Source organism: Hippopotamus amphibius, chromosome 5, assembly GCF_030028045.1.
Source record: "Hippopotamus amphibius kiboko isolate mHipAmp2 chromosome 5, mHipAmp2.hap2, whole genome shotgun sequence".
Classification (NCBI taxonomy): Eukaryota; Metazoa; Chordata; class Mammalia; order Artiodactyla; family Hippopotamidae; genus Hippopotamus; species Hippopotamus amphibius.
Window position 1 is genome coordinate 106,611,262 of NC_080190.1, and position 288,358 is coordinate 106,899,619.

General features: G+C 40.3%; 2 protein-coding genes across 3 annotated transcripts; both read left to right on the forward strand.

Annotated features, from left to right (window-relative positions):
- Positions 1-35,621: 35,621 nt before the first annotated feature.
- TPD52 (tumor protein D52) lies at positions 35,622-129,287 on the forward strand. Its single transcript, XM_057734202.1, has 6 exons — positions 35,622-35,816; positions 105,903-106,018; positions 111,112-111,260; positions 112,862-112,963; positions 124,008-124,056; positions 127,607-129,287. The coding sequence occupies exons 1-6, from the start codon at positions 35,798-35,800 to the stop codon at positions 127,724-127,726; spliced, it is 555 nt and encodes a 184-aa protein (XP_057590185.1). The 5' UTR covers positions 35,622-35,797; the 3' UTR covers positions 127,727-129,287.
- A 3,948-nt stretch (positions 129,288-133,235) lies between these two features.
- Positions 133,236-233,284, forward strand: MRPS28 (mitochondrial ribosomal protein S28). Of its 2 annotated transcripts, none has more exons than XM_057734200.1 (3): positions 133,236-133,479; positions 156,454-156,635; positions 232,858-233,284. In XM_057734200.1, the coding sequence occupies exons 1-3, from the start codon at positions 133,264-133,266 to the stop codon at positions 233,024-233,026; spliced, it is 567 nt and encodes a 188-aa protein (XP_057590183.1). In that variant the 5' UTR covers positions 133,236-133,263; the 3' UTR covers positions 233,027-233,284. The 2 variants fall into 2 exon arrangements, with proteins under 2 accessions (XP_057590183.1, XP_057590184.1); XM_057734201.1 differs by lacking the exon at positions 232,858-233,284 and adding an exon at positions 161,753-165,189 and having other exon boundaries at positions 133,253-133,479.
- Positions 233,285-288,358: the final 55,074 nt, after the last annotated feature.

Here is a 288,358-nt window from a genome sequence, read left to right on the forward strand (position 1 = left end):
ATTTGGGGATGTTTGCTTTGTATATTATATATTTCAGTAAATTTTCTTTTCTTAGAAATTATATATACATTACTACAGAATATTTCAGTAAAATTTTAATTTTTATATTAACCACAAATATTTTTAGTCTAAAAACAGATGTATCAAAAATAAAATCATGGAACATTACTCAGCTGTAAAAAGGGATGAGATGGAGCTATATGTAATGAGGTGGATAGACCTAGAGTCTGTCATACAGAGTGAAGTAAGTCAGAAAGAGAAAGACAAATATTGTATGCTAACTCACATATACGGAATCTAAAAATGGTACTGATGAACTCAGTGACAAGAACAAGGACGCAGATGCAGAGAATGGACTGGAGAACTTGAGGTTTGGGGGGGCAGGGGGAGAAGGGGAAGCTGAGACTAAGCGAGAGGGTAGCACAGACATATATATACTACCAACTGTAAAATAGATAGCCAGTGGGAAGTTGTTGTATAACAAAGGGAGTTCAACTCGAGGATGGAAGATGCCTTAGAGGACAGGGACGGGAGGGTGGGGGGGACTCGAGGGAGGGTCAGGGGGGAGTCGAGGGAGGGAAGGAATACGGGGATATGTGTATAAAAACAGATGATTGAACTTGGTGTACCCCCCCAAAAAATAATAAATAAATAAATAAAATTAAAAAATAAAAGAAAAATAAAATAAAATCAAGTAAAGTAGAAACATTTAGAATGACAAAGATGCTGGAAGCCAATTAGATAAAAGATTAAAATGTGGAATTTTAGTGATATAAAATTATGACTATACATTTATATGATTATGTGAAATGATGATGAAATTAAAATGCATGAGTAAAAAGTTTCATTAAAGTGCATGTCTCCACTCTGTTCTCTGCCAGGAGCCTGTACGGTATGGACTGAGTGATGTGTTCTCAAGTCCTCTGTCACTCTGGTTGGGTTCAGCCAGTGAGGAGTCCCAGTAAGAAAAATGAAGGAAGAGGGAAGCAGGCAAAGTCAGGGTATTTATCCCCCTTCCTCCCTCCCCAAGAGGTCTCAGTGAGTTGGCCGTGTCCCTCGAGGACGGGAGGTCCCTGTTTTTCTCAGGGCTGCTAACTGTACAGGGTCCTCTTCTCCATCATCCTGGCGGCTGCTCGCTCCCCTGTCCCCTTCCGGTGGGGAGCCGCAGCTCCTAAATTCACACCTTGCTAATGAACCTTCCTCAAGTTACCTGAGGCCATCAGTTTCCTACTGGGACTCTGACAGGCACTTTTTGGATAAAAATATGGACTTTTCTAAACTGTTCTTTCTGTTTCCCATGATCCAGAAATCATCCAGAAAAACAAGACTCCTTGTGAAGTTACATCTCAGATATTAAAGCCTTCCTTCTCCAGCTCAGGTCTTGGCAGACTTTTTCCATGGAGGCCAGATAGTAAGTATTTTAGGCTTTTTTTTTTTTTAATTGAAGTTTAGTTGATTTACAATGTCATATTAATTCAGGTGTATAGTACAATGATTCAGTTATACATACATATATATCCTTTTTCGGATTCTTTCCCTTATAGGTTATTACAAAACATTGAGTAGAGTTCCTTGTGCTCTACAGTAGGTCCTTGTCAGGTATCTATTTTATATATAGTGGTGTGTATATGTGAATCCCATCCTCCTAATTTATCCTTCCCCCCCTTTCCCCTTTGGTAACCATAAATTTGTTTTCTATGCCCATGGGTCTATTTCCGTTTTGTAAGTAAGTTCATTTGTATCTTTTTTTTTTTCAGATTTCTGCATATAAGCAATATCATATGATTAAATATTTTAGGCTTCAAGAGCCCTATCCCCTCTGCTGTGGCTACCCTACTCTGCCAGAGCAGCACCAAAGCAGCCACAGGCAAGAGGTAAATGAATGGCTTGCTGCAGACATTGACGGAAGGCTCCTAAGGCATTATTATTTAGTAATATGTTTGCTGTGGTACTTTGTTAGATATCTTCACAAAATCTAGGAGCACATTATTTGTAAGCTTCCTTTTACAGATTAGGAAACTGAAAATCATTGAGATTAATAGCTTGCCGTAAGTCTCATAATTATGCTGGGTAGTAGCAGTAACCTTCTGATACCAAACTCTTTGCTCCTATTACTATGCAGAATATCTTTGAACAAGGTATTGTGAAGGCAATATTATTCTAAAGAATGATAGGTTAGTGAGATTTTTGAGGCTACAGGGTTTGAGGGTTTGTCGGAAATCATGCCATCTATTGGTAGGCTCAGTTCTAGACAGATGTATCACTGCAGGATTGTATATATAATATTATGACAGTAAGAGTCTAGAAAAGACATTAGTGTGTAGAGGAAAAAGTGTGACATTTTGGTTGTCTCCCTTACTGGGTTCTTCTGATATCATAGAGCTGCTAAATTAAGGCTCCCCTATTTTTAAATTAGTTTCTGTTATTGTTAATCAGTTCTAGTTATTATTAACTGGTTTGAATTGAGCTTTCCATCTTACAACTGAAAACATGCTAATAGACAGAAACCAGAGCTTCCTGCTGTTTACTGATCTAGAAACCAAACGAGACTATTTAGCAACCCCGAAACTATTGAATCTATAATATCACAAGTGTATGCTTATTGTCTCCTGATTTTGCTTTCTGCAATGCTGTAAAAGCTTTCCAGAAATAGGTGAAAGTAGTTTTTTGGGTTTTGGTTTTTTGTTTTGGGGGGATTTTTTGGCTGTGCTGCACAGCCTGTGGGATCTTAGTTCCCCAACCAGGGATGAACCCGGCCCCCTGCACTGGATGCTCGGAGTCTGAACCACTGCACCGCCAGGGAAGTCCATTCATTTTGCATATTCAGGAAAACTTATTTTGTTTTTAATTTTTGAAATTAATTTTTATTGGAGTATAGTTGCTTAACAACGTTAGGAAAACTTAAGTATTTTAATTACCCAGATATTATTTAACTTGAAATATACTTGAGTATATATGTTGTTTAAAAACTATTCATAAAGTAGGATGAAAGCAGGTTATATAAAAATATGCGTTTTATCATCACACTCTTTCTAAAATTAGCCATTATTGTTTAAATGGTGAAACACTAACTTGTTATTTATAAAATGATTTTGGAAAGGGGATCATTGACAAGGTTTTTAGTTTGTTTGCAAGCAAAGCAATGGCAATCCTGCTGCGAGAATACTGTTAACTGCTGCTATTCCAATAAGAAAAAAGTGGGCACTTTGGGGAAAAAAAGTTCCAAATGTTTTCAATGCTTTGTTTAGTCTCTGAAGTTCTCTTTTTCCTCTTGCAATGCCCAAGTCAATGAATTCAGTATTGATTTATTTCAAAGGCCTTGAGGCTTGAAGCTTTGAGAGAGAATGAAAAGAACGAAAGAACGATTTTTCATAGACTGTATTAAGCCTCCAGGCATAGAAGATGTACAAGTGAAAAGCACATCAGAGACATCTTTGCTCCTTGCTAAAGCCTGTGGAAAATAACTCTATGGCCAGGGTGGAAAGGTATAGTACTGATTCCTGAGAAGATTTATAATTGCACCAGGATTTCTTAATTCCATCAAAGTAAACAGACGGTAAGGTCGTGACTGTTCGGTGCTTCAGCGTCACCTACGTGCAGCTCACACACTTTGCCACATCCAGGGTTGCAGGTCCTGGCTTGCACACGCTTGGCATCTGGTAAATAGTTCATGACTGGCTGGCCGGCTGCATGGATTAATGGGAGACTGTAAAATTCACTTAACTATCTTTTTGATATAATTTTAACTCCAACACTGCCCGCTCAAGCACAGTAAACATTTTCATTCTCTGTTTTCAATTACAAAAAAATCAGTCGGGTAATAAAAAGTAATGAGTTCCAAGAGTGTTTTGTTGCTGCTGTCATTTCACACTTTACTTGATATAATACATTACCTCTCCATAAAGAAAAATACTGGCAATAGCTGATATAAATAGTAACATTTACTGAGTTCTTACTCTATGCCAGGCAGGGACTATGTTCTTCACATGAAATTTAAGAACTCGCCCTCACAACAACTTTCTAGGTAAGTAGTAGTATTTTTCTTGTTTTACAGATGAAGAAACTGAGTAAACCATGTTGCCTCTTTGGGCTATATGAAATACATGTGTTTGCACAGAAGGAAAGTAAGGACATTAATGATCCTTTCGCAAAAAGATTTGAGTGACAGGATTCCCTCTAGTTTTTTTTTTCTTTCTGGCCATGCCCTGTGTGCGGGATCAAACCCGTGCCCCGTGCAGTGGAAGCACGGAGTCTTAACCACTGGACCGCCAGGGAAGTACCCTCCCCTCCGGTCTTTCAATGTGTTTTTTATTCCTAATTCATTCAAAAACCTTTCAATTATAATAGTTCAGTTTGCATACTTTTCAATTACAACAGTTCTTCAAGAACACACTTTTATACATGAAAAGAGAATGCTACATTTTTGCCCCAGTGATGATGTTTTTATATTTGAAAGAGAGACAATCACTTGAACAAAAATAATTACTCCATATTTGTTTAAACCATAACTAGAAAAAAACTTAACTATAAATATGTGTATTTAAGATTTTTATTATGGAAATTAAACGCCTACATACCTACCATATAGCTTCAAAAATTAACAAAACTTTCCAAACTGCAAATATGTTTTTGAAGTATTGGTAATAAGAGGGGTGATCATATAATTTATTACCCAAACTAAGACATTTTTGACAGTAAAAGGTGGTGTTATTAATAACTCCCCCAGGGGGCTTCCCAGGTGGCACAGTGGTTAAGAATCCGCCTGCCATTGCAGGGGACGCCGGTTCGAGCCCTGGTCCGGGAAGATCCTATATGCCGCGGAGCAACTAAGTCCATGCACCACAACTACTGAGCCTGTGCTCTAGAGCCCGCAAGCCACAACTGTTGAGCCCATATGACACAGTTACTGAAGCCCGCGCACCCAGAGCCTGTGCTCCACAACAAGAGAAGCCACCACAATGAGAAGCCCAAGCATCGAAACAAAGGGTAGCCCCCTGCTCTCCGCAACTAGACAAAGCCCACACACAGCAGTGAAGACCCAATGCAGCAAATTAAAACAAAAAACAAAAAACAAAAACTCCACCAGGACAACAGGCATAAACCCAGACTGTACTGGGGAAGATTATGGCATGTGATCACCCTAGAAAAAATTCATTTCTGTAATATTTAAGGTATGTAATAATATACCCATATATAAGAACATATAGGACAAATAGTTCAGATGCAAAAGAAGACACACATATCTCTTATTAGGTAGTTTTCTGTATTCGTTGTTATTATGGACTGAATGTGTCCTCCAAAAATTTATATGTTGAAGCCCTAACCACTGCCTCCCTCCCCGCCCACCACAACATAGTGGTATTTGGAAGTGAGGCCTTTGAGAGATCCTTAGGTCATGAGAGTGGAGCCCTCATGATGGGATTAGTGTCCTTATAAGAAGAGAGAGAGAGCTCCCCCCTCCCTCTACCTTTCTCTCCTTCTCTCTCTGCCATAGGTGGATACAGAGAGCAGACAGACATCTATGAATCAGGAAGCAGGCCCTCATGAGGGACCACATGGGCCAGCACCTTGATCTTGGACTTCCCAGCCTCCAGAATTGTGAGAAATAAATGTCTGTAGTTTAAGCCGCTCAGCCTGTGATATTTTGTTACAGCAGCGTGAGGAGACCAAGACAATCACGCTGAATAGGATTTGTATGGGCTTTCCTAGTCTGTAGCAGAATTAAACTTATATTTATTTTTAAGAGCACGTATTTGGCAGTAAATCTATTACTATAATCTAGCAGCAATGTCGTAGCTCTAGCTCTAGCCCAGCAGTTACAGTGCATGGAGGAGACAAACGTACCCGTGTGACAGCTGCCTGCCACCTGCTTCCTTAGCCTCTCAGAGACCTCTTTTCTTCCCTCACCCCATAAGATGGAGATAATAATAGGATTTGTTTCATAGGGCTGTTGTGAGGACAAAGGGGTAATGCAGGAAAAGCATAGAGCATGTCCCCTGACGCACATGACTGCTCAGTGAAGGGGACCTTTTCTTTCCTTCCTTCTTCTTCTTTCCTCCTCCTCCTCCTCCTCCCTCCTTCCACTCAGGCGCCTCCAGGCCCCGGGCAGCAGCAGCAGCTGCCTGGGTTGGTGACTTTACAGGGAGCTGAAGTGGAGAAGCGGGAGCTGCTGCAAGGCCAGGACGCTCACCTGAGACGCTTGCCAGTTACTGGGACAGGTCGTTTCTTTCCTTTTTTTAATTTTTATTGAGATACAATTGACATACATTAAACTGTGTATATTTAAAGTGTACACTTTGATTTTTTTTTCTTATTAGTAATGTGTATATGGCATCCTAATCTCCCAATTCATCCCACCCCAACCCACCCCCCCGCACCCCACAGATACACACCGCTTTCCCCCCTTGGTGTCCATATGTTTGTTCTCTACACCTGTGTCTCTGTTTCTGCTTTGCAAACCAGTTGATCTGTACCATTTTTCTAGGTTCCGCATATATGCGTTCACATAAGATATTTGTTTTTCTCTGGGACAGGTCACTTCTTGCCCTCAGTCAGAGGGACTTCAAAGTGTCCTAACGTGACGATTTAAAACCACAGCCCTACTTGTAATCAAAGTCTGGCGAGGCCTGAACGTGTCTCTTAAAAGTAAAATTGGGATGTTATTCGCCTCAGAAAGTTGCTATAAAGAGTGGATTAAAAACCTTATGTACGGGGTCTAGGGCCGTTTGGCCCACTGTAGGCCTCAAAATGGTGGTTACCTTACGCGTTTACTTCTGGAAAACTTCCTGAGGAGACAAAATGAATGGAAAAGAGTCACTCTGAACGTTCCTTCTCTGCCACAGAGGAGGCGTCAAGCCCCCACACCCCTCACCAGCCCTTGGAAGACTCCTCCTAACGACTATCCCGGTTGTAAGTCTCCTCAGAGGACCAGGTCAACATTTAGACAGAAAAGCTCTTGCTCCTGACCAGATGTCAACAAACCTAACAGCAAAAAATATTTTTGCAAAAAATTCTCCTGCAGGGACGTCCCTGGCGGTCCAGTGGTTAGGACTCTGCACTTCCACTGCAGGGGGCACGGGTTCTATCCCTGGTCAGGGAACGAAGTTCCCACAAGCTGTGCGGCGTGGCCAAGCCCTCCCTCCCTCCAAACAGAAAAAGTCCTCAGAGAAAATTTTACTCGTTACTAAATTTCCGTAGCTTATGGTTTCACATATTTCATTTTGGGCAGCGACATGTGAGAAAAATGAGAACATTTTGTTCTTCTCTCATTGTGTTTATGCGACGAAAGAGGAAAGTGCTTTACAAGCCGTAAGTGTGCCGCTGCCCGGTTGCTGGTACTGATGTAAATAAAGACAAATCTTCTCCAAGGAAATTAAGTGAAGCTGGTGGGCCATTAGCTAAGGCTCCCGGAACACTTCATCCTACTCAGAGAAGAGACTGAAAGAGACATTTAAGATCTGGCAAGATACAGGAGGTAATCATCCAAAGTAAATCTGTTCATTATCTCACTTCTCTGTTTTTCAGTGGATAATATTTTACTACTGAATTCTACGAAGAGCTGAGCACAAATTTTACCAGACATAAATACCTTAATTGAATTGTGCATATGGAATTGCAGTGTGGGATGTAGATAAACAGGCAGCTCATGGTGGGGTTGGAATTAGGATATTGATTCTTTGCAAAACCACAAACATGGACGAACTGGAGAAGGAGAACCACAGAGAGAGTAAAGCTTCAAATTCTACCAGATGAACAAATAATGCCCTCATTATTTGTACTGAACACAGATGGCGTACTTCTTCTTTTCCACGTATGGCTTTCCCTGACCCTTCCTACCTCTGACATAGGGAGTTTTTCCAAATCCTCCCAAAGTAGTGCTAGAGTGAAAATGGGGCAGTGTGCTGACATTTGACAGGAAGCCACAGGGCTTCTGGGAGCTCCGTTTCTCTCCCTGGTTCGAGGTTCAGTTTCCTGTCTCCCCGAGTGACACATGATTTCAGAGCCCCAGGTCAAAGGCACATTTTCACCCACATCTGCATAAATGTCATGTGCTTTCAGATTTGCATGTGTCATCTAAACGGTTCAGAGACTGACATGGGAGCCGTGATGTGAGTTCTCCCAAGGTCAAAGGCAGCTCTGCCAGCCCAGCACTTTGCCAGCAGCCCCAGAAAGGCAGGGTCCTTTCCTCCCTCTCTCCCTCTTTTCTTCCTCTCCCTTTCTCCCTTCTTTCCTTCTTTCTCTCCTTTCAAAACTACTCTCATCCTAATGTTAGGAGCCAGAGACCAGCCTAAGAGATGTCAGGAATTTGCATCAGCAGTGACAAATAGGTGTCTAGCATCTGGGACAATAGCCCTAGGACCTCAGCACCTAAAAGTGCCTCATTCTAGCCCCTTCTAAATTAAAAAAAATAATAATAATCAAAAGTGCTCAAAAAAAGAGTGAAATTGTGATCCCTTTATTCTCACTAATAGAAGCTGGTGGTTATTGCTGTTCTGTGTTTCCTTTTACTCCTTTCCACACATAGTCCCTTCTCTCTACTTCCTTCTTCCTTTTCTTTTTCCTTTCTCTTCCTCTTCTCCATTATTCCATTTTCCTAAGGCTCCACAGTTGCTGAAACCTTAAATCTCTGTGTTAGCTTTTTTTTCCCCTCCAGGTTTCCTCCCCCAACATGTAAGTAGCATCAACATTTTTAACAGAAAGAAAGCGCTTTAAAATCTGGCAAAAGCAAGCAATGAAAAGAGTTAATGTTAGCAAACTCACTATTGGGAGACACGATTAGATGTCGCTCTAAACTCCAATCCTAGTGAAGTGTTTTCACCAATTTCTAGTGAGGAAAACTTGAGTTATGTTCTTGAGCAAATATATGAATTATATTCACAGCAGTCATCATTGCTTGAATTCCTACAAGTAGGGTTAAACTCCACATTTAAAAAATTTAATGCAAATGTTCAACCTCAACCAACACTTTTACTAAAGTGGTTGTAATTAAGAGAGTTACTGAGGTAAGTCATCAACTCGATTACAAAAGACCCACAAGACAATTGCAAGTTAATGAATGTGCTCTCCTTCCCAGTTCGTGCAGCAATCCCCACTGGTCTTCAGTTTGACACATATACTTTTGTACTTTTATGCTGCTTGTCTTGGAAGTTCCCTCAGGGACACTGAATTGGGTCTTTGTTTAATTCTGTGTAACAACTGATACAATGCCAAGTAGATACTACAAAGGTAAGTCAAAAATTATCCGTTCGCTGGCTGTAGAATTTACAGAAGTTTTAATATAACCTGAGTGTGGATAATTTTTTGACGAACCATTGTAAATTTATCTTTTAGGTGATCAGCTTGATGGTAGGTAATACAGATGGCTGCTGGACTCAAGACAGTGCATCAAATAAGTTCCTGCCTGATCCTTGTTGATCAATGCTGTCACCACAATCCGTGTAACCATGTAACAGGGAAGAGCTAAACTGGACTCCGTGTCAGATCTGTTTCTTTGACTTTAACCTTTGCTTTTCTTTGCTTTAATCATATGCAATGGCCTGCTTCAGGGAACCCTACCCGCCTGTGAAATTAACACATCCCTTCCCCAGGCTAGTCATTCCCGGAGATGTTTTGCAAGACTGATAACCCTTTTTACTTTACTTCCCTGCCTCTCCCTCTCTGATTCTATAAAAGAAACTGGCATCCAGACCACAAGAAGGTGGTTTTTTGGAGACACTAGTCTGCCATCTTCTCGGTCTGCCGGCTCTCTGAATAAAGTCATATTCCTTGCCTCAACACCTCGTCTCTGATTCATTGGCCTGTTTTGTGGTGAGCAGAGCAAGCTTGGACTCAGTAACAACCATGCCCAGGATGAAACACATCTTTCATATCAAATGGTAGCATTGCTTCTGGGTACACAGTAGAGGGTAGTGGTTACCATCGAGACTCAGAACTTGGGTTCTGATTCACAAAGCACATCACCCAAGAAGCCTCGACTCCCTCATTTGTTAGTTAGGTGTGTGTGGAGGAAGAACAATGACTCCTGGAAGATGCCCTCATCCTAGTCCTGAAAAATGTGAGTATGTTACCTTGCATGGCAAACATGATTTTGCAGTTGTGATGAAGCGATCTTCAGATGGGGAGATTATCCTGAATTATCCAGGTGTGTGTAGTGTAATCACAAAGGTCCTCATCCAAGCAAGAGGGAGGCAGGAAAGTGAGAGGTGCTGTGACTCCAGAAGCAGAGGTCAGAGTGATGCCATGAGCTGAGGAAGGTGAGCATTCTCTAGAAGCTGGAAAAGGCAAGGAGATGGATCCCCCCTAGAGTCTTCAGAATGAGTGCTCCCTGCAGACCCAGTTTAGATTTCTGATTTCCACAACCATGAGAGAATAGGTTTAGATTGCTTTAAGCCACTAAATTGTGGATATTTTTTACACTAACAATAAGAAACTAATATGGGACTTCCCTAGTGGCACAGTGGTTAAGAATCTGCCTGCCAATGCAGGGGACACGGGTTTGAGCCCTGGTCCGGGAAGATCCCACATGCCGCAGAACAACTAAGCCTGTGTGCCACAATTTCTGAGCCTATGCTCTGAGCCCAAGAGCCACAACTACTGAGCCCATGTGCCTAGAACCTGTGCTCTGCAACAAGAGAAGCCACCACAGTGAGAAGACTGCACACTGCAATGAAGAGTAGCCCCTGCTCTCCACAGCTAGAGAAAGCCCATGTGCAGCAACAAAGACCCAATGCAGCCAAAAAGAAAAGAAACTAATATGTATGGATTAAATGAAAACTGTTATGTAAAGACTTAACATGGTGCCTGAAATATAGAAAGAGTGGAATAAATGCTACGATTGATCTATAAAGCATCACCAATAATCCCTTTGAGCTCTCACAAAGCTCCCTACAACATGTAAAGAAAGAAAAAAAATATTTAAGAGCAGAAAGAGGAAGCCAGAATTTATTGAGCTAGGCACTTTCCATGATGGAACACCCACAACAAGCTTGACGGGTGGGGGCTTCCTAAACTCAGAGAGGTTAAGTAACCTGCCCACCATCACACAGCTAGTAAGATAGTAAATCTGGATTCAAATCCCTGCCTGTCTGAATTAAAAGTTCTGGCATTCCTTCAGATTTTATAATAGAAAACGTAGTGAAATTTCTATCCTGAAACACTTCTTTAGTTTCTTAAGAAGACATAGTAACATATCTTCTTTATCAAATTATTATTTTGTATAGAATTCTGTCCCAAGTTCATAATACAGTGATATGGTGACTGCCACTTTGCCAGCCCTGCAGTAGTGTAGTAATAAGAGTGATAGTGGTAGCACTGATAATAATTCATTTATTACATTTGTAAAGCATTTTTATAGCTTAAAAATATATAAACACTTAAAATATATGTCTTGATTCTTTCAGGAGTCTCATGACTTGGTAGATGCCAAGTACTCACTGGGTCCTTTTAGGGGGTAGGGAGTGGGGGCAGGGGACAGTCTCCTGACCCCTGCAAGGCAAGTGTTACAATTCCCTTCTGCTGATAAGAACTCAGAGGATCACAAGCTGCTTTGCCCAAGGCACATGTCTAAATGACATGCCCGAGATGAGTCTCCTGATTCAAAATTTCACGCCATGTCCATTACATTGATCTTTGGGACAGTCTCTCCCATCATGGTCAGAAACGTGATTTGCAAACGGCTTCCAGCTGAGAGCTCAGCTGTGGTCAGCTGATAAGTATACATTTAGGCAAATGAGTCCGGAAACAGTGTGCTGAGCTCTGGAGTTATTTTGAGGTCAAAAGCCAGCTCTTCTTTTGCTGCACATTAGACTTCCACAGAGAGAATCAGAGATTGCGCCTAAGTGGCTTGAAGTCAAGTTTTGCTGAAGGTCATTGTGTTTTACAGCCTGCTCAAAACTCTGTATTCTGTCTAACAGCTGTAAACTCTTCACGTGCTTCCGGTTGGCTCTTACATTTTATTTTTAGTTGCAATGGTGTAAAAAAGAAAAGAAACCGTATTTCTCTTTGAAGCTCCTTTGTACAAACGTAGTATTTTCTCTTCTCTCTCCGAGCTTGGTAGCCTGTGTTCACTTGTTTCCAGGAATTTTACTTTATACAATATAAATTCATTCCCGCAGCCTTGAGATAATTACACCTCAGACAATTCCCTTCCTTTGTAATTATTCTCTAGTTTTCAATCCTTTTCTGAAGACATAAATATACTTAGCCCTCCCCTCACTTTTCATGTAAGTTTACATGTTTTTCTAAAATGTGCATGAATTTTTCAGAGAACTGCTAACTTTGCATTCACTTGTTTATGATTGCATATTATTGTGTGGTCTCACCGACGTTTCTCGTATGGTTAAATCTTTGTGTTTTTATTAAAAAAGCTTCTGAAATTCAAAACATTGAATTTTGTGTTTGGTTTTATTATGAAAAAATAGTCATCTATTTATATGCTGTGCATTCATTAATGCAAGCTATCTGATCTCTCAGCGTTCTTATTGCTAGAAATTCAAATAAATTGATAATTAAAATGATAGAACAGGGTGAATGATTTTTTTTATCACACATACACAAATTTTAGCTAGTCACAGTGATAACAGAGTATTAGTGAAGCACATTATAAGCATGCTACTCTACTTCATTCATTCTAGGACAGACATTTTTTACATTTTACTGTCTCTGAGATTGAGATGTGTCTTACAATCTCTGTGGCAATGTCATAGTTTAATTAAGAGTGTTTTTTTTTTCTTGGCAGTATGACATAAAATTATGCTGTATCTTCAATTTGGTAGCATGTTAGATTCCACTAATACAATATGTACCAACACTCTCTATATGTTTTATGAATTCTCTAATTTAATCCTCTAAGCAATCCTCTGATACAGGCACATTCTCCACATTTTACAGAAGAAAGTAGATTAAGAAACCTGCCTTCATTGCTTATCAGCTACACCATAGTCTGGGGCATGCTGATAACCGCTTGCTCTTGCAGCAGTGGGGGGAAGCTTTGATGTGCAACATTTGCTCATTTCCATGGTGTAAATACTCTCAGTAGGGCCCACTTAGCTCCTAACATGAAGTCATGGAACATAGAATTGGGAAAATATGCACAAAATTGGCTCTTGTGAGCAGGTGTGAGCTGGCTCCAGTACACCATTTATGTTATATGTTCTTCCCGGGAAGCTTTTCCTAGTCCATGTCCTTAATACTATTGTAAGCCAAACACCACAGTAACCCACTCTCTTTTAGTCATCTCCACATGGACACTCAATTTAACGGATAAATAGTACCTTTCTTACCACTGACAGTCTCCATGAAAATTATTGAATACAGGAGGAGGAAATCTAGAATTTTGATAACATAATGGGTAAGACTATCCTACCTGCAAGCTGACAAATAAGCCTGCCAGTTTCTGCCTGCCTTCCTTCCTTTCTTTCCTTCTTTCTTCCTTTCTTTCTCTTCCTTCCTTCCTTTTCTTTTTTTCTTTTTTTCTTTCTTTCTTTCTTTCTTTCTTTCTTTCTTTCTTTCTTTCTTTCTTTCTTCCTTTCTTTCTTTCTTTCTCTCTCTCTCTCTCTCTCTCTCTTTCCTTCTCTCTCTCTCTTTTTTTTTTTCTCATCTCTCGTCTCCTTTGCTCAGGTCATTGTAATTTCTCTCCTGCTGAACTCCAAGGCCCCCTTCTTATCTCTGGGCCTCCCGTTCTGCTCCTCCTCCAACCACCCATTATGTTGCTTCCTTGGTGATCTTCCTAAAGTCTGCACAAGGCCTTTCATCTATGCACAGCAACTGTAAGTATAACAATAGCAACAGCTTACTCTTGGACTGCTACTGAACCCTTCAAAAGTCCAAATAGAAATGTGTAGTAAGAGCCTGCCACAGTTTCATGGATGTTGTCACAATATTCCTGGGTCAGAGACAGAGGGCTTTATTACTCACAGCAAAAGCAGTAGCCATGGTATTGACACTTTCTTACAGCAGTAGGCTGAGTTCCAATTCCCACCGGATGGTGTAGAGAGCCTGCATACACAATGGGTGGCATTACGGGAAAAGGAACCTGAGTTTGGGGCAGCTGAATATTTTATGAAGGGAAGTAACCCTGCCTGACTTTTACCTTGGAGGGAAGCACTATTTATCTTGTAAGGCTATAAGCAAACCTGCCCTTTGCTCCAGAGGAAACACTATCTCTATCTTTCAAGAGTGTTCATCCTTAAAAGGACAGTCTGGAATAAAGTCTGTCAGGGGCCCTGCTCGCAAGATGTAAAGAAACATGAGAGACCCATGGAGAAACTTCCCATGACTGTGCCACTGTTGGCCACTCTGATTAATCTGACTCACAAAGGCTAGGACTGAATCCTTTCCATCCGTCTCATACAACATTTAATTAAGGCTACTATCACCAGCACTCCAAGTGCAGCAGGATGAGGCCAACCTGGAGTACTGACCACAACCATAGCACCCCCACCGCCCACCCCCTCCTGCCCGGAATCCTGAACACACCTTGCTGAACAAATTCCAAGAGCCATCCGGTCTCTCTTAGCTAGCCAGATGTCTTTCTCCTTTAGCTTCTGTCTTGATTTTTCTTCTTGGCCTGAGGTATTAATACAGGTATAAATGGGTGGATTGGAGGCTACACAGTCTCTGCCTTGGACTACAAAGAAGACATCCAGGGCAATTCTATCATCTATGACAACCCCGACCAGTGAACTGAAGATGATCTAAATGCCTTCCAAGGCCAAGCTGGTATCATTGATCACTTTAGTTAAAGTTAGGGGCAAATTTTATTTATTTATTGGCTGCATTGGGTTTTCATCGCTGCGAGCAGGCTTCCTCTAGTTGCAGCAAGCGGGGGCTACTCTTTATCAGGGTGCACAGGCTTCTTAGTGTGGCAGCTTCTCTTGTTGCAGAGCCCGGGCTCTAGGTGCATGGGCTTCAGTAGTTGTGGCGCACGGGCTTAGTTGATCCTCGGCATGTGGGATCTTCCCGGACCAGGGATTCAACCCATGTCCACTGCATTGGTAGGTGGATTCTGAACTACTGTGCCACCAGGGAAGTCCCCAGGGACAAACTTTAAATCATTTTTTCTAACTGGATGAATTGCACCACAGGGAAAACCGTCCACAGGGTGCACATCAATATTGTCAGTTATCCCACTGGAAAACTTCCTAAAGTAACAAAGCATCACTTGGGAGAGATCTCTGTTCTTGTCTAAGGGCTACATGATCTACTTGTGATGTTTTCTTAAATACTTGGAGGTCTCTTATGGCCACCTCTAATGTGTTGTCAACATGTTTTGGGGAGAGATAAGTTAATGCCCAGTTTCCACACAGGAAGTATACATGGTGCCCCTGGAAAGAAGGTGTTCTTTATAGTTGTTGAGGCCCCGAAGTGGGACTGACATCAGTCAGGGAGCACAGTCTGACTGCAGGCTACATCCAGTGTAGCCTCCTGACCGGTGGGTGGATTTTAGGGTTCCCAGGTCAATTTAAATAATTGAGTCTAGACCCTATATTTTGCAGGGCTGGTCTAAGGGCAGTCAGTCCTGCCTGTCTAATTTGTCCATACAACCTGCTGAGTGGCATTCATCTGCCCCACTGAGTGACAGAGTGATGACTATAGAAATGGGAGGGGAGAAGACATCCAGGGGTGCTGACAGTTGTTTCTTGCCTGGGAGGTACAGAAACTAAGGCCATTCCCTGCTATCTCCAATAGACTTCTTGGCAGTGTTAAAGGGAATGGTGATTGGGACTTCCCAGGTGGCGCAGTGGTTAAGAATCCACCTGCCAATGCAGGGGTCGCAGGTTCGATCCCTGATCCAGGAATATCCCACATGCTGAGGAGCAACTAAGCCAGTATGCCACAACTACTGAGCCTGCACTCTAGAGCCCATGTGCCACAACTACTGAAGCCTGCGTGCTACAACTACTGAAGCCCACACGCCTAGAGCCCGTGCTGCACAAGAGAAGCCACAGCACTGAGAAGCCCGTGTACTGCAACGAAGAGCAGCCCCCGCTCTCTGCAACTAGAGAAAGCTTGTGTGCAGCAATGAAGACCCAACACAGCCAAAAATAAAAAACTAACTTTAAAAAATTAAAAAATAAAGGGATGGTGATCAAATAATGGTTAGAAGTGGAGGATTTAGACTCAATAGTCAATTAAAATTTTTTTTCATTGAGGTACAGTTGATTTACAATGTTGTGTTAGTTTCAGATGTACAGCAAAGTGATTCAGTTGTACATACGTATTTATCCCTATTCTTTTTCAGGTTCTTTTCCATCATAAGTTATTACGAGATATTGAATATAGTTCCCTACGCTATACAGTAGGTCCTTGTTGTTTATTTTATATATGGTAGTGAGTATCTGTTAACCCCAAACTCCTAATCGATCCCTCCCTCCAGCAGTCAGTTAAGTTTAAGGCATTTCAAACAGTTTTGGAGAGTTTTTGTGACGTAGGCTTCAAGTGCAGTTCTAAAAGATAAAGACCAGGATTTCCCTGGCGGTCCAGTGGTTAAGACTCTTCGCTTCCATTGCAGAGGGCATGGGTTCAAGCCCTGGTTGGGGATCTAAGATCCCCGCATGCGGGGTGGTGTGGGCAAAAATAAATAAATAAATAAGAATAATAAAAGGTAAAGACTATTAATGTCCTTTCCTCTCCCTCTCCCATGCCTCTTGAATCTTACGGTGTTCCCTCCACTGCCATAACTTCACCTTTTTTTCTCATCATCTTCTGCTTGCATCTAGACCTTTTGTCCAAGAGGGTCAGGTGCAAGAGAGACAAGAACATTTTTTTAAGGGCAGTCTTAAGTTCACAGCAAAATTGAGAGAAAGGTATAGAGATTTCCACATGCCTCCTACCTCTACATGTGCACAGCCTCTCCCATTAGCAGCACATTTTTACCAAGCTTACAGAGACCCATTCTGTCTCTTACTTTGGCCCACATGTCTAACATGGGGGTACACTACAGGACCACTCAAACAAGTGGTCATTGTCCTTACAATCTAGGCCACTTTTTTTCTTGGAGAGTCAAGGTACCTCTGAGGTCAGGCTGGCTGCGTTCTGGAATACACCATTTGAGTTTGACCAGTGAGGCTTCTTGGGCCCTTTCTGCATGGTTAGTCCCTGAGTTCATGTTGACAGTCCTTCAAAATGGGAATGTCAGGAAGAAGAGTCCCAAGGCCTAGCTAGGTCAGGAATTCAGTTTCTATGGGAGCCCAGTATTTGCTCCTAGCTGCTGCTTCTTCCTCTTCTTCTTTTTAAAAACTTTTTTACAGGAGATTTAATATAACAAGAGACAAACACCTAATTCTTCACTCAAAGCCTACAGAAACTCTAGCTGCTTCTTTTCAGAGGTGACAATTCCCAAAGTTCAAAGGGTGACTCCACACAGAGGCTGCCTTCTTTTTTTTTTTTTTAATATTGTGTTTTTTTTTAATTTAACACCTTAACTACTTTATTTTATATTTTATTTTATTTTATTATTTTATTTTATTTCTTGGCTGGATTGGGTCTTCATTGTTGCGTGCAGTCTTTCTCTAGTTGCAGAGAGCGGACAGGGGCTACTCTTCGTTGTGATTTTTGGGCTTCTTATTGTGGTGGCTTCTCTTGTTGCAGAGCATGGACTCTAGGCACAAGGGCTCAGTAGTTGTGGTGCACGGGCTTCGTTGCTCTGCGGCACGTGAGATCTTCCGGGATCAGGGATCAAACCCTTGTCCCCTGCAGATTTCTAACCATTGTGCCACCAGGGAATCCCAGAGGCTGCCTCCTTTTGTCAAAGGCTCCAACTGGCAAAATCATCAGTCAAAGAGAATTAAAGCTCAAAGTTGTTATTGGGGTTGCGAAGCTCCAAGGCAACTAGCATTTCTGGATCTTCTCTATGAAGATAATCCCCTCGAACTTTGTGATCGTTCACAGTGCAAGCATATGAAACATCAATACCAATTACACATCATCAGTGGAAAGCACAACAATACTTCGAATGGCTCAAAGGGTCACCCCCAGCAGATCACGTTAGCTTCTTTTCTATGCTCAAACCCCATTAGCTTAGTCTAAACCCAATTACGCCTGAATTCTACTTCACTCCTATTGTTTCCAGTTATGTGAGCCAGTAATTCCCATTTTTACTTAAGCTACCTTTGCAATCAGAGAGCTCATGAATAGAGCAGAAACTTACACGATATACTAAGAAGTATGCTTTAAACCTTGAAAGTCATGTGTGATCACAAGTGAAGGGTTTTAATCACATGAGTGATATGGTCAGCATATTTGGTCCTGAGCTGGAAGCAGGGATGAAAAATAGAGAAGCTGGCAGTCAGTGACGGAGTCCCGACTGCCCAGGGCTGTTTACTGCAGAGGCTGCAGTTTGACTTCCCTAAACTGGCTATGATTCAGCGTTCTATTGTCATATATGATCTGATTATTATCCATGTCTATAAGTTGTCTCTCTGGCCCCTCTTTTGGTCATTCTGTCACTTTTGAGAAGTTGACCCACCCAGGGAATGCTTGAGGTTCAGATCTTAACCTTTCAGGGACTGCCTAGCTGTTTCCTTAGCCACGTGTATTGCGAGATCTTCTTGACTTTTGTTTTATCCTCATGGTGATTATCTGGCAAAAGGGTGACTAAGCAGACGCAACGAAAACTGGAAAGAGAGGATACAGTGCACCAGCATCATGACCACTATGACAAAGACAAGAACAATTAATATTACCGGTAAGATGCTCAAAACCAGGAACCCCAGTTGCCCAATCCAGGACAGAGAACAAATCCCATTGACCTTGAGGACCAAGCTTAGGAAGCCAAGTAGCTTTATTTCTTCGTAAGATACATAGTCTGTTTATCTTGCCTGCTTTGTTGATCTAAGCACAGCAAGAAGTATCAGCAATGCTCCCAACACCAGCCAACAGGGAATCCAGAACTATGCTATCGTCTGTTTCTACTTGTGCCAGAGTTGTCTTGTTAATAACTTCTGCCAGAGTTAGTGACATGCTTCCTGCAGTCTTTTTTATCTGTATGATTCCTACTGTTGTAAATGTTGCACTGATTTTTCACATAAGCAGTGAGTCAGTAATTCCTCAAGATATAGTGCCTCAATTATCAAGTGTGCCATGTTTCGAGTTCAAGTCTGAGTTAGAGTTTCCAGCTTTGGTAATTTATAGGAGTAGGGTCTCTGCTCCAGGCAAGTCTTGGAAGATTATCTGTGAAGTGCATGAGGTGCTACTCTGAGGCAAACAGGATCAGGCATCCTTCCCACACAGGAAATAGCATCTGGGGTTGGCACATGGGGATCTAGAAAAAATGAATTGCACACAAGGTTGGAATTTGGGTTTCTCTTAGTCCCTTCCAGGCAGCGAAGATTTGGCTTATTGCTCTATGAACGTTACCAAGTCTAAACTTGTACTGCTTGCCACACAACAGGCCAATCATTGAGAGATGAGTTGTTGGGGCAAGGAGTAATGACTTTATTCAGAAAGCCAGCAAACTGAGAAGATGGTGGGCTCATGCCACAAAGAACCATATTGCCTGAGTTAGAATTCGGGTTCCTTTCACACTAAAAGTGGAGGGAGTAAAGTCAACTTCCACGCTCCGCAGGGGATGTGTTCATTTTTCCCTCCCTTCTGTCATTCACAGGTGGGCCTGGTCAGGATGTTTCCTGTGAGTTAAACAAAGGTATTTTAGCTTAATGCTTGTTACCTGGGGAAGCAGCGCTCCCAGAGATGGTCCATGACATATAATGTAAGCTTACAGGCAACATCCCTTTAGTAATTAACTTGTAATAGAATACAAAAGTTTCTTCCCTATTCCATGAAGTTTGTAGAATTCAAATTCAGACTCACCTAGGGTCTGATCAATAGATGGTGATAATTGTTTTTTTGTGGGTTTGTTTGTTTGTTTGGGGTGAAAGGGACACTAACAAAAGTCACAGGTTGATTTGCTTGAGGTTCTTTTGCCATGTAGGTGCAAGTGGAGATGGCAACAACTATAATTTCCTATAGTTTAATTTCATGAGACCACAACTGCTCAGAGGTTTTTCTCATGGGGGTTCAGTGATGGATGGCTTATTCAGGAGTCAGTAAGCTTGAGGCCAGTGGCTCCTGTTCAGAATAATCTAAGAATGGCATTAGAATGAGTGTGTTCTGGCCTATAATAAAGAGGAAATTTTTTAAAAAGGACCATTAAGGGTAGATGATAGGCAGAGGTTTGTGGAAAATGAGAAGAAGAATGATTATAAACAACCAGATAAAAAATCAAAACAGGAATTAGGGGTTTTGGCTCAACATCTTGCGTGGAAGCTGTCTACTCTCTGAGGTCAGCAGCTTGTTCCAAAGGTTTTGGTTCATCTGTCTACTTCCACAAGATGTACTGCTTTTACTGGATCCCTGACAATCCTCACTTTGAGTTTCCCCACTGGGTAGCTTGCTGATTGAGTGTGAAATTCTGGATTCCTTTTTTAGTGTGGAATTCTGGACTGCTCTGTTTGCTGCTAACAGTACCTGATAAGATTTCTTCTGATGAGGTTTAGAGCAGTTTACTCTGATGTCTCTTCCAATAGACAGATCTCCTGGTTGAGGGTGAAGAAAAGGCTGTTTCAGAAGATGTGGGAAGGCGATCTTAACCTGTTAGTAATAGGACTTAGTGCATGAGTAAGTACTCGTGTACTTAGTATAGTACATGAGTCTATGTTTTGCCATATCTGCTTGCAGCAAAGCAGAGCTGGTGGGTAAAAGTGAAATCTGTAAATGCGTGGGCCATCAGGCTAGCAGGAACACTTTTGGCCAAGGGAGCTCAAGGGTTCCTGAAAATTTTGCTTTCAGCTTTTCCAGAAGATTGTGGGTGGTAAAGGGCATGTCATTTTTGGGTAAGGGGCAATGCCTTACGCAATTCTTTTGTAATAGTTCCCCTAAAGTGTGGGACTCAGTTATATGATATAAAACTTTGAGTACCGCAGGTTGTAAACACAAAATCAAGTAGTTCTTTAGCGACTATAAGAACTGTAGCTTTTCAGTAAAGAAATACATCAACTCCTCTCGAAGATAGACATACAATAACCAAAACAAATTCAAATCCCATGGGGAGGATAAATTAAATACAGGAAAAAAATCCACTGAAAGGTATTCAAAGGGACTGTGAGTCATCAGATCCTGGCTGTGCCCCACCTTTACAGTTTTTTCAGGATTATGTTGTTGACAAACCACACATGACCTGACAGTAACCCCAGCTGTTTTTTTAAAATTTTCCCAGTAATGTTGATTTAAGCTGGTAACCAAGTCTTCTACACCATAATGTGTAGTTCGTGGATAAATTTAGCTAATATCCCTTTGAGATCACCTGGTGCTACAAAACAGTGCTCTTGGGAGCATCAGAGATTACCTTTGTGAAGAGCACAGCCAGATTTTCCCCATCCTTCCCTTGCAAAACCAGGGCCTACAGAGTGATATTTTGTAACAGCCTCATTGAATCTCTCCAGAGATTTATCTTTTGGTGGTATGGCTAGGATCATAACCTTGGTTAAGTCTTCTTGTTTGGAACCGCTGCTAGAACATTTCTTCCGCTTCCATATTCTGTCTTCTCGCTTGGCCTCAACCTTTATGATGGCCACCTCTCCCAGAAGTAGGAGGGTGTCTAAAAGGTCCTTAGCTTGTTGTCCAGGCTGGATGGAGTTTCCAGCATAGGTGAGAAGCCCCCTTTGTTTCCTTAGCATGTCAAAACGTAGCCTATTCCAAAAGCATACCTTCTCTCTGTATATATGTTGACGCTTTGGTCTTTGGATAGTTGGCAAACTCTACTAAGTGTAAAACTTCTGTCATCGATGCTGATTTTACCTCAGGTAGAGTGCTATCTTCTAAAGAAAAGCTTAAATTAGTAGGTGAATATCCTGTTTGGCCTCCAGTTTCGATTCTGAGGTATAATCAGTTCACAAGTAATATTAGGTCAAGGTTCCTCAATAGGAGTTTCTAATCCACCTGAGTAAGGTAAGGAGAGTTCCCTAAGTGAGGTAAGTCAACCATGGGGTTCCCCTTCTTTTGGTAGAGTCAGGGAGTGGCTGGAATCAGGGTGTTGCAATGGTGAATAGTGATGAGAGAGGGAGAGAGTGGGTTAATCAGCTGGGTGAAAGAGTTGTATGTTCTCAGTAAGTAATGGTGTGAGGAAATACAAGGTCACGTAGGGAGCCTAGAACTAGTTCAGTAGAAGCACTGACAGTTTTGCACTGGCAGCTACTGCTCTAAAATAAGGGGGATAAGTCTTTACAGCGAGGTCAGAGATGCAGCTCTAATAAGCAATGGGTGATAATGGTTCCGTGAAGTTGAGTTAAAACTCCAGGTCTAGGTCACTCATGCCACTGTTATGTAATCTTAAATTTACAAGTGTTGCTGAATGTTATTTTCTACATTATCCCCAAATCACATATAGTTTTAGCTTTTTCTGTTTGTTTCACTCCGTTTGTTTGAGTTATGGTCCAGTTGATTTAATAAGAAGTATTTCAGGTTTGGCTATTAGGGGGATTTACCCTACTTTTGTGACCATTTTTTTGGACTCTCAGATTTATTGTGGAGAGGAATCTTCTAGACCCCCTGCGGGGTCAGACCAGTCAGCTTTTGCCATCCAGATTTAGGTACTCTCATTACAACCCTAGTTCTTGTGATTTTTTTTTTTTTTTCTTCCAAATGGCTGTTAGTTCGAAACCTCAAGAGGTCCCTGGGTGAAGAGCTGCTGGTATTGTCTGGGTTTAGGGAAATTCTTAGTGATAGCTCTTAATTCAGCTCAGGTCCAAGGTCTAAATTTACAGCTGCTTGCATACTGGTTCATGGGCAGGTTGGCCTTTAGAGGCAACTAGTATTTTCGGGTCTTAGGAGAGCCGCTGGGAAGAAGTAGGGGTCTGCGCAAGGGGAGGCGGAGGGAGGAGTCTATGTCTGTAGGAGAGAGACGCTAAGGAGAAGGGAGAGGAGGAGGGTGAGCTGGAAGTGGAGAGGCAGCTGGGCACAGGAGTGGCCGGGGTGATGGGAGAAGGCTTATCAGGGACAGGAGTCTCACCTGTTAGTGTTTAACTTTGCCAGATTGCTTTTTAGCTTTGGCCAAATAATTTTTAGTGAAGCAATTATTGAATCAGAATACCTATCAAACAACACCGCCCATTGAGAAACTTCTTCCCTTTCTTCACTAAGTTGCCTCTCCAATGAACAATATTAGTCCCATTAAGTGTTCCCTCAGAGGAGGGAATATGGGGATATGTGTATAAATACAGCTGATTTAACTTGGTGTACCTCAGAAACTGGTGCAAGAGTGTAAAGCAATTATATTCCAAAAAAAGAGTGTTCCCTCAGGGTGGCCCTTGTGGACCCAAGTCATCTGTGGTGAAGTTATGTCATTGTTGGAGGAGGTCACCGGAGGATGTGACCTCTGGTTGACCTGCAAGATGGACCAGGCAATGGGAGGCTCCTCACTCCCTCCCCTATCCTTGGAATATACTTTCTGCCCACCGTTCCTGCACTAGGAGCCATTTCAAGGATGCAGCCTTGAAAGAGTTAAGTGTTCTTCTTTTTTTTTAATTTACTTTATTATTTATTTATTTTTTGGCTGTGTCAGGTCTTAGTTGAGGTATGTGGGATCTTTGTTGAGGCATGCGGGCTCTTTGTTGCGGTGCATGGGCTTCTCTCTAGTTGTGGTTTGCAGGTTTTCTCTTCTCTAGTTGTGGTGTGCAGCCTGCAGGGTGCATGGGCTCTGTAGGCTGCAGCACACAGGCTTTCTAGTTGAGGCCATGAGCTCAGGCGTTGTGGCATGCAGGCTTAGTTGCCCTGCTGTACATGGGATCTTAGTTCCCTGACCAGGGATCGAACCCGCGTACCCTGTGTTGGAAGGAGGATTCTTAACCACTGGACCACCAGGGAAGTTTCCCCTACCCCCCCACTTTTTTTTTGTGAGTCTCATATTTTTATCAGCCCCTCCCTAACACATGAAATTAAATTTGTTTTTCTCCTGCTAATCTGTCTTATGTCAATTCAGTTATTAGACCAGCCCAAGAATCTAGAAGGGAAGAAAGGAAAAGATTTTCTCCCCTGCAATAGCAAAGCCAGATAAGAAAATATAGACCAATTTCACTTACAAATACACATACAAAATCAAATTAAATATTAGTGAACTAAATACAGAATTAATAACAAAAAAATAAAAAGTTATTCTGACAAGTAGGGTTTACATCAGGAATGCAAGTATGTTTCAATATCAGAATATAAGTCTCCAGGTCAACAGTAAAGAAGAAAAATAATTATTATCTCAATAGATTTAGTAAAATTAGACAATAAAGTGTTGTTGGGACCATCTGGACGGTATATGTGACTAAACCCTGTTAAAGCCTCTGTATAAGCTCTTAAGATTCTGATGCGAGGATGTGAAGATATTCTGGTCTTATGTCAGCCCGACACAAACCTCATATGTAAGTTCCCTTGTTTATTAAACCTGCCACCTACCAATTGGAGTGGTCTGCCTCTTTCTTCCATCTCTCCTTGCCCTCTATGCATAGGGGCCAGTTTCAAATTTCACCCAGGGAACTCCTGAGGTTTTGAACTAACAGCCATTTGGGAAAAAAAATCACAAGAATTAGGGTTGTAATGAGAGTACCTATAAGAAGCAGAATTTTTTTTTTCTGGAGGAAGAGAATATTTGGACTTAGATGACCCCATGAAAGCTGGCAACAATCAGTTGAACCTTCATCTTTCAGGACCCACCCTGACAACTGGCTGAGGCACACAGACAAGGTGTGCCCCTTGATAGGCAGGAAACCAGAGAAAACATCCTCTCTGGTTCAAAGTCAAGCTCTCAAAAAAAAAAAAAAAAAAAAATCAAGGCAGGCAAGACTGAAGAAACATATCCAGTTTTGTTAGCAACCCACAACAAAGTTTGTCTGAACAGCTACCGGTCCAGTAAAAACCACAAACTCACCAGTCGATGAGGCTGACTTGAGAAACAGGCTAATAGGGTCTGTGTCTGTGTTCTACCTTGGGATCCTCCTTTTAAGACCAACAAGACAAACAAGAGAACAACACACATTCAAAGTACAGAAGAGAGCAAAAAAGAATGAAAAGAAATGGCCTGATTCTACAAAGGATCCCGCCCCCCCCCCCCAAAAAAAAAGGGAGCTAATACACAACCTGGGCATCCAATTGAGAATAAATAGCCAAGGCAATGTAAAGAAAATGGAGTTTAGACCTGGTGCTGACTTCCTATGTCAACATGGACTCAAAAGCCACAGCAGCAAGAGAAGGGGCCTTCATGATACCACACCTGGTTGAAGGGTGGGGTCTGCACCAACAGGGCAGATCAAGTCTTATTGGAGCCTCCAGGGAAATTATGGAAATAAAGACCAGCTGAGGAGATCAAACAGAAGCTATGTATTCAGAGCTTGCGATAGCAAGGGAGTTGGCCACCATCATTTGTGTTTGGCAGGGCTTCAAAGGCAGACAAGAGAGTGGGAAGATTTATACAGTCAGCCTTCCATATCCGTGGGTTCTGCATCCACAGATGCAACCAACTGGGGCTCAAAAATGTTTGAAAAAAAATTCCAGAAAGTTGCAAAGTCAGAACATGAATTTGTTGCACCCTGGCAACTGTCTACATAGTATCTATATTGTATTGGGTATTACAGATAATCTAGAGATGAATTAAAGTAAACTGAAGGATTCTGTAGGTTATATGCAAATACTATTCTATTTTATACAAGGGACTTGAGCATCCCTGGGTTTTGGATCTCTTGGTCCTGGAACCAAACCCCACCGTGGGTACCGAGGGATGACCGTAGTGGGAAAAAAGAAGAGGCTTCAGGTATGTTCTCATTGGAGACTGTTGGCATGGGGAAGCTGCAGTTACGCCAACTAGCAGTGAGCATCTGGTGTGATTGGTTTGGGGAACATATTTGGCTTTCTCTGGTTGACCCTGAGTTGAAAAGGCAGGCCAATAAAAGGCAGGCTGGCAGTCAGTGACCAGATCCTGACTATTCTGGGCTTATCACTGCAGAGGTTGTACTTTGGCTTCCTGGACTGGTTTCTGCAGGTTATAGGTGAGAGTTTTGTCACATCTGGTCTGGCAACCCCTTAAATTATATTGTGTAGACAGAGGTTCACTCCATCTCTTGGGAGACTGGCTGCCCCAGATATGACCAATGTCAGTTTAAAATAGTCTGACTGTTGTCTATAGCACCAAGTGGTTGTGAGGACACAACCTGCAGGTCTAGTTCACCTGGGAAAGTAGAGGACAGACAGGGTTCTGTCTGTCCCTTCATTAATAACTATACACCTGGGGCACATAGTCATCCTCTCTGTAACCCAACTAAAATGGAGATAGTGATAAGATTTCCCTGCAGGCAAAGGACCAAACCAGATGTTCACTGGAAGTAGTTTCCAGCCCTGAGTCACATGATTCTTCTATAAATTTTTCAATCCTAGGTCTGTGTACTAGGATGGCATCGGGCTGCTGGGTCATATAGGAAATGTTCATTTGTGTGTGTGTGTTTTTCTTCCCCAAATGAAGCTGTGTCAATGCATTAATTCATCCTCAGAGCTGTTTGGCTGTCACGGTGTAGTGGAAAATTCTCTGAACTCAAAGGGAGATCTCTAGTGAGTTATAGCTCTGACATTTAGGAGGTAAGAGATTTTGAGCAAGTTTCTTCACATCTTTGTGTCTCAGTGTGCTCATTTGCAAGATGTCATTTTGTTACCTCAAGGCTACTGGGAAAATCAGAGTATTAGTATGTGACCTGGCATTGATTTTTGGTTCCATTAAAATTTCGGTATTGAATGTAATGAAATGGGAATTGGAGAAAATAGCTCAATTTGTTTTTCAATGCAGAATTTAAAAGTTAGAAAATGTTGAGAACCATAAGAAGTACTTTTCAGACAGTTCATCCATAGGCCAGCAAATGGGATTCCATAAACCCCTTGACTAATGGGAACCGTCGGGTGGTTTATTAGTGGAAACTGAAGAGAGAATGTTTTTCTTTCCTGTGTCAGAAGTAGTAGCTCTCTGGTAAGTAATTTCACATCTGCATCTAATGGTTTACTTTAGAAGCCTCATGCTTCTTTGGTACTTCCCCTGGGGAGGAAGCAAGAGAGAGGATAAGTGAGGGAAAGAGAGATTCTCTTTAGCGATCCATCATTTTAATTTTGGTACATTTGTGGAGGAAGGGTGCTTGCCCTACTGTACATCTGACTTTAGGATAGAGTCCATGAAATGGCCTAAAATTCTTCTCTTATCTTCTCTCTCTTTTCCTTCCTCCCTCCCTCCCTCACTCTCTCTTTCTTTCTTCCTTTCTTTCTACAAGCACTTTGAGCTTACCGTCAAAAAAATATCCATTATTAATGCTTGGTCAATATCTTCCTAGATATCTTTCTATGTATATGACCCAATACTCAAATACGCTTTTCAAAAAATGTGATTGCAATCTCCCTTGTGATATATTTGGATCTCCCAGAATATATTTTGTCCATCTTCTTATTTATTTATTTACTTATTTTATTTATTTATTTTGGCTGCATTGGATCTTTGTTGCTGTGTGCGGGCTTCCTCTAGCTGCAGTGAGTGGGGGCTACTCTTCGTTGTGGTGCACAGGCTTCTCATTGCAGTGGCTTCTCTTGTTGTGGAGCACGGGTTTTAGGCATGTGAGCTTCAGTAGATGTGGCACATGGGCTCAGTAGTTGTGGCTCGTGGGCTCTAAAGCACAGGCTCAGTAGTTGTGGCACATGGGCTTCGTTGCTTTACAGCATGTGGGATCTTCCCAGACCAGGGTTCGAACTCATGTCCCCTGCACTGGCAGGTAGATTCTTAACACTGTACCACCAGGGAAGTCCTTGTCTATCTTCTTAGGCACCATAGATCTTTAGAGTTGAAAGGGAAATTGGAAATAGAGTCATTAAGGCACTTATATCCCACTGGAAATGTGAAGGGCTTGAGAGCTCTCTGCACAGAACAAATACCAGACATTTCACTGACTATTTCAAGGCCAATACAATTCAAGAGAAATACAAAATAGCCCCCTTTAAAAAAACTGTGGACTATTGAAGGTGTTCATGTCACTTTATTTACTTATTAAAGTTATCATTTTAATAATTGATTTTTGCTTCATCTGGTTTATTTTCACTTCCCTGGTTTTAGTTTTTATTGAATTTATACCTGCACATATTTTACAAGTGGAAAACAGGAGTTGTTGCAAAAAACTCCAGACGTCCACCTTCCCCCACCCTTTGTATGTTCCTCCTTGAAGGCAACCACTTTAAAACCATTTTTAAAAAACTTTCCTGTCTTTACATAACGTGCATGTGTGGGTACTTGTTCCATTTTAGGCATTATCCACAAATTTTCCACTATGACAGATGAAGCACTATGCCTTCTATTACACTTCACTGTCACCTGTTCTTAACTTTCTTTCCCATTTACTCCTGTTCTGTTCCCTCAATACAAGGAGAAAATAAAGGGGAAATCATGTTAGTAAATTAAGGGTAGAGCTCTATTTTCCTCTAGTCTTGTTCAAAAGTTAAAAATCATTTTTTCCTTTTACTTTGAAAGTGACCATTTTTTTCATCTCTGCATCTTTGTCTTCAGTGTTCTGAATTTCATAAATACGGGCCACGCTCTCAGCCCTTAGTGAACCCTTTCAATCTAGAAATCACGTCCTTCCATTTGGGGAAATTCTTTGAATTACTTCACTGATGATTTTCTTCTGTCTTTCCTCCATCTCTCTCTTGAGCTCTTTTTTGGATACTGGATCTCTGGGATCAATCTTTTAATTTTCTTCTATTTTTTCCTCTATTTGTCAGGTCTTTATGTTTTGTTCTACTTTCTAGGAAATTTGCTTGACTTTCTATTCCATAAAGTGACTTAAAAGACATAAATGTGTCATCTTACAGGTCTGAGGGTCACAAGACTAACATGAGTCTTACAGATTAGACTCAAGGCTGGAGGGTTACGTTCATTTCCAGAGACTCTTGGGAAGAATCTTTCTTTGCCTATTCAGGTTGCTGGCAGAATTCAGTTTCATGCAATTGCAGCGCTGCAGTCCGCATTTTCTTAATGGCTGTCAGCTAGGGGCTCTTCCAGCTTCCAGTGGCACACACATTACTTGGATCATGGTTCTGTTCCTTCAGCTTCAAAGCCAGCAACAGTGATTGGTATCCCTCTTATGTATCTAATCCCTCCCCTCCTTCTACTGGAACATCTCTCAGCCTCCAGCCAGAAAAGTTCTGAGCTTTCAAGGGCTCATTTAACTAGTTTGGGCCCACTTGATAATCCAGGGTGATCTCCTCACTTCAAGATCCCTAACCTAAATCACATCTGTAAAGTCCATTTTGCCATAGGTTTCAGGGTCTAGGATGTAGACATCTTTAGGCATCCTTCTTCTGCCTACCACAGGTGTCTTAATGTCTGTGATAACATACTTAACTTCCAAGAACTCTATTCTCTGAATGTTCCTTTTCTTTGTGTAGCAAATACTTGTTTCATATTTGGGATATCTTTACTTCTCTCTGATATAATAATGATCATTATTATATCAAAAGTTGTAGCAGAAAAATCTGTTTTATTCTCCCTGTCTAGTTTGTTTCCTGTAAGTTGCCTTTCTGTTGTGTTTATTTGGGTCTCTGTCTTCTATTGCGGAATCCTCTGTTGCTTCATGGCTGCCTCTCCTAGGCATTAAGCAATTGACTGGTCGCCCTTGTACCCAGGCAAGACTTGTGGACCATGGGTTTGAGGGTAAGGTGATCTGGCTTATGCAAGATCACCATTTTAGGGTTTTTTTTTTTCTCTTGGATTCGTCAAATTCCCAAGAGATGGATCTTTCTCTATCCTACTTCAGGGTATTCCAACTTTCACAGGCCTGGCTGTCTGCATTCTGAGAATGAAGGGAAGCTGGGGATCTCAGCATTCCTGATGTGACTGGCAAATGAATTTCTCTGCTTGTGGTAGGAAACCACCCTCAAATGTACTTACTGTGCTCTAGTGGGTTTCCCTCTCCAGAGAAATAGCCTCAGTCTTCTGAGCAGAACTGGGGAGGGAATTACAACCTAACTCCTTCTTAAGTAGACTTTCAACCAATCCTCCTGTTTTGAGCCTCACTTTCTCTCTGCACCTGCAGATAACTGGTGTCAAGTCCTGAAGTTTTTGGATGTTCTGTGTTATAAGCCAGGTTCTTCTTGGCTTTCCCCACTGCCAGCTTAGCAATCAGCTTTCTCAGATCTGCAAGGTCAGTTATGGTTATGCAACCTCTTGCGTTCTCTTTGTCCTTGTAGGTTTTCCCCTTTTCTGTAATTTTAGTAGCATTGGGAGGAAGTAAGAATGAATGAATGTTCATTCAGACTACTGAATTGTATACTTTAAATGGGTGAATTTTATAGCATGTGAATTATATCTCAATAAAATAAATTTTTAAAATGAATGAATGTGTGTGATATGCCATTCTTATCTCAACATATACCTCCTAATTTTAGAGGACAGTGAGCCAGAGAAGCTTAAGTGAGAAGGCTAGGATTGCAATGGTTTTAAGTGATTTCAAAGCTCACTGAACTCAGGACTTCCCAGGTGGCGCACTGATTAAGAATCTACCTGCCAGTGCAGGGGACACGGGTTTAATCCCTGGTCCAGGAAGATTCCACATGCCACAGAGCAACTAAACCCATGTACCACAACTACTGAGCCTGTGCTCTAGAGCCTGCGGGCCACAACTATTGAGCCCATGTGCCACAACTACTGAAGCCCGCGAGCCTAGTGCCCGTGCTCCACAACAAGAGGAGCCACTGCAATAAGCCCATGCACCACAATGAAGAGTAGCCTCTGCTCACTGCAACTAGAGAAAGCCCGTGTGCAGCAATGAAGACCCAACGCAGTCAATAAATAAATATATTAAAAAAAAAAAAAGCTCACTGAAGTCAACTTTTAAGTGACTGTTCAACTAAATCCACCCAGGTTTTCTGAGGTGTATCTGGTTGAAGAGTTGCATTTTAGGACACTGACATAGATGTTGGCTCCTCAAGCCATGACCTTGGGCGCTTGCCATTCCAGCCTGCATCATTTCTAGAAGAGGCACATTGGTGCTCTGGAAAACTAAACATCTTTGCAGGGATGAAATGACCTGCATCTCATTGAGTCGAATCCTAGTTTAAAAATGTACAAATACTGTTAATCACTTAATTATTGAATCTATGCATAGTTAATGCAGTTTACATCAGACAGTAGTCTTAAGGATAGATGAAAATATTGAGAACAGTGATGTTTGAGGCTCCAGGAGAAAAGGGACCATGGCTCCCCCTGTGCTCCCCTCCCCACCCAGCTCCCATGATGTAATTTGATAAAGACACAGAACTCAAAGTGGCTAAAAAAATACAAGCAAGATTAAGTGGCCTATGGCTTTTCTTAACATAGCCAAGATCAATAACTTGAGATCTCTTCCTGTTACCGTTTAGGGATTTATATGTCTAACTTCCATTAGTATTAAGTACTCTTTCCTGCCAATATCCATTTTTATGCATTTTAAAGCTGTTTATATCATATTCACAGTCAATTTTTTACATAGCTGAGAGAATGCAAGATGGCTATAATATTTTCTAAAGCAATTAAGTGTTAATTACCTACCATTAATTCAGTATTTCTCCAAAACTTGTCCTTGATTTCTTGGCCTTCCTAACCTTCACCTAGTATATGTACCTTATTTACTTCCACAGCTCAAGTATCAAGAGTCTGTCTTTCTGCTGGAATATGATCACTTTTTCAAAATCACGGTATTATAAGCCTTTAGTGGTGTGACTGATCAAAGAGCCAGAACTGCCCTTAGCAACAGTTTGGGTTGACAGAACTAGCAAATAAAAATACAGGACCCCATTAAGAATTTTAGATAAACAATGAATACAATTTTTTTTTAGTATGTGTGTTACAAATATTGCAGTGGATAAACTTACACTAAAAAATTATTTGTTGTTTATCTGAAATTCAAATTGAACTTGGTGTCCTGTATCTTATCTGGCAATCCTAGACTCAGGCTACTGGGGACCCCTATACTGGGCCCTGGGCTTTAGCGACTGCCCACTAGTGCCTTTCCTCAGAGTAAGGAATCCTCGGCACCAAATGGACGTACCCATCCTGTACCCTCTTATACACCATGCGCTGGTTGCCTGCAATTCTAGTCTACAGGTGTGACCAAGGAGTGGCTGATGGGAAAGGGTGGATAGAGATGCGATTTGTGGCTGAGGTGCCTGTGCACAGGGGCGTGACAGGCTGGTATGGCTATAGGACAGAGTCTTAGGTGAAAAGACAGAACCAGAAGAAAAGGCCAGGGCATTTGTCTGCATCCTTAGTCCAAGCACCACAAATGTGAGGGGTGGGCCAGCAGAGAGCTCCAGCCATAGACACATTTTGTGTTCTTTCTGCTGGCTATCAGATGGGAAATGCGTACAATGAGGGCAGAGTGTATACGTTTCTACTTACAATGTATGGCTTCTATTTCTATCCTCTTTAATATTTTTATTTGCTTCAATTCATCTGCTGTTTGCTACATTTTCTTTCTTTTTCTTCTTTTTTTTTCTCTTTCTTTTGGCCACGCCACGTGGCTTGCGAGATCTTAGTTCCCGTCCCAGGGATTGAGCCCGGGCCACGGCAGTGAAAGTGCTGAGTCCTGACCACTGGACTGCCAGGGAATTCCCTTGGTACGTTTTCTTGTAGAAATTTCACCAGTGGATGGGTATTTGAAAAAAGAAACTTAAAAAGAACATCCATATCACCATTAACAACAACAACACTGCAAAGTAAATCTAGTGTCTCTCTCCTGTACTGAGCCTTTTTAGAGGATGGTTCGGTTAAACGCACTCAGGTGCTCAGTTTAAATGCTAGCCATTCTCCAGAGAGTCCTCCGTGTGCTAAAACATAAGCCCCGTTCATTTTAGAAGTAACATAGCATGAGCTATAAGTGCCGATTCTATTTGTCAAGAAAAAAAATAAGTAGCAGGAAGACACAAGAGAAAAGTAGGCTTTTGTGACACTACCACATGCTAGGTTGTTTATAATATAAACAGTGCTTACTCAGCCTTGTGGAGAAAATTAAGTTAATATTTGTCTAAGGTTCAGGGCTGCAGGAACCCACCTGTGCTGATACACCCTAGGAAGGGAATTTTAAAATGGCACGTTGTAGCAGTTAGGATTTTTTTTGGCTCAGTGTAACAGGAAGCCAACTCTAGTGGCCTGAAAAAGTCAGGTGTTTATTTTTCTCCCGTAAGAAGCCGCTCTGTGATGCCACTGAGGACCCAGGTTCTTTCTGCCTTTCTGCTCTGCCGGACTTGCCTGCGGTTTCCTTCCTCATGTTTCAAGATGGCTGCTCCTCTTCTAGGTTGGAAGGAGGAAGCGGAAGAAAAAAATAATGTTGCCAAGTCTTTCTTTTTTTTAGATTGAAGTAGAGTTGATTTACAATACTGTGTGAGTTTCAGTTGTACAGCAAAGTGATTCAGTTATACATACATATACATCTACCCTTTTTCTGATTCTTTTCTGTTATAGGTTCTTACAAGATATTGAATATAGTCCCCTGTGCTGTACAGGAAATCCTTGTTGTTTATCTATTTTATATATAGTAGTGTGTATGTGTTAATCCTGTACTCCTAATATATCCTTCCCTCCCTCTCCCCTTTGGTAACCCTAAGTTTGTTTTCTACATCTGTGAGTCTGTTTCTGTTTTGCAGATATGTTCATTTGTATTGCTTTTTAGATTCCACATATAGGTGATATCATATAATATTTGTCTTTCTCTGTCTGACTTACTTCACTTAGTATGATCATCTCTAGGTCCAGCCAAGTCTTTCTTTCCTAACGATTTCTTGGAGGTTTCTTGCTCACATCTCACTGGTCGTTAACGTGTCAGAGCGCCACCTCCAGCTGCAAGGGAGGTGAGTGACCCGTGTTTCAGCTGGACACACTGCTACCCCAAATAATATCTGGGTTCTCTTAGGAAGAAAATGGTAAAGCTGGATAGGGGGTAGGCTATTAGCTATCTCTGCTACAGATGCGAACAAGCAAAATAATTCTTTGAAACACAAGTCATTTTTCTCTCCCAACATACATGACAGTCAGGTTCATCACTACATAGCAAGTTAAAACGATAGGAACAGGATAGATAATATTTTGAACCAACAGTATTTTCAAATGCTATTTATTTGTCCACAAGTTAGTCCATAGGTTGAGAGACTGTCTTTCCAGCTGTTTTTCTCAGCAGCAGCTAGTCAACAACTCTTGACCACATTGTAGAACTTCTTGCCAATGCCAACATTTACCTTACAGTTACATTTAAAAGGTCATTTAAAAGAAAAAAGGCATATCATCGGGCCTTTTTGTTACAAACACTGGATTATTAGTAGATACAAGGTACCTCTTTTAAAAATTTAAACCTGAAAGCTAAACTTACAATATTGACTAAATGCATGGCATAATAAAAGCAATGAAAAGATGACCCAAATGATCTTTGACCTCCTGGAGCTCATAAGCTTCTAGGTTACAATCTAGCAGGGCTGTGAAACAGATGAACCTATAGCTGTAGCAGGCCCACCTGGGCGATGAGTGCCAGGGGTGAGTGCCACGGGAGAGAAGCCAAGTGCAGTGGGAATAGGAGAAATCAAAGAGGAGAGGTCTCATGGGGTTGAGATAAAGAGAAGAAACTTCACAGGAAGACGCTGGCAATGCAAGTAGGAAACAGATACACTTACTTAAAGCGCAATGGATAGAAAACATGCAGTCGCGTCAGGTAAATACTGCTGATTAAAAAACATACTAACAAAAGCCTAGCGCGTGTGAAGTACTAGGCAACGCTGCGGGCTGAAGGCCAAGCCAGAGTCTCCACGCAGCACAAAAAGAAGCGTGCTTAGGAAATTGGATTACCACCTTAGAACGATGTACTAATCAAAGTGACATCACGGAAGATGAGAAACTGCAGAACACTTTGGAAACAGAGTGCTAACGCTAATAACGAAAAGTGTCATGACAGGAACTTCAAACTGCCCGTGCATCACCGGACACGAAGCTTCCAACTATATTTTCAAAAGATCCCTGGTGATAATTCTACCTTTTGGTTAACTTAATTCATTTCAGAGTGTCGTCCTTAATCCTGCGCTCAAAACAGTCAGATTTTATTACATGAAAATCTTCCTAATTTGTCCCCTACAACCCCACGCTCTCTATTAAAAAACAGGACCACGTGGTTTTCCGAGAGATTCTTTGCAATTTTTGCCCCTTGGCTCGTTCCGGACCTAGTCCGGCAGATAGCGTAGGGTATAATTTTGGGAGCAAGAGCACATGAAAAATGTAAGGGAAAAAGCCACTGGCATCTCGGAAGAACCTTCCTGCGTTTGCCACTCAATAAGTACAGAAGGGCAGGTGCTCGCGGAGGCGGAGAAAAGGCATCTTCAGCGCCCCCGAGGAAACTTCTGATATGATAAACAACTTGAGGGTGGGACGGAAACGCCATCCCGGTCCCCAAGCACCCTCTGCGGCGATGCCGAGTCTCCGCCGTCCCTCTCTTCGCTCCTCCTCCGGGGCGAGTTCCTGCCTGAGCTCAGCCGGCCCTCCCCGCCCGGCACCGCCCGCCCCCCCGTCCTCCCGCGCCGACGCGGCGGAGCGCACCGGCCGGCGGGGTCAGGTGGTTGGGTGACGCCCCGGGAAAGCGCTCCCCACCGCGCGCGGGCGGCGCCACCGCGCCCGACGCCTCCGGGGGAGGGGACTTCCCGGGAGCCGCCGGCGGAGGCCAGGAGCAGCGCAGCGCAGCGCGGCGGGCGGGCGGGCCGAGCGGCGACGGGCTGCCGGCGGGCGGGAGACATGGATCGCGGCGAGCAAGGTGAGCAGCGGCACGGCGCCTCCGGGATGGGACGGGGTCCGGCGCGGGGCCGGGGTCCGGGGCCGGGTCGGGGTCGGGGCGGCGCGCGGCCTGGCGCCCGAGCAGGTGCCGAGCCTTCGGTGCCCGCGCCGCGAGTTGCAGCCCCGCGGATCCGGATCCGATGTCCTGGTGTGGCCGAGCTGCAGGGAGCGGCGCTGGCGGCCGGACAGGGCGGCTGGGGCCGCGCGTGTGCGCGAGTGTGTGAGACAGAGACGGAGCAGAAGGGAAAAGAAAGAGAGAGAAGCTTCTGGGAGGCGGCAGAGGGCTGGCGCCAGGCTTACGGAGCCGGGGCTGCAGATGGAGATGCGCTTGGGTGGAAAGCAGCGCCCGGGGAGTCCTGTTCAGCTTGCTCTTGTGACCGGTGGAAACTGAGGGAGTGAGGGCAGTGGGTCGTTTCGCCCCGCAAGATGGGAACGTGAAATCCTCCCCACCCGCCTGTGAAGACTTTCTGCCCTCTTTGCCTTAACGTGGTTAGGATTTTTGGTGGCGTTTGAGCCCGTGGCGATGGCTTCGGATGCACACATTCAACATCCCCCAATCGTGGAGTAGTGTCTGTGGGTTTATTTGGAGTCGGAGAGTTTTTCATAGCAAGGGTCCTCTTTTACCCGTTCCAGGTGAAATCCCCCAACACAGAACCCTTAGTCTGAATACTCTAGCTTTGGATGCACTTGTTTCTGAAAATAGTATCTCAAGGCAAATTGTCTCCAGTAGGCTCATTGTTTAAGAGAGATGTGGCGGTAGTAGAGCAAGGTTTTCAGATTTAAATGTTGCCACATCCTAGAGATCTTTGCTGATAATAACCCAGTAACCATAACACAGATTCGTGGCACGCTTTTATAAAGATATGCAAACGCTAAAAATAGATAACAGTATTAAGGTAGGTTTTAGGAAGTGGGGATAGTAATTATTGCTATTTTCAGTACAAACACAACAGTTTTCTTTCTTTCTTTCTCTTCTTTCTTTCCTTCCTTCCTTTCTTTCCTCCTTCCTTCCTTATTACCCTCCAGTATCTACCTTCATGCATACGAGTTTTCATTTAAGTAAAACCATATTCCATATATACTATCTTGTATTTTACTTCTGATAAGTTCTAAGATAGGATCTTTGGAGCCTTCCAACCCTTCCTACCTCTCAACCCCTCAAATTAATCTCACACCTAACACATGAGTGCTTATATTGTACTCATTTTATACAATAAGTAATATATAGTATATATGTAATACATTATATATGTTCATATATACACATGTACACATATTGTCTAGATTTCATACCTCTTGAGGTTAGAAGCATATCCTTAATTTTTGTCCACAGTTGGGTAACCTGGTGATTTGCACATGGTAGGCATTTAAATGTCTGAGTCAGAAAGCTCCTCACAGGTCTTAGCTGTATTACTGTTAGGAGAAGGCCTAGGGGCCGCCACATAAGCCAGCATTTTTCTGTCTGGACTTTCATGGGGGCAGTGAGGGTCTCCAACATGTGAACATGCATATTGTATATGTCTTACATTGTTATATTTAATATAATGATATTTTTAGAATACATGACTGTGTTTGGTACTTGTCAAAGTAGATGAAATAGCTGTGTTTGACCAAGGTGAATGGAGTGACTGATTTTATTAGATTTTGTCTTCTAGTTTGGCTGGTAAGACTCACAGCCGTTAGTACTTCTGTAATATTGCAATTTGCTGATGCACTTGATGTGGTTTTTGTAGGGCTAGTTTGTGTGTGCGTGTGTGTGTCTAAGACATATTTAATAAATTTCCTGGTTTATAAGAGGAGTCTTTACCTGTCTCTAATGTTCAGATGTTTTCTTTGGTCAGGATATTTGTTAGTCATGTCAGTCCTTGCTTTTAATTGTCATTCCTGGCGGGTGAGGGAAATCCATCCTCTTTAAGTGGAGAGTCTGGAGACCAGGCTCTAAGTGTACGAGGAGCCACCTGCCTGGGCAAGGTCAGCTGACTCATCCTGCAGCTTTGCTGTCTTACAGCCATGTGGCCTTTCCTTACACTTTTGGTTCCTTCTGACTGTCTCCTTTGCCTTTTCCTCCTTATGTTCCCACAGCACATAGTAGGTGTTCGGAAATGTGTGTTGACTGCCTCAGATGAAAGGGAAAAGTGCCCAAGAGCAAGCACTTTCCGGTTCCTGGAACCTCCTACGTCCCTCTGAGTTGGTCCTTTGCTTCCCACTTCCTCCTGTTCTTTTTTCCTCTGTGTTTTAAAGCAGCAGAACTCTGGTTGGGCAGAGAAAGTTGCCAATAAGGCTGCATTGGGTGTAGAGGGTAAGTTTATCTGTCAGGTCTTTGAACTAGTAGAGGGGATAGCTCAGTCTTCAGCAAGTCCAGAGTCTCCTGGCTGAAAGTGAGGGAGGAACTTGGGTTTGTAAACCTGCAGGTTCACCAGCAAAGTATGTTGGCTGAAAGGAAGGTTTATAAAAACCCTGTGATTGTCTTTTGAATTTGTGATTTTTTCCCAAAGTATCTAACCAAATCAGAACTTTTTAGAATTTGTTTAACTTTGTAAATATGTGTAGAATTTGTTGTTTGTCTCTAAAAAAAAAAAAAAAAAAAAAAAAACTCCAGATGCAAAATTAAATGCCCTACCTCTTGTCTTAAATATGTGTCTCTGTTAAAATGTCGCCTTATCCCTTCCTACTTGTATGAAGTTGTCAAAATCTGCCCTTTGCTACGGATTGTAACAGAACTATAAAGTTTTAAAATGAACATTTCCCATTGTTTTCAACCATGTATTCTGAATGATTTTCAGTATCAGCCTGAGATTCTGTTTTTCCTGCCCTCTCCTATACCCAGACTTTGTATACGATACTCTACTTATATTGAGAGCAGTCAACATCAAATGATGTAAAATCTCCCATAAACAGCATAGTGCCTCTCAGGAGTTTCTTCGCATTCAGCCCAGCACAGCACACTAAACCTGCTTGTGGTTTCCCACTTTTACAGTGCAGTGGCCTGCCAACTAGAGAATACATTGTGTATAAAATCTCCTGACTGCTTTTTATGGGGCTGAATAGGTAATTGTACTCGAGTTCCCTCTTATGCTAGTAATAACTTGTCATTTAACACCATTATATTGAGGGGACAGTCACCTAGCCACTAAGTGTTTTCTCTGTGTGTGAATTAAAACATCACCACCACTGCCATCACCAAAGCTTTATATTTTAAGGGGGTGAGGGAAGGCTGCTGGGGCCAAAACAACTGGGGGGAGGGGAAGGCTGCAAGAAAACAGTGACACAGTAATAGGTTACTATAATTGCAGCAGGGTAATTATGCCTTAGAAATAACAAAAAGGCAGGGTGTTGCTTATTTACAGGTAAAACAAACGTCGAGATGAATGGATAACAGTTTTGAGGGTCTGCTCACAAATCTGTGGGTGTGACCCACCCAAATTCGTGTTTTCTTTGGTCAAGTCTGGCTTGGCATATGGTGCTAATGTCTTTGTTAGCTCACGTTCACTTCCTGCATTTATTTTTACGCAGCAATCTGCCGAGTCCCTAGGGAAAAGCTGAGTGGTAGGAGGGGTTTGATCCTTCAGCAAGATCTCAAAACAGAATAATCTACGTACAGGATAAAAACAAATACACTTGCAGTTCCAAACAAAAAAAGAACACCCAAATCTTATAACTTCTGTGCTACTGGTCCTTTTGTTGGAGGTTCACATTATTTTATTTTCCTTGTGGGGTTAATTATTTCTGTTTTAATTGTTGACTTGTAAAAATCTCTCTGCTGAGACTCTCCCAAATTTTATTTAAACTGGGTGGGTACCAGCTGTCCAGAAACCATAATCTTAGCAGTGTATTTTTATTAAAAAAGTGTCCAAGGGATCAAGGGATTTAATGTTTAGTGGAAGTTAAAAAAATGTTTGAAGTAAAAGTACATCTTTGTAGCTGAGAGTAATTGTTCATTTTAGAAAAATCAAAATACAGATGGAGAAAAAGAACATAAAATCATCTATAATCCTACTCTGGAAAATCACTGTTATTGTATTAGTTTTTATCCATCCATATATCTATCCTTTTAAACAAATCACAAGATAATCTCTTATTGAATATTTCATCTTATATCTTGCTCCTCTCCCTTTTTAAACTCAATATATTTTAAAAATACCCTTCTCCAACATCATTTTGACTCGTGTGACCAGGTAATTAATGCACATGACACAGCATTGAGAATGACTAAAAGGTTGCAAAATGTAAATCTACCTTCCACTCCTGTCTCCTAGGCTTTTTCCCTTGCGTAATGATGGCACCATTATTAACAGTTTCCTCTCCGTCCACCCAGAGAGATTCTACTTATATAGGTGTACACACACATATTTAAATACTTTGTGTGTGTGTTATAAGCTGTAGCACACAAATTATTTAGCACCTAACTTCTTTCACTTAAATACAGTGTATATTTTAGAGATCATTGAACATGATGTTATGTAGAGCTGTTTCATTTTTCAGGGCTATTTGTAGATGTCTATTTGTAGATGTACCATGTTATGTACCGTAACAGGTGATATTTAACTTGTTCCCTATTGTTGGACATTTAGGTTTCCCCTAATATTTTGCTATTAAAACAAAGCTGCAGCAAATAAATCTGTATGCAAGTTATTTGATAAATGTGCCAATATGTCTGTAGGAAGAATTCTTAGAAGAATGTGACTGTTCAGTTTTGATGTGCTAAATTCCACTGCAGTTTTACTCCACCAGCAAGTGTGAGCATCTGTTTCCCTCCATCATGCAGCCAGGGTGTTGTCACACTTTTTCATCTTTGCTTATCTTGTAGGGGAAAAGGGGCTTCTCAGTATATGTTTTATTATACATTTTTCTTAATATGAAGGCGGTTGTACTTCTTTTGATATCTTTGAGATCTATATTGCATTTTCTGTGACATGTCTGATCAGATACTTTGCCATTTTTTTCTATTGTTTTATCTTTTTCTTCTTGATTTATAGAATGTGGCCCTCTATCCATGACATGAATTGCGAATATAGTTTTTCCTAGTTTGTCATTACTTTTTTGACTTTCTGGTGATTTTTTTCCAAGCAGAAATACTAATTGATGGCGGTTTTTGTTTATAGCATCTAGCTTTTGAATCAATCCTAGAAATGCTATCTTCAGTTTGAGTTTATGCTTTTATTTTTTTCATTTAAATCTTTCATCCATCTGGAGTTTATTTTGATGAAAAAATGTGAGTTATGAGTCTTAAGCACCCCCCTAACCCCTCAACTAGCTACTCAGTTGTCCAATACTATTCACGAACTAATGGATCTTTCCTTTACTGATTTGAAATACTACTGTTGTCAACACTAAAGTCCTATATTCTTTTCTTTCTCTTTGATCTGTTCATTCCCAGCAACTAAACTGTTTAAATTATTGTAGCTTCATAATATGTAAAAATGTCTGGAAGGGCTACTCTCCCCTGATCATTCTATTTTTCTTTTTACTGTTAGATTTTTTTTTCTAGCTATTCCTGCCAGATTTTATTTCCAAATGAACATTAGAATCAACTTGTCTGGACAAAAATTCAACAGAAATCCAGTTGGTATAGCTTCCTTTTCTCCCCTGTGTTCTGCCTCTCCCCCGTTCCCCTTTCTCTTTCTTTTATTAGATCTTGTTTTTTTCTTTATTGAATGTACCAGTATACGTTCATCCTAGTCATACTATATACATACTGTGTGTATATAGTTTTGTATTGTATTTCGGATGCTATTAGATAATAATTTTAACATCTCGTTTAAAAATGTATCTCCAAATTACATTTTTGACGACTGTACCCTTTCAGCATTTGATGTTTCTTTAACTGTTCCTTTGCTGGAACATAGATTACTTTTCACTTTAGCTATTATAATACTTTAAAGAGAAATTGTTTTAAGATAAATTTCTTGAGGCAGGACAAAGGATGTGAATATGTTTAGGCCATTCATGCTTGTTGCTAAATCGCTTTCTATAAAACATAATTGTTATTGCTTTTTTTGTTTGTTTTTCTTTAACTTTATTTTAAAAATTAATTAATTAATTTATTGGCTGCATTGGTTTTCTTTGTTGCTGCACACAGGTTTTCTGTAGTTGCGGCAAGCGAGCGCTACTCTTCGTTGTGGTGTGAGAGCTCCTCATTGCCATGGCTTCTCTTGTTGTGGAGCACAGGCTCCAGGCACATGGGCTTCAGTAGTTGTGGCACATGGGCTCAATAGTTATGGCGCACAGGCTTAGTTGCTCCATGGCATGTGGGATCTTCCTGGAGCAGGGATCAAACCCATGTCCCCTGCATTGGCAGGCAGATTCTTAACCACTGAGCCACCTAGGAAGTCCCAGATTCCTATCTTTTTAAAGGCTGTTTAACATTCCAGCATATATGTATGTCACATTTTCTTTATCATCCTTTATTTTCTTTATTCATCCTTTGGTGGGCATTCAGAGCTTGCTTCCACCTCTTGGCTGTTGTAAGCATGGGTGTGCAAATACTCTTTGAGTCCTCTTTTCCATTCTTTTGGATGTATACTGTAGGAAAGGAAAATTTATTTCCCCTACCCTTCTTGTTTCTTTGGCTGGTCTAATAATCAAATTAACATAGGACAAATTAACAGGAAAAAAACAAACTTAGTTACATATGTACAGGGGTCCTACAAGAATACGAGACCCACAGGCATTCAGACAATTGAGACTTATATGATGTTCTGAGTTATGGAGAAGGGGATAGGGTTCTGGGTCTTCAAAGGGGAGAAAGACAGTTCACAGAAAGATGGGCAGAAGATTTGGTAAACAAGTGTTTTCCATGCCATGCAGGACAATGGGATCCAGAGAGGACTTTGGCCTCTAGGCCCAGTTGAGCTGCCCCCAGCTCACCACACCTCACCTGTACTCTGTAATTATCACTTGTGATAGTTCCCTTCCTGGACCAGACTCTCTATCTAAATTCCTTTAGGCAGGTAAGGGAGAGGTAAAAGTTCTTCCTTGGATCTGCTTGGTCTTGAGTGCCTTCAGCTCAAAATAATCCACATGCCAAAGTGGCACATTTCAGGGAGACTTGTTCTGAACCCCTTCAATACCCAGAAATAAAATTGCTGGTTCATATGGTAGTTTATTTTTAGGTGTTTGTTTTGTAAGCTTCTGTACTGTTTTCCATAGTGGCTGAGTGGCCATACCATTTTACATTCCCACCAACAGTTATTTTAAAGGGAAGAGGGAAGTTTGGTTGTTAGGGGCCAAAAGATTGAAGACAGAGGGAGCCTGTGTGAGTTCTAATTTTTCCACATCCTCAGCTACACTTTTTTACTTTGTTTTTGATAGCGGCCTTCCTCATTGGTCTGAGATAATATCTCATTGTGGTTATGACTTGCATTTTCCTGATGATTAGTGACTTTGAGCATCTTTTTATGTGCTTGTTGGCCATTTGTATGTCTTCTTTGGAGAAATGTCTATTCAAGTCCTTTGCCCATCTTGTGATTGGATTATTATTATTATTATTATTTTCTTTTGTCAAGTTATAGGAGTTCCTCACATATTCTGCATACTTAGCCCTAATGAAATATATGGTTTTCAAATATTTTTTCCCATTCTGTAAATTTTCTTTTCTCTCTTGGTTGTTTCCTTTTCTGCACAGATGTCATTGCCCTGAAAAAAAAAAAAAAAAAAGGAGAACTGTAAAACTTATGGGTGAAAAAATGCCATCTCTTCTCATTTAAAATTCCTGCACTTACTGGAAAGGCTATAGATGATATTAGCCATTTGTGTTTTCCTTTTGAGACTGCTTGCTCCTTCATGTTACAATTTGGATCCTAGTGTGTCTTTGCCTTCTTTTACCCCACTCCACTCCCCTGTTCACATTAAACCTTTGTGTTCTGTGGCAAATATTTATTTTTTCTATTTTTCTTTTTATTTTGGTCATGTTGGATCTTTTATGTTATTTTTACTAACAAAAGACATTATTAAGGGCAGATATTTTCCCGGTGACAAGTTTATAGAGTAACTAGCATGGCTCTGTGTTGCTTTCAGTACTTCCTTCTCTGTGTCTTTGTGTCTTCTCTTTTGACACTTTTGTAATCAGTACTGAAAGTAATGGTTTTAGGCAGGACTATTAATTTACATGCCTTGGCTTATAGGCATGGTGAGTGTGTTTCATGTTACAGCTATGCAAATGTAAATGTCAGTTTAAAGATGATATAAAACATGACCTTATAAAGTTTCTGATTGTGAGTTTACTTAATAGGATCAAACTTCACTCATGGTATTCTGAGCTTAGTTGGTCGCATTGTGGTATGGTAAAGGAGTTTATGGTGCAATCAGTAGGGCTGTAGGAATAAAGATAGTAGTTTATCCAACTCACTAGGATCTGTGCTTGACTAGAAATGAAGTGTCAGTAAGAGGCTCTTCTTACATTTGTATTCCCAACTCTCCCTACTACCTGTGTAGTAGGTACTCCATAAATATTTGTCCTGTTTTACACACAGGCTCAGTAGTTGTGGCACGTGGGCTCTAGAGCTCAGGCTCAGTAGTTGTGGCACACATGCTTACTTGCTCCACAGCATGTGAGATCCTCCCAGACCAGGGCTTGAACTTGTGTCCCCTGCATTGGCAGGTGGATTCTCAACCTCTGTGCCACCAGGGAAGTCCAGTGCTGATTTAAATTTTTATTCTCCAAAGCATATTGGGTGTAGTGCTCAGTAACTACTTTCATAAATATGTTTTCTATACCATTTTCTTGAAGGTAGTTATTTGATAATAATGTATCCTGAACTTAGGAGACAAGGGTGGTATCAATACATTTTAGAAGTTTTCTTTGAATGCACTTGAGAAGGGTAACAGGGTTGTTGACATCAGTGGAAAGGATTTGCCACTAGTTAACCAGAAGGGAAATTATAAAGAGGGAAAAATGCAAACATTTCAGCTGGCTGGGGCGTTTTAACAAAGTGGTGACCAGCTTTCCATTTTGGTATATACTGAGTATATCACTTTTGGTATTTCACTTTATTAGCAATCAGAATGATGACGGTGATGATGATTCCATCATCCATTCTGTCTTTTGCAGAACTCTTTCTAATTGTTCTTCATATTATTTCATTTTATTCTTTCAGTGCTGCAGGGTGGTAGGAAAAGTATCATTTTCATTTCACATAGGAGGAAAGAGAAGCTGAGTGATCATGACTTCCTCATTCTCACTCTACTGGATGTGAAGAGTTTTACAGAAACTTTCTCCCACACCTATTGTCTCTAAGAGAGTAACTTTTTGGCCAAGAACAATTTAAACTACATTTGCAAACCAGTTTAAAGAGCTGGGGACACTTCATCCTTTTTAGAAATGTTTTCCTTCCAACTAATTAAAACAGAATTGGAATCTGAAGGGACACCTCTTCAAGCTCTGTATTATAATGACCTGAGTTTTCCAGCTGGGGTTTTACTGGGTCACTTTTAGTAATACCACTACTACCACTCATACCAGAAACAACAACATCTGCTGGGTGTTTTCTATATACCAGGTTCTGTTCTAAATGGTTTACATGTTTCATTTTGAAAAGTTTTATAAAAAGCTGTGAGCCACACTCATAATATCCTTGCTTTACAAATAAAGAAACAAGATGTGAAAGAATGGAGTAATAACTTCTCCAGGGGCACATAGCTTGATGCAGACAGAGCTCGGTTTTAGATCTGAAATATTTGGCCATAGAGTTCATGTGCTTATGCAACATATTATACTACCTGAAAGTTCTATATCATCTCCCTTTTCCTTTCAAAGGTGATGTTCAGAAGGGTTCCGTGCTAGGGTAGCTATCTTGGAAAGGGAGCACTGGGACTCGTATCTACAGCAGAGTATGGCCACGTGAAGGTCCTTGTGCACCAGAACTAATTGTAAATGCTCAGGGCAAAGAATACTGGACCTGAAGTTACATCTGGGTTCAAAATTTGGCTTCATCACTTTCTGGTTATGAGAGATTGGATCAGTCACTCAACCTCTTTGAGGCTGATAATACCGCAACTCTTTGCAAAAATTGAGTAAAAAATCTGTGACTAGCACTGGGGCTCAATAGGTCCAGATTCTGAAATGGAATGTTAGCATTTCTATAAAATGTGAATTCAGTGGTTCCCTGTTCAAATTAAACATTTCATTCATTTATAGACAATTATGATATGATGCCTGCCTTCAGACTCACAGGTCAGGCTGGAGAAACAACACAGAGCTCGGCCACTATAGTCAAGTGGAGGTTGTAAGGGCTGCACGACAAGCTGAGGAGAAAGTGAGCAGCTCTGGCTGGTCATCAGAAGAGTCTCAGAGCAGGTGACCTTTGGACTTGAAGGCTAAGTAGGAATCTTGGTAAGAGGTGAAAGAAAGGAGGGTGAGGAAGGGGATTTGGGAAGAAGGTTTAGCATGTGCAAAGGTGCAGAGGCGTGAAGGGGCAAAACATGCTGGTGATCCTCAGAAATTCCTTGTGGCTGGAGTTCAAGGTGGTCCCTGGGGGTGTGTGAGCAGTCTCGTGCACTGGCATCAGGAATCAGGACTCTGTTCTGATACGCAGGTGGTAGGCAGGTGGGAGTTTAGTTTTAGGATAGCATTTCGGCAGCTGCATAGAAGGTACTAGCAAAGCAAGTACAGGGTATCACTGTGTTCCATGCTAGAGGCGGTGGTGCTGGGTTCCTGGGGGATCTTTGGGTGGAACGGGTCAGAGGTGAGGGGAGAGGATCTGGGGATAAAGAAGAGCAGGCAAGGGCTTTCAGGTGGCATGGACTAGGAAAGAGAGCAGAGGCAGGGAGGGGAAAGGGAATTTCGTTTGGAGTGTGTTGCATTTGAGGTCTGTTCCGTGCATCCAAAGCTGCATAGCAGACCACCCCGAAACTTAGTGGTTTAAAACCACAGTATTTTTTTTATGGTCACAGATCTGTGCTTTGGGCAGGGCCTGGTGGGGACAGCTTGTCTCTGCTCCACTCAGCTCAGCTGGGAGGCTTGAAGCACGAGGCTGGGCTCATCCAAAGGCTCGCCCCCCCACATGAGGGCGGCTGTACTGCAGAGATGCTAGCAGCTGGGGCACCTGACTCAACCCCCATGGTCTCTGGTGAAAACAGCACGACCTGTTTGAGGACGGTGATTTGTTTGCCTGGGTTGAGTACTGTTTTTAGCTGGAGACCATGCTGTTGAGCCAGCAGCATGCAGCCTCAGGAGGCCCGGGCTTCTTCTGTGCTACCCCTGGGCTCGCAACCTGTGGGTCCTACGAGAGAGGCAGGCAGAGGCTGTGTGGCTTTGTATGACCTAGGCTTGAAGTCGCATGCATCACTGCCTCCTCATTTTGTTAGAAATGTGTCACAAAGGCCAGCCCAGATTCAAGGAGAGGGGAATCAGACTCTACTTTTGGTGGGAAGAGTGTGCGCACAACCAATGTGTGTATATGTTTTAAAACCACCACCAGGTCCTTGTGGGACATTGGTGTGGATGGATTCAGGGATGAACTGTGGATCTCTAAGAGAAGGAGCTGGGACAACCTAAATGTCCATTGACAGAGGAATGCATAAAGAAGATGTGGAATACTACTCAGCCGTAAAAAAGAATGAAATAATGCCATTTGCAGCAACATGGATGCAACTAGAGATTCTCATACTAAGTGAAGTAAGTCAGAAAGAGAAACAAATATTATATGATGTCACTTTTATGTGGAATCTAAAATATGGCACAAATGAACCTATCTGTGAAACAAAAACAGTCACCGACATAGAGAACAGACCTGTGATTGCCTAGGGGGAGGAAGTGGAATGGACTGGGAGTTTGGCATTGGTGGATGCAAACTATTACGTTTAGAATGGATAAACAAGGTCCTACTGTACAGCACAGGGAACTATATTCAGTATCCTACGATAAACCATAATGGAAAAGAATATAAAAAAGAATATGTGTATATGCGTAAACTGAGTCCCTTTGCTGTACAGCAGAGATTAGCACAACATTGTAAATCAGCTGTACTGTAATAACAAAAATTGAAAAAAAAACAAAAGAGGAGCTAGGCAGGAGGGCAAGGTTTGGGAGACATGTTCATTTGAAGCTGTTAACTATTAGCGTATTACTTATATATTAGCACATGTGATATTTGAAGCTGTTGAGTTGCTGAGATGACCCAGGAACAAAAGTAGCACAGAACATGGAATCTGAAGATTTGGGGCCAGGGAGAGGAAGGTGCAGGAATAGAGAGTTTAACTTTTAGAGGCCTTGGAGGGGCCAAGTAGATTGAGGGGGGACAGTAGATGTTGGCTTTGGTGACGAGGACTAGCCATGGATAATGCTGAGAGAGTCAAGCTCCAAGGGTTGAGATGGGGTTGAGTAGAAGGGAGAGGGCAGATCCCGTGGATGTGGGGCCTATGAGAATGGTCAAATGTGGTAAAAAAGAAGGCAAAACCCCCACAAATTGAGAGACTGCTCTTTCAAGAAGCAAGGTGATGCTTTAAAGGGAGATTTGGTGATCTGCTTGCCTACACTGAGTGTCGTCCTTGGTTTTCAAACTCAGAAAGGTTGCTGGTTTGACCTTTGTGCGTGTTTGTAAAACAAGAGAAGAAAGCGGGGCAAGGGAGCGTAACGGCCTTTGCTGTTCCCGTATATGTCACTGGTTTTAGTTAAGATGCTTTTAATGCAAATAGTCCTGTCCTAGGACTTTGACTTTCAAGGTGCTCAGGTCTGTAAGCAATAATTCACTTTAATGTGTAAGAGCCTTGCGGAGAGTAAGTGCTTATTAAATATCTGTGAAATGAAACCATTATACATTTTCTGGGTGGTGTGAGGGCCAGAGAAGCAATTTAGCCTTGAGGTGACATTAGAACCAAATCATCGTAAAGCTGTGATTTTTTTTTTTTTCTTTTAAACCAGCGATTTCTCAGGGCAGACCTTACGTTGTGAGTGCCCCTTTTTCGTCATGGAGTGTCTCGGCTGCGGGATTGATTTATGCAGCATCTGAAGTTGTCAGATAGTCTTTTGAGAAATGATTTTCCCTCCAGAGGGGCAGTCCCCCCACTGGAACGTCAGCCAGCTGTTCTCCTTGGGTCACTGTTGACCTTCCAGTCGGCTCTCCTGGTGATTTTTCAGTGGGTGGCTACTGCTTACTACTTCAGGAATTCAGTGAAAATTTTAACTGACAGTAAAGATGACATGGCAGCTTTCTCTTGGTTTAGGGGCTTTTGTTTTTCCCAGCATTACAATCCCTTCCCAAACGTCCTTCCTCTTTTTAGCCCCGAGACGGTACTCCAGTCCTGGGAACCTTGCTGCCCTGCAGGTGGCCACTGGCTGGGGCTGTGGTCACTGCCCATGAAGGTCTGATGGCATGGTCCTAGTGTGACTGTTCTCTGTACAGTGGCATGTGTAACTATTAAATTTGAAAAGCAGTGACCTCTGATGAAACAAACAACTTTTCAAAGTGCACTAGGTTCCCAGTGTTCATAGCAGCATTATTTATAGTCGGCAGAGTATGGAAGCAACCTGAGTGTCCATTGACAGATGAATGGATAAAGAAGATGAGGGTATATATACAGTGGAATACCACTCAGCCATAAAAAGGAATGAAAATTTGCCACTTATAGCAACACAGCTGGACTTGGAGGGCATTATGGGAAATGAAATAAGGCAGACAAAGATAAATACTGCATGATACCACTTATATGTGGAATTTAAAAAATACAACAAAGTAGTGAGTAAAACAAAAAAGGAGCAGACTCACATAGATATAGAGAACAAACTAGTACCACTGGGGAGAGGGAATAGGAGAAGGGCCATATAGGGGTAAGGGAAAAAAAAGGTTATTATGGGGTTATATGAAATCATATGTGTGAAACTTCTGAAAATTGTGAAGCACTGTAGAATTTAAAGAATCTTTCATTCAATATGAAAAACAAAGAAACAATAAACAAAGTGCACTAGGTCACTGATAATTCCCTGAAATCCAGAGAGATGGGTAAACCTCAGATGCCACATCAGTCTGTCCACTCCCCTCCGTTTGGGTGCGTGCAGGGTGGTTTCTCTCAGTTTCCTGTTGTCCAGCTTTGCTTTGCTTTTCTGCTTTCCTTAGCCTTTCTCTCTTTTCCCGTCTTTTTATTCCACCTAATTTTCATTTTCTTCTTTTTTTAATCTTTCCCCATTTGGGGACATAAAATGGAACTCAGGAGTTTTGTTCCTTTTGTTCTTTTTGTTTTGCTTTTACTTAAGAGATTTCATGGATCTATTCAATATGTTTTATGTTTCCTATTAGTATTAATCTTTTTTTTTCTGTAGGAATAACCACCCTCCCTCCCGAAAACAGATTTCCTAGTTTGTTCATTTATTATTAATTGATTTCATTGCTATTGCGAAGCTAATTTAGGTCCCTCTCTTGCCCTCTTCTCACTTTTTTTTGGTGTATGTACAGTGATTCAAAGGTTAGAAAAAAGTATTTCAATTTATTAATTGGGAATTTTCAAAAATTACACTTTAGTAGTTGAACTATTTGGGCTTCTCTGTGTAAATTCTGGGCAAGGTTAGAAACACTTGGAGGCCAAATCATTTTTAAAACTTATTAACACGCCTGTGTTCATAGCAGTACTCTTCACAATAGCCAAGACATGGAAACAACCTAAATGTCCATCAATGAATGAATGGATAAAGAAGAAGTGATATATATATACATGGAATACTACTCAGCCATAAAAAGGAATGAAATAATGCCATTTGCAGCAACATGGTTGGACCTAGAGGTTATCATACTAAGTGAAGTAACAGACAGAGACAAGTATCATGCGGTTATCATTTGCGTGTGGAATCTAGCATATGACACAAATGAATTTATCTACGAAATAGAAACAGACTCTCAGACATAGAGAACAAACATGGTTACCAAAAAGGAGAGGGGGTTGGAGAGGGATAAATTAGGAGTGTGGGATTATCAGATGTAAACTATTATGTGCAGGATGGATAACCAACAAGGTCCTGCTGTATAACATAGTCGTCTATAGGCAGTATCCTGTGATTAACCATAATGGAAAAGAGTATGAAAGAGAATATTTATATGTATAACTGAATCACTTTGCTGTAGAGCAGAAATGAACACAACATTGTAAATCAACTAGACGTCAAAAAAATAAATAAAGGAATTGAAGGAAGTGATTAGTTGCAGTTCTAGTCTGGTGCCATCCCAGGATGTGGACTTTTGTCATGTTGTCACCTCCGCCTCAGACTCTGAGCACGTTGGCCACCCACAGGTGCTCCAGCTCCCTTAGCTGAGGGAGAGGCCCCAGGGTGAGTGGCCACTTCCCCCTGGGCCCTAGGAGCTGTCACCGGCACTTGCCCGGGGAGAGCATCAGGAACCCCTGTGCTGGCACTCCTGTTTCCCCTGACCAAGATGCCTGTCTGCCCAGCCACCCTTTTGCTTTTGACAGTGAAATGCCATTTGGGGGGATTTTTTATGTGTGTTCATTTTCCCTTTAATACCAGTACGTCGCGCCCATAGCTTCCACCCCTTACAAGAGAAAAACGTTGTTGTGTCCTTCGCCGTGTGTCGTGCCACAGAGAGTGTGGCAGTTCCGCGCGTCTTTTCTTTAGAGTTTGGAAAAGGTGAATGAAGGGGTGCAGAGGGCAAGGTGGGGATGGTTTTGCTCTTTCAGCTTTGGAAAAATTTGAAATTCTGAGTTCTTTTCAACCAGTACGTTGTGCAGAAAAAGCGAATTTTATGTGGTGATGATGCGAAGACATTTATTTGGTGTGTCCTGGGTCCTGGCTCCAGCCAAGCAGTGAGGGGCAGCGGGTGCCTTATCTGACCCTCGCATCAGCTCTGCGCAGATGCACTCTTCCCCTTCCATCTTCTTGATGAGGGGGTTTGACGTGTAGGAGGCTTAGAGGGCTCCCCAGGATCATGTAGTTTATCCGCACTATTCTACCGCCTCTCAATTAGGTCGAGAGACTTTAAATGAATTTGTTACAGACATGAATTTGCCTCAGTGGAGGTGATTTATTTAATAATATCAAGTCTCAAATGTAAGGAATCTTGCCTGTGAATCGTTGTGGGAACCGCAGTTGAGTGGAATGTTTTGATGCCAGTGTGACAGAATCCTGGGGGCTGCAGATGCAGTCCTGGGGAGAAGGCAGTGATGGAGGCAGGAGGACTAGGAGAGGAGTGTCTCCTCACCCCTGCCCGGCTGCCTCAGGGAACCTTGGCTCCCTTTGAGGAATTCGCTCTTCCTGCTGATGCAGCACACCTCTGCTTATTCCAGTGGGAAACCACGGGCAGCCCCCACTCCCCCACTGGGCAGTCCCATGATTTTTTTTTTTTTAACTTTTTGGAAGCGACTATGGCCATCATTAACTCCCTTCAGTTACTGGGCATTGTGTCGTTAAAGCAGCTGCACTTAACATATTTAGTATTTAATATGCTTTTCAGTAATTCTTTAACAGTTTTTTTTGGCATAAGTTAAACATAATCTTCATGGAGACGCATGCAGAAGAGCAAAGCAATAAAACATTTCTCTTTTTCAAAGATATATAATTACGGACTGTAATAAAACATTCCTTTTAATAAAGAACCTAGTGACCTCTGTGATCTTAAGCATTCCTCTGCCACGTTTGTTGGTGTGTAAGCATCATCCTGTCTTTGAATACACATGTTGATCAAAGGACAGATATACTAATGGAAACATAAACGTGTTCTAATGAAAGTACCAAACAAGGTGCAGGCGTTATTTTCTTTATTCAGGAATATTTGTCCACCCGCCCTCCTCCCCCCTGCCCTGCACACACGCTGTTGAGTCAGGATTCAGGTTCTTAATGACAAGCCTTTACTTGAAACACAGGCTGCTTTCTTTGGCAGGCCTTCAGGAGGTCGGGTTTCCTCAGTTCAAAGGGAACCCAAGACCTGCTCGTGCCTGACTTCTTTCACACAAGAGATCTGCTTTAAAGCTGCATTTGCCAGGCACAGTTTCGAGTACTAAATGCAGGGGGCATTTGGGTGGGGGCAGGGGTCGAGGAGGACGAGTATTTTCACAACAGCATTGTGTATCTCCTCTTGGAACTGCAGCTGTCTTGGGTCTCCCGTCCGAGCCCAGGTGGCTCATTTCTGCCCACATGGTTCTGTCAGTTCTGTGGTGGCGCGACCTGGCTCCTCTAGCCTCCCCTGAGGGTGTGGCCGGCCCCTCCTCATCTCTTTTCGGATCAGCTCTCTACCTCTGGGTGGAGGGGATGTGGATGAGGTTGGAGATGGGGTGGAGGAGGAAAAAAATGTTAAGGACTGAGCTGCTCCTCAGGTGGGGGAGCCATGGCAGGGAGGCAGAGGCAGGGCTAGCCTTCTTCCTTTCTCCAGCTGTTCCTGGGCATTCAGAAATGTCTGTTCTAGAAGATGCCTTTCAAGCCCATCTCCCCAGGAAGGCACAGCTTCCCAGAATTGCAGTGCTCTTTTATTGAATTAACTGAAAGGTGCCAGGCTCTTGTTTATACTGAAAGCTGCTTGTCGATAAATGCTTAGGCCTTCTCTGACAAATATTGACCTAAAGGCAATTATACCCTGTGTCTTGCTTTTACCTTAACTTGCTTCCTAACTTGTTGAGGCACAGCTATATTACAGTAGACATATTGCAGAATGAGCTTGTAATATAGCCTACACTTTGCAGTTTTACTCTTTTTCTCAAGTTTTAAGTCTGTTCTCTTTAGAGGTAAAGTGTATTTTTCTTTAATACTCTTTTTTCTTCACTTTATTTTGTTGAAGTATAGTTGATTTACAATGTTGTGTTAGTTTTTGGTGTACAGCAAAGTGATTCAGTTATACATACACACACATACACTCTTTTTCATATTCTTTTCCATTATGGTTTATAACAGGATATTTACTATAGTTCTTTGTGCTATACAGTAGGACTTTGTTGTTTATCCATTATATATATAATAGTTTGCATCTGCTAATCCCAAACTCCCAATCCTTCCCTCCCCCACCTCACCTCCTCCTTGGCAACCACAGGTCTGTTCTCTATGTCTGTCTTTAATACCATTATGTAGTGGCAAATCTTTTTTTTTTTTTAATTGGACATTTCTATTATATGTGGCTATCACAATGCATTTTGCTTCATCTTCTCTGGGTAAAGAACCTAAGCCTCTTACATAGATATAGCTAAAAATTTGGCCTTGTTAAAGGAAGAAAAAAAATTGGCCGAGTGGTGGGAGATGAGAAGGAGAACTGTGCTTGCTTTTAGGCTAAAAAAAGAAATTATTTTTCTCTGTACCATGGTGAAACATGGCCCAGAAAACTGAATGGTGTACAGCTGTTTCTTTGTAGTTCTGCAATCACTTCGAACGTGGGGTTTTGCTTGTATCAAAGAACAAGTGGGTTGTGATGACCTCGCGATGTGCGAGAGAATAAAGCTTGAAACTGGAGTAGCTGATGTTCCCAAAACCCCGGAGTGAGAGTGTAGTTTTATCCAGCTTTTTCTGTTCAGTGAAATTTGAGGAGCACTTGTTATAGAGAGCGAAACTTTTACTTGATCTTTTGTGGCAAAGTTAGGGTAAGAATATCTAGGCTGTTTTAGATGTTGGCTGTTAAAATTGGTGTATGTGTCAAGGGTGACACCATGCACTTTTGATGTCAAATCAGCTAAGCTCTCACTTTAAAAAAAATTTAGAAGTGGAAAATTCATAAGTCTTTATAAAATACCATTTATTTTTATCCCTGGGTTAGAGCATGACTTGTAGGAGTAGTATGGAGATGAATAGGTCGCCTCTTATTGTCATCTCTAACTGAAAATTAAGTGTAGCTAATCCTATTTTTAAATATATAGATTTCTATAAACCTTATTTTAAAGAGGATTCCTAACTACACTTCTGTGTTTATCTTCATAAATATTGGCAGTAATGGTTGATTTTACTTCTGATGGTCAAGTTAAGAAATAAAGTACAGTGTGTGCGTGTGTGTGTGCGCGTGTGCGCGCGCGTGTGTGTGCGTGTTTCTAGGTCCCCCTACCTTGAAGGAGGATGACCAAGGCTTAGAGGGATAGTGGCTAGATGTGAGCACTAAGATTTGTGACTTAGATTTCAAAGCTCCCTTTCTTGTCACCTGCAAAACAGTCCCAGCAGTTGTAAGGATGACAGTGGGGGTGCTTGTGGCATTGGCAACTGCAGTGCCTAATGCTGAAGAATCAATAAAACAGGACAACAAAAGACTTTATAAAAGTTTAGCTTTTCCAGAACAATGTCTGCATTGTTCTGTCTTTTTTTCTCCTTCTGTAGCTAGCTGTCCTTCCTATGAAAGTTGACTGTCTTGCACTCTCTTTGCAGGAGACATCAGTAAAGATCAGTTGAGCTCTGTTGAGAGTTCTGGAATAAAATTCCTACCTGGCTTGTTTTTCCTGTTTGTGACCTCCCCTTTCAGCAGCTCTTAGGAAACCCCCGCTCTCCCATTCCATCAGCTTTTTATCTACCACAGTTGCAGAGTTAGCTATTCCCCAGCCTCCACCTGTAGTATCTGAAAAAAGTTACTTTTAATTTACCAAGCAATGCATGAATACAATCTCCTTGTTTAAGAAAAGAGAGGGGGGAGAATAGAGAGAAAGATGGTTGCTTGGAGACCTCAGTCTCTGTGAGTCCTGTCAGGTGCTTTCTTGGGGATGTGTAGATAGACCTGTGTAGACCAGTGACTCTCTGGCTTTTGCTTGCATCAGAGGGCTTGCACAAACACGTATTGCTGGACCCAGATCCTTCTGGGGGAAGGCCTGAGAATTTGCATTTTGAGCAAGTTCCCAGGCTCAGGGATCACACTTTGGAGACACTCAAAGAACTGATGTGTGTGTGTGTGTGTGTCCGCGTGCGTGTGCGCGCTTGCCTTTTAAAAAATCAAACGCTATCATACAATATATGCTTCTGTATTTTTCATCAACTCTGTGTCACTTTCAAAGCTCTGAGAGCTTTCTGAGCTGGTGCATATTGACCATTTCATTCTTAACCACTGCATAGTGTTCCAGAGTGTAAATATGCCTTAGTTTGACTTCTGTTAATGGGCACTTTGGTTCATTATAGTATTTTTTTAAAAACTATTACAAAAAAATGCTGCAGTGAGCATCTTTTTTTTTTTATTCCTGTTTTATGCAAGCAGGTTTGTCTAGGGTAATATATGAAGAAGTGAAATTTCTGAGCATGTGTATTTTTTATTTCATTTTTGTTCTAATAGCTGATGTCTCCCTGATTTTCTGTGATGTTCCTCACATTAGTGCCTGGCCCTGGGATATTTGTTTTATTTGCCTCCTAATCTGGGGGCTAAGCCAAGTTGCTAGGAAAATTGTAAAAATATGCTGCCTGGGCTCTTTACAAATTCAACCTGAAATTAGCTTCGGGCTGCCGGCCAGAATTTTTTCATTTTTTGTGGACTTCCTAAAACACTGATATTCAGCAGTTTTTTCTCCCCCCGTAATACCCTTGATGGATAAGAATTGCCCTCAGTAACAGTGGCCCATGTAGTTTCTAGAGAGTTTAGGCCCAAATGTATCTTTTTTATGTGAAGTCATTGTTAGTCTTCTCCAATCTTGGATATTCTTCCCCTGGGTCAGACTCTATATTTACAACCAGATGCAACGTTCCTCATGCCTTCCACCTTCTGCTCCAGTTATTCCTCCTTTTCTGTTCCGTCCTGGGCAGTGATATGTGCTCGGTGAGTCAGCGGGTATTAGTGGGGCTGCAGTCACAGGTCAGTGCAGGGGAAGTGGGTGTTACATCCCAGCACTACCATTCCTAATACTTGGAACATCACAGCTTGGGAAAATTCAAATTGAGGCTGGGGAGTGCACACTGGCTCCTCAAATCCTTGTTTTGCCAAGTCATTAAAACCAACCAACAAAAAGCCACCATTTCTAAAATTAAAATATGAGATTTTTTAATACCCCTCTACCCCCTCCAAAATCAGAAAGAATAGCCCTGAATAAAGGTTACTTTTAAGTTCAATTTAGAGAAAATGGTTCCTGTTCTCTCCTTTGTCGGAGACAAGTAAAAATGTTGATTTAGTCTGGAGGTACAGTATGTAAAGGAAACTGGTCATTTCAAAGATTTGATGTCTGTGTTAGGCTTTCCTGGTTTGTCACACGGTCCACAGTGCTGCCGTGGGCTGCTGCAGGTGGGGTGGTCCTGTTGCAGAAATTGGTCTGTCAAGAAACCAAGCACCACACTCAGAGGGTTGAAGAACTCAGGTTTATTAAGCCGGAGGCCCCAGATGAGCTAACGCTGTAAAGTTCTGGGCCCGAGCTCAGGGTGAGCTTTACTTTTATAGGGGTCAGTGCACATGTTTACAGTTAGCATGGGTAGATTGGTTACTTGGTTTACAGAGCAGGAAAGTTTCCATACAGAAACTTACAAGAGCAGGTGCAGAACATTCCATTTTTAGCAAAACATCTTATGGTTACATTGGATTGCTAGGTCATCCTTTTTTTTTTTTTCTTGGCCAGCAAGCATATTTTACAAAAGCAGAACAAGCGTAGAGTTATTTTTAGCTGAGTGCAAGTTTCTAATTTTCCTCTTCAGTCCTGTAATGCCAGGTGCTGAGTGAAGTCCCAGAGAAAAAGAAGCAGAGGAAGGAGTTCTTACATGTCAGCAGCTCCCTGGTAGTCTGGGTTCTTCTATAGCACACAGACCACCTTCGTTTTCTTTTTCTTTTGTTCTTTCTTTCTTTTGTTTTCTTTCTTTCTTTCTTTCTTTCTTTCTTTCTTTCTTTCTTTCTTTCTTTCTTTCTTTCTTTCTTTCTTTCTTTCTTTCTTTTTCTTCCTTCCTTCCTTCCTTCCTTCCTTCCTTCCTTCCTTTCTCATTCTTTCTCATTCTTTCTTTCAGAAGAACCATTTTTTTAAAAGATCTATCTATTTATCTATTTTTGGTGTGTTGGGTCTTCGTTGCTGTGCACGGGCTTTCTCTAGTTGTGATGAGCGGGGGCTACTCTTCATTGCAGTGCGCGGGCTTCTCATTGCGGTGGCTTCTTTTGTTGCAGAGCATGGGCTCTAGGTGCGTGGGCTTCAGTAGTTGTGGCATGTGGGCTAAATAGTTGTGGCTCATGGGCTCCAGAGCGCAGGCTCAGTAGTTGTGATGCATGGGCTTAGTTGCTCCCTGGCATGTGGGATCTTCCTGGACCACGGGTCACACCTGTGTCCCCTGCATTGGCAGGCAGATTCTTAACCACTGCAACACCAGGAAAGTCCCAGACCACTTTCCCATGAAGAGGTGTTCAAACTTTTATGGAGGCAGCTTCCACGCCTGCCCAAGGTCACTTGCCATCAAAATCTTCACTCATATTGCCCACTTCTGGCCCCAGGCTGGGCTTAAACAAGATCACTATTGTATCTCTGAGCTTCTTGGGGGAATCTGCTTTTCATGCAAAGAAAATCCTTTCTGTCATTAAGGAAACCTGAGTATCTTTTACCTACTTTTATGCTTCTGCTTTGGGATGTGAAAATACCCTAATGAGTGACAACAAAATTTGTGCTGATTTTAACACGAGGGCTTCCTAAATACAGGGCAGCCTCCTCTAGGAGTACGGCAGCTGAGCTTAAGACAGTTGTGCATTTTGAACCTCATGGGGTGTGTGGAAACAAATTAAAAGAGTAACTCATTACGATGTTAATTCCTTCCAAACAGCCAAGATCTAAGAGGCTTATTAGATTTTAGGTACAGTACTTTATTAAATTTTTTTTCCTGTTACAACTTATTGGATGAGGTACTTGAGGAGATTGAGATGACCTAAAAAATTGGAAAACCCTCAGGTTTGATTAAATTGGGCACTGAAGACCATGTAAAGAAATAGACACTGAATACCATGTAAAAGGGACAGGCCAGTGCCTGCCAGACCCAAGGAACCAGTTGTGGACATTCTGTTTCTGGATTTATTCCAGTGAACCTGATAAGAGTATTTTGGGGGAATTCCCTGGCAGTCCAGTGGTTAGGACTCTGAGCTTTCACTGCCGAGGGCCCGGGTTCAGTCCCTGGTGGGGGAACTGAGATATCCTGTAAGTCGAATGGTGTGGCCCCCCCAAAAAAAGTATTTTTGAAGGAAGAGTGGTGGCTCTGAGTCGTGTGTGCATCCCATGAACTTCCTCGAGAAGGCTGTTAGGCTATTCTGAAACCTAGTAAGTATTTAATGTAAGGGGAGGCATCTGATGCCCTTCCTGGCCTTGCTGCGGTTGCTATGCTGCAGTTGCTATGGAGAGACAGGTGCTGGTCTCAGCTGTGTGACAGGACACTCGGGCTCTTCAGGAAGAGGAGCAGGAGCGAAAGGTCATTTAACCTCTGTCAGCTTGAAGAGCCCTGCTGCTTGTGATGAGTATTGGTCAGTATCTTTATGGTTTTCCATACTGTAAAATGTCTACCATGCTTAACTGTTCAGTATTTTTTTTTATAAAAAGTACTGTATTGTTTTAGTCAACATTGGCTTCCTGTTGCAAAATCCTAGTTTTGTATGTTGGTAAACTTAAAATGTAATTTACTTAGTAGTTGATTGAAATGTTATCATGAGATTTTTCCTAGTAGATAAAAGAACAAAATATTACAAGATACATTTGCCTGATTACTTTCATTTGAAGAAGTGTGACTGCCCTGCTTTGGTTCTGACTCCACCTATACCTTGAACATGTTTTTAAAGGTGATTACAAAATTTGTCACGTATAATTAAAAATTTGGAATCTTTTACGTGGACTTCACCTTACAGATTAACCAACTAATGACCTAGTTGTGGCTTTTGCAAATGTTTAAAAATGTAATCTTTATCGTTCATGAATGTTATGAGACCATAAATAACATTTTTTTAAAAAGTGTTCTCCCTCTTTTTGTCTGCTTTGGTGCTTAATATAATGTACTAGAATCTTACTAGACATGCTTTATTTTGAAAGTTGAGCTATCCAATCCTTAGTAGGTTTTGAAAAAATATTTATTTATTTATGGCTGCACCGGGTCTTCCTTGTGGCATGCAGGATCTTTAGTTGTGGCATGTGGACTTCTTAGTTGCGGCATGCATGCGGGATCTAGTTCCTCCACCAGGGATCAAACCTGGGCTCCCTGCACTGGGAGCACAGAGTCTTACTCACTGGACCGCCCGGGAAGTCCCCTTAGTAAGTTTTTTAATGTTTCTACTTTCTTCGTCCCCAGAGTAGGGTTATGTGATACCTGTAAGTTCTAGAAATTATAATTTCTAGTTGATTGGTCAATTAGTTGCTTTTAAAGTGGTGGTCATTGTGCTCATTACAAAGCTTAAAACACATACACACACATTGTCCCTGTAAATGCCTCTCTTAGTTTATTCTTCCTGCCAAGATGACAGAATTGAGAATACAGGATTTTAAAATTAAATTTGAGGTGGGCTCAGTAGGTGGTATGATAGTATTGACCACCTTTTTTTTCTGTTTTTGAGTGGTGCAGGAGTGGAGGATGGTGGAAGTGTTTAATTTTCTAGAGGGCAGTGCAGCTAACCATTTTATTTATGTGGGATTGTGTAGAATTTGTTACCATATGTAACCACTTCAGATAAAAATAGAGTAAGTGCAGGAGGTGTGTGTGTGTGTCTGTGTGTGTGGTGTGTATCTAAGTGGGTGGCAGCGTTTAGGTGTCCTGCACTGTGGGTGTTTTCTGTAGCCACAGGGAAGCCATAACCATTGTTATTTACCATGGATTACTTTCCAGAGATTCGTTAATCTCTTTCAGGCCGTTAAAGGCTAAGTGACTAATGAGGAAACCCACTAAATACTACCTCCTGTCTGAAAGAAAGAGTTAATGTTCCTGGAAAAAGCGAAAAGCTCTTTTCTCTGGTTAACCAGGTGGAGCGGGGTGTTCCCAGCGGTTCAGGATATATTAAGCACTTGGTGAGTAAGAGATGATGTGATTCTGGAGACAATTAGAATGTTAAGTAATTAGAATTTTCCCTCATTTTAATTAAAAGTGTCTAACCCATCTGGCCAACTGTTTGGGCAAGGCACGGGGACTTCTTGTCAGGCTGGCTGCACTCCTGCTTTTGGGGTGACCTCAGGATAACCCAGGACGTGGGCTTTGGAGAGGGCTCACATTCTCAACACTAAACAAAGAAAAAGCATTTGCAGGGGCCGTCGAACCAGTGTGTGTGCGCCACAGCTGGACCAGTGCTGACAAAATCTCCAGGGCCTTAGCATAAAACAAAGGCATGTTCTGTTGCATTGAGAGTATAAATAGGCTTCCTTTCTTTTCCTTTTTCCAGGCAGATATAAAACTAGAATTGCTTAACGGTCACACAGAGCCTCTTCATTGCACTGGCCCTGTGCTTCTTCCCAGGGCGGAATAGTGAAGAAAGTGTGGGTCCAGGAAAAAGACTGAGAGTCAGAAGAGCTGGCGTGGGGGACCCGTCTGGGTGACTGTGTGGGTCAGGCATGCACCCCTGCACTGCAGGCTCCCCCCCTTGTAAATGCCCTGTATCTGGACGGTTGGGAGGATAGAAAAAAAGCCCTGTATTTGAGTGTATTTTGTAAGCCATGAGGCACTATCCAAATACAAACTGCTCTTTATTGTTGCTTGTTATTTTAATAGTTGTACTGAAGTTTTCTCCCAAAGGAAACCTTTACCTCTTCCCTTTACGTTACATATGCCCAACAGTGGGTAATTATTAACCATTTTAATCTAAATCACATACTGTACAGTTTTTTTTAATAGCATGAGCGTTTTACAGTTTTAAATGTTCTAAAGTTTGCAAGTCTGAAACTCTGAAAAAATCTCTTTTTCCATAAAAGCACTCTCCTAGATGCAAATGGGTACAGGGTTTCTTTTTCAGCTGATGAAATGTTCTCAAATTAGATCATGGTGATAGTTTCACAACTCTGTGTAGACTGAAAACTACTGAATTGTACCCTTTTAAAGGGTGGATTTTTTTAATTTGAATTATGTAAAGCTGCCACTAAAAAACAAAACAAAACACTGTTCTAAATGTTATCTGCAAAAATCCCATCACTGCCCCCTCCCCACCAGTGTCTTGGATGTAGCAGCTGTTCAGTGCGTACAGGTGACTCAGGATTGTGTACTGTATTTGAAATAATCCAAGTAGCACAGACAGATGAGTGTAGAGGCAGGGGCTGCAGTGCTGGGAGTGAAACAACAGAGAGCTGTTCAGTGGCGGGAGTGGGGTGGTCCTGGGGAGGGGCTGGCGTGGTGCAGAGGCAGGCTTTGTAGGGAGGCGGGTCTTGTGGCGACAGGTGGTGCTGCTGGTGGATATCTGTCAGGGTGGCATGGGAGGAAGAAGATGTACCACAAGCAGATGAAGATCTGAGTGGGAGGAGCTGCACATTGTCTTGGGAGCAGGTCAGATGTGAGTCTCGTGTTTCAAAGTTCGGAATGCTGGTATGTTATGGTCCAGATTCTGGTTACCTTGGTCTTCTAAATCAGGAAGCCGTGCGATGACAGAGCAGCCTGAAGACCGGAAGATGGCTGCATCTTGGGAAGTTGGGGAGAGGGGATGTGGTGAGCCACAGGTTCTTAATGTTCAGAGTGTCCTTGAGCAGCCAGGTGAAAAGCCCGATCAGGTCCCCAGGTGAACAAAAGCCAAGAAATGAGGTGAGGCCAGAAGGCAGAACCTGGGCCTCGATCCTGGTAGCAGCTAAGATCTGGTTGCAAGCTTTGGGTATGTGGTGTTCAGTGGCCTTTTGGGGTTCATTTTTATTTTTTCCATTTATGTATTCTTCTTATTTTTGATCAGTCTTGATAAGGAGTATATTTTCAATTCCCTTGGTGCATGTTGTCCTGTACTGATATAGAAGGTATCGAATGCCTTGTTTTTTTTTTGGCTGTGCACAGGCTTTCTTTAGTTGCGGTGAGTGGGGGCTACTCTTCCTTGTGGCGTGCGGGCTCCTCATTGCCATGGCTTCTCTTATTGCAGAGCTCGGGCTCTAGGTGCGTAGGTTTCACTAGTTGCAGCACATGGGCTCAATAGTTGTGGCTCACAGGCTCTAAAGCACAGGCTCAACAGTTGTGGCGTACGGGCTTAGTTGCTCTGTGGCATGTGGGATCTTCCTGGAGCAAGGATTGAACCCGTGTCCCCTGCATTGGTAGGCAGATTCTTAACCACTGCACCACCTAGGAAGCCCCCCGAATGCCTTTTTAGATTGATGATGGCAAAGCACAAACCACTTTGAGTTCTGCTCCAGCAGGCCTGGTGGCTGACGACTAATCTTAGGAAACCGCGTTTTCCTCTTTCATGGGTATTCAGATTCTCTTCCTGTTGGGTTTTATGCAATAAGGATTGAGAAAAGATTCTGTCACTTTTGGTATCTTATTGTCAAAGATGGTCTGCTGTTTAACATAGTCTTCTACTGAGAAATGTTTAAATTCTGAAGGACGAAATGAGTCCCTCCCTCCAAGGACAGTATTAACCAGCATCGTAATTCACTCAGGACTCCTGTGAGAGTCCTGCTTCTGAGGGCGTCTCACCAACTTGCTCAAACCAGAAGATTTGAAACAGTACAAAGGGATACACAATTAAAGTCAGACTCTCTCACCCTCTACCCATTTCCCAGAGACAGGTCTTGATCAAGCTTCTTGTATATTGTTCCAGAAATGTTCTCGCAGATAATGTGTATGACCATTTAAAAAAATCTAAATGGGAACATGTCGCACACGTTCGTGTACACTCTGATTATTTTAACTAACGTGTATTTTTTGAATGTTTTTTCTTATCTAATATGCATGGATTTTTTAAAAACAGCTTTATTGCGGTATACACCGTGCAATAAGTAATAACACACAGTTTACTTTAAAATTCACTAGTTTTAAGTGTATAGTTCAATGACGTGTAGGAACTTAGAGTCGTGCAGCTATCACCACAACCCAGTTTTAGAAGCTTTGCAGTCCATCCACATTCCCACCCCCAGGCAACCCCTAATCTACTTTCTGCCTCTATAGATTGATTATACTCTTTTTAACTGCAGCCAGTGATCCATTTTGTGGAAGCAGGAAAATGTGTTTACTGTCCTCTATTCAAGCAAATTTAGTTTTTTTGCTGATGTTTTATTTTGCTGCCTTCCTACTTCCTTTAAAAAAATTTTGACAAGATTGAAAATTTGCCTCTGAGCCAGACTTGGTAAGAGTGATGAGGGAGTTTTAGTGAGGGTTGTGTGTGGATTTTCCAGTCACTAGCTGTAGGGCTGGGAGAAGAATTTTAGGGCCTGGGTAATTATCTGCATTTGAATAAAACTGCCTGAGGTTGTCCTTGATTAGGTGGAAGCCCAAGCATTAATGTGTAGTTTATGAATGTGGGGAAGTGGAACTAATAATTTACATGTGATTGGGGCTGAGCGAAATTTATTATTTAGACTTTCCTTTTTCACTTTCTCACTAACTAGGAAGATTTGAGGAGTTGCTGAGTGTTCAGGAGTATGTCAGGATATATTTTTCACATTGCGTGTTGGGACCTGTTATTGGGTATGGATTCAGATCAGCTGTTTTTGGTTTTTTGTTTTTTTCTTAAAAAGTAGAACAGAAAAATGCCTTGCATGTTGTAGTGGTAAGCATTGTTTACTGAAAATTTAGTTTTTAGTTTTAAACTGTAAAATTTAGTTTTTAATTGTGTGTGTATGTATGTTTGCAATGTAAGCACCAGAAATGTTGAAAAGTCAATGCCTTAGGAGTTAGAGGTTCTCAATTTCAGTCAAGGGCATAAATGTTATATTTGGGCTTCCTCTTCATCTGAGCTGTGCTAAAGCTCTTCCTAGCTACAGGCAGGGTGAGAAATCTAGGATAAGGTAAAATTGCTTGGACGTTGGCTGGGAAAATGAGCCAACTTGTCTTATGCCATTTGATATTGGTGACTGCTACCTAGAGTAGCTGTAAGGAGGATGTATGGCTGTGACTGGCCACTGAGTATCTTGTCGCTTAGAGTTAAGTCCTCTCATAGGGATCACTGCAGGGCACCCAGTCCTAAAGAAGACTGCATGTGGCCAGATCTCAACACTGTTGAGTTGGGGTGGAGGAGATGAACTGCTAGCATTGGCCCAACAACTCTTGTTACAAAACCCACCTTATTGATGGTGCTGGCTTTCACCCTTGGCTTCAGTTCAGCTGGAGTCTGGCCCAGGAGTTGTAGGAGTAAAGGGCTTAGGAGGCATGCAGATCTTTTGAAGACAGAGGAAGAGGATTCCACCTGGATATTAGAGAATATCAGATTAGCACTTAAAAGGACCTGTGTTCCGTAATGTACCAGTTAGTATTTGAGGACATCCATTGTGCTAGATATTTTGCTGCAAATTATGAATACTGTGATTAACAAAGTATACTTCTTGTCCTCAGAATAGTAATACCAAAGAGAAACATAACAGTCAAGCAGAGTGGAATGGTTGGGCCAGTTGGGCAACTTGCTTCCTTTCCAGTAGGTGAGCCACCTTGGACATCTCAGTGAGTCGACTTTGCTGATCCTCCCTCAGCAGCTCAACACAAAGCTTTCTTCTTGGCCCTCCTCTCCTTTCTAGTGACACTCTCTGTTAGGTGATCTTGCCCCGGACCACGGCTTTAATTACCATTCAGTCACTGACTCCTGAAACTGCAACTCCTTTTCCCTTTAATGATTTCCAGAAGGTAGCCTGTATGTGAGTGGGAACAAAAATAACTCTAAAGACTTGGGGGGAAAAGTCTGGGGGAGCTTCTGGGTGAACTTCTTCCTTCCTGGATCTCGTTCTTAAATTCTTTTCTTTTTTTTTTTGGCGCTTTGGATTGAATGATCATTTATTTTGAATGGAGGAAATGATTTAAACATGTTAAAATGCTTCATCTTTTCCTTAATGGAACCATGAAATCACATACGTATTTCCCATCCTTTAATTGATATTGTAGTGAGCTGAAGACTCTTGTTGGGAAGAAAATATACCTGGTGGGTTGGGTGAAGGGTGACTGCTGATCTTAAGGGCAGGCAAAGTTCAACCGGACCGTTTCTGCAGATCCAGCTGGTAGCTCTGCATCTTAATGTTTAACTCATACCACAGAATGTTACTTCAAGCTACAGCTTGCAGGATTTTTTCTAGTATGGTACTTGTGATTTCTGAACTTCACGTGGTCCATCTCAATTTAAGAGGGTAACTACAAATCCCTGCTGTGGGCAAGAAGAGGGCGTTGGAGAGGACAGCATGTAGAACTGCTCACTCACCGAACAGAACGGTTAACTTCTGGAATGTGATGGAACTGGTATGCACAAACCAGAGGGAACTAGGGGGCTAAGGGTCTTCAGTAGCACCCTGAGGAGGTAACTGGGTCCTAAGGGCAGCGGGGAGCCTTTGTGGGGTTTTACCCTATGCAGTGACATGATCTGGCCTTGGCCACGAGGCATTGCAAAATGAGTTAGAAATTTTTAAAAGTGGTTTCATATAATATAGACTTTGTGTGCTTTTCTCTGTCTGCGTCAGTTCCCTCCCTCACTCTTCCCACTCGAATCATCCTATCTGTTCCGAACTTGTACAGCTTTCCCAAGCGCCATGTTCAGCCCGTCTTGTCTTCCTCTCAGCAGATGCTCTTGCTTCTTTCACCCAAATCTGAGCCAGTCAGTCCTCAGCTTCTTACCTTTAAAGCTGATTCACTTTCCCTGCTCACTGAAAAATATTCATCTTGGATTTTTTTTTAGCTGAAATGATTATAATAAACCTTTTTATAAGACTTTTGCAATGTTGAAAGCATTGCTATTTCTTATTTTAATTATTACATATGTTTCACGTGTACAGCATTATCATTTGACATCTGTGTGCACTGTAGAGTGGTCACCACTCTGTGGTTACCATTCATCACCATACAGTTGACCTCCTTCACTCGTTTCACTCAGTTCCCAAACTCCTTCCCCTCTGGTAACCACTAATCTGTGCTCTGTATCTATGAGTTTGTTTTTGTTCCATTTTCTTTGTTCATTTGTTTTGATTTTTTTTACATTCCACATATGACTGAAATCATACAGTATTTGTCTTTCTCCATCAGACTTATTTCACTTAGTATAATACTTTCAGGTCCATCCAAGTTGTAGCAGATGGCAATAATGCATTCTTTTTTGTGGCTGAGTAATATTCCATTGTATATGTGTGTATCCCATATCTTTATCCATTCATCTGTTGAGGGGCACTTAGGTTGTTTCCATATTTTGGCTATGTGAAATAATGCTGCGGTGAACATAGGGGTGCCTATGTGAATACTTTATCAGGTACATTTCTTATCTCTGTTCCATTTCATTCTTTTTCTGAGGTTTTGTCTTGTTTTTGCAATTGGAACATATTCCTCTGTCTCCAGTTTTGTCTAGTTCCCTGTTTGTTTCTATGTATTAGGTAAATTGGTGCTTTCTCCCAGTATTGAAAGAGTGGCCTTATTTAGGAGATGTGCTGTAGGACTTAGCAGTGCAATCCCACCAAGCCATCAGAAATGGGTGCGCAAGGGGTGTCCCTTGTGCGGGCTGCCTGTACCCTCCTGTTGTGAGAGGGCTGTGGCTCCTGCCATGTGCTGTTGGGCGGGGCCATCGCTTGGCCTGCTGTGAGGCCCAGGGAGGTACAGGGGTGCATCGGGCTCTCCGTGAGGCACCCCAACTGATTCTTGCCTCTCTGGCAGATGCTTCAAGATTACTAAGTGGGTTCTCTTCACCTGTTGTACATGTGCGTTTCAGTCTGGTGTCTTTACTCTGCTTTTCGGGTCAGATGAATCTGTGTGTGAGCCCTTTAAGAGTGGATTTTTTGTTTCCTTGCAGTTCTGTAGTTTTCCTAGGTATTTTCCTCATTGGTCTTCAAAGCCAGGTGTTTTGGGGGGTTATCCCTCCTGTTCAAGATCTGGGGTGTTGGGGTGCCTGATGTAGAGCTCGAACCCCTTGCCCTTCAGGAATACGTACCTTTGTGGTCCCTCCTGATGGCCAGTCACTTCTGCTGGGGTGTGGGTTTAACCTTGCACTTGTATTTCTGCCTCTCCTAGCCATCTCAGTGCTATTCTCTCTCCCTTTGTTGTGGAGGCTCTGGTCTCCACTCTTGGGTACAATTCTGAGGGAATTATTCCCTATGTAGTTATAGATTTGGGAGGAGGTTCATGGGAGGAGGTGAGTTCAAGATCTTCCTGTGCTGCCATCTTGAACTGTCTGCACCTTGTTTCATACTGTTCACTGAAGAGGGTCAAATGACGCTTTCAATAAAATACAAAGTGTTTTTAAGTTTAAAGCTGCTCTTCACTTCTGTACATGTGTTGCATTTAAGTCCCATCAATAACTTGTATAGAATCAACATGTAATTCAGTCTATTCATTATTTTATTTAAAAATATTAATTTAATTTTGGTTTTGTATTTTAAGATACATCTATTGAATTCTTATTGTACGTATGGAGCAAAGTATATAAACTCCCATCTGCTGCAAAAATTTTCTCACAGGCTGTCACTTGTCTTTTATGTTTTATTATGAGATTAAATTTGTATGTAACCAAATTTGTCAGTCTTTTAGTAACTTTTGAGTTTTATGTCTTAGAAAAGTCATCACTCAGGTTATTAAGGTGATCTCCTATCGTTGTTTTTTTTTTTAACATTTTTATTGAGTATGTTTTTTTGATGGTTTTAAATAGCTTTTTATTGCATTAGAATTTCTGGCTTGAGTTAAGGAATGGTTTATCTTTTCGCCACTGATACTGACCTTTGTCATATATTAAATTCCTTTGTATACAAAGATCTGTTTATTCTTGTGCCAGTACTGTGTGGGCTTTTTAAATTTTTTATTGAACTATACATGATTTACGATGTTATATTAGTTTCTGATGTACAGCAGAGTGGTTCGGTATTTTTGTAGATTACACGCCATTAAAAGTTATCGTATGGTAATGGCTATAATTCCCTGTGCTATACAATATATACCCTGTTGCTTATCTGTTTTATACCTAGTAAGTAGTCCATAGTTCGTACCTCTTAATCCCAGTCCCCTGATGTGCTCCTCTCACCCTCCCTCTTCCCATTGGTAGTCACTCGTTTGTTTTCTATATCTGTGAAGAACTGTGTGGTTTTAATTACCATACAAAACTCCTATTTTTTAAATTTTAAAAAAGTTCCCATTTTCTTTTACATGGTGTAAGACAACTTTTATGTGAACAGCAAGGGATAAAGTGAAAATTGAAATTCCTTTCTTTAACCCATTCACCATAATCTCCCTTCCCATTGTTAATTATGGTTAAATTTTTTCTCTTTTTTTTCCCCAGAGAATGTTTATCCATGTTCTAGGACATTCACTTACCCTTGGGTAAAAATGTATACAAATGGTATCATACCACACATACTACATTTTATTCTTTTCCTTGCTTTTTAAAAAATAATGGCTTTATTGAGATAAAATTCTCATACCATACAACTCACCCATTTGATATATAATTCAGTGGTTTTTAGTACATTCATATACTTGTATGGTCTTTACCTCAATCAGTTTTAGAACATCAACCCTAAAGATACCCCTTACCCATTAACAGTTATTTTACCTCCCCCCACCCCTACCTTCAGCCCTAGGCAAACACTAATCGCTTTCTTTCTCTATATATTTACCTATTCTGGACACTTCATATACAAGAATTCGTACATATGTGGTCTTTTGTGATATCTTTTGTGGCTTCCTTCTCTTAGACTGATGTTTTCAAGATTCATCCACGGTAGAGCATGTATCAGTACTTAATTTCTTTATTGTGAAATTCTATTCCATTGTGTGGACAGAGCACATTTTATTTATCCATTCATCAGTTAATGAGCATTTGGGCTATTTCCACTTTTTGGGTATTTTGAATACTCATGTACAGTTGTGTGAATATATGTTTTAATTTCTGTTGGGTGTGTATGTAGGAGGGCAGTTGCTGAGTCATCTGATAACCCTGTGTTTAACCTTTGAGGAACTGCTCGTCTCTCTTCTGTAGTGACTGCACTATCTTACATTCTTACTAGCAGTGTATGAAGATTCTGTATCTTCACCAACACTTGTTATTATCAACTTTTTGATATTTGGTAGAATTCACCAGTGAAGCCATTGGGCCTGGACTTTTCCTTGTAGAAGCAGTATTTTGACTACTAATTCAATCCCTATACTTGTTAAGAGTTCTTTACACATTTTCTATTTATTTTTGCGTAGGTTTCAGGACTTTGTATTTTTCTAGGTATTTGTCCATTTCATCTAAGTTATCTAATTTGTTGGAATACAGTTGTTCATAGTATTTCTTTATAATCCTTCTTATTCTGTATGGTTGGTAATAATGACCTTCTTTCATTCCTCATTTTATTTCTGGCTTGCTTTTTAAAGCTTTATATTTTAGAAAAATTTCTGTAAAGACCTAATTTTTTAACAACCACAGAGTATTTTATAAATAACCTATTTATGACCGTTTACATTTATAAGTAATGCCTCAATTAGTATCCTTTTATACATTTTGGTATATTTTTAGTGATACTGTGTGTCTGAGTGTTCTTAGTTGAATTTGCTAGGTCAAAGGGATGTCATATTGAATATTAGTAGATATTAACAAATTCATAGCGTTTTCACCAGTGTGTATGAAAGTTTCTTTTCAGTCTTTCCTGCATTGATAATAATCTTACTTTTTCATATTTACCCCAGGATTTATGAACATTTTTATTTTATCCTGATTTATACTTATTAATGAGGTTAAAGGTTTTTTCATGTATTGGCTATTTACATTTGTTTATCTTATAATGAACTTTATATCCTTTACACTTTTTTGTTGGGTTATTGATTTTAACGAGCTTTTGTTGTATTAAGGAAATTAGACTTTGACATAAGTCTTCTAAGTAATTTTTACCCATTTGTAGTTTCTTTTACCTTTGTTGGGCATTTTTGCCTTATAGAAGTTTTACGTTTTTATGTGGTCAGATATATCCACCTTTTCCTTTCTGGTTCTGACTTGGTGTCAAGTTCATTTTCTTAACTACTGTTCATTGCTGCCTCCCCTATAATTAGGCAGTTTGAGGCTTGAAGAAACAAATACTCTTGATTTACCTCTGTTGATGTGTTTTATTGTAAACATTCACAGAGAATAGGAAGAAGAGGATCAGGCACATAATCAAGTCGTGTCTTTGGAACACAGCAGTAGCCCAGGAGTTAGTCTGCAGTCTGTTCTCTGCAGGTTAGATGAATAGAAAATCCAGGAATCGTCTCCTTAGAGACCGTGTTCCACCGTTACGGTCCCTCCATCTTTTCTGCTGCTTAGGTGACTCGATTTTCTCCTCTGCTGCTGGCTTCTGTGCTCTTGCTGCCCTGCTTATTGTCCTCTCTCTTTATGCCATTGTGGCTTCTGTTCTCATTTCTGACTCTCTCATTGTCCCCATTTTAGCCTCCCGTTGAAAAGATCAGATTGGTTGGTCTGGCCACACTGTTCATTGTAAGCCACCCCAGGTGGGTGGAGCTTTTCTGTCAAGCCTCTCTTCAGCCTCCACATGGGCTGCTCTTTGCCCTTGGGGCAGGCTCCCTAACCGATCTGCTGTGGCTTCAAGTGTGGGGTCAAGTGATGGAAATTAGGGCAGGCTCTGTGCCTAAAAAAGTTGAAAAGCTTGAAAAGGGGCATGTGACAGGAATTTTGAAAAAGCAGAGGAAGCGTGATAAGTCAGTCATGCTTGACTTGGCTTGTGAAATGTGCGGCAAACTAGTCACCTGTTCTATAGCAAACGGGTGTACCCCCAACCCCAGGTGCCATCCGTGCCCTCTGTTAACTCACATCCGTGGAGGAGATGTGACTCAGACACGATTCATCATATAGGGAAGTATAGGAAGTTGGGCACTTGGCAGAACTAAACCTTTGGAGTGGACCCTGTTATGCCTCTGAATTCGGGCAAGTATTTGAAAAAAGACATCATTTCAGAGGCCTTGGAGAATGGAGGCTCTTTGACAACAGGTGTGAGGTTATAGATGGAGGTGTGGTAGAGGACAAGGCGTTCCCGGGAGGGGATATCTGAACAAAGGCAGCAGGAAGCGGAGGAAGTGCTGACTCCCTGGGTTTCTGAGTCTGAGTTAGGGAGAATAAAGATGGGGAGAGGTCAGTTAACGTCCAGAATCTTTGAGAGGATGCTTGGACTTCATTTGACAAGCAGCAGGGAGCTATTGAAAGGTTTAGAGCTGGGCAGTGACATTCATTTGTACATTCATTCAACAGATATTAATTCATGTCAGGCACTGTTCTGGGCGCATGTGCAAAATGAACCAAAAAAAGAAAAAAAATGTTGCTCTTTGTATGACTTATGTTCTAGTGGGGGAGACAGTCAGTAATCAATGTACATAATAAGTATAGTATGTTAGGTAGTATATACTGTGGAAAAATTAAAAGAGCAGGATAATGGGGACTGGTTATGTGTGTGTGTGTGTGAGTTGGGAAAGAGCATAGTTGTGATTTTAAGTAGGTGGTCAAGGTAGGCTTCAGTGAGCAGGTGGCAGGTGGTAGAACCTGATAGTACATTAGGGAGAAGAGTCCAGGAAGCCAGGTCCTGTGGCATTAATTGCGGAGAGGGAACGAAGAGTCTGGAGGCAGGCTTGTGTGAACCGGTTTCATGCATCCATTTGGACGGGGAATTTCTTTTCCACTTGGTGTATCTCTTTGCCTTAGCAGTGAAGTCCAGCAGTTAACTAGCTTGATACGCTCTCCTTTGTTTTTTTGGGTTTTTTGTTTGTTTAAATTTATTTATTTATTTCATTTATTGGCTGTGTTTGGTCTTTGCTGCTGTGCATGTGCTTTCTCTAGTTGTGGTGAGTGGGGCTTACTCTTCCTTGCGGTGGGCGGGCTTCACATTGCGGTGGCTTCTCTTGTTGCACAGTGCTGGCTCTAGGTGCGTGGGCTTCAGTAGTTGTGGCACATGGGGTCAGTAGTTGTGGCTCTCGGGCTCTAGAGTGCAGGCTCAGTAGTTAACAGTGCACAGGCTTAGTTGCTCCATGGCATGTGGGATCTTCCTGGATCAGGAATCGAACTTGTGTCCCCTGCATTGGCAGGCAGATTCTCAACCACTGTGCCACCAGGGAAGAAGCCCTCCTTTGTTTTTTTAGACTTAAGAGAGAGACAGTTTTGAAATGAGTGTTATTCTTTATTACCAGGAGTTCAGTATTTCTTTAAGTGTATTTATGGCCTACCCATATCGGAATCACTTGGAATACCAGTTAAAAATAGACATGCCTGAGCCCTGCCCACGACCTGATCTTGGAAGGTAGAGGGGATGATGGTTAAGAACACAAGCTTGAGATAGTCTGTTTGGGTTCAGATTCTGAATCTGCCTCTTGCTTAGCTGGGCAAAATCCTTAACGTTTCTGTACCTCAGTTTTCTCATCTGTAGAATGGGGGTATTTCTAATGGTAAGGCTGATGATATCTATTTCATAGTGTTGTGAGAATTAAATATAGTTGACCATAGAACAACACAGATTTGAATGGTGCAGGTCCACTTATATGCAGGTTTTTCAATAAATATAGTACCTGTATTTTCATGTTACAGACTTTTAAATTAACTAGGTGAGGGGAAGAGTTTTGTGTTCAATTAGACATCACAGTATGTGGAACCAGAAGAACTAGGCTTGAATCCTGATTCTATCTAAACTGTTTCAGCTTCCTGTTCTTGGGCGAGTCATTTTCAATTCCTTTACTTTTGAGGCGGATTTTTGAATATGTGGGGTCGGTGACTTTAACCCCAGGAGTAAGATATCAGTCAATTCACGTGAAGTGTTTAGAACACTGCTTGTCATATCGTAAGCCTTTAGTTTTAGATACAGTTGTTTTTGTTTGTACTGAATCTCTGAAGGCGAGGCCATTAATCTTCATGTTTAATAGACACCCTGAATGGCTGATTTGCCCATATGCTATATTGTGAATACTTTCAAAGCTATAGTAATAATAGATGGTGACTTTTGTTAGAATATGGGTCAATTAATGTCTTATTTTTCCAGATAGAGTGGCTTATTTAGTAACAAATGCCCTTGTTCACTGGGTGCCTATGCTAATTGTTCTGGGCTGATTGCAACAACCCCAAAGGGGTGGGTAGATATTAACTCAGTTTTACAGATGAGGAAATTGAGGCTCATGCTGGTGCTAAAGGTGAGACAGCTAGTGAGCGGTGCAATTGTCATGGATTTCCAGCTCTGCCTAACTCCAGAGCACTTGCTCTTCCATGAAGTCGGCTTCTAGTTACTCAGCCTTTTAATCTTGCAAATGTATACTTTTTACACTCAGATGCATTTATGCAAATCCCTCCCCAATCTGGAGCAAAACCTCACCGGGCATATTTTATTTGTGTTCGGCAAGTAGCATCAGTCACTTTGTATGGTTGGGAACTTAAAAAAACTTTGTCTTCACAAAGTATGCTAAAAGCCTTTTCTATCTGCAGGTTTCCAGTGTTGCAACTCATGGCTGAGGTGTTTTTCTGCATCCCTTGTAGAACCAGCACACTCTAGGTTGGTAGCCAGCCTCTAGGATGTTTCCAGTGATCCTGGTATTCACACCTTTATATAGTCACCTCCTGCAACAAGGTACCAGGTGTCGAATATGGCAGAAATGATGATATGTGATGTCACTTCTGAGATTAGGTTATAAGGGACTGGCATCGTTCTGTCTGTTTCTCTGTCTCTCTCTCTTGATCTCTTGCTCTGGGGGAGCTCATGGCCCTGTTGTGAGCAGCTCTTTGGAGAGGCCCATGTAGGGAGGAACTAAAGCCTCCTGCAGACAGCTCTGTGAGAGAGCTTGGAAGTGGCCCCTCCAGCGCCAGTCAAGCCTTCGGATATTGCCGCCCTGGCCAGTGCCTTGTCTGCGACATCAAGAGAAGCCCTGAGCTAGAACCACCCAGCTCAGCCACTCCTTGCTACCTGGCCTTCAGAAACTGTGAGTTAAGGAATGGTTGATGTTCTAAGCTGCTGGACTGTGGGATAATTTGTTAGACAGCCTTAGATAAATAGTACATTTTGCAATTTTATTATGACCTTCTGAGTTATACTCCTTCATTCCCGGCATCCTGGTGCCCCTCTGTGTCATACACACATTCCTAGGCCCATATTTCACTTGGTTGCTTACTTTACCCCTTTGTTAGACTTCCTTGTTATCTAGATCATCTCTGCTTCCTTTCTCCTCACTAAGTATGTTATTGACTGAGTCCTGGGTGCTGTTTACTAGCAAGTCTATCACTGTAGCACTCGGTACAGCACTCAACAAACATCAGCTGGCCAGGTGGCTGAGGGCAGCAGACTCACTCATCCTTGTCTAAGATGTCATGTGGTGAGCCGGCCTCCACCAGCAGCCAGAACGAACTTTGTTTCAGGCAGTTTCCCAGTGATGAAGATTCTGGTTTCTGCTGTAAAAACTCTGTGGGTTTTTGGAGGGAGGTGCTGAGGATTTCCCATCATCTTCCTCCTTCTCTCCCTCTGCTTGTTTTTGTTTTTTCTTTTTTTTTTCTTTTCATCTATTTTTATTTTTGGCCACACTGTACCACATGCAGGATCTTAGTTCTCTGACAAGGGATCGAACCTGTGGCCCCTGCCTTCGGACTGTGAAGTCTCAACGACCACTGTACTGCCAGGGAAGTCCCTCTGCTTGCTCTTAAGCATCAGAGTCAACTCTGAAAAGGAAAGTCATTTTGGATAGTGTTTCTGTTTTTGTTGAAAAGTAAGAGACTGTGGCAGGGAAAAATTGTTAGGGCTTGGATCAGCTTATTTATAGCAATAATCTTCCTATTAAATAGACAAGTATCCCCATGGTTTCTGATCTTTGGGAGCTTTTTCTGGGTGTCATTCTTCCCCTCTGCGGTTACCACCCTTGGATTTCCAGTTCTCAAAATTTGGAGGCCAGGTTTCTCTAGCGGTTTATTTTTCTAAATCAAATCCTCTTATAATAAGAGAACCTAAATTTGGAATTGCTCTCTGTTTTGATCAACATGCCAGTTAAATATTTAGAACAGTCTTTAATGAAGATGCTGTGGCCACGTCTGTCTTTGTAGAAATTCACAGAAAAGAATGAGGGTGCCCATTGGAATTATATCCTTGGGCAGTGATGGATTTGCCCTCTGGCTAGACTTTTCACTGAATTTTGCCAAGAATAAAAGACTTTAAGGTTAAGTGTAGGTCCTGAACTTGGTGTCCTGCATCTGTGTTGAATAGATAGATATTTGTTTCTGGTTAGTTTTAGAGAGATATTAGCCCACCAGCCAGTTTGGTGAGTCACCCTCACTCATAGTGGACGATTCTTTGAAGATGATAATATTCTTCCATAAATTTGCAACATCTTTAGCTAGGAAGCAGGTATACTCAAACCATTACTGTTGTTTTCTTAAAAATACACGGGAGGAATTTACCTAGAACTGCTCAGGTGAATGTCTAGTTTGCATGAATAATGGAGCTTGATAATTAAGTCATCATTTCTTTTATCATGAACTCAGACCTGCTCAAAACATGCTTTCTGTGCTGGTCCTTCAGATACTTATGAAGCCTTGACAGTAGCCCAAGCAGATGAATTTCAGTGCCCTGAGTGCCTTCCCACAGGCAGAGTGGCAGGGTAGGTGAAGTGCATTTGTTTGTTTAATTAGCAAATTATTTTTTAGGACAGTCGTAGATTAACCAAAATTGAGCAGATAGTACGGAGAGTTCCCTTATTTCCTCCTTCTCCTGTGCCCCTTTCCCTGTTATTAACATCTTGCATTTGTGTGGAGCATATGTTGTAATTGGTTAACCAATGTTGTCACATTATTATTATTAATTAATTAATTTTTATTTAGTGGCTGCATGGGGTCTTCGTTGCTGCACGTGGGCTTTCTCTAGTTACGGAGAGCAGGGGCTACTCTTCGTTGCAGCGCGTGGGCTTCTCATTGCGGTGACCTCTCTTGTGGTGGAGCACGGGCTCTAGGCGTACAGGCTTCAGTAGTTGTGGCACGTGGGCTCATTAGCTGTGGCTCGCGGGCTCTAGAGCTCAGGCTCAGTAGTTGTGGCACACGGGCTTAGTTGCTGCAAGGCATGTGGGATCTTCCCGGACCGGGGCTCGAACCCGTGTCCTCTGCCACTGGCAGGTGAATTCTTAACCACTGTGCTACCAGGGAAGCCCCTGCCACATTATTATTAACCGAAGTCCATAGTTTATACTGGGGTTCACTATTTATGTTGTGCTGTTCACTGAGTTTTGACAAATGCATAATGTCATGTATCCACCATGCAGAATGATGTCACTGCCCTGAAAATCTTCTGTGCTCTGTCTCTTCATCCCTCCCTCTCGCTGAGCCCTTGGCAACCACTGGTATTTTTACTGTCACCCTAATTTTGGCTTTTCCAGAATGTGATACAGTTGGAATCCTACAGTACATAACCTTGTTAGACTGGATTCTTTCACTAAGCAGTATGCGTTTAAGGTTCCTCTATATCTTTTCATGGCTCAGTAGCTCATTTCTTTTCATCGCTGAATAATATTCCATTGTCCAGACGCACTGCAGTTTATCCACTCACCTGTGGGTGGGTATCTTACTTGCTTACCATTATGAATAAGGCTGCTATAAACGTCTGTGTGCAGGTGTTCGTGTAGATGTAAAATTTCAACTCCTTTGGGTAAATGACTAAGCGTGATTGCAGGATCTGAAATAGGTTATTGGCCTGGTGATACACTCTTGTTCCCCAGTGACTGTCCGCTTGCTAACAGTGACCTCCCTCCTGTGACAACCTAACCAGGCTACTGCAGGCCAGAAAGAGTGGCAGAGTCTATGTAAAGTGACAAAAGGGAAAAACCTACAGCCAAGAATATGCTGCATGGCAAGGCTTTCATTCATATTTGGTAGAGAGATCAAAAGTTTTACAGACAAGCGAAAGATAAAAGAGTTCAGCTCCACCAAGCCAGCTTTACAAGAAATGTTAAAGGGATTTCTCTAAGCAGAAAAGAAAAGGCCATAACTACACACGTGAAAATTACAAAAGAAAGGATCTCATTGGTAAAGGCAAACATGCAATGAAGGTAGGAAATAATCCACACACAAAGCTTGTGAAAAGGTTGAAAGACGAAAGGAGTAAGATCGTCTATATCCACGATAAGCAGTTAAGGGATCCACAGCTCAAAATGATGTAAACTCCATTGTCAAAAACAGGGAAGGCTGGAGGGAGGAATAAAAATGCAGGGTTGTTAAAATGTGTTTGAACTTGAGATCAGCAACTTAAAATAAAATAATCGCATATATATTGCTGTATATAAACCTCATGGTAACCATGAACCAAAAATCTATACTAGACACACACACACACCAAAGATAGAGGAATCCAAACATAACAGTAAAGGTAGTCATCAGATCACAAAGGAAGAGAGCAACACAGAAGAAAGGAACAAAAAAGAACTACAAAAACAACCTCAAAACAGTTAACAAAATGGCACTAAGTACATACCTATCAATAATTACTTTAAATGTAAATGGACTAAATGTTCCAATCAAAAGACATCCTGACAGAGAGTCCTCAAAAAATTAAAAATAGGACCGCCGTATGATCCAGCAGTTCCACTCCTGGGTGTTTATCTGAAGAAAATAAAAACACTAATTAGAAAAGTTATACAAACTCTTATGTTCATTGCAGCATTATCTGCAATAGGTAAGGTATGGAAGCAACCTAAGTGCCCATCAGTAGATGAATGAATAAAGAAGATGTGGGGTGTGTGTGTATTACACAGCCAGAAAAAAAAAAAAAGAAAGAAAGAAAGAATGAAATCTTGCCATTTGCAAAACCATGGGTGGACCTAGAGAGTATCATGCTAAGTGAAATAAGACAAAGAAAAATACTGTATGATTTCACTTATTTGTGGAATCCAAAAAAAAAGCAAAGGAACAAACATAACAAAACAGAAACAGAATTATAGATATAGAAAACAAACAGGTGTTTGCCAGAGGGAGTGAGTTAGGGGGAGAAAAGAAAAAGGTAAGGGAGATTAAGAGGTACAGACTTCAGCTTGTAAAATAAATGTCACAGGTATGAAAATGTGCAGTAACTATGTAATACAGTCAGTAACTATGTAATATCTTTGTGTGATGACAGATCATAACTGGACTTATTGTGGTAATCATTTTGAAATGTATAAAAATGTTGAATCACTGGCTTATGTAACAGGAACAAACACAGTGTTGTAGGTCAATTATACTTCAAAAATAAACAAACTCATAGAAAAAGAGATCAGATTTGTGATTACCAGAGGTAGGGGTGGGGGAAGTATAATTGGATGAAGGCAGTCAAAAAAGTACAGACTTCCAGTTATAAGATAAATGATTTCTAGGATGTAATGTACAACATGATAAAAATAATTAACACTACTGTATGTTATATATGATGCTTGTTAAGAGACTAAATCCTAAGAGTTCTCATCACAAGGAAAAAAATTTTTTTCATTTCTTTAATTTCATATCTATATGAGACGATGGATTTTCACTGAACTTGTGATTATTTCATGATGTCTGTAAATCACATCATGTTGCACACCTTAAATTTACACAGCGCTGTATGTCAATTATATTTCAAAACTGGAGGAGAAAAAATAAAACAGGAATTACAAAAATCCATCTGAAGCTGTGTTTAGGAAAATCTTTATGTCATTCAGCTTCCTCTAAACTCTGCTGCAAAAGAGGCTTCAACATCTCAGTGGCTTTCAGCAGTCTTTAGGTGTCCCTTGTGTTACACAGATATCATTTCACGTGGCCAAAGCTTAGTCACATGGCTACATATAAGTGCAGAGGATGCTGGGAAATGGAGTCTAGCTGTGTGCGTAACAATAAGAGGAGGTTTGTTCTGTGATTAGTTAGCAGTCGTAGCCATATTAAGTAAATGATTAAGTCATACAGGGTTCTTTATTTTGATCTTTCAGGGACAGCAGGACAGTACTTGCATGATTTCAGAGTTCTGGGTACTTTCTAGGAAAGCACTTTTCATCTCATGCCCTGTTTCCATTGCGTCATGAATTATCCTATCATTTTACCTCGGAGAGAGCTTATTGGAATAAATAAAATATGTGCTGTTTCAATAAGTACTTGTTTGATAATGATGTTTTCTAAAACTGAGAAAAGTCAGTAAGAAGCCTTACCAATAATAAATACAGTTGTTATTAAGTCAGATGTTTAAAAATTGTTGGGTCCTCTGTCTTTGTGTCAGAAGACAGAGGTTATTTTGAAGCCTTCTAGCCTTTGATTTAGTTTCAGGATAATGGACTCCTCTTCACTTGTGACATTGGCATTCTCCTGTTGCCTTTAAAAAAGAAAAATACATGAAGTTTATAATTGGAAATGGCATTTCTTATCCAGAGTAGCAGGTTTTTAGATAGAAATGCTGTACATTTTAGCATGAGATTCTATTTCTTAATAAAATTTAGGAAGAAGTGGGCACTGTACGTGCTGTGTATTTTTTAAATTATGACTCCACTGGATATACCTAGTTAACTAATTATAGTTAAAAAGCAACGTTGGCTGCCCTGTGTGTGTGACTCGGTGGTAGGGTGTGTTTGGTTGGCCTCAGCTTGCTGATGATTCAAGTTCATGGCCAAATATTAACTTTAAATAAGTGCTTACTGGTCTTGAGTAACTCCTATTCCCTTAAGGAGTAGCATTTCCTATGAGCCCCTAGTTGCTGAGAATAGCTGTGTAAGCACTGTGAGAGTTTTTCCAAATTAAAATTTGGGCCTCCAGTTCATTTATTCCTTTCAGGGCTCTGACAGTCCCCTGTGTTTATGGCCCCCTGCAGAGCCCTCTTTAAACTCTGTCAGCAACTTGGAAACATTCAGCTTGGGTGAAACCTCTTTATCTTCCAGTAATCTCACCATAGAGACCACTGTGCTCTTAAATACATCGTTAATATCTTAGACGGGATGGCCTGCTGTCATTCTCTTATTACCGAGCGATTGCTCCAGACTCTTTATATTATTGTAATTCCAGACTCTAATTATCATGTTGAAAAGGCCAGGCAGGTGTACACCTGCCGTGACATAGTCAGTTTTGTCCCCCATCTGAACTTGCTTGCTTTGTGAACTGCTAGAATAGCAGAAAGAAAAAACAAACACCAAAGGAGCAAATGCCCTTTGGCGACAAAATCTCTTATTTTCCAAAATAAATATTTAGAAAATGCTAAGGCCATGTAAAAGCATTAGATTTTGCTTAAGCTTTCATCCTAAGGCAACTTTAGCAGCTGTTATCTAAAGCAAGCATCAGGCCTCGCCTTCGAGCTTGTCCAGAGGCAGAATCTCGGGCCCTACCCTAGATCTGTTAGGTCAGAATCTGTAGTTTATCTCGGTCCCAGGTGGTTTGTGAATGTAGAAGTTGGAGGAGCACTGGTTGGAGAACTTCAGCCTGAGCCTGTAATTACTGAAACCACTCATCAGTGTGAGGAGGGATCATAACACTTGAACTCAAACTCTATTTATCAAATGAAAAATTTCTGTAGTGTAGTTAACTGTCTAGGCACATGGTGAATATTGAGCTCCTCTGTTATTTCCTGCTGTGCTAAGAAAACCTTTTCAGTCCGAGGACAGTAGTGGCAGGAACAAGTCCCGAATGGATAAGAGATGACCTCATTGAAAGAGACCTTTTTTGCACAATTTTAGAATCAAGTCCCTGGCTCCCTGGGGATAGAGAATTCAGGCATTCTTGAGATTTCTCAACAGGTTCTGGCTCTCCCAGGTGAAGACTCAACCAGGAAGTGTTTGGAGGTAGGTTGAGAGGAGGGAATGAAGTCTCTTGCTCTTTAATATTTCCAAAAACATTTCTTAAAGGAAAAAAAAAAGTCCCTGGCCTGTTTATTGGACAGGAACTCAATTTCAATTATTTTGAGAGGGCAGAAAAACACTCCACCCAAAATCCTCAGAGCTCCTGCCAAGTGAGAAATTCTTTGTGAGTCAATAAGTCAAGTAACAGAGTTGGTTGGAATGCATTTGTCACTTAAAGAGTATTTATATTTAGGTCTGAATAACTTGAACATGTTCACTAGTTTGTGCATTTTTCCGGAGAAGAGGGTTCCAAAGAGGACAGTTTTTTCTTATAACATAGTGCCACAATAGACGTTTCTCCCCCGGTGTAGAAAATAAAGGGCATTCCCATAGGGAGTATTTCGTACAATTCCAATGTAAAATTTCTAATCTGAGGGCTGACATTTTTATTTATTTATTTTTAAATATTTATGTATTTATGTATTTATGTATTTATTTGATTGATTGAGCTGGGTCTTAGTTTGTGGCAGGTGGGCTTCTTAGTTGCAGCTCACCCGCTCCTTGTTTGCGGCACATGGGCTCCTTAGTTGTGACGTGAACTCTTAGTTGCAGCATGCATGTGGGATCTAGTTCCCTGACCAGGGATCGAACCTGGGCCCCCTGCATTGGGAGTGTGAGGTCTTAATCACTGCGCCACCAGGGAAGTCCCAGGGTTGACCTGTTTTTAAAAGATGGTCAAAATTATCCAGCGAAGGAATTGAAACCTCCTCTTGAGCCGGGATGTGGTCCCGGACTGCCTCCTTTATCTCATTCGTCACACACTTGATAAAGGAACCAACGAACCCCACCTCCTGTTCACTCACTTCTAAAGCCTCTCTTCCCTCCCCTGGCCTGTTTCTGCTCATCTGTCTTCTGCCATTGCTCTGACTAAAATTTCTTTGCAAGATCACCAGGACACCAAGTCCAGTGGCTTGTTTGTAGATCTCTGTAGCATTTGGTCCTGTCCACTTTCTTTCCTCCCATTATTCCTGTGATATTGGTCACTGAAGGTTTTCTTCCACATTTTTTGCCTCTTGAGAGCACTTGAGTCCAACTGCCCAAGTCTGAGTCCTAGTTTTACCACTTGCTAGTTATGTGCCTGGGGTAAGTTACTTAACTTCTGGGTGCCTCAGTTTTCTCTTCTATAAAAGGGGCTAGTGCAAAAACCTACCCCACAGGGTTGGTGTGAAGTGCGTAGGAGAATGTCTGGCACATGGTAAGGGTTCCTTGGGGTGAGTCATCGTAATCGACATTGTCTTTATCACCATCACCACCACCACCGCCGCTGCCACCACCACCACACCATCACCGCTGCCACCATCACCACGGCCATCACTACCATTGCCATCACCACCGCCACCATCATCACCACCACCACTACCACCGCCACCACTGCCACATCACCACCACCACCACCACTGTCACCTCCACCACCACACCATCACCGCCACCATCATCACCACCACCATCACCACCGCCATCACCACCACCATCACCACCGCCATCACTACCGCTGCCACCGCCACCATCATCACCACCACCACTACCACTGCCACATCACCACCACCACCACCGTCACCACCACCACACCATCACCGCCACCATCACCACCGCCACCATCACCGCCACCATCACCACCGCCATCACTACCGCTGCCATCGCCACCATCATCACCACCATCACTACCACCATCACCACCGCCGCCACCACCACCACCACCATCATTATCAAAGGGCATTTTTTGCCCTTTGAGGACTCTTTGGCCTGCTTCCTACTTGTAGGTGTTCACTGCCTTTTTTCTTTCTTCCTTTCATAGGAGCTCTCTTCTCTGTGGCCTTTTCCTTGAAAGTCTTGGGGTTTCCCACATTGATATCTTCGGCCCTAACCTTTTCCCAAGCCCCAGAATTTAATTTCTAACCACTGGCTGACCATTTTTCTGAGCATTATAAGCCAAACCTGCCCTACTGGAATCTACTCTCTGGTCCTTTGAAGTCTCCCCTGTCCCTCCTTCCACGGCTCCTCCTCCCTCCTCCGTCTTCATTGATGCTAACATGGACTTCCACAGCTCCTGCTGGGGAATCACAGATAACGTGATCGTTATTCCCCCCACGCCTCAGCTGTCCGTTTGGGCTCCAGGATGTGTTGAAGATCCCTCCGTGGTATCTTGCAGTATGTATGTCTTAGCTTTTCTCTTCCTACTGTTGTTCCCTGGAGCACACTCTTTGTGTTAGTTTGCTCCAGCTGCCATTGGGTGGCTTAAACAACAGAAGTTTATTTTCTCACAGCTCTGGAGGCTGGAAGTCCAAGATCAAGATGCCAACAGGGATGGTTTCTGGTGAAGATGCTCTCCTGGGCTTGTGGACAGCCACCTTCTCATTGTGTCCTCACAGGGCCTTCCCTCTATGCATGTGCTTCCCTGGTGTCTTGTCCGTTTTTATAAGGACACCATTCCTATTGGGTTAGGGCCCCACCCTATCCCCTTATTTAACCTTAATTACCTCCTTAAGGCCCTGTATCCAAAATCCAGTCACATTGGGGATTATTAGGACTTCTACAGATGAATTTTTTTAAAATTTTATTTATTTATTTATTTATTTATTTATTTATTTATTTATTTATTGGCTGTGTTGAGTCTTTGTTGCTGTGTGCGGGCTTTCTCTAGTTGTGGCGAGCGGAGGCTACTCTTTGTTGTGGTGTGTGGGCTCCTCATTGCAGTTGCTTCTGTTGTTGTGGAGCACGGGCTCTAAGCACGTGGGCTTCCGTAGTTGCAGCACATGGGCTCAATAGTTGTGGCTCATGGGCTCTAATGCACAGGCTCAATAGTTGTGGCGCATGGGCTTAGTTGCTCTGAGGCATGTGGGATCTTCCTGGAGCAGGGATCAAACCCCTGTGCTCTGCATTGGCAGGGGGATTCTTAACCACTGTGCCACCAGGGAAGTCCCCTCACCTGCTTCTTAACTGCAGTCCAGCTTTCTTTTGCAGCAGAAAGGAGACAGGCCTTGGAGACAGACCACCTGCTTTCAAATTCCAGCTCCTTCACCTACTAGCTTTACGTGGGTGTGGATGTTTACAGACCCTGTCTCTGCTTTGTTTCCGTTTGAAAAATGGAAACAGTCACAGAGGTTTTTGAGGATTAATCAAGACATTGTGTCAATAATGGAGTGTCTACCTTTGTGATCTTTAAATTGGATTTCATATTTGAAGCTAAGTATCTTTTTGTGTGCTTTGGTTCATGGTACTTTTTTTCAAATCCAGGTATTGTTAATTCACAGTGTTGTGTGGTTTCAGGTGTATAGCAGAGTGATTTAGTTATGCATATATATATATATTCTTCCTCAGATTTTTTTTATTACAGGTTATTATAAGATATTGAGTATAGTTTACTATGCTATACAGTGCGTCCTAGTTGTTTATCTATTTTATATATAGTAGTATGTACACGTTAATCCCAAACTCCTAATTTATCTCCCTCCACCATCTCCTCTGGTAACCGTTAAGTTTGTTTTCTATGTTGTTTCATTTTGGTTTCGAGTCAGGTTTACTTACACGGCACTGGGGGTGGAGGGGGTGGAAATGACGGTGGTGTTTCTTAGCCCCTTGGCCTCCATACTGTCTCATCCTGATCATGGAACAGGGTTCTCCTGGCTTTCCTCAGGGAGGATGTGACCAGCAAAGATGTGATGGTGAGACTCCTTTTCCCTCGGAGGGTCAATCAGCTGCTTCTTCAGGGGAAGGTGGAGAGAATCCTTTCAGGTCTCGGCAACGGCCAGGAACCAGAATGGGCCTGTATGTCTACTCTGTGGCCGATGGGAACACAGTCCCTTGTGCCATGTCACCCCATTATGCCTGGGGCGCCCTATTATGGCTCCCTGCAGCTCCAGCTCCTTCAAGCCTACTTAACCCCGTAAAGAAGAGTTCTTAGTCCGCTTTAAAAAACCTTTGCAAATTTACAGAAAGGTTGCAAGAATAAGAATAGTGTAGACAACAGCTCCATACTCTCCCCAGATCATTCACGCACCATTCACATTGCATCCCACCTGCTTTATCACGCTCACGTGCACAGTATTTTATTTTCTGAACCTTTAGAGAGAAAGTTGCGTATATCATAGCCCTCTGCCCCCAGATCCTTCCACTTTTACTTTCTAAGGAGAGGGGTATTCTCTTACATAACCACAATACAGTTGTAACTTCATTAAATTCAATATTGATACAGTACTTTTATCTCATCTGCCATCGTAGTGCAGTTTTTTTAACTGACTCAATAACGTCCTTTATAGAATTTCTTTTTCCTCTTTGGCCCAGGACCCAGTCTAAGATCAGGTATGACTTCTAGTTGTCATATCTTTTTAATCTCCTTTAACGTGGATCGTTTTCACAGCTTTTTATGACATCAGCATTTTTGAACAATGCAGTCTCTTCCTCTTTGGAAAAAAAAAAGAGAACCCTTCTCATTTTGGATTTGTCTGATGTTTCCTCATAATAAGATTCAGGTTCTGCGTTCTTAGCATGAATACCTCGTAGGTATTCAGGGTATCACATTTGAGGACTCGTGTCCACCTGCCTCTCGGGTGATGGCAGTGTTGGTCATCCAGTAAAGGTGGTTTTCAGTTTCTCCCCTGTGTTGCTACTGTATTTTCCATTCCAGCACCTAATTTATCTGTGGGGAGGCCACAAAAGACCATGCATATTTCCCACTGCTTATAAAAATTTCTTCCTAGCTTTAGCACCCATTGATGATTCTTGCCTGAATATTTATGGTGACAGTTGATGTGGTGTTTTTCTGCAAGAGGCTTCCTTCTTCCTCTTTATTGATCTACTTATTATTTATATGGCATGTTAGTCTGAGTTCTTCAGAGAAATAGACCAGTAGGATCTCTCTCTATATATATATCTGCATCTATATCTATAAATAAGAGATTTGTTACAAAGATTGCCTTACACATATGAAGGCAGAGAAAGTCCCAAGCAGTCACAAACTGGAAACCCAGGAAGGCTGATAATATACAGTAATTCCCCCTTATCTGTGGTTTCCCTTTCTGCCATTTCAGTTACCTGCAATTTGAACATATGAAATGAAAAATTCCAGAAATAAAGAATTCATAAGTTTTAAATTGTGCACCGGTCTGTATAGTGTGGTGGAAACTCGTGCTGTCTCACTCCTCCCTGCCTTGGATGTGAATCATCCTTTTGTTCAGCATGTCCTGCCCACTTGTCACTTGGTAGCCCTCTCAGGGATCACCTCGACTGTCATGGTGTCACAGCGCTTGTGTTCAGGTAACCCTTGTTTTACTTAAAGGCCCCAAAGCACAAGAGTAGCAGTGCTGGCAATGCAGATCTGCCAAAGAGAAGCCTTAAAGTGCTTCCTTTAAGTGAAAAGCTGGAAGTTCTCAACTTAATAAGGAAAGAAAAATATCGTATGCTAAGGTTGGTAAGATGTGTGGTAAGAATGAATCTTCTATTTGTGAAATTGTGAAGAAGGAAGAAGAAATTCGTGCTAGTTTTGCTGTCGCATCTCAGACTGTGAAAGTTACACCGCAGTGCGTGGTGAGTCCTTAGTTAAGGTGGGAAAGGCATTAAATTTGTACAGTAAGGTATTTTGAGAGAGACCACATTCACGTAACTTTTATTACAGTATATTATTATAATTGTTCTATTTTATTACTAGTTATTATTGTTAATCTCTTCCTATGCCTAATTTATAAATTAAACTTTATCATAGGTATGTAGGTATAGGAAAAAACATATAACCATGATTTCTAACATCCATTGGGGGTCTTAGAACGTATCCTGTACTAATAAGGGGAGAACTAATGTACTTCCAGTTTGAGTCTGAAGGCCTGAGAACTGGGAAACCTGATGGTGTCAATTTCAGTCCAAGTCCAAGTCCAAACAAAGAAGACCGATATCCCAGTTCGAGGACAGTCAGGCAGAGAGAGTGAATTCTCCCTTCTCAGCCTCTGTTCTGTTTAGGCCTTCAGCACATTGGATGGAGCACATCCGCTTTAGGGAGGACAACCTGCTTTACTCAGTGTGCCGATTAATCTCATCCACAGACACCCTCACAGACACAACTACAGTGTTTAATCAAATATCTGAGCACCGCGTGACCCAATCAAGTGACACATACAATTAACCATCAGATACAGACTCCTGGATTCCTATTTTTAATGGTTTATAATCCACTGCTGTCCTTAATTATATTGGTGATCAAATTATCCTATATTTGTCCAGCTGGCATCTGTGTCATTATGACACATCCACGGGGTCTTATATCTGTGGCCTGCCACTCCTGTTGGGCGGTCGCGTCATCTGTCTGTGTGTCCTTAAGGCCCCCTCCAGGTAAATTTTTGTATGTGTTATATAGCTTTTACATAGACTCTCTCTTAAACTCTTTCAAAATTAGGGAGAACCTGCCTAGGCATATCTGAATGATGTGTTAATGGGAGGTAGAAACGTAATATTCTTTGTAGTCATTGGTGCTTATTTCATTTCCATTTGCACTAACAGGAGTAGTCCAGTGGGTTTTTGCTCTGTAGTATGTGTTTACTGGCTGGACTGTTAACCTCTGAGCTGCCCATGGGCGCCCTCTGCTGACACTACGGTGCATACACACTTTTCTGGAATTTCTCCTGCCCACTTTCTCTTTTGGCTGGTTGGTCTCCAGTTATCACACCATTATGGATCGTGTAGTGCAAACCGTTTTGGAACCTGCTTTGCTTACTGAATGTATCAAGAATATCTTTCCCTGTAAAATATATACATTTCTACATCATCATGTTCACGTTTGCATACTTTTCTGTTACATGAATGTTCTATTTAGCATTTAAATAATTCACTTTTAGTATTTGTATTGTGTATTTTTTCCATTGTATATAGCACTACAGTGAACATTCCTTGTACATGTACCATCCATATGTGACTTATTAAGTTGAACTTGATAAGTGGATAGAAATTGTACAGGTAAAAATATAGGGACTATATTGGACTAGTTTGAGAAAATTGTCTAGGCCAAGTTTAGGATGTCTTCAGGGAATAGGAAAATCAAGTTTGGCTGAAACATGGTGGGATAATAGTGCAAAATGGTTGGAAAGTGGGTACTGTAGGACTCTTTCTATTGAAATGATGGACTCCAACTCCAGCCATAGGTGAAGCAGAATTGAAATCTATTTGTTTAATAACTGGGAGCCCCAGGGAAGCTGGATCTAGGGCCTCAGCTGCCCTTGCTGCACCCATTCGCTGTTCCCGATTCTCCCTCTGCCCCTTCCGAGTTTCCACACTGCTTCTCTTGCCTGTTGACACAGGGACAGAAAGATTTCCTAGGCCCCCCAGTTCGGGTTACAGGACGAGTCACTTTCTCCCATAACTCGGTGAGTGAACATCAGGGAAGGCCTGTAGTTGGTGCTTTTGGGGTCAGATGTCTACCCTTAGACTAGTCCCTGCGAGCATGGGGGTGGGGTGCCTGCATGGGCCAGATCTGAAGCACCAGCGCATGCCTTTGCCCAGGGCATAGGCGGGAACCTCCCCCGGGAACCGTGTGGAGCCGGTGAAGTGGGATTCCTCAAGGAAAAGAGGGCGCTAAAGAGACAAACAGGAGACGTCTGCCTCACTGTGGGGGGCTGGTCTTTACTGGAACACTTCAGGTAGGTCCGAAGTGTGGTCAGTGACAGACGAAAAGAGGGAAAGGATGAAAAAGGCGTATTATGTGTACGAGTTGGATGAAGAGCTCTTGGTGGTGCTTCCGTATACAGCAGGAATACCTGGAGGTGACTCCTCTTTCCTGGACTGTGGCGGTAGACTCTGAGTCCCCTCTCTTTTAGCCTCTTTCTGCCTACAGTGCATCCTATATGCTATTTCCAGAGTCATCTTTGTAAAACATTTTATCCTGTTTCTACCTGGCTCAAACACATGCTGTGGCTTTTTTGCATATTATGTCAAGCATACAAGTTTGTCACTCAAGATCTTTAATGGTCTGTCCCTAAGCTATTTTTCCATTTTTTATATCTTACAGCTCCCTTCTACTTAGTATGGGAATCTTGAGCCTACTGAATTTTTTGCCATTCCATTAACATATCCCATGCGTTTCCCGCCTCTCGTCCTCTGTTCTGATTTTTCTCACATGCTAGAATGTCTTTTTTTTTTTTGGCTGTTTTGGGTTTTCATTGCTGTGCGCAGGCTTTCTCTAGTTGTGGTGAGTGGGGGCTGCTCTTCGTTGCAGTGCACGGTGTTCTCAGTGCCGCGGCTTCTCTTGTTGCAGAGCACAGGCTCTAGGTGCGTGGGCTTCAGTAATTGCAGCATGCACACTTCAGTAGTTGTGGCACGCGGGCTCAGTAGTTGCGGCACACGGGCTTGGTTGCTCTGTGGCATGTGGGATATTCTCGGACCACAGATCGAACCCGTGTCCCCTGCATTGGCAGGCGGATTCTTAACCACTGTGCCACCAGGGAAGTCCCCCACATGCTAGAATGTCTTGACTGAGATCTGACTGGAGAACAACAGCTGGTTCAAAGAATCAGATTTTACATAACAGTCCTAAGATTATACTTAAGCAGGTAGAGTAAAAATTTGAGACGTCATTTAAATTCTGAATCCTCATGTTTATAAATAAGGCATGCAATGTCTACATGAGCCGTCATTTGCTTTCTTCACTCCACGTGGATTAGAGCTAGAACCGCAGTACAGAATGTGGCCCCTGCCCTGGAGGGGAGGCTGTCGAGGCACAGAGGGACTGGCAGGTGGGCACGTCACACCCTGTGTGCTGCTACCAGAAAGAAGAGCTGGAGAAGGGAGGGCTTCTGAGAAGAGGTGGCATTTCTGCCTGAGTCTTGAAAGGTAAACGAGTTTAGCAAGCAGAAAAAAGGCGGCATTTCAGGCAGAGGGTGTAGCATGGGTGTCAACACCAAAGATCAAGGACGTGGGAGTTTTGAGGGATCTGAGGAGCATAGAGGTGGCTGTGGCTTTCATAGTTACCTGTGTCAGTGCTAATATCTTTTGTCTTAGTTCCAGCTGCTATAATAAGTTACCACACAATGGGAGGCTTATAACAACAGACGTTTGTTTCTCACGGTGCTGGAGGCTGGAAAGTTCAAGATCAAGGTATCAGTTGATTAGATCCTGGTGAGAGCCCTTTTCCTGTTGGCAGATGGCCGTGTCTGTGTCCTTACATGGTGGAAAGAGAGCTCAAGCTAGCCCTCTTTCTCTTCTTGTGAAGACACTAATCCCATCATGGGTCCCATCCTCATGGCCTCATCTAAACCTAATCATCTCCTAATACCATCACATTAGGGGTTAGGGATTCAACGTATGAATTTTGAAGAGACACAAACATTCAGCCTGTAACACTTTCTAACACTTGTGGCTTTAGGAGGAAGGATGAGGATGGAGAAATGTTTTTTTCTACCAGTGATTTGGTTACCAAGTGTAGAGTATTGAAAGGGTCAGGGATCGTGTCAGCCACATCTAGTCCAAGAACATAACTGTGATGCCCACCGTATCTCAGTAAGAGATACCATGGATTTCAAGAAACCAGGCAATTCATGTTTTCAAATAATAAAAAAGGAAACCATTTATTCTATTTCTAAATATAGAATAAACGGCATTTATAGTTGAACAAATTTTGGTATCTCTTAGGACAGAAATACAGATTGATTTTTTTGTTGTATGTTGTTAAAAATAAACTTTCTAAATACTTAGATAGACCTGCCAAAAATAGAGTACAACATGAGACTAACCAAAAAATATAGAAGATAAATCGTAAGCTGAGATGAATATAGACTATCTTGGTACATGTGTATTTTATACACTAGCCACAGATTGTTTTTTTTAATGCTTAAAATATTTTAAGTTTCATATTTGCTTCCAATCCAGGGAGAGTATATTGAGTTCCCTTTTTATCAGGTGGATTTGAAAAGGTGGAACACAGCCTTTTTTTGTTTTGCAGTAACAGACCATCGCCCACCTAAGGGAGCTGTTGCTTTCATTTTCACCTCTTTAATATGAGCTGAGCCGCGTGGGTGAAAGCAGTAGGAACTGTAAATGCGGTCACTCTGGCAAAGGCCAGGGTTAGCACAGAAGGGGTCTGTGAAGAGGCTGGGAAGTGGATCTGGTGCCTTAGAAGTTTTGTTTTACAAGCTGATCAGGGCGCTTGCTCTGCAGGGCATGTTTGCACCCAGGCTGTTGCCACCCCTGCAGGCCTGGCCTTGGTTAACCAGGAAGGGACAGGAGAACCTGGGCGCTTCACCTGCAGGGCTTTCTTCTCTTCTCAGTACATGAAAGAGAAACACCATCTTTGCAGAAAAGGGAAGGGAAGGGAAGGAAAAGAAAGGAGAGAAAGACGTCAGACAGACATTTTTGTTACACAAAAGCCAGACGTCACTTTAGATAGATAAAGTCATCCTGGAAATGGAGCTTTATTTCTCTACCAAGCCACACACAGAAAGCTGATCACCCAACCAGGAAGCGTGGCTCTCAGGACTCCACTGTAATCCAGGGTGGAAAAAAAGTAGCCCCCAGATGGCATTTGCAGGAGATTACTGGCTGGTAATCCTTCCTTGTCCTAGAAGATTAAGTCTGCCCTGGTATAGTTGTGGTCAGCTGAGCGGTTTAAAAAAATATTAAATTGTATTTTCTTGTAAATCTGCCAGTGTCTGACGTTTGCTTGAACTGTGTGTACACCGGGGCCATGTTGCAGCACCAGGCCCTCCTTTGTTTACTGAAGAAAGCTCCCTTCCTGCCCAGGTTGTTGTTTGCTGGCTGAAATGAACAGCAGGTGGTGACCAGAGCCTTTCCTCGGGTTGCTGGGGAGAAGTCATTTATTAAACAACCCGCTTGTCCTGAGGGTGTGACGCCTGCACCTGGGCCAGGAAGCCAAGCTCTCGAACGCTGGGCTTGATTTCTTCCTCGAGGTTGCCTAGTGCGGTGATAGAGCCGCGCTCCGCCAAGGGATCTCAGGCGCTGATAGAACCATGCGCTCTGCATTCAGCTGGAATGGACAGTAGAGAGATGGATTTTTACGAGGACTACGAGTCCCCGTTTGATTTTAACACAGGAGTGAACAAAAACTATCTCTACTTGTCTCCTAATGGAAATACATCCCCACCAGGATCACCTACTCTTCAGAAGTTTGGTAACTACTAGTTTTCTAAAGTTAAGTTTGCTATAATGAAACCTGTACACAACTTGGGATTTGCCCGGCTTGAGAACTTTTAGTGTAAAGAGCTACCGGGGTGTCACTGTGTTGCCACTAGTTAGTAAAGCTGTTACAGATGCCAAGCAGAGAGCTAGATGGCTTATTCAGTGTTTAAAATAGATGTGTGTATATAAATATATGTAAATAAATGGAAACAGATTTTATTTTATTTTTAAATTTTATATTGGAGTGTAGTTGATTTACAATATTGTGTTAGTTTCAGGTGTACAGCAGAGTGATTCGGTTATACATATACAGATATATCTATTCTTTTTTAGATTCTTTTCCCATATAGGATATTACAGAATATTGGGTAGATTTTAAAGGAGGAACTATTTGTATGGGCATTAGAGGTCTTCTGATCACCTTGAGTTCATTGAACTGATAAATAATAGAAACGGGGGAATCCAGAGGCCTTAAAAACGGGGGAATCCGAAGGTCTTCACTTCTGGTTCCCCATGTAATTTATGAAGATCCCCCCATCCCCACCCCTGATTTTGTCTTTGTGAAAGTGAGGCTTAAGCATCTGAAGCAGTGACTAAATTCAAGGTCCTGCTGGGGGGTGGGGGTGGGGGGGGGATTTTGTTCTGGAATACTGTGAGCAACATGCAGAAATACCCAGGTGAGAGGTTGTAAGAGAAAAACTCAAAGCTGCTGTACCTTTGGAAGCAGGCATTCCTTCCCACGTGCTGCTCTAAGGTTGCTCTGCAGGCCGGGAGCCACCATCAGGGAAGAGCTTAGTTTATCGGCACAGGCAGCACGAAGCCGGAGGCAGCCTCAGCCACGTCCAGGCCAGTCCCCTCATTTTACAGCTAATGCTTGGAGACGGTTAAACGACCTCTGTGACTCGCCAGAGAAGTAAAGCGGGTTTTCCTAGAAGTTAATGTTTCCTTTATTAATGAAGAGTGCGTCACATTTCACTTTAAGCTTAAAAAGTGGGATATTTCGGGGAAAAAATGGTAAAGGCTACAGCACGAAACCTAGTTGTAAATATTTTAGGGAACATGCGAAAGCTGCATTCCTCTCACCATTGGTAGCAATCCCTGGCCACCGTGGGGGGTGTAGTTTGGATTTCCAGGAAGGGAAAAATGCTGACAATAATAGGGTAGAGCTGGTCTTCAGAAGTTGGGGACTGGCAGGCAGCAGCTGGGTGTCTCTTGGGGGAGTCGGGTTGCCAGGAAGCCCTGTTCTTTGCTGTCTTTCCCCGGCCGTGTGGCCCACTGTGGACCTTTGCAGGAAAGTGCACCCTCCACGATACCTGCCCCCAGAGGATGACTTCCTCCATCCTCACTTCTCAGTCCTACCTGTAGGAGATGCTTCAAGAGCAACACACGGTAGAAAGTTAGAGCTTGATGACAGAGTGAAGCCTAAGTGACGTGGGGCCGTGGGAGCCGGGACCGTAGTGACCTGACCTCAGATAGATCTTGGAGATCAGAGTGCAAGGCTTCGAGATCCCCAGGAGGATTCTGCTGCTTGATTGAGGTCTCTCTCACTCTTTTTGTATCTCTGTTCCACCTCCTTTCTCTTTTCCCAGATGTAGTAGTTGCTGCCTTTGGATGTTTTCTGTTGAAACAGAAGCAGTGGGTAGGGTTGAATGTGTCTTTAGGCAAATTTTGAACAATTACCTCCCCAATTCCTAGTAGCAATCTGTAGGAGTCTGGGCTCATGGGATTAGCCACAAAATGATAAAAAAAAAAAAAAAAAAAAGTGAGCAACAAAAACTGAAAACAAACTCATGTACCTATTAGCGCTCAGATTTATGTTTGTGTTAATTTAAAAAAACAAGCGGGGGAGAGAGAAGTAAAACAAACAGAAACCACCATAAGCAGTCACCTAGTAAGAACATGGTGATTCTAAAATAAGCAGATCAAAGTGGGCATCTAGAACACTAATCTCCAATCTCTGTGCCCCGGACTCCTTGGGGCACAAGAAGTCTGCAAATCTGCTTGAACATTGAGTGTGAGGCATCGATGGAATGCATACTGTCTTCTGCGTGTTTGCCGCCTTTGTATTTCTAAATAGGAGCCCTTAGGATGGATACCTACATTATAAATCCATTTAAAAGCTCACATGGCTGTTTACCACTATGCATTTTCCTCATCAGCAGACAAGTAGTACACAAAAGGATTGATGTTAAAAGGAATTGTACTCAGAAAGGCTGGAAACACTGAAACATATTCTTTGATATTTATCCAAAATGCCATCATGGGGCAAATGAGAAGATAATGAGATTTAATCTGTGGGCAGAATGTTCCTCAGAAGCAGCTGAGTGAAGGACAGGATGAGGGCCAGTGGCTGGAACAAAAAGAGGTCTTTTATCGGGGACTTTAAAACTCTCTGGGTACAACCAGCCCACGTTCAGAAATGTCTTCTACTTCTTGATCCACAGCTCTCACAGATACTTGTCGCTAGCTGAAGCAGAATCCTGTGAAACAGAACTTATCCTGACTATGTGTGATGTACTCTGATATTTTATATTATTCCATTTCTTCTTTTAAAATTGCTCATTTGGTACTACTAAATGGATTTCACAGCCCATAGTTTGAAAAACACTGATTTCAGAATCTGGAATACAAACTCCGTCAAGGATGTCAGTCTTTTGTTCACTGCTTTTCCCCTGGAACAGTGCTTGACAGCTGTGGCTCCACAAATATTTGTTGGTTGAATGAATGAATGAGTGGATGAATGGATGAAACGGGTGAAGACTAAATCACACTGCAGTCCATTTTGCAGATGTGAACATGGAGGCCAGGAGAGGTGTTGAGAAGTCCCCAAATCACAAAGCTTAGCCTAAGTCGGGACTGAACATCAATCCTCAAGTCTCAAGACAGTGGTTGTTTTTTGGGGCGGGGGTGGGGGGGTTGGTTCGTTTTTTGATCACACAAAATCTCCACCTGTCCAATAACGGATACCATAGGACAGGTTAATCATTCCAGGCGTAACCTTTCCTTTGATCAAGAGTCTTGCCGTGGGGTAGTTTGTTGGGCGTTCCCTGGCTGTCCAGTGGTTAGAACTCTGAGCGCTCACTGCTGAGGGCCTGGGTTCAATCCCTGGTCGTGGAACTAAAATCCCACAAGCTACGCAGCGTGACCTAAAAAAAAAAAAAATACCATGGGGTAGTTTGTCGATTCCTCATGTACCAGTTAGACCTGAACTTTCCATGTTGCCGTGCAGTGAGCACAGCAGTCTTGTACCTGGTGTCCTTGGCTGCATCGTCTCTTCCAGTCTGTGAACACCGGTGTTATTTATGTCACTCACTCATTCTTCCTCTTAAGGAGTTTCCAATGTACAGAAAGATACAGCCCTGGTTTATAAAAAAAATAACAACAAAAAAACCTTTGGTTATTTCTAGTGATTTCGGGAAATAGAAGCAATTTAAAACTCTGACATTTTAGTTTTATGCTGTCATATTTGAAACTCTGAAAACACTGAAAAAGATCAAACTGAAATTCTTTAGCTTGGAGTACTTTTCATTCTGCTTTGTTCCCTTCTTGATTTCTACTCTGCGTCCTTCTCACTTCTTTGTAGGGGACGGGGTTATCACTTCTTGACAGTTTTTCAGAATTGTTAAGGTCTTAAATAGCAAATATATGGTTTACAGAATAAAAATCCGAGCAGAATTGAAGAAGTGTAGAACCTTCATATTCCTATGGAGTGGCTTCCCCTGTGGGGATCCCCAAATTCCTCCATGGCTGACCTCATGGGTGACCTTTTACCCCCTTTCGTGGAGTGCCCCAGTTTTGCTAGTTTTACACTTGACTGAGGTTGAGGGGTTGGGTGACTGAAATAATTGTCTCAAGATTTTTTTCCCTCTTTTAAAGATGAAAGAGTTTCAAGGGTCAGTTTAAGAATATCTGGAGGAGGGACATGAAACATTTGAAAATATGAATATGTGCTCCCTTTGCTGTCTTTTCTTCCTCGTCCACTCTTCCTGGAAAGTGGAGTGTGGAGAGAGGGGCCCTTTTTCTTGGTCAAGAAGTTGACTGCTGTGCCGGGCCCGCTTTCAGGGTTGAGTCCCGGGAGAGCACGGTGGCCCGTCTGGCTCGAGAGCTCTCTTTCCCCCTTTTGCATCAGTGCTGTCTGCCTCCCCTCCTCAGCCTGCAGGAATTTTTCTCTGATGACCCTGGCACTGCTCAGTTCATCTCCTGGGTTCCTGGTCTTCCCCTCTGGTGAAGTGACTCTAGTTTCCTCAGCTTTCTTGTTCCTTGATGCTTCCATGACAATTACTCGACTCATTTTTCCTTCCTAAGGGTTTTACTGTTCTTACCATGAGCAAATGTGGGAAAATTATAGCCTTAAGGAATATCAAGGTTTCACAGCCCATACTCCTGAATCTCTTTCTTAAGATAATCAGAGTCAAACAGCAGGTGTCAGAGGCTCCCTTGCCTGAAGTCAGGGGGTCACTTTTGCCCCCCGTGGGCATCTGACCACGTCTGGAGAAGATTTCAAGACGATTTGGTTGCTACCGCTGAGTGCAGGGAGGGGCTGCTGCAGACACTGAGGGGGTACATGGCCAGGATGCCCCGTGGGACGCTGCTTAGGATACCCTCCCCCCACCCGGGAACTGTCCTTGTTGAGGTTGGGAAGCCCTGTCTTAAGTGGATCCTTTGCTTTTAGGATCTCTTAAAGGAGAACCACTTTGATGTGGGGACCTCCAGCGATTCCTCCCTCTGTTCCGGATTTTGTCCCATCTGGAAACAAAGAAGACGGCACAGAAAATTGGAGCCCCAAGCACAGACTTTTAAGGGGAAATATTTTTATCTTGTGGTCTTTGTGGAATGACTGCTAAAGATATTTTGAATTATATGTTGTTTTTTTCTTTTTTTTCTTTTTTTTGGTATCTCTAGGTTAAAAAAGGGGATGCATATTTCTTCTTGAATGTGCTTAAAGAAAACAATCCCAGAGACTGAAGTTTCTTATTCCTACTCTTGTCTTAAAGCCATCATTGCCTCTTTGAAGACTGTGTAAGAGGTGAATATAGTTTAACTTTCCAGAGAAACGTCTAGGGCTTGATTATCCACTTACAAATTCTCTCTTGGGTAGACAGTGTTAACATTCAAACTTCAATAGCTGATATGTTACACTCCTCTTCTGGCAACTTCTTCCCTCCTAACCGACTGTTCTTGAGGGCGGCCGATGTTAATTCTTCCTGCTCTGATATCATGTGCGCCCCACCTGTTCAACCACAGTGTGTTTGCTGCGTACACACCTTCTCTGTCTCATGAAGGTAGGTGCCCTGCTCCAAATGTTAACAGTCTATTAGATTAGGTATGAGACAGAGTTGTATTTCTTCGGGAAAGTGACATTTTATGTCTGTCTGAAATAAGAAAACCTTTTTAGGTGAAAGCAGTGACGTGAGAATGAAATATATAAAATAAAAACGGAGGCAAGGTAGACCCTGATGGGAGACTGGGTTCTTCACCCTCCCTCTGGTGCCACAGGGTGCCTTCCTACAGTTCCTGTACTCAGAGAGTGTTGCTGAGCTTCTCCTGTGTGCAAGACACTCTGCAACCAGATGCTGTGCGGGGCTGCATCTACGGGATCGGAGCGCAGTGCTAAGGTCAAGTACTGTGCAGCAGGCTGTGTTCTAAGTACAGTAGACACTATACAGAGGGTGTTATGCCCAGAGCAGCCCAGGTCCCCAGATCCAGAGAGTTTCCCCAAGAGCAGGAGACTTTTCCTACTGGTTTATTGAAATGAATGGAACTTGGAAATGAGAGGGTTTCAGGAAGAGAAAAGGAGAGCAAGATCTGGAAAGAGATGGTGAAGGTGGTTGTACAACACTGTGAATGTAATTAATGCCACTGACTTTTATGCTTAAAAATGGTTAAGATGGCAAATGGTATGTGATATATTTTACCATACTAAAGAAAATTAAATGGGAAAAATAAGTATGGGAGGCAGTTTATTCTACCTTTACTTTTTAATACATTCCTTAAAAAACACACACACACATCAGATAACATGTTTCCCTAGAGGAACTACAGTGTGGAAGATGCAGTGAGAGCACTGGGGGCAGGGTGGGGGTGGGGATGAGGACAGTAGCAGGAGATGAAAAGTAGGTGGGCTCCAGATGGTCAAGAGCAGTGAGCTTTACTAGGAAGTGGGCAGCCATACAAGGATTTAAGGCAGGGAGTGCTGTGGTCAGTCATGTTTTAGAAAGCTCACGCTGGTAGCAGGGCAGTGAATGGATTGGAGGGGGTGGAGGCCATCGAGGACCTTTGGGAACAAGAATCTAAGCAAATCGTGGTGAGAGCCTGGACTAAGGCAGGAGTAGTGGGATTGGCGGAGGGGTGTGAAATGGACTCCTGGGAGAGGGAGATGGAGCCATACCTCAGAGAGGTAGGAAAAAAACCCAGGGAAGGCAGTGGGAGGGATCAGAGGACCGGAGACTTCAGGGTGAGGTGCAGTTTGCACAACTTAGAGATGTCAAAATGGGATCATGACCGAGAACTGTCCTTAGTTGAAGGGGTGGAGGAGGGGCAGATGCCAACTACAGGGGGTTGGAGAGTGATGCAAAGTGAGGAAATGAGCCCTGGGAGCCAAGCTTCGTGGAGGAGGAGAGAGGAAGTAGCCACTGACTTGTAGGACCCGGGAAAGTGAGGCAACAGCAAATCCTTATCGAACATTGAGTATGTATGTGTCCACCCTTTATTTCATGGTCCTTTAAAAACATTCTTATAAAAACCAAGAGAGCTAGGTGGTGTCATTGCCTTTTAATTTTTAAACAGGTAACAGGTTTGGGGCTCAGTTTCTGGGGACTCAGTTCCCTGGGGCTACCATAACAAAGTGCCCCAGACTGAGCTGCTTAAAACACCAGAAATGTATGACCTCTACAGTTTTGGAGGCTGGAAGTCCAAAATCAAGGTGTCCGCAGGGCCATACTCCCTCTGACACCTGCAGGGAAATCCTTCCTCATCTCTTCCTAGCTTCCCGCTGGTAACCCCTGGCTTGCCTTGGCGGCTGCATCCCTCTACTCTCTGCCCTCTAGCATCACACAGCGTGCTTCCCGTGTCTCTTGTGTGCTCTGGATCTTTACGTGATGTTCTCTCCGGGTCCCTGTGCCCAAACTTCCTTTTACTTACAGGGACACCAGCCATTGGATTAGAGCTCACCCACGTCCAATGTGGTATCATCTTGATTACATCTACAAAGACCCTGTTTCCAAATAAAGACACAGTTTGGGTCCTGGGAGTTGGAAGTAGAATGCATCTTTTGGTGGGGGGAGACGCAAGTCAACCCACAGCATCATCTAACTTTAAGAATCTCTGCCCTGTGTTTCCTGTCTTTACGCAATGAGATGTTTGAATTTAAATGATCCAGAATTCTTTTCAGATCTAAAATGGTATGAAAATCATTAAAAAGATTTTAATTGATAATCATAGAAAGTCTTGAAGGGAAACAGTTGGCCTTAATTGGAAGAAAAAGTCAAAGAACTGAAGGAAAGAACCATTTAGGTGGGAGGCCCCCTTATGGGGTGGCCTGAGATGTGCCCACTGCACCTGAGCAGAGAGGTACCCACCAGACTCTCAGTTGAGGCTTAGTTTTAATTGTAGGTTCTAAATTTGTATTAAAAAAGCTTTGCTTCCTTCCCTGGTTGAAATTTTTGGGACTGCGTGGCAAGTGGATGGCTGTGCATGGGGAGGGGAAGGGAGAAAAGTGACACTTAGTTTAAACAAATCTTTAACGAATAAGTCAGTTCAAATGAAATATTTCTGAACATTTGCTTTATTCTGGGTGCTATGAGTCCTGAGGTGAAAAGATAAGGGTGTGACCTTGTTTTCTAGAACTAGAGACTGTTCAAGACTGAAGTCTTTTCCCCATTCTTCTTCGTCCTCCCCCACTGTTCTCACTCATCACACAAGTTTCCGCTGAAGCAAGACATTAACTTCATTTTCCTCAAATTAGTGACGAATTCTCTGACGTCCGAGGTATTATGTTTCATCACATCAAAGACACCACAGATTTTAAGATATACTATTATTTTACGTTTCATTAAGGGAAAAATTGCTGCAAGTTAAACTAAAAAACAATGCTTTGTTTTCACGTAAAAGTTTAATTTTGTGTTTATTTTGTCAGATTTGTTCAGACGTACACATTATGATTATAACACTCCCCTGCATACTCTTTTTTTTTTTTGCTGGCTTTCTTTTTAGTTGCGGTGAGAGGGGTTTACTCTTCGTTGTGGTGTGCAGGCTCCTCATTGCTGTGGCTTGTTGCGGAGCACGGGCTCTACACGCGTGGGCTTCAGTAGTTGCGGCACGTGGGCTCAATAGTTGTGGCTCACGGGCTTAGTTGCTCCGCAGTATGTGGGATCTTCCTGGAGCAGGGATCGAACCCGTGTCCCCTGCATTGGCAGGCAGATTCTCAACCACTGCGCCACCTAGGAAGCCCTCCTCTGCATATTTTTTAAAGTCAGCTAAGTTCACGTTTTCCTGAAGTATCTTCACATGCATTGTCCGACTTATCTGAATTCCCTTTCAACTAGGAATAACCGATGTCCTTTTTATTTATTTTGCCCTCACAAAACATCTGTGATACAGCCTTTTTTAAAAAGAGAGGTCTGTGATTTTTCTAGGCCACTGACACCCATTTTGCACCTTTTAAGGCATAGTTACAGGTGATAAACAACGATGCCACAAGGACTGCTGAGCCAGCTGCTTGTACAATGATCTCCAGTTCAAAGATGTAAAATGTTGAATAAAAAACTGTCTCAGGAGTGAAGGGCACCCTCTTCCTGGTTCATCTCCATCGCTCCCTTTGCAGTGGGTCTTCCTACCTGGGCACCGAACACTTCGCCTGTCCGTGGTCTCCAGGCTCTCCTCTCCAGATGCAACTCTTTCGGGTGATCCCATGCGTGCAGTTGAAGACAGGTTGTCAATCTGTGTGCACAACTAGAAGAATTAAGCAAGTGGCTAAAATGTTAATAATCTGACGGAACAAATTATCACCAATTTGCAGTCACTTGGGCTCAATAATGGTTTCTGTGACTTTCAAGCCAGGCATCTCCACTGTGTTCTCACACTCTCAGTGAAGTGAAAAGCCCTCTGCTTCCAGCTTCCCTTCTGACCTGCTCTTCGTCCTCCTCCTGTTCTTTGGAATTTCTCTAAGAAAAATGTACATGAAGGAGGAAGAGTTTAGAGTCAGAAAGACCTGTGTTTTAATTTCTGTGACTCTGAGCATGTTACTGAACCTCAGAGCCCCCTGGTTTCCTAGTGGAAATAAATACTGCAGATACTGCTTCTCTCATTGGGTGTTAGTTGTAAGATTCTTGGGGTTTTTTTGTTTTGTTTTGTTTTTTTAAGATAATGTGTAAATGTGTAAATCTCCCCTCACAGTGGCTGGTGTATTAGACCTCAATAAATATGTCATATTTTCTCCCCCTTCTCTGTCTTTTAAAAATAAATTTCTGTCAGACTCTGAGGAGGAACATTAAAATTAATGATCAAATAAGAATTTTTGAATTATTTATAGTTTTTAGTAATCTATACTTTAAAACATTTCCATTTCCCAACTTTCATGTTATGAATGAGAAATTAATATCTTTTTTCTGAATGCCAGATTTTACCTCTGCCATATATCCTCTTTTTTTTTAAGCTTTTATTTTATATTGGGGTATAGTTGATTAACAATGTTGTGTTAGTTTCACGTGTACAGCAAAGTGATTCAGTTATACATATACATGTATCTATTTTTCAATTTCTTTTCCTATTTAGATTGTTACATAACATTGAGCAGAGTTCCCTGTGCTATATAGTACATCCTTGTTATTTGTCCATTTTAAATATAGTTATATACTCTACTCTTACTGAACATGTAAGAAATGGGATAATACCTAGAAACACATATAAGGCAAAATTTGGATTCCCAAGCTTGGGGAAACTATACAGTCAGAAATGATTAAAAGACAGCTTTTGATCTACTCTGCCATTTTTTACAGAGTCTTATTTGTTATTGCTTCTAGATATCTCCCAAGTCTGACCTTCAGCCCCCCACTCTTGTCTGTTTGTGCTTTGTATTGGATACAATCAGTGATTTGAAGCATGTGTTTTCAAATCAAAATGTTCAGGTTCAGAATCCCAGCTCCACCATGTATTCAGGTTATGTTACCACGGGCAAGTTGCTTAGCCTCTGTAAGCTTCCGTTTCCTCGTCTGTGAATGAGGATAGGGATCCTGTCTCACAGAAGTGTTGCATGTAAATGATGTAATATATTGGGACCACTTAGCTCAGATTTGAATATCTAAATAGAGTGCACTTTGTGATGGTGGCTGTGGTTATTAATAATTTTCCTAAGCATGACTGTTAGGTTTTGCAGGTGATTTCCCTTTCTGTTCTTCATGTCCTTAATTTTCCAATTTTTTCCCTAGTTGATGATCCTAAAACAAACCGTGCCTTTAAATTTTAACATTGATAGTTTGCTGCCACCTACAGGCTAATATGGAAAAAGCAGAACATGTAATTACTAGCTTCCTTGTACTCTGAATATACCAATGAAATCTCAAGGTCATCTTGGCAGTCCTGACGCTAAGCCTGGACAACCCCAGAACCTCCTTTTCTGAGACACTTTATTTTCCCTGGTAGCTCAACTAAATTCTCGATTAGTATCAGAATCCTCTTTAGTTCTTTTCTGAATTGGGCAGTTACACATGAAGTAATCAGATATTGCATCTTTCCCCATAAGTAGATTTGCAAAATAGCGTTTATTAAAAAGCATGAAAGAAGCTTTGTTATTTAAGGCATGGTGTAGCACCTGAATTTTTTTGGCTTTGTTGGGACCTGTTCTAGTTGGAGAACTTGAGAGGTCTGAGCAAAACATTAAAAATAAAATAATGTTTGTAATGAACTCTGTTGTGGTTCTTACTCTCTTGCCTTATATGATTGCTGCCTGTGTGCTTGTCTCCCATCAGGCTCACGCTGCTTCGGTGAATAATCTGGTACAGGGTGTACATTTGCAAGCCCACGTGGCTCCTCCTCTGTGGTTTCTGACCGTACATCATAGTACAGCACCTTGTCCACCGTTTGATTTTGGCTCAGGCTGGAGTAAGAGGTTCCAGTACTAGATAGCAGGGAATGGGGCCAGTGAGCCTCGTGTGCTAAACTACAGGGTTGAATTTTGCCTTGAAAACAACAAGGAACCACTAAAGGAACCATTTTAAGCTGGAGAATGACATGATGAGATTTCTGTCATTTCTTGGGCAATCAGTTTGAAGATATTTTAGAGGGGTCCTGCAGAAGCAACTACTCATTGAGCCTTTCCATCCGCTGATTGTACTGTCACGTATTGTCTCTGCATGAGAGGACTTAATCAGATCCTATTTGCCACTCTAGTTTGTGGGTTTTTTTTTTTTTTAATTTCATTTTTGGTTGTGTTGGGTCTTCATTGCTGTGCACGGGCTTTCTCTAGCTGTGGGGGACGGAGGCTACTCTTCATTGCAGTAGGCGGGCTTCTCATTGTGGTGGCTTCTCTTGTTGTGGAGCACGGGCTCTAAGCACGCGGGCCTCAGTAGTTGCAGCACGCAGGCTCAGTAGTCGTGGCCTGCAGGTGTGGTTTTTGGATTGTTTTATTTGTATTACTTTTATGACTTTACCAGTTCTGTAAACACCTTTCAGGAAGGCACCATTGTGCTACTGATTATTGTTACTGTAATTATCAACTATTCTTATGCAGTTAATATATAACATATCAGGAGCAAGTGTCTGTACCTTTTACACAACCTACGTGGTAGGCTTCTCCTGGCTTGCCAGGTGCTGGCTGCTTGTTGAACACCGTGCGTGTTCTCTCTCTGTCTTCCTCTCTGCATGCCTGTTAAGTCTGTCATCTGCCGCCTGGCATCTTGCTTTGGGCAGATGCCACATGGCCACTGTGGCGGAGCTAGCCCTTCCCAGGGGTGGGCGTGGGGGCTGGTGGCGAACACTGTGATGACCGTAATGCTCACTGGCAGAAAGAGGCGAAGAGAAGGAAGAGGAGGAGACCTTTCCCCGGTTCCCTGGGCAAAAAAGCTGTTGCCAGAGGAGACTGTGAGGACCCAAAGCTGGGGCGTGGGAGTGGATAGCCGGACTGTGACTAGGGTGAGGGGAGTGAGGCCTCACCTTGGGTGTGGAATTTAAGGGGGCGCCTAAAAGCCCTGCAATCAAGATAAGTATTACGTTAATGCAGTATTTTAAGAAAATTAAAATGGCAGAAATCCATGATGAGCAACACACTGACATTTTCAATAAAGACAAGATCAGTAACAGTGCTATGAAAAGCCACCTTTGAAGCCTGAGGCAAAAGGAAAAATCAGCCATACCAAGCCTATTTAAACATTTGGTATTTTGTTCATCATGGATTCTTTGAATTAACTTTGATTTTTAGAAAACATTACATTAAAATATTAAAATAATTAATATTGAGTTTTTTTTAGTGCCCTCTTAAGTTTTGCACGCAAGGTTCAGAGGCCTCACTGGCTATGCCCTTAGCCTTGTACTTGGTTGGTTGGGCAGAAGAGAGGGGAGAGTTGCCAAGAGGCAGGTGCTGCCCTGGCTACTCTCTGGAAATACCGAGTTCTTCCTGATGGACGGCTAGGCATTGGCTCTATTCCAGGGCAATGGGTGCGGCAGGACTGGTCTTAAATAATGTAAAAACCTCCTATGTGGGTGTTGATCATTTCTCTGAATGTATAAATTAGGATTTTTTTAAAGGGTATCTGAATGAGACACGTATTTTTAAAAAGCTATAAGAAGGTGTCTCCTATTTCCACTAAGGGAAAGAAATGGAATAAAATTTCTTTAGGCAGTTCTTCATTGAGGCTGTTAAGAGTCGGTTCTGATTAGTAGAGGAAGATAAAGACATTTACAGTCTCCTTCCTTTGGTTACTATGAATTATTAGTCATGCTGATATACTAGTTAAGTATTTAAAGTCTTGGCAAGAGCCCATTCTTGGCCTCTTAGCTCTTCTGCTTTGCAGTAAGTATACTGTGACTGGGGAAATGAACAGAAGCTGAGAGAGTGCTGTATTTTCTGAATTCATATTTTGGCAGAGTGGAATTTGGTGGTTTTTAGTGGTTAGGTTGGACTTTTTTTTTTTTTTTTTTTTTGGCCCATTCCTGGGAGAGCCAGGTCATTTGAAGGTGCAGAAAGATGAGGTGTAGCTCTAACCTACTTGGCTTTTTTCTGGTTGGGGCAGTGGAGGAGCCCAAAGGAGAATTTTACTTAGCTTTCATACCTTACAGACTGTTTTTGTGTTTTTTTTTTTAATCCCCAACAAGGTCTGCTGAGAACAGACCCAGTACCCGAGGAAGGAGAAGATGTTGCTGCCACGATCAGTGCCACCGAGACCCTATCAGAGGAGGAAAGAGAAGAGCTAAGAAGAGAACTTGCAAAGGTAAAGGAGCAGTCCTTCTGGAACTTCATGTTTTGCACTTAAAATGTATTGTCATTTGTTTTTCTAAGAAACAGGGTAATATCGTATAGTCAGTTTCAGGGGAGAGAAAGCAATATGCTATCCAGAAGATTTCTCATAATATGTGAGAGAACAGTTTTTTCCAAATCCTTGCCTGCTCTCAGTATAATTATTTCATTATCAATAATATTAACAGTAATAGCACCTAACACCTCCAGACGATTTGCTGTGTGGCTGAGCTCTTTACATTATTCTCTCATCAATCCTCACAACAGTGTTATGAGGCGGGTATTACTGTTTTCATGATTTGGTGGAGGAGGAAACGTAGGTCTAAATCTCCCAATAGATTATGTTATGTTATTTAACAGCCGAAGTTACCGGACATACGATATGTAGAGAGTCTCCCCCATTCTGTGTGTCTTCCTTTTCACTTTCTTTTTACCCTTTGAAGCACAGACGTTTTTTAATTTTGATGAAGCTGAATTTATCTGTTTTTCCTTTGGTGACTTGTACTTTAGTTGTCTTATGTCAGAAACCATTGCCTAATCCAAGACTGTGAAGATTAAGGTCATAAGGTAATGCACTGCAGCACTGGGTCTTGCGTCCAGGTCTTCATGAACTCTGAGGCATGTGCATTTAGCTTTTTATTTGTATAGTGTTCACGCTTTATCAGAAGTTTATCCAATTTTTTCTGAAAACTCCATGAGATATGGCAGATATACTAGTACTTTACCTAATATCATATATGAGGTTATGCTATCATCATAATATAATAATAATCATAATGATATCATAATGATAGTAATAATAATTAGATATAATGAACATTATTTATATTTAAAGCAAATGGTAATGTTCAGTTTTTTATATTACATTGCTTGAAGTAGTTATAGAAATTAAATAAAATGGAGATAAAAATGTCCTCCACTCATTATTGTTTTTTATACCTTTTTGAGATGTAATTTACATATCATCAAATTCATTCTTTTAAAGTGTACAGTTCATTGATTTATATATATTGACAAGGTTATACAACTATCACCACTATCTAATTCCAAAATATTTTCATCACCCCAAAAAAGAACCCTTGTTCCCAACCCTCCCTCTCCCCAGTCCCTGGTAACCACTAATCTACTTTCTATTTCTATAGATTTGTCTGTTCTGGGCATTTCCTATAAATGGAATCAAACAACATGTGGTCTTTTGTGACAAGCTTCTTTCACTTAGTATAATGTTTCCAAAGTTCATTCCTGCTGTAGATAATACACATCAGTACTTCATTCCTTTTTGTGGCTGAATACTATTCCATTGTATAGGTATATACCACATAGTGTTTATTCATTCATCAGTTGTTGCATATTTAGATTGTTTCTACTTTTTGGCTGTTATGAATAATGCTGCTGTGAACATTCACATACAGGTTTTTGTGTGAACATATGCTTTCAGTTCTCTTGTTATATACCTAAGAATGGAATTTCTGGGTCATATGGTAACTCCATGATTAACTTTTTTGAGGAACTATCAAACTGCTTTGCTGCCAAACTGCACAGGTGTACATTCCTGCCAGCAACATATGAGGGTTTCAGTTTCTCTCTATCCTTGTCAGTGCTTGTTATTGTTGGTCTTTTTGGTTATAGCCATCCTAGTGGGAGTGAAGTAGGATCTCATTTGCACTTCTCTAATTACTAATGAATGGTATTGGCCATCTTTTCATATGATTGTTCGTCATTTATAGATCTTTGGTGGAATGTCTGTTTAAATCCATTGTCCATTGTAATTGGATTATTTGCCTTTCTGTTATTCAGTTGTAAGTGTTCTTTGTGTATTTTGCATACTAGACCCTTATCAGATATACAGTTTGCAAACGTTTCCCCCATTCTGTTAATTGTCTGCTTACTTTCATGATGGTATCCTTTGAAGCACATCAGTTTTAAATTTTGATGATGTCAATTTATCTATTTTTTCTTTGGTTGCTTGTACTTGAGGGATCATATCTAAGAGATGTTGCCTAATCTAAGGTTATTAAGATTTACCTCTGTTTTCTTCTAAGAGTTTTATAGGTTAGCTTTTTCATTTAGATTTCTGATCTATCTTAATTTTTATATATGGTCTGACTTAGGGGGTCCAACCTCATTCTATTGCATATGGAAATTCACTTGTCTCAGCACCGTTTGTGGAAAAAAACTATTCTTTTCCACTGAATAATCTTGGTACCTTTGTTGAAAATCAGTTGACCATAAGTGTATGGGTTTATTTCTGGACTCTCAGTTCTACCACAGAGTCTTTTTTTTTAAATGCATCTTTATTGGAGTATAATTGCTTTACAATGTTGTTTTAGTTTATGCTGTACAACAAAGTGAATCAGCTCTATGCATACATATATCCCCATATCCCCTCCCTCTTGAGCCTCCCTCCCACCCTCCCTGTCCCACCCCTCTCGGTCACAAAGCACTGAGCTGATCTCCCTGTGCTATGCAGTAACTTCCCACTAGCTATCTGTTTTACATTTGGTAGTGTATGTATGTCAACGCTACTGTCTCACTACGTCCCAGCCTCCCCTTCCCCCCTTGTGTCCTCAAGTCCATTCTCTGCATCTGCTCTTTATTCCTATCCTGCCACTAGGTTCATCAGTACCATTTTTCTAGATTCCATATGTATGCGTTAGCATACAGTATTTGTTTTTCTCTTTCTGATTTATTTCACTCTGTATGACAGATTCTAGGTCCATCCACCTCACTACAAATAACTCAATTTCGTTCCTTTTTATGGTCGATATATATATGTGTCACATCTTCTCTATCCATTCATCTGTTGATGGGCATTTAGGTTGCTTCCATGTCCTGGCTATTGTAAATAGTGCTGCAGTGAACATTGTGGTACATGTATCTTTTTGAATTATGGTTTTCTCAGGGTATATGCCCAGTAGTGGGATTGCTGGGTCATATACCACACAATCTTAATTACCATAGCTTTGTAGTAGCTTTTCCACTCTTTATTCCATAGGTGAGGAATTGTTGCTATGGTGTGCTGAGCTTGAGCCAGGTATGTTAGCAGCACAGTCACCAACAAAAAAGCAGGGAATGTACTGGGTGTATATTGTTCAGAAAGGTTTACAGTGGTCTTTCTTTCTAACTTTCATTAGGGCAAGTGAATACTTCAGAGATGTGTCAGGGGGTAGAAAACTTAATCTTTAAGTCTAGTCTTCGAAGTATCTAAAGATTTGGAGTTCAGGGAAAGAGAAGTATTAGAAAGCTAACAAAGTGCAGTGAGAATTAGCCAGGAAACTGAGAAGTGGAGTCAGAAAACCCGAGTTAAAATTCTGGTTCCTACATTATTGGCTTGGTGACTTAGGGAAAGTCATTTAATTTACTTGATTTTGAACCTTATTCATCACTATTGCCCTTTTCTTCTCGTTATTCTACTGTGTCAGTGTTCTTCTCAAAATGTGACTTCCCAAAAGGGTACAATATGTGAGATCATGGCTCATAAGGACAGAGGATTGTTTTTGTCGTGGGCCTATGTTCTAATGAATGCCATCTAAGAGTATGTTATTTTTATTTTTTATTTTTTTGGCAGCCACATTGCTTTTGATTTATCCTTCTTTGCTTTTGTTGAGTGCTGTCATCTTGGTTAACAATACTCATGTTGTTTTTAAAGGCGATGCTGTCTTTGAGCTCATAGAAGTGTTGTGTAGGTCAAGACTGAGAATGTGGCTTTGCAACAAGCCAAGAGGAGCATTCTTCGAAGGGTCTTGAATATTAATGAAGGCACAGTCGTCCCTCGGTATCTGCAGGGGATTGGTTCCAGGACCCCTGTGGATATCAAAATCTGCAGGTGCTCAAGTCCCTTATATAAAATGGTGCGGTATTTGCATATAACCTACGCACATCCTTCCGTATGCTTTAAATCATCTCTCCATTACTTGTAATATCTAATGCAATGTAAATGCTACGTAAAGACAATGTAAATGCTATGTAAATAGTTGCTGGCACGTGGCAAGTTCAGGTTTTGCTTTTTTGGAACTTTTTTTCTGAGTATTTTCAATCTGCAATTGGTTGTGGATGTGGAACCCGTGGATACAGAGGGCTGACTATATTCTAGGGACCCAGTTTTTCAACTTCCTGGGACAAAACTCTCCTCCACCTGGTGTCTGTTTCACTCTGTGGGTGTGCCCTTTCTCTGTTTTCCTGACTTAGCCTTTTCCTCTACTCTGTAAGTTGTTTTTTGTTTCTTTGTTTCATAGCTTCTGTTTATAGTTTTGGCCTCCTGGAGTATATTGAAGCTTCTGTAACATTTCAGAATCTCACTGTGCCCCACCTGTATACTTCAGGGCCTCTTTATCCAAATCTTTTCAGCGCCTACTCTCAATGTGATCATCGTTTCTCAAACTACATTCCGGAATGAGACTGGCTGGTGGCCACTCGAAGGGTTGGCTGACCTTGGGTCGGGAGCCTATTTCTAGCCACCAAGCTAAAGCGGGTCAGTTAGCATCAGAGGGTCCACACCTCTGCAGGACTGTCTGGGGGAGATGGTGTGGTTTACTTATGCTACAGAGACTGACAGTATGAACTCCAGTTTATACTGGAATATAAACTCATATGAAATATGCAAGAAGGTTGGATTCTGATGTGGCTTGGTTGTGTGTATTTTGGTGGGGATGGAGATTAATTTGACTTAATGCACAAATGTGAATTTTTATGGGCATTCAGGCAGCAATGTTCAGCTGGAAATGCAGACCCAGCGGTCGGGAGGCTGGCCGTTAGAGCGATTTGAGTATTATCTGTGTAGAGGTTTGAGCCCTCAGCCTCTATGAGGTAACTGAGAAAGGAAGTATAAGGAGAGGGGCAAAGACTGGGGAAGACTCAAGTTGGAAATATAGAGAAACAGAGAAAAGCAGTTTTACAGGAGAGATCAACACGTAACTGGATTACTTAACGTTTTTTATGTTGTTTTTAAAGAGGCAGATAGATGAATCAAAAATGTTTTTAAATGCCTGGGATTTGGGGTATAGTTTTGTGCTAATCATCTTAACTTTTTGAATGATGATATTCCTGCCACACCCCTGTTCCTCACAGGTAGAAGAAGAAATCCAGACTCTGTCTCAAGTGTTAGCAGCAAAAGAGAAGCACCTAACAGAGATCAAGCGGAAACTTGGGATCAATTCACTACAGGAGATAAAGCAGAACCTTGCCAAAGGGTGGCAAGATGTGACCGCCACGTCTGCGTACGTTCCCTTGATCCTACATTTTTCTAGAAACCTTAAAAGACGCTTTGCTCTTTTTTGTCTGGAGAGGGGATAGAACGGGACTGAGGACGTTTCTGCAGCTTTTCTCTGTACTGTGCAGGGCAGTCCCCTCTCCACCCCCACCACCCCTGTTCTCAGGTGTATCTGACCCTTCTCTAACTTCAGTCTTTCAGACTGTTCTAGGGAATAGAAAGAAAACCAGCCTCATACGTGAGTGGAGGAAATAAAATCTAAGCTCTAAAAATGTTATATGTTGACTGACCAGATGTATACATAAGGCACTTAGTCCTTAGAATAAGCCAGTAGAGTGGGTCGTGAGATAGCCCTAGATAAAGACACAGGATCAAATAAGTTTTGAGGTCACAGACCTCTCAAAGTGTGGAGGCAGGATTTGAACTTGGGTCTGGCTAAGTCTGAGCCAGGTTTTTGGTTTTTTTTCTTTTAAACCCTGTGCTATATATACCCTAAGACTCTCAGGTTACCACCTCTGATGTGTGCTGGTGGACCACCCCTTAATCTTTTGGTTTTCTGATCACACAGTTTTGATATGGCATTATTATGGTGCAGTTTAGTTTCCTGGCACACGGAGGAGCAGGCTGGTAGTAAGCGTCTCTGAACTGTGTTCTCCGTTCAGTCCCATCTGCTGAGCTGCTGACCAGCAGCAGGGAGGCCGACTGCATCCTGGCATGACAGCACGAGGGTCACCACCCCCTTCGGTCCACTTCCTCCCCATATAAGTAGGCCGTGGGAAACCACGCCGGACACCGTTCTTTGTATCATCATAAACTGGGTTTTGTTTTTTTCTGTATTTGATCTTGTCAGGGTAAGTAAAAAATACCTGAGCATTCCTTTCTACAGTGTGGGGATCTTAACCTCTGTGGTGTAAGTACCATATTCTTTTGTTTGTTTTAGTTTTTCCTTTCACTAATCTCTGTGTAGACAGGAGGAGGGAGGTGGTAAGTTATACCTTTGTGCTGTAGCAAATATCCCACTGAAGTCGTTTGGAGTATTGTACCTTTTACGTACCCTGTTGAGAATATGCCAGTCCTTATTTGGTAGCTCAACAGATATGCAAAATGGAAAAAAAATCTTTATGCCCCCCAAATTGATTTGGCTAACAAAAAGTACCCATGGGTCCTATCTTGCTTCTGGCCCCTTTTTAGGAGATAAAGTTGTGAAAGACATGTGAGGCATTTGATATCATTTTTGTTTTATTTAACTTAAGTGGAAAAGGGAAGAAAAAATAAGAGATATAATTTCATTCAACTCTGGCTCATTTTGATCTTGGCTCCATAACTATTTTTAGTCCTGATTTCTTTGGCCTTGCCTTTATAGTCCCCTGTCTTTCTGGCTGCCCCAGAGCAGTGCAGAAGATTGTGTCTGAAATGATGGTTAAGTAAAAGATGATGTGATGATGCTGACCTGGGGGTCGTGAAAAATTTTAGATGCTCTAAAGTTTTTTTGTTTTTTTTTTTGTTTTTTTGAGTTCTCTAAGAGGTGGTGATCACTGAATTCTAAATAATTGATACTGGAAAGGTTAGCTTACTTTCTTTGCTTTGTTCTTCTATGAATTAATACAGGTACAAGAAGACCTCTGAAACCTTATCTCAGGCTGGACAGAAGGCTTCAGCTGCCTTTTCATCTGTTGGATCCGTCATTACCAAAAAGCTGGAAGACGTAAAGTACGTCCTGATTTTTCGTTGCTTAATTAAGCCGAAGCAAATTAAAATCTGTTATCATGGTTGCGTTTGTTTCCTGCCTGGTTCTAACTGATGCTGTATTCTTCTCTGTTTGAGTGAGCGAGGGCATTCCTTCAAACCAGGACCTGAAATGCTTCCCTAAATTCTTAGAGGCATAGCCTTCAAACTGATCATCTTATGAATACATTTAATGTTGTTGAAAAATTCTGGTTGTGAACTTTTGTCCTTTTAGCCTTTCTTGATCACACAGGGTAAGTATGTGGTTGCAGACCTGTGGTTGTGGGCGGAGCCTGGTGTCAGATGGGGATGAGTCCGGGAGAACTGAGTCCCACCTTCACTTACGGGAGGTACATCTTTATCCCATGGTGTGCTTAACAACATGCTCATTTGTGCACTGCTTTTTACCATCTCTGTTCATGCTGAGGCCCAAATCTTATTTTGAGCTGTTGCTTTTTATTTTGCATTTATATTTTTGATGTGTCTGTAGAATTTTCCTGGCCATCTTGAAAAAAATACTTCATAGTGCTTTTGTGTCCACCTGTGCCTCGCGCCACCCACCATGTGGATTAAAATAGTGCTGAAAATGACAAATGTGGATTAAATCGGCTCTGCTTCTGTTGGCATGCAAGATTTGTGTTTAAAAAAAAAATCCTTCAGGTTGCATGACTTTGTGTTTTCCATTTGTGGGGAAAGTAGATTTTACAACCAGAATTTTGGTAGGTTGAATAAGTTTGGCTAATTGGTATTATACTTTGTACCAAAAAAACCCCAAATGACTTGCTCATTGTATTTGGACTGTTACAATTTTCAACTCAATGTAATAAACACAGCTCTGGTAAACCCTTTGGACAGTTATATATATACTTCTCTTAGGTGCTCTCTTTTCTTTCTGTGCTGACTCGATTGTATAGCCCTTTAAAATTCAGTTAAAACCTTACGCAGCTTTTAAAAAGTAGGTTATTTAATTGTTTCAGATTTACCAGAACTTCCTTTCTTTTTTAATGCTTACTCTGGCTTCTTGCAGATTGCAAGCCTTTTCACATTCCTTTAGGTAAGGAGAGTTTGAACCATCACTGCAGCCCAGCTCTCGTCTAAGACAAGTGTGCTTAGATGATGATGCCACATTGGATGGTCGCGTTTGTCCACTACATAATTTTCTTGCATTTTGGAATATCTTCTCTCTGGTGCATTTCTATTTTCAAGGGAGGGTTTCTTGTATACCATGGGTAATGGGTACATTAAAAGAAGAATAATTTGACACTGTGGTTCAAGGGATATGGAAATGATTTTGACATTTTACTTTTTTTTGGGGGGGGTAAAAAGAAGCAGCTTTCCCATGGCATGCAGAATTCCTCCCTTTTAATGTCTGACTTTGTTTGTTTGTTTTTGATGCTTTAATTTCTTTGGTGCCTTTGTCAGGATATTGGAATCCTCTTCACCTGGGTCCCATTATGCAGTTGTAATAGACAGCATATGTACTGTCTCACAATGTTAGTCTTCTGTCTTGTACAGGTTACTCTGAAATTCTTTTTTTATTGCAGTAAAACATGCCTAAGATAAAATATACCCTGATTCAGCACTTTTTAGTACTTGTTTTATTAGCTTACAGTGTTTACTATTTTATTATTTCTTTACATGGTTGTATTCTGTAATTATGCATGCAAGAACATTTCATGGTTGCAAATGGAAAAAATAAAGTATATTAGGCTAAAAAAGAAAGCCCATTAGAAACATGTCAGCCCAAACTATGCCTTGTAGAAGGAATCTTTGTGATAGTTAGCAAAGCTCTCCTCTCTCTCCCATATAGACTCTCTCTGATTATCCAGTTAATAGTCAGAGAAAGCTAAGGTGGAGGAAGGTCTTTTGAGTGGAAGCAGGAAGGATAATACACTAGTCTCCATCTCTGTTCCTATTAATATGAATGGTCTTCTCAAGCAGTCACTTGCTACGGCCTAGCATTGTGCCTTCTTAAGTAATCAAATAGGTACTTATGCCTGAGGCGCTCTCTTAGTGACACTTAGCCCTGAAAGTCAGAGTAAATCATGGGGATAAACAAACTCTAAGTGTTCAACTATTTACAGTTAAAATTGTGCTAAAAAACCCCAAGGAATTAGTGATAGGAATCAATTCTGTGTCTTTAGTGTTCAATTGAAAATGGCCTAAGTGTTTTAGGAAACCTTTAAGACAGTTTTATCTAAAGCTACTTGAGTTGTGTGAGGATGTATTCACTCACATAATGCATTTGGCTCACATTAAGGTGCCATGGACAGGTCTAAAGGATGTAACCTAGACCAGACATGGTTCTTGTTCAGAAAGAGATTAACAGCTTTAAGTGGATGGAGTGGGGGAAGGACGTGGGGCCTGGGAAAGAGTTAAGAATGGAAGAGCCCTGTTAATACCTGATTATAAAACAAATGTTAGATGTAATATAAATAAAAATATAAAACTATTTAAATGCTGTTGAGGAATATGTTTCATCGGTTTGTATCACTATTCTTTCTCTGTACCTTCAAGAAGATGAAGCAGATGTACATAAGTGTGGCTCAGTATGTTCTGTCTTATTAATTCACCAGAAGTAAATTGAGTTGGGCGGCTCTTTTCTAGCTGCTTACACAGTCACTTGTTTTCATTTCATTTGGAAACTGCGACTGAGATTATACTCTAAATCTACCATTGTCAATCTGATTGTTAATGAATAATATATATTTTTAAATTTATTTATTTATTTATTTATTGGCTGCGTTGGGTCTTCATTGCTGCGTGCAGGCTTTCTCTAGTTGCAGAGAGCGTGGGCTACTCTTTGTTGCGTTGCTCGGGCTTCTCTTTGTGGTGGCTTCTCTTGTTGCAGAGCACAGGCTCTAGGAGCATGGGCTTCAGTAGCTGTGGCACATGGACTCAGTAGTTGTGGCTCGCAGGCTGTAGAGCACAGGCTCAGTAGTTGTGGCGCACAGGCTTAGTTCCTTCGAGGCATGTGGGATCTTCCCAAACCAGGGATCGAACCCGTGTCCCCTGCATTGGCAAGTGGATTCTTAACCACTGCACCACCAGGGAAGCCCTAATGAATAATATATTGCATATCACTATGTGCAGGTTAAAGTAAGACTTTATATTATAATTTGGAAACGAGAGATATAAGATTATCTTTTGAGAGCTAAATTTTGGGATTATTTCTTAAAGATTAAAAGTTGGGTATGACTTTAAAAAATCATTTCTAGGTCCAGATGTCCTGACTGTAATCCGATTTAATGGGTTCATATATAATAGAAAATATATGAAAACATAGAATAGAAATATATAAAAACATACATAATAGAAACATAAAAAGAAACCCCACATCTTTTAGATGAGTGAGTTACAGAGGCAGATACTGGCCACGTTCCCCGAGAGCTGTGCGAGGAGAGGAGCTTGGGCAGCAGATTTGAGGGTTTCCATCCCAGCAGCAAGGCCTTTCCTCCCATGGAGATGGATGCAGGGGGCCCCTTTTTGCAAGTGCTTGAAGTAGTTGGTAATCTTGTTACCTAGTTGACTACTTTTTGTTCCGAGTCCATGCTAACCCAGGAGGCTTGTGGCAGTGATTTCACTCTCTGATGGAATTGTGGATATTTTGCTGAGTTGAATTGTTTGAGTCAGCAACAGTTTTGATTGTACTACATTATCAATTCATAAGTTAGTACTTGGGATGCAGATATTTGTCGTATACCTTGGGTGGGTGAGTAAGGAAGAGGAAGGGAGGGGTAGGGCCGGGGGAAGAAGGAGAGAGAGAGGGAGGGAGAGAGGGAGAGAGAAGGAGAGAGAGGGAGAAACGGAGAGATAGAGATTCTGTTTTTGACGCCCTGACAATTAGGTGTCAGTGGCAGGGAGGCCAAAGGAGACCCTCAGGGGACAGACAGCTTTTCTGCAGGTGGTGTGTTCATGGTCACTCCTCTCCTGTTGGCTTGTTTTCTACACATACGTGGTAAACATTGACTCATGCCTTTACTTTTTTCGAGAGAAACTTAAAAAGAGCCTTCTCATCTCACTTGGTGCCAGTGTAAACAGCAATTTGTATGCTATTAATATCATGCTCTAATAATTCAGTAGCCTCATTAGTCAAATATTTCTGATATACTTAAGAGGAAGTGATAATTAACTTTGCCTTTATCTTCAAAGGAAAATTCTCCTTTTGACATGTGTGTTTCTTCATGTAAACGTCTAGTTTTTTTTTCTTTTTTTTTTTTTTTTGGTTTTGGGCTCATTAAAGTCATTGCAGACAATTCCATTTTGCTGAAAATTTCTACTACTTAATAGAAAAAAAAATGGTCTCTTTTCTCTTGTTATGGTAGAGTACCTTTTTATTGAATTTGAAAACCTTCAATGGACTTTTCTATCTTTCATTACCATATTTCCTAATTTTAGTTACTGCAATTATTTATTCATTCATTCTTTCTTTCAAAAGTATTTCTTGAATGACAGCTTTGTGCCAGGCACTGTCCTAGACTGTACGGTTCGAGTTACCAACCAAAATAATAGCTGGGTGAAATTTGAAAGCTTTAAAGAATATAATCTAATATGAAATAAATATTAATGTGTGTTTCAGTTAAGGTCATCTGTAATAATAATAATGGCGAACAGTTATGTTCCAGGCATGATTATGTATAGTGGGTGCTATTATTTTTTTGACTTTACAGATGAGGAAAACTGAGCCACAGAGAGGTTAAGTGACTTCTCCAAGATCACACAGCTACATGGCTGAAGGCCAGGACTTGAACACAGGCACACTTGGGTTCAGGAGCTTGCAGTCTCCTCTGCGTTGTTCTGCCTCCCCAGAGCAATGATAGTGTAAGACTTCGGCCCTCTAGGCACTGTCCAGCGGTTACTTTGGTTCATTACCTGTGATCGAGAGGTTATTCTGAGGACAAAAGGAAATAATAATACATAGATAAGCTTTCAGACATGTTGACCATTAACTCTTCTTTCTCTGTCTACTATTTACTGCTTCCTTCTTATCCTTTTCCCTCTACTCCTCCCACTTTATTATTGTTAGGGATGAAAAGATTGAACAACTATATAAGAAATAAGGAAACTAAAAAATCAATTCAGCTTCTTAAAAAATAACTTCCAAAGTAAGAGTAAATATTAGATTGCAAAGTGCTTAGTGTGTCTGAGTGAGAATCCGGTTGTGCTGTTTGATTTTTTTCTCAGTGTTTTGAGGAACCCAGATTTACCTTTCTTCTTTGATTATAGGTTACTATCATTGAGGGCTGAAATCAAGGTGGAAAAAGTTTTGACAAAATTTGCTTTATAAATGCTAACTAATCCTCACAATATGTCATTAGAGACAGTTCTGGTCCAGCAGCAACATGCTTTGTGCTTTTGAAGTTTTCCATATTATATTTAAACTTCAGTGAAATTGGAGATGATGTGTAAGTTGAGGCAAGTTGAAGCTTTGTGTAACCTTTGTAGAGAAGCTAGAAATGCAAGGACAGCTGCCCGGTTGTTAGATTACAGACTAGCCACCAACAAAGTGGAATTTCATTTAAATGTGGATTGTAGAGACCTTCAGATAATGGGTGGGCTTGAAATTGATATGTACTCCTTGTTCTTCCTACTGTAATGGCTGCCTCAAAAGTGGGAGCACCTTGACTTTGTGTCATTTTAATTGATTTCATTCTCTGTTTAGTGGGTGTATTTTTAACCTTTTCTTATTGTGGAATGTGAAACAGAGAGAAATTCAATTCAGTGGTTTATCACAAAATAGAGACCTTATTGTAATCACTTCCCTGCTTTTTCTTATACATTTCCACTTAAACGTATTTAGTGTGTGCATCCTTCATGGTACTCAGTATTTAAATTCTTTATCTGCCTTAGCTGCTAATTGAAACACAAGACCAGCAAAGATAATTTCGTCACGATCCTGTAAAGGACCCTGAAGTCCTTTACAAGAGATGCTGCACTATTTCTTAGAATTCTCAACTTTTAACATTCTTTATCATATCACGAACATCATTGGCACCTGCTAGGTACTTAATAACTTAAATGCACCAAATTATCATTTCTACCTTGGTTTTCTTGGAAGCGTATTGGTAGTCCTTTCCTATGATAATGCTATAAAACAAAATATTTTTTAAAATTGTCTGTATTTCCAACATTATTGCGTGTCTGCTCCTGACTGTTTTACCGTTTGTCAGTTTGCCCTGTCCTCCTGATATCCCCTCGCACCGACGCTCCACCACCGTGCATCTCCTTCCTGATCCAGGGGCGATCCCTTGCATCTCCACTGCCTTCTTAATTTAAGTCTCCATCCCCTGATAATTCCAAGTGACCTTCACAATTCAGGTTTTCAACTTTTATGACCTCAGGACTTGTTTCTTATGTAGGATAATCCTGAATTAATTTGTGCCCTGGACGTTGAATTTGTAGTCAACTTGATGCATCTAGAATTCACTTTTATGATCATTCTTTTCACTCTGCCTTTGCCTTAGTCCTTTTTTTTTTTTTGCCCTAGTCCTTTTTAACTGGCTTGTATGCTGATTAAAGGGGCACAGAGTCCACCAAATGGCCATTGGAGGAAATGATCTTTTTACATAGGTGTTTAGGGACACTGATTAGAATTAACTGTGCATTTCTGAAATTTGTACTTACTTTATCCACCCATTTTCTCATTTTGTTGATATTATTGAATTCAATGTGTGTGAGTCCTATGGACAAACAATTTATCATATGTTCAGGCATTACACACCTTCTTTATCCAGAATTTGGTGATTTCTGCCAAAATGTTCTGGTGAGGAGTCTTTTGGTTAAGAAGAATAGAAAACTGTGTGACTTAGCTCACCTACAAAGGGGAATGTGTTGCATAGAATGAAGGTTCTTTTGGAATCCAAGGAGAGGAAAGGAAGCAAGCCAGGCCCCACTCAGACTAGTCCTGCTGCTTGAAAAACTGTTAGAAATCAAAGTAGTTTCTAGAACCGAAAGAAATCAAGAAACCCATTCCTCTCCCATCTGAGTGCACTTCCCTGTGTGGCCATCACTCCTTCATTTCCTCTACCCCTCTCTGTCCTTATATGCAATTCTTTCTTTGGGAACTGGTGTCCTCTGCATTCTTGAGGCTTGTACCTGGTCCTCTCAAGTGTCTTTCCTCAACATCAAAGACTACATGATTTTCTGGTTCAAGTACCTACCACTAACTGGACCAGTGGCTTAGTGTTCTAATTACAAAATCCCAGGGTAAGAATCTTAATTATCTCAAATCAAATCTGTTTTGATTTGTTTCTCATTTGGTCTAAACAATTTGTAAATTACCAGGAGGTTAGCTCTGGTGGGTGGACACCTACTGATCCAGTTATTGTATTGGCGATGGTGGAAGGTGGCTTTGGCAGTGTGACTTATAGAGGCAGCTTCTTCAGAAGGGTCCAGGGAAGGGCAGGTAGCTTTCAGAGTTCTGGTATTGTAAACTAAGAAAGATGATTTTTATTAATCTCTATCTTTCAAATTTGGATCCAGCATATTGCCATAAATCAAGCAGGAAAAGAATTAGCAAATTCCTCCCAGAATATAGTCTTATATCCAGGGTGTAAGGTATCTACCCCTGTTATAGAAGAGAGAATGCTGAGCTACAGTGAATCTTTTCCTATATTGTATACAACATTAAGTACAAATATTTTACTGATTAGCTTGACTATATGAGCTGTCGGCTTCTTTTGATTGATGTCAAAATCATTCTCCATATTATCACATATTACTGCAGAACTAGATATGAGGAGCTATATTTGAAACACATTGTCATTTGTAACAACTGAACCTTGGAGAAAACTAAATGATAAACATACACAATATTTAAATATAATTGAGAAGGGGAAGCTGGGACGAAGTGAGAGAGTAGCATTGACATATATACACTACCAAATGTAAAATAGATAGCTAGTGGGAAGCTGCTGCATAACACAGGGAGATCAACTCGATGATTGGTGATGACTTAGAGGGGTGAGGGGTGAGATAGGGAGAGTGGGAAGGAGTCATGGGAGGGAGGGGATATGGGGATATATGTATAAACACAGCTGACTCACTTCGTTGTACAGCAGAAACTGGCACAACAGTGTGAAAGCACTTATACTCCAATAAAGAGCTTAAAAATGAAATATTCTAGAAATCCAAAAATATATATATATATATAATTGAGAATTGATACCTTGGACTGTCCAGCTTACCCCAAAATGCTGTGTCATTGATCAAAATGTTATAAGCATGTTAACAGTGTTAGTGGGGTACATATAGTGACTTTGTGAGCCCAAGAATTGAGGTACTTTCATCTTGTGAGGTGGTCTCTATGGGAGATGACTAGAGGTAGATAACCTTGAACCTGAATGGTCAGTGAACTGTGTTGCCCTTGAGTAAAAAGTTGGTCCTAGTAAAATGGGGGGGCAAATATTATTTGAATGGCCTATAAGGACATTTAGTTTAATTGAGATGAAGTAGAGGTGTCTCTTACTAGAAAATTATACTACTACTACTAAGAAGTGATATGTAATTTTAAAGTCACTTGAAGTTGTCAGATAGTGACTTTGAAACCTTCCTGTTCTGGTAACAAGTATGTGGGAGAAAGACGGCTGCAGGAGCTCTTCAGTGGCCTCGCTTGTGTGTATGTGTGTGCGTGTGTGTGTGTGGTATGTACCTATATGTGTGTGCTTCATTTTTTGAGGGGAGGCGGTGAACATTGGATTAGGAGTCTTAAAGACCCAAGTTCCCTTCATGATTTTGTTGTGACCTGTAAATTATTAACTTTTGAGCCTTGATGCTAGGTGCCTTACAGATACTGGTGAAAGCGCTTGACAGTTTTCAAAGTGCTATAAAAATGCAGAGTTGAATTATTAGCTCTATTAACTACTGGAATTAAATTGGCTCATGAATAAAAGTAAATTATGTTGGAATAACTTTGATCCCCTCCACCTCAAAAAGCAGGTAGTTCTTCATGGTGCCAGAAGAACAAGCTCCTAGAAAACTAAGTATTGTTTGCTTTTTACAATGTCTAATCACTTTACTAACTCCATTTCTATCTCTTTTTAATGCTGCCTCTTAGTATACGCTCCATTCAGCACTCAATTAGCATGCCTGCTATGAGGTAAAGTATATTTTTACAAAATGTAGTTAGTCTGATGCTTTCTTCTTTTTTTTTTTTTATCGAGGTGTTTAACTTGAACTGTTCTGAAGTAGGAGCTAGAATTCTACTCTAAACAAGCTGTGAAATCTGTTACCAGTTTTCCATTTCTGTTCCTAATGATGTTAGCCTGGTGCAAGAAATCCATTAAATGTTTGTGATTAAAAAAAAGATTATTTCTACTTTATTTTGTAAACATGTTAAATTGTTTCATATCTGGAATCTGTTTAATTAAAAAAGTGAACACTGCTCATCTGATCAACCTTTTGTTTTCGTGGATATAGGTATCCCACCTCCTCCATCTACATTAGCTTTATTGTATTTATTTTTTTAAAGATTTATTTTGTTATTTATTTATTTATTTATTTTATTTTTGGCTGCATTGGGTCTTCGTTGCTGTGCACGGGCTTTCTCTAGTTGTGGCAAGCAGGGGTTACTCTTCGTTGTGGCACACAGGTTTCTCATTGCAGTGGTTTTTTCTTGTTGTGGAGCATGGGCTCTAGGCGCATGGGCTTCAGTGGTTGCAGCACGTGGGCTCAGTAGTTGTGGCTCGAGGGCTCTAGACCACAGGCTCAGTAGCTCAGTAGTTGTGGTGCACGGACTTAGTTGCTCCACGGCATGTGCGATCTTCCCGGCCCAGGGTCGAACCCATGTCCCCTGCATTGGCAGGAGGGTTCTTAACCACTGCGCCACCAGGGAAGCCCTACATTAGCTTTAGTTATAATCCCCTTATCTTTCATCCTCCCCGTTTCTACTTCCCTCATCCCATTGTGACATTTGGAGCCAACTGTTACCTGATTCTAGTGTCCTCTTTCATCAGTAAGCACTTGAAGTTGAACATTTTACTACCTCACCTGACCTCTCTATGGAGGCAAAGGATTTTTAACAATATATGCTTGGCTTAAACGTTAGTGTACGTTAGAACTACCTGACGAGTTTGTTAAAAGCCCCTGCCTGGTGGGCCCACATCGAGTTCTGATTCTGTAGGCCTGGAGTGGGACTTGAGAATTTGCTTTGCTAACAACTTCCCAAAGCTACTGATGGCAGCTGATCTGGGGATCACAGTTTGGGACCGACTGCCCATCACCATGGTGGGAAGGAGGAAACCCCCTGTTCCCATCTTCTCCATTTTCATCATGGCAGTGGGAAGGATACTGGAGGGCAGGTGGATAGGATAAAAGCTTTGGAAATCCAGGTGGGAGCGACACAGTCGCCGTGATCCTCCTAATTCCTGTGGATGGATGTGAAGGCACTGGAGAGGCTTCCTGTGGGCTCCGAGAGCGTCTGTGAGTTGGGGCAGCTTTGTGAAGTGGGCAGAGCCACGTTTCTGTGCTCCTGCCTTCCTTTTGGTCTCTCCCATCCCTGTCTGTTATGCTGCTCCTGGGAATCAGGATCCCTGGTGTGGAACCTCCTGTGGTTTTCTTGTCCTGCTTAGGTGATGTGGGTTCATGTAGAAGTCTTGGCAGACAATGTGTGAATTTAGACACGAGTTCTAGAACTTAGCACCTTAACCAAAATCAGACTGATCTAGCAGTGGCATTTTCTCATACCATGACAGGTTGGTTGGGGAAGTAACAGACTCAGTGTTGTACCTGACTTTGTTCCCTCTCGTCACACATGTATTTGACTCTATCTGTATGTCTAAGACGGGCTCTGTTCAAGGAATCTAAAGCATCGTTGTAGAAATCTTAGAACAGAAATTGATGATCTCGCATAATAAGACGTGTTTGCACGTATGCCTGCACACCTATGGCTGTCCTTATGATATGTGTGTTCTTTTGCTGATTGAGAATGATGGTGAAGAGGGATACAGTCAGCTAATAATGTTTTCAAAATGGTTGGCTTTTTTGTTTAGTGCTTGTAATTTTACTATTTGTTTTTCTTTTCTCTCCATAGAAACTCCCCAACTTTCAAGTCATTTGAGGAAAAGGTCGAAAACTTAAAGGCAAGTAGAGAAATGAACAGGGTCTTTGTGGTATCTTGTTTGGTGCCTTAACTTTCTTTGGTGTCTTAACTTTCTTTGTGGATAAGTTACTGAAATTAGTATTTCCTTCTAAAAATAGTTAAAGAATTTCAGTAACTTTATTCTTTACATTATTAATGGATATTTAACAGGATATATTCTCTTTTAATCAGTTTTTTGAGTGTATAGTGTAGCATGGCAGCGTAAGTGCTGAAAAGAAATGTATAGTTTAAAAAAAAAAGCACTTGAGAAGTTTGTGCTGCTTTTTGCATTATTCACTTCAAATACTTTTGTAATTGGACAAAATTTAATGTAAATATTATTGTAGAAAATTAAAGACAATATAGAAAAGCATAAAAAATAAAACACAAAAAAAGTGGTCCTACAATCCATAGACAGTGAAATGCAGGACTATGCTTTTATGCTTTAAAAAAAGAATTAACCATAAATCATAAACATTTTTCTGTATCATTAAATATTATTTTCAATATTATGTTTCATGGCTGCTTACATAGCCTTATAATGGATATTGTTTGTTCAAGCTATAATTATTGGACATTTTTACTATGATGATGATGCCATGGTGATCATCACTGATGATTCATTGTTTTATTTTTTGATTGCTTTGATTTTGGTGAAGGTGGACATTTCCCCATAATAATCAGCTTTATTAATTTGTAAATTGTATTATCTTCAAGATTATATTCAAAACTATAAAATCATCAAGAATCACAAGTGACCAGAAATACTGTTTTTTTCCCATCCACTGCCCAGCCTTCTCTATAGAGTTTGTGCAAAGCCCATATGTTCATTTCCTCCTAAACTAATTCTGGTAATCATGGTGGATAGTTTTTAAGGGTTAAAACTAGTACTTATATGTTTTCTATAAATCAGCTTTTAAATATTCATATTTTGTCTTTCAGAAATGTAATTGAGTCACTTGTTTTTAAATATTGATACATCTTTTTAAAATTACACAATCAGGGTATGCTTATAGAAAGAAAACCAAACACTGTATCATGATCTGCGTCTTTCTTTCGCATACAAACACTACTCCCACCTTCTCTGTTTCTACATAAATGTATAAATCTTTTTCAAAATGGAATCACACTGTACACACAGTCCTACAGCTTGTTCGTTCAACACCTCCCCCAGCATGCATGCTCTAATGAGCCCACAAGCTCAGGCCCCTGTTCTTTTTGTTCACTGATGCTTCCCAAGGGCCTAGAATAGCCCTTGGCACATTGCAGCTACTTAATACATATTTGATGAGTGAGAAATACATCATAGTCTCATAGTCATTCTTCTAGGTCAATACTAGAGGCCTACTTTATTCTTATTAATGCCTTGTCAGGTATGTATTTGAAAACAAACTGTGCATTGCAAGAAGTCAAGGTTTTACTCGCAGTTCTCAATGTTTTAGGAATATCATAGCCTATCCTTGAAACCTATCCAGAGCATTAGTTTTTGAAATGACTGGCTGGAAAACCTGGCAGCCCGTTCTTTTGACACTGAAGAAGAGGAAAAACTTCCAGGTCATTTACTGTGTACTTTCCTCCTGAGTAAATTCAGACTCTATAAATTGTAGTGAAATTGGTTTTTTAAATATGACTAGGCACTATTCAAATAAAAACGTAATTTTTAACAGTAGAGTGTATTAGACAAATATCACCAAGGAAGGTGTAAAATATAGTTGTATGCTTGGGATACCGTTTTTCTAACTTACATTAATATTCAGTTAAACATCAGGTCTACATGTACTTACATTTAGATTTTGGACCGAGTCGTTAACTGATTATCGAGCATTTGCCATGTGCCGGGAGATGAATATTGGGCACTGGAAATACCACAGCGGGCAAGAGAGACACAGACCCTTTCTGAAGATGTTTAGACAATTAAATGGCCAGTGAAAATAAAGGGAGGGTAAGGTGCTATGACAGTGGAAGTGAGGATAGTAGCGGGAGCCTCTGTCGTGCTTGGCAGGAGGGAAAGTCAGAGCAGGCTTCTTGGAGGATGCAGTAATGGAAATGGAGGCCATTAGGTTGAGGGGAATGTTTGAAGCTTTGGGGCCCCTTTGAGAAACACCAGGAACTTTGTTCTGCTATAGGGTATTGAGCAGGAGATGGAGTTTAGAGAGATGGGTGGGCCACGTTAACGAAAAGGTGAGAAGCCATTGAAAGATTTTAAGTAACCCGAGTTGCGCATTCTGTGCATTTTAGAAAGATCACTGGCTGCCCTGCAGATCAAAGGGGAGAAAGACTGGAGAAGGAGACAAGGTGGCAGCAAGGTGTAATCCAGGCCAAAGATGATGGTGCAGTGAGTTGAGCTAGTGCCAGTGGGACAAAGTCAAGAGGTATTTAGAAGTGACAGGCAAAAAGTTAGTGATTGATTGGATGTGGAACAAGACGGAAGGACCAAGGATAACTGCAGGAGTCTGACTGGGGGGTGCTACTGCCATTCATGATCTTAAGAGAGAAGGGACCAGTGGTGGGGAGTTGTTTTAGACTTGTGAATTGCAAGAGGTCTTAACATTTTCTTATAATTAAGGAATGTTTCAATAAATTCAATAAATATACAGTGGATACCCATCATGCAAATTTTTCAGACAATTCAAAGATTTTGGATGGGAGGCCAAAAAGGATGAGAGAGACAATTTCAACTAGATTCCTATTGTTAATGAGTCTGTGGCCAGTCGAGACTGAGCTAAGAGCAGAGTCAGATGCAAGCCCACTGTGAGTTGCAGCCTTGATCATTGACTGGTTTCTTAATGTAGGTCAGCTGTCGTGTTGGTCAGTCATGAGATGTAACGGGGGCAGGGAGCGTAGATTCATCAGTGTCGTTAAGGATGTGTAAGGATTTTGAAAAGCATTCAATAGTGTACAAATGTAGGGCAGATATAGTCATTCAACAAATGTTTATTGACGAATTTTCAGGCTAGATAACTTGGAGTAGTGCTTCACAAACTATAAGGTATATAGGCAGTACCTGGAGATCTTGTTAAAACATGGATTTCAGTTCTGCATATGGAGGTGGGGAGGCCAGTCTGAGGTTCCAAATGTCTAATGAGCTCCCTGGTGATGTTGAGCTTCTAGATCCTTGTACCACTGTTTAAGCAGCAAAAGGTTAGAAGGTTTATGCTGTAACTGGGAAACATTCATATATTTCTCTCCTTTGTTTTACTCAATTATATTTCACAAAGTGTCATCCAAATAGAGTTCAGTAGATACTGTAGCATATTAGGCCTTACAAAATTCTTCAAATTTCCCTGTGAAGAACAATAAGCAGATAGGGGAAAAAAGGAGAGGGGTAGAATTTACCAATTTGAATATTTCAGCATGGAAAGTACATAAGTTTTTCTATGAAACAGTGTGGAACATTACAACAGTACTAAATTCTGTACAAATATAATAATTGCTGAGCTCAGACTCCTGATTGATTTGTTCTTCAAAGTAAAATTTGAGTTACTTTATGCAGAGTCAGCGAAGTTTATGTTTCCTAATGTCTCTTCCTTTTTGAACTTTTATTTTAAAAGTCTAAAGTAGGGGGAACCAAGCCTGCTGGCGGTGATTTTGGAGAAGTCTTGAATTCAACTGCAAACGCTAGTGCCACCACCACGGAGCCTCTTCCAGAACAGACCCAGGAGAGCCCGTGAGATTCCTACCTTTGTTCTGCTACTCACTGCCAGATGCTGCAAGCAAGATCCAAGCACATCTTGTCAACATTCATTGCCATGAATTTCCACCAGATGTGCTTTTGTTGAGCTTTACATATTCCTTTGACCAAATAGTTTGTGGGTTGAACAGCGTAAAAGTATCTTCACCTCTGTTCCTGGGAAACACCCTTTAATGTGCATTTCAGGCCCTTTGTTTAAGAAATATCATTATAAAAACACATATAGTACCTGGGGACCCTCACTAGAATGATCTAAGAAGCTGTGGGTTATCATCATTGCTTTCCTACTTTACAAAATTGCTCTGAATTTGGGATACCCGTTTGATCTTTGTCTTCTATCCAGTTGTCTTTTTTCCTCTTTGAATCTCTGTGTGTTTGATTCCTAGATAAGATTGTTCTCTCAAATCTTCTGTATCCTGGTTATTAAAAGTTTTGGCAAAATGTTCTTTACCTCCAAGGGAAGAACTACCAGCTACAAAAAATATTTTCGAATAAATATTGTTTTGGTATAAGGTATCTTATATCTTGGCTGTTTGAACACACCAGACTAAATAAATCTGTTCTGTATTCAATTTGTTATAGTTTTGTAAGTGACAGCATGTACAGTAATTCAAAATCCTAGGTGACTCAACAGCGGAGCCCTCACATCCTTGTTTATTACCATCTGTGACAGTAACCATTTCAGTGTCATCGTTATTATGCCATTTATAGCTACTTATTTTTCAGCTGATTAAAATTTTAGTTTTGGAGTAAATTGTAAGATAACGTTCTGAATCAAGCATATTGAATTATCAGTGGGTTGAAATATGAACACTCGCCTCAAACATTCAGTTCAAAAGCCTGAAAGTTTTAGATCTAAGTAGCTGAAAAGTGCTAAAATCAATCACATTAGGGGAAACATTGTTGTCTTCATTTAATTCATTTAGCAGCATTTAAAATAAGAAGCACACCAAGTTATAAGACTAATATAACTTGAAAAATTTTTATACTAAGGGGTTGGTGATAACTCCTGAGGATTTAATGCATTAATAAAAATCGACTCATCATTTTCTCCTTATTTGTTTTCAGTGTGTTATAAATTACAAAATGATACTGTAGACATTGCCCCCTGCTTTGAAAACTGAGGGTCAGGGATGAATGAACCAAAGCCCCTGCAAGTATCTGCATGGAGGCCAAGGTACTCTATTAATTCTAATAGCTACTTACTCATCACCACTATCTTTTCCTTATGCTGTGTATGGTTATGGCCTACAATGTTGTATTTGTTATTTATCAAGTTGTGATTGTTGTAGTATTGTTTATGCCAAATGTTAATTGCCAAGCTTGGAGTGACCTAAAGCATTTTTTAAAAGCATGACTAGATTTCCTTTGGGATAAATTACCTTATGAAAACCAAATCTGAAAAGCTACAAGTGTTGATTGATTGTTATAAAATAACATGCTGTCATTCTTGATTGCTGGAGCTCTTGTTAGCACTTCAGATGCAACTGAAACTATGCTCTATTACATGTGAAAAGCTTAATAAATTCTATATATCAGTAGTATAGGTCTCAATATTTATTATGAGACCAATGGTCTGGAAACAGCTTTTTGTATTACATAATCAACTGGTATCTGTGCTTTACAAAAAAGGCAATTTCTTACCATCTTCTTTAAATCACTGCTTCGTGGTATCAGACTACCATAAATTATTTACTTGAAAAGGCTTTAAGGCAAAGGTTGCTGAAGCATTGTCCCAGTGGCGTCGATATGTAGAAATTTGTTTTTTTGTAGAAATATTGTGGTTACTCAACATAGCTGTTAAATTATTTTTCAGCCAATTAGTCTTTCAGTTGTTTTTATCACAACATCTTTTCATCACATTGTTTCTTGGATGTCCTGCCCCATTATTGTCTTTTTAACAAGGCAAAATGGAGAAGATGGCAGTTTCTTTAGTTGAATGAAATATCCTCAAATCTCTTTACTTTATGGGAGAAATGATAGAAATAGGGTTGGAAGGTGGGATGGGTGTGTGTAGGTATTGGCAATGGTTGTAAAAGAAGTAATTGGAGAATCACTTTTCTAGACATCCACCTACATGTAATTTAGAAATGATTTAATCTATTGCAAAGTACTCTGCCTCTAAAAAGCAACAAAAAAGTAGAGGGAGGATACATTTAGAAAAATAAACATCAACTTAGAAATATTATTCCAAGTAGTCTTTGTGGAAGATTCAATATTATGAATTCACAGATATTAAGCAATTTAGAACATAGTAATTACTAAGAGCCCCAGAGAAGGGTCCTGGCCATTCTACTGTGTGTTGTGTTTGACACTAGAAGAACATAGCAACAAGAGTGAAATCGCAGATATTTAAGGATTCAAGAAATGTGATAGAAAAAAAAAATTCCTGAAATTATCCCCTTCTTACAAAGGAATGTTCTTAATTTATGGAGTTTGTGGGAAATAAAGCAAGAATCCTTAATGCCTATGAGGCCACAGTAATCAACGGAAGAGAGTAGCAACCACTGGGTTATCCTAGTAGTAACTCACACTATTGAAATAGAGAAAAAACATGTTGGACTATTTCTCAATCTGCTAATGAAGAAATACTACTGTCTATTTTTTTTTGTATAGTATTTGAAAACAATAAAAATTCTATAATTTGGGCATGGGTTCTTTTGTATGTATTACCTATCTGCTGAGGAAGAGGGTAAATCCATTAATTATACCACTTCTCTCTAGACCCTTCATATCCTGGGTGTAGAAAGAACCAGGAGCAGCTGTATGCAATCAAACAAAAAAGCTATGTACTGACTACAAAAGACATTTGTGACTATTTGCTGTATTTGTGACAGAGACGCTGAATAAGGGCCTATGTCAGGATCCGTGTGTTTCTTTAAAGCTCTTAAGACGCAGATGAAAAATCAGATTTTTTGCCCATAACGGAGAGACCTTTGGCCATTAATTAGTAACTGTACCACTGTAATTGGATTAATTATAGAGGCCATATTGGTTTATAATAATAAAGCATTATCACTTTTAAGTAAACCTACAAACAGTGGATTTCGATTTCCATATTCTAATTCTGAAATAAAAATGAACCAAAATCAAAATGATCCCAAAGAACTCACTTTTAGATTGTGAGCCCCGAGGGCAGGGCCTGCATGTGCCTACCACCTGCCAGATTTCACACTTAAATAAATGCTACTTGGCGATTTTTGCTTTAACACTCCCTATCTCAACATGCTTTAAAGGTTTCCCCTTGGTTTCTAGAATTAATTCTTTTCTTATTTTCCACTTTGACTGTTTTCTGGTATTCTCTTTTAACTCCTTAAATGTTATTGCCTATCTCTAGTCATCTTCTACATGATCTCCTTAATGACTGTATTCATCTCTGTGGTTGAAATGACTGACTTTACAGTAATATTCGTATCTTTCCAGTGTATCACTAGCCCTGTCTTTTCCCCAGGTTTCCGTGCATGTTTGAGAGGCATGAATTTCTCAATCACCTTCTGGTCACCTCCACCTAGCCACTAATAGCCACTATTCATTGAGCTTTCAGTAGGTGTTGGGCATTTCACACCCATTTCCTGTAATTCCTCACTCAAGGATGTGGTGCTGTCACCATTTTAAGGATGAGATCACAGCCAGTAGACATGGAGCCAGAACTTAAATTATTTTTTATTCACGTGTCATCTGCCATTACATTTTTACAAAGCCTACTGACAATTTGCAAGCTGTGTGGGGAAAAAAGAAGCTTGTATTTTTAATAAATCAAGAAAGAAGGTGTGGTTCAAGGAATAGAGCAGAATCAGGAGGTGCTGTGATGTTAAAATACTGCACTAGGGTTGCTGTTACAATTGGCACGGATACAGGCAAGGACAGTGTGCAGATTCGCTCAGTCTTTTACCCTCCCTCTCATTTGAAGATTCTGATGCTCTATCAAAGACAGAGAACTAGGCATACAAGTCAGTTGATACAAACTTACTCTTAGCCGTTAAAAACATCAGGATTTGTCCCCAAATGCACTGTCACAATCCTCAAGGAATTGATCATCTGTCTGAGATAAGACATGAATATAACACATCTATTGAATTTTAGAGCTGGGTTATTAGTAATCCCATTGGTTCTGTAGATGCTGATTCAGTTAAGTTTAAAAGCACTTCCTTGAATTTAAGACAGAGGCTAATAACGTGGTTTTACGTGAGGAAACCCAAATCAACATTAAATTGGCTTGCCTGCGACTGGAATTGCAGGTCGAACTAGAACTAAGAACACTAGTCAATGCTCTTTACAATTCACCAGACTTTTTCCTGAAGGGAAACAAAGGTAGCAAAAGCCATAGAAAGTAATGCAAAAATATTTTAGGCAAGAATTCACTAATGGTTAAGGGAAAGAAACTGTTTATGTAACAAATGGAAGCGCTCACCTGGAGGAAAATTTATCTCAAGCTCTCTACCAAATTTAAGGGTTGCCATACAGATTGCTAGTAATAAGTCGTGTGTGAGTCACACAATTATGCACCATTCTAAGGTTAGTCCACGTCCAGTGTTTTCGCCGTTGGCTACGCAATGGAAGAGAACATCAGAGTTTTAAAATCCATAGTCAAAAGCATTACTGGGAATTCCCTGGCAGTCCAGTGGTGAGGACTCCGCTCCTTCACTGCTGAGGGCAGTTCAATCCCTGGTCTGGGAACTAAGATCCCACAAGCTGCGTGGGGTAGCCAAAAAAACAAAAAGAAAAACCTCAGTCAAAAGCATCATTAAAATAGGGGCTGTGGTCATACACAGAAATTCCTTATGTCAGAGTGCTTGCAAGGGAGCAGGAAAAGTGCTTGCTACCGCCCCCCCAAATAAATAATAGAGCATTAATATAAAAATGCTGGGTAGAAGATTGGAGGGACAGCTTTATTCATAAACACTTCAAGCATCGTGTCAGGCTTGGTTTTGAAGAAGGGCACATCCTGGCAATTAACCTGGGACGGGCAGGGAGAGAACTGTGAGGGTGGGGCCTCTGGTGGTGCCTATTTAGGCATTACGAAATGTATTAATTCCCTAGGAGAAGGGATTGTGCCTAGAGGTGACCAAAAATGTCTCAAACTTATTTTTGTAACGTGGGTGGACTGACCGCAGAATAGACAAAGAAGGACAAACCTGGATCCAGGGTTTCACAAATGTTTTAAGAGCGGTGGCGAGAAGAGCCTCGGGGTCCCCTGGGGCAGACAGGCAGGTGGTGCGGCCAGCAAGCATCGCATTACCACAATTTACAGCAGCACAAGGCCCCAGGGGTACCTGCGAGTCAAAACGCTTTCCACGCACAACTCAGCGGGTCGCTGCGAACAGGCGACTTCTAGCCACCAAGGATGTAGTCCCCCAACTTCAGCTTAAATTTCTCTCACCCCACCCTTCTTCCTCACACGGACTAGGCCACGCCCACCGGCCCACAGTGCTCCGCAAGAGGGCGGACCTCTCATTGCTCCGCCCCGTGACCTGTGCGCTCGCGGAGGAGCCAAGGGTCAGAGGTTGTGGAGCTGTCATGGCGGCGCTGTGTCGGACCCGTGCCGTGACCGCTGAGAGACATTTTCTGCGACTGTTTCTCTTCTCTCGGCCCTGTCGAGGTGCAGGCAATGACAGTGGCTCCGGAAGCGAGAGTTCTGACTCCACGGAGCCTAGGCCGCGCCCAGGCGGCTTCGCGAGCGCTTTGGAGCGGCACTCGGAGCTGCAACGGAAGGCGGAGCTCGGGCGGATGAGAGTGAGTTGCGGGAGCTAAGCCGGCGACTTTTGCACAGGCGGGAGGGGCCGGGGGTTGGGGCGGGGCTGGAGGCGGGAATCAGGGCGGAGCCCGCCGTTGTGGGTGGAGCCCGATGCAAGTGGGTGGGATCGAGAGGCAGGGGCGGAGCCCGGTGTAGGGTAGGGGGCGGCGGTGAGGCTAGTCCCAGCTGCTTGGCAGCTGGTAACTGAGCGGATGGCGGCGGTTTTTCCCCGCTTGTACTTTTGTACGGCATCTGTGTGCTGGTCCTACGCGGTCCACGCTCCTTTGCACGCGTCTTCTTGAGGCGAGTGCTGGAAGGGAAACCAGCGGCGAGCGCTGCCAGTGACGCGTCGAGGGCGACTCCTGGGACTCCCACGGGGAGAGGCAGGGCTCTGTGCTCCTCTTGCTCCACACGGTGGCTGCAGCGTGGAGCCTGGTGTCTGGTGTCCCAGGCTTTTCATAAATATGTCTTAATTCAGTGGATAGGCGAATGAGAGATTTACTGTCACTGTGAACTTGAGCAAGTAATTTAACCTGTCAGTGCTTCACTTTCCTTTTCTGTTAATGACTTAAAAAAAAATCCATCTGTCCCGCGTAATAATTTTGTAAAATACGATAGAATTACTAGGTAAATGAAATGGAAGAAATAGACATAAATACAAATCAGATTTTTTTTGAGTCCTCAAACATGAAATTGGACGTCTGGCAGTGTTACATTGTATAAAAATAAACTGTTTCAACTTTTGTACTTATCTCCTTGGGAACCAGTACCAAACAGTTCACAGACGGGTAGTGTTATGGGTTATAGGAAACTGCCTGGCGTCTAGCACAGTGCTTGACTCTTAGTGGGCACTCCGTAAGTGTTTGCCAAATGTGTGGATGAATGAATGGAACACATAGTGCTCATCTGAACTTCAAGGCAGCCTGGGCAGTCCTTGAATTGAGATCTCTGTGTGACTGCTCACAAACGGTTGTACAAGTGAGGGTAGTACAGACTTGAGCACGTAAATTAAATACGCTAGTCCAGAATTGTAGTTGAGCAAAAGCAATTATCGGAGTAATCAGAAAGGAAGATACCACATTAGTTTTATTTTAGTGTTTATTGGAAGTTTTCAATACTTTTCTGACATTTATGATGAAGAGTTTGAGTCGTTGTTAGGTATTGATGTAAAGATTCAACTTTGTGAAAAATCTTTCACTTCACTCTTTGAAGTTTCTGGAACTATTTAATTGAAGAGTATCTTGAGATTACAAGATTAATAAAGTTCATCTTTATTGTGTGATTAGTATTTTTGAAAAAAATTGTAAAGAGTAAAAGTAATATTGCAAAAGAAGAACGTAAATAACACTGAAGGTTACTATGTGAAATATAAAAGCCCCCTTTTTCTTTTCCTCGCTTTCTCAAAGCTGGAAGATGTATTTCTATAAATGCATACTACTAGAGATTTATGTATGCATATATGAATATAAGCTAATTATTTATATGTATACTTAAAAACACAAGTTTTGAACTACATTATTAATATTTAAGAACGTAAACTCTGGATTCAGACAGTCTTGGTTTAAATTCTGATTCTTCTGTCATTTACTGGTGTTTCTTTGGAAAGTTTCTTAATATCTGTATGTCTTCTTTTCATTTTTTTATAAAAGGAAACCTTGTCATGGGATTATTATGAGATTAAGTGAATTCATTATTTAAACACTTAGCACAGGTACCTGATAATAAGCACACAGTGTATTTTCATTGCTGCTGCTGAAAATTGCTATTCTCACTTAAGTATAATTTTGAATATTTTTCCTTATCATTATATGTGTGCAGTGTAATATACTTACCATTGTCCCCAGGTGTCCATGGGGTATTGGTTCCAGGACCCTCTGCAATACCGAAATCCCTGGAGGCTCAAGTCCTTTATGTGAATGGTGCAGTTAGCCCTCTGCAGTTCCTGCAATCATGAATACAGAGATCTCACTGTATAGCTCATTGAAAAAATATTTGGTATTCCATGGTATGGATATAGCATAATTTATTTAACCAGGCCTCCACTAATGAGCTTCTAGGTGGTTTTCTGTTTTGTTTTTTTTCCCCTTAATACAGATGGTGCTACAGTGAGTGTTTACATTTTTTTGCATATTTATGGAATATGTACCGGGCCAGTGTATGTACCACACTGCCATTTACAGTACATGACAGTGCCTGTTTCCTTACCCGCTTATGCATGTGGGGTGGCATATTATAAGTGGATTTTCTTGGCAGTGGACATTCAAAACAAAACACAAAAATTGGGAAGTGAGGTTGTTTACCACCCACCTCTGATACCAGTTTGTAACTTTTATCGAAATAGCTGCATGTTCACCTTTTTTTTTTAAGAACTTTTATTGAGATACAGTTAACAGACAATAAACAGCATATATTTAGAGTGTACAATTTGGTGTCCCAATCTCCCAATTCATTCCCCCCCAACCCTCCCTGCTTTCCCCACTTGGTGTCCATATGTTTGTTCTCTACATCTGTGTCTCTATTTCTGCCTTGCATTTCCTCTTTCATAGTTGTTAGCATTTGCCTTATGCATGGAGGTGCTCCTATATTGAGTGCATATATATATATAATTGTTATCTCCTCTTCTTGGATTGATCCCTTGATCTTTATGTAATGTCCTTTCTTGTCTCTTGTAACATTTTTTATTTTAAAGTCTAGTTCATCTGATATGAGTATTGCTACTCCAGCTTTCTTTTGATTTCCATTTGCATGGAATATCTTTTTCTATCCCCTCACTTTCAGTCTGTGTGTCCCTAGGTCTGAAGTGGGTCTCTTGTAGACAGCATATATATGGGTCTTGTTTTTGTATCCATTCAGCCAGTCTGTGTCTTTTGGTTGGTGCATTTAGTCCCTTTACATTCAAGGTAATTATCGATATGTATGTTCCTATTACCATTTTCTTCATTGTTTTGTTGTTGTTTTTGTAGGTCCTTTTCTTCTCTTAAGTTTCCCACTTAGAGAAGATCCTTTAGCATTTGTTGTAAGGCTGGTTTGGTGGTGCTGAATTCTCTTAGCTGTTGCTTGTCTGTAAAGCTTTTGAGATCTCCCTCGAATCTGAACGAGCTCCTTGCTGGGTAGAGTATTCTTGGTTGTAGGTTCTTCCCTTTCATCACTTTAAATATATCATGCCACTCCCTTCTGGCTTGCAGAGTTTCTGCTGAGAAATCAGCTGTTAACCCTATGGGAGTTCCCTTGTATGTTATTTGTCGTTTTTCCCCTGTTGCTTTTAGTAACTTTTCTCTGTCTTTAATTTTTGTCAGTTTGACTACTATATGTCTTGGCATGTTTCTCCTTGGGTTTATCCTGCCTGGGACTCTCTGCGCTTCCTGGACTTGGGTAGCTATTTCTGGGACCGCTATAATGTGAATATTGGTGTGTTTAACATTGTCCCAGAGGTCTCTTAGGCTGTCTTCAGTTCTTTTCATTCTTTTTTCTTTATTCTTTTCTGCATCAGTGATTTTCACCATTCTGTCTTCCAGGTCACTTATTCGCCCTTCTGCCTCAGTTAATCTGCTATTGGTTCCTTCTAGTGTATTTTTCATTTCAGTTATTGTGTTGCATACCTCTGTTTGTCTGCTCTTTAATTCTTCTAGGTCTTTGGTAAACTTTTCAATCTTTGCATCCAGTCTTTTTTCAAAGTCCTGGATCATCTTCACCATCATTATTGTGAATTCTTTTTCTGGAAGAGTGCCTATCTCCTCTTCATTTAGTTGTTTTTCTAGGGTTTATCCTGTCCCTTCATCTGGTACAAAGTCCTCTGCTTTTTCATTTTCTCTATCTTTCTGTGGCTGTGGTTTTCAGTTCCACAAGATGAAATACTGCTGATACTGCTTGATACCACTGTCTGCCCTCTTGTGGAGGAAGCTATCTAGGAGGCTCGTGGGTGCTTCCTGATGGGAGGGACTGATGGTGGGTAGGGCTGGGTGGGCAGCACTCAGTAAGACTTTAATCCGATTTGGTGGGCGGAGCTCAGTAAAACTTTAATCTGCTTGTCTGCCAATGGGTGGGGCTGTGTTCCCACCCTGGTGGTTGTTTGGCCTGAGGCTACCTAGCATTGGAGTCTACACGCTCTTTGGTGGGGCTAATGGCGGACTCTGGGAGGGCTCACGCCAATGAGCACTTCCCAGAACCCCTGCTGCCAGTGCCCCCATCTCGGTGAGCCACAGCTGCCCCCCACCTCTGCAGGCAACCTTCCAACACCAGCAGGCAGGTCTGGTTCAGTTTCCTATGGGGTCACTGCCCCTTCCCCCTGGGTCCTGGAGGACACACTTTTTTGTGTGCCCTCCAAGAGTGGAGTCTCTGTTTCCCCCAGTCCTGTGGAGGTCCTGCAATCAAATCCCACTGGTTTTCAAAGTCTGATTCTCTGGGGATTCCTCCTCCCATTGCTGGACTCCCAGGTTGGGAAGCCTGATGTGGGGCTCAGAACCCTCACTTTAGTGGGTGAACTTCTGGGGTATAACTGTCCTCCAGTTTGTGAGTCACCCACCCAGCATTTGTGGGATTTGATTTTAACATGATTGTGCCCCTCCTACTGTCTCATTGTGGCTTCTCCTTTGTCTCTGGATGTGGAATGTCTTTTTTGGTGAGTTCCAGTGTCTTTCTGTCAATGATTGTTCAGCACTTAGTTGTAATTACGGTGCTCTTGCAAGAGGGAGTGGCATGTGTCTTTTTAATATGATTTCTGAACCCACATTTTTTGACTTAGTAATAAGTAAATGCTATCAATTTGAACTCATAAAATATACTTATACCAACAAAATATTACACTTAATGTTATATTATTAGGGTTCCATGTAAGATTTAATTTGTAACGTAGTTTCTGCTTAAAAAATGTTTTTGGAAGGTAAACATTTTGCTGTTCCCTAAACAAAGCATTATTTCTTTACATTTGCTCTTTCCCCTAGAATTAGCTTCTCTGCCTGCAAATTCCGTAGTAAAAATCATCTCTTCTTTTAGGTGTTTGTCATCTCACCAACCAGGTGAAACTTCTCTTGAGTGTCTTGGGGCTTTGTTTTATGCTACCTTTATTTTACACACACAACTCTTAAGTTACATTAAAGCCATTTATGAACTTGTTTTATCCTGTTTTCTAGATTGTAGTTCCTGAAGGTCAGGGGTAGTTTTTTATTTACCCTTTTCAGTAGGAATTTAATATATACTTGTTGATATGAATTGGAATAAGATTTACACAGTTCAATGTCTGAATAACTGTAAATGAGAACATCTCACATGTTACTGGATTAAAACGTATATATATGTGTACACACGCACACGCACACATATGAATGAAAGTTGACATATCCATTGGTTTTGTTGGAGGAATCGGTGGAGGTAGGCAGGACACGAAGGCTTATAATGCAGGAAGCAATGTTTATTGTAGTGGTACAGGCCCAGTGGATTCACATCCAGAGACTGAGCCCCTAACCAAAGGAGAGCTTCTCCTTTTATAGACCAGTTTCCTTTGCTTTTGGGAGCCTATAGCTATGTTTATCTATGCAGAAGCAATGTACAGAAGCCAGAGTGCATAGGTTAATTTTTCCTTATCCCGTTGACCCAGATATTTGGGTTGCCCCGGCAGAGTCTTGTGAAAGAGGCCATAAATTACTTATTCCCTGGGGCTTGCATTTTCCTATGTTTGCTTTGTCCTTCCCTGTTTTTGTTATTAACCTGCCTCATTCCCCCCTTTGATGCTTGGATCTAACTTAAGGTCCAATAGCGTCATTTTCATTTTGACTTACTGGTTAATGTTTCCATAGCATCATTACATGGGTGGCCGTTTTTCTCTCGACTAAATTTTCAGTGAGGTTTGAAATTATCCGTATAATTAAGGGGACAGAACAGGGAAGTAATAGGAGAATTCCCAATATTGTGAGCGCACTTATTATTAGAGTCTTGTAACCACCTAAAGTTGAGAACCATCCTTCCAGCCAGCCAGTAACAGGGTTTTTAATTCCTGAATTTCTAGCCAGTTTGTTTGCCAGTGATGATAATCCCTTGAGGGCCTTAGTTATGGTGCCATCCAGGGCAGTATTATTGGGGATAAAAGTACAGCAGTTTCCTTCCAGCATGACACGTAATCCCCCCTTTTTCTCCTAACAGCATATCTAAGGCAGTTCTGTTTTTCCAGGTCATGCGGCTAGTGGCCTCTAACTGGCTAGCCACCCCTTCTAGGGCCTCTCGAGTGTAATTAATAAATCTTTGCTGGTTGTAGTAAATATAGTTTATCTAATCTACATTTTTGTTAATTGTCACCCACCAGAAAAGGAACGACTCAAATCCTGCTGCTATCTGATCTCTGGCCTTGAACTCGTCCGGGACTCCCCGAGGCACTCCTGTTGAGTCTAGATATACATCTGGGTTGAAAGGTCCTGGTATGGATCTTTTGGCCCTTGTAAGGGGACGGAATGCCAGGATGAATGGTATAGCCAATTGAACCAAGGCACTTGTTCCCGTCCATCCGGTGGGCAGTCTGTCTAAGAGAGTCTCATTTCCGCAGTACCACCAGACATTGGCCCGAGGAATATTTAAGTTGGAGTAATTGGCTCCCGGTTTGTGCAACACGTCTCTTGGCTTTATGCAGTCTGACAGATCTCCCACAGCATTAGTGAACTTTTCTCCCCATCTAGAGAGACGTGAAGAGTAGTTCAGCTTTCCCACTGAGAAGGAGGGTGTTACCCTCGGGTCTGACTCGCAGATCACCAGGTAGAGCAGGGCCAAACTCCTACATGTCTCACTTCCCCAGGCCTTTTTGTCTTGATAGAGTGCCATCATGCAGCCAAATCCAGAAGGATCATTGTCCCATCTGAGAGGGAACGGGACTACCTGTGCCTGTGGTCACCCTGCAGCACATGCGTAACAGTCACTTTTGTTTAGGGCCAGCACTGAGAACTTTACCCATCTATCCAGGCATTTGGCCCCCCATATCCTGTTTCAGTTTCTAGGGTCTGTCTCAGATCCTTTATTTTAATCATCTTTACTTGTTTTGGATTATTTACAGGCTGGTGTTTTGATGTCTCTTTTCTTGGGTTAGGCACTATCGTAGTAGATTTAACTACTGGACCGCTGACTAAAATTATTCTGAATTTTCCCCTGGGAGTCCCTTCCAGACACATCAGTTCCCAGTCCATAAGTCCAAGGGGCTACTACAGGGAAGGTGTTTATTTCAGCAGGGTTACTAATAGAAAGGATTATTGAGTTACATTGTAATGGCAGTTAGGGGGTGTAGTTCCTTTGCAAATATGTAATTTTGGCTTCAGGCTGTCCCATCCCTGCCTAAGTTGCCACCTGAGTGGACTTGTGCTGGCTGTCCACCCTTGATACTGAGTGGTCTACCATATGTCATTCCAAGTCGGACAGGGTGGCCCCATGCTTGTTATCTGTTTCAGGACAGAGGTATTTATCTACCAGGGAAAGTTGTTTTTGTGCATTTAGATTTTCACAAGGTATGACTTGGCAAGCATCAAGCTTTACAGAAAAGGGAGTGGCTGATCTAGTCACATTAATGGTCAGCTTGATAGGGAAATAGGGGTTTTGGGTACTTCCTATCGCAACAATTATCCCGAGCATCCAATAGCAAGCAAGCAACTTATAAGCACGAGGAAAAACAGCGCGAGTAAAGTCCTTTCCCCCTGTGTCCAATCTTCAGGAGCAGTAGATGCTAATCCCACAGCTAGATTTAGTGCTAAAAGTGCAGCTAGAATCAAGAAAAAGGGATTACAGTCCATGGGAAGGTAATAATAGTCTTATCTGTCCTTTTGCTGTGGCATCCTTTCTCAGACTTTCTCCGTGCGTAGATCAGTCAGCCTCCGGAGTGACTGAGGCAGGACTATTGTCTTCAAGGGTTCTGAGCACCGCAACTCATTTCTTTCGAACAGTTCGAACAGTCAGTTTACACGGGGCCATCGGATCAGGGATGCACTCCCAGTCTGGAGAGGCCAGCTTCACTCTGCTGTGGTGAATCCAAGGTGTCACCTCAGCCACCTTTACTGCAGTAGGAGTGGATAGAAGAACAGTGAATGGTCCCCTCCAGAGGGTCTTCAAAATCTGGACATTCCATTCCTTCACCCATATAGTATCTCCGGGTTTGAAGGAAGGGATGTCAGTGGTTAGACTTACAGGCATTCGTTCCCCAGCCCAGTGATGTATAGGGTCGAGCCAAGAGCCTGCATTTGTTGCCTTAAAGTGATATTTCCTATTTCTTTTAAATCTCCCCTTATTCTCTTAACTATAGGGGTGGTCGCCTGTAAAGAATTTCAAATGGAGAAAACCCAGTCCATTTTGTGGGGGTTGTCCTAATTCTCAGCAGGGCAATAGGTAGCAGTTGATCCCAATGTAAATGAATCTCCTGACATAACTCTCTTAGCTGTAGTTTTAAAGTTCTATTCATTAGCTCCACTTTCCCTGAACTCTGTGGGCGATAGGCCGTATGCAATTTCCAAGTAACTTTTAATCCTTTGGCAGTTAACTGTACTATTTCTGTCACAAATGCAGGCCCATTGTCTGATCCTGTGGTAATCTGAATTCCAAATTGGGAAATCATCTCCCTTAGAAGGAGCCGGGCTACTTCTTGCACCTTTTCCGCGCGGGTGGGAAAAGCCTCTACCCACCCTGAGAATGTGCACACAAATACCATCAGGTACTTATAGCTCCGGACACGGGGGAGTTCAGTGAAATCTACTATAATATTTTCAAATGGAGTCCCTCCAACACTTTGTGACCTGGGAGCCATTACTGGCCCCAGGCGTGAGTTGTTTTTGGCACACAGTTCACATTGTTGGCTTATTGCCTGAGCGATACTAGAGAGCCGGGGAACATAGAAGTTTTGGCTGAGGGTAACCTCTGAGGCTGTCCGACCCCCATGTGTTCTTTGATGACATGATTTGACAAAGGCCGGGGGAAGGGCTTCTGGGATGGCTATGTGGCCATCCTCAAACTGCAACCATCCATTTGGGAGGTATTTTCCCTTCTCAGTTTTAAGCCAAGTTTCCTCATTTTTAGAGTACCAAGGATTCCATTCTGTTAGGGGATAGGGGAGTAAAGCAGCAGTAAAGGCTGCAGTTTCCCGAAGTTCTCTAGAGGCCACTAGTCTTGCCTCTCGATCAGCTCGACAATTCCCCCTAGCGGTTATTGTGTTTTTCTTTTGATGTCCCCAACAATGCATAACTGCCACTTTCTTGGGGGCCCATACTGCATCTAGAAGTTTAAGAATTTCTCTTCCATATTTTATATCTTTTCCTCCTGAATTAATTAACCCGTGTACATGGAGAGTGATGAAGTCATATTTAGAGTCAGTATAGATATTTACTTGTATACCTGCTGCCAATTGAAGAGCCCTGATCAACACAATCCACTCTGCCTTTTGGGCAGAAGTTCCCTTTGGCAAGGCCTAGCTTCTATGGTGGAATTTAATGTCACCACTGCATATCCGGCCAACTGCTCTCCCTCCTTCACAAAGCTGCTACTATCAGTAAGATATTCTACATCAGGGTCTTTGAGGGGCTGATCTGTTAAATCTGGTCTGCTAGAGAATACTTCATCCATGACTTCAATGCAGTCATGATCTGGTGGACCTGGTCCCACCGGCAACAGCGTAGCTGGATTGAGAGTTTTTACCGCTTCTAGGTGGACACGGGGCTTTTCACATAATTTTCCCTGATATCTAACCGTCCGAGCATTGGTCAGCCAATATTGTCCCTTATAGTCCATCAGAGTTAGCACCGCATGTGGCACCCAAACAGTCAATTCTTGTCCCATAGTGAGCTTGTCAGCCTCAGCGACCAGGAGACCAGTAGCTGCCAATGCTCGCAAACAAGGGGGCCATTCTCTAGCAACTGTATCCAGTTGTTTGGACAGGTATGCTACAGGACGGTGCCAGGAGCCCTGAATTTGAGTTAACATTCCTACCGCTATCCCAGTACGTTCATGTACATATAGAAAGAAAGGTTTTGAGATATCCGGGAGCCCTAAACTGGGTGTGTTAATGAGGGCTCTTTTGATCTTTTCGAATGCCTCCTGTTGCGCCTGTTCCCATATTAATGGTTCCCTTTCCCCCCTTTTGTTGCTTCATATAGGGGTTTTGCCATTACAGAAAATTTGGGTATCCAAATTCTACAAAAGCCTGCCGCCTGAAGGAATTCTCGGACCTGGCGTCGGGTTGTAGGGACCGGGATTGAGCAAACAGCTTGTTTTCTTTCTGGGCCTAGCCGTCATTGTCCCTGTGAAAGGTGGAACCCGAGGTATTTTATGCTTTCCTGGCAGATCTGGGCTTTTCTTTTAAATACTTTATAGCCTGCTTTCCATAGGAGGGTAAGGAGGCGCCAGGTTCTCTCCATACATCCTTCTTTGGTTTTTCTGGCTAATAAAAGGTCATCCACATATTGGAACAAGGCACAGTCCAGCTGGTCGGCCAGATAAGCCCTTAAATCGGTTGCTAGGGCCGTCCCAAAGATGGTCGGGGAGTTTTTAAAACCCTGTGGCAACCTAGTCCAAGTCAGCTGGCCCTTGTCTCCATTTATAGAGTTTTCCCATTGGAATGCAAAAATATCCTGACATGGTGGAGCTAGGCTGATGCAAAAGAATGCATCCTTTAGGTCTAGACAAGTAAAGTATGTTATTTCAGCAGGAATAAGTCCTAAAAGCGTGTATGGGTTCGGGACAACTGGATGCAGGGTGACAGTAGCCTGGTTTACAGCTCGGGGATCTTGAACTGGCCTATATTCCTCTGTGCCTGGTTTCTGTACAGGCAGGGGAGGTGTGTTCCATGCTGACTGACAAGGCCATAGAATCCTGTACTTTAGGAGCCTCTCAAAATGTTTTTGGATCCCAACCTGAGCTTTTTGGGGAATGAAATACCATCTCTGGAAGATTGGCCTGGCCCCAGGTTTTAGTTCTGTCATCACAGGGGAAATGTTTCTAACCAGTCCAGGGGGGTTATCTTCTGCCCAAACCCCAGGTATTCGGAAAGGGAGCTCGTGTCCTTCTTGTGGGTCCTTCATGGCACTACAGAGGCGCCATTCCTCTTCCCGGGGTAAAATAAGAGCCAAAATCCTAGTCTTGGGCTTTCCCAAAGTCAAAGCCGCTCATCCTTGTGAGTTAAAGATTATCTGGGCTTGTAATTTTCCTAACAAGTCACGCCCCATTAGGGCTACAGGACAATCAGGAAGATATATAGGAACTCATGAACCACCTCATGGCCTCCTAGCCTGCATTGCCTAGGTAACAAAAAGGGACGGTGCACTCGACCACCTGTGGCCCCCGTAATGGTAGTTTGTTTTTGTGAAATAGGTCCCACCAATTGTGTTACTACAGAGTGTTTTGCCCCCATGTCTACCATAAAGTCCATGGGTTGGCCCCCTACAGTCATTCGGATACCATGGGCTCCTGGGGGTATGTAAAATGGAGCCCGGTCTATCCTAGTCTTCCTCTTATCCTTCCATGGTGGCCAAACCCACAGAGTCATCGGAGGAGGTCTCATGTCTCTGTCACCCAGGTTGATATCGTCCCTGGATTACTTGCTCCCTTTCCTCTCCTTTATGGCCTGAATGATGGTCCTCTGATCGGTGAGGACATTCATTTTTCCAGTGTCCTTCCCTATGGCAGTGGGCACATTGGTTTGGTCCCAGCCTGGATCTTGGATAGGTTGGTTGCCCCTCTAGACTCACTTCCAGGCCCCTTCGCAGCCTCGTCCTCGACCTCGTATGTCCCTTCCTCGGGGGCACCCTTTCCTTTCTGTAAGAGCGGCTGCAAGTAAATCTGCCTTTCTCTTTAATTTTCTTTCAGCCTCCCGCTTAGCTTCGTGGTCTCAATTAATATAGACCTTGATGGCTACCTCCAGCAATTGACTGATATTCATCCCAGCAAAACCCTCAAGCTTCTGCAGTTTTCGTCAGATATCCCCTTGGGCCTGGCTCACAAAGGCTGCATTAAGCATCCTCTGGTTCTCTGTGGCTTCAGGATTAAATGGGGTGTAAAGGCGGAACGCCTTACACAGTCTCTCATAGTGTTGGCTTGGGCTTTCCCCAGGCTCCTGGAGCACCTCACTGGTCTTACTCATGTTCATAGCCTTTTTCCCTCCTTCTTTTATTCCGTGTAACAGGGCCTCCTGGTATCGTTCTAGCATTCAAAGGCCTTGGATTTCATTGGGGAACCACTGGGGGTCTTCCTCAGGAAAATAGCGTTGGGTGTATGCCTGGGTGTTAAGAGTGCCTTCTGGCGAATGTTTCTCTAGCTACTCAGGGCAGCTTGTGTGACTCTATGGCGCTCTTCGGTGTTGAATAATGTCAATAAAAGCTGATGACAGTCTGCGCAAGTGAGCTTATGAGTTTGAATTATGGACTGCATCAAATCAAACATAGCTTGGGGCTTTTCTGTAAACGAGGGGGTATAGTTTTTCCATTTAGGAGGTCTGTTGTGGTGAAGGGCTGATATACGAATGTACGCTGTCCCCCCTGTATCTGTCCATCCTGATCATAGTAGAGAGGTCCCTGTGTTACCCTCAGTGGCATCTCTAGGGCCGCCCATCGACCCCGAGTGAGGGGTGGGCTGCTCTCATTTCCCTTCTCTTCTCCAGGGTTCAGAGACTTCCCCCTAGGAGGTGGTTTGGAGTCTGATGGTCTGGGGCATAATGGGTGAGGAGGCTTCAGATGAGCTACAGACCTCACTATTCCTTGCTGAGTCAGTAGCAGGTAGGGGACATATGGTGGGGGCACTTCCTCTAGTTCTCCCACTAGGACCGGCTTTTTTGGTTTAGGCTTGCACCTAGAGGAAGCTATTGCCTGTGCCATCAGGATCTTACAATTTTCCTCTAGGCATAACTGAAGCCAGGGTGGCTTTATCAGGACTACATCCTGCCATGAGTCTATATATGGGAATTGGTCTGGGTATCCTGGGTCCCCTGTCACCACTTTATATATCTTATTGATTAGTCCCATGTCCAAGGAGCCCTCTGAGGGCCATCCTACTCTAAACGATAGCCACTCTATTTCGCATAAGTTACGGAGTTTTCTGGGGGTCAGTTTAACTCCATAGTCTCCTGAGTATCCCTTTTTAAAGTTCTTAATCATGCATTCTAAAGGGGTGGGTTTACTTTGCTTGCGACCCATTTTCTCCTGTCCTATCAGTTGACATGCACACACACAAGGGAGGGTAGGAGTAGGAAAATCGGGTTTTGGAAATGCACTTCGTTCGCCTCTGGCTGCTTCCCTCGCAGAAATTTTCAGGCACCTCTTAGCATTGGTGGGACAGGATAAACCCCGTGTCAGGACTTCTCCGAAGAGAACCACCCTAAGTTGTATGAGGATTGCCACAGAACCGGATCAGGACTCAACACTTGCTTTGACCTTAATTGATCGTCTCATTTACTCACATTCATTCAACAAGCTCCAGCCCTCCGCCCAATCCTTTAACCTTAGAGTCGCGGTTTCACCTCCTCCTCTCCCCCTGAGAGGGTCTTGGAGGTTACTCGGGCGACTCTTGGGAGGTGATCAGGCTCCCCTTCCATCACTTAAGGATGGGCCTATTAAACCAGAATGAACCCGGGTTCTTACCAGTCGGTTGGGAGGTGCTCCCTGCACTGGTTCCTGCGCCTCTCCGGGTTCCATTGTGCTGTTGGAAGTCTCACCCTGACGTGCCGGGAGGGCTAGTCTCCTAAAGGTCAGTTGGTCCGCTGGCGCCAGGCGATGTCACCACCCCTGGTGCCCCAGGGATCGTACTCCAGAGACAAGGGAGGTGAAAGCTCTGTCTCTTTATACCGTCTCCTGATCCCAGATGAGCCCCCAGAAATGTTGGAGGAATCAGTACAGGTAGATAGGACACTGAGGCTTATAATGCAGGAAGCAATGTTTATTGTACCGGTACAGGCCCAGTGGATTCACATCCAAAGACTGAGCCCTGAAGCAAAGGAGGGCTTCTCCTTTTATAGACCAGTTCCCACGCTTTTGGAAGCCTATAGCTATGTTTATCTATGCAGAAGCAATGTACAGAAGCCAGAGTACATACCTTAGTTTTTCCTTATCTCATTGACCCATATATTTGTGCTGCCCCAGCAGGGTCTTGTGAAAGAGGCCATAAGTTATTTATTCCCTGGGGCTTGCATTTTCCTATGTTTGCTTTGTCCTTCCCTGTTTTTGTTATTAACCTGCCTCAGTTTAATTATTCCCTCAAAGTGCAGACATATGTAACTATATGTGCACCTCAGTAATAAAGTGATACTCAATAAGAGCCAAGCAAGTTATCCTTAAAAGGAACTTTCCCCTGCAGGCAGAAATTTAATTAAGGGCAGTTCATCATGAATTCCTTATCCTAAAATTTCAGTGAGGTTACCCATTAAAGGGATATCCCATTTAAGTGATCTGAAAGGCCATTTATTCATCCATGCTCACTTATCCATTTCTCTTTTCATTGGTTCATTAGCTTTAAGATTGGTTTATGCATGTATCTCTTCAAGTGTTTTTTTGTTTATTTTTTTACAATGGGGACCAAGTCCTTTTCATTTTTGTAAGCAACATAACACATACTTATGCACAGAGGACCTGGTAAATGTTTGCTAAATGTATTTTTAAAGTCAAATACCTTTCCCCCCCCTTTTTTTTAATATATATTTTAAAACCTTTAACCCTCTATGTCACATAGACAAAAGAGATTTGTAGACCCTCTTAAGCTGATTGGGAGCTAATGGAATAGTGAAAGACCCACTTATAGCCACAGGGTGGCAATAGGTGAGCAAAGAATTAGTTTTCTGCTTTATGAATATTACTGTTTCTTAACAGTAGAGGGGGGCATATTACTTTTCAGCACATTGAATAAATGGTTTACAAGAGTTTTTGAGGCCACACAGAACATTTTATTGTTTTAAGATGGAGAATAACATTTTACTATTTTAGCTTATTTATGTAGAATACTGGTGTTATGGTACACTTTATAGTTTCATTTTAGCAACATATTAGATTTTATGTAAATATTTTTAAATGTTATTTTGTACTTTTTCATGAATATTCCCTATCAGCATTTTTTTTATTCTGAAATGCTGGAATAGTCCAGAAGACAGAATATTTAAATCAGCTATTTTGTCCTTTCAGAATACTGGAAAAATCCAAAAATTAGCTTACTTGAAGGATTTGTTTCAATTCTTTTATTTTTAGTATAAGTTTTAAGTCTTCTAAATTCATATAATAACTATTATACAGCTTTATTTAAACCTTTGTTTTCTCACTAGTTTTATATTGACAACTTAAAAAATTATACCAATGTTTTAAAGGCTATTATGTAAAGAAAATAGCCCAAATGTCCTTCAGCTGGTCAGTGGTTAAACAAACTGTGGTATATCTGTCGATGGAATGCTACTCAGCAGTAAAGAAGAGCCAGTGGTTGATACATGCAGCAACTCGAATGACTCCCTAGGAATTTCACTAAGGCCCAGCATTTTTGTGGGATTTATTTCCCACCTTCTGGTGTATATTTGTCTTACCATGTGTCAAGAGTAGTTGCAGCTTTTTGCTTCCAGGTCTAATCAGCATGTGTGATGGAGCAGCATGCCATCCAGTGGAATGGAGAGGCAATCAAAGTCTTTGAGACTAGATTGTGGCATTAATGCAACCTGGAGGTATATAGTCTTTACTAGTAGGTCTAGAAAAAGCATTTGTTAGATAATTATTGCATGCCAGGTGCTGGAGGGTATTTGATTTGCTCCAGCCATGCAATTACATCTGAAATAGCTGCAGTTGGGGTTACCACTTGATTAAGTGTATGATAATAAACTGTCGTTTTCTAAGACCTCAGGACCTCATAGTCAAGTTGAATGGGCATGTGATAGGAATTACCATCCTGCATCTTCCAGGTCCTTGATAGTGGCACTAATTGCTGCAGTGCCTCTAAGAATGTGGTATTGCCTTTGATTTACTTGTTTGGTAGGTGGGGGAAGTTCTAGCATCTTTCATTTGGCCTTCCCCACCTTAATAGCCTTCACTCCACAGATCAAGGGACCAATGTGGGGATCCTTCCAGTTGCTGAGTATACCTATTCTAACTGTGCATTCTGGAACTAGGGAGATAACTATAGAGCAGGTTCATGGGATAGGGCTGAGCTTATCACGTGATCTCCATAAGCCCCTGTTCTGACTGGCATTGAATTTGTTCTTGAAGAATTACTGTCATTTAGATAATCCCTGAAAAATCTGATGATTTCTTCTCCCTCAGTGAACAGTCATTCTGCTAAATAGCCACAGCTCCCTTTGGGAAAGCTAGAAGGAAGATCAGTGGTATAAATTTTTGGTTTTGTAGCAGGATCCTTCCTCAAGGGGACATGGCCTCCTCTTCATTCAGAAGTCTTGGTGTCTGGGAATTGGTTCAAGTTTGGGAATTGGTTGAGGGGCCTTGATATTCATATGTGGTGATTCAAGTCAGACTTCTGTTCTCTAGAACTAGAGTTTTCTCATCTATTTTATTTCTAAGGTCACCATAACCAACCAGCCAACACCAAAGAGCTTTCCATGTCAGACTATTTGGAATACTGTTAGGCTCTGCTACATTGTGATAACCATGCCCACCATGTTGTTGGCTAATAACTGCTGACTTGACTCCTGCTACTAAAGGATCTCATTATCTCCACTGAATTCAGGGAGCTCTTGTTGCAGCAGTTCTCACAGTCAGTCCTGGCCTGCAGAGAATAGCTATTACACAGCTTTCAGGAGTGCTGGTGCTTTCTCCTCAAAGGTATTTCTCTTAGCCTTGGTAAAGTATCTTATAGATCCTCTTTGGGGCCATAGTAAGAAGTGGTGAACAGATTATAAATAATAAATCTACTCCAACATTCCATTCTCTTCAAGCCTTTGGATACCTTTCTCTATGGTATACTAAGGAAGTTCTGGCATTTCAACTTCATCTAGTGTACTCTGTCACTTCCAGCCATTTGAGCTAATATGTTGTATCTGAATTTCTGCTTAGTGAGCCCATATTGCTAAATTTGGATCAAGGCAATACTGTCTTCCTCTTACCCTGATCCAGTACCCTTAGGATCCATTCCCACATGTATCCTCAGTTTCTGCTGATGTAAATTAGCAAAATCATGCAAATCATTCTGGTTATCCAGCCTCCTCTTGTAACTATATTTCTCCCTGTCCAGCATAATTATTCTCTTGCTACTATGATATACCTCTATTATAAAGATTTCTAAACTTTTTTGATCATGCTTCTTCATTAAGAAATTTTTGAACATATATTCCAGTACTTACTTTAAAAAGATTTATATGTACTATAGTACTACTTATTATGTACATTTTAAAGCATTCACAAAAAACAACAGTTTAGAGGGTGGAGTCAAAAACCATGTCTAGACGTTCCAGAAGTTTCTTCGTTTGTTCTCTGGGTTATCAAGGAGCTCACCGCTCTTTCATATGACTGCCTTCTTTCCTTCAGCCTGCTCTCTAGATTTGTATTCCTTGGTCCCTAGTCTCCTACATCTTTCTGTGAACAGTCTCCCTTTAAGCTTCTCCACAAGTATTTCTTGCTTTCTTCCTTGATTTCTTTTGATAACACTACTTCCTTTATGACCTTCCCTAGTATAGGTTGTGATGGGTCTGAGAAGAAAAGGAGTCATCTCGGTTCTTGCTTCTCTTCCATTTCAGACTACTGTTCTATTAGAAATATTTAAGGAAAGATTCCTTGATAGAAATCTTCTCAGTTCTTTAAATTTTTTTCTTCAGCATTTGGCTCACAGCTTTTCTATTTTCCTCTTCGTTCTTGCCATCTTCATGGACTTCAGCATGTAGGTTGATGACTTTACTATCACCTGGGCAACACAGTTGCACGTCGTATTCTAGGTATCATCTTCTCAGACCTTCATTTCCACTTTCTTTTACTTGCAAAAAGTATAACGAGCATACAGTTTAAAAGCAAATTCAGGTATTGATCAAGGGATCTCATGCTTGTGGTAAAATCATTTCACTCACAGAAAACACATTGACTTCCATTGTAAAATGTAACAAAGTGAAGGCAAAAATAATGGAGCAAAAAGCAATAGCATTCTGTTTTACTTGATTTTAAAATCTCATTTAAAAATCATTATTCATAATATTATAAAGTTTATAATGTAGTAAATATTTCACAACACATTTACTAAAAATCTCAAGCGATCTTATTAGATAGTCAAGAACACTCTATTTTCTAAAACCTAGAGGAAAATACAGTTTACTGTCATACTAATCTTAGCTCTTCACAGTTGTAAAGGAGATTGTTGTTTTAAGAAGAGGCCCCAGTGATGGCTGAATTATCTTCAATAAATGTTCAACTATTAGATCTACTACTGTATCTTCCTCTCATCTACTGCTGTTTTAATGACACCATGGCTTCAATTGAAAGTCTACCCGCAAGGCCCCCCCAAAACAAACAAACAAACAAAAAACAAGATAAAGAAAGAACCACAGAAATGGATTAATGGGAAAGCAGGTTATAGGGAAAAATGAGAAGGACCTTCCCAAGGTTGCAAGCAGGACAAGACCCCCAAGCTGAGTCTGTCTGCTCTTGCCTAAAACAGTGCTCTTCCCAGCTGCTCTGGATGGTGTAGTGGCTCCCAGCAGAGGGTCATAGTAGCTGCACTTGTCTCTGACAGCATACTTAGTGTTACTCTCTTTGCATCAAGAGGACAATTCATAGCTGGGTCTGTGTTGAGCCTGTAGAATGTGTTTCGTCATTGGCTCTCCGTGAAACAACTGTTTTCAGGGTGCTTAAGGAATTAAATATTGTAGTGTGTCGAATCGTAAAATTAGTGTTATGGCTCAAAGTGCAATATTCCTGGCTATGTTTTCAGCTCTATTTGATACCTATGCCTCCTGACTGCTCTATAGTTTAGATCAACCCTTATGTGCTGAGGATTCCTTACTATTGGGTTTCAACCCACTGAAGCAAATCCATCACCATCCCCTCTCTCCAGCATGTAAGGAACTTGGCATCTGTCAAATGATTTGACTTTCTTTTTCTTGAAGCAAAGGTCATAAACTTTTGGTTCATAGGTCAACATGCATTCGGATTTATAAAATGAAAGACTTTTTTTCAATGTATAAACACATAAAATTGAAATTTTACATTAATACATGGATTTCTGACTTTTTTTAGACAATCAAAAGATGTGGCAACACTGGACTTGAATTGCAACTGCAGCTAGAGCTGAGTAGTGGCTGTATTTTTAGTTTCACATGTATTCTTCTGCTTACCAAGCTCCCACCCAGGTGGGCATTTGATTTTGTAATCCTTGAAGCACACCATGCATTAAAATCATCATAAATATAGTTTTGTAGTGTTTTTTTTTTAAGCTCTTTATTGGAATATAATTGCTTTACACTCTTGTACCAGCTTTTGAGGTACACCAAAGTGAATCAGCTGTATTTATACATATATCCCCATATCCCCTCCCTCCCGCATTTCCCTCCTACCCTCCCTGTCCTGGCCCTCTGAGGCCTCACCCATCATCGAGTTGATCTCCCTTTGTTATACAGCAACTTCCCACTAGCTATCTGTTTTACAGTCAGTAGTGTAAATATATCTATGCTACTCTCTCACTTCGTCCCAGCTTCCCCTTCGCCCCCCCACCAACCCTGTGTCCTCCAGTCCATTCTCTGCATCTGCATCCTTATTCTTGCCCTGTCACTGGTTCATCAGTACCATTTTTTTTTTAGATTCCGTATATATGAGTTAGCATATGGTATTTGTTTTTCTCTTTCTGGCTTACTTCACTCTGTATGACAGACTCTAGGTCTATCCACCTCATTACATATAACTCCATTTCATTCCTTTTTATGGCTGAGTAATATTCCATCATATATATATGCCACATTTTCTTTATCCATTCATCTGTTGATGGGCATTTAGGTTGCTTCCATGTCCTGGCTACTGTAAATAGTGCTACAGTGAACATTATGGTACATGTTTCCTTTTGGATTATGGTTTTCTCAGGGTATATGCCCAGTAGTGGGATTACTGGGTCATATGGTAGTTCTATTTTTAGTTTTATAAGGAACCTCCAAACTGTTTTCCATAGTGGCTGTACCAACCTACATTCCCACCAACCATGCAGGAGAGTTCCCTTTTCTCCACACCCTCTCCAACATTTATCATTTCTAGATTTTGTGATGATGGCCATTCTGACTGGTGTGAGGTCATTGTGGCTTTGACTTGCATTTCTATAATGATTAGTGATGTTGAGCATCTTTTCATGTGTTCGTTAGCCATCTGTGTGTCTTCTTTGGAGAAATGTCTATTTTGGTCTTCCTCCCATTTGTGGATTGGGTTATTTGCTTTTTTTGGTATTAACATGCATGAGCTGCTTGTATATTTTGGAGATTAATCCTTTGTCTGTTGCTTTGTTGGCAAGTATTTTCTCCCATTCTGAGGGTTGTCTTCTTGTCTTGTTTATGGTTTCTTTTGCTGTGCAAAAGCTTTTAAGTCTCATGAGGTCCCATTTGTTTATTCTTGATTTTATTTCCATGATTCTAGGAGGTGGGTCAAAAAGGATCTTGCTTTGATGTATGTCATAGAGTGTTCTGCCTGTGTTTTCCTCTAGGAGTTTTATAGTGTCTGGCCTTCCATGTAGGTCTTTAATCCATTTGGAGTTTATTTTTGTGTATGGTGTTAGGAAGTGTTCTAATTTCATTCTTTGACATGTTGCTGTCCAATTTTCCCAGCACCACTTATTGAAGAGGCTGTCCTTTTTCCATTGTATATTCGTGCCTCCTTTGTCAAAGATAAGGTGCCCATATGTGCTTGGGCTTACCTCTGGGTTCTCTATTCTGTTCCATTGATCGTCCTTTCTATTTTTGTGCCAGTACCATACTGTCTTGATCACTGTGGCCTTGTAGTATAGTTTGAAGTCAGGAAGCCTAATTCCACCAACTCCATTTTTCCTCCTCAAGATTGCTTTGGCTATTCGGGGTCTTTTGCGTTTCCATACAAATCATAAGATTTCTTGTTCTAGTTCTGTGAAAAATGCTGTTGGTAATTTGATCGGGATTGCATTGAATCTGTGAATTGCTTTCAGTAGTATAGTCATTTTCACAATGTTGATTCTTCCAATCCAAGAATATGGTATGTCTCTCCATCTGTTTGTATCATCTCTGATTTCTTTCATCAGTGTCTTATAGTTTTGTGCATACAGGTCTTTTGCCTCCTTAGGCAGGTTTATTCCTAGGTATTTTATTCTTTTTGTTGCAGTGGTAAATGGGAGAGGTTCCTTAATTTCTTTCTGCTTTTTCTTTGTTCGTGTATAGGAATGCAAGAGATTTCTGTGCATTAATTTTGTATCCTGCTGCTTTGCTAAATTCATCGATTAGTGCTAGCAGTTTTCTCATAGCATCTTTAGGGTTTTCTATATATAATATCATGTCATCTGCAAAGAGTGACAATTTTACTTCTTTTCCAATTTGGATTCCTTTTATTTCATTTTCTTTCTGATTGCTGTGGCTAAAACTTCCAAAACTATGTTGACTAATAATGGTGAGAGTGGGCACCCTTGTCTTGTTCCTGTTCTTAGAGGGAATTCTTTCAGTTTTTCACCATTTAGAACGATGTTGGCTTTTGGCTTCTCATATATGCCTTTTATTATGTTGAGGTAATTTCCTTGTATGCCCATTTTCTGGAGAGTTTTTATCATAAATGGATGTTGACTTTTGTGAAAAGCTTTTTCTGCATCTATTGGTTTTGTAGTTTTTAAAGCAAGTGTATTTTCAAACTCTTAGTAATTCTCCCTTAAATAACAAATGTAAAATTCATTCCAGATACAGGATGTATGTAGTTAGATCAGATTGTTAATATTCTTCTGTGATTAGCTCTCACAAACAGAAACTCAGCTTCCCTTAATTTGAACCAAAGTGCACACACACCACACCACACACGAATTAAAGATGAGTAGAAGGCATAGATCTGTGTATTCGTGGATTTCTGAAAAAGCATTTGTTTGTTTGGAAAGAAATTTTGAAAGTTAAAAAAAAAAGTATTTGGCTTGCGTTACATGCTCAGCCCTATCTCAAATAAATTCAATATGTACAACGACTCCTAGAAAATGAGTAGTACAAAACAATTAAAGTTGTCTTTCCTTTAAAATTTTACTTTAGGTGTAAAATAGCTAGTGGGAAGCTGCTGCATAGCACAGGGAGATCAACTCGGTGCTTTGTGAAGACCTAGAGGGGTGGGATAGGGAGGATAGGAGTGAGGCTCAAGAGGGAGGGTATATGGGGATACATGTATACATACAGCTGATTAACTTTGTTGTACAGCAGAAACTAATGCAACATTGTAAAGCAATTATATGCCAATAAAGATAAGATGTATAAAAAATGTTTTTACTTTAGGAAAAAGAAGATTATAATGTTAAAATATAACATTACAATTATAAAGTCATCATTTAAAATATTACATAACAAGAGCTCATGTTCAGACTGCTAATTAAAGGACCCTTAATCATTTTTATCTTAATGTTTGTTTAAATTTGTATTAAAGGATAGTCACTTTCATTAAACCTGTATTCGAAGGCGTTTTTTTTTTTGCAGATGGTCAGTACTAGGAGTGAAGCCAGTTGCCTTCCCGGTTGCCCTCCTCGCCTGCTCACCTCCCCATCCCCTCCTGGCCCCAGGCCTGAGGCTTTGTCTACAGGTGCTCCTCACCCTGCTCACATTCCAGATTCCACCCTGGGCCACCGCATCTGTACCATCCCCCACCAAGTGCAGATCCCTGCTTTTCTCTGGCTCCTTTTCAAGAGGGAAAGAAAGGAAAAGGAAGTTGAAGAGTATCCCTGGCTTTTTAAAGCAAAATTCCATTTCAGTATTTTTAATATTGCTACAAAACCTAAATATACAGAAAATTGACTTTTAGAAATTTCCCCTGTAAGATATTACTGTACCTACCATATATACCTTTGCATTGAATTATATGCATGTAAGTATCTCTTTTTATATTTAGGGCTCTCCGAAAAATGTGGAATCCTTCGCATCTATGCTGAGACATTCTCCTCTTACACAGATGGGACCTGCCAAGGATAAACTAGTCATTGGACGAATCTTTCATATTGTGGAGAATGATCTTTATATAGATTTTGGCGGCAAGTTTCATTGTGTATGTAAAAGACCAGAAGTGGATGGAGAGTAAGTAGAATCATTTCTAAGTGCTTTAAGAGTGTGCATAAAAGTTGAGATACCTCAAAAATATTATTGGACTTCTCGGTGATTTTTTGAAAAGACAGAAAATGTGTGTATTTCTCTTCATCATGCTAGTTAGTCAAGTTAAGCCAAGTTCATGTCATGTCGTATCAGTCAGGTTAGGCCAGAACCATGTCTTCTCAAAGCAGTGAGAGTAGTTTTGGGGAAGATTTGAAAGTCTATACTGATAATAAACCATTCCACACCATAAAATTAAAACCAGCTTTGGAGTAACACATGCTGCTCAGGCCATTTTATGTGTAACTTTTTTGCCTCTTCTTTTCCACAGTCTCCATCTGCTTCTCAGAGACACTTATGCTTTGTATTTCTTCATATTCCTTTCTCTTACTTTACCAGATTCTGATGCTTTATCATTTTCTTTTCTTACTATTTTGCATCTGCTCTCTGGATTATATTTTTTCCTATTATTTGAATAGAATTCATTCTGTTTAAACTCTGTGTAGATAAAGATAGTTGCGAATATAATTATGCCTTATGAAAACCACTAAGGTGGGAGACCTGGGAGTAAAATATAAAGAGTTAAAAGAGATGTGGAACTAAGACTCAAATTGGAAAACAGTAGTCAACAAGACAGAAATGAATTTTTTCCATCAACTTTTAATGTACACTTTTTTTTTAGATTTTAATATTTCTGATACCAGGATGCATCTTAATAGTTGATGCAATTTAATTGGCAATTTTAAAAGTCTCAGTAGTACATAAATTATGGTGACTCATAATCAATGGCATCTTAGATAGGATGAATTACAGTGATTAAGAAGTTTGTGATGTTTAAGAATGAATCAGACTGTAGAGATGAGTAAAGAAGGAATCTAGCTCTAAGGGAGCAGTTATGAGAATGGGTTGCCTCTTTCCTGAGAGCTCTGGATAGCTAAAGGTCTACTGGATAACTGGGCTCACCCAGTTAGGAGACAGGAGCTCCTTCTACCTGAATCTGAATAGGACGTGACAATCTCAACTGAATACCCATGTTCTCAGATCAGTGATGTGGGAGTAGATATTTAACAGCTAGCTCTCCAATAAATAAAAGACCCTGATTTGCTGATTTCTGTGGTGTAAAGTACTCCCACCATGGCCAGGTTGTTATGTCATTGAATGTGGAGTTGGGGAGATGTGTGCACTGTCAGCTCTCACAAGCTGGTGCAGTCTGGCTGCAGCACACCTCTACCTCAGATAGTCAGCAGCTAAACAATGTCTTAGCAAGGTGAGTGGTGTAAACCAGGTGATACCTGGAAGAGAACATGGGTTTTGTGCTACGTATCATGAGAGGTCTTGACTTACCCTGGTATATCAAATAACATACACGCTTAGTCAAAAATAGTAAAACCTAAAGAAATTTCGAAGTAGGACATGTCTGTTCATCCAGGTTTTAATATTGTAATCTTTGTTTATTGTAATGGGGTATTGAAGGGATTAAATTAGATAATGTATGTAAAGATTTAGAACAGTGATTGGTATTTAGTAAACAGATGCTACTATTACTATTCTTTAAATCCTAGTGATTTAGGGGTTTTGTGACCTAATGATGACATCCCTCAAGAATTTCTATAGAGGAGGGTTTACGTACCAGGCAGGTGGTGAAGATTTGTGGTCCTAAAATTATCCTTCAAGGGAGGCATCCTAAAATCTTGGGTACCGTCAGCAGAAGCTGTAGCAGATCATTTTTCATTAGTAGAAAATATACCAGTAATTTGAAAATGAAGTACTGCTTTATTTTATGTAAAGAAATCCTCTCTTCTCCTCCCTACAATTGATAAGCTTTACATCATACTATCATAGGTGCCACCCAGTTGCAGTAGCCATCCTTATTCTTGCAAGCTTACCTAACATGCAACCAAAACATCAGGTATTAGGTTTATAAAAAGATGTATTTTATAGATAACTGCTGAATTATGAATATTTTACTTGCTCTGTCAAATTTATTATAAATTGCAAATGCCAGTGACATACATGTTTCTTTATATTTGTGGATGGAATTTTCATTTGTGATATTTCTTTCATGGATATTTATTTCATTGTGGATATTCTTTTATCTAAACTTTTCCCCCCATTTTATGTTATATTGTTGAACATAATATTTCAGAATGCTTTAGGTATCTAGAATTTCTGATTTGATTCTTATGCCTTATTAACCAAATCACAGAAATTTTTTTTAAGCTCTTTATTGGAATATAATTGCTTTACACTGTTGTGCCAGTTTTGAGGTACACCAAAGTGAATCAGCTATATTTATACATATATCCCCATATCCCTTCCCTCCCGAGACTCCCTCCCACCCTCCTTCCCTATCCCAGCCCTCTAAGTCATCACCCATCATCAAATTGATCTCCTTATGTTATGCAGGAACTTCCCAGTAGCTATCTATTTTACATTTAGTAGACAGAATTTTAAATGTCAGTATTTGTGACTAGATACTTCTCTAATCAGTTCTATAACATGATTTGAATTTATTTTATGTGTGGCATAGCTCTAAATGGCTAAATACTGGAATCTGTTGCAACATTAATTAAATTAATTTTAATTTTAATTTAACGAATTAAACTATGCACATACCACATAAACACACATTCTGTTAACAGAAATTACTATATTGTTGAAACCCCCATCTCCACATGTACTCCTCCCAGTGAAGCAGTCTATTTAACAGAAGTGTTTAGGGGGGACAGCGGTGTCTCATAATAATTTTGCAAATAAATTCCCTAGTTTAGGGGGCTGTCACTGTATTAGAGTCTTTTTTTTTTTTTTTTTTTAATATTCTTAGGAGAATTACATGCCTGTATCTCTTTGTTCTATAGTTATCTGCCATAGTTACCTTTCCTGCTTCCATCTTCCTGCCCAGGATCCAATCACAGTTACCAGGAATTCCCACTTAAACTTCCAAAGCACTCACAAAATCAGTAGATTCACAATTGAGGACCGTGAAGAGGGAGGAGCCATACTGGTGCAGGAGTTGATTTGTTTGTTTGTTTGTTCATGCATTCAACAAACGCTTATGAGACCTCTTCAATTTGGCAGGCACTGTTGTACGGGCTGGTAAACGAGACAGACTAGCTTTCTGCTCTAGTGAAGTTTGAGGAACTTAGTCTAGTGGGGGAATGGAGAATAGATAGTAAACTAGTGCACATATCAATTTAAAAATTGGTAATTAAAGAGTAAGAAGGGGTAATATGGTGACAGCTTGTCTGGTGAGTAGAAGATAACAGTAGTCAGAGAAGACCTTTGACCTCTACTTCTATTACTAAAAGTCTAAAATGCCACCAAAATGCTTCTTTTTTAAAAAAATGATAAACAACTGATGAGAATCCCAAATTATTTTGCTTAACTGAGTATTCTAATTAGCTAAGTTACAGCCTTTTAATAAGTTCTGTAACTTTTTGTTTTACTATTCATTTTTAATTATCATTTAAAAGGACAAGTAGTTATACAGAAAGGCTTCAGCGATTGCTCTGGGAGTGGAGCCGGGAGTTAGGCCCTATTTCAGAGCAGCTCTGCCTTCATTGTTTTATATATTACAGTTCTGGCAACGTTTTGTTTAAGATGTTGCGGGGGTGTGGTTGTGGGTATTTCACACACAAAAAAAGGAAAGTTTGAAAAATACTTTTAAAAGAATAAGTCTAGAAAGACATTGAATTGATAGTAACATTTAAAATATGAGCTATAGTATTTAAGCATGAGTAGTACAGTGATCTACTTCGAGTGAGTTGCAAAATAGAAATATTATAATTACATTCAGAAATTTTGGAGACATGGATGGGACCTAACTCTTACAGTACCAACGTCAAAAGTTTAACCGTTATATTTTTTTAAACGTCAGTTTATGATTTGGAACCAAAAGTCAGATTATGACAAACCATAATGACTCTGGCATTAACTTCTTTGGTAGTTGTCATTGAATTAACTGACTTGCTAAATTAATCAATATTTTCTTCTATAAAACCCATTGACTCATACCAGCATTTAGAATTAGACAATTAGAAATTAGTAGTCCTCTACTATTAGTGGGCGCTTTTGCTTCTTTCAGTTGAGGTATATGCTTAGTAAAAGCTAGTTGTATTTATTCCAAAATCCATTTATATTATTGCTAAGTAATTTATTTGATTATTGCATAAATTAATAAAATATGAGTACGGAAAGGATTTTTGTTCTTATGAAAGCTAATTTTAATATTTTAGAAAGGCTCCATAAAGGAGAGGTTTGTTTTTTTTTTTAAATGAAATTGCTCTTGAATTAGTTTGCATGAGTAAACCATAAAGATGGTGGGGGGGATCATAAAAATCTGGAAGGAATTGCTTTCCAAACGTCTTTCTGTCCCCTACTTTAAAGAGACGTACTCTGGCAATCCCAGACATTGCAGTATAGGTATTGTTTATTTAAGGAGATCAGTGCAGAGCTCCAGTGAGTGGACCTCTACTTAGCAAGAAAACCTGGCGCTGTGTAACAATATTTACATTAATTGCTGTTAGTATCTTCACAGTGTATGTGTGTATTTTTTTTTAATAAATTTATTTATTTTATTGGCTGTGTTGGGTCTTTTTTGCTGTGCGTGGGCTTTCTTTTTAGTTGCAGTGAGTGGGGACTGCTCTTTGTTGTGGTGCGCAGGCTCCTCATTACTGTGGCTTCTCTTGTTGTGGAGCACGGGCTCTAGGTGCGTGGGCTTCAGTAGTTGCAGCCCATGGGCTCAATAGTTGTGGCTCATGGGCTCTAAAGCGCAGGCTTAATTGTTATGGCACACGGGCTTAGTTGCTCCTCAGCATATGGGATCTTTCTGGAGCAGGGATTGAACCCGTGTCCCCTGCATTGGCAGGCGGATTCTCAACCACTGCGCCACCTAGGAAGTCCTGTGTGTATTTTTTTAATGAGTCCTCACTTTGACCTGTTTTTCCATGAGCCAGCCTATGAGGCAGAGGGCTTCTACTGTGACTTAAAAATATAAAGCACTCTTCCCTTTAGACATTTTTGTGTGTGTTATTATTAGTGCAGCACACAGTTTCACAAAATTTGTCCTCATGTGGGTTAATATCCTTTCCTTTGGGACTTCCTAGGTGGCGCAGTGGTAAAGAATTCGCCTGCCAATGCAGGGGACACAGGTTCGAGCCCTTCCCTGGGAAGATTCCACATGCCACGGAGCAACTAAGCCCTTGCGCCACAACTATTGAGCCTGTGCTCTAGAGCCCGTGAACCACAACTACTGACCCCATGTGCTGCAACTACTGAAGCCCATGCGCCTAGGGCCCGTGCTCCACAAGAGAAGCCACTACAGTGAGGAGCCTGCACACCACAACGAAGAGTAGCCCCTGCTCGCAACAACTAGAGAAAGCCAGTGTGCAGCAATGAAGACCCAACACAGCCAATAAATAAATTAAAAAAAAAAAAAGATCCTTTCCTTTCTATATCTGATAATCCTAATAACCAGTTTTTTAAAAACCTGTGTTGGCACTTTATATACATTGTCTGATTTATTCTGCACAAGAAGCATAGAAAGTAAAAGATATTATCCCTATTTTCTAAATGAAGAAAATGAGTCTTTGAGCATAAATAAGGTGCTGTAGCACCTTTTTGAATTATAATTAATTACAATTATTACAATTGTAATTAACAAGGCAGGGATTCAAACTTAGGGCTGTGTATATCCATCACCCGGGAATTTTCTTTCACTGTTCTGTGCTGCTCTCTAAATCCTGCAACATAACAGCTACTAAAGTGTCATAAAAACCTCCTAAAGTAGTCTCACATGTGAACCAGGTTTATACCAGGACCCTGAAAGCAGTATGGTAGTGAAGCTCTATAGAGGTCTGTTAAAGACTGGTAGGTATCCTGTTTTAATATCCTGGGTTATGGTGTCCATAGTATAGTGTGTTTAAATAGTATTACCGCCAATAAGCTGATGACCAGTGGGTCCAGGCTTTATTTCAGAACAGATGTGAATCATAATTGTGGTGAGAGCTGTAGTCACAGGAACCAATTAATGTCTAATGGTGATTAGTAGCTTAGAGTCAGAATGCCTCTTGTTATTTGGGAATGATATATTTCAAAAAAAAGTTTATTTTGCAAATAGTAGAAAGTTGACTATACATATAACACTTAACTTTTAATTGATTCACTTTATAAAATATGCCATTTATTTTCTTGAACCTTGTTAGACCTAAAGTTGTTTAACCTGTTTTTTGTCTTTGTTTTGATGACCCAGGGTCATAATTATAAACATTAATTCCTGTATTGTATCACAACTCAAATATATAGAATTATTGTTTCCCAGCCACATAATCCTCCAGTTCTGTAATTTTAATGTTTCACCTTTGGGTGTCATCTTTTTCTGCTGTCATATCTGTGTCCGCATTTTTAACTTTCTTAGACTTCTTAATTTTCTTCTTATATTCTGATGCCTGGGCAATTGGTCACCAAAACTGTTGTGCTTAAAATAAGAACAAGTAGAGTTTGAGTAAGGACCTCACAGCCTCTTATGTAAGTAAAGTGTATGTACTTTAGTACATGAACTTCAACATGTATTTTGACTGCTCCTAAACTCCCCTGCTTAATTCTCATTGGGTTCTGTGGAGACTTGATGTCATCAGATAACTGACTTCCTGATAAGTGAAATGTAACTAGGTCGGGGTCTTGCCTGTATTGACTGTCTGTTCACTGATGCCCTTGGTAGGGAGTGTCATATATCAGAAAAGTGTTTGTTGAACCAATCCAAGGTGCTGAGTGTCCTAGACAAGAGCAGTTGTGGTTCAGACTTTAACATCTCTAGTAGGAACAGTAGTGAAAATAAGATGGGATTATTGGATGTAAAATACTATTTGAGATGGTGCCAATTCTGGCAGTGAATTTGTAACTAAATGAGTAAATTTCTTAAGAACATTGTTAAGCGCAGAGTATTGCTTTACAGCATTGATTACTTTGATTGGCTTGGAATATACCTATAATATATTTTTTAAATTAGTTAATTTATTTATTGGCTGTGTTGGGTGTTCATTGCTGTGCACAGGCTTTCTCTAGTTGTGGCGAGCGGGAGGAACTCTTTGTTGTGGTGCATGGGCTTTTCATTGCAGTGGCTTCTCTTGTTGCAGAGCATGGGCTCCAGGCGCGCAGGCTTCAGTAGTTGTGGCTCACAGGCTTAGTTGCTCCGCAGCATGTGGGATCTTCCCGGACCAGGGATGGAACCCGTGACCCCTGCATTGGCAGGCAGATTCTTAACCACTGCGCCACCAGGGAAATCCCTGTTATATATTTAATCAGTCTTAAGAACTAAGCTGCTGATTTTATTAATTGTATTTTTAAATAAACTGGGCCATGGTACAATTTTTCACTGAGTTAGCAGACAGTTAATAAGCGGCTGTTGTGTGCCATCTCTGTGATTTATGCTAGCGATATACAGATGAAAGGCTATCCCTGCTTCCAAGGAGTTAGTGATTCAGTTGGGGGACAGAGAAGTAAACCAATATACATAGTACCCTATGAGTTCTATTTACTGTATCCTACAGGAGGAGAGAAGAGGGGATTGGTGACAGAGTCAGCTTGTGTCAGAGACAGTTTCCCAGAGGAACTAACAGTTGAACTGAGTTGTAAAGGATGGTTAGGAGATACGAAGTGTAAGAAATGGGAGGGAGCTGTACTTGCTAGAGATTTCAGTGAGAGAGAGCCAGGCTCTTCTGGGAACTCAAGTGGCTTGGTTAGCTTAAGTTTAGGAGAAGTGGCGGCGGGGTGGGGGGGAGAGTATGGAGAACCATTTATATACCATTCTAAAACATTGGGGCTTTACTCTGAAAGTGGTAAAGACACATTCAAATATTCTAACAGGTAACATGGACCACACTTCTATTTCAGTGAGATCATTCTGGTTGTGGTGTGGTGTGGAGTATGTATTAGAAGAAGGAAACGGGAGTTAGAGAGACCGGTAAGGAAGCTTCTGGAAAGAAATGATAAGAATGTGAATTAAGTCTAGGGGTCAGGAAAGGAGACTTTTATTAATAATTTAGGAGCTAGAAGAAACAAGTCTTGGTGACAGGAATTGTGACTTGTGAGTCAGAGGGAAAAGTTTCTGACGGTGTTGGATTTCAGACATGAATGACTAGATAGATAGTAAATTGAGTTGCATTGGGGAGGTGGAGAAGGGAAATGTATTATATTGATACTTTTGCCTGCTTCAAAAATAAAAATTAAAATGCCCAGATTTAGATTAGTTTGATTCTCACGTTCTCACTCATGGCTATAATAATTCTGATTAGTATCAGTTAAGGAAGATTCCTCTTTTTTACTGAAATTTAAAATTCCTAGGGTTAAACCATGCTTATCTTTTTTAAAGAGCCTTATCTCTAAATCCTTTTATTTCATTAAATTATATTTTAATTTTGATTTTTTTAAAGAATTGTATACCTTTCTGTAAAATCCTAAAGTTCAGTTTTACAAGTAAAGTCCATTGATTTATTTATGTTTCGTGAAGATTTCATCTCTTAAAGCATTATTTCTACACTCATATCTCTCTCACAACAGACATGATTGACAGCTCTGAAAATCAAAGGGTTTCAAAACAAGCATGATTGGCAGTTATAAGGTAACTAGCACATGCACGGAATATTATTTGTACTTTTGTTTGACAGTAAGGTGGAATAAACAAGCTAATTTCCCAGTCTTTGTTTCTATTTCAGGTTGTGTGATGTATAGGGTCACATGAAAAGTGGGATGGATACTGAATGTTTCAAAAATGGAAGTTTTCAAGGTGTATTGGTAGGGGGAAAGAGCAAATAAGTATTTGAATTAAGTAGTTCTTTTTATTCCAGAGGACATGGTTCACATGTTTTTAAATAGATTGGTGATTGAAAATCATTCTATTAGGTTTTCCTTAACAGATCTCTGATTATTTTTTAGGATAAAGGAGCATCTGCTGTATTTAACTTTTTAATAAGAAATCTTAATAATATAAATTATAAAATATCTCAGGAATGATCTGCGTTCATGAAATGCATGTAATTCAGACTTTGAATAACATTAGGCAAAAAAGGAGGAGGCGGTGCTCATAGATACAGAGAAGAGATTGGTGGTTGTCAGAGGTGAGGTTGTGGAGTGGGTGAAATGGTGAAGATGGTCAAAAAGTACAAATTTCCAGTTGTAAAATAAATAAGTCATGAAGATAAAATGTACAGCATGGTTACTATAGTAATAATACTGTGTTGCATATTTGAAAATTGCTAAAAGAGTAGATCTTAAAAGTTCTCAACACAAGAAAAAAGTTTCTTTTGTAACTGTTTATCATGATGGATGTTGACTAGACTTATGGTGATCATTTCACAATATACACAAATATTGAATCATTACCTCGTAGCCCTGAAACTAATACAATGTCAAATGTCAGTTATATCTCAATAAAAAAGTTTTTTTTAATAAATAACATTAAAGTTTCCCACTGCCACGCCCCGAATATATGGCATAGCAATGTTCTTTTGGATTAATTTTGTCTGTTGGATTCTATTTTGATGGATGTACACAATTGATTTACTTTATGTGGCATACTCACATACATACAGCTCTATTAACCCAGAGATTGTGTAAATTCATATGTCTAGTAAGTTTGCCTTATATGCCTTCCCAGGACTGTAAAGGTTAAAAGTGAATCTGGAAACTACTATGGTGGCTGCTTGTTAAGGAATGCAAGCAATTAAATGTTCCCACAAAAGCTTTGAAGTTAATATCTTTATTATTTTTTTTTTATTATTTTTTTGGGGGTACACCAGGTTCAATCATCTGTTTTTATACACATATCCCCGTAAGAAGTTAATATCTTAATAGGACGAGGAGGAGAAAAAGTCAATGCTGCGCTCCTACTATTGGTTCAGGCTGTAGTTCTATTGACTTAAAAGTAGATTTTAGAAAAATTAAAAATTATCTTAGAAATTGTGAGTTCTGTTTTAGTTTGTAGAATTTCATATTAATTTAGATTGCACTAGAGACTTTCAGGGACCCAGAATTTCAACATGTACTTTGTCATTTGTGGTTAATCTAAGAATAATAATAGCTAATATTTTTTGAACACTCTGCTAGGCACTTTGCTAAGAGATTTGCGTGTGTTTTTTAAAAATCTTTTTATTAACCTAAGGTAGATACTGTTAGAATCCTCATTAAAAAGCACTGAAGAAACAAAGGCTTACAGAGATTTTAAGTAACTTACCCAAGGACAGCAGCTAGTAAATAAGCAGACTGGAGAAAATGTTAGCTCTAAGTCCATATTGTTAACCTCTAACTTTATACATACTTATCAAATACACTTCCAGGGTACATGTGTATGTGAGACTGGCTAATTTTCTCAGCAAATATTTATTGAGTATCTTAATTACAGTGTGCTGAATGCAGTTTAGAAGAACTGTATGAAGTCTTTAAGAGGAAAGATGCGTAGAGCCCAGGAACAAAGAGGAACATATGAATAAATGCCTAAATGAATGATGTGGTTAAGCATAGAAGTGTTCAAAGGAGAACTGGAGAAGTGAGAGTTAAAATGGTTTCATGAACAAAAAAGGGGGCTCCTGACGGAGATGGAACGTTGGCTAGATTCTGAAAGGCCAGTAGGAAGGAGATAGGGTGGTTTTTGGAATGTGCCGGGAAGCTGAGCAGGGCAAGTATTAAGAAGAACATGGGTGTGGAGGGCAAGAGGCCTTGGTTCTAATCCTCCATCAGTCAGTATGTACAGTAAAAGCTCCTTTACCCCAGAGTCTAAGCCTAGGCTAATTTAACCAAGAGAATTATTCAAAAAGGAGTGGTTTGGAGCTCCTCTATGTAAAAAACCCCAGCATTATAATAATTGAAAAATACTTTATAAGCTTACAAATGACACTTAAAAATGTCTCCCTTTATATGTCACTTCTTTTATTTGGTAAATTCAAACTCAGCATAGTCCTATACTTGAAAATATGATGCTTCGCTTTTAGCTTAATTTTTAAGAAAAGATTTTTCTATAAGTATACTACAGTTAGATTTCTTCTAAAGTTTTAATTCAGAACCTTAATTTTGGACCTAAAATAGAATACTTTGTGTTCCTTTTAAAAATGCAAATTATCTATTAAATAGGTATAATTAGATCCTTAATTAGTACTGATTGAGCATATTATAATGTTCATGTGGATTTTATGCTATTGCCTATGTCATTTTTGAATTTATTAAGCAAATGATTCTTTCCTTGATGTATTTTCCTTGAAAGCATTTTCTTTTATAAAAAGTACTTTTTTGAAAATGTGGTTATCAGTTATTTGTTATGATATATAATGGAGAGAGCTATAACTCTTTCAATGTGGAATATATGATTTAAAGTTATTTGGCTTCCAAAACATATTGCTGTGAATGTACATATGTTGAGGCTTAACATTTGTACTTGAGTTAACATTACCTCAAAATTTCTGTTTTACTCACCATCCACTTAGTTTTGGCCTTTACATTTATTTTTTATTTACTAGAAAGATACGTGCCAAACTATTTTTGAAAGTTAACAGCTAAACATAAGCTCTTTAAGTCTCAGTCTCTTCCAGAAACTAAATATCTTTACCTAGTTGCAACTGCAAATATTTTAGCCTGCCTGTTTCCTGAATGTAATTTATTTAGAAACTGTAATTTTGAATTTTGCTTGTGTTTAAAATACTGTGCCTTCAGCATGAATTTTTTAAAGTTGTTTGATTTATTTCACTGAAGGAAACATTTTCGAATTTCAAGGAAAATGTTCCAAAAGTGGTACCTACAGCCGAGTATATGCTAGTTTGTGATGTAAGTTCTGTGTGTGTTAGTTGCGGTGATGCTGATGTTGATGATGGCCAACAGTCGCAGCCACTTCCTCATTTTTAGCACTGTTAGGAAATTCTCCCTCCAAAGTAGTCTTAACTCACCTCAAGAAAATAAACATGTGCTATTTCTTTTGGCAAAAATAATTTTAAAATATCTGGCCTAGTGCCTTGTAGATTATACGTTCACCATAAATATTCATTGCTTATTATTTTTTTGATAGATGGGAGTCACAAAAACATTTAGCTCACAATAGGTATTGCGATTATTGGTTGGCATGTGCTGCTATTTGTTCCCCATTGGTGTTATAAAGGCACAAAACTGCCTTCAATGAAGAGTACTGGTATTCCTGTTTCAGTAAAGAAATTAGATCATCCAAACTTTAAAAAGAAAAATAAAATTAATGTTGAATTAATGAGAATTTATTATTTTCCAGAATGAAAATTAGGATGTACCTGTTCTTGTCTTCATAGTTGTCTAACATTATCACAGTCATTATAGCCAACAGGTATCAGCTTCAGCTCTTACCATGTTAGTCACTTTTCTAAGTGTCATAGTGGTTTAAGCTTATTGGCCCTGAAATAAGAGGTCCTGAATTTGAATCCTGGCTCTACTACTTATTAATTGTGTGATCTTGGGCAAGCTTAACTTCATGGAGCCTCAGTTTTGTTGCCTTTAAAATGGGCGAATGAAAATGATTACTCCAAATGGTTTGTGTGAGAATTAAATAAGGTCATCATCATGAACAGCTGACATTACCTTTTCTACATGTCAAACAGATAACGATACCTTATATATGTACCTTGCTATCATATCTACTTTACAGAGGAAGAAAGTGAGCCTCTGAGAATTAAGTGACTTTCCAAATCACTTAAACTTATGTCAGTTACACTTAGCAGAAAACTTGAAGACTTGTGTTTTAAACATATAGAGACTTATTTTTCTTGCATAAGAATCCTGGTTGCTGGTAACTTCTGCGGTTGCTTCAGCAGCTTGACAACGTTAGTGCTGCCTTCTTCCATCATGGGTGCAATGAGGCTGCTGATTCTCCTGGGCTACATATTTCAAGAGAGGAAGAGAGTGGGGGAGGGTACAGTCAGCTTCTCTGTCCCTTTTATCAGGAAAACAAAAGCTTTTTCAGAAATCTCTTCCAGACTTGAGCCTACCTTTCCTTGATCAGACTTGTATAAGATGGCTCCTCCCTAACTGCAGAGAAAGCTCTGAAAACCAGCATTTAATCTTTTCATTGTGGAGTGCTGCTGGGAAGAAGGGGAGGGGAATTACTCTCCTATTACCTAGCCAGAGGGCCCTGATGCTTTGCCTAAGCTCCAACATCTATTCAGTGGCAGAGTTGGGATTCTAACCCAGGTGTATCTTGCTCCAAAGCCTTTTTCTCCGATTCTGCCTCTCAGAGAATCAAGACACCATCACAAACATTTTGAATAACCATCTTCCAACATCTGTATACAGGCACAGTTTTTCTTCTCGAAATTTTGTATTTTTCAGAATAAAAATTATTTACCTTTTTAGGCTGCCTGAATTTTGAAGGTGTAGGTTTATGTGTCCCTCACTATCTTCAAATAAAAATATAAACCAAAAATTAGTGACTGAATGCTTTTTCTATTAGAAATGATTACCAAGATATGCTTATTTCCGGGAATTTCTGATAACATTTTTCAACTTTCTATAGTAAAAAAGCATAGTATATCATTAAGGTAATGAGGTTTTGCCTCTTTCCGTTCTAATTATTATGTTTTAACTCATAGTAAATGAGTTTGTCCTATGCTCATTTCCTAAGGGGTGGTTATCCACTGATTTCATTTTCTGGAATAAAATTATGTCACAATTCTTGGAAACTGCATATTTATTTATTTTTTTGTTTTGTTTTTTTAGAGATGGGGGTGGGATGGAGGGTGGGTGAAATGAAAGTCATAATCCAAATTCTCGATTCAGCCCTCAAATACATAACTATAGCTTACTCTTTTATTTTGTCTTTTTAATATTTGAGATAAGTTACACTGAATTTTGTAGAGAAAAAAAAAGGATAAGGTACAGTAACATTTTGAACTTGGCAACATTATCCACATTTTGTAAGCAAGAAGACTAAGCCAAGAGAAGTTAGGAAACTTCTGGTCAGTGAACTAGCACAAGGTAGGGTTTGAATTAGAACCCAACCTGTTGCATGGTGTGTTGGGAGGGTCGAATCCTCTGCAGTGAGTTCATTTAGGACAGATGGTTCTATTTCTTTTAAAATATTTAAATGACATGTTTATCAAATAAGACATACCTCTAGGTATCATTTTTTACATTTGAACAACTTCTTGTTGCGATAAGCTTTTGTAAAATACTCAAACATTATTAAGTATAAGCCATAGTTTAGGCCATATCTTTTGATTTCTGTTTCACCAAATTACTTTACCAAGATGTTATCTAGTAAAGTAATATTTATCTCATAGAAGCTAAATTCACCCACACTGTCAGTGGTAAACCATCATTAACTAGTAAACAAATGGACTATGCCCATATTAACCTTTCTAGTCTGAATTGCAAAATGTGTCTTTTTAACTAATGACGTGATGTGGTCCATCTATATTTCTGTGTACATTTCTCTATTTTCAGGTTCATTTTTTTGAATTGGATAATAAAGCAAAATATTTCAAGTTACATTTTTATTATTAAAAATGGAAAGTAGAAAAAAGTATACATCTGTCGTAAATATCATCAAATACTGTGTTTTTTTATATTAAAAATTTGCCTTGCTGAAAATGTATAAATTTCAATTTATGCAAGTATTCTTTCCTGTTTTTTCTGTATACTGTTTTGTTTATTATTAAAAGAATATGCTACTAAGCCAACCAGTCCAATTAATTCTGTTGGTTTCTTCATTTTAGATTAAAACTTTAATTCATTTACTTATTCTATATATTGATCACTGCAGTATCAAAGCTAATATTCTTCAGGGATCAAGCCAAATTATGAAAATTACACTTATGTTGGAATTTCTGTTATTAATTTTTTTCTTTTTGTTTCAACTTGTAAAAGTAATGTAGTCTCATAAAAAAGCTATGGGAAATTCTCTAAGTAGGGAAATTCTAAAACTTCATAGGTCCAATTATGTAACTGTGTGTGGTGATGGATGTTAACTAGACTTATTGTGGTGATCATTTCAGAATATATACAAATATAGAATCATTATATTGTACACCTGAAACTAATATGTTATATGTCAATTATACCTCAAAAAAAAAATACTGCTAAAACTCCAAAAATGAAAGAAACAACAACAACAACAAAAACCTTCATAGATTCAGCAGTCATTTTGCTGAATTTCCTTTCCGTCTTTTCATCTAGACACAGGTTTTCATTTTGTTTGTATTTGGTTTTAATCTCCTTATATAATTTTGAGTAACGAGTTTCTCACTTAATTTTGTAGCACAGCCTTTTTCACTATGAAGGATGCTTTATATATCACTGAATATAGCACAGTTTCTTTAAGCAATCCTGTTTATTAGACATTTAGATTGTTTCTACTGTTTTATAAGTGGCACAGCTGTGAACATCTTTGAGGGTAAGACTTCTACAAGTATTTCCTGAAGAAAGATTAAGTGGAATAACTAGGCTTAAAGATTATTGATATTTTTCAGGCTTATGCAAACAGATAGAACGTTTCATAGGTTTATTTATTAATGGTACTTCCTTTTTTGTAAATTGTCAGTTTCTTTGCTTAGCTTATTTATCTTTGGGGGATTATAATGTCTTTCTGATCTATGATTATGAACTCTTGGTATAATTAAGGTTGTTCACCTTTTTATTTAAAAAATATTATTTCATTACAAAAGTAATTCAAGCTTATTGCAAAATACAATAAATTCAAATAAATTAACATAAATAAAGATCATCTAGTGAAAACATAATGTAAAAAAGTTCTTAACAAAAGATCATATTTTTGAATACTATTTTGTAACTAGGTTTTCCCTCCAAATAGTTAGATATCTAAATGTCATCAACGAAATTGTTAAAGACTATATAGCATTCCATTACTATAATTTATTTACCTATTGATATATATTGACGTTTTCAGTTTTCACTATTTTTATAAACACTTCCGAGATAATTGTGTGTATAAATCTTGATGTGATTATCTGACTATTTCTTTAAGTAAATTCTTTGGAATGGGAAGGCTGGAAAGGATATATATTCCTTAAAAACTTATACATAATTCCCATTTGCCAGAAGAAATTATTTGTCCCTAATACTAGTTGTTATTTTTCATCTTTGCCAGTCTAATAGACAAAAATACTCTCATTGTTTTAATTTGCATTTTTGATGACTAGCAGTGGTGAACGTCTTTCCATTTATTTAATTCTGAAATGAATATTGTATTCCAGCTTCACTGGCCTGTTCCAGTTGCTTATTAGTCTTTGGATTTATCACTTTTTTATTAGCTTATACCCTTTGTCCTACTGTTAAAACCATTTACTACCAGTTTATTGTTGGTTACATTTGCCATACATTTTTCTGTTATTTATATAATTGATTTTACATATTTTTTTGTTTATAGTTTCTAGTTTAATTGTCATACCTAGAAAAATTCCCTCCCTGGAAGAATTGGCATATGTTTCCTTCTAGTATTTTATAGTTTTATATCTCAGTCTTTGTTTTAAACTATTTAAAATTTTTTTTTGGAATAAGTCAGGACTCCTACTCCCCCCCCCAATTGTAATAATTGCTAATATGCACTGAGCTCATAATCACCTTTTTTTTTTGTTCTTCAGATACATTTATTTGAATTTTAACTTCTCTTACTTCCTTGAAATCACTGTTATCCAGGTGACATTTGTGACATAGTTGTCATTGCCTACCCATATGCAAAGTTAGTCTTGACTATTTATATTATTAACTTATTTTTTGAGCTATGTTCTTGATAGATTGTAAACCACAATGTATTGTGTCATTCTCAGCATTTTTTTTCTTTAGTAAAATAGAACAGGAGCTATTAAAATGCACTGCATATAGCAAGACTAATTATAGCTTTTAGGAAATTTATTTCAGTTGTGTGTCAATGTGTGTGTAGAAGCCGATCTCTTTATGAGGGTGCTGGATTATGATGTAAACCATGTTTCTTGCTTTGTCAGACATTGTCGTCCAGCGATTGTAATGGTGAGGTTAAAGGCAATTATGGAAGATTGTAACCACTGCTGACAAGAAAAGACAAAGTGGCTGGTGCTGGAATGTGATAAAAGCTCAGATTTCTGTGCACTTGGATCTTCTGAGGATCTTCACTGTCTCTTCTGCTCCTAATGACGCTTTCCCCCGGCGGCTTGTCTACCTGCTGCTGTTCCCAGTGTTTGGACTTTCTCCTAGGCAGAAACACTCAAGGGAGTTAGTGATGCTGGGCCAAATTTTCTTTTAATCTCTGCTTCACACTTAGTATTCATAGATACTAATTTGCTTTGCCTTCCTATATAGGAAGCACACCCAATATATAGAAGCAAAGCCCCTCAGTATCCAGAATATACAGTTTACTGCATAGTTTATAAAGTTATTGTTCCCAAATTGTTTACCGCAAACCCATTGGACAATAACTCTTTATCGTCTTTACTGTATGGTTATAGAAGCTAGCTTTTGTTTTCTTTTCCAAATCAGCATACTGCCTTTACTCTGCCCTGTGAGTATCCATCAGTTTTCCATCTTTTTTTTTTTTTTTTTTTTTTTTTTTTTTTTATTTTATTTTATTTTATTTTTTTTTTGGGGGTACACCAGGTTCAATCAACTGTTTTTATACACATATCCCCATATTCCCTCCCTTCCTTGATGCCCCCCCCCTCGATTCCCCCCCACCCTCCCTGCCCCAGTCCTCTAAGGCATCTTCCGTCCTCGAGTTGGACTCCCTTTGTTATACAACAACTTCCCACTGACTATTTTACAGTTGGTAGTATATATATGTCTGTACTACTCTCCCGCTTCTTCTCAGTTTCCCCTTCACCCCCCACCCCCTCCCATACCTCAAGTTCTCCAGTCCATTCTCTGTATCTGCTTCCCTGTTCTTGTCACTGAGTTCATCAGTACCATTTTTAGATTCCGTATAAATCAGTTTTCCATCTTAACGTTAGTTTTTCTTCCTTCTAATGACTGAGCATATGAGGTATCACTTGATTAGATAGATTCTAATTTAGTTTTTGAGAAAATTTAATTTGTCCTTTTTAACTCATGTTTAAGATTTCCCACTGTTTTATTAGAGTGTTTGTCATGTATCTGTAGCCCATGTACAGTATTTTCATTTGGTTTAAGTAATACAGGGAATATTTACTACATGGTAACCCTTTTTAAAAATAGCAGCTTAACGCTATCTTTCTATGTTGTGAACTCTGCATTTGAATTTCATGTGCTAATAGTATGTTGTTTTAAAGAACATATGTATCAATACTGGGGTTTTTTCTTGTTACTTATTAGCAAAAAATAAGGAGTTTGTATTCACGATCTGTTTAATGATTATGATTTTTAAAAGCAAGAACTTTCTGATGGATAGGAATGTACAATGCTTTAGGCACTTCGGAAAATAGTTTGGTAGTTTCCTAAATACTTAAACAGAGTTACCACATGACCCAGCAATTCCACTCCCAGGTATATAAACAGAAGAAATGAAAACATATGTCTACTCAAAAACTTATATACAAATGTTCATAGCAGTGTTATTCAGAATAGCCAAAAGGTGGAAAGATCCCAAATGCCCACTAACTGATGAAGTGATAAACAAAATGTGGTATTTGTGTGTGTGTGTATGTATGAATATTATTCAGTCATGAAAAGCAATGAAGATACAACTTGGCTGAACTTTGAAAACATTATGCTAAGTGAAAGAAGCCAGTCACAAAGGACTGCGTATTGTATAATTACATGTATGTGAAGTATCCAGAATAGGCAAATATATTTAGAGGGAGAAAGTAGATTTAGTGGTTGCCTAGGGATGGGAGGATGAGGGGAGGGACTTAAGGGGTTGATGGCTAAGGGGATATAGAGTTTCTGGAGTGATGATGATATTTAAGAATTGATTGTGATAATGGAAGCACAACTCTTTTTAGTGAGTACAGTATACTGAAAGCCATTGAAGTGCTGAAGTATATAGTATGTGAATTTTAAGTTTTTTTCTATAGTCATCTTCATTATAATTCATGATTACATTAGAAACGGACATGGTTCTTTTTAATAATAATAAAAAAAAGTCTAGATTTTCCTAGGCTTCTGCTTTCTTTTCTTTCTGTTATGTGGTTAGAAAATCCAATGTTTACTTGAAAATGGTGGGAAAGGCTAAGTAATATCTTAGAAGTGTTATGACAAGTTTTCACCTCATAAGTACCCTGAAAGGGTCTTTGGGGGCCCAGATCAAAAGAGAACTGCCCATACTCAGTGTCTTCTGTAGTTCCTTATAAATTTCAGTGGGCACCTGACCAACAGAACTTTCTGTTGCCCTACTGATTTTCAAGGTGTGTTTCTGGGGCTACACATTAGAATTTGCATTTCTAACTTCCTGTTCGCCGTTGATTTACTCTAATGGAAAGTTTTTAAAAGGAGTCAGATTGTGCCCAAAGTTAGATTTTCCTGCTGTCCATGCTTTTTTTTTTTTTTTTAAATAAAAATAGTATGTTACTCAATTGACCAACTCTCCCATGCCAAGTAAAGGACCAAAAAGCCTTGTGTCACCTGCCAAAAAACTAAGCAAGTCTCCTCCTCTCTTCCCAAATCAGGTTATTTGAGCAAATGCAAACACAGAGCAGTAGTCTTTCCCGAAAAAGAAATGGCAGCGTAAGGGAGGCAGGACACTCAGTTTCTTTCTGTTTTGTTTTGTGAACTTGAGCAAGTCACGCATGGTCTTTTATCCTCAGTCCCATCATCTTGTTGATCTTTTTACAGCCTTACCAACTCTAAAATCTATGATTTTAATTTGGGGGGAAATGATCTGATTACAGCTGTCAACAAATAGGCATTTAGACACACTGACTGCTCTTATTCATGGTTTCCCAAATTGCAGGCATGCTGATTTCGTAGGACTAATCCCTCTGCCCTCCTCTCCCTTATCATGGCTTCTAAAGGAAAGTCCATTGTTTGTTTGTATTAAAGGCAGCATTTTCCCAAAGTTACTATACAGTGCAGTTCACCTCATGTCTTAGCCCAAACAATACATGTGGTGCCACAGAGTCTACTGTCAAATAGCTTTAGTTACTCCTTTATAAAACAAGCTAAGAGTAGCCCTTGTCACTGCCATGTTAGTCAGAGCATCTCAGCAAATAACCACAGACTTTATTTATAGCAATGTATGTTTTGGATTTATAACATTTTATCTGTTATAGACATAGTATATTATTTGCTTGGTTACTTTATAATTGTGATAGTTTCATGCCACCCACCGTAGGTTGTTCTTCAGTGGTTATTCTTACCACAAATTAAGGAGTTATTTTTCTGTGGTTCAGTTATACACGAGAATTATATTGCAAGAATTGCTGGAGCCCAAGTTCTGTAAACAGTTTTTTTGGAAGAAGTCTTTGTCTAACAGACTGACTAAGATTGTTGGTACTCAGAACATTAGAGGACGGAATTTAGATGAGTAAAACGTAACTTGTCAATAAAATTGTCGAATATTGTGCTATAAAATGTCAGATGAGAATTTGCCGACTGCTCTCCGTGTTGGTATATGGCAGCAGTCTTTTCAATGGGACAGAATTGTAGGAATTTTCTTGTGCTAGAACAGTGATGGTTTATACATTGAGGGTCATAGGCCCACTTGAGGATATAGTGAGAGCACCTTGTGTGTCTAGGACGGTTTATACATGTGTATACATACACACATTTTGCATGTAATAGTACAGGGTTCACAGATTCCCCCAACACATTCATTAACCTTTAGGGACCCATGAGCCTAGGTTAAAAACCCATGATCTGGAAGTCTGGGAGCAAGGTAGATCTTATCTTCTGGAGTCACTAATGGTGATAATTTGGAGGTGAAACCATATGTTCTTCATGGCAGTGTATGAGGTGTGCTGGATTTGTTGAAATATAGAGGCTCTTCCTATCATAAGCACCATAGGAATGGCATCACACGTGCCTAGCACTTTGGTTTATTGCTGTGTCCAAGCGTGTATAGTAGTAGGTGCTTGGTAAATATTTATTGAGTGAATGAATAGGTCCGAGGAGAAATGTGTTCTGTGGAAGAAGAGCTGACTCTTGTTTCCAGATTTCACTGTATCTTATTTCTACCCTTTCTTAATAGCTGATAGTTCGGAAGCAAAATAAGACAAAATGAGAATGCATCTAGTAACACTGGAGAGGATGCATTTGAGCACAAATCTAGTTTTCCTCTTTACTTCTTACCTTGCATAACCATAATTTGTTTTTCTTTTGTTCCAGATGACCAGATTGTTCCATCATTCTGTCTTTTCCATTTCAGACATTACTTTAGTAGAGAAAAGGTAGGATTCATAAAAAGTTCTTGTACTGTTTCTAGTTATTTTGAAAACCTATAGGATTTCTTGAAATATATTTTTGGCTAAATTTTTAGTTTCATAAATAATGGAAGTTTTGCTCTGTGAGATTTTAGTCCAGATTTTTAAATTCTTTTTCTATACATTTAAAAAATAATGGCCCAAAGATAGGCTTAATATTTGCTTTATTCTTTGAAATTCAAATAGATATCTAAGATTCCTAAGTTTTTTTCTGCTTCCCTAGTGAATGACTTCAAAAGACAATCTTTCCCATATAAATGCCTTTTTTTTCTTAAATAGGTTTAGTACTTCATCTTCAGTCACGTTTTGAGAAGTAAATGAAGTTACATTGAAGTTTGTGTATAAATTACCCTCTCTTTTTGTTGTTATTTTGCACCACAACTAAGAAAGAGAGTTCTTAAATTGATTGACTTAATATAAAAGTCTGGTTCATAGTCTAAGGGATAGCAATAACTTTTAAATAAGAAGCTAAGGTTTAATGACCAATTGCTACAATCCAGACAGATGCTTTACATGTGTTAACTCATTAACCTTGCAGCAATTATAATTGGCACACAGTAATATTATTCCTATTTTATAGTGTCAGCAACTGAGAGCACAGAGAGGTTGAGTAACTTGTCCAAGGCCATGTGTCAGTCACTTACTCAGTAATTTGCCAAGTCTGGATTCAAACATTTGGAGTTCTGATTGCAGAGCCTATACTCTTAACCACTTCTAGACTGCCTCTAAAATTCTGTAATCAAGAATGGATAAATGCCCGGGGCAGTCAAGGAAGGCTTCACAGAGGAGATCATATTTGAATTGGTTCCTAAAGAATGAGGAGAAGGTCCTTCAGGAGAGAAGAGAAGGCAGAATGTATGGATGCCCTGCAGTATGAAAGGGTTGTATGTTGTAAATAAGTCTGGGAAGGGAAAGTTGCAGGGAATAAGGCTAGAAAGAGATTGAACTCAGGTTGTGAATTGACTTATATTCCATCTGGAGAGTCTGGACTTTCCATAACACAAATCCAGAGACTGATTTTGGGCTCGTTACTTTAGAATCAATAGGGGAGTTCGTTAAAAAGGCAAATTTCTAAGCCCCATTCTAGGAGATTCTGATTCAGAAAGGTTAGAATGAGGGGTAGGAATCTAAGTGGTTCTGATGTACAGACATGCTTGGGACCTGTGCTGTTGTGAAGAACTGTTAGCGGTTTATAAGCAGGGGTGTGACAAGGATAAGATTTGGACATTTGGAGGCAGAAGGGTCAATTAAGAGGGTATTCTAAAAATTCAGAAAAGAGATAATAAGATCTTGAGTTAAAACTATGACATTGTTGATGGAATCAAGGGGACTGATTAAAAAGATATTTCAGAGCAAGAATCGATAGATAAATAAGCAGGAAGGAGACAGAGAAGAGATAGAGGATTATGTTTGGCTTTATTAGCTGAGCAAATGAGTGGACAGTTATGCTTTACCTGAGAATGAGCAAGATCATTTTGCTGTACTAAATTCTACTTGTTTAAATATCTGTGCAGTCAACATAATATAAATAGTATGTATCAAATTATGTGAATTGTTTAGTATAGGCGATACAAACTCAAGCTATTTAGTAAAGACTCCGGGGAGAAGAAGCTTAGCAGTTCCGTCAGAAGTCTCTCTCTCCTAGCCAAATGTAGAGAAACTGGAGGGTCATGTTCAGACATGACCTGTCAGCTTCTTGGGGCAGTGCTGGCCACACTTTTCTCTGCTGTACGCTCTTTTGTTATTTGAGGAGATCTGCCCTCCACCTCTTTGCCTGAGCCCCACTGGTATCCCATCCCCCTACCCAAGGCCTCAGGCAGTGCCTTCAACCTTGATTATCCAACTTGACACCTGCCTGCCGGGCACAGAGCCATATGAAATTCCATCAGAAAGCATGTTGCTCAGTCACAGCACTTGTTTCTTGCTTATGCTGAGTGCCTTTTACAGTTTCCAACACACCAGCACCTTTACCTACCCCTGACCACCCAAGCAGTGGTCCGTGGGCAGCCCTGTTGAATCCGTGTGGCCTTTTCCACCTGATTAGACCAGAGTTGGCACCTACCCCAAGCTGGAATCAAACCAAGTTCTATCCCCTGGATTTTGGAATTGTGAACAAGGGAAAAGTAATTAGTCTCTTCACATATATGGGGCTTTAACTTGTAAATTCAAGGGATTTGAGTAGCCATATTGTATGCCATGCAGACTGGAGAACAGAGAAAGCTGGTTCAAAGGAAGAGAGAATTATGCAGACGTGTGGAGTGAAGACAGGTGAAAATCATGAGAGAATTCACTGCCTGAATCTCTCATGGCTTCTCATAGTTTCTGGACCCAACCCTTCTTGAGGTCTGCTCCAGAGTTTCTGAAGGCACCCCTGTGTCCTTGTAATGAATTCATTTTTTTCTTTCTCTTCTTAAGCAACTTTAAGTTAGTTTCTGTTTGGGGGAGCTAAGAGTCAGTATCTACACATCAAACACTTCTTGTTTTCATTCTCTTTCTTGGTTTTTAAAAGATATGCTACCAGGATGTGCTCTCAGGCACACTAGGCTACCGTTTTTAAAAAGTATTTGGCTTTCAGACAACATCCTTGAATTCAGAGATTCAAAATACAGGTCAGGCCTTCATATTTTCAGTCCAGCTTAAGCGTTTGGTTTGAACATTACCAGAATTAGCCATTTAAAGTGGGAAACACAGTGGTATGGGTTCCAACACAAGTTTTTAAATCCAGGTACATATCTAGTATATCTCTATTTATTTATTTATTTATTTATTTATTGGCTGAGTTGGGTCTTCGTTGCTGCACATGGGCTTTCTCTAGTTTCAGAGGGCAGGGGCTACTCTTCGTTGTGGTGCACAGGCTTTTCATTGCTGTGGCTTCTCGTTGTGGAGCACGGGCTTCTAGGTGTGTGGGCTTCAGAAGTTGTGGCACACGGGCTCAGTAGTTGTGGCTTGCGGGCTCTAAAGTGCAGGCTCAGTAGTTGTGGTGCACAGGCTTAGTTGCCCCATGGCATGTGGGATCCTCCTGGACCAGGGCTCGAACCCTTGTCCCCTGCATTGGTAAGTGTATTCTTAACTACTGCCACCAGAGAAGTCCCTCCAGTATATCTCTAAACACTTAATTCAGGGTTCTGGTTTTTACTGTTCTTTTCCTAACTTTCTTGAAATGATTATTTAATTCTTGCCAAGTTTTATAGCCAGTTTTTAATATAGAGAAAAATGGAACTTATTCAGTATTTTAGTCTCTTCAGGCTGCTATAACAAAAATACCATACTGAGGTGGCTTAAACAGCAAACATTTATTTCTCACAGCCCCCAGAAACTGGGAAGTCACATAATCTAGGCACTAGCAGATTTGGTGTTTGGTGGGGATCTACTTCATGGTTCATAGCAGGCGTCTTCACTTTATGTCCTTACATGGCAGAAGGTGCAAGGGAGCTCTTTGGGGTTTTTTTTAGAAGGTCACTAATCCCATTCATGAGGGCTCTACCCTTGTGACCTAATCACATCCCAAAGGCTCTATCTCCAAATACCATCACCTTGGGCATTAGGATTTAACATATGAATTTTGGGGAGACATAAACATTCTTTCTATAGCATTCAGGAATCAAGGGTGCTTTATTTTTTTTATAAATTTACTTATTGGCTGTGTTGGGTCTTTGTTGCTGCGTGCAGGCTTTCTCTAGTTGCGGCAAGCGGGGGCTACTCTTCATTGCAGTGCTCAGGCTTCTCTTCGTAGTGTCTTCTCTTGTTGTGGACCACAGGCTCTAGGCACACAGGCTACCATAGTTGTGGCACGTGGGCTCAATAGTTGTGGCTCATGGGCTCTAAAGCACAGGCTCAGTAGTTGTGGCACATGGGCTTAGTTGCTCTGCGGCATGTGGGATCTTCCTGGACCAGGGATTGAACCCGTGTCCACTGCATTGGCAGGCGGATTCTTAACCACTACCCCACAAGGGAAGCCCTCAAGGATGCTTTAAATGCATGTATACAATTGCTCAAAAAATTTTTTTAAAAGGATATTTACATTGGAGTCAATGTATGCCTTCAAGATGGAAAATTTTAAGATGCCAAACTAACTCAAATAGTAATACCTTGGGATAGCCTAGTTAAGGAAGCTTTCTAATGAGTATGAAGTAAGATAGAACATATTTTATTTTATTTTATTTTGGAGGGAGTGTGCCATGATTTATTAACCAGTGTGCTGTTGATGGGCATCTGGATTGTTTCCAGACTTTTTTTTTTAACTTTTTTATTTTTATATTAGCCAATTAACAGTGTTGTGATAGTTTCAGGTGCACAGCAAAGGGACTCAGCCATGCATGTGCATGTATCCATTCTCCTCCAAACTCCCCTCCCACCCAGGCTGCCACATAACATTGAGCAGAGCTCCCTGTGCTATACAGTAGGTCTTTGTTGGTTATCCATTTTAAATACAGCAGTGTGTACATGTTGATCCCAAATTCCCTGACTGTCCCTTCCCCCATCCTTTCCCCCTGCCCTGGTAACCATAAGTTCGTGCTCTAAGTCTGTGAGTCTGTTTCTATTTTGTAAATAAGTTCGTTTGTATCATTTCTTTTTAGATTCCTCATATAAGGGATATCATAAGATATTTCTCTTTCCCTGTCTGACTTACTTCACTCAGTATGACAGTCTCTAGGTCCATCCATGTTGCTACAAATGGCATTGTTTCATTCTTAATGGGTGAGTAATATTCCATTGTATATATATACCACATCTTCTTTATCCATTTCTCTGTTGATGGACATTTAGGTTGCTGTCTTGGCTATTGTAAACAGTGCTGCAATGAACATTGGGGTGCATGTGTTGTTTTGGACCAAGAACATAATTTATTTTAATGAAAAAATATTGGTCACAGTTTTATACTTAGCATACATGATTATGCCATGCTAATCAAGTATTCTTCTTATGAATTATAAAAAAAACTAAAGCCAAACAAACTGCAGGCTATTAAATGAATTAGTTTACAAGAATTAAAGTGCTTTATTAGTATATATTATGTTGTTATGTAGTATATTTGAACAGCTTGGCTAATTTATATATTTTCATGTTATTTTCTAAGTTCCCTTATTTCATCTTTGAGTCATGGTTGTATAAAAGTATATTTTAAATTTCCAAACAAGTAAGAATTTTTTATTATTAATTTCTAGCATAACTGTATTGTGACCAGAGGAAAAATACCAAATTTTTGAAATTTCTTAAAACTTCCTTTTTAGTCCAGTATTTGGTCAATTTTTGTAAATGTTCCCATTTTTCAAAACAATTTTGATGATGGATTTGTCTTTTCTGCTAGTAATCCTTTAAATTTTTACTATATATGACTTGAGACTGTCTTACCTCTTTCATACAAATTTAGAATCTTCCTATCTTCTAGGTAATTTTCTCCCTTTTCCCCATTATGTAGTGACCCTTTGTGTCTATGGAAATGTTAAAAGAATCTCAAGTTTTGCAAAACCCAGCTTCAGTGCTCTGTTTATTCTTTGAGTTCCAGCTCTCTTTTCTTTTTCTGCCTTTCTATAATCAGTTCTAAATTGCTGACTCAGTGATACAATTAAAGAAAACATTTTTTGGTATTTTAACCACTGTGTTTATTTCTTTTTAGCAGGAGCTTTGGTCAGTTTACTTATCCTAACATACACTGGATATGGAAGTCTGTTACCTTCATTTTAATTTAATAGTAATCAAGGTCATTCATGAATATTTGTCTCTTTATATAAGTTTAGATTTTGAAGAATAAATTAAATCAGAGCCATATGGAATGAATTTTTAAATAAGTGCAAAATTTTACTTAAATTACTGACATGGTTCTTGCTTGGTATTGATGTTCTGTTGACCAGTACCATGAGAGATGTAAATGTGGGGAGGCATTCTGAAAGTTATTGAAATGGGGGACATTTTTTTTCCTTTTTGTAATCATTTATATGCTTAAAGCATCTATCCTCAAGGCAGTTATTTTTCATTAATTAGCTTCTTTGCATTCTGAGAATCATTGCAGATATAATTAACATATAAGATTAAATTCATAAGCATGAAACTAATTATGGTTGTGTGGTGATGAAAGCAATTAAACAAAGCAGTTTACTTTTTGACTCCTCCTAGACTAATAGTCAGCAACTGCTTGTTCTTCAAAAAGGGTAAAAGGATGGACCCTAAACATATTTTAATTCATAGTATGTTATCATTTATGAGGCTACTGTGGGTATATGGTTTGATTCTGTGCCAGAATCTTCTATGGAAAAGACTTCTTTCCTTTGCTAAGTGTAAGAATAAGGATAGTACTACTTAGCAAGTTGTTACAGATGCTTTCATAGGAATATTAATGAAACAGTACAGTGTAATGTTTGTGAGCACAAGATGGGAAGTCATATTGCCTGGGTTTACTTATTTAACAGTCTAATCTTAAGCAGTTACTTAATGCTCTGTCCTCTAATTTCTTTGCTGTAAAAATAATAGTGCCTTAGATAAGTTACTTAGAAGAGTATCTGGACCCTAGAATAGCAAACATCTAATTAAAATTGCTATTGTTTTCCCCCTTAGGAATGATTATTAGGCTGTACATTGATGTCGATTTGGGGAAAAATTCCAATCATATACATTTTTTAAAGTTTTATTAATAAGCTTATGTGTCTTGTATATAGCTTATGTCACACGTATACCATCCTCGAAGCTTGAGTTTCTTTACTAGAGACCACTAAAAACAGCCTCTGGGTACCTGCAGTATCCTCCTGGCCTCAGGAGCAGTGATCTCAATCCCCTGGTAAGAATTTTCTGTAAAGTCCTGAAAAAGCAGTTCTCTCTCTGTAGGAGTAGTAATGCAGTTTGTGTTGTTAGTACTAGTTAGAGAATTATAGTAGTGGTTCTAATGGCAATAGGGGCCAGCACTTAGTATAGACAATATTTATTGAGCATTTGCATGGTATCAGGTCCTCTTCTAGGTGCTTTACATGTATTTTATCTTCACAGGAACCAATGAAGTAGGCACTATTAATATCTCAATAATTATTTTTTGACTAAAGAAATAGAGGGACATCCCATTTTACAGATGCAGAAATTAAGATTTGGAGGGGTTTTACAAAGTCACACAGCTAGTAATTGGCAGAACCAGAATTTGAACACAGTCTAATCCCAAAACATGTACATAAATGCAGATGCATTTCTGCTGGCATGTTTTTGGCTCAGGGCAATGACGTTTCATTCATCTCTGGCACTTATCTATTACTTTAGCTAGGTTTCTTGGCCAGTATCAAGCAAACCAATCTTGAGCCTATGGTATCGTCTATTCGTAGTCTCCACTGATTTGTCTTAGAATTCTATTTTATCCCTGGGTCAGGTTCTTTATTGTTATACTCCCATTACCTTGGGAAATAGGCTTAAAGAGAGATGTGTTTACACTTTGGGACAAGCAGAGAAATGCTCACTGCCAGCCTTACTGATGCCTCGGGTCCCCTACCTGGATCTTGCCCCCTCACCTGCTCTCTGGCCCTATTCCTGTGGTCTCTAGGGAGTCCTGACCTGAATTACTTTAGTTCCCTACTGTGAGCCAGTCCCAATTTCTCTTTGCGCCTCACATAAGCGTTTGAAAAAGAAATATGAGAAATGTGACAGAAAGCAAAACTCCAAAAGACCAATAATTCGATCAATAAATATATTAATATCAAAGTGGTACTTTTCTACCCTTTTCTAGGCACTGTAAATAATGCCTTCTTTGTATTTTAATTCACAAATCACGTTACTCACGTAAGCTGGGATAGGAGGAGTTTTAGCAAGTGACTTTCCATTTCTCTCTTGACCTGTTCTATGCCTGTGGAGACAACTGCTGGCCACAGGGAAGAGTGTGGAGCATTCTTCCGCCTTCACTTCCTCGGCTCTTTAGCCCCCATTGAGTTGTGAACAGTGGCTGAGGACAAAAGCTGTATACACTGTACAAACAGAGCACCAAAGCAGCAGTACACTGAGTCATTCTTCGCTCTGTGTGAGAACTGAGGGGGACTCTATTCATTTCCTTTGTGCTGGTGTCTGTCAACAGCGCTGTTTGAGGCAAGGCCTATTGTGCTGGCCAGTGTTTCTTATTGACCTAAGTCTGTGCCTGCTATGTTCCCAGGGTCGAAGTTGCGAGTGAGAGAATGTTTGAAAAGGGGTAATCATAGGCTAAATGCATTTTGCTGCATTGTCATCTGACCTATTAAATCTAAACTGTGGTCTCCGTTAATGCAAACAGGTAATTATATAGTCACAGCTGCAGCTATTGACATCTGGTTACCATCCCCATAGAAAAAAAATATGGGTTTTTTGTCTGTGTCTAGGTTCTTATATGCTGGACATTAATGATTTTTAACTGAAAATAGATAATGGATTGGGAGGACTAAAAGAGCCGCAAGGTGGGCCCTTTAAAATAGCCTCTGCCACAGCTGTTTGCATATATTTCCCTTTGATGACACAGTGCATTCCCATGACTCCAGAAACTGAGTAATGTTGGTTCAGTTTAGTTTTTCAGGTGTGTGAGGTAAAGATAATTTTTATGTTTCCATTGCATACGATCCCATCATACTAAGTCACTTTGAAAGGTCTGCCTCATAACTTCGTTTCCCTTGCTTGCCTACTGGTTTTATCCATTGTGTTTCATTGCCCAGAGCCCCCCAGTGTAGGACAGTATTTGCAAGAAGTCCACGTTCCCCAATCATGACAAGTACATTGGAGTGAATTGAGGCTTTATGGCTATTAATTATGTTAATAAATGCTGTCCTTTCTAGTTTCTTCCAGTATTCTAAGGAGCCATAGTTATGAATAAATCAATCCTGGTACATCACATCCTCAATGTCCTTTGGAGACAAAAACATTTATATTAGTAGAAATATAAAGAAAGAAGAAAAAATGTTTAGAAATGTGTTCCCACCAATCATGAGAATCCATTTACCACAAGAGTGCTCTATACTTGTATTTCATTTCCTCCATAATCCATTATTTAACAATATTTTTTAAAAGCCTAGTAGATGATCGATTCTTTGGTAGGTATTGGGTTACAATTAAAAAATAAAAATCTATTCTTTTAAATTTTGTACTTCACACTATCACTAGTAGCATTATGAAGTCTATTGGGACAGAACTGAGGCAGGAGACAGAGTAAAACAGTTTTAAGACCTTGTAACTTCGAGGTTTTCCTAATGTTTTGACACTTCCTGTCTCCTAAATGTTTTGCTGCAGTATGTCTGTAAGTGGATAGTTACAAATCCTGTTGGGACCTTGAAGGGAAAGCATTCAAGATGCCTAAGAGCTTGGGTTATGCTGCCTTTTGAGCCAGAGTCCTGAGGAGCAGCTCAGCCCATGCCCTCTTGCCATGCGCGGCTCCGCGTGTGCGAGGGCTGGGTGCGCTGCGTTCTTTGAGATTATGTGGTTATTCAGAGGATGACAATTCATCACAGCCTCCGGTATTCTAAGTACTGGAGATATAATGATGAATAATATAAAACTCTTACCACTAGGGAACTCAGATTAAATGCTGCCTTTTTTTTTTTAAGCTATCCTTAGTACAAGCACAATTTCTGGGGGGGAAAAAAAGCATAGTGATTGAATTTAATAAAATAAATAATTCAATAAAAAATTCAAATACTGAATATATTCTGCCTTGAAAACATAGGCCAATAATGAAGAAATGATCTTTTCACTTTAAAAGTAATATTTCCTGGTAATGTTCCTAAGTAAAGTTGACATATTCTACATGGAACAGCACTATGTGAAATTCAGATATTTACTAAAATGCATGCTGGTCACTATCTTAACTCTTAGAAATGAAAACTATTAATATTTTCAAATTCTTATAATGAAAGATTTTTTTTGCAAATAATACTTTTTAAAAAATTTTAGTACTGTTTCATATATAGAATTATTGTGACAGATACCAAGTGTAATCACTTCTAAAGGCCTGTCATATTTGTAAGAAATAACAAACCATATGCCATCTTGCAGAAGCCTTGATTTGGAAAGAACGTGGCTCTCGGCCAGCAATTAATTAAGCCACTCTTTTGTTCTGACCATATTGTGGTGGTGTATAGGTGTGAAATTTTCTGTCTTCACCAAATAGGAATATTCCTGTGTATCCACGATAGTTATTAGGGAAAGCAGTTAACTTTTAGTGTTATTTTTCTACAAAGTAATGGGAATTATAAGTACAAGTAATCGAAGCACAAGAAGAATGGGGAAAACTTTTGGGATAAAATGGGAATGCGAACTTGCCACTGGATAGCTGAAAAGTGACTCGTGTCACTTTGGTCCCTTTAAAATCGGCTCGTTGTTATCAGGAAGGACATCTGTAGATGTCTGCTGCTAGAAAATATAGGATGAGAAAAGATTGCTTAATTATCTGTTGTGTGTAGTGGGATTCCCTGTTGTCAAAAAGAGAAAATAATTAGGCTGACCAATCGATTTCCTGCATTTCTCCTGAATCCAATTCAGATATTCTTACATTATCTTCAAATACAGATCTTCTCTGGTATCAGATTGGAGGGGCTCAATTAGGTTACTCAGTCTTCCTCTCATCATGCGACTTACTTGCTTCTCATTAGAGCAGAATTCACTTTTTATTCAGGATATAGTAGTTAAACAGAGTTATGGGCTTGGGTCTAAAGATCGCAATCAGGGAAGGCTGGCCTCAACAGAGAGCTTCCTTTCACCCATTTTGACCATTGTCACTGCTTCCCCTCATTCATCCTCATTGCTGTTGATCTTAGCAAGAGACCCAGAGACACTATTGCTTTGCTTACAAATAAGGTTTTATGTTTGATCTTTTCATTTTGTAAAAGATAAAGCACCTAAGTCTTAAAAGGGTGCTTTCTTTTTTTAATGAACAGCAGTGGCTCTGGGAATTTCAAAAGCTCTATAATGTTTTGTTCATATGGTAAAAAGGATTCACAACAGACATTGTGATCCAAATACTTGTTTTCTTTCTCTTAATGGAAAATTATTTTCCTAAGGTTAAACGGGATTAAACTGTAGAAGTCTTCTGCACTTTACTCCAAACCCTAACGGATAAAACCAAGCTCCACATATATTTTGGAGTGGCTTCCTGAACCCTAGCCTTAGCTATTGAGTTTCTCCTTTACAGTAAGTACTGGTAGCAATTACTGTACCGTGGGTACATGCACCCACCCACACACCCTGCTGTACACTGCTACAGTCTGGTACTTATCTTTGGGAAGAGTGAAAGCATATCAGAGTGCTTCACAAATAATTGTAGGTGGGTGCAGTACAGAGAGGGTTAACCATCAGGCATTTTCAGTGGCGTAATTAAGCTCTGGCAAAGAGCCAGGATCAGTAGACAGTGGGACAACCGCAGAAACCAGTGGGTTTCAGCATCTTGGCAAGGTCTGGAGCATTCAGCAGCAGTCTGTGCTCGTGCCTACCTGTTGTGGGAAAGTGAGAGGCTGTCCAGACAAGGGACAAAGCAGCCAGGCATTTTCCCATCCAGCTTTCCTATTGTGTTTGTCTCTTTAAAAAAGGAGGCACGAGTACCTGTGATCCAGCAGACTGTGGTGGTTCACTGCACCGTGCTTTACACGATGCAAGGAGGGGCTGGTTTAAACCCCCAGAGGAAAGCCCTGTCATCTCTCTGAGGCTGCAGTGTGTGGAAAGCAGTCTTCCCTGTAAAACAGGATGTTGTCAGGATTGGAGGTTTGGGAACCATCCGTAGGGAGATTTGGCAATGTTGAGAAGTTTCAATCAGTCAATGTTTATTTAGCCTCAGTGCTTTTTCAAGAAAAGAAAGTACTAGAGTTTTATTGTCGTTGTTACTGATAAAATTAATATTGATCACAGTATTATAAAACTTTGAAATAAAATATTACTATCAATGTGTTATTTTTAAGAAACACATACACTAGTTTTGTGAAGTGTGCAAATCTAAAAGATCAAGGATTGTAAATTAAATACTTTCTACTTCCCTTTACGGCTAAAATAAGTTGATTTGCTGTTTGAATGGTTCATAACTCAAGTTTTTAGAACTAAAGCTTCTATAATAATCTTTCTTTTATACCAAAAACCCATCTAGTAAATGTACTTGAATATCTTTCTGCCAAAAAAATGTTCTGGGTAAAATTATTTCAGATAGGGGAAAGCACTTCACATTAGAAACCTCCTTCTGTCCCATTTATTTAGACTTGTACTGTTCAATCTTTCAGGATGAAATCCAACTGTAGAAAACTGTAACTACAACAAAGATATAACTTAAAATCTTGAAGGTGTTAGAAAAAGCTGTATTATATCTTTTTATTTAGAAAAGCCACTTTTCCTAAAATTATCACAAATAGGTAGAATACCTCCCTGGGAATAACAATTCTGTTTTGGTTTTGGTTTTTCTTCATGTTTTATAATCTTTGTATAACAAAGATCTCCAGCTCTCAGCCTGTGACCTGCTCTTTGAAGCATTACTTAATATAGTACTATTTCACCACCATAAGAAAATTAGTAGCAGTATTTTGGAGCTGATTTGGTCTTACAATTAAAGTCAGATTAACAATAGAATGTCATTAGTTCAGTAATCTGTGCAGCAGTTAAAATAACATAATCCTGTACACTCTAATGTTTTATAAGCTCACATGTGAAAGCAGGAAAGAATTTCATTTTAAAATCTTTGTGTAGCTCCAGCTGTTAAAGGGCTACTGCCATTGTCTATACTACACATTTATTTTGGTACTCATTCATAGATGGGCTTGTATTATTTATTTAACTCTCCAAACTGGATTGTAACTCCATATCCTTGAGACAGTGTTGTACAAAGGCTAACAGTGAGCCCTTATTAACTGCAGTTGTGGAATTTGCTTGATTCAGGTGAGTTGAGCAAATCCAAGCGAGTTTTGGTATACTTGGGGGTTAAATTTGAAACATTTGTTACAAGAGCTAAGAAAAATCCACCCTGACTCTTTATAGGAGCAGAATGCAGTGTCTGTAGTTTTGAGCACATGTTGCAGTTGTGCGTGTTTTAGCTGTGTGGACAGAGTGAGCAGTGGGGCAGCTGACATTCTCTACATCAGTTTGTGTTGATACACACTTATCAACAAAGTCTCTGAACTCCCTTCTGCATTAAGGAGAAACTCAACAAAATCAGTTTAGTGACTCTTCCTCTTTTTTTTTTTTCTTTTTGTTTTCTTGTAAATGTTTTAAAATAATTGTTGGTGTACCAGTCAAAATTAGTTAGCAATAAAAATTATTTTTTAAATAGCCTTTGAGTTCCTCTGAATCTCAACATTTTCTCTTTCACTCAGGGATCTCTTTTCATATGCTATCTGGGGGAGATTTGCAAAAGTGATGATAACATGTTTCTCTTCTAGCTCTTGCTTTTGAAAACATTGCAAAAGATAAAGACGGTGTAATCATACAGCATGGATGAACCCTAAAAACATTATGCCAAATGAAAGAAGCCAGTCACAAACGACCACATACTGTATCATTTTGTTTATGTGAAATGTCCAGAATAGGCAAATCCATAGAGACAAAAGGTAGATTTGTCACTGCCAAGGACCAGGAGAGGGGGATGGGGCGCGGCTGCTCATGAGTGTAGGGTCTCTCTTTGGGATGACGAAAATGTTCTAAAATTAGGTTGTGAAGGTGCAGCTCTGTGAATATACTAAAAACCACTGAATGGTGTACTTTAAGTGGGTAAATTTTATGATATGTGAATTATAGCTCAATAAAGCTGTTTTAAAAAGCTGTAGTAATGGGAATTATTATAGATAAAAAATTATTAATATTCTGTGCTTAATAGTTAACCTCTCCCAAAGTGCCCCCACTTTAGCATAGCAAATATAAGTTGTATGTGAACTAAACCATTAGCATAGCTTGATTTAATAGCTTGTAGTAATACCCACAATATAGCAGCTAATATGTACCCTTCTGAAAGTTCACTGTTTAAAAGACTTTGTGGCTTCTTGGACCACATTATCAGCAGAGTTAAAATACATTCATTCAGCAAATATTTGTTGATTTTCTACTATATTCCAGGTATGGTCCTACATGTTAAAGACAGAGAGATGACCAAAGTATTGTTTCTGCCCTCCAGAGTCTCACCATTAGGAGAGTGGACAGACAAAAGCCAAAGCATGTCTAACGTGTCGATGTCACCCTACTTCATGTCCTAGAGTGGGTTTTGGGGATGCTGTGTGTACCTCAAGGCACTAGGAAAGTTTCTTTGAGAACAGGAGTTTTGTCTAATTGAAGGAAAAAGACAATGGGCCAGGGAGATGAAGGCTTCTAGGCAGAGCGAATGAATGGCTCATGCCAAGGCCCAGGGGTGAGGGGAAAACAAAGCAAGCCCAGACAATTCAAGAACTGCAAGTGGCCCAGGTCTCATCTGAGGTCAGAGTTCACGTGGTGGAAGCTGCTGCATGAGGCTAGCTGCACCAGGAAGGCAGGCACAGGTCATAATATGAGGGGCCTGATAGGCTTTGCTAAATTCTCAAAAGAACAGCTCAAAGAACTGTTCATTTATTATTTAATTAATTTATAATCACTCAATTTAAGTGCAGAAAGGAAGTATTCAGTTCAGCCTTTCATTTTTTAGTCCAAGGACCAAAGAACTTTGTTCAAACCAGGACTGACACCTAGAACTCTTTGAGTCCCAGCTCAACAGCTTTGGTCCTATGTACTCGCCTTTGGAAAATCAGAGGCTGAAAGGTTTAGTAACACTCAGTAAATGTTAGCTATTCTTAATTTTCAGAAGCATTTCTAATACTGTCCAGTGATAACTAAGAAGTACTGAAAAATTGTCATCTTTACATACAGAAAGTCAGCTTTACCCGTAGAACAGATATTTCGACCGAAACTTTTGTTTTGAAATTTGTTTAGAATCATGGATTTATAAAGTATATGACTGTTTTTGTCTTAAGCCACTAAATTTTGGAGTGGTATCTTACATAGAAAAAAATAACTGGCATAGATTTGAAACCGTGATCTCAGATTGGGACTTCAGCCCACGTGTCGGGACTTGAACCTGGCCAAAACTCAAGGTCTTCCAACTGAGATCACACACCTGGTTTCAGGACTTAATGAAGCTCGGATTCTTTTGTTTGTTTGTTTTCTTTTATAAATTTTATTTATTTATTTATTTATTTATTTATTTATTTATTGGCTGTGTTGGGTCTTTGTTGCTGCATGCAGGCTTTCTCTAGTTGCGGCGAGCGGGAGCTACTCTTTGTTGTGGTGCACAGGCTCTAGGCACATTGCCATGGCTTCTTTTGTTGTGGAGCACGGGCTCTAGGCACATGGGCTCATTAGTTGCGTCGCACAGGCTCTAAAGTGCAGGCTCAGTAGTTGTGGCACACAGGCTTAGTTGCTCTGTGGCATGTGGGATCTTCCTGGAGCAGAGATCGAACCCATCCATGTCCCCTGCATTGGCAGGCGGATTCTTAACCACTGCGCCACCTAGGAAGCCTGAAGCTCAGGTTCTTGATGTCTCATTGCAGAAAGAATTCAGTGAGAGACAAAGTGATAGGTAAGGAATGGATTTATTTAGAGAGAAACACACTCCACAGAGTGTGGGCCATCTCAGAAGGTGAGAAAGACACCAGGGTATGGGGCTGTCAGTTTTTTTAGGGGTGGGTAATTTCATAGGCTGATGAGTGGAAGGGGTGTTCCAGCTATTTCAGGAAGGGGCAGGGATTTCCAGGAATTGGGGCACCGCCTACTTTTTGATCCTTATGGTTGTATTACTAAGGCTGAAGTTCTAGTGGTAGTCCGGAGCAGTCTTGGACCCATTTGGTTCTAATTAGTTTATGTCATGTCCTTGGGCTGTGTCATTCTTTCAAAGGTTGTGCCCTGCCCCCTTCCCTGTTTCAGATTCTAGTACCTGAAAGTAGAATACTGATATAAAAATAACCTAAAAATGTGGCTTTGGCTTTGGTACGGAAGTGGATGGAAGCTGTATGAACCTTGAGATGTTAGCAGGAGCCTAAAGGGCATCAGGGAGACTGTCAGTGAGGGCTTAGATGTTACTGGAAGTTGAAGGAAAGCATATCTTTGTTGTAAAGTGAAGGAAATTGGGCAACATAATCACAATAATATGGGAAATTGAAAATATACCTAATGAACTAGATGACCTAAGGAGCTTTCCAGGCAGAGGTTAAAGGTGCCGCCGGCTTCTTCCACCCTTTGTAATAAAATGATAAGAGAGGAGAGAGAAACTAAAATACAAGATGTTAACTTTAAATCAGCCAGGACTTGCTGGGTTCAAAAATAAATTTATTTTCTCATTCTTAACCTCTCCAGATAGTACATGATTCTAAAATGAAGAAATGGCTTATGGGCAAAGATGAGATCCAAGGGTGCTGTCAGGGAAACATGGTCTAATGATGAAGTCAAAGATGTCACTGTAAGACCCTTTATCAAGACCTCAGAATGATTTAATAAAGTGGTATCTTATAGACCCTTTCAAATAGACAAAAGGCCCTCTTAAAATCTAAAAGGTGTGCCTCCCCAGTCTTCTTTTAGTAAATAGATTGAATAGAGCTTCTAATATTCTTAAGACTATTATTCTGTAAGTTTTAGTTAGAGAAGGGCTTATCTCAACAGAATTTGTGGGCGTGACTTTGCTTTGATCTAATGTAGTGTGTTCCAGTAGGATTCAGAAAACTCATGAAATTTTAAGAGAATTGTATTGGAGGAGACACTGTTGGCTTTGACTAAAAAGAACAGAGACTGTCTAAAATGAGGCGTCCTAGATTTAAGAAGGAGGAAGCAGGGAGAGAAAGGAAGCAGGCTGAGAAAACTACTGCAAATGCAGGCTACCTTTTATGAAAAAGGAAGCATAATTCAGAGGATGGAACCATGAACCCAGAGGGCAGAGAAGAGCCCTGGAGAGCCATTTCCAGATAGTGGGACTAAGCCCTAATTGAGCAACTGGCAACGTTGACTGGATTTCAGAGTAGTTATGGGCCAGAATTTGCTATGTGCCTCCCATTTCCCCCTTCTTTAGAACAGAGGGTCTAGAGCAGTCATCTCATGCCTGTCCCACCAGTGTATGCTGGGTGTTTATGTATAGAGGCGTGTACTTTGTTTTTTTAGTTTATAGGGCTTCATATCAAGAGGAATGGCAGTGAAGGATTGGTTCCCATGGAACCACACTAAAGGTGTCTCATTTGCACCTGGACTTGATTTAGATCATGCGATCTTGGACTTTGAGCCTTAGCCTGATGCCGCCTTAGTAAATGAGACTTTTTGGAGATCTTGGGAGGTGGGAATGAATGTATTCTGCTTGTGAGGGGAATGTAGATAATTTGTGGGCAGCATCAGACTGTAGTGATTTTAAAACGTATCCACAGATTCTTTGATGCTCCTCCAGTCTAGAGGTGGAGTACAATTCCCTTCCTTTTGAATACAGGCTTGTCTTACAGTTCTCACTTTCACAAATAGAATGCAGTGGAGGTGACTGAGAAAGTGACCTGATTTCTGAGGCTAGGTCATAAGGCGATTCTACCTTGCTTTCTCTTTTGGCATTTAGCCGCCATGCTGTGAGGGATCCCAGACCACACGGAGATGCCAAAGGTGGGTATTCTAGGTGACAGCCCCGGCTGAGGTCCCAGCCACATCCGGTGTCATGTGCCATGCCTGTGTCTGAGGAAGCCATGTGGGAAACCCTGGGTGAGAGCTGCTGGCTAGTTTGGGGTTGATAAGTTGCTTGATCAGAGTGGTTATGAGTTTTGTTTTGTTTGGCAGTTAATCATTATTTTTCTTTTTTCAATCTTTTAATTGAAGAATACCATGCATAAAGAAAAGTGTACCAATCCTAAGTATACAGCTCAGCTATCCAGAAGTGAACACACATATGTAACCATCACCCAGTTTAAGAAATAGCCAACTGCTAGGGACTTCCCTGGCGGTCCGGTGGTTAGGTCTCTGTGCTTCTACCACAGGGGACTGGGTTCTGTCCCTGGTCTGGGAACTAAGATCCTACATGCCAGTGTGGCATGGCCAAAGGAAAAAAAAAAAGAAATAGGAAACTACTAGTACCTCCGGTGCCTCACATGTGCCCCTCCCAATCACTACCCCCTCCCTCCTTTACACAGGTCCTCCCTCTCCTGATGTCCAATACCAGCGGTTCATTTGGATGATTTTTACCTTTATTTAGGTGGAGTCATAGAGTAGGTGGTTTTTGTGTCTGGCTTCTTTTGCTGGCCTGTTGAGATGACTGTATTCCTTTGTGTGACGGTAGTGTGTTCACTGGACAGCAGGGTACTAATGGAATTGAAACCTCGCTGTCCCCTGCAGTAGCAGGAAAATTATGCGCACCCCTAGTGTCACGCAATATGCTAGCAGAGTGGCGTGAGGAAACGGCTGCAGCCTGCTGAGTGCGAGCAGCTGCTGCTTGATGTCTTCCACTGTGAGAGCACCTTTCTGACAGGTTCTCAGGCTCAAATCTGAGGTCAGAACAGGATTAGGACAGGAACCCACTTTGCACTGACAGCTGCTACGTTAGTCAGTGCATTGACTTCAGCTCCATGGCTTCCGAGGAATGTTTAATTAATTTTCTCACTCCAAGAGTTATCTCTGAGAAAGCTGTAATCGTGTGTTTTAACTGGTTTTGTTTTTTGCAGTCGATTATGACTTTTCCCCAAAGCCGATGGAATTTTTGTCCCTAAAGCTCTTGGATGCTTTATCTAACACAAATCTATCAAATTTACCCAATTGTGAATGTTACTCTCCAGTCTTCTCTTTATTATTATCCAGGAATAGATCATTTGCTTTGCAGACCTAGGCAGCTCTCAAGAGACGCCCAATCATCCACTGTATTGAACAGCTGGTTCCCTGTAGCAGAGGAAGTGCTCATGGGAAATAAGGAACTCTGCTGAGGGTGTGGGACCCTTCCCTACTCGGAGGACCCAGATGCAAAGATGTAGGAAGAGCTGAGCTAGTGAGAACGGGGATGCATCTGCTGGTGCACTTTCTCTGACGGTGGTTTCACTATATGGAGATGAGATTCCAGACCATTCGGATCTTGGTACCAGAGTGCTCCACAGGGAGAACATTTCTACCTCTACCCGAAAGCTCGTGTCATTCTCTTACCAGATAGAGTATAATGACATTTCTGTTCCCAGTGGAAACATATTTGTTGCTATTCTCTGTTTATTTGGTACACAGCTCACTGATGATGAGCTTGATTTTGGAAGGCCAGGGTAAGAAGAGGAAGAAAATAGGCTTACTGGAAAGTTAGTTTCTTTCTAATATACCATGTTTAATCCATCATGATGATACACCTTGATCTATATGAATAAAATTGTTTCTATCTAGCTCTGATCTAGAAACCACTGAGAATATTTTAGCAAGTTTTGAAAGGGGGTGTTTTTGAATGGTTTGATTTAAAATATGGACAATATAATACACAAAATTCACTTGGGGGACTAGGCAGTTATTTTCCAAAGTTGATAAAATAGGTTCTGTGAGATCTGTATTACTATCAAGATGTTTTCAGCACTTAGAATGCTTCAGCTGCAATTAATAGAAAGCCCCACTTTGTCTTAAACAATAAGGAAATTTATTAGCTAATGTAACAAGGAATTCAGAGGTAGGAGAGTTGTAATTTAGTTGTGATAAGTGCCCTGGGTCCTCCTCTTTGTAATTCTCTAGTCTAGACTAGCCTTCCTCTCCATAAAGGTTTATACTCAGACTAATCCCTTTATGGTTACAAAATAGTGGTGACAATGCCAGGTATCACATCCAGAATTGACAACTTAAGATGCAGGAAAGGGGTATCTCTTTCTTGTGTCTCTTTTAAGAATGAGAAAACTTTCCCAGAAGTTCCCCTGCAAATATTCGTCCATATATTATTGGTTGGAATTTCATCACATGCCAAGATATAACTCAGTCACTGACAGCGGGGAGACCACCATGACTGATTCAGACCCGTCAGGATCTGCTAGGGCTGGATGCAAAATTTGCAGGATTCACTGTAAACGGAAAATGTGATGCCCAAACCAGGGGCAGGGAAATTAATCTTCCCTTCCCATGGTCCCACAACCCTAACTCACCATAGAGGGCAACCCCAGGGGACTGCTACCTGTGTGCCAGGATGCACAGAGGAACCTAGATTGCGGGTGAGTGAGAGGCCCCCTGCCAATTCGCTCCTGGGTTTATGCTTGTACCCACGCCCCCCACTGTGGGCAGAGGGTGACCGTGGAATGTGGGCTTTTCCCCACTGATTGTGGCATGGAGGAGGGTAGCTGAGAACCTTTCCTCAGGAGGCAGGACTGTGTACGAGCCAAGGCTTGAAGCCTTGAGTGCATTCACCATTGTCCATCCTATTTCACTTAAAAAATACAAATGCAAAGATAAATTTATTAAAAATTTCAAGTCAAGGACCACAGAGCATTAAACCCCAAACACAGGGCCCTTCTATGCATGTGGCCCTGAGTGACTGTACTGGTCACACACCCATGAAACTCATCCTGAGATCCCCTTGGGATGGGACTGCAGCCTGAAATATGCCAGGGTGGCTGCCTGAACAAAATGGGGCTCTGTCAGGAGGGAGGACATGGAAGAGAGAGAAAAGAGTGGGTACTAGGTTGAGGACCAACAATGTCTGCTGGAGATGCTGTGACCAGAGAAAATACAGGGATGTGGAATATGAGTCCCAACGTGAGGCTCACAGGGCATATACACCAAACTCACACAGCAACTGCGGATGGTGAGCAGCAGAGATTTACTCGTTCAGCGTTGGTAAACACTTGTCCTGAATAATATCCGAGAGGTCAGCTAGTCTGATGTAAAGAAAAGTCCATAAACTCAAAATGTTACTTCAGACAGCAGAGAGCATTTATTTGCTAAGGTAACTATATTGGTAAAGATGCTTTTAGATTTTTATGAAATTACTTCCAGTCATATACCTGACACATTTAATAATTGTGTTACATATGTTGCAGTTTACAGATAAATCTTATTGCTGTATTACCTACGTCATTTTGGAAGAATTATCATGTAACCTTTTTAACAGCAGTGGTTCCACTAGAGAATTATGCCCTAATGTCCGAAGACACATTGTATATAAAGAATTAACTTCTTATGATCCCTGGGAGAATTGATAAAATAGTCATTCAAACCATTGTCTGTAGGGCTTCTGTCTGTGGCTGAACCCCAGTTGAGAAAGGCTGCTAGAAGGTCCATTGAAGAGCAACGGCTTTGTTACTGTTTCATCCAAACTACCTAAAAATAAAGGTCAACAACCAAAATATTAGATAAGCAAATGTCTTATTGGTAATATAAGAGTATTGTATGAAATATGAAAATATTTTTAGTTGTACCCTTGGTGTGAAGGAGTGAGATCTAGAAGATGAAATATAGAAACACTAGTCAAATTTTATGATCACATTCAGTATTTTCTTTTTAGCTGGTAGTTCTGTTAAGCCAGCCTTCTAATCCCAGAGACTTGGTGTTTATTGGCAAATCATTTCCCTATCAACAAAGTCACAAAAAATGATTTTCTGTCATGTGAGGGGAGCAATAATTACTGTGAACCAACCCTCTTGTAGGTGTATTGTGCCAAGAACTATAATATACGTATTAATTATACTATATAATATCTGGTCATAAGAGATACCTGGGAGGGTACAATTCAAGACAGTATTTAGTGAAATATAATCATGGTGACAGCATCAGTCCTTCTAAGTGTTAAAATTTAGAGCTCTGTTTTTGCTTCCAGGGTTCAGGCAAACCACTACTTTATACTGTTATCACTGATATAATTATCTTTACTCCACTAATAATTGCCAAACACATCCCATGCTACTTGATTTCCCACTTTCTACCAACTTATGATATAACAAAGTAAATATCAGGTACCAAAACTGAAGTATCACAAGAAAAGAGAACTACAGACAATATCTCAAGAACTTGGATGTAAAAATCCTTAACAAAATGCTAGTCGTCCAAAAATAGTTTTTTTAAGGCAATAATACATGCTGACCCACTTGGAGTTTATTCTGGGAATGCAAGTTTTGTTCACTCAGTGTAAGCTGTATTAATAGAATAATATAATCAGACACAGAGCATTAGACAAAATTCAGCACACATTCAGTAATTAACATTCAGCAAACTAGGAATAGAAGGGAACTTCTTCAACCTAATAAAGGCATCTGTGAAAAGCCTACAACTAGGATCAGACTTAATGGTGAAAGGCTCAGTATTTTCTAAGATCAGAAGTAAGACACGGACGTCTGTGTATGTCCACTTTCACCACTTCTATTCAACATTACATTGCAGGTCCTAGCCAGAGTAGTAAGGCAAGACATACCGGTTGGAAAGGAAGAAGTGAAAACTCTCATTATTTGCAAACATCACAACCATATATATGAAAAACCCAAAGGAATCTGCAAAAAAGCTACTAGTACTGAAACTAAACTTAGCAAAGTTACAGGATATAATTTCAGTATACAACAATCAATGTATTTCTGTATACTAATAAAAATTAGAAAATGAAATTTTAAAAACTTTATTTACAATAGCATAAAAATGTCTAGGAATAAATTTAATGAAAGATGGATATACAGAACCTCCACACCAAAACATGAAAGTTCACAGCAGGAAATTGTAGAAGACCTACATAAATGGAGGTGTCGGTATTGCAAATTAATCTATCGATTCAGTGCAATCTCAATCAAACTCCTAGCAGACTTTTATGAAGAAACTGATGAGTTGATTTTTAAATTTATTTGAAAAGGCAAAAGAACTAAAATAGCCAAAACAACACTGATTGCTTCTTATCTGATTTCAATACTTATTATAAAGTTACAGTAATAAATACAGTATGGTATTGACCTAAGAAGAGACATACAGATCAAGGTTTAAAAGGGTTTGTTGGTTTCCATGGAAACCTTGTACATGTTTAATGTTTATTCCCAGATATTTTATCTTTTTGTTGTTGTTGCTAGTGGTATCTTTTCATCTACTATGTCTTCACACTAATTTCTGTTTGTATATATGAAGACTGCTTGATTTGTGTGTGTTAATTTTGTATCTAGTCACTTTACTAAATTTATAGTTTGTAATACTTATTAGTTTGATTATTTTAGATTTTCCAAAGCATAGCCATCACTGTGAACAATGAAAAGTGTATCACCCCTTTCCAATTTTTATGTTTTTCTATTTCTTTTTGTTTTCTAAATATATTGGCTACATCGGCACTTCTTGTTGTTAAAGTACAGGAGTACCAAGTTGCAGGTTTTCTTTTTTTTCTATTAAGCTGATTTTTCAATACTTGGAGAACCTTCTGAAATTTTAAATCGAAATGATGCCTTTTAAGAAAAGCTTGTTGTTTTAATTGGAAAGTAATCATTTTGTAGATCTGTGTATTTTTTTCTTTACTGTAAAAGAAACCGGAGAATTTAGAAATTATGTAAGAACAAAGAAAGAAGAAAATGAATCCTAACATTCGCAAATGACCATTGGAAATATAATGGTGTGTTGCATTCTGGGGATTTGTTTCCCAAGTAAGATATCTTGAACAGAGAAGGTATATTTTAATATGTAGTGAATAGTATTTTTAAAAGCTAACTATAATTTTGGCTAATTGGTTCTCTTCCTATAAGATTTTGAACTTCAGAGTAAATATTAAATTGGATTTTAGTTAAAAAAAGTGAGACTCTTTTGACTAGGAGGATTGTTTGTATTTTCATTCATAGGAAGGATCTTATGTTCCAACATCTATTTCTTCACTTCAAGCAAACACATATTAAGAGAGCAATACAAGAATGCCACAGTGTAGTATATCAAAACGTGTCTATTGTCATAGCATTTTCTAAGATTTTTTTCAGGTGGAGGGAACAGTGAGATGAGCCCAGAAGAGAGGTAACAGGTTATTGCCAGAGCCAAGGTGTGATTTAACTTTGACTTAATGATTTAACTCTGGGCAGTGGTATTGGGGATGTAAAGGAAAGAGTGGGTTCATGAAATATTTAGAAAATAGTGAGCAGTAGAATTGGTATATAAAATGGAGCACTGGGATCAAAAAGGCTTTTTAGATTTCCATTTTAAGAACCTTGGATAAGAAAAATTTGGTCTTGAAATTGTGGTAGACCTTTATGGATTGGTCCCTAACATGAGTTAGATTTAGTAGTTTTAGGAAGATGTCTCACTAATCTCTTTCACTCTTGTAAATGTGGCTTTACAGTATGCATTTACCTTATAGTATTGTTTGAAGGACTTAGTGAGTTAATATTAAGAATATTGACTTATTAAGAATATTGTACTTGGCACATATTAAGTGCTTAGTAAATGTTAGCTATTTTTCTTCTGATTTATTTGCACAGGATTAGTTGTTTGGACTTGCTTTTTCTTTTATTCTCTCCCACCTTTGTAAACTGTGTAGTTTCTTTCTATATAATTTTAAAAAATTGGAAGTCATTCATTATATTAACGATTAATGAAGTATTACATTTATTCAGGTAAACATGGAAGTAAGGGAGCTGCAGTGTTCATTGGGTTGACTCCTTGACATGAAAGCAGTATTTACAATCTGGAGAAAAGTTGGATAGCCACACTAGAGGAGAACATAACTTTTAGGAGTAAGAGCATGCTACAGTGGAAGTGTAAACTGCAGTAAAAATACAGCATTCTTGTAAGATAGTAAAGGAATGGTTAACTTTGTTAAGTATTTCTTAATAAAACCTCTTTTTTAACTGAAAACCTGTGGGAAATAAGACAGCTACCTGAATGTCCACCACATAGAATTAACAAACACTGGTTTTGGTGGTAGTGGTTCTTGTTGTTATTGTTTAACTGCAGACTTCTTTTTAATCAAGAAAACACATCAATAGGTTAAAAAAATTTGAAGCCCCCCCCTTGTGTAGTTGGGTGAAGCTAGCTGAAACAAACCCAAACAAACCCCAGAATTCTAATGGCTTACCACTATTTCTCGCACATATAACGCTGCCATGTCACTGTTCCTGGGTAATGGCTGGCGATGTAAAGACCCAGACTCCTTCCATTTTATGGCTCCACCATCTTCAGCACATGTTCCAAGGTCACATTGCTCATGTGGATCAAGTTGATGGAAGGAGAAACTGTGGAAGGCACTCCCACTGCTTAAGTTCCTTCGTCTTCATATGACCAGCCTCATTTCTGCTCATATTCCATTAGTGAGAAAATGTCACGTGACCCCACCTCCATGTAAAGGTGCTGGGAAGTATAATCCTTGGCCTCCCAGCAACAGTGTGAAGACAGTGTAAAAATCTGTGGTGAAGAGCCAGTTTTCTCTGGTATATTTACTTTTTTTAACTCCCCCATACCATTTACCCTTCTCTCCAGGGGCAACTACCATCTTGAATACATAACATATAACATACAATGCATACTTTTTAATATTTTTACTCTATGTGTATATGGTAATGCTTTTTGTGTGTGTGTTTTAATTTGAAAGTGTTATTTTAAAATGTTTTATTTTATATTATCTTGTAACATTTTGACTTAACGTATTTTTGATATCTGTCCAGGAATCTACATCGAGATCTAGTTCATTCTCTTTTATTTTTTTAAGAACTTTTATTGAAACAGAATCGACATGCAGTAAACTGCATATATTTAAAGTGTTGGTATTTTTTTGGTATTTTTTTGGTATTTTTTTCTTAGTAATAAGGTATATATGGCAATCACAATCTTCCAATTCATCCCACCCCAGCCCCCCACACCCACCCCGCTTTCCCCACTTGGTGTCCATATGTTTGTTCTCTACATCTCTGTCTCTATTTCTGCCTTGCAAACTAGTTCATTCACTTTAACTTCTATATAGATTCTACTCTATAGATATACTTCAATTATTGTTTATACTTTTCCCTATTGATAAAACTTTAGGTGATTTCTAGTTTTTAATTATTATGAATATTATGAGCATTAGCATTCTTATCTACGTCTCCAGAGACAAGTGCATTTGTTTCTTTATATTATCTGAAAGCTTAATTGTTGGGTTGAAGACTTTATATACATTTTCTGTTTTATTGAATACTGCCAAATTGCTTTCTAACATTATTATTCCATTTTATTTTATTTTTTCAATAAATTTATTTATTTATTTATTTATTTATTTATTTATTTATTTATGGCTGCATTGTCTTTGTTGCTGCATGCAGGCTTTCTCTAGTTTTGGTGAGTGGGGGCTACTCTTTGTTGTGGTGCACAAGCTTCTCACTGCAGTGGCTTCTCGTTGCAGAGCGCGGACTCTAGGCGTGCGGGCTTCAGCAGTTGTGGCTCGCAGGCTCTAGAGCGTAGGCTCAGTAGTTGTGGCTCATGGGCTTATTTGCTCTGTGACAAGTGGGATCTTCCCCAACCAGGGCTTGAACCCATGTCCCCTCCATTGACAAGTGAATTCTTAACCACTGGACCTCCAGGGAAGTCCCCTAGATGATATATTTTTATTTGCTTTTTTCTCATCAATATAAAGTGACATTGAACGTCTTTTTCATATATTGGCCAATCAGGTTTCCTCTCCTATGAATGACTGTTCATATTCTTCATCCATTTTTCTATTTGACTGTTTATCTTTTTCCTACCTATTTATATATTTTAATATATTCTAGTTATTAATTCTTTCTTATGTATGTTACAAATTACCTCTTTTCAAACTGTCTTATCTTTTACCTATTTCACAGTGACTTTTGTCATGCAAGGGTTTTAAATTTTGGTATAGTCAACTCTACCCATCTTTTCCTTCAGGAATGGTTCTTGCAGTCTTAAAATGCAGCCTACAAATTCTTTGCACATTCTTCCCATCAAGGAGGGTCTGTATTCCCCCTTGAATCTGGGCTGTATGATTCCTTGAACAGTAGACTGTAGCAGAGGTGACATTGTGCCAGTTTTGGGGTCCGGGCTTTAAGAAACTGATAACTTGCAATTCCTGTCTCGTGGGATGTCTTTGAAATACAACCACCATCCTGTGAGGAAGCCCAAGCGCCATAGAAAGTTACATGTGGACAACAACCAGCAGCCGGTTCTAACTTGCCATCTATGTGCGTGAGCCATCTTGGAAACGTCCCAGCCCAGCCACCCCAGCCCACATGGTGTGGAGCAGAGATGAGCTGTCCCTGCTGAGTCCTTCCCAAATTTCAGATTCTTGAGCAAAATAAATTATTGTGGTTATTTGAAGCCACTGTTTTAGAATAATTTGTTATCTAACTGTAACAAATAGTTGTATTCTGTGTGTCTTATCTGGAAAAGCCTTTCCTACCCTGAGGTCAGAAAGATTTCCACTGTTTTTGTACCGTATATTCAAAGCTTGGTTTTTCACACTTAGTTTCTATAATATATCTGTAATATATTGTTTTTATTGTGATAGTATACATAGAACATAAAATTTACCATTTTAATCATTTAAAAGTATACAATTGGGTGGCATTTAGTATGTTCACAGTGTTATGCAGCCATTGTCACTGTTTATTTCGAGAACATTTTCATCACCCTGAAAGGAAACCCTGTGTCTGTTACACAGCTTATTTTTATGTATGGTTTGATATGAAGATGTACGTCATTTCTTTTTTCCATTTGTAAAGCCAATTTTCCCGATGCATTTTATTGAATGGCCCTTCCTTTTTCCTGCAAAATTAAAATCTTTTCTCTATTATATACTAAATCCCCTGTATATACTTAGGTTTGCTTCAGGACTATTTATTCTTCTTAGTTCTCTTGCCAAGGGATTTTAGAAAAGTAAATTTATATTTTTAAACACACTGCCTTTTGGGTAGGCTTCTTTCCAACATCCCTTTAGTTGTTCTCTCTGTATAGTTATATATGTATATTTTTCTTTAATACGATAACAGATCTCTGAATGGCTTTCCATGTGACCAGGATGCTAGGACTTTCCAAAATTACATACTGGGTTGGTTGAAACTTATGTTTTGTATAAAGTCATATGTTACTATGCCAATCAATCTAACTATATTATTAATAGACACCCCTTGTTGATAGTAATAGTTGATTTGAAATTTTGTATTTGACAAGATTGTAGCTTTAAATAGGATTAATCTTAAGTATACATATCTTACTACTGTTCATGTTGACCTGAAGGGAGCGTGGTCATGCCCTATTCTTGGGTTCCTTTTGTTGATAATGGTAACCTCCAAAGAAATTTGAAGTAGGCAAGGACTAGCTACTTCTTCTTCCTCTTTTTTTAAAAAAATTATTTATTTATTTATTTATTGGCTGCATTTGTTCTTCGCTGCTGTGCTCAGCCTTTTTCTAGTTGCGGCAAGTGGAGGCTACTCATCATTGTGGTGCGCAGACTTCTCATTGTGGTGGCTTCTCTTGTTGCAGAGCACAGGCTCTAGGCATGTGGGCTTCAGTAGTTGTGGCATGTGGGCTCAGTAGTTGTGGCGCATGGGCTTAGTTGCTCCGAGGCATGTGGGATCTTCCAGGAGCAGGGATCGAACCCATGTCCCCTGCATTGGCAGGTGGTTTCTTAACCACTGTGCCACCAGGGGAGGCCCAGGACTAGCTACTTCTTAGAACGTCATTATCAAGTTATAATGAAAGCAAATCTCAGACCCGATTCCGTTGCACATAAAGACACACATATAGAGATTTATTAACTAAGTATTAACAGGCAGGCACAGGGTAGTACTTGGAACAGGAGGAAATCCCTGCTCTCAGCCCTCAGAGGGGCTCTGACCAACACCTTGAAGTAAAGGGAAAGGAATTCTGCCTCCTTCATACCAGCAACAGGTAAACAGAATCCTCCATGTTTCAGGCTGATAGAAGAGTGTTTGACTTAAAGGGGCGTCGTTCATCAAGGAAAGCATCCGTGCCCAGTTGGTCCCTAGGCTCTTTTCATGAAAGGATGGAACAAGTTGTTAAAATACTCTTTAGCCAGCCCATATTTCTTGAATCCTTTTTATTTCACAAATGGGACCCCATTTTTAATATTAATCTTGCTAGTTATAGGCCACTGTGTTCACCAGTGAAATCTTTTCTAACATTCAGTATGGTGATTAGCAAAAGGTCAGTTGTCCACTGAAATACAGATAATAGAGGCATTTATAGGGGCCACTTTTAGGATATGGATTTTTTTTTTTTGGCTCTTTATTGGAATATAATTGCTTTACACTCTTGTACCAGTTTTTGAGGTACACCAAAGTCAATCAGCTGTTAGAATGTGGATTTTTAATATGACGACAATTGACCATCCTCTGAAATGTATGTAAGTGTATTTTAAATATTTCAAAGTAAATTGTAGACATCATGATCAAGTATGGTATACAATATTTTTATTAAAGTAAAAATGTTTTCTAAAAAAGAAATATAAATATAAATTCTGCTTATAAACTGTATCTAGACTTTTAATCCATATTCAATGTATATAAAGAGGGTCATTTTAATGAAACAGAAACTCTCTTACAAATGTTAGTTCCCATCAAATTATTGTCAGTCTCAAATTCACCCTGAGGTGATTCTCAGGTTATTTCGAAGCTTTATAACAGTGTTCATGTTAGAAAAATCAGTTGTTGTTTGTAACTCTTAAATTTTTGGACACAAATCTTTAAGATTCTTTTTGTTTTTTTATAAATTTATTTATAAGATTCTTTATTGCCTAATTTATTAAAATTAAAGTAGAAATCAGTAGTGTTTATGTAATAGTGAGGTTTTGCCTCTGTGCATAGACTACTGAAGAATCTAAAATTTTAAACATCAAAAACAATGTAATATCCCATAAAGAAAACAATTTGGAAATAGAATGTTATTGGTAGAAATTAGTTGTATTCATCCTCTCCTTGTTCTCTTGTAGCTATTGTCACATAGCACACTCTACGGCAGCATGATAGGCAGGCAGCTGCCTACACAGCCATTGCCAGTACTAGAGATTTTTCTAGGCCTTTAGCACTCTTCTTTCATCTGTAAGGACAGGCAAGGCAGCTGTCTTTATGTATTGGTGTAGCGTTGGTTGGCATGGTTTGCTGAGGCAGCTGCTAGCCTGACTTCACAGCTGGGGAAATAGCACTTGGAATTAACAACAAAATTTAACAGAAGTATGAAAAAGACAATTGGTGGGGGCTAGGGGTGTGTGTGGGTCTTTTAATCTTAGATCTTGGCCAATTCAAATGGAATAGAGCTATTGATTCCTCCTAAAAATATAATTAATGGAAGGATATTGAAGTAGTTTTGAGTTTCCTGCTAGCCTTTTATTTCTCCCCCCAAATCTCCCCTTCCTGAGTTATTTAGGACAGGGACATACAACTGTTTGTTTTATTCAAAAGTAGGCCACATATTCAAAATTCCTTTTATCCATAGACAGCACATGAAGTTTTATCTTACATTAGCCATAGTTATGATAACTTGTTAGAAGCTTTTAAAGTATTTATTAATTTTTTAGTATTTTTAGAGCAATCTCAAAATCAGTCTAATTAACTTTAGATGATAAAAGTATACAAATAGTGGTCTAGTTTGCCTAGAGATGCATTTTGATGAAGTCAGTGAACACGCTGGTATTCTTGAGAACTCTTGGATAAATTCAAATTGACCCGTAACAACTCTGACTCCAGGCTTCTGGTACTGGTCCTCTCAGCTTTGTTCACAGAAATTTCATGAAAGAAACTAGTGTCACAGAACCAGATGGATACAGATATTGCCTGGAATTGGTTATTTAGCCAGAAATTTGGGGATAATTCTGGAATTTTGAGACTCATCTTTAAAATCCCAGAGATGTCCTGCCTTCACTTTGAGCAGTCAGTTCTTGAATGCAAGTCATCCTGAGATAGCTGCAAAGCATAGTTCATGCCGTTGAGAATTTGTGGCTGTCTTGAAATTGTGACTTTATTTTACCCATCTTTCAAATGTATCACTTCCTGAAGTTCAGCCTGGCCTGGCCTGGCCTGGCCAGGGAGAGTCAGTACAGTCTCTGTCACCATCTCTCTACCCGCTTTCCTGCGGGATTAAAATACAGTCCCTGAACTCCCTCAAGCAAATCAGAAATGTTCTCATTTTTCACCTGAAGTTTTTTATGTATTTATTGATTTGTTTATTGTCTGTGTTGGGTCTTCATTGCTGCACACAGGCTTTCCCTAGTTGTGGCGAGCATGGGCTGCTCTTCATTGTGGTGTGCAGGCTCCTCAGTTCAGTGGCTTCTCTTGTTGCAGAGCACAGGCTCAATAGTTGTGGCGCATGGGCTTAGTTGCTCTGCAGCATGTGGGATCTTCCCAGAGCAGGGCTCAAACCCGTGTCCCCTGCATTGGCAGGTGGATTCTTAATCACTGCACCACCTAGGAAGTCCCTCCTCCGGAATTTTAAGTTCACTATTCTCAGATATCTTGTTCCCTCAGTAAGAAACTCTGTGTGCATTAGGGGGTCTGAGTTGAGTCTAGCTGATGTAGCTTACTTACTAACCTCTTCAACAAATTTCCTTGCCATCTGACCACAGGGAACTGAGTTAAATGCACCGTCTGTGCTTTTCCTTTCTTGCATAGCAATGGTCGAAGTAATTAGCATGAGCATGAACGTGAAAAACAGTTTTCATCTTAATCCCTTTCTCCCTGCTGTATAGTTCTCAAGTTATAAATTCTTAGGATGGGTGGCACCATGGAAGATATACATATCTATCTTCTCTTTAGATCTCAATAAACTGCAGATAGTTTTTCTTTTGCAAGTAACAATGAACTTAACTTTTCAACATTTAAAACCAACCTTCTCAAGTTAATTTCCACCTCAGTTCATGCTAGCCAATTTGACTTTAAAAAATATTGTTGAGCCTAAAATCTTGGGGGAGCTGTATTGCAAGCTGCTGTTGATTTAGGAGGGCTCTAAGCAGCATGTTGATTTAGGAGGACTATGAGCAGAAGTGTGACTGGGTGACTTCTCAGAGAGCCTCAAGAACGTAAATTTTATACTATATTTAGTTTGTTTTGTTCAGCAGATAGCTTTTTAAATCAGTAATGGCTTAGTGTGGGGAACTGAGTGGTGAAGATCTCTGGCTTTAAGATTGTACGAATGCAACAACAAGGACCTACTGTTCAGCACAGAGAACTAAATTCAATATATTGTAATAACCTATAATGGAAAAGAACCTGAAAAAAGAACATATATGTATATGTACATATATATATAAAATTTAGTATATACATAACTGAATATATATAACTGAACATACCTATAGCTGGATATATATACATAACTGAATCACTTTGCTTTACATCTGAAACTTACACAACATTGTAAGTCAACTGTACTTCAATTAAAAAAAAGATTGTGCAAACACAATGTTTTATATACAGAGAATAATAGATGACATGGAGAATAATAGATCTTTGTGCTGTTTGGAGGATCTTTCTTCAGTTGGTGATCTGGAAGAACAGAGAGGGCAATGGATCAAGATGTTATACTACCACGTTTGGAATTGAGGAAGGGCTGGAATATTTGAGGATTTTTGTATATCTCTCCAAGTGATTAAATTTATAACCTAACAACCAAAGACTATATGTGTTACTTTTTCTAAAGACACATATTTTTCTAATGTCCTACTAATCTGATTTAACATTTTAATTTTATATTTAAGCATATGATTATATCACTAACTTTTCTATTAGTGGGGGAAAAGGGATTATACATATTTACAAATGATGGCTTCTTTTCGGGTATTTCAATACGTAGGTCCAAATAATAATGAAGTATAATCAATGTTATATGCTTCATTGCTTTCTTCATGTGTGAGAAAAGTTTCAACAGTTCTTTCTACCCCAAGGGTACTATGGATTTCTTGCACTGTCAATACTTTTCTCCATTTCTATTGTCCAGTACAATACACCTCCTTGTCCCTTTTTTTTTGAGAGTGGTGGTAGAATTTCACCTACCATTTAAAATGTAGATGATGCATTGTTTGGGAGAGTTGGCTTTGAAAAAAGTAGTTTAAATCTAAGTGAATTATCACCTAGGTTGTGTGCGTACCTAGACCAGCAACCTGATACTGTGGGAAAGCTACACGCCACCTTTGGAGATGGTGAAAAAAGAAAGATTCTGCTGTGACATAAAGGCAGGGCTTCTTAATCACTTGCCTGTTGTTCTTTCCAAATTTATAGTATACACCCCATCCTGCAAGACCATTGTCAAAAGCAAAATTTATAAGAGGAATGTTAAAAATCATTTATATAGAATAAGACTCTATAATGACAACTCTTGAGAGCAGAGCAGAGAACCTGAAAATAATCTGGAATTCTAAAAACAATGGCCACAAAACCTCTGCACTAAAACCTGGTGTCTTCTTAATAGACATTTCTGCCCAATATGTAATCCCTTAATTTCACCCCAAATGTAAAGAATCAGAATATCTGGGGATGAGGCTCAGAAATCAGCCTTCAGCACGTGCCCCAACTACTTTAAGCACTAACTCAAAATGAATGTTTGTATACTTCCAACCCTCATAAAGAGCTTCACCAACCCTCATTAACCTATATTTCTTAATAAGATTTTTTGGTTTCTCAGCTAAAAGGAGATCAGAAGTGGTTTATTTCTAAAACCATTGGGAAATTGAGGCAAGTACCAAGTCATCTTAATGATGACTGAGACCAGGCTGGGCCTTTTTTTAAAAAATTATTTCTTATTACAACATTGTATGTACAATAAAATTTTAAATGCAGTTATATTCTCAGTGACCTAAAAATGGCAGGGAATTATGTGTATTGTAGGCAACTCTGACTAGGTACACTTTTTGCTTTAAAATTACCATGCAGGCAAAGTATTAAAAAAATAATAATGGGCTGATGGATGACATGGAAGATGTTTGATTGCATGACTGCATCATAATGAGACTTTAGGAATCAGTATGCCCCTCAGCACGCAATGACTTTGTCAAAGGAGTATTGACCCACTTTGAAATATGTAAGAATGTGGTGTGACCACAAAAGATGTTTTTTTCAATGTGAGCAAAATCATTTTGAAGGGAAGGATGAAAATCATTTGTGAAACCGGTTAACTGAATCCAGTCTTAAGGAATTTGTAGAGAAACTGTGCCCTGATCTTTCAATAAGTATCTTTCTCTGAAACTGGGATTGCTAGTGCCTATTAATAGAAACTATAAGCAAAAGCAGTAGTCACTACAGACATCCTACCACCCCTCTACCCCTTCCGACAGGCAGAACATCCTTCACTCATAGATTTTATGTTAAATGTTTGGTTTTACTTACTTAATATTTGTGAATGTATATAACGATTAATTTTGTTTCTTTTTCATTTATGTGACTAAATCAAAGTTCCTTGAACAGAAAACCCATTTGTATCACTGAACTTTTAGTTCAGCTTCCCTAGAAGTCAGGTTATGACTTGACAGTGTACTGTGCCTTTTTTTTTTTAAGAACTTTTATTGAGATACAGTTAACAGACAATAAACTGCATATTTTTAGAGTGTACAATTTGGTATTTTTTTCTTATTAGTAATGCATATATGGCAATCCCAGTCTCCCAATTCATTCCTCCTCAATGTACTGTGCCTTTTTGACAAATTTGCAAAAAAAGAAAAAATTGTCCGGTTATCTATAAATTCTCTTATGTCAAACACTTGGTTGGGATCTAACTTGTGTTAACAAATGAACTTTGCCAGTGTCTTGAGGAGCGGGGAAACACTGGCAACAAGTAAGGTGTCTTTGATCTGGTGGTGTCACCGCTGAAACTTCAACCATGAGGGGCCCCGTAATTTCAGCATTCACTGAGTATACTTCTCTTGACCCTATAACGTGGTAAAAAGGACACAGACTGGAGTCAGAGAGGTCAGGGTCTGAATCCCAGCTCTACTGTTTACTGTTTACTAGCTCTGTGACTTTGGGAAAGTTTTTTCACCTGGAAAATGATGATAGTAACACCTACCTCTGAAGTAGTTTGTGTGAGAATGAATGAAATAACATGTAAAGTGCAAGAAGCACAATGCATGGCAAATAGTAAGAGTTACTTAAAGTCTGTTTTAAAAGTCCAGTGTTCAGCACAGGCCTCTGTTTCTGGGCCCTCCCGCCACCTGCGTCTTGGTAATATGGCATTCTCGTTTTACTTGATAGACCAACATTCCCCTGCAGTATGTTTATTCAGTAATTAAACCGGAAGGAATCTATACAGCCTTTAAAAGTTGTATTATTTGTTGATAGGTCTTCACGTATCTAGTTAGCTATTCTGCCTTTAATTTTATTATGAACAGATTTGGTCATACACTAGCGAACATAAAGGACAGATGGACTAGTTAGCGTCTGGAATAATAATACTTGAAAAATATCACATGAAGTCTGCTTGTGTAAAGTGAGGGGAAATCCAGATCACAAGGCAGGACACTTTTTATTGCTTTTCCAGTGATGGTTTTTAAATACCATGTAGTAAACTGGTGTCAGTTAATAGAGTACAGCTCTGTCTGTCTCATTCATGTAACAGCTGCTTTGCAAACACTTTTTTTTGTGGCCATGTTAAGCAGATAATTTTTTTTTTCCCAAAAGAAATACATAGGTTCCTGTAGCAGAATCACAAACAAGCTATGTAACTTAAAACTAGTTTATAGAATGTACCATAGAAAAAGAATGATATAACTCAAAGGATAGAGCCCACACTTTGTCTGCTTTCAGAACTCATAGCTCTTTGTAGCTTCCTGGCTCCTGTGCAAGATGTCAGAGGGGAGTAAATAGATTAAAATGTAAAGTCGTAGAGAATTCCTTTCATCTTTTTAGAATAAAACTGGAAAGTGGTTTCCTTATTAATCCAGTTTTATAGTATAAGGTAAGACAGGTGAGAGTTGCTCTCTGTATTGTCTTTGACTTAAAGAATAGAAAACTTCATTATTTTCCATTTATTCCATTTCTACCAGTAAATACACACACACATAAATTATAGTTGTCTGTTGTTAATGTTGTTTCATTGTTTTAATCTACGAAAAATGAGAGATACACTTCACATGGACTGGTCTTTCAGGCTATGAAATCAGTGTCAGCTCTAACGATCCTCATTAACCTTTTTGAGCTGCAATTGCGTGATTGCCAACTACTACTTACAGTGATAAATCTAAGAGATTTTTCTGTTCTCAGTCTTAAATTATTGTACTGATTCCGCCTTCCTGTTTGTCTCTTGCTACAACTTTCATGTGAAATTTTACATGATTTTCAATGGAACAGTTTTTGAAACCCTGGGAACATGTGAATGTATCTTTGAGAAGAAACAAATTACTCTTTACTTATTTAATGATAATAAATTAAATTTTGCCATCAGTTCTAAGAAGAAATAATTCAGGGAATTTTTTCTGGTTTAAAACTAAGGACATGTTTATTATAAAATATTGAAATTTATTATTACACCACCATGAGAGAATACTGTTGTTAACATTTTTTTATTTTTCCTAAGCAGGCATACATTTTTAAAAGGTGGATTGCTGTTATATATCATATTGTATAATCTGCTATTTTCACTTAACTATGCAGCAAATTTTTTTATTATATAGCCCCTTAAACTTTATTTTTCTCGGTTGTATAGTACTCCTTGAAGAGATGTATCATAATTTATTTAACAGCGCCTCTATAATTGGATATTATCTGTTTCTAAATTGTTTCTATTTTAAATAAACAATAACATCTGGATGCCCATTTCTTTTCACTTGTTTTGGATAAAATCCAAACAGTGAAATTGCCAGGCTAATTCAGATAAACACTCATACTGCCAAATTGCTCTCTAGAAAGGTAGTACTAATTTAACATGCCAACTGTTCCAGTCCTTTGCAAACATGTATATTCTATTTTAAAATATTAACCATATTGATAGCAAAAGTATCTAGATTTAATTTGCATCTGTTTGATCACTAATGAAATTGAGCATTTTTTTTCTTTTGTTTGGGGAGCAGATAGAAATTGTGGGTCTATAATTTGTGATTTTTCAGTGGGTGAATTCCTAGTCATATTCTTTGTGCACTTGTCTCTTGGTGCACCTTAATTTCTTTGACCTCTTTAAGCCCAAATATTGATTTGAGGTGAAGGTAAACACAATAGAAAAGTCTTTCTTTGGCATGAAACACAAAATGTAATATTCTTATGGAAATAATAACTTTTGGTGTAAACTTTCTACAGGGAACATATAGTTTATGAGTTTTTTATTCTCATGAGTATATTACAATTTTTTAGTTTTTATTTAGATTTTTCACTCTATAAATATAAATGAAATTCTAGAATATTCTTGGCATTGGATAACTTCTTTTAATATACCTTTAAGGATCTTCATCTTTAAAGTCAGTGTTCTTCAGATGATCACAAATCTAAATAAGCTCATACGGAATCAGAATTTGGACTTAATGTGTTTTCAGAATTTGGACTTAAAAGTAGTAATAGTAGATGGCAGATGTAGTTGTTTGTCACTTTAAACAAACAAACAAATAAAGGGGAAGAGGAAGGGAATGAAAGACCATTTCCTTACCAGCAATCACACAGTTTATTGTCCAGGAAATAAAAAAGAAGAAGAAAACAGAAAGTAAGAGAAAGAAGAAAGAAAAGAGCCAGTTTTGTGTACTGTCGAGCACACAGATGTTCCTCTTGGCAGCCACACAGTACTAGTCAGGATCGGGGTTTGTGCAGACGTAGAATGTGAGGCTTCTTTGTTGGAGACAAAGTGTTGCCTGTGGTGGGAATTGCTGCAGTGATGGGAAAGTATCGTAATGTATTGTTGGATTACTGTGATTTTCAATAGAGACAGTACATTAAAGTAGCTTTGTGGGCAGTGGATTGTTTCAGCCAAGCCTGGCTAATAACACACTCATCTTGGCAAACTATTTAAAAGGTAGAGCTGGCATAGTTTTGTGCTCATGGAGCCTGTCCCATACTTGGGCACCAGAATTACTTTTGCAAGCACTAGTTTTTAACAACCAATTTATTTAATGTGATCTGACAGAAGAGTTTGTGACTGTAAAGTTAGAACTGTAACCAACTTTTCAAATTAAACTATTTTTTGATAATTACTAAACTAGTGTATTTCAGAATTGTTATAGTAAATGTCTTTTTAATTGAGTTGTTTCTTCTCAAGCCACTGGTTCATTTGGGATGAGATTTTGTTACAGAGTAGAATGATTTACATGTTTTACATTTTAGCAATCTCTTTGTGTATAAGCTGGAGTGTGTTTTTGTTTAAATATAAATATTATATTGTGAAATGCTTAAACCATATGTTTAAATCTAAACACTAGAAAGCAAAGGTGAGTATTTAATTTGCTTGCCAATATTATCTGTCCTGATTTTCCATACAGTTTACTTGAAGTAGAACAGTTACCCTCGATGTTGACTGTATTTTAAGGTTAAAATTTAAACTTGAAGGATTGATAATTGAATTTTTTGTTGTTGCTCCTTCCTTCCCCCCTTATGTTAAATATAATATTGGATGAAGTTTTATGGCCTTTTAATTGCTTGTTTAAAATCTGAACAAGAGGGAAAGGAAAATTTTTTTAAAGTAGTAAAGACTGGTACCTTTAAGAAGCCCCAAATTAGTCAAGAGTTGTTGAATGAGAGATTGAACTAGTATGTTCATAGAGCTTGTCAGAACCATATATACCTAGACAACTCTCTCTTTTGACAGAAAAAAGTGAGACCCAAAGAAATTAACTGGGAATATTTTCTTCGTTAATGAGGTGTCAGAACTTAATTATAACACTCCTGATTCTCACATCTAAGTTCTCTCTTATACATCCTTTAGTCTCATCAAATCAAACAGTGTTCATTCTTCTACTAGTGAAGGATTCATCAGCTGTGTTCCTTCCCTTCAAGAAACACAGGCATGCACGCATTAAAACTTACTGATAACAAAAGACTTAAATAGTTCAAGATAATAGTAGAAGCTGTATCTCAGAGCACTACTTTAATGGCCAAAGGAACTGTGCAAAAAATAATTATTCTTCAAACTCAGTAAAAGGATATATGTCTTCAGGCTGGGGGAGTCTGAGGAAGACTTTTTTCATAGAGGTTGGGTTTTGAGGTAGGTCTGTATTTTCTTGTCTACCTCACTGGTGAATTCCCACTCATTCTATCAAATTTAACAAAACTGTCAGCTCTTCTCCTTATGGTTTCCTGACATTTTTTCCCTAATAGAAATCTTTGCATTTATGTGTACTACCTCTAGTCTAGTATTCCACATTTCATTGTAATTGTTTATCTCCCCTGCTAGACTAAACTCCTTGAGATCACATTTATTTTTCATATCCTGAATATCTCCTTGGTATATAATGGCAATAAATATGTTTCAAATAAATTTAACATTTGCACATACACAAGTAGGATTTCATAATAACACATTGTTATGGACTGAATTGTGTCCAGCCAAAGTTCCTGTGTTGAAGCCCTAACCCCCATTATGATTATATTGGATATAAGGAGGTAATAAAGATTAAGTGAGGTCATAAGGGTGGGGTCCTAATGCAGTGGAATTGGTGTCCTTATAAAAGGAGGAAGAGACATGAGAGTACTCTCTCTTGCTGTATGTGCACTGAGGAAGGGCCATGTGAGGACATAGTGAGAGGGCAGCAGTCTGCACGCTGGCAGAGAGTCTCTTCCAGAAGCCAAATCCGCCAGAACCTTGATCTCGGACTTCTAGCCTCCAAAACTATGAGAAAATGAATTTCTGATGTTTAAGACACCCAGTTTTGTTATAGCAGCCCAAGCACACTAATACCCTTATATAAACAAACAAATGTAGGAGTAGATATTGCTTTAGGAAATTTCAAAAGTCTTGCCTCCCCCAGATCCTACCACACCTCTTTGAAAACTTTGTCAACAGCTGTCTATCTTCATAAGGATCCAACTCTATTTCCAAGCAATTGGCCGCCCCAGAGGATCTTAACTGCCAGGCTCTGCCAATTGTAACAGGAAGTAGGTGGTTCTACACTTGCATAAATTGTTAAAACAAAAAGAATACAAGCAGTATATTAATAGGTTCAGCCCAGCTCTACTGTGATCCTGGATGAATTATAACCAAGACATGCAGTATTATCAGTAGGATTAGATCCAGCTGCTTTGAGCCTGGAACTTGGTGTGCCAGCACAGCTGGATCTCACTGCAACACCTTTGTCCACGGATAGGTTTCCTAATTAGCACTTCAATCCTCCCCGCCCAGCGTCTTTCCATCTTCACTTCCTACAGTTCATTTTCCGAAGAGTAGCCAGAGTGATCTTAGAAACAGAAATTTGACCATGCATTTCCCAAAATAAACCCCAGACCTTTCCTACTGGGGTCTGAGGTACTATGGGTGGCCTGCCTCCCGCCTTCCTCTGCCCTCTGACTCCTCCCAGTGTCCCTGTCACCCAGTGCTCTCCAGCCACACTGGCCTTCTCTTGCTTCTTCAAACATGCCAATTTGTTCCTGCCTTTGAGCCTTTGAACTAACTGTGCCTCTGCCTGAAACGCTCTGCCCCCGTCTTCACATAGCTGGCTCCTTTTCTGTCATTCAGGGCTCCACGTAAATGTCACTTCTTCAGAGGTTCCTTCCTTTACCACCCAGTCAAATGTCACCCCTCTCTATCATATCACCTTATTTAAATTTTCTGCACGGCACTTCCTTCTATCTGATTTGTTTGTTTATTGTCTTTTCCTCCCTACCGCAGTGTAAGCTCTGTAAGCACTGGAACCCTGTCTTTCTTGTACATTGGTTACTCTAGCACCTAGAACAGTACCTGCCACAGATGAGCCTTTAAGAAATATTTGTTGAGTAAATGAATGAATGAAGCAACGGACCAACGAACAAACTGACAGGTTGGAACCCCAGACCCAGGGCAAGCACTCATGCTGGGCCCACCTTTCTCAGGGCTCATATTCTGTTCCTGTATCCTTAGTCACATGGGTTCTGCTCTCAACAGAGAGTCCCCCTAGGGCCTGGAAACACAATTCATCAAGAGTCCAGCTGCTTACCCAGGAGATTAGCAGTCAACATTGATCAAAAGTTAAACCCAATCTCTTTGGGCAGGAGATCTTTAAAAGCTTTTTTTGTCAACTGCTGTCCATCCCGGAACAGGAATCAACTGTCTGCCAAGTCAGTTTGCCAGCCCCAGTAAGCCTTACAGCCAGACCTGCGTTAATTGCGACAGAGCTAGTTATATACCTGAACTATTTCTTTGTTAAGTCAAGGCTTGTCCTGACTAGACTTTCACTGAGCATCTCCTAAGTCCTATATATGCATTTTCTTGTACAATCTTCTCAGCAGTCCTAGGAGGTAGGTATTATGGTGATTCCCATTTTACAGTAAAGATAACCTTGCCCAAGATTACATAATGATCATAGTTATTTGCATAAAACAAGTACATTGGGGAACAGAATTATTCTTAAACACTGTCAGTTTGTTATCCATGGTCCTAGTTATCACTGAACAATAAACCAATAAACTATGGCTTTCTTTAGCTGTTAATATGACGTGATATATGCTCTCTGGACAGAATTCTGCTCTTCACCCTTTTTTGGCAAGTTTAAAAACTTGAGAATCTTGAGATTTTTTTCCCCCCATTTTGTAGGCACTGATTTAGGAAGTCCATTTACATGGGCAAGGAAAGCTATATACAGATAATCTCTATAAAATAGAATTTGAGAGGGGAAATGAATGTTCATCAAAGTTGTTTCTTAATCCCTTTTTAGTAGTGAAGGAAACAATTTTAATCACTGTTCTACTCTGTTTTGCTTTACTTTAAAAGCATAAGAATTTACTTAAAGATGATAATATTAGTCAAAATGTTATCTGAACACAGTTCTTTTTGGAATTTTAGTATTTTTTGAATCTTGTTTCTGGGTAGTAAAAGCTTTGACTATAATTGTTATCTAATCCCAAGGAAATAGCCATGATCTCCTACTAAATAAAAATAAAAGCAAAAAAAAAAAAAAGCTCTTATTTACAATTTTAAATCATAAAGAGATGCTTTGATTCTGATTCAGAGACTGGAGTGTGCAATATTTCTTTTTTGTTTGTTTCTGTTTTTGTTTTGTTTTGCAGAATTTTATTCCAAAGACATTTGACTCAATGTTTTACTGTATTAGCATTTAGAATAAAGTCACCGTAGCGACACCAATCCCCTTAGAAACAATTTCTTTTCTCAAATCAGAAGCAAAAAAATCACCAACTGGCTGAGCAGAAGCCCCATGGTCACTGTGCAGTCATGCTCCTGCGCTGATAGAAACGAGCCAGCGGTCAGGGCGCACTTGCAGCATTTTGTAACACACGGTCAACACAGAGGCGGATGCCCAGGATTTAAAGTAAATCAGTGTGGCCTTGAGGTTGGAGCCCAGTTAAGGCTTACATATGAGTAGTGGTGGAATGCAGTGTGGTCAAATGCAGGCTCCCAGTTTACAGAACCAGTTGCAGAAGTTTTGTGTAGCACTTGAGAATATGTATTCACTGTAGTCTTCCACAAATGTTTCTCAAATGCCGATTATTTCTAGTGTAGTGCAGTGCTACAAAGTGGAAATTCAGAAGTATCATATTAACATAGATTTATTAAAGAGAGTACGGTAAATAACAGGAAAAGGTAGCTATATTTGGCCTCTGTCATCTTATTCGTATCCAAGCAGAAGGTGATTTAGAAATTGCCTACCTAGGGAAGTAACAAATAGAAGGGATAAAACATCTGTTTTTCTTGGTCAGTTAAGTGTGTGTTCTGTCTGAAACAAAATATAGCTGGTCTTCTAGCCACCAGTCATGTCAAGAATCATCTTTAGTTTCAGATTTGACCTAGATGAGTAAGTTAATCATGCCTAGTGGATGTTGCTACCCAGAAATAAGTAATGCACCAAAGAATGTGGTAAGTCATTAATAAGAGTAACTGTGCTTCATGGTCTGAAAGAGTAAAGTGCAGAAAGGTAGATCTGATTTAAAATTTTTTACTGCATACCTGACCTACCTTCTGACCGTTTTGGCTGCTCTTTTTTAAACTTGCTTTCCAGCTTCTGTGCTTCCTGTTGGTGAAAGACCTGATAAGTATTCTGAGTCATAGAATCATAAAATTTTAGGAATGGAAGGAATCTTGGAAGTCATCTGATTCAGCCCTTACTAAATTCGGACTTCATCATTGCCACAGTGCTCATCTGTCTTGAAAATTCCCTGTGGTTTCCTCCATTAATGTGCAAATCACCCAATTCCCCTTCCAGCCAACTCTGTTAGAAGTTCTTCCTCATCTTAAGCTGAAATCTGCTAAATCTGCCATCCTATAACTTCTAACCATTTTTCTTATTTCTGCTTTTTGGAGGCATATAAAGTAGATGCACAAAGTAAATATTGTGACCTCTTTAATATTAAAGCCTTTCAAAGTCTTCAGACAGGTATAAGGTCCTTTTTCTACCTTTTTTCCAGCCCACTAAGTGCTCTCCTTCCCTTAATTTTTCATTCACATAATACAAGATTCTTTCACTGTCTTCTTTCCAAACAGCTGACAATTCCCTAGATGTGGTCAGAAAAGTGAAAGGAGATTGGAATTATTATGTGAAAAATATAATGTGGAATATATACTTGGGCTAATTCAGCCTAAATTACATTAACTTTGGGGGGAACAAAACCACATTGGTGACTCTTATTGAGCTTGCAGTGATCTAAAAGCACCTTATCACATGAAATGCCTTTAAACTACTTGCTTTTCTGAACTTATATAATCGGTTTTCTGATTTGTTTTTAATTTCGCAGAACTCCCTAGGCTTCATTGCCCTCAGTTTTAAAAGGGCATGAATTGAAGTGTTTAACACACATACCCAGATTTGGGGGTGCAGAGGACAAATATCAACCCAGGCCTGTAAGTGCCAAGTTGCAAGCTCTATTCCAAGCCCGAAGGGTCTTTTTAAAAACCAACCTGACTTCAGCCTTGTCAGCATGTGATAGGAGTCTTTGTCTCCATCCCTTGCCTCCATCACCCCCTCCCTAACCCACCCCGCCTCAGTCCGGACACTGAGCCTTGTCCTCAGAGGAGGCTGTTTGAAACACTCTGGATTGCATGAAATCTGCAGGCATGTATTTGATTCTTTCATGAAAGATTTTTCTCTCTCTGACCCTTGCCAGTCCACATAGGCTACTGCGATAACAATCTCTTAAGTGTTTGGCTTTCCAAAAGGCATCTGATGAAGTCTCTCATCTCTTACTGAAAGGGCACAGAAATCAGGACTGACCTGCTAAAGTAGTTCTACCTCCCACCAAGAGAATGGATGGGAAATGGCTTTTCACTCCATTTTTGCTTCCATGGGTTAGGAGGGAGCAGGATAGTTTCTCTATTTCTTGTGGGTACTCCCTTACCCCAGTGGAGTAGGTGTTTGTTGAAAATTCAGTAATACTTATTTAATAAGTAACTACTTCAGAGAAATAGAAACAATATTAAAAGAAAAATGGAAACTCTGAAAATGGGTTGGGGGGGCTTCCCTGGTGGCGCAGTGGTTAAGAATCCACCTGCCAATACAGGGGACACAGGTTCGAGCCCTGGTCTGGGAAGATCCCACATGCCACAGAGCAACTAAGCCCGTGCGCCACAACTACTGAGCCTGCGTGCCACAACTACTGCAGCCAGTGCACCTAGAGCCTGTGCTCTGCAACAAGAGAAGCCACCGCAGTGAGAGGCCCATGCGTCACAACGAAGAGTAGCCCCGACTCGCCGCAACTAGAGAAAGCCCGTGTGCAGCAACAAAGACCCAACGCAGCCTAAATAAATAAATAAATAAAAATTAAGAAAAAAATGAAAATGGGTTGGTACAGTGAATTTAGAAGTCTTTTTGTTCTCTTAATGTAGCCAAAAGTACAGGAGTTAGGAATCTGAAGACAGAGATTCCACCACTGAAAGATGTTGTTAAGGATGTTTTGGGGATGAGATAATCAGGAGATCACATCTGAGATAAGATAATTTTCAAGCTAAATTTGACTGTTGTTGTATATGCCAGCAGGTGTTAGGTTTTCAAGCGCCATGGAAGTGATTTTGAAAATTTTTTGGTCATGAAAGTATATCCTTAACTTCAATAGTCCTTATATGGCCAACCTAAGGTGATCCAGCCCTTTGTTTAGTTGGAAATACATATTAATCTCTTCAGTTTTCATGATGGAGAAACAACTTTGCTCATCTCATATTTGATATTTAAAATGTGCAGTTCTAACTTCGACCTTCTATATAACGTCTGTACTGCATGCACATGTTAGGGAAATTAAAGCTTGAATTGAGCAAGATTCAGCTTGGCTCCCAAACTGAACCATTCACCTGGAGTTTGATTGAGACAGAGACTCAGAGAATGTAAATTACGAACACTCTAACCAATACTTTTTGAACCAGACCCCTTTGAGGAGTTTTTCCCCAAATGTGCATGAATCTCCAGCTCCACTCTATCGATTTTGATGGAATGGTCTGGGTTGGACCCCATATATCAGTGTTTTTAAAAAAAAAGAAAATAAAAAAGTGTGAAAAGCTTTTGATTGATCGATTGAGATTTGCCTCTCAGCTCTGACTCCTTTTGAGTCTGTCCTTATAAATTATTATCCTCTTCCCTCAGCCCCAAATTCAGACTCAAAGAATGCCTCCAACGAGTTTTGTTTTCCTTTTGTTTCTTTTGTATATATATTAAAGGTTGCTGTCAGACTTGTCTATTTGACAGTATTCTAGTTATCTGCAATAAAATTATATTCGAAGTTATTATCCTTTCAGTTATCTATTATACTTTATATAAGTATCAGTCTAGTGAATTTCATAATAGCTACTATTTATTGAGTTCATATATATGTTCCAGGCACATTCCATACCTCATAATATGTTAAGCATAACAGCAGCCTTGCCAGGTGTTAGCTACTCGCTTTACAGATAAGTAAACAGTCCACAGGAAGTAAGTTTCTTGTACTCAGTCACAGTCAGATCTAGATCTTTCTATAACATTTTAAAGCCCATATTCCTTCCTCTCTTCTACACTGACAAAACTTATCTCTGGCAATAAATGTATATGTTTTCTTCTCTCATAAAACAAAGCCACAAAATGTAGCTTTTTTTGCTTAGATGCTGTAATTCTAGCTCCAACTTTGATCTAATGTTAGTTATCAGCGTATCTCAGGTGCCTGAAAGCATTTATTCCTTCCGTTTCCTTTGGATTTTTTTGTGCCCTCCAAATATATAAATATATATATGTATACTTTTTTAAATTATATATGTATATTCTAACAGGCAACAAGTATTTTGGTTTTTTTTTTTTAAATAAAAATAGACTTGATATAGTAGTTAGGTTATAGGATTTTCCTTTCCCTAATTTCTCGACACATTTTATTTTGTTAACTCTAAGAAAAGGTTATAACTATCATTTGTGCTATATGTAATGTATGACATTATATACATATTCCACATTATTAAAAAGTGAAATTATTTATTGGACACTTTTAAATGTTCCATTTTCACATTTGATAAATCAGTGTTTGAACAAGAGACAAAACTGTTTGTGGCACAGAATACTATTTAGCAGAGCAAGGTTAAAAAGAATTTGGTTTAAGGGAAAAACAAAATTGTATGTTTATAGTAGAGTTGCAGAAAAAGATTAAAATCCTTATCCAGGATGATTGCAATTTGAGGAAATGCATTTGAGTATTACGAACAACATTTTAAATTTTAATGAGTTGAATTATTTGAGCACTATAGAACTTTATGAGCACTCTTTTGTTAACCATGGCTACTGTGCTTGCTAAGACAGTATAAATAGTATGGTGCTGAGTCAGTCTTGACAAGCATCTTACAGACTGAACAGAAAGACGCAATAGACTAGAAACATGGTCAAGGAAGTAGGGTGGATGGTACTTTGAAAAAGGGAGACATCTGAAATACACCAAAGAGTCTGCATATAAAAGTTCACTTGTTAATTGAATATTTAAGACTATAATAATATTTTATGTAGCTAATAGAAAGTATTAAAATTTTGTATTTTGTATGTACATTTACTCAATTTTTCACTTAATAGCTTTCTACACCATATCAGTTTTCAAACACTTGAAATTGCATAAAAGTAGAATACAATCATAGAACTTCAAAAGATCTTAGGTCTGTTCTAACATTGTGCTTTTCAAAGATGAGGAAGCTGATGCCCAGATAGTTCATTTCAAGAACAAAGTACAGATATTCCCTCACGTGCGTGTTGCAAGCGCTTTCCCTCACACACACATGCGGACACACACAGGTGTGTGCACATGGACCAAGTACTGGCTTCACATAGAGATCAGCATTACTGTGAATATTCGTATGAATTGGAAAAAATACATTGATGGTAACTGAACCATTAGAAATATTTTAGCCTTTTCTCTTCAAGAAAGAAAAGAAAATTTTACTTCTAAAATCTTAAAACTTTAAATAACGAATTGTAAGAAAATCAGAAAAAGTTGTGAACTATTTTAATTTATTGGGTTGAAAACATAGATGGTTAATGATTTCAAAAGAACTATTTTTAAAACCTTTGAGAACTATGATTACAGCAAGACAGCTAAATTGACTACCAAAGTCAGATTCCTTACAAGAGTCTCATTGCATACTGAGGTTCAATCCAAGCCTTGTATTTGTCGGCTTTGTATTATTTAATATCTGTATATCAAAGAACTAGCCGGAGAGACTCTCTATTTTAAGTCTAGGAGAACCGTCACCGGCATGCACTGACAGATGTTAAAGAATGTCTGTGGAAAGAATGTCAAAAACCTCTCCAAAGGAAAGGCTTTAAACCATGTCCTTAATACAGAAATGCAAAACCAGACTTAATTGCCCTTTTCCTAAACAGCTCAGACATGCAGGCTGGTTTACTGCAGCATATGGTCTGCGAAAGTGCGCTGTGGAAGAGAGCAGCCATGGTGAAGGCCGGGACTGAATCCGTTTAGGCTGGAGTTCACAGAGATCAGTCGCAGGCAAGCACTTGAAGTTAAAGAAACACACCAAGCGTGGAAACACAGGCTATTTTCATTTTGTACATGCTCATTGGAGAGATCCTGTTTGCTTGCAAGATAGCAGCATTCAGTGGTTTTATAATATGAAATATAGCATGTTTGAGAAACTAATATCTAAAGTTTTTTTTTTTCCCAATTAAGAAAAGGTGTAAAAAGTAGACAACCTTGCATTAAGCCATGAAGACTTTTTTCTGACAATTTATTATTTGTTACCACTGAAAAGTAACCATGTTTCTAATGGGGAACAACTAAAACAGTAAGTTGGGTGGTTTACATTTTATTTCAAAGGGAAGATATGATGAGACCATATGAAGTGGTAACTGCTGATCACTCCTAAAGGGATTAGGTTTATAGTTCTTGTAAGAAGTCAGAGGTAACTGAGAACTTAAAAGGAAGAATAAAAAAAGGAATTTTTGAATCCTCTTATACAACTTTGTGGTGTTGGCAGGTGACTTCCATGTATCTTAATTTTCTGTCTGTAACATGGAGGAAGCTGTCTTTACAGAGAATTTTGTTTTAACCTCTAAATATCTAAAAGACAGTTCAGTTGCTATGTGTCTCATACCGTGTCACACAGAAGTGAGGAAAAATAGGAAAAGTAGCAGAAAGGAAAGAAACATTTGAGGAGTTAGGGATGGCAAACATGGATCTGATCGTTTATTTTTGCTGGAATCTAATTAGTAATAGCTATTTATTATAACAAGTTATTTCAAAGTGCCATTTTTCCAGTAAAACTATCTTTTCTGCCAGTGTTATGTTTACATATTTTAGGACAGGTATGCTTACTGTCTTTATTGTCAATTTGAAATTGTCTACAGCTGCACTGTCAAGTGGCTATTTAAATTTAATTCAAATTAAATAAAATTGGAAAGTTTGGTTCCTCAGTCACATTAGCCATATTTCAAGCCCTCAATGACCATATCATATGGAATGTTTCTGTCATTAAGTTTTTATCTGCATTTCATTGAAAGGTGAGAAGATAAATCATGTATTTTTAGATAGCAGGTGTAGAAGAGACAAATCTCCTCCCAATGCAAAGAATAAACCAAAGTTTAAGCTGTAAAGAAGGTACATTTAACCTATGTAGCAAGACACAAAAATGAAACGGTGGTGTTGCTTATGGCAGTGTGATTTTCTGAAATAGTGAACAACTCTTGTTAGCATTGTGGACAAAGTCAGTCTTCCATTAATTTACACAGTAATCACATTCTTGCAAATTTAGTGTATACTTAAACTCATTTTAAAAAACCAACTTTTTGTATTTAGCAGACAGAGTTCTAGGCTTAGATAATTAGAAGCAGGGCTTTCACCCACATCAGTGTCTAGCACAGATGCAGAACAACTGTGTTGTACAGAAGAGTTCCGTGCATTACCAGTGTCTCCATCCTGTCCACCCCTGCCAAATGTCAACCTGGTCATTGTGATAACCAAACAGCACCTCTGAACATTTCCAACACACTTTGGTATAATTATTTGGTATAAATAAACATTTATGGTATAAATATTCAAGATGGTGGGACCCATTCAGCTTCTTAAGATAGTCATCTCAAGCCTGTTCCTTTGTGGGATACATTTCATTGATTTATCTTTTATTCCAAGTTTATTTTATTTCATTTATTTTTTAATTGCAGTCTAGTTAATTTGCAATGTTGTTTTAGTTTCTGGTATACAGCAAAGTGATTCAGTTATACATGTATATATACTCTTTTTCATATCCTTTTCCATTATAGTTTATTACAGGGCATTGAATATAGTTCCCTGTGCTATACAGTAGGACCTTGTTGTTTATTTTACATATAGTAGTTTGTATCTGCTAATCCCAAGCTCCTAATTTATCCCTTCCCCCTTAACCTGTTGCATATTTTTTTAAACTGCTGCTGTGGATATAATTCTCTTTTTAACACCTGTCCTTATTCATTCCTAACAGTGTTAGACTAAAGGAAGTGACCAGGGGTAATGAAAGAAAATTCCTTCTTTACATATGCCATGGACTTTTGTCTTATATTCATTTGAAAATGAGGCTGTGGTAGAGGTTCACTCTGCCCCTTACCAGCTGTGTGACTGTGAACAGTGGCCCAGTGAGCTTATTCATTGATGTCCTAGATTTCTTTAAGAAACACATTGGAAATAAAACAATAGAAATAACTACAAGGCCATGTTGTGTAGGTGGGATGAGAACCCATTTCTTTTACCTCAAGAAGGATAAACAAACTTAAAATCTAGAACAAAACTTTTTAATCTTATCGATCTGTAGATGACCTGCAGGTCATCTGTGGACTTCTTGAAATTGCAGCAAAATTATGTTTATGTGTATTTATGCATTTTTTTAAGAAGGAAGCGTCCATTGGTGTAATCAAAGGAATGAGGAAAAACTAATTAAAATAAAAGAATAATAAAACCTCATTATAGAAAGAAGACAGAGGAAAGAGGTCTATAAAGAAAGGGATGGTCAATTAGGTTAGAAGTTAAGTCTATTGAAGTAAATTTTAAAAGAAGCTAAGAAATGCTTCTCTAAAGAAAAAAATAATGAACCTATTGAAATGACCATCTTCCCCTTCTAAGAAATAGTGTGTGCTAAAAATAGATTCATTGAAGGCTTAACTCCATCAAGAATTAAGGACAAGTGATAGGTAAAATTAGACAGCTTTACCTGCCCCTTCATCCTCAGTGTTCCTTGAACCACCGTCGAAAAGAGTACTAGCGTAGATAAGTCACTGTGGCCATTGTGTGACTGACCATATATTCTGCTTTCTTGTTTTCAGTTATATTGTGGTTAATGCTGGGAAGTGGGGACTGTTAAATGTGTAGTTCTCTGAATTTTACTTGCTTCTGTTCAGTGCTGTTTTGCCTCACATCCTCAAAAGAAATTCAACATTCATTTCAAAAGAAATTGTTTTCTTTTTCGTAGGATGTTTATAATGTATTTGTATATATTGTATATTATATATATATATATATCTTAAGAGAGGAATGCTTATACCATTAAAATAAGTGAGATTTGAATCAAAGCAAATTATTGAAAGAAAACCCACCCCCAAAACTTACCTGCTATGGGAATCCTTTATTGATTTAATTATAACTTGGCATTATACCTGGGAGTGCTCTTGTACTCTCCGTCATGCCAAGGCTGGAATATCAGATGTCACTGGGTTTGCTTTGATGGTGACGATGGTGGTGGTGGTGGTGATCATTGATAGTGGTAGCAACACGTATTGAGCATTTATAAGGGCTTGGCAGGTGTTAACTCATTTCATGCTCATAGGAGCCTTGGAGAAGGCATAATTATTATTGCCATTTTACAAATGAGGAAACTGAAACAGAGATGAAGTAACTAGGTCAGCACTGCATATTTATGGATAGAGCTGGGCACATATCTAGTCATCTGGCTCCGGAGTCTAGTCTTAACTACCACATTGCCTCTTCTGGATATTTATACTTAGGCCAAAATCTCTGAATAAAACAACCATTTAAGAACTGCATGAACAATCTGGGGAAAGAGTTTACTGGCATATTCATTTTAAATCTTGTTATGTGGAACAATGGAAACCGAAATGGGAAGACTAAGTGGTATAAGTGATTATCAAAGACTACAATACTGAAGGTTCACCTCAGATTACATTGGCAGAAATGGAGTTCTCAGAAATACATTAGTTATTTCTTTACTTCTCTTCAAGAAAGTGTTTCAAAGCTAAAGCAAGGATAAACTCCACATTAATTATATGGCGGCTATTCCTGTTGAGTGAGGAATATGCTAACCTTTCCAGAGCCTGGGTTTCCCAGAAAGGACAGTCTATATGTGGGAGAGGCAGCCCCACGCCAGCTGTCAGTAGGCTTTGTTCAAGGAACTCTTTTTAGGTGCATTTCTCCATTATGTATTGTCATTCTCTGACTTTTTTTTTCTTTTTCTGTCTATTTAAATTACTCACCCTAAACTCTGTTGGCTTTGTCATCACTTATGGAAAACATCTGTTACTCCCGAAGGCTGTTCATGGTGGCCACAAAGTCCTGTCAGAGGTCCTTATTTTACTGGCCCTTTGTATGTGTGTGTAGGATGTCGTGTCTTATATACAATAAAGGTAATCCTAGGCCACATTTTTCTCCAATGCTGATCATAGAAGACTGCATCCGAGTCACCTGGGAGCTTGTTAAAAAGGTAAATTCCCAAGTCCCACCCCAGATTTGCCAGCTCACTCTCTGGGGCTGCTTCCCTCATTTGCATTTTTAATAAGCACCCCAGGTGCTTCTGATGTACTAGGAAGTGAAAAACCACTGTTCAAAAGGCTACATTAAGTGAAATGTACACATCTTGGTATTGTAGGGGACACAGATGTGACTAGAGCCTTGCCCTTGACGAGCTTATAATCTGCTAGGGAAGATAACACGTAGAAATAATGCACAGTGGAAATTAAGTACCATAAAAGTAGAAACAGCTACTTCCAGATAGCAGAAGTCAGAGAATCTTCTGGAGGTTTTTTTGTTTAATGCACAGTATGTACACGTGGGTGATACTTCATTCATTCAGCGCACGTAAAGGCCTGCTGTTCATTTTTCATCTCCTTTGCCAACTCACTGGATAACTTCTAGAGTTTTCATAATTTTTAGAGATGAAGGCAAAACTTTCATATTATTAAAGGCTACTACACCTAAAAAAATGGGACAGCTTTGCTTTCCATAAGTTACTAAGCATACTGGGCACTCATGGTATTTATGATTTTATTTTTAACAGGAGATTGCTAGCATTTTATGACACAGAACCATCTACACTGAGAGCTTCCCCTTCAGTGAGACTGTGCCCAGACATTGTGTCCCAAGTGTTTGTGAATGTTCAACTCTTTTCATAAAAGTCACCTTTCCCCTTCATCATGATTAGTTTATAGGCCAACTGTGAACAGTGGAAGGAGAAGAGAACTAATGTTTATTACCCACTGTGTGCCAGGCACTGCCAGGCAAACTTCAGGGAGGTTAAGTAAATGAGCAAGGCCACACAGCTACTAAAGCCAAGAGAATGGAAAGCCTAGATGATCGGTGAAGTGGTGGCTTTTGTCAGCAAGCATCTTGTTAATTTATTGACAAACATTTGAGTACCTGCTGCATTGGCACTGAAAGGATACAGAGATAAAGACAGTGCCAGATCTTGGGGAGCATTCGATCTAATGAGAAATCAGAGATTTACACAGTTAACCAATACAGGTGAGTGAAGGGCACTGACATTTTCACTTACTGGGCTATGCGTTTTCAATATATAATGTTATCCCATTTAACCATTCCCACCAAACCTGCAAAGTGGTTGAAGTCTGTTATATAGATGAGGGGATTGTGGTTCAGAGACAGCAAGTTACCCAAGGTTACCCAACTAGTGAGTATCAGGGCTCAGACTTGCATCCAAGTCCGTGACTGCGAAACCTCTGTCTTTTTGGGAATTCCAGTGACAGAATCTGCAATCTGATGAGGGGAACGTGGAGGCTCTCAGGAGCTACATTTGATGTATTCTACCTGGATACTTAGCAATCAATAGGATTAATTTAGAAGTAAAGTCCAAGCAGTGCTGCAACAGAAGCAAAGGCACAAAGGAGTAGAAGTGTGTGGGAATGGATGTTAGGCCATTTCCACATAAGCAGAACAGGTATGGAACCATCGTGAAAGGTGGACTGGGAAGGTGGGCTCCGGAAGACCATGTCACACCTCAAGCGTTAGCTAAGGATGTTGAGACCTGAAGGGCTAAGCTCAAGAAATATCTGTGTTAAAAAATGAACAACTAATTGGATGCTGGGGAGGGAAGGGAAGGGGGTCACTGTGAGTCAAAGCTGATTAAATGTGAGTAGTTCTGTGAGGACAAATGAAAGAATCCATTAGAACACAAGTTACAGCTCCAAGTAATACAGAAAGTAGTGTTCAGCTTTATCTTGTCTGTGAACTAACCTTATTTTCCCAGTGGTTAATTCATATGGAATATGTTCTATAATTGCTGTTTTCTAAGAATATAAAGCTACACCTCAATATTCTAGGATATCTCTTTAATTTTTTTAAATAAAGACAGAAAGTAAGATCTGTGCCATCAGATACACACACCCATATACATATGTATAAAAATACATATAGAAGGACTGGGAAATGCGACTGACATCATGATTTTTCAGATTTTACAAAAGGACATTTCCTTCTGTAATCAGAAAGAAAAATAACTTTAAAAAAAAGCCAAATAACCTAAATGTTTACTTGATGGACCACTTATAAGTTCCTCCAGAATACCTAATCACACATTGTGTGGAGAATGTTCATTATATGGTCAACCAAAATCATTTTCCAGTGACTTTTTTGGAGAACTCTGTCTCTTCATTTTCTGTTTATATACAATTGTTTTAATTTTAATTTTAAAATTAGAGTACTTGAGATATAAATTTAGATTTTTAAAGATTTGTGGTTTTCATTCAGTAGCCATATTTTCACTCTCCTGTACCTCTTCATAATGTTGATGTTAAACTCTTCAAATAATTGATCAGGGAGGAAAGACAAGTGAGTCTCAGTTTGCCTTTGGTATTGTGAAATACTTGAATATTGTTTTGACCAAATTGAGCCATCATGCGTGTTATGGCCAGCATTATACTTTAATTACAGTGCAGTCAATCCCCAATACTAAGTACTTTGCACTTAGACTTTTTCCATTTTGTTTCTGTAAAGTTTCTTTTACTTTAAAAGAAGATTTTAATTTTAGAAGACAAAATGTTTCTGAAAACATTTTTTCCCTTTGATACTTTTTGACTTTAAAAATGAGTGACATTAAAATAAATGTCATTTTCAAGAACCAACTTGTTTGAATTTCAGTTTGGAGTACATTTTTATTTCGGTTATAAAATCTTTAAAGGCAGCTTTAATGTGAAAATTCTGATACAACTAAATTACTTTCCTGTCCAAAACAACTGTTTCTCAGATACTAGTGTTAATTTCCTGATCTTGAGCCAACACAGATTAAAATTAGAATTTGGGTTGTACTTTAAACTAGTTGTTCATTTTATGATATGCAGAATTAATGGAATTTTTTTTCTTATTATTTAGGAAATACCAGAAAGGAACCAGAGTCCGGCTGCGGCTATTAGATCTTGAACTTACATCTAGGTTCCTGGGAGCCACAACAGATACCACTATCCTAGAGGCTGAAGCAGTTCTGTTAGGCCTCCAGGAGAGTAGAGACTCCAAATCAAAAGAGGAACGTCGTGGAACATAAATGAACTTCGCTTAGCGCATTCACTCCTTTTTTGTTGAACCCAGGTATTCATCAAGAATGCAATTAGACAGTTATGAGTAAATGATTGGAAGAAGACATAGTAAATGAAAGCTATAATTATAGCTCCTATTTGTTAGAATTTTCTTTAGCTGTATCTCTCCTCCCCCTGTTTTTATACTTGTTCTTTCCTTTGATTGGAATAGTGTAAATTGTACTGAGAAACTCTGTCATTCAATAAATATGTTTTGAGTGCTCTCTCTGTGCGTGGCACTGTTGTAAATACTAAAGAAACAGCAGTGAACAAATCAGACAAAACTGCTTGCCTAGAGCTTACCTTTGGCTGGGGGAAATTGACAACAAATAAATAAAATATAGTATGTTAGGCAGTGATATGTGCTAAGGACAAAAATAGAGCAGGAAGGGCAGAGGATCTGAATAGACATTTTTCCAGAGAAGACAGACAGATGGCCAAGAGGTACATGAAAAGATGCTTAACATCAGGGAAATGCGTCAAAACCATGAGATACCACCTTACACCTGTTAGAATGGCTGTCATCAAGAGGTAAGAAATAACAAGGGTTGGCAAGCATGTGGAGTTTTAAAAGAGAACCCTTGTGCACTGTTGGTGGGAATGTCAGTTGGTGCAGCCACTATGGAAAACAGTATGGAGTTTCCTCAGACAATTAAAACTAGAATTATCACATGATCCAGCAATTCCACTTATGGGTATTTCCAAAGAAATTGATAACATTAACTTAAAAAGGTATGCACCCCCCCCCCGCCATGTTCATTGCAGCATCATTTATAGTGGCCAAGGTATGGAAGCAACCTAAGTGTCCACCAATGGACTAATGGATGAAGAAACTGTGAGACACTCACACACACACACACATAATGAAATATTATTCAGCCATTAAAAAATAAGGAAATCTAGTCGGAGGGAGGGAGTACGGGGATATGTGTATAAAAACAGATGATTGAACTTGGTGTACCCCCCCAAAAAATAATAAATACATAAAAATAAAAAAAATAAAATAAAAGGTTAGGGGAGAGAGAATGGGGGGCCTCAGAGAGTAGAACAGATGGTGGCCCCTTTTGCCCTCAAACTCCATTCCCGAATAGATTCATAACAATCAATAAAACTAAAACTGAAAAAAAAAAAAAAAGGAAATCTTGCCATTTTTGACAACATGGATTGACCTTAAAGGCATTGTGCAATGTGAAATATCAGACAAAAATAAATACCGTATGATCTCACTTATATGTGGAATCTAAGAAAAAGTTCATGGATTCAGGGAAGAGATTGATAGTTGCAGGGTGGGGGTTGGTGGTGTGGAGAATGCACAAAAGGGTAAAAGGGGTTAAAAAGTACAAACTTTGCAGCTATAAGTCATGGGGATGTAATGTATAGCATGGTGACTATAGTAAATAATACTGTATTGTATATTTGGAAGTCGCTAAGAGAGTAGATCTTAAAAGTTCTTGCTACAAGGGGTTTTAACTATATATAGGAATGGATATTAACTAGACTTATTGTGGTGATCATTTCCCGATATATACAAACATCAAATCATTATTTTGTACACCTAAAACTAATGTTGTAAGTTCTTTATGTCTCAATTTAAAAAATAAAGCAAGGAATGGGGTAATAAGGTATCATAGTGACAGACTGAAATTTAGGTTGTGATGTCAATGGAAGCCCTCAGAAGAATTTACTTTTTTTTTTTTTTGATGTGAAAGATTTTGCTTATTTTTCCACTGATACAGTATTTACAAAAAGCTCTTTACGAGCTTTTCTTTTTATAATTGAGGTATAATTGATATATAATGGTATATTAGTTTCAGGTATATACCATAATGATTCATTATTTATGTATATTGCAAAATGATCACCCCAGTAAGTCCAGTTAACATCCATCACCATAAATAGTTACCAGGAATTCACTTTTGAACAATAAGTGAAGGATTGAAGGAGCTATCACATGAGTCCCTGGGAAGGAGTATTCTAACAGAGGGAGCAGCTAGTACTAGGGACCGGATTGTGCCTGTCCTGTTTAAGGAACCAGGAGGAAACCATCATAACTGAGGAATAGGAAATGAACCTGAAGAAGTGGGGGAGGCCTTGTAGGTCCTGTTACGAATTTTGGTGTTTCTTTACTCTGATTGGGGTGGAGGGTTTTTGCAGGATTCTAAGCAGAGGAGGGGTATAATCTGACTAACAATTTCACTGGATCTCCTACTAGCTGAGTAGACTGATGATGTCCAAGGACTGCCTAGGAGACTTACAGCAATCCAGGCAAGAGATGCTGGCAGCTTGGACCAGCAGAGTGCAGTGGAGGTGGTGAGAAGTGGTTGCAATCTGGATATATTTTGAAAGTAGAGACCGTGGTATTTCCTAAAGTATTGGTTATGGAGTGTGTCATAAAGAGAGGAGTGAGGGATGACTCCAAGGTTTTTGGCCTATGCAACTAAAAGAATTGAATTGCCTTTAACTGGAAAAGGAAGAGCAAGTTTGAGGGGGGCTTTGAGGGCTCAGTTTTGTAGCCGTTAAGTTTGAGATGCCTATTAGCCATTTAAGTGGAGATATTCTGCAGGCAGTTGGATACATGGTCTGGAATTCATGGGAGAGGTCCAGATGTAATATGAAAACTTGCGAATCATACTTCACAAATTATGTAGGTCAGGTGCCCCACAACAAAGATTACCCATTAGAAGAGTCCCGTATGAAGTAGGAATGGCCCATCTCTGGTACTCCCACCAAGCTCCGTCACTGCAGATGCCTGGGTATCACCTCAGTTTGAACACTGTTGGTGGACTCTGAAGGTACAGCAGCTAGAGCCTGTCTATGACCTTCACTCCACAAATCAGACTCTAGCTCTTTTTTTAAACCACTTTATTGAGGTACAATTGACATGTAAAAAGCTGTACACACATACTGATGAACTCGATGAACTCAGTGACAAGAACAAGGAAGCAGATACAGAGAATGGACTGGAGAACTCGAGGTATGGGAGGGGGCGGGGGGTGAAGGGGAAACTGAGAAGAAGCGAGAGAGTAGCACAGACATATATATACTACCAACTGTAAAATAGTCAGTGGGAAGTTGTTGTATAACAAAGGGAGTCCAACTCGAGGATGGAAGATGCCTTAGAGGACTGGGGCAGGGAGGGTGGGGGGGACTCGGGGGGGGGCGTCAAGGAAGGGAGGGAATATGGGGATATGTGTATAAAAACAGTTGATTGAACCTGGTGTACCCCCCCAAAAAAAATAATTAAAAAAAAAGAAAAAAAAAGAAATAAATGTGACTTGGTGGAATGTAACACACACACACACAAAAAAAAAGCTGTACACACAATATATACAATTTAGGGAGTTTGAGGAGAAGTCTACAGCCATGAAACCATCACCACCATCAAGACATAGACACATATATCACCTCCCAAAGATTCCTCCCACCCCCTTTATTATTTTTTTTTTTTTTGAGGGATATCTGAACAGTGAGTTTTTATGCCTACTGCAATTTCGAAACATTCAAGTGCTGATGTATAGAAACTACAGTTCTGATTTTTCTTTTGGTTTTCTGAGCAAGCATATAAACTTGAAATAAGTGAGTTTTCAGTCATGATGGGTTTATCCTATCTTTGTAAGTGTCTAATTGTATTTGAAATATAAATGTGTCATAAGAGTTTCTCAGCCCTTCCCAATTTCATTTTTATTTGGCCTGAGATTTAATTACTAAATATGGTCAACTCTTTAGTTATCCATTATGTAGAGAGGTACAGTGGTGCAGATTACCTTAATTATTTGTATTTAGCTTTAGAATATATATATTTTCAATGAAGCAAATCCCTTTTTTAAATTGTGGTAAAAGATACCTAATGTAAGATTATCATTTTAACCATTTTAAAGTGTGCAATTCGGTGGCTTTAAGAATATGTTCTCATTGTTGTGCAACCATGACCACTGTTGATCAGCAGAACCTTTTCATCATCTCAAACTGAAACTCTGTATCCATTAAGTAATAACTCCCTACTTCTCTCTGTTCCCATCACCTGTAACCATCATTCTACTGTACTTTTCTGTCTATACATTTGACTACTCTAGGTAATATTATATGATAAGTGGAATCATACAATATTAGTTCTTTCATGTCTGGCTTATCCCACTTAGCATAAATGTTTTCAGAGTTCATCCGTGTTGTAGCACATATCAGAATTTCATTCCTTTGTAAAGCTGAACAATATTTGTTGTATGGATATACTGCATTTGTTTAGCCATTCATCTCTCAGTGGATGTTGAGTTGTTTCCATCTTTTGGCTGCTGTGAATAATGCCGCTGTGGATGTTGTTGTGCTGGAATATATTTTGAACTTACAATTGAATGAGTCCATGACATGAACAACTTATGGCATGCAAGAAAAATGTGTACCACATAATAAGTAATGGGCTGTTTCAAGATAAGCCAGTTCACTTTGCAGCATCTTCACAAACTCCTTTCTTGCACTCCTTTCAGGTGTTTGATGAAATCCATAATCACCCCCAGTGCATTGCCAAAAAGAACTGTCCTCTTTGTGTATTTGCTGATTTGACCTTTTCCACACAAATGGTCTATTGCCATGGTGTTTCAAACAGCTACAAAAGAATTTAGAAATCATCTAGGCCAGGAATTTAAAACATTTGTTGACATAGAAACTCTTATTCAAATAAAATTTTACTTAGTGTGAAAGACTGAATTATTGATCTCAATTCTTCCCCTCGGTGTAGTAATATCGTAAATGCATTCTCTCAACATGGTCTTACAATGATGAAGAATACTTTCCCATCCCTTGACTTTGGACTTGGGCAAATGATTTGCTTCGGCCAGTGTGATCTTAGCGACAGTGAACAGAGGCTGAAGCATGCTTTAGGGTTTGGCCTTGCTCTGTGGCACAGACTCTCAGAGTAGAGCCAAGCCTAATGGGCCCACAGCCTGAAACAGAACCATCCCAGACCTGTAGACTAGTGAGTGAAGTGAAACCTTATTGTAAACCACTGACATTTTTGTGGCTGTTTGTTAAGCAGCAGTAGCTAACTGATACAGAAATTAGTACCTAGAAATGGCATTGGTCCTGAGATTGGGTGGTAGGCAGCAGAAGACTTGTTATAGGGGACTGAAAAAGTAGCAGCCTGTGTTAAGTAGTAGCAAGACATTTGGTAGAACTGTCACCTGAGGTAACTTAGAAGATAGAAAAGTTTCCAATTAACAGAGACAATTGGGCAAAAAATTTTAAGGCAGAATGTTGGCAGCATAAGCTGCATTTAATAAGGTACTGCAAGAAATAGATGAATTCAGGAACAATTTTATCAAACCAAACGTGTAGGCATTAAAACACAGTTCAAGCAAAAGTGAAATCCACAGTGTTGACATGACCTCAGGGTAAAGACCAAATCGAGAATGTAGCTAAAACATTTTGGAAGGACTTTTGAATGGACTAAAATATGTCTAGTAGATTCTTTCAGATGGACAGAAGAACTCACAGAAATCTTAAGGGCAAAGTGTCACAGAAGCCCAAATGTGCCCAAAGTCAGGTAATTAATTTCGGAGAGATAAAGGCTTATCTCAAAAAAAAAAAAAAAAAAAAAAAAAAATTTGTGGATTTGCCTTTTGGCATATGAAGTTTATTGGAATCAAATAAGTAGAAAGTTCAAAAAGCTTTGGGGAGACATTTTGACCAAAGTGCTTCCAGTCTAGACTAAAAGAGACCAAAACTGTTCAAGATACAAAAAGACTTCATGAACCCGAACTCCTACAGCCAGGAAGGTGTCTTAAAAATGGCTTAGCTGTTAACCAACTAGACTCCGATGTAAAATAAAAAGTTTAAAAAATGTTTAAAAATGACTTAGCTGATATGTTCCTATGTTCTCTTCATAAGATGGCAAGGAGTATGAGAGAACAGAAAGAACCTCTGAGAAGCCAGGAAGAATGGAGGAACATGGACTTGAGAGCTACCCCTGAGAAGCAGAATAGGGGTTCTAGTTGAGGAACACCCCTTACCTTAAGATAGAGGGGCCTGGCTAGTTACCGAAAGGGATTCCCGTCACTCTTACCTCGTGGGATTTTAAGGGTTGCTGTGGTCCAGTGATTGCTGTTGCCGTCTACTCTTTACCGTCTCAAATTGGAGTATTTATTTCAGTCATCATGTTCCACCATTAACACATTAGATGTTATAGTAACTATTTATTGCTAAGTAGAAAATTACCCCAAAATGTAGCAGTTGAAAACAACACACATTTATTATCTCACAGTTTCTGTGGGGCGGGACCCCGGGCACCACTTCACTGGGTCCTCTGATTCTGAGCCTGTCACAGGCCCTCATTCAAATCGTCAGCCAGCAGTGGGGCTATCCTCTGAAGGTCTGACTTGGGAAGGGTCCTCTCCCAAGCTCACTTACGTGGTTGGCAGGATTCCGTTTCCTGAGGGCTCCTACACCGAAAGCCTCAACTCCTCGGTGGCTCAGAGCGTCCTCTGAGAAGTCACCGTCTTACGTGACCTGATCACAGAAGTGACATCCCCTCAACATTGCCGTATTCTGTCTGTTGGTTAGAAGCAAGTTACTCAAGGGAAGAGCATAGCTTAGGGCCATGAATGCCAAGAGGTGGGGACCATTGGGGTCATCTTAGAAGCTGCTTGCCTCAGGTATGTGGAAGGCAGATAATTTTCTATTCAGATTATAGGTCTGTGGGTCAGGAGTAGCAGGGTCTGGACCTGATGGAGATCACAAGATCCTGGACTTTTGGCAGATACCATAATTGGATGAGGCTTGGGGGAGGGAGGAGTCATTGGATGGGAGTGAATAAGTTTTTCATGTGAGTGGGATGTGAATAGTTGTAACCAAGAGGACAACTGTGATAGATTGGATTATTCACCCCAATTCTTCACTCCCCTGTAGTAGAACCCTTGCTATAGTCTCGTGATGGATAGGGTGTAGAACACTTGCTATTGGGGAACTTGCTGTTTCTAAAATTTATATAAGCTAAAGATGTAAGGAAGTTCAGGAAACATTTAGATGACTCTATGAATGGTAAATCCAGATTCGAGTAATAAAGGAAACCAGGGAGTTTGAAAAGAATCCCAAAACTTCTGAGGCCAACATTAATGGAATACTACGAGACTTTGAAACCACAGGCTGGTTAGACCATTGGGCTGACCCAGTATTGCATTTCTTACATTCATATCATTTGGTTTTAAAAATAAATACACATTTTAGTATGAATTCCTAAGGGAAACTTGTAGTTTATTTGAGAAGACCATAACTTTTCCCCCATGTTTTTTTAAAATAATTACAAAGAGCTCAGAGATGCTCAAAGCCAAAAGATGTAGGAAACTATGAATGAATGTGTGTGATTTTATATTCTCACACCTGCATTCTATGTGTGAGAAATGGAAGAGAGGATTTTGAACATAGCATCTTAGCCTCCAGGTAAGAAATTGCATGGGACCCTGAAATCATCCTGTGGACAGATGAAATCTTTAGAAACCAAAAAGTGGCTCAGATTACTACCATTTGGTTCACAAAATTGCCTGCTTGAAAAAACAATCCAACTTTTTTTTTACCATACTCTATAAGTCTCAAATCATTATGGTTTGGGAAAAATGCACATGAGACTGTGATAGCAATAATTACTTCAAATGAATAAAAGAAAGCAAGATATTGTGTTTTTTTCCAGGCAACATTTAAATGCAGAATCCTTCATTTTTAGATGCAGTAAATACCACAGAAGCCAGTAGATAAAAATGATGTCCTAACTGCAAAAACCATAGCAAGGGAGTGGGAATTCCACTTAGGCGGGCGGCTGAGACAAGGATTGTGGGTAAACGCTGCAAGCCTATTGGTGGGAAATAATGGTACGCCTGAAGTATGTTCCTGCACAACTACCTTTTAGATATATTTAGTGATGACCAATACGCTAGTAAATTTCCAAAATAGAACCACAAAATAGATGACAATTTAAGGTAATCCCGTGCCTGTAATTTTGTTTTTTAAAAAAATTCGGGTCCATTAGTCATTTCTATCTTTCTTAACACCGTTCCCTTCCTACTCATCCTCTGGTTCAGGTGTTAACAAATTTCAAAATGACTAATGGATCAGAAAAAGTCCTGGAAAACCTACCAAGTGGATATTATAATCAGCCTCCACATAGTCTAACTTAAATGTTCCTTGATAGGTGTGGAGCAAGAACTAGAAAAAACAGAAAAGACATTATTCCACAAAGAGCAAAAAGGAGGGTGATTGTAAAGTGGGGTGCTCTGGTAAACCACAAAGTCGAGTCTTACTCGTGTGAGGTGAATTAACTTTACAGTAGCTATCTTCTAAATAATTCTCGAAGCCTAGGAAGTCATCCGTCATGGCTGTTTGCAGTGTGGATTGGATGACCACTTGAGAAGAGGCTGTAATGTTTAGGGAAGACTCTTCAAAGGTTCCATGGTTATTCAGGGAAACAGACTCAGAACTCACCTGTAACAAAGAACTTAAGCTCATTAGACAAGACTTGCTCATCCTTGTGGGACCCTGGGGTATGTTTTGGCTTATGTTCCCAACTTCCTGTCCCAAGACAGAGACCAGCTTCTGCTTTCATCAGTGTTCCTTCACACAGTATCTCAAGTGTATCTAGAGAGCTCCAAGTCAAGGCCTAGGAAAGCAAGACCCAAAGAAAGTTAGGTGTCCTCTCCCTGCTGTGTAAGGGCCTGCTTGTCAGGTTTATTTCCCATTCCAAAGCCATCTTCCTCCAGATGAAAGACAGGGAGTGTCCACAGAAAAGTATGCACCTTCCCTAGAGCCTGGACAGGATTTGCATATTGGGATAAAACACTGTAATCTTCACATCTATTGCAGAGAGATATAGAGAGGGATGGTCATTACCTTACGTTCTCCAAACCTCATGGCCTCATCTGTGGTGTTCTGCCTCCACTTTCCACCACAAAATCTCTATGCATTTGTAATAGGGAAGACTCCATATTGGATCTGTTTATTTTACTTTAACCTTTATATTCTACTGCTTTTATTACAAGTTAATCACTAAAGGGATGTTGTCTATAGCCTAAAGTATACATAATGGCCCACCTCTGGGAGCCCTGCCTCCCATGCCAGAGTGGTAAGCTAAAATACTTTGATTAGCTCAGAGGGAAACATCCTGATCAGGCCCACCTATGAACAGCTGCAGGGAAAGAAGAAATTAACATATCCCCTTTGGAGTTGGGCCAGAAAGAGGAAATAATTGCAACAACTTATCACCTCTTTTTGCTTTACCTCCTCCCCTCCCCACTTTGTTCTATAAAAGAAACTAGCATCCAAGCCCAGGCAAAATGGTTCTTTGGGACAATAGTCCACCATTGTCTCGGTCTGCTGGCTTTCCAAATAAAGTCACTATTCTTGTCCCAACACCTCACCTCTCAATTTATTGGCCTGTCATGCGATGAGCTTGAACTTGGTAACAGTGAGTTCATACTAGCATTAGCAAAGGTGCCAAGACACCACATGTTCTTTATGCTGTTTCTACTGCTCTCATCTTTCCCCCGTCATCTCTCCATCAATATACATTCCACACAAAATGCTTTCCCCAGTATAAGCCAGGTTTAGTATTTAAAAATATTTCTAGAGATATATGGAAAATGTAACCTATTTTTCTAACCATTTTTAATGAAACATAGTTGGTATTTGTTAGAAAAAATTCTTTTAAACTCTTATTGATCAAAAATATGGTAAACTCTTGCTTAATCAGAGAGATGTCAGTTGCTAGGGAAAATGTAAATGTCTACATGACCAAATCTTGCCTAAAAAACTCTAAAATGGATTACTCAGTCTCCTGCCCCCAAAACATTTCCTGCTTTTTAAAACAGAGAATACTGAACAGGATTTAAAATTTCCCTTGATGACTCAGGGCCACCATTATGGAAAACAATTTCATAATGATGTGATTTCCCAGGGATTATTAAGGTGGGTAGAGTTGCCAGTGCCTACTGAGTGGCCCAGGACCATTGCGCTCTTTGAAGTTTCTTGTTACCTAGCACCTCCCTTGCTATCAGCTGATACTTTTTACTTATGTCAGTTTACCTGCTTCTTCTAGGAAGCCCCATGCTCCTCTTAATCTAACTTCGGGAGATTTTGATTAAACACTAAATGACTCTCAATAACTATCCTTCAGTTCTTCTATTTGTTTTAAACATTTTCACCCCCTCCCTTCTCTGCTGTCAGCTGTCACTTTTATTAGTGTCACTGTGCTTTTCTGTTTCTAACTTAAATGCTTGTTTTATAGTAGTCTGAAAGAGGGTTGAGATCAATTTTGTAGAATTGTAGAAATGTGCATACATTTTGTGATGTCTGTTTTTTTAAAATTATTTATTTATTATTACTATTATTATTTTTGGCTGAATTGGGTCTTCTTCTCTTCGTTGCGGTGCGCAGGCTTCTCATTGCGGTGGCTTTTCTTGTTGCAGAGCAAGAGCTCTAGGTGTGAGAGCTTCAGTAGTTGCGGCACATGGGATAAGTTGTGGCTCACGGGCTTTAGAGCACAGGCTCAGTAGTTGTGCCTTAGCTGCTCCGTGGCATGTGGGATCTTCCCGGACCAGGGCTGGAACCCGTGTCCTCTGCATTGTCAGGCAGACTCTTAACCACTGCACCACCAGGGAAGTCCTTGATACCTGTTTTCTGTTTGAAGCCTTTTAATCCATTATTTCCAGAACCACAGCTCTGTTTTAGATGCTAACAGTTGTTATCAGTCTATCACTGAAATGAAAAGTTTTAGAAAAAAAAGAGAAAACAAGTAAGAAAATAATTGACTAGGTTTTAAATCAGTTTTGAGTGTCCTGATGCAATATCCCAGGCCTGAAGTATCTAAATAAAATAAGTGGATGGAAGAATGGTTGGATTAATTATTTCTGCTTTGAAGCCTATTAGTACTTTGTAGACTTATCTCTTAGAGAGTTATTTACATTTTCTTAATAAACTGTAATACGTCCAAGATAGGGATTATGTTTCACTCATTTTCAGGTCTTCTGTGCCCAACACAGTGTCAGACACAGAGAAAATATTCCTCTATATCTGTTTAACATAATTTAGTTGATTCAGTGGCCATCACTATACAAAATTCTCTATCAACGAGAAAGTTTAGATGTTCTGCAAACTCTGCCCCCCAAGGCAGGAAGCAGACAGTTTTAGCAATAAGACTGGTACACAATCTCCTGGATTCCCTTCCATTTTGCTCTTCCCCCCTGCCACTCCCCACCTCCACTGCCACCCCGTGTTTTCTGAGACACCACTTTGTTTTAGAGGCTTTGAACAGAAGCTCTGAGAGATGATGCTACATGAACAGATTTCATGTATCTAAGTCTGGTTCATATCTCCTGGTAATTTTCTAGCAAAAAGCTGGTTGCTGGGCCCATGTCTCCATGGTTAGCATTTTGCTGGCCTGCAGGGCAGGGACAGAGGAGGTGACTGTGTGGGTGAGTTGAAAGGATGTCTCATTATTTTATGTCAACTGGGCTCTTTTTACTTCTGTGTTGGCACAAACATTAGCGTATTCACTATATTCATTGCAGCCAGGGAAGAATTTCTTGAGTCGAAAGGTTGTGGGAAGTTTCAGGAGGCAGATGAGGGGAAGGCCCAGAATTCCATTCTCTTTGGGAGCATTCTGGTACGTTCATGAATTGCATGCAGGTCTGGTAGACTTCCCATGCCCACTGCTTTCCTGCCTCTGAGTACTTTTCCCTCCATCACTCATAGATGCTGTTTACCCAAGTGTCAACAGGCAGCTTTTTCCTCGAGGATGCTGGAAAGATGGTTCCATTGAAGCTAAGCATTTGGCTCCGGTTTGATACACAAAAAGCAGACAAGGGTGCTTCTTCATCAAGGTTGTCCTCACAAAGAGATAATCTCTGCTCTTTAGTTTGAGAACCTCTCCTATGCCCCCATTCTCGTAGTAAATGATGGCTTGTTAAACGTTTCTCCATGTCTATACACAAAACGATGTCACTCAAACAGAGTGAATAATTGCATGGTCTACACAGTAAAACTTCCCTCTGTTCCATTTGTGTTTCTTTTATCCCAAATCCCACAGATTTAAGCTGTGACATAACAGGTGAAATATTTCTATTTACTTAAAAATGAAAATGTGAGCACTGGGAGCTATGAAAGAGGCCCAGCCAGACTCAAATTTCTGACATCAGACAGTGTTCTTACATATACTCTTACGGGCAAGTTCTAGGGATTTATTCATTTATTTATCTATTAGGACTTCAGAAGAGATAAGTAGAACTGCTCTTTTTCTGTGTCCATTCCAAGTTGTAGTTAAAACAAAACAGAGAGCAATGACAAAAAAAAAAAAAGACATGTTTTAAGCGATCATGTAGTTTTTTGGCACTAATATAAGCTGTATGCTGGAAGCTACTCATTTCTCTGACCTCAGGTTCAGCTCTACGAGTCTGACCCCTCAAGGAATAGATAAGAGAGGGCACCTTGTTTTTGTGGACTTGAAAGTGATTTAACTATAAGTATATAACTTCCGGATGGATATTCTGGCCCATCAGGCTTTAAAAAATTTTGTTTTGATGTTGAGTTGTATGAGCTGTTTATATATATTGGATACCCACAAGCCAATTTAAAAATGGGCAGAAGATCTGAACAGACTTTTTGTCCAAAGAGGAAATGCAGATGGCCAACAGGCACATGAAAAGAAGCTCAACATCGCTAATCTTCAGGGAAATGCAAATCAAAACCACAATGAGATATCACCTCACACCTGTCAGAATGGCCATCATCAAAAAGAAGACAAATAGCAAATGTTGGCAAGGATGTGGAGAAAAGGGAACCCTCGTATGTTGGTGGTGGGAATGAAAACTGGTGCAACCACTGTGAAAAACAGTGTGGAGGTTTCTCAAAAAACTAAAAATAGAACTACCGTATGAACCAGCAATTCCACTGCGGTGTATACATCCAAACAAGCAAACAAACAAAACACATTAATTCAAAAAGATACATGCACCTCAGTGTTCATAGCAGCATTATTTACAATAGCCAAGATGTGGAAGCAACCTAAGTATCCATCAACAGATGAATGGATAAAGAAGTGTGTGTGTGTGTGTACACAATGGAATACTACTCAGCCATACAGAGAATGAAATTTTGCCATTTGCAGCAATGTGGATGGACTTGGAGGGCAAGTTCTCTGAGCCCCACAGTGTGTAGCCTCTGCCTGGAAATGCAACATCCAGCCGACCTCTATCTCTTCTCCCCTCTTATCCCTCTTCCTACCTCCCTGTCATTTAAGCCTCAGACAGTCTGGCTTAACTAGCCCTCCAGGTAGGCAGGACTCACCTGTGGGCATTTCCATGGTAGTAGGTGCTTAAAAGAAACAAACAGAAGAAGCAGCAAACAGTAATGTATTTTCCAAGCAGGTATTATATTTTCAAATTTTCTTATGACTTGTTGGATTCCTTTCCAATTTTTCCTGGTCTTTTCACTTTGGTTTGCACATGTTTTAATATCCTCAAAATAGCTTATCTTGAAATCTTGCCTTCCATTTTGTAGAGAACTCAGAAGGAGAATGGTGCCTTTCTGAAAAGCCAAATAACTCTGTGTCATATTGTAACAAACAGAACATTTACTTGGGAGCAAAGTATCACCATAGTTAAATGCTCTCCAGATGCCTGCTCTGCCACCAGAGTGTAAACAGATATTTTCCAGTCTGTAGTTACCTCTTCAAAATGCAGCTCTTTAAAACACACACACACACACACACACACACACACACACACGAAAGCATTGAGGTTCTCATCTCTAACTTTGGACAAGTAGTAGTATATTCCCCCTGTTTAGGGAGACAAAGGAGGACTAGAATCTGGCCTGTCACCCTGGAAAGTTGATCAATTGGCTAGACTTCATGGAACCCCGCCTGAACTGCATGGTGGAGGTCCCCATCCCTGGAGAATTCCTGCTCCCTAGAGGCTTTCAGTAAGGAATACTCAACAATGAGAAATGAATAGAAAAGCTGAAACATCTCAATGAGCAGAATCCAGTATGAGGATAATCTCTGACAGTATCTAAGTTTTCTACATGCTTGGAACAAGAGCATGATACTTGGACTTTCCAGGGCTTCCTTGGAAGACAGTGTGACCCTCACATTCCACCTGGCACTACTGTGGAGACCAGGGCACAAGGGTGAACAAAGCCAGCACAGCCCTGACCTCCTGGAGCTTAACTTCAGTGGGGAAACGGATATTGCACACATACTCTCAAAAATAAATATATAAGCAGAAATTTGGTAGGTTCCAGAAAGAAAAAGTTTAGTTTGCATGGGGACATAACTGGGTGACTTGGTTTAGATTGGAGGAGCCAGGAAAAGCGTTACGAGGAAATGTGGGGGAAATTGGGGTCAGGCACGTATATGAAGACCCACGGGCACGCGAGAGCTCAGCCACATGCAGAGGCGGAAGAAAGGTCAATGGGCAGAAGTGTCAGGGTCATCATGGGGGCGAGTATTTTTTCAGGAGAAAATCAACAATGACGGTTTTACAAACCTGACAACTTTGAAACTGCTTCTTTGAAGATAAGGAAAAATGTTAAACTTTAACAATTAATGCAGTACAATTACTGCTTGGTTAGAGGTAATCTAAAAATATTTGTGTTGTTGCAGAAATTGGTCCCACGAGAAACCAAGCACCACACTCGGAGGGTTGGAAAACTCAGGTTTATTAAGCCGGCGGCCCCAGACGAGCTAACGCTCCAAAGTTCTGGGCCTGGAAATCAGGGTGAGCTTTACTTTTATAGTGCACATGTTTACAGAGCATGGAAGTTTCCAAACAGAAACTTACAAGAGCAGGTGCAGAACATTCCATTTTTTAGCAAAACATCTTAAAGTTACATTGAATTGTTAGGTCATCCTGTTTTTCTGCTTTTCTCTGTGCAGTGAGCATATTTCATAAAAGCAAAACAAGCATGGAGTTGTTTTTAGCTGAGTGTAAGTTTCTAACTTTCCTCTTTGGTGTGAGCTATATTTATTGGGGATTCAGTTCAACCATATGTAAGAGAAAACCAACAACACAGAGAGGTTTCTTATTCTCAGTGGCCGGTTGGTGGCTCAAGGTCTCTGTGATTCTTGGCCTTCTTTCTCATGACAAGGTAGCTGCTTAGGCTCCAGCTCCAATCGCTAACTCAACTTTCTAGGCAGGGACAGGAGTGACGTGTACATCAGGAAAGCAAACCTTTGGATGGAGCTCATCAGCAGACTTCACATAATTTTTTTTTTAGTGTCATGTGGCTACTCCCAGTTGCCAGAGAAGGTGGGAAGTATTTTTAATTTGGGTATCAAAATTGGGTTCTATAATTAAGAAAAAAAGGGAAGATGGATGTTGGATGGGCAATTAGTTGCCTTGCCTTTACAACCTACAGTTTTTAGCCTACTCTGTAGGTGGAAATGCTTTTTTCTACATCCATGCAAAATTTGTCACATGTGTTTCAATGAATTATGACCTTGGGGCATGTGTTCATCATTTTCTCTATGACCCCCCGACAGTCTGAAGGAGTCTGTGGCAGTATTAACTGGGCTTCAACCAAAATGAATCTTCTCTGACAAATCATTCGATTCACATTTGCGTTTAACACAGATTTGTTTCCCTTTAAGGTTGTGTTTTGTCCTGTTTCCTAAAACTGGAGCATCAGATCTGTCTTGCTCCCCTGTTCCAGGCAGACAGTCATGTGTTGGCTTCTGCAGCATGTCTGCTGTAGTTTGGGAGTGAAAGAAAACCAACAAATAAACTTTCTGAGTGGTTTAATCAATCCAAGATGCATGCCTTTTCAGATCATCTGTTGCTTTCCCATTTTAGAACTCTAGATTAGCTTTGCCCATCAGTATTTTCTGAGACCTTTGTTTAATTGAACATCCTCCTGGGTTGAACTTGAGGAGCCAAGGAAATGATCGGGTGTGAGTGATAGAACACCCCAGTAGGTATCTGGGACACCATGACTTGTATCCGCATGGTCTCATGTATTATTTCGGCCAGTGTTGGGGTAGACAGTTCTGTGCAGGTTTTGGAACATTTTGTGCTGACCGTGCCTCTTAAGCACATACCCACATATGGTAGCCAGCCTGTATGAGGGCCCTTGATTATCTCCACCTTCTGGTATCCTCATCCTTGTATAGTCCTTTCCCACATTGTATCAGGATTGGTGTGTGTGGCCAATAACATAGATACGATTGTCTTGGTCATAGAAGACATCATAGCTTCTCCCTTGCACTCTCTCTCGGAACTCTCATCCTGGGACAAGTGAGCTGCTACGCCGTAAGGACGCTCAAGCAGCCCTATGCAGAGACCCACGTGGTGAGTAAATAAAGCCTACTGCCAACAGCCAGTGAGGAACTGAGTTCTTCTGCCATCAGCTGTGAGCGTGAGCCTTCTTGGAAGCAGCTCCCCCAGCCGTCATTAAGCCTTATGATGAGAGAAGCCTGGGTCAACATCTTGAGGGACCCTGAGCTAGAATTATGCAGCTGCTCCTATATTCCTGACTCACAGAAACTATGAAATAATCATTGTTTGTGGTCTAAAGCCACTAACTTTGAGGGTTATCTATTATGCAGCAATAGGTAATCTGTCACATAATTTTGCTTTCTACCCTGGGATACCACAGATACTGATGACTGTTGGCTTGGCCCCAGCATATGCATAGATCAGGAAGTTAACACTCCTGAAGAGGATCTTTGACTAATGAAATAGGAACCGATGGACCTGCTTCCTATCTTACAAGTGGACGATTCTGGAAGTTATTAAGTGGGTTTCTCGGGCTGTCCCTGAGAAGAATCAAGCCCTTACTTCCCATAGTCATGTGTTCCCCTCCTTTGTTTTTCTTTTTATTTTTTTAACATTTATTTATTTGGCTGCATTGGGTCTTCATTGCTGTGCGCGGGCTTTCTCTAGTTGTGGAGAGTGAGGGTTACTCTTCATTGCGGTGCGCGGACTTCTCAGTGCGGTGGCTTCTCTTGTTGCGGAGCACGGGCTCTAGGTGCTTGGACTAGAGTAATTGCATCACATGGGCCCTAGAGTGCAGGCTCAGTAGTTGTGGCGCACGGACTTAGTTGCTCTGTGGCATGCGGGACCTTCCCAGACCAGGGATCGAACCCATGTCCCCTGCATTGGCAGACTGATTCTTAACCACTGCGCCACCAGGGAAGTCCCTGCACTCCTTTGTTGTCTTACTTTCCCTGATCTCTCTCTCCTCCTTCCTAGGATCACTTCCCAAATGAATCTGCACACAAGCCCTGGTCCAGGCTCTTCCTTCAGGGAAACCCAAGCTGAGACGAGGAGAGTGTGAGTAAATACCACATGCCCCCAGAACTGTTCTAAATGAGAATGTGAACATTTGACTTAAAGGACGAGAGCAGCAGCTTAGCCGAGCTTGAATGGAATATTACAAATAAGGAGCTTATTTTATTGGAGGACTTCTTTAGCAGTATAGTGATCAACTCTTGTTTCTTTTTCTTCACCTTAAAAAAAATTGAGCATGTTAGATGATGTCAGCTTTGAAAACTTCCTCATTAGACATTTACATGTCAAGGGCTCTTAGAAGCCCTTTCTCTTGGCATTAATGGGGAATAAAATAGCTCCTGCGGCAAAAAAGGTACATTGTACATATTGCATTCCTCAGTCCTCAAAAAAAGAGAGCTCATTCTCAATAGGCACGATTGCCAAGTTCAGGCACAGCTAAGAAGTTGCTCAGGGCTTTGGTGGCCACAAAGGGAGTGCCCCCACCCTGCCAGCCTACACGGTGGTCTGCTGGAAGAGCAAGGGCTCACTGGGAAAGTATTTTGCTAAGAATGAGAAATTCACACTTCTTTCTCTATGGGGCGAGGGTGGCGGCGGGGCGAGGGTGGCGGCGGGTCGGGGGGAGGGTATCATTCTTGGTCTCTGTCCACATATAGTCATTCTGTATATAGCATGTTTTGGGGTAACAGTGGAAAGACTTCTTTCAATTTCACACCAGCCATGGAGCTCTAAGACAGTGAGGGATAAAGGTGGGTCTTTTAATAGATGTTTTGGTCCATTTGTCTCTTTTCCATGAAAAGAATTGTCACCATGCACTGGGATTTCTTTTTCTTAACTAGAAGAATTCTCTTGCCTTAACCTAATTTTATGAACCATCTGAAGTCTAAAAGACTACCTTCGAGCCATTTGACTTCAAAAATTAGGGGAACTATAATGATCGGGTTACTTTGGCTATGACATCCTACTTTACCTGTCTGAGAGATGGTCAACGAAAGGACAGAGCATCAGTCCAAGTCCAAGTCCCTTTCCAACTGATTCAGATCCAGGCTTATATAGCACCCATTTACTTTTCACAGCTCCAACACACCTTACAAGTTCAAATTCAGAGCTGTGATGAAGCTATTCTGGCCAGGGGCAAAGTTTTACTATATAACCTGGGGCTTCAACATGGAGATTACAGAATGAGAGAAAATCAAGTGGTAATGGGACTAAAATGGGGACCACAACGGAGGATATTGGACTTTGGAATTACAGGAACTAAAATCCTGGTGCAGGGCTATTGGTCATTTGTTTAATGTTTATAGAGTGCCACTAAGTGCTGGACATTGTACGGAATTGGGAAAGTGAGGAAGGCATAGACGCTACCCTCAAGTTGCTCAGCCCAGTGAGAAATAGGACTCAGCTTTTCAGAAAAATAAATGAGATACCTGTTGGTGTCATTTTTGAAATTTTTCCAATGGGATGTTTGCAGACGGGAGTGGTCAGTAAAGTCAGAGATTGATGCAATAATGACAGTGCCCATGATTCCTATTTCGAAACTCCTCTTTCCCGGTGGAATAACTTGACAAGGCAGTGTAATCGAAAGCCTCTTGGAAAGTGCCTGAAGAATGTTGTGTCCACCAGTCTAAGTGCGTTTACAGCTTAAATTCCCCCAACTTCAAGTTATTTTCCCTCACTACACAAAAGCCTAGTTTCCCTGAACTTGCTCTCTCCTCCATATTGTTCAGTGTTTTCATCATGACCCCACCTTCACTTTTCCTTCTGAGGGCAGGGGGGAGAGGGCTGCCCTAGAGCTTGCTGGTGAACTGAGCCCCATTCGAGAACTGATCCTTTGACCACAGAATCAAAGCGATCCAGCTTCAGAGTAAGGAAACAGAAGGCTCTGAAGCTTTGGTTTAAGAGTCAGGTCATGGAACTCTTTGAAGAGCTTGAGCTTTTGGAGAAAAAAATAAGTGTGAGGCAAGTTCCAAATGCACATGCATCACATTTAGATAGAAGAGGCAGGGTTATAAGATAAAGTGACATAAACAACAAGGTCCTATTGTACAGCACAGGGAACTACATTCGATGTTCTGTGACGAACCATAATGGAAAAGAATATGCAAAAGAATATATATATGTATAACTGAGTCACTTTGCTGTACCAACGAAATTAACACAACATTGTAAATCAACTATACTTCAATAAAATTAAAAAATAAAATAAAATAAAGCGACAGATTTTTTTTCCAGATCTTTATTGGAGTATAATTGCTTTACACTGTTGTGCCAGTTTCCGCTGTACAACAAAGTGAATCAGCTGTATTTTTACATATACCCCCATATCCCTTCCCTCTTCAGCCTCCCTCCCACCCTCCCAAGTGACAGATTCTTTAGCAAATATAACAGAGCATACATATCTTGATGAGTATTATATCCTTCAAGGCAAGTTACCATGGTAGACAAAATACTTATTTCAACTCTGTCTCTATTGCTCAAAGCAATTTCCTCTCAGAAGTGCCTGCAAACTTGGGAGAGAGTATTCTTTTGAATATCCTCAGTAGAAGGCATTTTTATCCTTTAAAAAAGGATTTAATTTTTTGTTAAAGAGTCAAAAGCCATTTAGAGCCAAATATGATGGAAAAAAAGCTAGCGATTAAACTGAGTAATAGTGTTTGTGACTATAAAATAACAAGGCTGATTTTAGTGCATGGGCTTAACTAATTCTGAGGTGATTCCACAGAAGCACCCAAAATGTATTTTTGTAATAAGTTTGATAGGACTGCCAGAACATACTAACACAGACTGGGTAGCTTAAATAACAGGAATTTATTTTCTCACAGTTGTGGAGTCTGAATGTCCAAGATCAAGGTGTCGGCAGGTTTGCTCTCTCCTGAGGCCTCCTTCCTTGGCTTGTAGATGGTTGCCTTCCTGCTGTGCCCTCCCGTGGTTTTCCTCTGTGCATGCATCCCTGGTGTATCTTTGTGCATCCAAATTTCTTCTCCTCACAAGGACACTGGTCAGATTAGATTAGGGCCCACCCTAACAGCCTCCTTTAACTTAACCACCTCTTCCAAGGCCCTATCTCCAAATACAGTTACATTCTGAGGTGTGCGGGGTTAGGGCTTCAGCATTTGAATTCTGGAAAATCACAATTCAGTCCTGGACAACAGTCATCACTGAGTAAGGGTATAACTTTCCAAGTGCTCTGATCTGAAAGTCATTTTCACATGTAAGTACTGGCATGCTAATTACGTCCACCTGTGGATGCGCGGATAAACAGAATGTGGTATATACATACAGTGGAATATTATTCAGCCTTTGAAAGGAGTGAAATTCTGACACACGCTACCACATGGACAGAACTTGAAGTCATTATGCTAAATGAAATAAGCCAGACACAAATATTGTATGATTCCACTTCTATGAGGTTCCTAGTCAATTACATAGAGACAGAGAGTAGAACAGTGGTTACTAGAGGCTGGAAGAATGGAAGGATGGGGAGCTATTGCTTAATAAGTAGAGTTTCAGTTTGGGAGGATGGAAAAGCTCTGGAGATGGATGTTGGTGATGGTTGCACACAAGCTACTTAATGACACTGAATGACACAAAAAAATGTGATATTTTATTCTTTAGTTCTTGGTCTTTGTTAAACACTTCTTGTATCTTCTCTGTGCCTCCATTCTTTTTCCGAGATCTTTGATCATCTTTACTATCATTACTTTGAGTTCATTTTTTGGGTAGATAGATTTTATATTATATATATTTCCCCACAATAAAAAAAAATGTTTTTAAGTGATTACTCTGTAGTTGTTGGTCAAGAAATAGAGCCTAAGTTATCCAGCAAATGCAGCTTAATGTGGCCTATGTATTGAAACAAAAGATAAATGTATAAACTTAGGGGTATAGATAGCCCAGGAACCCAGGAAAGTTAAATTGTTATAATTTAGGATGCCATGCTTTAGTTATTTCTGAGCAACAGCTGTCTCAATCATGTATAGTAATAGCAGTTTGGTAACCTCTATTTCTGACTTAATAAACAGTGCTGTGAGGGACCACATAAACCTTCCTACCAAGAGTGAGCTATGTCCCTGGGTTACTGTACAATATTTCTGCCCCCGCCCAGGACCTAATCTAGTTAAACCATAAAGCACATTAAGTCTGGTTTCCAATTCCCTTTCTGTCCTCCTTATCCATCTGCTGAAATCTTATTTCCCCTTCCCACTGGGCAGTAAAGTGCCTTCAGTAGTTAGGTTTTGAAGCCCTAATCCTCTTGCCATCAATTACCCATCCCACCCCCAGGCTGGCCATCCAGGAAGCCAGGCATAAGCAAGTGGAATTATCCTGACTTTCACCTCTTGCTCTGTCCCATCAAAGCTTCCAGTGATCTAATAACACGTTTTCAGAGGGGCTGGGGATCATGGAAAGAAACACTCTCTACTATAAAACATATAGTGATTTGTAAAAAGATTAAACTGTGGGGAAAATGCATTGATTTCTTCCATCACTTAAGAGGAAAACATTCACACTAAGATGTAAATGACTGAAGGATTTACTGGCAGAAGGAAGCAATTCTTTAGGCCAGTGTTATAGCCATAATTTCTTGCCATTCTTGGCCACTCTGGGTCCTGGGGAATCATTTTTCTTTTCCAGGCATTGAGGTCAGAGAGAAATTTTATTAGAACGTGGCAGCCATTAGTTCCTAGCTCTTTCCCACAATCATCCAAACCTACAGAAATATCATTAGAAAGTGAACAGGAAATCAATGCTTCTGTTGTCCATATGCTTGACAAAGACAAGCCTTCTCAATTGGATTCTTCTTCTTTCACACGTGGAGAAGCAATCAGGTTCCCGATCAATCTGGCCTCCCTGGACTTGTTTTTTAAATAAATGAAAATTGTAGCAAAGTGGCATTCCACTATCATATTAGCCTGAACCAAAATGGCTCTATTAAAGAAATGATTCTAGCTTTGTAAAAAATGTTTAAGTTGCTTCTAGTTACAAGAGAAACTTTTCAAACTATGATTATAAAGCAGAGCTGATTTGTCTTTTTTTTTTAATTTGTATGTATGTATTTATTTATTGGCTGCTTTGGTCTTTGTTGCTGCGTGCAGGCTTTCTGTAGTAGTGGAGAGCGGGGCCTACTTTTCATTTCAGTGTGCAGGCTTATTATTGCAGTGACTTTTCTTGTTGAGGAGCACAGGCTCTAGGGTGCACAGGCTTCCGTAGTTGCGGTGTAGCTGTGGCTCTAGGGTTCTAGAGTGCAGGCTCAGTGGTTGTGGCCCACGTGCATAGTTGCTCCATGGCATGTGGGATCTTCCAGGACCAGGGCTTGAACCCTTGTCTCCTGCATTGGCAGGCGGATTCTTAACCACTGCGCTACCAGGGAAGCCCCTGTCTTTCTTGAAAGGAGTCTAATTTTTAAGTGTCAGAGGCATTGTTATACAACAACTCCATCCTGAAGAAGGTCTCATGGTATCAGACCTTGAAGATGACTTTAAGCTTCACGTTATGGTACGTGCCAAATAATGAATCTCAAGTTACATTTTCTAAAATATGAAACTATTCTATGGCAGCAACAAGGGCATCACTTTTGTTCTCTCCATTTCACTTCTATCCCATTTCCATTAATATCAATGCATTAGCCAATATCTAAGCATTTGTTACTATAGAAGGTACCACAGCGTCCCCCTCTCCAGTTTTATTAAGATACAATTTACATACATCCCTGTATAAGTTTAAGGTACACAGCATAATGGTTTGACTTACATCATGAAATGATCATCATAATACGTTTAGTTAATATCCATTACCTCATATGGGTACAATTAAAAACAAAGAAGAAAATGAAAAAAATTTTTTCCTTGTGATAACTCAGGATCTACTTTCTTAATTTTCACATATATTGATATCATTCCACAGTGTTAACTACAGTTGTCATGTCGTACACGATATCCCTAGTACTTATTTATTTTATAACTGGATGTCTGGTACCACAGCTTTGAATTCTAGAATTGTGCTGAATCACTGCTGCTGTGAACCAAATTGTGTCCCCTCGCCCCAAATTTACACATTGAGGCCCTAACCCCCAATGTGAGTGTATCAGGACACAGGGTCTTTAGGCTGTAATTAAGGTTCAATGGGGTTCTAAGGGTGGGTCTGACAGGACTGTGGCCTTTTAAAAAGAGGCAAAGAGAGTTATTATGATGGAGTCAATCAGGCCTGACACTTACTGTGTGGCTTGGGCAGCTTTCTGAACCTCCGGAAACTTGTTGTACCATCCACAAAATAGACTGTCAGTGAGGAGTAAATAAGATAATAATATGCTTGTGGGTACCAAGTAAGTGGCGTTTTTGCTCTGTGCTTGTTGGGAGGTGCAGAGTCTAAGTCCTCTCCTAGGTGGGGAGCAGCAAGTCACTCAGGAGTACCAGCTGTGCCCTGTTCCTGAGGTCATCACACAAGTTAGAAAGCCCAGATATCACACGGCAATTAGTGGTGACCCCTTCAGCCCCCAAGAGTGAGTGATGCTGAGAGGAGCAAGGGTCTCCTGTCTTTCCCAAGAGCTCAAGCTCCCTCTCCTGAAGCAGAATGAAGGCGATGGTGAATGAAGGCGATGGTGAAAGCAGCCATTTTTCGGTGGCTGCTGCCGAATAGACGGAGAAATGTTTGGCAATTTAGTAATCCCTGAACAGGGAGAAGTAGTTTAGTCTAGGCCAGGGCCGGCTTGGGTTGATCAATGTGTGCTCCTGTTCTGACCGGTTGGAATGAAATGACTTTAGAAGTAGGGGTTAGTATCTAAGAGTATTAGGTGAAAAATCCCCTTTGAGGTACATATTAAATAAAACAGAGAGGCTAATATTTAATCAAAATGAATTTAGTTATCTCTCGAGGTCTACCCTAAACGATTATGTCGGGTTCTCCCCAGGGTTCCATCTTGGCATCTGGGCTTCAGACGAGTTGCACCAGGCTGGGAGGTTGCAGGGGCATCTGGTGTGGGCCACGAGCCCTCGGGGCGCCCCGGGATGGGATCGGAGCCCCCCGGGGGGGGGGGAAGCCCCGGGAGGGGATGGAGGCCATGGGGGAGCCCCAGGAGGGGATCGGAGACCGAAGGGTCTCCCTGGGAGGGATCGGAGGACGCCTGTCGCCGCGAGCTGCGCAGGGCTTAGGGCTGTGAAAGAGCAGCGGCTGCCGGCCGGCCCCGCGCCCCGGCTCGGCAGCCGCGGCCGCCCCACACACGCGGGATCACAGGGGAGCTGACGTTTCATTTACCGACTGAGCGACTCTGAAAAAGGCCCCTGCGCCCAATTACCGCGGCGCGCCGTCTGCTCGGCGGCGGGCAGCGCGGGGCGGGCGCCGGGCGCTGCGGGGGAGGGGGAGCCTTTCCCGGGAGCCGCCGGGAGCTGGATGCTGGTGTGAAAGACGGCCGCCACAATGCGGAGTCGTCACCCCGTCACCCCTGACGCCATGGGAAAGCGCCGGCTCCGCCGCGGCCGCCCCCGCCCGCCCGCGCGCCGACCCCGGGCCCGGCCGCCAAAGGATGCTCCTGCCCCGCAGTTCAAGCGCCCGTCACTTCTCAAGACCTCTTTCCTCTCCCTTCTCTCTCTCTCTTTTTTAAAAAGGAATGTGCCAGTGGCATTTGCGGGTACAAAAAAAATTAACAAACGAGGCCTGGTTTTCAATTTCTCCAGCCCGGATCCCCGGGCTGGCACTAAGCCGTCCCCGGGGGGTGGCCGCTGCACCCCCCTCGACCTCGCCGGGGCCCGACCGGTTCCGGGCCTGCGCTCGGCCTCCTGAGGCCCGTGCTCAGCTCGAGCTTGGTCAGAGCCCGTTTTCAGCAGTTATAGACAATATCTGAAACTCCAGCTTCATTGATTTGTACCGAAGGATTCCGTATTCACAAGAAAAAGCTGCATTCCACCAGTCCCTCTGCACGCAGGCGGGAGGCACCCTAATCACCAGATCGGTTAACCTGTTTACCAGACACCTGACAGGAAGGTGGCCTGGGGGAGGGTACAGGACAATGGCCTGTACCTCAGGAGCCTTGGCTTCTGTTTCCAGCTTTACCGCAGGCTTCACCACCTCTGCTCTCGGTGCCTTGCTTTCTCCATCGAGTGAGCCTGGGTAAAGCTGCTTTGAGAAAGCTCCGGTGAGGATTAGCGAGATAACATCTGCGTAGGGCTCTGCGGTTCTTGAAGGAAAATGCTGTGTAAATACAACTCGCTGAGCTTGTTATAATCATCACCCTCCTTGCTGTTAATCTTGACTTCCCTTCCTTGTCAGTTTTGGCAGCCTTACGTGTGGATATGCGCGTGCCCGCGTGCTTGAGTGTGTGTTTGGGGAGGTGGAGTGGGATCTGGGTTCAGAATGAAGGTTAACCCTTTAAAAACTAGTAAAGCCAGGTAAACAACAGGCTGGGAAACCCCTTAAGCTTGACAGTTGAAAGTGAGGTCTCGGTTTTATCGCAGCTGGTCCCTATGTCACATTTTTCTGTCTTTCTGGGCTACACTCATTTTCAGAAGCCGCTACTGAATGATCAAGGGCATCAAAATGAAAGTTAAGGGTTTGGTTTTTTGTTTGTTTGTTTTTGCTTTTTGCTTGCTTGCCTTATCCATATCCAAATGGATAGGTCTGTGTTTTAAAAAATTGTAAGAGATGTGAGCAGATTTTAATGTAAGAGATAAATAATTGCACTGAGTGAAACACTGACGCGACATTACCTTATTCCTTGTGGGTAGCAAAGAGTTTACCTGCTCTCTCTGTCCGGTGCTGAGAGCTTAGTGTTGGGCCTTGCGGGGGCGGAGGTGCTGGGCGGGGTGGGGGTGGGGGGGCGGGAATGAGACTTTCTTATCCAGACAGTATTCCACTCAGCCTGGGAGAGCTTCTAGCAGGACATTCAGTAGTTACCTTGCTTTCAGCCAACCTCCACTCTGTAACATCCTCCCATCCACACCCCAAAGCCCCCATATCAGAGCGCCCAGCAGTAAGGCAGAAACTTCTGGGCTGATAATGCTTTTAGTGTATTTCCTTACTGGGGCCTGTGTGGCTGGTGCTTGCATTTTTTTTTTTTTTTTTGATACAGCCTGGGAATTCCCTGGCAGTCCAGTGGTTAGGCCTCCATGCTTTCACTGCCTGGGGCCTGGGTTTGATCCGAGGTCAGGGAACTAACATCCCACAAGCCTGAGGCAAACAAACAAAAAAACTGATACAGCTTGATAAATCTGTTAATCATATCTACTGCTACACTTCAAATAAATCTTTGTATTCTAGATTGGGATAGGGTATTAAAAGGTAGACACTACTGTGTATAAAACAAGTTAGCTACAAGGAGATATTGTACAGCACAGGAATATAGCCAATATTTTATAACAGTAATGGAGTATAACCTTTAAAAACTGTGAATCAGTACGTTGTACACCTGAAACATATACTACTGTAAATCAGCTATACCTCAGTGAAAAAAAGAACTTTGTGGTCTAAAGATTTAGGGTGAAAGGGCTGTAGATTTTTGTGCAGGATTTTACCCTCCAAAAAATCAAATAAATCAACTTAATGCCTTCTATGTAACAGGTGCAATTATAGACACCTGACAAGAAACACAAATCTCCCTTTACTCTATTACCCGTCTTGAATGGCCACATGATTAGCAATAACTTTCATTTTTAAAACGTCTAAATTGGGTTCAGACACCTGATCCCAAGTGGCACAGACTGGCACCAGGAAGCATCCAGGCCATTAACGCCACTGATGAAGCCCCTCCCTGTATGAAAGCTAAGCATTTAGGGAAATCACTAAATATATTATTGTCATAAATAGGTACCACTCTGTCCATAGAGTTTGATTTACAAAGCAAAACATAACACCTCAATTGACATTTCGGGTAGGTGCAAGACCTATAAATTATTATGAGTTTACTGAATTGATCAGAAAAGTTAAAAGATGTAATTTATGTGTCTGGTTCTGCCCCTCGTGTTACTGGCCTTGCATAAGTCACTTTGCTGCTCTATTCCCATTGCTGAATGTGAGAAAGCAGGACTGGTCAAAATAATGCTGGTGGTGATAAGGCCTGAATGCTTTATGTTTTCTCATAAGGAGATGCTCTCACTCAAACAATGACTCCTACCTGAACACAAAAGTTCTCATCAAATTAGAAAGTACTTAATAAAAAGAAAAAGCTCAAGAAGGTCACGCACTAAAGGTTACATACCTTAATATTAGGATTTTCCCACAGGCTTCCACTCAGAGCCTGTTTGCTTTTTCTTGAGGTACAGTTCTAATGGTATTGGGTTTTGGTTCTCCACCTCACAACGGACAATTAGAATGGAGAGGATAGGATACTGGCTGTACCTGATTACCTGAAAAAAAATTTAAAGCCCAAAAAAGAAGTGACAAGTATTTTAAAAAAACAGATAGTCATCTGGAGCCTTTGTGAGTGTGCCCAAGCTTTTCAACACAAAATATCTGGAGGTCATCAGTATACATCAATATAAATGACAATAATTATGAACTTTAATCATTAAGAAAAGGTGAAACGATGCTTGTTGCACTCCGTTTAGAAAGGCAGGGTTGTAGGTAGTAATTTCATAAAGGTTTTTATTTAAAATAAGAAGTTTCAGCACTTAAAGGAATAAGCTTCAGTTGGTTGTAAAATATACTGCACAAGTAGAATTCCTACCCCTCAAGAATGATAGACAAATGAAGCATTGCAATGGGAAAAACTAATAGCACCTTAGTTTTACACAGTATTCCAATCGATGTCCTCCAGTTAAACTCAGATTACAAGGGGTGGTTGGTTCAGTGCCAGTTACAGGAAAGATTATCGTCCACTAAATAATTCAGCTCACATCCTCTTTTCCTCTGGTTTTCCATCCAAGAAGCATCAAGCCTGGTTTTGCTTAGTTTGTGAGATCCCAATCCAGGGGCAGTTGGCCAAAGATCGTGAGTTCTAGGCATGTTAGATTTGGGTCCCCACATTGTCTGTGCAAGTTATTTAGGGCTGGGATGCAGTTTGATAAAATCACAGAAAATATCTGGGAAACGAAAAGTCAGAACTGATCACAAGAATTACATGGAAAGTTATACTAGAGGTACATGGAGCACATCAGACCACTACTAGTTATGGTCCAATAAATATGAAAAAAAAAAAAAAGACCTGGGTTTCTCTAGAGAACTCACAAAGAAGGAAACAGGATCATAAGAACTTGGTTCCTCCTGAGCCATACAAAGAGGAAAAGAATTTATGTGAATAGAAACACAGCTTCAGAAATGAAATTCTGATATTAAGATTTCATTTGGCTTAGCTCAGTTTCAAGGATAACTAATGGTTGTTTTCAAAGTTGATTCTGATACTTGAATTTGCGAAAACCTGGAAAAATTTCATTTGACATCTAATTTAGCAGAGAAAAAAACCTCATAGCTCACTCTAGAATAATAATCACAAAGTTACATTAATAGATTTGGTAATGGCCAGGATTTCCTTTCCTTAAAAGATGATGCAGACCACAACACTTGAAATGTAATCACTTGAAAAGGGGTTATGTGCTTTCCCTCTAGTCGATAATGTCTATTTCAAAACACTCAATAAAGTCCTTATCACAAGAAAAAAATTCTATAACTCTGTACAATGACGAATGTTAACTAGACTTACTGTGGTGATCATTTTGCAGTATACACAAACATCGAATCATTATGTTATACATCTGAAACTAATATAATGTAATATGTAAATTATACCTCAATAAAATAATAAAACAAACAAAAATCCAATGGGAAAGATATTTATTATCTTCTTTTTTTTAGACGAGGAAACTAAAGCTTAGAAAGGTAAGGTAGCTTGCCCTCGTACACATGGGTAGTAAAAGTGATAGAGTAACTCTTCAAACCCAGGTCTTCATTTTCTTTTTCTTTTTTTTAATTGAAGTATAGTTGATTTACAATGTTGTGTTAGTTTCAGGTGTACAGCACAGTGATTCAGTTATATGTATATATTCTTTTTCAGATTCTCTTCCATTTAGGTTATTACAAAATATTAAGTATATTTCCCTGTGCTATACAGTAGGTCCTAGTTGGTTATCTATCTTATAGATGATAGTGTGTATATTTTAATCCCAAATTCCTAATTTATCCTTCTCCCTCTTTCCCCTGTGGTAAACCATAAATTTGTTTTCTATGTCTGTGGGTCTATTTCTGTTTTGTAGATAAGTTCATTTGTATCTTTTTTTCTTTTTAAGATTCCACATATAGCAATATCATGCGATATTTGTCTTTGTCTGACTTAGTATAATTTCTAGGTCCATCCATGTTGCTGCAAATGGCATTATTTCATTCTTTTTATAGCTAACAGGTCTCTGTTTTTCTAAAACTCGTGGTCCTCCATGTGCCTTCCCAAACAAATGAAACTCCATTTGCTTGTACTAGCACCCAAGTCCTTAGGCATCTACAAATATACGGACTATGTTTTGAGATTCAATATCAACGAAATGTCAGAAATTTGGAATTCTTTTTTCTGTCTTTTTGTCAACAAAGACTCAAACTTTTCAAAGTAAATATCAACCTAGAGATTTTGTCAGGTGTCTGCACCTCCTTTGTTATTGCTAAGTTGCATAAAATGCAGTTAGAGACGCATGATGAACATAAGTGCAAGTTAAGAGACGTGTTCTTTCTGCAACTCAGAGAGAGGGGAATAGGCCTATGTAATTGGACAAGGGGCTGGTATTGTATTCTGACACAGAAAAAGGATTTGGAGCCTTTTGTAGCTGTGTACTTTCTAGCCCTTTGTTTAGCAGTTTGAGAAATTCTGAGAAGTATAATAAGGTAATAACAGAAAGTTTAGGTTTGTGAAAAAGAAAATTAGGAAGCACTTTACCCATGGTATCAAATTTGCTTTTCTCGCTTTCTTTTTTTTTTTTTTTAGTCTACATTCCCCATGATTTCTTTCCAGATAATAGTGTTCGTTCCTCCATGAGCTAACATTTTAACTATTCAAACTTCAAAAAATCAATAGGGAGAAGGGAGCCGTTTCTGGGAGGGCTCACGCTAGTGGGTGCTCCGCAGAACTGCCACTGCCAGTGCTCGTCCCCCCATGAGCCCCGGCTGCCCCCAGCCTCTGTAGGAGACCCTCCAGCACCAGCAGGAACCTTGTGACCAGACTCAGGTCAACCGAAGTCATCTGACCAGGAGCAAAGAGTTCTTACAGCCTTTCTGGGACCCTTGCTGGCGCCCAGATATCTGCCATCATTGGTCATATTCTGAACTTAACTCCCTCTGCTTCCCCCTTCTCTAGCATAAAAGAAGCTTGAATGCTATCCCAAATTAAGGTGGTTCTTTAGGACATTAGTCTGCCACCTTCTCCGTTTGCTGGCTTTCCAAATACAGTCACTTTTCCTTGCCCCCTGCCCCTCAAATAAATAGAAAATAAATAGGAATACAATTCTCTTTCTACCTCTCTCCCCTTCCAGTGTTGGTGGAAGGAGAGGACAATCAGAAAATGCTTTAATGTCTATTTAGTATAATGTTCATATTTTTAAAAATTTTGTAATGTTAAAACCTCAAGAGCCAGGCATAAGACACACACAAAAAAGTAAATTTTAGATGCTTTCCTTTGAAATAAAAGAATTTCTGAGTTCAGGGCTCAAGGTTTCCATGTATTCTACAAGAATCCAGCCAAAGATAGATGCATTTGTCCTGTTTACATCTTTCTGAATGAAACTGGACAGTGTCTTAATCAGCAGGATAAGAGAACTTACATATCTTGGTGTCCAAATATGCATTTTGTAGTCAAACATTCCAGAATGACTTTACCTGGAAAATATGATTGAAGGGCGATTAAGTAACGCCCCTCTCCACTTTTCTTACTTTTACCCTCCAAGACAAAAGAGAGAAGACAGGATTAGAATATGTATAGGACCCATAAGCCCAATAGGTGGTTTTTGGTAGCCAGTTCTGAGGCGATTTTCTAGAAAATTGTAGCCAAGAAGCTGCCAGTTTTAGAAGTTGTTGGCCTCGGAACAGAAGGACCTCAGTCTGTTTACTTTAAAGGATCCTCTGAATGTGAGGGAGTTGACGGATACAATTTAGAAACAGAGTTAAAACATGTAAACATGTTTTTACTTCTCATTTGCCTAAATCTTAGAGTGTCTAGGACTCAGTCTTTACACCTTTTATCTGCTTATGTACACTCACTACCCAAGTTATCTCATATGGTCTTACAGCTTTAATCCCAAATCTGGATCTTCAGCCCGAACCCTTCCAGAGTACCAGACTTTTAAATATATATATGTATATGTGTGTATACCATTTACGCAACACCTACTCCATTATGATGTCTAGTCAGAATTGTAAAACATAGTTAGGAACCTCTGATCCCTTTACCTCCACCCCTGCTTCTATCATCCTGGCCCAATCCACCGTCATCTGTTACTTGAATTACTGCAATAGCTTCCTAAGTGGTCACCCCGTTTCTACGCCTGCTCTCTGAACAGACTTTTCTCAACAAAAAAGCCAGAGCAATCATCTAAAAACCAGTCAAATCTAGTCATGCCTCAGCTGAAAACATGACATCTTACTCCGCGTGAATCTTGGTGTCCATAGAATGGCCTAGAAGGCCCTACAATGTCTGCTCTGTCACTACTCACTTAGCTTCCAAACCTCACTCCTACTATATTCTCCATCAGTTTCTCCACTCCAGCTACTGTGAACTTGCGGTTCCTTAAACTCACCAAGGCTGCTGCCCTCAGGGCCTTTACAAACTCACCAGTCCCTCTGCCTGGAATGATTTCCCACCCCTGCTTACCACAGAAGTCGTCCTCCCTCATCTCTTTGATATTAACTTCTCAGAGTCCTATTGTGATCACTCTAATTTAAAATTTCAGGGAATTCCCTGGCGGTCCAGTGGTTAGGACTCCACGCTCTCACTGCCGAGGGCCCAAGTTCAATCCTGGGTGGGGGAACTAGGATCCCACAAGCCATGCAGCATGCAGCCAAAAAAAAAAAAAAACCCCAAACAAACAACAAAACACACACACACATAACAAAATTCAACCCTGCCCCACATTCCCTATCCCCTTCCCTGCCTTAGTTCTCTCCAAGCATTCACGACCTTCTGCTACATTATATCATGTACTTATTTACTTTGTTCCTTTCAATAACATTAAGTATAAAATAATACTCGGACATTCAGAAATTCAATTCAACAAAAATTTATGTGGTACCTAATGTGTACAAGTGTCCACACAGAGGAGGGGTGCTCAGGGAGGTGGGAGGAGAGTGAGGCTGGCCCAGGAGCCACAGGACTGGACAGGCTGCCTTTAGACAAGGAAATGACCTTTTGTAGAGTGGCGAGGGTGCAGGACACATGGGAAGCAATTAAAGTGCAAATGAACGGTGTGGAGACAAGGAAGGCAGACTGCTTTTCCAAGAACATATGTCTCTCTATCTATCCATCCATCCATCCACCAACCTGCCTATCTATCTATCTATCTATCTATCTATCTATCTATCTATCTCTATCTATCTATTATCTATCATCCATCTATCATCTATATATCTATCTATCCATCATCTATCTATCTGTCATCTATCATCTATCTATCCATCTAGCAAGGAAGATGGGGAGGGAAAGGGAGTGAAGAGGAGGAGTGGAAAATGCAGTGTCTTAGAATATCTGATCTTAGAGATTTCCTACCTTCCCCTGAAGTTAATACAAGTCAGAGCAGGTCAGAGCAATGATAAAAGTTATCAGATGCTACAACTATGCAAGAGTATTTTTCACCCTTTTCCTGTAGAATCATCATCAGAGTGTTTTGAGATGATGTATTAGAGGTCTTAGAGACCATGTAATCCAGTCCCCTTCTCGTAAGTGGGAAAATTGGGACCAGAGAGAAGTGACTTTTCCAAAGTCAAACAGCCAGCTCGCTGGAGTGGCCTCCTGGTTTCTGGTCCTAATCCATTGCTGTTTCCTTTACTGTGCTCAAAACCTGTAAGCCTCATTTCTTATTTTTCCAAGTGATGATAATTTTGTATTCTACTTCATAAAGTATATGTTTTTGTTTTGATGTTCATAAAGATCCTGTGATTTTACGTAATTCCGACATATTGCTGGCATGAGACCCCAGTTAGAGAGAAGCCTCGCTCTACACAAAACACCGCTTCCTGTTCTGCAAACAGAGTCGTTACTTGGTGATCCCGGTCCTTAGGCTCTTCCTGAAAATAAAGAAATCTTAGTGAGACTTCAGTTCTCATTAAGGCCTAATCTTGCATTTTATGGGGCGATTTGTTCCTGAAACATTCTCTCTTCCGTTTAGCAAGTATTTGTTGCAAGACAGACAGGCTGCCTGCTCTTGGGGAGTGTACATCCTTGACAAGAGAGAAATAATAAACTATAAGCAGACATTCCTACCTTCTCATCATAACCTACACGAACTCCACATCATAAAAACGTGGTGAATCCTTCCGTCAAGGTCATTAGTAGGAAAGCAAGAAATGATTCGTAAAATGAAACCCTCAAAAGCAACAGTGACAGAGAAGAAACTAGTGGTCACTAGTGGGCAGAGGGAAGGGCGAGGGGCAGTATGGGCGTAAGGGATTAAGAGGGACAAACTCATGCATAACATCAGTGAACTGCAAGGATATATTGTACAACACAAGGAATATAGCCAACATTTTATAATAACTATAAATGGAACATAACCTTTAGAATGTGTGAATCACTATGTTGTACACCTGTAACATATGATATTGTATATCAACGATACTTCAATTAGAAAAAAAGATTTTTGCCTGTTTAAAAAAAAAGCAACATGGATCCGGATGTAATTTTGACTCTGAAAGACAAATAAGGCTTTAAGGGCTTTGAGACGAGATTTCCGCTTCTCCCTGTTTTCAAAGATGACGTAACTGAGACCCAGTAGCTTGTTCAAGGTCAGTTGGTTAGTTACTATCAGAACTACGACTAGACCATGAGCCGTCAGAGTCTTTTCACCGAATCTCCCCTTGGAATTCTATGGCCACGTGTTGGCTGGGGGCGCCCTGAGGACACAGCGCTCACTGCCTGTGGTTTCAGGCACGAGGTTGGGGATATGCCATTTTCTCAGGTGGGGCTGCTGAAGAGTCTGCCCTTGCTCTGACTTCTTCGTGAAGCAGGAAGACTTCCTCCTTAGGACTAGAATCTGAGCTGCTCCTTCTTTTGAATTTTGAATCCCCGCCTTTCTCCTTTTAAAGAAAAGAGAACAGGAGCTGGCTGCGTGCCTGTTCCATGCTGTGTTAGGTGTCAAACCCATCACCAAGAGTAAACAGCTACAGTAGGTGAAGTGGGATTAAGATAGTCCAGGCAAATCCCCACGCCCCGGTACTTTTAATGGTTGAGCAGAAAAGCAGAACGGAAAACACGTTGCCTAATGCTGTATTAGCCGCCTAATACTTTATCTATAGACCCAATGCCTATCGTTTCATCTAAGCGTGGAAGATAAGTGTCTCTGAGCGCAGAGTACAGCCTGTGCCCGGACACTCAAAGGCCGGTTATTGTCGAAGATTATGTAAAAAGGCTGTTGGGAGCTCAAACAAAAAAAATCAAATCACAGAGTTCTGTTTGTTCCTGTTGTCAGACTGAGATAACAGCTGAGGAAAGAAGGAAGGAAGAAAACCTAGTTCCCTGTCAGATAGCACGTGAGCACGCCAGTGTGAGCCAAACGGCTGCATCGTTTAATTAGCACGAACGATGCTACTGTGGGCGTCAGTACCTGAGGAGCAGGTGTTCTCACCAGCCTGTGCACGGCTGGACTGGGGAACTGCTATGAGGTTTCCAGATTCATGCTTTTCCACTGCATGGCTGGAGTAGGAGGTCCTCTTCCCATGCCTCTGTCTTAGCCGATGGTATCTCACTCACAGGTGACCCTGCTGCTTCCTCCTCTCCCAGAACTCATCCATTATCTGGTGCTGTCAGTCCTCCCTGCTAAACTTCTCCCGAATGCACCCGCTTCTGTCCACCTCCAATGCCATACCATAGTCCAGGCCACACTCACCACGCATGCTGAACTTCTACAATACCTTCCTAACTGATCTCCCAGCGTCCAGTCTTGACACCCTCTCTAATCCATCTTCCCCTCTGCAGATAGAGTTACCTTTTAAATTAGGAAGATGGGATTAGCAAGCACACACTAGTATATGTAACCAAGGTAACCAACAAGGACCTACTGTATAGCACAGGGAACTATACTCAACATTTTGTAATAGTCTATAAGGGAAAAGAATTTGAAAAAGAATATATGTGTGTATATGTATACACACAGATTTTATATACATATGTATAACTGAATCACTGCGCTGTACGCCTGAAACTAGCACAACATTGTAAATCAACTATACTTTAATTTTAAAGACAAGTGCAATCTAATCAGTTTAAAACCATCACTGGCTTTTTATTGCTCTTAGGAGAAAACCCAAACTCTTTAACATGCCTTACAGAGCTCTCCATAAGGTCAATCCTGCCTTCCTCTCCATCCCATCCCTCACCCGGCTATGTCATAGCCCTTGTTTTAGGTGTGTCAGCCACCTGACACCCTTTCCTGTTCTCAAATGCCCCATTCTTTACTGCTTCTGAGCCTTCAGCAGGCACTTTTCTTTGCCTGAAAGGCACTCCCACCTTGTGGCTTAAATAACTCTTTAATATCCTTTAATTCCTGAGAAAGAATTTCTCTGACCCCCTGGCTAGGTCCGTTTTATGCTCTTTTCACACTTAAACTTTTTCTTTATGTATTTATGAAGCATTTATGTAGCACTTATGAAATTTATAATTAAATAGTTGACTGGCATTTGCTTATGAGACGATATGCACTCACAGCTAGAGCTTATACGATTTGTCTACAGCATTTGGGGAAAGATGCTGGGCACAGAGCAGCCCAAAGACTTTGTTGAATGAATGGGAAGACATCTTCCTCCTTGCCGCCACTGGTCAATGTACTTCTTGAGGTCAGGGAAACCCTTCTATCCTGGGCCTCGCACGTGACCTAGTATATCAGAAGGGCTGAAGAGATTTTCCTCAATGGATTTTAAGTCAACCGGTTACTGATTTAGAAGTATAACTTGTATAAGTTTCTCTCTCTTTTTTTCCTTTTGAAAAGGATTTTATTGAGATATAATTGATATACAATAAACTACATATATTTAAAGTGTACAATTTGATATTTTTTCTTATTAGTCATCTATTTTATACATATGTATAAATGTATATATGGCAATCCCAATCTCCCAAATCATCCCACCTCAACCCCGAAAATTTCTCCTTGAGGGCTGCTTATATCTTAGGAAATCCAACTTAATAAATGGAAACTCACACTGACTTTAAAAAAATTACTGGTTCCACCTGAATCTATTGGTGCCAGTTCTTAAATTTGTCTGTTTTGCTGGTGTAGCTCTTTATTCCTGTTTGCATGGTTAGTACGGACTGGGGGGAGCATTTCAAGGGAGGAGAAGAACTGAGAAGGGGACATAGGAAGACCTTTGCAAAGTAACTCGGCTGCTGCAAATTCTCTTCCTCCCCACTAGGTGCTCCCCCCTCCCCCCTCCTCAAGCCTCTAGGACTTCCCTTGACTTTCTAAGTCCGGCAGAAGCTACTCACTAAGAAGGTATATCAAGACGAAGCTCTAACTGACTTATAAATTTATTTATTTATTTATTTATTTATTTATTTATTTTATTGGCTGTGTTGGGTCTTTTTTGCTGTGCGCGGGTTTTCTTTTAGTTGTGGTGAGTGGGGGCTACTCTTCATTGTGGTGCACTGGCTCCTCATTGCCGTGGCTTCTCTTGTTGCGGAGCATGGGCTCTAAGCGCATGGGCTTCGGTAGTCGCAGCACATGGGCTCAATAGTTGTGGCTCACGGGCTTAGTTGCTCCGCTGCATGTGGGATCTTCCTGGACCAGGGCTCGAACCCGTGTCCCCTGCATTGGCAGGCGGATTCTTAACCACTGTGCCACCTAGGAAACCCTCTAACTTACTTATTTCCACTTGGTTGGATTTTCATCTAACATTCTCCTCTTTCTTCCTTTTCATTTCTTCATCTTCTCCTTTATTCTATCATCTCAGAATAAGTGGCTTTTTATTCTGTTCCAAAATTTACTATCTCTGCCCTATCCCCCCCGCTCTCCTGTCTCCCTTTAGACTTTGATCTCTTTATTGTGACTTATCTCTTTTATTTTCAGTTTCTCTCTCTCCGCTGGTTCCCCCTCATTGCCTACACACATGCTGTGTTCTCAAAAATCCCTCAAGCCTTTACTTTTATCACGATTTTTTTTTCTGCCTCCAATTACTCTTCTATCTCGATTTCTTTTTTTACAATCCAATTCCTCAAGAGTTTTCCAGTTACCACTGCTGCTTTTTTTACACCAGCTACTTTTGTACTCATTGTACTATTATTTCTGACATCTTTACTTTAATAAAAAGCAAAACAAAACAGAAGGTCCACAGTGACCTCTAAGTAGCTACATTTAATTGACACGTGTGTGCCTGATATTGTTATATGCTTTGTGTAAGGGATCTTATTGGATATACAATGAAGTAGAGACATCATTTTGGCCTTCCTGGAGCCCAGAGGCAGAGAAGCTAATGAAGATTTACAATACAAGAAATACCTGCTTTATGGAAGTACCCACAAAGTGTGATGAAATCACGAGGCAGTCTACCTAGAGATGATAAACCCTTCACTAGGAAGTCAGTCTTGAGGTGGGGGGGGGAGGATAAATTGGGAGATTGGGACTGACATATTCACACTACTATATATAAAACAGACAACTAATAAGAACCTACTATGTAGCAAAGGAAACTCTACTTAATATTTTGTAATGACCTACATGGGAATAAAATCTAAAAAAAAGTGGTTATGTGTGTATGTATAACTGATTCACTTTGCTGTACAGCAGAAGCTAACATAACATTGTAAATCAACTATACTCCAATAAAAATTAATTAAAAAAAAGAAAAAGTCAGTCCTTCAGGTGAGTGTTGCAGGAAGAAAAGGAGATTGACAAGGCTGAAGATTCTAAGTGCTATAACGGAGGAGAGCACAGAGACAATGATAGAGGAAAGCAAGAGAACTTCCAGGGGGTGCAGACCAAAGAGGTGGTCAAGGAATTCTTGAAGGATGTGATCCCTGATCTGGAATTCTGAAACGTGGATCTGATTTGGACATCTTAGAAGTCAAATGGCTAAAAACCTCGAAGGAATCCTTATCTCAAAGACTGCGATATGGAAGGCCAGAGAGAATGTCATCTCCTAGTGGGAAGGCTCCCTTGGCTTGGAAAGAATCGGTGGAAAAGCAACAGCACCTGTACAAATGGCCTTTCTAGGAGATTGTCAATTAGGTTCTCTCTCCCTTTAGTCACATGTAAATAAGTGTTTTTACTGAATGGGGAGAACACAGCGAAAGGTTAGAGGGAGAGCTCTAAATTCCCTTCTCTTGCAAACTGTCTCCATCTGCTCCATGGGATTTAATCTTCCCTAAATGAGGGAGGAACAATGTAACTAAACAGGTCTTTTTCTCCCCTCTCTTGTTTCTATGTATTTTACTCATAAAATGGACCATTTTGTATACCTTTTCCCTGCTCCATTTCATAAACTCTCCCTCCCCTCTCCCCTTTGGGTCTGTTGGCAGACAGAAAGGGAACAATATTTCATTTGTGACTGAAAAGAGGACACGCGATGGACAGTTGAGAAACTGAAACAATGCCCCAAATAAAGGACTTGTTCTTGGCTTCTCCCTCTCTGCACCCCACAGAGTTTCTTTTGAATGGTGTCAGGACACTTCCCTTCATCCACTGACCCCCGGAGCCAGGAATGGTTTCTGTTGAGTGGTTTTTAAGTTTTGGCCAGTGTTACTATCAATTAGAACATCACACATTGAAAAGCAGGATTGCCCTGGGATCCAAATACAGAAAACTAACATAAGAACAAAACCGAGAGGGGGAAAATGATTTGGATTTTTGATCAAGAGTGGGAGCCTTGCTGTTTTTCTTAGACGTATTGTGACCGCTCTGGGATCAGTAAGGAAAACATTACCGAGTGTTGAGTGAGGCCTAATCCCTGTGGGGGGAAAACAAAGGACAAGAGCCTGCCTTGGGCTGGCAGCCACAGATAAACAAGACAAAACAATAAACAGTGGAGGTGAACTAGGCCGAGGAGGAAGAATTTAATAACCTAGGGCTCTTTTGCCAGAAGAGAACGGCCCCCTTCACAGACACCTGCCAACTCCTTCTTAGCCCGCCACTAGAATTAGTGGGGAAGGAGGGCCAAAAGAGCTTCTTTATGCCTTAAAAGCCTCATCTAGATCACACAGTTTACTGGCTTCCTAAAAAACATTTCCTTGTGTGTCATGTAACATGCTGTTTGAGTGAAATGAACACTCCACAAATACCTTATAAATGTAACTTAATTTCTCCGGTAATCTAAATGGGGGCAATACCATTTGTTCTCAGCACAGCTGGAAACTTTGTGAGGTCAGGGACTGAGTCGGTTGGACTTGTGTGCGTGTGTGTGTTTAACTGAGGTGTAATTAACACATACGAACAGATCTTCAGGGCGCAATTTGATGAGTTTTGGCAATGGTGTACCCTCATGTCATGTGACCACCACTCACAACTAGACACAGAACATTTCCATTATTCCAGAAAGTTCCCTCGTGTCCCTTTTCAGCCTTTCCTCATGCCCTCATCCTCAACAAAACAACCACGTTCTGATTTCTGTCACCCTAGGTTAGTTTTACCTCCTCTTGGATTTTATAGAAACGGAATCAGATGGCATGTAGCCTCTTGTATCTCTCTTCTTTCCCTTACCACCAGGGTTTTGAGGGTCATCCACATGGTGTGTGTATTAGTACTTTGTTCTTTGGTGAGTAGTATTCTATTGTATGATTGTATCAAAATGTATCCATTCTCCTGTTGACGAACATTTGGGTTGATGGACATGTCTCTTATCAATGAGGCTCTTTTTGTGGGCACAGGTTTTCATTTCTACCCGGAAATATCTAAGAGTGAAATTGCTAGTTCATAGGGTAGATGTAAATTAGGTCACATGAGACTTCTAGTCTTTTAAACTGATTGCAACATTTTACATGCCTATTAGCAAGGCATGAGAATTTCAAGTAGTCTATATCCTCAATGATACATATTGTCAGTCTTTTTTGTTTTAGCATTTTATTGGGTGTGAAATGGTATCTCGTTGTGGTTTTAACTTGCATTTCCCTGTTGTGCATTTTTACATGTTTTTATTGGACTATTGTATTTTTTAGTTTTGAAGTGTTTTCAAATCTTTTGCCCCCTTTTAAAGTAGATAGTTCGCCTTTGAATTGACAATTTGTAGAAGTGATTAAATATACTAGATATGTCTTATATCAGATACATGTATGCACTTACTTTTGCTATTCTGTGGCTTGTCTGTTAATTTTCTTACTGTTGCAGAAAATTTTAATTTCAGTGTAGTCTGATTTATAATTTTTTTATGGTTAATGCTTTTTCTATTCAGTCTGGGAAATCTTTGTCCACCTCAAAGTTGTAAAGGTATTCTATGTTTTCTTCTGGATGCTTTATGATTCTAGGTTTTATGTTAGGTGTATGACGGATTACAAATTAATTTTTTGTGTATGAAATGAAATAGACATTGAATTTTTGCCAATATAAATATTCAACTGTTTCAACAACATTTATTGAAGCAGATTTTCCTTTCCCCATTGGATTAACTTGGCACCTTAATTTGGAAATCAATTGACCAATTGATCAATTGATCTATTTCTGGACTCTCTGTTCTGTTTCATTGTTCTCTTTACCTATTCCTATGTTATTACTGGTGCGTTTGTTTCTAAATTCAGAACTGCAACTCACTCACATTGCCCACATGCCAAACCCGAGTATAGGGCCATTAATAGTATCTTATATTTGTCTACGGCTTGATATTTTTCAAAGTCTTTCCTATACTTATAATAGTATGTTAGTATATTAGTAGCATTAATGGTTATTAAATGCCTGTTATATGCTAGTATTGCTCTTTGCTCCTCACATAAATATTTTCCCTTTAATTCTTATGAACCCTTTTACATAGTGTTATCTTCACTTTATTGATGAAGAAACTGAGGTGTAGAGTAGTTGAATTACTGTAGCTTACCTAATATTACATAGTCAGTTAGTCCTATATCTGGATACCAAATCAGTTCAGTGGTCCTAGGGTTTTTGCTACTCTACTGGGAGTACAATAAGGTATTGTAATCTACTTTTAGCCAAAATATACTCCTTGTAGACTATTTAGAAAGGTATTGTTTTAAGATAAAATCTTAACTGTATTTTTACTTGTTTGGCAAGTGCTTGTGCTGTTGTTTCCATAGGTACATGGGTAGAAACCTTTGACTTGGTGGGCAGTACCTATTAGATGGGAAATCTACTTGCTTACTAAGTAGCAAAGAATAAACAGAGCAGCAAATGGGAACTGATGAAAAGTGAGAACTGTCTGCCTTTCTCACTAATCTAGCTGATGGTGGAGAGTTGGAATGGCTTCTGTGAGTGTCCTTACTCAGCCTGGCTTGGTCCCTCTTTCCACTGCCCCACAGTACCGGTCGGTGGTTCAGTGGATCCAACAAAATGAGTAAATGCTCTGAGCTCCCTCTTGCTTTCTTGGGTTCATAAATGACTCTAGTGAGGTGGGAGGTGGTGATCTTAACCGTCTCTACTCAGAGCCATCTACTCTCAAGCTTTAGTAAAAGAACAAAAAGGCAAATAGAGCACCAAAGACATTTTCAGGAGAAGCCTTCTGTAGTTACTGAAAGTATTACAGTCAGGAGCTTGCTTCCTCATGTTCGTTGTAAGTTTGGTTGCCTAGAGAAACAGTCCGGCTGCCTTGGGGTTCATCGCCTTGAACAAACAGCAGCTCGGGTAGGATGGCTCACAGCTCTTAATCAGTCTCAGCAGCCAAGGAGGGCAGGGGTCAAGGGCACAGGAGGAGAAAAACCAACCTGGTCAAACTACTTCAGCTTCTTAAAGGAACCTGAATCATATGTTTCTTTTCACTTTGATAACCTTTCTGGACTGTCATTTAAATGCCACTTTAGACTAAGGAAAGTCTTCTGAGCTATCAGATTTGAAAAAAATAGGCCAGATACTGGTTTAGAATTTCTTCAGCAGCAGATAACAGCTGGATTACCGTTCATTCATTCCTAATTCAACAGGCTTTTTAAAAATTAATTTCTTTATTCCTTGGCTGCGTTGGGTCTTTGTTGCTGCACGTGGACTTTCTCTAGTTGCGGTGAGAAGGGGCTACTCTTCCTTGCGGTGCGGGGGGCTTCTCATTGCAGTGGCCTCTCTTGTTGCAAAGCAAACAGGCTCAGTAGTTGTGGCACATGGGCTTAGTTGCTCCACAGCATGTGGGATCTTCCCGGCCCAGGGATTGAACCCATGTCCCCTGCATTGACAGGCGGATTCTTAACCACTGCGCCAACAGGGAAGTCCGTCGACAGACATTTTTAATGAACTGGCTTGTGGTAAATGCTGCCTGGTGAATATTTATTATCTGTGTATTATTGTCCAAGTTATTTTCTTCTATTCTTAGAGAAACAACAGGTAGAAATAACATTATCACCTTGAATGTAATTCAGCTGGGGGATAAAGGAAAGGCAGTTCAGTTAGGATGTTTCAACTTAAAATATATCTAGAAAGCAGAATATAATTATTCTGATGGTTCTATTACAACACTGAGTTACCTTAGAATACTATCCCACAGATTTTGGTAACATATTTGCTTTTGTAACTCATCAGTATTTTTTCACCAAGTAGATTGTTATACTATCTTTTGGGTAAATTTGAGTACATTATAATTATTCATTTTTTTTGTGACATGATGAGTATTTGGCGGTATTACAAGATATTTGCAGACACTTTATTTTTTAGTTTAAATATTAACAGTATTCTCAGTTTCATAAGCTGCTCAACTGTGTACATGAATGTAAACTTGACTGATAAAGATACCTGACTTTCTTTTGTCTGGGGAGAGGCAAAATTTAAATATTAAAATATTTAAATGATCTGAAAATTTCTGCAAAGTTTCTCTTAAGTTTCATCAAATAACAGCATGCCGGGTCCATCGGTCAGCATTACTGGTTTGTGCAAGTGGCCCGACCCTCTCATATCGGCTCTCAGTCATCTTCCAAAATACTTTTCTGTTTCTAGTTGAAGTACTGTTGCCATGCCAGGACCCTGAATTATGGCAGATATCTGAGGCCAGGACCAAGGACTGCCAAGGCTAGGCTAGGAATGGAACAAAGAGAGAGCCAGACCCGGGAGCTGGCAGGACCTCGGAGTGCTTAGAAACTAGCAGTTAAAGATGGAGCCTGGGGAACAGTGATGATTCAGCGAACACGCAAAGGCTGAGGTGCCCCTGGGCGTGCAAGTCAGGAGAACAGTCAGGAGGCGCTGGCTGCCAGGGACCCGGGAAGTGAAGCCAATTTCCTGCTCTGCCAAGAAGCCTTTCCTGTGCTTCTCACTGTGTCTGAGGCTGCTCCCAGGTGTGCTGAGCTGGGCAGCCACGTGGGAGATGGCCAGTGAGTTCACCTCCAGAGAAGGGACATGTATGGACCTGCTTGGGTCACTGGGGGTGGATCTAGGTGGGCCGTGGCATAAGTCTTCTGGGTCCTGGCTCTGGCTCCTTCCCACAGACCACGGTGCTGCTTCTGTTCTGGAAAGCTTTTCTGGTACAATGGTACCCCTCATCTTCTTCCAGCTCTAAGTAGATTAGTTAGTTACAAGGCAGGAAGTTGAATAGCTTCAGGCTTTAGTCTCCTGGTTGTTCTGGGGCTGTTTGATGCTGGCCCTTCTTTCAGACCAGGGTTTTGAAAAGAGCTTATTCTTTTTCTGGGACAGAGACATGACCAGGATGCAGCCATATTTGAAGTTCCAAGGACCCTCACATCTGTTTTCATGCAGTCTGTGTACAAATATACATGAGGATTTTGAAAAAAATTCCTTTCTTTATTCTCTCTCTCTCGTTAATGTATTTTTGTTTCTTTACTTCTGCTCCCTCTTAGCTCATTTTTATTCCATTAGGTTATAACTGAGTTGATACTTCAAGCGTGCTTATTCAGCCTTAGGGGCAAATACAGGATTAAAAACACAGGCAGAGCCTAACGGCCACCGTAATTGTTTACTTATTTACTACTTAACACATAATATCAGCTTGCTACTGTGCTTCCCAACAGTTGGAGTGCTCTGTCCTCAGCCTCTACCATAAAACCTTACTGCTTGCAGCCTAACGGGCAAATCCAGTCTCAACTGTAGAATCTTCAAAAAAAAAAAAAAAGTGCAAATTTAATGCTTTGAAGAGTATCCAGCTAAAGTAATAAAATATTACTTAGGACTAATTCTTAGGGGATCTATTTTACTAAAAAGAGAACAAACTTTGTAATCAGCATGTCAATTGTACTTAAATGGAATATCAAAGAAAATCACAACATTAAAAACTTCATGCTTTTGTTTTACAAATTCTGTACTCAGTTTTATATAATTCGTTTGCTTAGTAAGTTCCTTTTTTCATCCATAATACAAAAGTAAAAATCATTTCTGATTCTACCCGCATTATTATAATCCAATTACAAATGTAATCAAGTCATTAGTTCTTGTATGTGTGCTGTACCCATTAACAATCAAGGTTTCCTTTACTAATAGGTACAATGATGTTTTTGTGGATGATCACACTCTCCTGAGTACCAGTTGAATCTTTTTTGTTGTCCAACAAAGATAAATGCAGCTCTAGAACCTTAGCTCGGCTGAGTAGGGGGCATAGAATATGTCACTCACCTAAGCTTGAATTTGATATTACTTTTTCTAGAGATGATGGGTTTACAGTTCTGAGTTTGATCACCTCTGTGTGTGACATTTCCCTTGGACTTTCAGAGAGCTCCAGTCTTTGTTCCATGGGGGACCAGCCTGTCACTCTGTGGCTTAAATCCGAATAAGATATTGTAGAAGGAGAAGGAAGAAAAATCACATAAGGATGAAGATTCCGAAGAGGAGGAGTAACTTGTGGGTTTGGGGCCACATACCTGCTTTGGCGTGTTCTAAGGTCACCCTGAAAGTCCACCACCAAAGTGTGCTTCCTCAGAGCCTCCAATGAAGCCTCAAAGCACAATCCATTTCCCTCTTATCCAGAGAGAATATTATATCTTTCTAAGGAGGCAGCATATGGGAGCTGCTGGGAACACCCTCCAGTCCAATTAAAAGGCAGATAGATCAGAGAACACAGGACTCAAAGCTGTCTGATCTTTTGCCTATGATTTGTCTCAAGTGCAATTGACAGCCCCAACTTGCAATTATGATGCAGAGACTGGTATAGCTGGAGACTGGTCCAACAGAGAGGGAAGGTTTGACCATTTACTTGCAGTTAATTATTAAGGGCTGTCAGATGTCAGAATGGGAATAGGTAATATTGTGGTTAAACGCCCACCACATGTCTAATTTCAGTTGTGCCCACTACCTCCAGCACCAGTTCAAATTAAGTCCACATTAATGTCTGATGACTCACAGCTGTGCAGCATACAACTCTGTGCGCTCCGGGGGTGGGAGGGGGGATTTGCATGTCAGTTAGTGCCAGATAATGATTATGAAAGATGTGCATCTCTCTTTGTTGGAATAGGCACCGCACAAGCCAAAGCTTTAGCTATTATTTTTACTATTTAAAACAATCATCATGCTTAAGAAAATGTTGATCTGTAAATTAGCTTCTTGGTGCAATTAATCCAGTTTAAAAAAAGGCAATTCCAGGGGAAACAGCAATGTCGTCAGTGTGTGCCAAATAGGTCCCAAAGAGATGAGAGTTTGGCCAAATGAGAATCCAAGTAAGCCTGTCTCTATAATAATTCTCTATTCAACTTGATGAGAATTTATATTTGGGGCTGCCAAGATACTCTTTTTTTGGGGGGGATGATGATTTTGAATGTGCTGTTCCAAGTCCGCCCCTGGAGCGGTGGTCTTGGTGCCCACCTGCCCAGCATTTGGTTAAGGGAGTTTTCTGGGGGTCTTCCACTGTGCCAGTGATCTCACAGCAGGCTTCCACCCATCCAGACAGGCAGAGAGCAGGTGTCACTCGGCTCAGAGGGGCACTCTGATGGTGTCTATGGGCTTCGGAAGCTTTGAGAGTGATGGCCGATTTCCAGCAGTCCAGAGGGCTGTATGGGGAACCCCTCATGCAGAAATACTTTGGGGTCCTGGGCATACATATGGTTTTGTGATATGTGGTCAGCGGTAAGTGGGAGTAGAATGGAAGTTGGTGGCGGCGGTAGGAAGCCGGGGGCATGTTGGCATTCCTGCCCTTGGCCATTCCATGGGCTGGCTTGCAAGCAATACTTAGAGCAAAACTAGGGTCAGGCACTATTTCTTAAGAAAAATAAGCACTTCTGAGAAGACCAAAACATAAATCCTTTATTTACAAAGCACATGGTATGGGCTCTTTAATCGGAAACCATACCGTCTCACCATTTATAAGCAAATCGACATGAGATCATTTCATAGAAACAAACCAATGCTTTAAAAAAAAAAAATCATGCTCACTTTTTGGTACCAGAAGTGTTTTGGTTTCTGTTTTGTTTGACTAAAAACCAAAAAAGATATTTTGAAAGATAGACAGATTAGGGCAACATAGGACTTGATAAGATTTAAGCATCTTCAACAGGACCAAAGAAACATGTAGGAAACCCAAGTGGATGTGAGTGTGTCACGCGCTTGGGTTTCCTGCTAAACAGACAGCAGGAGCTCTGGAACAGAGACCTCGCTTGGGGCCAAGAGACTATCTGTTTTCATCTCAGTGCCTAAAAAAAGCCTGCATGGTGGAGGGGACCTCCAAGCAGGAGCAGGGGCCAAGGGCAGGCCACAGCCTGGTCACTCTGGCTAGTGTTCTCTCACTGTCCTCCAAGTGGGCGATTAGGAGGCCCAAACATAACGATCTGTTATGGATGGAGATCACAGTGTCTGCGGTTTCCAGAAGCTGCTGCTGACATTGTCTTGACAAGAGCTCCAGCTCAGGGGTCACTCGAGTTGGAGCTGTGGGCTTTGTGTCCTGAGAAAACTCCAGACCCGGGGACCAGGGTGCATAAGGCAGAGTGTGAGATTGCTTCCTTTCATCAGGTTTTTGTGTCTGAGCTGGACTGGTGCTGCTCTGTTCATTACTTATTTAAAGCAGAGTTATCTTGTCCGGGTGCCCAGAGACTTGGTCGTGACTGTGGCAACTGTAACGCTCCCTGAATAATAGCCAGGTGTGATGGCTGTACAGTAACAATTCCGCCATCGGGGGCCCATCTGAACTCTACTGCGGGTGATAGAACTAATGCTCGTATGGTGGCACAACTGTTTGCAAGGTCTTTTTTCTTTTTGGTCTAGTCCTCTGATTTCCTGTTTTCAGAAACAATGAATAGCCCCACCTTTCCGCTTTGATTTCAATTTCTCTACCTTTCAAAAGCATAAGTTTGATGAGTTTTTCTATAGTCAGTAGCACACTTCTTAAAGGGCTGGGTGGTAAGTGCTGTAGAAAGATTGGGATAGAAATTACATTTGTGTCAAAGTGTCTACCAGGTCTTATGAAGAGGGTCTCCTGCCTGAGAAAGTATAAATATTCTCCCAAGATGATACAAGCCGATACTTCCACTAAGGGAAAATGTGGTCTCCAGGAGAAGCAGGGTGCTCCGCTCAGGGTTGCTCTGGCTGCTCGATGTGGTCCTAGCCCAGGTGGGAACTAGTTCCCTGGTCCTGAAGAATGAAGTCTGCTGAGGTGCTGATGAGGTTACATTCCCTTGGTGGGTAGGGATGGAGGCCCAGGCCTCACCCATTCCCTCCTTTACTAGTTGGATGGCCTGGAGTAATTTCCTTTGAACTCTTGAGTATCTCAGTAACTTCGCTGGCAAAGTGGGGGAAATAATAACACCCTCATAAGCTTGTTACGAGAAACCAGTGACAGTACACATAAAGCAGTAGCCCGGTACCACATACACGGCAAGATCTCAACTCATGTGCCCTGCTTTCCTCTTTGTTTTCTATGACTTCACATTACAGATATCTTAATGACAATATCTTTCATTTTAGTTATCACAAACAGTTTTAAAAACTGTTTCATACAGATGATGATTTTTGATAATGCACTCTTAATTTTGTAGTACTGACCACGCAGCACATTTCTGATGATTTATATAACTGTTTCATATCTGTCTTCTCCTTAGACTATACTAGCTTTTCGAAGACAGAGGCCACGCCCGCCTTTTTCATTTCGGTGTCCTTAGCACCTCCCATCACCTGGCATAGAGGACACACTCAACATGTGTTGGATAAATAAATGAATCCCTATGAGAACCCAGACTCACATGTGATGGGGGAGATGGAGTCCCGTTGGCAATGTAGGTAGCTGGTGGGCAAAAACTTGTAGTTGTCTATTTTCCCAGGTCCCCTGATTCTTGCTCTGATACTTACACAATAACCTGATAGCTTTTCAGTAGGACTGGGATTTCCCTGGCATGGCCTTGTCCAGGCCTTGAGTATCTGAAGTGAGATCAGGTTGGATGAAAGAGGAGAACAAGGATGAATAGCGAAAATGCCATTAAATCAGAAGCCTTATAATTTCTACTTGGAAAACCTTGGGACAAATTCACCACGAGTCTTAAGTAACAGCCTCTGGTTCATGTCTACTCTAGGCTGCAATCGTGCTGAATTCTCTTGCATGTCAGGTTTTGTGTGTGTGATATTTCCTTTATCTTTTTAATCCTCCACTGCTATACACTCCCTCCTTTGCCTGCCTGACTCCTGTTTACTCAGGTCTCAGCCTAGAGGCCACTTTATGTACCATATAAATATAGGTTAGATCCTGGTTTAAGTGCTTCCAAATCTTGTATTTCGCCATCGTCAAATTGTATTATGTTACACTGTAATTTCCTTACTTCTGTGTCTCTCTCCAGTCCATCCTAAGAGAAAGAAAAGTGTCTATCTCGTGTGCTCAGGACCCAGCACAATGCCCAGCATAAAATAGATGCTCAAAGAATACTTGTTGACTGAAAGTACAAAGCAGAAAGGGAAAGTCCCATATAAACTCCTCTCCCCAATGGATAACCACTTTTATTAACAGCAAGGCAGGTCCGATCACCGACTTAAAGACCATATACCTGAGTGGGTCACCTAGATACTTACTATATAGATATATGAAGATTAGAGAAAATATTTGTAAATAATTTAAGATAGCAGGCTTTTGATTCCATTTGCAAAATAAGTTCTTTCCTGGTCTTTCCCGTTGTAGGCTGACTTTTTTTTTTTTAATTTTTTTGGCTGTGTTGGCTTCGCTGCTGCACGCAGACTTTCTCTAGTTGTGGCAAGTGGGGGCTACTCGCACAGGCTTCTCACTGTGGTGGCTTCTCTTGCTGCGGAGCACAGGCTGTAGGTGTGCGGGCTTCATTAGTTGCAACACTCAGGCTTCAGTAGTTGTGACTCTCGGGCTCTAGAGCACAGGCTCAGTAGTTGTGGCGTGTGGGCTTAGTTGCTCCGCGACATGAGGGCCCTTCCTGTGTCCCCTGCATTGGCTGGCAGATTCTTAACCACTGTGCCACCAGGGAAGTCCCCGGACTGCCTTATTGAAAATGAGATGAACAAAGTTGGTTTGCCTGTCTTGTATCCTTTATTGCGTCTACCTTGATTATTTGGGTTTCCTGTGTCTCCATCACTTTGGCTCTATTTATAAAAGGAAATGAGCCCCACCCTCTGGGATATCTACATCTTTCTCTGGTCTGCAGCCCAGGTGGGCAGCACAACACACGTGTACCAGGTCCTGGAAAGGATATTTAGGAGCCTTTCAGTTAAATGAAGTATGAAAACTTCCAGGGTTTCCGGGATCTAAGCAACCAGGAACAATTCCTCACTGTTTTCAACTAAGACAAACAGGAAAAAAAAAAAAGAAGTGGGGGAGGAGGAACAAATTCTGGTCTCTGATAAATAACCTTTCCATGTGAAGTGCACATCAGTCTGACATAAGTAATTAGCTGTCAGGTGCTGGGCTTTGTTGTCCGAGGCCAATTTTCCGATTAGTGTTAATTGCAGGGGGGGCCTGATGGCCTTTGCTCCAACCCCCTCACCCCTTCAGTGGACTGCCTTCCCCAGCTTGCTGCCAGTTTGACTGGAGCCTGGGGTAATGGAGCTGGCAGGGTGGAATCAATTACTGGCCAGTGAAGATTTTCCCACAGGTCTGGGCTTGGGAGAGGAGGGCTATTCCTGCTGCCTAGACAGCTGGCCTGACTGTCCACTGGGAAAGGAGCCTGCAGAGGGAGAGAAGGGCTGCGCTCAGCGATCAACCACCGACAGCCCATACATTATTGACAGAATTTGGCAGAAGTGCCTCTGCTACTTCTGCTGGTCCTCTCTCTCCTGGTTTTGTGTCTGCACTGGCTACTGGTTTATCCCAACATCTTGCTGTCCAGATGAAGGCACAGACACAGAACTATTCCAATCCAATTTGTTAATGGCTCTCAACTCAAGAGGAAAAAGAAAAATGAAGATGGTATCACGTTATTATAGTCTAATGGCAACATTTGGATGTGTTACTTGCACAACTTAAAAAATTTAAACATTTTTAATTATTAGGATTGTGCTTTGTGTAATTTTATTTCAGTTGGAGTCACTACATATAATTTATAATAGGACCTGGATTTTGTTGTCACTTCCAAAATTTCAAGTCATTTTGGGCTTTAACCAACCTAGCGTGCATTTTGGGATTGTATTTTGAAAATCCACCTCCAAGGTTTTCTGCTTAGTAATGATAATAAAATCTACATAAAGATGTTTTGCTCTCAAATACCTACTGTGGTCTATGCCTTTAGCTGAAATTTAGAGCGAGAAGAACCATTTGGATGCTGGGAAACTCTGTCTTATATTTTTTCCTCTGCCTATGGTTCTTTATTATGCAGGTTAATTCAAACAAATAATCCAACACCTTTTTAACAGTATTTTTGATCTTTCAAAAGTCAAGAGTTTGTACTAATGTGCCAAAATCCACTTGTCAATGATGTGTGCATTTCAGAGAAATTTTGGTTTTTGAAAGATGCATTTAACTATTCAAATTTCCATAAAAAGGCATTAAAACAAGTACACAGAAAGAGTTATATAAAAATTAGTGCCACACTATAAAAAAAGAAAATATTTGTACATAAAAATATTTTTCTAAAAATGTCTTATTTGATTTACTTCCCTTTTATTGTTTTTCTTTTTCTTTTAGGAAACTAACGTTCAGACTGAATTCTCTCTCTGTCTCTCTCTGTCTCTGTTTTGTATTTAAAATATCTATGTATTTAAAACTTCTTAAAGGGAATTTAGCTGCATATTTGAAATAGTCTTTTATTATAATTACTCAGCTCAAGATTAAACAATAATCTTGCTTGTTAATAAATGAGCATGGGTCAGAAAATTCAAAAAAGATGTGAGATGTTGCAACTAAACAGGTCCATACTCCTTGGGTGACAACACTCAGACACTAGGCCTAAAAGTTCTCTTGGACACATAACAACTGGGATGAGAAATACAAGTGTGAGATTCACTGGCCCATACCTCCTGTAATCAAAGGAACAGGATCATGGGAGACCTCCCTTTTCTCCCCATCAGGATGAGTGGGTCGATCCCTACTCTTTGCCCTGGAGGAAGACTGGAGGTGGGGGCATAAGAGGTAGAATTAGGAACCCAGAATCCTCCCTCCAATGCAGCTGACATGGGAGGGCTAATAGGTGACTTCTATGAAACCACACCTGTGACAATGTTGAAGGACCCTAAATTTCACAATGAAGGGTTTGTGCGCAGAGTCCTATTGTGCCATGTCCTGGTTAACTGCTGTGGAATCTTGAGTCCCTGGCAACTGAAATTGACAATGATGTCAACACTTGTTTTTTAAGAGCCACTACCAAATTATTCTGCCTGATCTCCAGCATGGAGCAGTCTTCTATTAATGAGGATATAGTGGTTCTGTGATGTGATTCCCTAATCTAATTTCTGCTTTCAGAACATTCATTCAGTTTGTTTCATGATCCTGTTGGCTGAAAAATAGTATTCTCCTGATTTTGAAAAATGAAGACGAAAGGCTGGGCCACAGGTTGCTCTTCTGGGCTATGGTTATGTCCTGACAAATCTACAAGAGCATCATCACATTCTAAATTCTTTTTCTTGTATGTCTCTGGTCCGTAAGGTCCTCAAGAACAGAGATTTCCTATTTTATTTTTATCTTCAAAACCCAACACATGGGGCTTCCTAGGTGGTGCATCTGCTTGCCAATGCAGGGGACACGGGTTCGATCCCTGCTCCAGGAAGATCCCACATGCCGTGGAGCAACTAAGCCCGTGTGCCACAACTATTGAGCCCACATGCTGCAACTATTGAAGCCCAAGCACCTAGACCCCGTGCTCCACAACATAAGAAGCCACGCAATGAGGAGCCCACACCACAATGAAGAGTAGCCCCCACTGGCTGCAACTAGAGAAAGCCCGTGTGCAGCAACAAAGACCCAACACAGCCAATAAATACATGAATAAATAAATATATAAATAAATTTATATAAAAAAATCCAACATATGGAAGGCTAGCAATAAATGTTTGGTAAATTTTTTTAAAAAAGAGGGAAGTGGGGGAGGGATAAATTGGGAGCGTGGGACTGACATATACACACTACTATATACAAAATAGACAACTAATAAGAACCTACTGTATACCACAGGGAACTCTACTCAATACTCTGTAATGACCTACATGGGAATAGAATCTAAAAAAGAGTGGATATGTGTGTATGTATAACTGATTCACTTTGCTGTATAGCAGAAAGTAACACAGCATTGTAAATCAACTATACTTCAATAAAAATTAATTTTAGAAAAAGAGGGAGAAAGAGTGGAGTGAGAAGACAAAATGACCTCAGAAGGCAGAACTCACAGGCTCAAGAATTATGGAATGCTGCCATAACTGCATGTGTAGACTGTCATTATCAAGACTGAGTGTCTTCTTGGTGCTTGTACCGCTAGCACCGCCATTAGACATAGACATAGAACTTAAGCCTAGCGCAGAAAGATTCATCACAGATATAGTAATTCAAAAAAATAATAATGATAAAGTTAACCATCAGTTGTATAACTAATTATGATTTGTTTCTATGACTTTGTGAGACTTTTCATATAAATGGAATTGGTGCAAATTACTCCACGACCCTAAGACTCAAGAAATGTCGCATTTATTTTCATGAGTAAATTAAAATAAATAGATGAAGTTTAGCCCTTAACAATCTAGTTGGACATACCTCCAGTTTCAGTTATTGTTTCAGGGTTCTCAATTCCTCCCCTTGAGATTATGCAAGGTTCCTAGGGCTTGTGCAAGCCAGGGAAGAAATGGGGAAGGACCTCTGGTCTTCAGCTTGACATGCTTGCTGAAGAGAAGCTCATAATTGAAGGGCCTTCATCTTCTCAAAGGAAAGTGACTCCTTCAGTATGAGGCCAAGAGAGAGACTCAGACATTAATCACAGCCCCCAAAGCCATTAGAGCTCACCGTTGGATTCTCAGACACTTATTCACTCTGTGAGAGGCCCTGCCACCTCCTAGGGGCAATGTTTGAGGTGGGCCCAGGGTCCATCACACTGCTCATTGGACAACTTCTCCTCTAAATTTCAGATGACGTGGTGATGCTAAGAGACATCTCCACCCTCTGCTCTTTCTGGGATTAAGGGCTGTTACTTACAGAAAACACACTAACCTCTTCCTCAGAAGAGAAGGTTTGATGCTGATGAGTGATGTTTATTGAGTGATTATTCTTCTTGATATCCTGTAACTTAAATACTATGGTGTAAAGTTTACACTTCTTAAACACTGTGATATAAAATCAATGCATCTTATGTTTCAAGATAAAGGGATAAAAGAGAAAAAAAAACCCCAAAGGTACGTACACATATTCATAACAAAACAAGGAGGAAATACCCGTGAAACTTACAGTCCCCATTTCTGACACTGCTCACCTGGTCATGCTGGTGTTTATGACCACCTTCTACTACCCATTCTGTGTTCTCTTTACCTTCAGCGAGCACCTCCATTGGGCATGGTTCTTTACAAGAAGGAGTGACCCAAAGCTTCATTCCTGATGGTTCTGGGCCAGTAGTAGCCTTGCCTGGATTGGGCTGTTGTAGTTTTCCATTGATCTTAAACCACAGGGCAGGATAATACTAAGAGAAGTCCCAGGGGATCGCCTATGTTCCACATATACTCTTCCTCACCTCCATTGTGGAGTAGCCGTCCCCTTTCCTCTGGGTGGTCAGGATCAATCACACCAGTCAGCACACTAACTCCCTCCTTTGCCTGTTAATTCAGAGGCACAAGGAGCCCACAGTGGTGGGGCAGCAGTCTTAACTTCCAGTTCAATAAAATCATTGTTGTGTCTCCTGGTGGAAGCATTCTTTCCTTTAGAACTAAAACCTATAGGCCAGCAGAGCCTAAGGCCATGGGAACAGGAAGCAAATATTTGGCTAGTTGGTCATTGGGGGTAAGATTGAGCGGTGCTGCTCCCATTTTCACCCCTTGATTCTTGGACCTATGCATCCTGGCTATGGGATAGAACAATATACTGGATGCTGATTCCAAGCACACAAACAGCCTTCTGCAGAACCTCGCCCCAGCCCTACAAGTTGCTGCCACCTAGCTGGTGCTTTAGCTGAGTCTTCAAAAGGCCCTTCCACTGTGTATGGGCCTGCTCGGCCCTATCACATGTACACCACTTCCATTTGGTGATGGAATGCTGCTGTGCATGCCCAATGTGATGGCTTAATGGGTCAGATAGCATCCAGTTCATGATGGGCAGCTCAGGTTGCCTGTAACTTGGTGGCCCTTGTTAAGCATTGAGTCTCTATGGAAGCCTACTAGGAGGCCAAGATCTGTTTCTCAAAAGGAGAGTAATTATCTGCAGAGGATGGCAGGGATTTGCTCCAAAATCCTAAGGACCTGCACAGAGATTCACCTGTAGGGGCCTGCCAAGGGCCCCAAACAGCATCCTATCTGCCACTGACGTTTCAAGCAC

Bases quoted from the DNA above. Each gene is read 5' to 3' on its own strand.
- MRPS28 (XM_057734200.1), top strand. From the start codon at position 133,264: ATGGCGGCGCTGTGTCGGACCCGTGCCGTGACCGCTGAGAGACATTTT. The intron at 133,480-156,453 runs GTGAGTTGCGGG...TTTTATATTTAG, and splicing joins CGGAGCTCGGGCGGATGAGA to GGCTCTCCGAAAAATGTGGA. The intron at 156,636-232,857 runs GTAAGTAGAATC...CTTATTATTTAG, and splicing joins AGACCAGAAGTGGATGGAGA to GAAATACCAGAAAGGAACCA.
- TPD52 (XM_057734202.1), top strand. The intron at 112,964-124,007 runs GTACGTCCTGAT...TTCTCTCCATAG, and splicing joins AAAAAGCTGGAAGACGTAAA to AAACTCCCCAACTTTCAAGT. The intron at 124,057-127,606 runs GCAAGTAGAGAA...TTATTTTAAAAG, and splicing joins AAAAGGTCGAAAACTTAAAG to TCTAAAGTAGGGGGAACCAA.